Below are 288,358 nucleotides of genomic sequence, written 5' to 3' on the forward strand. Positions count from 1 at the left end.
GCACTGTCCCACTCTCTCCCCACAGCCCTCTGTCAGTCTCCGAACTAATCCCACTGTCCCACACTCCCCACAGCCCTGTGTCAGTCCCCAACCTAAGCCCACTGTCCCACTCTCTCCCCACCGTCTTGTCAGTCCCCACACTAATCCCAGTATCCCACTCCCTCACCACAGCCCAGTGTCGGACCCCAAACTAATCCCACTGTCCCACTCTCTCCCCACAGAGCCGTGTGTCAGTACCCAAACTAATCCGACTGTCCCACTCTCTCCCCACAGCCCAGTGTCGGACCCCAAACTAATCCCACTGTCCCACTCTCTCCCCACAGAGCCGTGACAGTCCCCAAACTAATCCCACTGTCCCACTCTCTCCCCACAGCCCAGTGTCAGACGCCAAACTAATCCCACTGTCCCACTCTCTCCCCACAGCACAGAGTCAATACCCAAACTAATCCCACTGTCCCACTCTCTCCCCACAGAGCCGTGACAGTCCCCAAACTAATCCCACTGTCCCACTCTCTCCCCACAGAGCCGTGACAGTCCCCAAACTAATCCCACTGTCCCACTCTCTCCCCACAGCCCAGTGTCAGACGCCAAACTAATCCCACTGTCCCACTCTCTCCCCACAGCACAGAGTCAATACCCAAACTAATCCCACTGTCCCACTCTCTCCCCACAGAGCCGTGTCTGTCCCCAAATTAATCCCACTGTCCCACTCTCTCCCCACAGAGCCTTGTCTGTCCCCAAACTAATCCCACTGTCCCACTCTCTCCCCACAGCCCAGTGTCGGACACCAAACTAATCCCAGTGTCCCACTCTCTCCCCACAGCCGTGTGTCAGTACCCAAATAAATCCCGCTGTCCCACTCTCTCCCCACAGAGCCGTGACAGTCCCCAAACTAATCCCACTGTCCCACTCTCTCCCCACAGCTCATTGTCGGACCCCAAACTAATCCCACTGTCCAACTCTCTCCCCACAGCCGTGTGTCAATACCCAAACTAATCCCACTATCCCACTCTCTCCCCACAGCCCAGAGTCAATACCCAAACTAATCCCACTGTCCCACCCTCTCCCCACAGAGCCATGTCAGTCCCCAAACTAATCCCACTGTCCCACACTCTCTCCACAGCCCAGTGTTGGACCCCAAACAAATCCCACTCTCCCACTCTCTCCCCACAGAGCCGTGTGTCAGTCCCCAAACTAATCCCACTGCCACACTCTGTCTCCACATCCCAGTGTTGGACCCCAAACTAATCCCACTGTCCCACTCTCTCCCCACAGAGTCGTGTGTCAGTCCCCAAATTAATCCTACTGTCCCACTCTCTCCCCACAGCTCATTGTCGGACCCCAAACTAATCCCACTGTCGCACTCTCTCCCCACAGAGCCGTGTTAGTCCCCAAACTAATCCCACTGTCCCACTCTCTCCCCACAGAGTCGTGTGTCAGTCCCCAAATTAATCCTACTGTCCCACTCTCTCCCCACAGAGCCGTGTCAGTCCCCAAACTAATCCCACTGTCCCACTCTCACCCCAATGCCGTGTGTCAGTTCCTGAACTAATCCCACTGTCCCACTCTCTCACCACAGCCGTGTGTCTGTCCCCAAATTATTCCCACTGTCCCACTCTCTCCCCACAGCCCAGTGTCAGCCACCAAACTAATCCCACTGTCCCACTCTCTCCCCACAGCCGTGTGTCAATACCCAAACTAATCCCACTGTCCCACTCTCTCCCCACAGTGACGTGTCAGTCCCCAAACTAATCTCACTGTCCCACTCTCTCCCCACAGTCCTGTGTCGGACCCCAAACTAATCCCACTGTCCCACTCTCTCCCCACAGCCCAGTGTCAGACCCCAAAGTAATCCCACTGTCCCACTCTCTCCCCACAAAGCCGTGACAGTCCCCAAACTAATCCCACTGTCCCACTCTCTCACCACAGCCGTGTGTCTGTCCCCAAATTATTCCCACTGTCCCACTCTCTCCCCACAGAGCCGTGTCTGTCCCCAAACTAATCCCACTGTCCCACTCTCTCCCCACAGAGCCGTGTGTCAGACCCCAAACTAATCCCACTGTCCCACTCTCTCCCCACAGCTCATTGTCGGACCCCAAACTAATCCCACTGTCCCACTCTCTCCCCACAGCCCAGAGTCAATACCCAAACTAATCCCACTGTCCCACTCTCTCCCCACAGAGCCGTGTCAGTCCCCAAACTAATCCCACTGTCGCACTCTCTACCCACAGCCCTGTGTCAGTCCCCAAACTAATCCCAATGTCGGACTCTCTCCCCACAGCCCAGAGTCAATACCCAAACTAATCCCACTGTCCCGCTCTCTCCGCACAGAGCCGTGTCAGTCCCCAAACTAATCCCACTGTCAGACTCTCTCCCCAATGCCGTGTGTCAGTCCCTGAACTATTCCCACTGTCCCACTCTCTCACCACAGCCGTGTGTCTGTCCTAAAATTATTTCCACTCTCCCACTCTATCCCCACAGAGCTGTGTCAGTCCCCAAACTAATCTCACTGCCCCTTTCTCTCCCCACAGCCCAGTGTCGGACCCCAACCTAATCCCACTGTCCCACTATCTCCCCACCGTCTTGTCAGTCCCCACACTAATCCCACTGTCCCACTCTCTCCCCACAGAGCCGTGTGTCAGTACCCAAATTAATCCCACTGTCCCACTCTCTCCCCACAGAGCCGTGACAGTCCCCAACCTAATCCCACTGTCCCACTCTCTCCCCACAGCATATTGTCGGACCCCAAACTAATCCCACTGTCCCACTCTCTCCCCACAGAGCCGTGTGTGTGTACCCAAATTAATCCCACTGTCCCACTCTCTCCCCACAGAGCCGTGTGTCAGTACCCAAATTAATCCTACTGTCCCACTCTCTCCCCACAGAGCCGTGACAGTCCCCAAACTAATCCCACTGACCCACTCTCTCCCCACAGCTCATTGTCGGACCCCAAACTAATCCCACTGTCCCACTCTCTCCCTAGAGAGCCGTGTGTCAGTACCCAAATTAATCCCACTGTCCCACTCTCTCCCCACAGAGCCGTGACAGTCCCCAAACTAATCCCACTGACCCACTCTCTCCCCACAGCTCATTGTCGGACCCCAAACTAATCCCACTGTCCCACTCTCTCCCCACAGCCCAGAGTCAATACCCAAACTAATCGCACTGTCCCACTCTCTCCCCACAGAACCGTGTGTAAGTCCCCAAATTAATCCCACTGTCCCACTCTCTCCCCACAGCCCAGTGTCGGACCCCAAACTAATCCCAGTGTCCCACTCTCTCCCCACAGCCATGTGTCAATACCCAAACTAATCGCACTGTCCCACTCTCTCCCCACAGCCGTGTGTCAGTACCCAAATAAATCCCACTGTCCCACTCTCTCCCCACAGAGCCGTGACAGTCCCCAAACTAATCCCACTGTCCCACTCTCTCCCCACAGCTCATTGTCGGACCCCAAACTAATCCCACTGTCCAATTCTCTCCCCACAGCCGTGTGTCAATACCCAAACTAATCCCACTGTCCCACTCTCTCCCCACAGCCCAGAGTCAATACCCAAACTAATCCCACTGTCCCACCCTCTCCCCACAGAGCCATGTCAGTCCCCAAACTAATCCCACTGTCCCACACTCTCCCCACAGCCCAGTGTTGGACCCCAAACAAATCCCACTCTCCCACTCTCTCCCCACAGAGCCGTGTGTCAGTCCCCAAACTAATCCCACTGCCACACTCTGTCTCCACAGCCCAGTGTTGGACCCCAAACTAATCCCACTGTCCCACTCTCTCCCCACAGAGTCGTGTGTCAGTCCCCAAATTAATCCTACTGTCCCACTCTCTCCCCACAGCTCATTGTCGGACCCCAAACTAATCCCACTGTCCCACTCTCTCCCCTCAGAGCCGTGTGTCAGTCCCCAAACTAATCCCACTGCCACACTCTGTGTCCACAGCCCAGTGTTGGACCCCAAACTAATCCCACTGTCCCACTCTCTCCCCACAGAGTCGTGTGTCAGTCCCCAAATTAATCCTACTGTCCCACTCTCTCCCCACAGAGCCGTGTCAGTCCCCAAACTAATCCCACTGTCCCACTCTCACCCCAATGCCGTGTGTTAGTCCCTGAACTAATCCCACTGTCCCACTCTCTCACCACAGCCGTGTGTCTGTCCCCAAATTATTCCCACTGTCCCACTCTCTCCCCACAGAGCCGTGTCTGTCCCCAAACGAATCCCACTGCCCCACTCTCTCCCCACAGCCCAGTGTCAGCCACCAAACTAATCCCACTGTCCCACTCTCTCCCCACAGCCGTGTGTCAATACCCAAACTAATCCCACTGTCCCACTCTCTCCCCACAGTGACGTGTCAGTCCCCAAACTAATCTCACTGTCCCACTCTCTCCCCACAGTCCTGTGTCGGACCCCAAACTAATCCCACTGTCCCACTCTCTCCCCACAACCCAGTGTCAGACCCCAAACTAATCCCACTGTCCCACTCTCTCCCCACAAAGCCGTGACAGTCCCCAAACTAATCCCACTGTCCCACTCTCTCACCACAGCCGTGTGTCTGTCCCCAAATTATTCCCACTGTCCCACTCTCTCCCCACAGAGCCGTGTCTGTCCCCAAACTAATCCCACTGTCCCACTCTCTCCCCACAGAGCCGTGTGTCAGACCCCAAACTAATCCCACTGTCCCACTCTCTCCCCACAGCTCATTGTCGGACCCCAAACTAATCCCACTGTCCCACTCTCTCCCCACAGCCCAGAGTCAATACCCAAACTAATCCCACTGTCCCACTCTCTCCCAACAGAGCCGTGTCAGTCCCCAAACTAATCCCACTGTCCCACTCTCTCCCCACAGCCCAGTGTCAGACGCCAAACTAATCCCACTGTCGCACTCTCTACCCACAGCCCTGTGTCAGTCCCCAAACTAATCCCAATGTCGGACTCTCTCCCCACAGCCCAGAGTCAATACCCAAACTAATCCCACTGTCCCGCTCTCTCCGCACAGAGCCGTGTCAGTCCCCAAACTAATCCCACTGTCCGACTCTCTCCCCAATGCCGTGTGTCAGTCCCTGAACTATTCCCACTGTCCCACTCTCTCACCACAGCCGTGTGTCTGTCCTAAAATTATTCCCACTCTCCCACTCTATCCCCACAGAGCCGTGTCAGTCCCCAAACTAATCTCACTGCCCCTTTCTCTCCCCACAGCCCAGTGTCGGACCCCAACCTAATCCCACTGTCCCACTATCTCCCCAACGTCTTGTCAGTCCCCACACTAATCCCACTGTCCCACTCTCTCCCCACAGAGCCGTGTGTCAGTACCCAAATTAATCCCACTGTCCCACTCTCTCCCCACAGAGCCGTGACAGTCCCCAAACTAATCCCACTGTCCCACTCTCTCCCCACAGCTCATTGTCGGACCCCAAACTAATCCCACTGTCCCACTCTCTCCCCACAGCTCATTGTCGGACCCCAAACTAATCCCACTGTCCCACTCTCTCCCCACAGCTCATTGTCGGACCCCAAACTAATCCCACTGTCCCACTCTCTCGCCACAGAGCCGTGTGTCAGTACCCAAATTAATCCCACTGTCCCACTCTCTCCCCACAGAGCCGTGACAGTCCCCAAACTAATCCCACTGACCCACTCTCTCCCCACAGCTCATTGTCGGACCCCAAACTAATCCCACTGTCCCACTGTCTCCCCACAGAGCCGTGTGTCAGTACCCAAATTAATCCCACTGTCCCACTCTCTCCCCACAGAGCCGTGACAGTCCCCAAACTAATCCCACTGACCCACTCTCTCCCCACAGCTCATTGTCGGACCCCAAACTAATCCCACTGTCCCACTCTCTCCCCACAGCCCAGAGTCAATACCCAAACTAATCCCACTGTCCCACTCTCTCCCCACAGCCCAGTGTCGGACCCCAAACTAATCCCAGTGTCCCACTCTCTCCCCACAGCCGTGTGTCAATACCCAAACTAATCGCACTGTCCCACTCTCTCCCCACAGCCCTCTGTCAGTCTCCGAACTAATCCCACTGTCCCACACTCCCCACAGCCCTGTGTCAGTCCCCAACCTAAGCCCACTGTCCCACTCTCTCCCCACCGTCTTGTCAGTCCCCACACTAATCCCAGTATCCCACTCCCTCACCACAGCCCAGTGTCGGACCCCAAACTAATCCCACTGTCCCACTCTCTCCCCACAGAGCCGTGACAGTCCCCAAACTAATCCCACTGTCCCACTCTCTCCCCACAGCCCAGTGTCAGACGCCAAACTAATCCCACTGTCCCACTCTCTCCCCACAGCACAGAGTCAATACCCAAACTAATCCCACTGTCCCACTCTCTCCCCACAGAGCCGTGACAGTCCCCAAACTAATCCCACTGTCCCACTCTCTCCCCACAGAGCCGTGACAGTCCCCAAACTAATCCCACTGTCCCACTCTCTCCCCACAGCCCAGTGTCAGACGCCAAACTAATCCCACTGTCCCACTCTCTCCCCACAGCACAGAGTCAATACCCAAACTAATCCCACTGTCCCACTCTCTCCCCACAGAGCCGTGTCTGTCCCCAAATTAATCCCACTGTCCCACTCTCTCCCCACAGAGCCTTGTCTGTCCCCAAACTAATCCCACTGTCCCACTCTCTCCCCACAGCCCAGTGTCGGACACCAAACTAATCCCAGTGTCCCACTCTCTCCCCACAGCCGTGTGTCAGTACCCAAATAAATCCCGCTGTCCCACTCTCTCCCCACAGAGCCGTGACAGTCCCCAAACTAATCCCACTGTCCCACTCTCTCCCCACAGCTCATTGTCGGACCCCAAACTAATCCCACTGTCCAACTCTCTCCCCACAGCCGTGTGTCAATACCCAAACTAATCCCACTATCCCACTCTCTCCCCACAGCCCAGAGTCAATACCCAAACTAATCCCACTGTCCCACCCTCTCCCCACAGAGCCATGTCAGTCCCCAAACTAATCCCACTGTCCCACACTCTCTCCACAGCCCAGTGTTGGACCCCAAACAAATCCCACTCTCCCACTCTCTCCCCACAGAGCCGTGTGTCAGTCCCCAAACTAATCCCACTGCCACACTCTGTCTCCACATCCCAGTGTTGGACCCCAAACTAATCCCACTGTCCCACTCTCTCCCCACAGAGTCGTGTGTCAGTCCCCAAATTAATCCTACTGTCCCACTCTCTCCCCACAGCTCATTGTCGGACCCCAAACTAATCCCACTGTCGCACTCTCTCCCCACAGAGCCGTGTTAGTCCCCAAACTAATCCCACTGTCCCACTCTCTCCCCACAGAGTCGTGTGTCAGTCCCCAAATTAATCCTACTGTCCCACTCTCTCCCCACAGAGCCGTGTCAGTCCCCAAACTAATCCCACTGTCCCACTCTCACCCCAATGCCGTGTGTCAGTTCCTGAACTAATCCCACTGTCCCACTCTCTCACCACAGCCGTGTGTCTGTCCCCAAATTATTCCCACTGTCCCACTCTCTCCCCACAGCCCAGTGTCAGCCACCAAACTAATCCCACTGTCCCACTCTCTCCCCACAGCCGTGTGTCAATACCCAAACTAATCCCACTGTCCCACTCTCTCCCCACAGTGACGTGTCAGTCCCCAAACTAATCTCACTGTCCCACTCTCTCCCCACAGTCCTGTGTCGGACCCCAAACTAATCCCACTGTCCCACTCTCTCCCCACAGCCCAGTGTCAGACCCCAAAGTAATCCCACTGTCCCACTCTCTCCCCACAAAGCCGTGACAGTCCCCAAACTAATCCCACTGTCCCACTCTCTCACCACAGCCGTGTGTCTGTCCCCAAATTATTCCCACTGTCCCACTCTCTCCCCACAGAGCCGTGTCTGTCCCCAAACTAATCCCACTGTCCCACTCTCTCCCCACAGAGCCGTGTGTCAGACCCCAAACTAATCCCACTGTCCCACTCTCTCCCCACAGCTCATTGTCGGACCCCAAACTAATCCCACTGTCCCACTCTCTCCCCACAGCCCAGAGTCAATACCCAAACTAATCCCACTGTCCCACTCTCTCCCCACAGAGCCGTGTCAGTCCCCAAACTAATCCCACTGTCGCACTCTCTACCCACAGCCCTGTGTCAGTCCCCAAACTAATCCCAATGTCGGACTCTCTCCCCACAGCCCAGAGTCAATACCCAAACTAATCCCACTGTCCCGCTCTCTCCGCACAGAGCCGTGTCAGTCCCCAAACTAATCCCACTGTCAGACTCTCTCCCCAATGCCGTGTGTCAGTCCCTGAACTATTCCCACTGTCCCACTCTCTCACCACAGCCGTGTGTCTGTCCTAAAATTATTTCCACTCTCCCACTCTATCCCCACAGATCCGTGTCAGTCCCCAAACTAATCTCACTGCCCCTTTCTCTCCCCACAGCCCAGTGTCGGACCCCAACCTAATCCCACTGTCCCACTATCTCCCCACCGTCTTGTCAGTCCCCACACTAATCCCACTGTCCCACTCTCTCCCCACAGAGCCGTGTGTCAGTACCCAAATTAATCCCACTGTCCCACTCTCTCCCCACAGAGCCGTGACAGTCCCCAAACTAATCCCACTGTCCCACTCTCTCCCCACAGCATATTGTCGGACCCCAAACTAATCCCACTGTCCCACTCTCTCCCCACAGAGCCGTGTGTGTGTACCCAAATTAATCCCACTGTCCCACTCTCTCCCCACAGAGCCGTGTGTCAGTACCCAAATTAATCCTACTGTCCCACTCTCTCCCCACAGAGCCGTGACAGTCCCCAAACTAATCCCACTGACCCACTCTCTCCCCACAGCTCATTGTCGGACCCCAAACTAATCCCACTGTCCCACTCTCTCCCTAGAGAGCCGTGTGTCAGTACCCAAATTAATCCCACTGTCCCACTCTCTCCCCACAGAGCCGTGACAGTCCCCAAACTAATCCCACTGACCCACTCTCTCCCCACAGCTCATTGTCGGACCCCAAACTAATCCCACTGTCCCACTCTCTCCCCACAGCCCAGAGTCAATACCCAAACTAATCGCACTGTCCCACTCTCTCCCCACAGAACCGTGTGTAAGTCCCCAAATTAATCCCACTGTCCCACTCTCTCCCCACAGCCCAGTGTCGGACCCCAAACTAATCCCAGTGTCCCACTCTCTCCCCACAGCCATGTGTCAATACCCAAACTAATCGCACTGTCCCACTCTCTCCCCACAGCCGTGTGTCAGTACCCAAATAAATCCCACTGTCCCACTCTCTCCCCACAGAGCCGTGACAGTCCCCAAACTAATCCCACTGTCCCACTCTCTCCCCACAGCTCATTGTCGGACCCCAAACTAATCCCACTGTCCAATTCTCTCCCCACAGCCGTGTGTCAATACCCAAACTAATCCCACTGTCCCACTCTCTCCCCACAGCCCAGAGTCAATACCCAAACTAATCCCACTGTCCCACCCTCTCCCCACAGAGCCATGTCAGTCCCCAAACTAATCCCACTGTCCCACACTCTCCCCACAGCCCAGTGTTGGACCCCAAACAAATCCCACTCTCCCACTCTCTCCCCACAGAGCCGTGTGTCAGTCCCCAAACTAATCCCACTGCCACACTCTGTCTCCACAGCCCAGTGTTGGACCCCAAACTAATCCCACTGTCCCACTCTCTCCCCACAGAGTCGTGTGTCAGTCCCCAAATTAATCCTACTGTCCCACTCTCTCCCCACAGCTCATTGTCGGACCCCAAACTAATCCCACTGTCCCACTCTCTCCCCTCAGAGCCGTGTGTCAGTCCCCAAACTAATCCCACTGCCACACTCTGTGTCCACAGCCCAGTGTTGGACCCCAAACTAATCCCACTGTCCCACTCTCTCCCCACAGAGTCGTGTGTCAGTCCCCAAATTAATCCTACTGTCCCACTCTCTCCCCACAGAGCCGTGTCAGTCCCCAAACTAATCCCACTGTCCCACTCTCACCCCAATGCCGTGTGTTAGTCCCTGAACTAATCCCACTGTCCCACTCTCTCACCACAGCCGTGTGTCTGTCCCCAAATTATTCCCACTGTCCCACTCTCTCCCCACAGAGCCGTGTCTGTCCCCAAACGAATCCCACTGCCCCACTCTCTCCCCACAGCCCAGTGTCAGCCACCAAACTAATCCCACTGTCCCACTCTCTCCCCACAGCCGTGTGTCAATACCCAAACTAATCCCACTGTCCCACTCTCTCCCCACAGTGACGTGTCAGTCCCCAAACTAATCTCACTGTCCCACTCTCTCCCCACAGTCCTGTGTCGGACCCCAAACTAATCCCACTGTCCCACTCTCTCCCCACAACCCAGTGTCAGACCCCAAACTAATCCCACTGTCCCACTCTCTCCCCACAAAGCCGTGACAGTCCCCAAACTAATCCCACTGTCCCACTCTCTCACCACAGCCGTGTGTCTGTCCCCAAATTATTCCCACTGTCCCACTCTCTCCCCACAGAGCCGTGTCTGTCCCCAAACTAATCCCACTGTCCCACTCTCTCCCCACAGAGCCGTGTGTCAGACCCCAAACTAATCCCACTGTCCCACTCTCTCCCCACAGCTCATTGTCGGACCCCAAACTAATCCCACTGTCCCACTCTCTCCCCACAGCCCAGAGTCAATACCCAAACTAATCCCACTGTCCCACTCTCTCCCAACAGAGCCGTGTCAGTCCCCAAACTAATCCCACTGTCCCACTCTCTCCCCACAGCCCAGTGTCAGACGCCAAACTAATCCCACTGTCGCACTCTCTACCCACAGCCCTGTGTCAGTCCCCAAACTAATCCCAATGTCGGACTCTCTCCCCACAGCCCAGAGTCAATACCCAAACTAATCCCACTGTCCCGCTCTCTCCGCACAGAGCCGTGTCAGTCCCCAAACTAATCCCACTGTCCGACTCTCTCCCCAATGCCGTGTGTCAGTCCCTGAACTATTCCCACTGTCCCACTCTCTCACCACAGCCGTGTGTCTGTCCTAAAATTATTCCCACTCTCCCACTCTATCCCCACAGAGCCGTGTCAGTCCCCAAACTAATCTCACTGCCCCTTTCTCTCCCCACAGCCCAGTGTCGGACCCCAACCTAATCCCACTGTCCCACTATCTCCCCAACGTCTTGTCAGTCCCCACACTAATCCCACTGTCCCACTCTCTCCCCACAGAGCCGTGTGTCAGTACCCAAATTAATCCCACTGTCCCACTCTCTCCCCACAGAGCCGTGACAGTCCCCAAACTAATCCCACTGTCCCACTCTCTCCCCACAGCTCATTGTCGGACCCCAAACTAATCCCACTGTCCCACTCTCTCCCCACAGAGCCGTGTGTGAGTACCCAAATTAATCCCACTGTCCCACTCTCTCCCCACAGAGCCGTGTGTCAGTACCCAAATTAATCCTACTGTCCCACTCTCTCCCCACAGAGCCGTGACAGTCCCCAAACTAATCCCACTGACCCACTCTCTCCCCACAGCTCATTGTCGGACCCCAATCTAATCCCACTGTCCCACTCTATCCCTAGAGAGCCGTGTGTCAGTACCCAAATTAATCCCACTGTCCCACTCTCTCCCCACAGAGCCGTGACAGTCCCCAAACTAATACCACTGACCCACTCTCTCCCCACAGCTCATTGTCGGACCCCAAACTAATCCCACTGTCCCACTCTCTCCCCACAGCCCAGAGTCAATACCCAAACTAATCCCACTGTCCCACTCTCTCCCCACAGAACCGTGTGTAAATCCCCAAATTAATCCCACTGTCCCACTCTCTCCCCACAGCCCAGTGTCGGACCCCAAACTAATCCCAGTGTCCCACTCTCTCCCCACAGCCATGTGTCAATACCCAAACTAATCGCACTGTCCCACTCTCTCCCCACAGCCCTCTGTCAGTCTGCGAACTAATCCCACTGTCCCACACTCCCCACAGCCCTGTGTCAGTCCCCAACCTAATCCCACTGTCCCACTATCTCCCCACCGTCGTGTCAGTCCCCACACTAATCCCACTGTCCCACTTTCTCCCCACAGCCCAGTGTCGGACCCCAAACTAATCCCAATGTCGGACTCTCTCCACACAGCCCAGAGTCAATACCCAAACTAATCCCACTGTCCCACTCTCTCACCACAGCCGTGTGTCTGTCCCCAAATTATTCCCACTGTCCCACTCTCTCCCCACAGAGCCGTGTCTGTCCCCAAACTAATCCCACTGTCCCACTCTCTCCCCACAGAGCCGTGTGTCAGACCCCAAACTAATCCCACTGTCCCACACTCTCCCCACAGCTCATTATCGGACCCCAAACTAATCCCACTGTCCCACTCTCTCCCCACAGCCCAGAGTCAATACCCAAACTAATCCCACTGTCCCACTCTCTCCCCACAGAGCCGTGTCAGTCCCCAAACTAATCCCACTGTCCCACTCTCTCCCCACAGCCCAGTGTCAGACGCCAAACTAATCCCACTGTCCCACTCTCTACCCACAGCCCTGTGTCAGTCCCCAAACTAATCCCAATGTCGGACTCTCTCCCCACAGCCCAGAGTCAATACCCAAACTAATCCCACTGTCCCGCTCTCTCCCCACAGAGCCGTGTCAGTCCCCAAACTAATCCCACTGTCCCATTTTCTCCCCACAGCCCAGTGTCGGACGGCAAACTAATCCCACTGTCCCACTCTCTCCCCACAGAGTCGTGTGTCAGTCCCCAAATTAATCCCACTGTCCCACTCTCTCCCCACATCCCAGTGTCGGACCCCAAACTAATCCCACTGTTCCACTCTCTACCCTCAGAGAGGTGTGTCAGTCCTCAAAGTAATCCCACTGCCCCAATCTCTCTCTGCAGCCCAGTGTCGGAACCCAAACAAATCCCACTGTCCCACTCTCTTCCCACAGAGCCGTGTGTAGTCCCCAAATTAATCGTACTGTCCCACTCTCTCCGCATAGAGCCGTGTCTGTCCCCAAACTAATCCCACTGTCCAAATCTCTCCCCAATGCCGTGTGTCAGTCCCTGAACTAATCCCACTGCCCCACTCTCTCCCCACAGCCCAGTGTCAGACACCAAACTAATCCCACTGTCCCACTCTCTCCCCATAGCCGTGTGTCAATACCCAAACTAATCCCACTGTCGCACTCTCTCCCCACAGAGCCGTGTTAGTCCCCAAACTAATCCCACTGTCCCACTCTCTCCCCACAGCCCAGTGTCGGTCCCCAAACAAATGCCACTGTACCACTCTCTCCCCACAGAGCCGTGTGTCAGTCCCCAAACTAATCCCACTGCCACACTCTCTCCCCACAGCCCAGTGTCGGACCCCAAGCTAATGCCACTGTCCCACTCTCTCTCAACAGAGCCGTGTGTCAGTCCCCAAATTAATCCCACTGTCCCACTCTCTCCCCACGGAGACATGTCAGTCCCCAAACTAATCCCACTGTCCGACGCTCTCCCCAATGCCGTGTGTCAGTCCCTGAACTATTCCCTCTGTCCCACTCTCTCCCCACAGCCGTGTGTCAATACCCAAACTAATCCCACTGTCCCACTCTCTCCCCACAGAGCCGCGTCAGTCCCCAAACTAAACTCACTGTTCCACTCTCTCCCCACAGAGCCGTGTCAGTCCCCAAACTAATCTCACTGTCCCACTCTCTCCCCACAGTCCTGTGTCGGACCCCAAACTAATCCCACTGTCCCACTCTCTCCCCACAGCCCAGTGTCAGACCCCAAAGTATTCCCACTGTCCCACTCTCTCCCCACAAAGCCGTGACAGTCCCCAAACTAATCCCACTGTCCCACTCTCTCACCACAGCCGTGTGTCTGTCCCCAAATTATTCCCACTGTCCCACTCTCTCCCCACAGAGCCGTGTCTGTCCCCAAACTAATCCCAATGTCGGACTCTCTCCCCACAGCCCAGAGTCAATACCCAAACTAATCCCACTGTCCCGCTCTCTCCCCACAGAGCCGTGTCAGTCCCCAAACTAATCCCACTGTCCCACTCTCTCCCCACAGCCCAGTGTCAGACCCCAAACTAATCCCACTGTCCCACTCTCTCCCCACAAAGCCGTGACAGTCCCCAAACTAATCCCACTGTCCCACTCTCTCACCACAGCCGTGTGTCTGTCCCCAAATTATTCCCACTGTCCCACTCTCTCCCCACAGAGCCGTGTCTGTCCCCAAACTAATCCCACTGTCCCACTCTCTCCCCACAGAGCCGTGTGTCAGACCCCAAACTAATCCCACTGTCCCACTCTCTCCCCACAGCTCATTGTCGGACCCCAAACTAATCCCACTGTCCCACTCTCTCCCCACAGCCCAGAGTCAATACCCAAACTAATCCCACTGTCCCACTCTCTCCCAACAGAGCCGTGTCAGTCCCCAAACTAATCCCACTGTCCCACTCTCTCCCCACAGCCCAGTGTCAGACGCCAAACTAATCCCACTGTCGCACTCTCTACCCACAGCCCTGTGTCAGTCCCCAAACTAATCCCAATGTCGGACTCTCTCCCCACAGCCCAGAGTCAATACCCAAACTAATCCCACTGTCCCGCTCTCTCCGCACAGAGCCGTGTCAGTCCCCAAACTAATCCCACTGTCCGACTCTCTCCCCAATGCCGTGTGTCAGTCCCTGAACTATTCCCACTGTCCCACTCTCTCACCACAGCCGTGTGTCTGTCCTAAAATTATTCCCACTCTCCCACTCTATCCCCACAGAGCCGTGTCAGTCCCCAAACTAATCTCACTGCCCCTTTCTCTCCCCACAGCCCAGTGTCGGACCCCAACCTAATCCCACTGTCCCACTATCTCCCCACCGTCTTGTCAGTCCCCACACTAATCCCACTGTCCCACTCTCTCCCCACAGAGCCGTGTGTCAGTACCCAAATTAATCCCACTGTCCCACTCTCTCCCCACAGAGCCGTGACAGTCCCCAAACTAATCCCACTGTCCCACTCTCTCCCCACAGCTCATTGTCGGACCCCAAACTAATCCCACTGTCCCACTCTCTCCCCACAGAGCCGTGTGTGAGTACCCAAATTAATCCCACTGTCCCACTCTCTCCCCACAGAGCCGTGTGTCAGTACCCAAATTAATCCTACTGTCCCACTCTCTCCCCACAGAGCCGTGACAGTCCCCAAACTAATCCCACTGACCCACTCTCTCCCCACAGCTCATTGTCGGACCCCAAACTAATCCCACTGTCCCACTCTATCCCTAGAGAGCCGTGTGTCAGTACCCAAATTAATCCCACTGTCCCACTCTCTCCCCACAGAGCCGTGACAGTCCCCAAACTAATACCACTGACCCACTCTCTCCCCACAGCTCATTGTCGGACCCCAAACTAATCCCACTGTCCCACTCTCTCCCCACAGCCCAGAGTCAATACCCAAACTAATCCCACTGTCCCACTCTCTCCCAACAGAGCCGTGTCAGTCCCCAAACTAATCCCACTGTCCCACTCTCTCCCCACAGCCCAGTGTCAGACGCCAAACTAATCCCACTGTCGCACTCTCTACCCACAGCCCTGTGTCAGTCCCCAAACTAATCCCAATGTCGGACTCTCTCCCCACAGCCCAGAGTCAATACCCAAACTAATCCCACTGTCCCGCTCTCTCCGCACAGAGCCGTGTCAGTCCCCAAACTAATCCCACTGTCCGACTCTCTCCCCAATGCCGTGTGTCAGTCCCTGAACTATTCCCACTGTCCCACTCTCTCACCACAGCCGTGTGTCTGTCCTAAAATTATTCCCACTCTCCCACTCTATCCCCACAGAGCCGTGTCAGTCCCCAAACTAATCTCACTGCCCCTTTCTCTCCCCACAGCCCAGTGTCGGACCCCAACCTAATCCCACTGTCCCACTATCTCCCCACCGTCTTGTCAGTCCCCACACTAATCCCACTGTCCCACTCTCTCCCCACAGAGCCGTGTGTCAGTACCCAAATTAATCCCACTGTCCCACTCTCTCCCCACAGAGCCGTGACAGTCCCCAAACTAATCCCACTGTCCCACTCTCTCCCCACAGCTCATTGTCGGACCCCAAACTAATCCCACTGTCCCACTCTCTCCCCACAGAGCCGTGTGTGAGTACCCAAATTAATCCCACTGTCCCACTCTCTCCCCACAGAGCCGTGTGTCAGTACCCAAATTAATCCTACTGTCCCACTCTCTCCCCACAGAGCCGTGACAGTCCCCAAACTAATCCCACTGACCCACTCTCTCCCCACAGCTCATTGTCGGACCCCAAAAAAATCCCACTGTCCCACTCTATCCCTAGAGAGCCGTGTGTCAGTACCCAAATTAATCCCACTGTCCCACTCTCTCCCCACAGAGCCGTGACAGTCCCCAAACTAATACCACTGACCCACTCTCTCCCCACAGCTCATTGTCGGACCCCAAACTAATCCCACTGTCCCACTCTCTCCCCACAGCCCAGAGTCAATACCCAAACTAATCGCACTGTCCCACTCTCTCCCCACAGAACCGTGTGTAAATCCCCAAATTAATCCCACTGTCCCACTCTCTCCCCACAGCCCAGTGTCGGACCCCAAACTAATCCCAGTGTCCCACTCTCTCCCCACAGCCATGTGTCAATACCCAAACTAATCGCACTGTCCCACTCTCTCCCCACAGCCCTCTGTCAGTCTCCGAACTAATCCCACTGTCCCACACTCCCCACAGCCCTGTGTCAGTCCCCAACCTAATCCCACTGTCCCACTATCTCCCCACCGTCGTGTCAGTCCCCACACTAATCCCACTGTCCCACTTTCTCCCCACAGCCCAGTGTCGGACCCCAAACTAATCCCAATGTCGGACTCTCTCCACACAGCCCAGAGTCAATACCCAAACTAATCCCACTGTCCCACTCTCTCACCACAGCCATGTGTCTGTCCCCAAATTATTCCCACTGTCCCACTCTCTCCCCACAGAGCCGTGTCTGTCCCCAAACTAATCCCACTGTCCCACTCTCTCCCCACAGAGCCGTGTGTCAGACCCCAAACTAATCCCACTGTCCCACACTCTCCCCACAGCTCATTATCGGACCCCAAACTAATCCCACTGTCCCACTCTCTCCCCACAGCCCAGAGTCAATACCCAAACTAATCCCACTGTCCCACTCTCTCCCCACAGAGCCGTGTCAGTCCCCAAACTAATCCCACTGTCCCACTCTCTCCCCACAGCCCAGTGTCAGACGCCAAACTAATCCCACTGTCCCACTCTCTACCCACAGCCCTGTGTCAGTCCCCAAACTAATCCCAATGTCGGACTCTCTCCCCACAGCCCAGAGTCAATACCCAAACTAATCCCACTGTCCCGCTCTCTCCCCACAGAGCCGTGTCAGTCCCCAAACTAATCCCACTGTCCCATTTTCTCCCCACAGCCCAGTGTCGGACGGCAAACTAATCCCACTGTCCCACTCTCTCCCCACAGAGTCGTGTGTCAGTCCCCAAATTAATCCCACTGTCCCACTCTCTCCCCACATCCCAGTGTCGGACCCCAAACTAATCCCACTGTTCCACTCTCTACCCTCAGAGAGGTGTGTCAGTCCTCAAAGTAATCCCACTGCCCCAATCTCTCTCTGCAGCCCAGTGTCGGAACCCAAACGAATCCCACTGTCCCACTCTCTTCCCACAGAGCCGTGTGTAGTCCCCAAATTAATCCTACTGTCCCACTCTCTCCGCATAGAGCCGTGTCTGTCCCCAAACTAATCCCACTGTCCAAATCTCTCCCCAATGCCGTGTGTCAGTCCCTGAACTAATCCCACTGCCCCACTCTCTCCCCACAGCCCAGTGTCAGACACCAAACTAATCCCACTGTCCCACTCTCTCCCCATAGCCGTGTGTCAATACCCAAACTAAACCCACTGTCGCACTCTCTCCCCACAGAGCCGTGTTAGTCCCCAAACTAATCCCACTGTCCCACTCTCTCCCCACAGCCCAGTGTCGGTCCCCAAACAAATGCCACTGTACCACTCTCTCCCCACAGAGCCGTGTGTCAGTCCCCAAACTAATCCCACTGCCACACTCTCTCCCCACAGCCCAGTGTCGGACCCCAAGCTAATCCCACTGTCCCACTCTCTCTCAACAGAGCCGTGTGTCAGTCCCCAAATTAATCCCACTGTCCCACTCTCTCCCCACGGAGACATGTCAGTCCCCAAACTAATCCCACTGTCCGACTCTCTCCCCAATGCCGTGTGTCAGTCCCTGAACTAATCCCACTGTCCCACTCTCTCACCACAGCCGTGTGTCTGTCCCCAAATTATTCCCACTGCCCCACTCTCTCCCCACAGAGCCGTGTCTGTCCCCAAACTAATCCCACTGCCCCACTCTCTCCCCACAGCCCAGTGTCAGCCACCAAACTAATCCCACTGTCCCACTCTTTCCCCACAGCCGTGTGTCAATACCCAAACTAATCCCACTGTCCCACTCTCTCCCCACAGAGCCGCGTCAGTCCCCAAACTAATCTCACTGTTCCACTCTCTCCCCACAGAGACGTGTCAGTCCCCAAACTAATCTCACTGTCCCACTCTCTCCCCACAGTCCTGTGTCGGTCCCCAAACTAATCCCACTGTCCCACACTCTCTCCACAGCCCAGTGTTGGAACCCAAACAAATCCCACTCTCCCACTCTCTCCCCACAGAGCCGTGTGTCAGTCCCCAAACTAATCCCACTGCCACACTCTGTCTCCACAGCCCAGTGTTGGACCCCAAACTAATCCCACTGTCCCACTCTCTCCCCACAGAGTCGTGTGTCAGTCCCCAAATTAATCCTACTGTCCCACTCTCTCCCCACAGCTCATTGTCGGACCCCAAACTAATCCCACTGTCGCACTCTCTCCCCACAGAGCCGTGTTAGTCCCCAAACTAATCCCACTGTCCCACTCTCTCCCCACAGAGTCGTGTGTCAGTCCCCAAATTAATCCTACTGTCCCACTCTCTCCCCACAGAGCCGTGTCAGTCCCCAAACTAATCCCACTGTCCCACTCTCACCCCAATGCCGTGTGTCAGTTCCTGAACTAATCCCACTGTCCCACTCTCTCACCACAGCCGTGTGTCTGTCCCCAAATTATTCCCACTGTCCCACTCTCTCCCCACAGCCCAGTGTCAGCCACCAAACTAATCCCACTGTCCCACTCTCTCCCCACAGCCGTGTGTCAATACCCAAACTAATCCCACTGTCCCACTCTCTCCCCACAGTGACGTGTCAGTCCCCAAACTAATCTCACTGTCCCACTCTCTCCCCACAGTCCTGTGTCGGACCCCAAACTAATCCCACTGTCCCACTCTCTCCCCACAGCCCAGTGTCAGACCCCAAAGTAATCCCACTGTCCCACTCTCTCCCCACAAAGCCGTGACAGTCCCCAAACTAATCCCACTGTCCCACTCTCTCACCACAGCCGTGTGTCTGTCCCCAAATTATTCCCACTGTCCCACTCTCTCCCCACAGAGCCGTGTCTGTCCCCAAACTAATCCCACTGTCCCACTCTCTCCCCACAGAGCCGTGTGTCAGACCCCAAACTAATCCCACTGTCCCACTCTCTCCCCACAGCTCATTGTCGGACCCCAAACTAATCCCACTGTCCCACTCTCTCCCCACAGCCCAGAGTCAATACCCAAACTAATCCCACTGTCCCACTCTCTCCCCACAGAGCCGTGTCAGTCCCCAAACTAATCCCACTGTCGCACTCTCTACCCACAGCCCTGTGTCAGTCCCCAAACTAATCCCAATGTCGGACTCTCTCCCCACAGCCCAGAGTCAATACCCAAACTAATCCCACTGTCCCGCTCTCTCCGCACAGAGCCGTGTCAGTCCCCAAACTAATCCCACTGTCAGACTCTCTCCCCAATGCCGTGTGTCAGTCCCTGAACTATTCCCACTGTCCCACTCTCTCACCACAGCCGTGTGTCTGTCCTAAAATTATTCCCACTCTCCCACTCTATCCCCACAGAGCCGTGTCAGTCCCCAAACTAATCTCACTGCCCCTTTCTCTCCCCACAGCCCAGTGTCGGACCCCAACCTAATCCCACTGTCCCACTATCTCCCCACCGTCTTGTCAGTCCCCACACTAATCCCACTGTCCCACTCTCTCCCCACAGAGCCGTGTGTCAGTACCCAAATTAATCCCACTGTCCCACTCTCTCCCCACAGAGCCGTGACAGTCCCCAAACTAATCCCACTGTCCCACTCTCTCCCCACAGCATATTGTCGGACCCCAAACTAATCCCACTGTCCCACTCTCTCCCCACAGAGCCGTGTGTGAGTACCCAAATTAATCCCACTGTCCCACTCTCTCCCCACAGAGCCGTGTGTCAGTACCCAAATTAATCCTACTGTCCCACTCTCTCCCCACAGAGCCGTGACAGTCCCCAAACTAATCCCACTGACCCACTCTCTCCCCACAGCTCATTGTCGGACCCCAAACTAATCCCACTGTCCCACTCTCTCCCTAGAGAGCCGTGTGTCAGTACCCAAATTAATCCCACTGTCCCACTCTCTCCCCACAGAGCCGTGACAGTCCCCAAACTAATCCCACTGACCCACTCTCTCCCCACAGCTCATTGTCGGACTCCAAACTAATCCCACTGTCCCACTCTCTCCCCACAGCCCAGAGTCAATACCCAAACTAATCGCACTGTCCCACTCTCTCCCCACAGAACCGTGTGTAAGTCCCCAAATTAATCCCACTGTCCCACTCTCTCCCCACAGCCCAGTGTCGGACCCCAAACTAATCGCAGTGTCCCACTCTCTCCCCACAGCCATGTGTCAATACCCAAACTAATCGCACTGTCCCACTCTCTCCCCACAGCCGTGTGTCAGTACCCAAATAAATCCCACTGTCCCACTCTCTCCCCACAGAGCCGTGACAGTCCCCAAACTAATCCCACTGTCCCACTCTCTCCCCGCAGCTCATTGTCGGACCCCAAACTAATCCCACTGTCCAATTCTCTCCCCACAGCCGTGTGTCAATACCCAAACTAATCCCACTGTCCCACTCTCTCCCCACAGCCCAGAGTCAATACCCAAACTAATCCCACTGTCCCACCCTCTCCCCACAGAGCCATGTCAGTCCCCAAACTAATCCCACTGTCCCACACTCTCCCCACAGCCCAGTGTTGGACCCCAAACAAATCCCACTCTCCCACTCTCTCCCCACAGAGCCGTGTGTCAGTCCCCAAACTAATCCCACTGCCACACTCTGTCTCCACAGCCCAGTGTTGGACCCCAAACTAATCCCACTGTCCCACTCTCTCCCCACAGAGTCGTGTGTCAGTCCCCAAATTAATCCTACTGTCCCACTCTCTCCCCACAGCTCATTGTCGGACCCCAAACTAATCCCACTGTCCCACTCTCTCCCCACAGAGCCGTGTGTCAGTCCCCAAACTAATCCCACTGCCACACTCTGTGTCCACAGCCCAGTGTTGGACCCCAAACTAATCCCACTGTCCCACTCTCTCCCCACAGAGTCGTGTGTCAGTCCCCAAATTAATCCTACTGTCCCACTCTCTCCCCACAGAGCCGTGTCAGTCCCCAAACTAATCCCACTGTCCCACTCTCACCCCAATGCCGTGTGTCAGTCCCTGAACTAATCCCACTGTCCCACTCTCTCACCACAGCCGTGTGTCTGTCCCCAAATTATTCCCACTGTCCCACTCTCTCCCCACAGAGCCGTGTCTGTCCCCAAACTAATCCCACTGCCCCACTCTCTCCCCACAGCCCAGTGTCAGCCACCAAACTAATCCCACTGTCCCACTCTCTCCCCACAGCCGTGTGTCAATACCCAAACTAATCCCACTGTCCCACTCTCTCCCCACAGTGACGTGTCAGTCCCCAAACTAATCTCACTGTCCCACTCTCTCCCCACAGTCCTGTGTCGGACCCCAAACTAATCCCACTGTCCCACTCTCTCCCCACAGCCCAGTGTCAGACCCCAAACTAATCCCACTGTCCCACTCTCTCCCCACAAAGCCGTGACAGTCCCCAAACTAATCCCACTGTCCCACTCTCTCACCACAGCCGTGTGTCTGTCCCCAAATTATTCCCACTGTCCCACTCTCTCCCCACAGCTCATTGTCGGACCCCAAACTAATCCCACTGTCCCACTCTCTCCCCACAGCCCAGAGTCAATACCCAAACTAATCCCACTGTCCCACTCTCTCCCAACAGAGCCGTGTCAGTCCCCAAACTAATCCCACTGTCCCACTCTCTCCCCACAGCCCAGTGTCAGACGCCAAACTAATCCCACTGTCGCACTCTCTACCCACAGCCCTGTGTCAGTCCCCAAACTAATCCCAATGTCGGACTCTCTCCCCACAGCCCAGAGTCAATACCCAAACTAATCCCACTGTCCCGCTCTCTCCGCACAGAGCCGTGTCAGTCCCCAAACTAATCCCACTGTCCGACTCTCTCCCCAATGCCGTGTGTCAGTCCCTGAACTATTCCCACTGTCCCACTCTCTCACCACAGCCGTGTGTCTGTCCTAAAATTATTCCCACTCTCCCACTCTATCCCCACAGAGCCGTGTCAGTCCCCAAACTAATCTCACTGCCCCTTTCTCTCCCCACAGCCCAGTGTCGGACCCCAACCTAATCCCACTGTCCCACTATCTCCCCAACGTCTTGTCAGTCCCCACACTAATCCCACTGTCCCACTCTCTCCCCACAGAGCCGTGTGTCAGTACCCAAATTAATCCCACTGTCCCACTCTCTCCCCACAGAGCCGTGACAGTCCCCAAACTAATCCCACTGTCCCACTCTCTCCCCACAGCTCATTGTCGGACCCCAAACTAATCCCACTGTCCCACTCTCTCCCCACAGAGCCGTGTGTGAGTACCCAAATTAATCCCACTGTCCCACTCTCTCCCCACAGAGCCGTGTGTCAGTACCCAAATTAATCCTACTGTCCCACTCTCTCCCCACAGAGCCGTGACAGTCCCCAAACTAATCCCACTGACCCACTCTCTCCCCACAGCTCATTGTCGGACCCCAAACTAATCCCACTGTCCCACTCTATCCCTAGAGAGCCGTGTGTCAGTACCCAAATTAATCCCACTGTCCCACTCTCTCCCCACAGAGCCGTGACAGTCCCCAAACTAATACCACTGACCCACTCTCTCCCCACAGCTCATTGTCGGACCCCAAACTAATCCCACTGTCCCACTCTCTCCCCACAGCCCAGAGTCAATACCCAAACTAATCGCACTGTCCCACTCTCTCCCCACAGAACCGTGTGTAAATCCCCAAATTAATCCCACTGTCCCACTCTCTCCCCACAGCCCAGTGTCGGACCCCAAACTAATCCCAGTGTCCCACTCTCTCCCCACAGCCATGTGTCAATACCCAAACTAATCGCACTGTCCCACTCTCTCCCCACAGCCCTCTGTCAGTCTCCGAACTAATCCCACTGTCCCACACTCCCCACAGCCCTGTGTCAGTCCCCAACCTAATCCCACTGTCCCACTATCTCCCCACCGTCGTGTCAGTCCCCACACTAATCCCACTGTCCCACTTTCTCCCCACAGCCCAGTGTCGGACCCCAAACTAATCCCAATGTCGGACTCTCTCCACACAGCCCAGAGTCAATACCCAAACTAATCCCACTGTCCCACTCTCTCACCACAGCCGTGTGTCTGTCCCCAAATTATTCCCACTGTCCCACTCTCTCCCCACAGAGCCGTGTCTGTCCCCAAACTAATCCCACTGTCCCACTCTCTCCCCACAGAGCCGTGTGTCAGACCCCAAACTAATCCCACTGTCCCACACTCTCCCCACAGCTCATTATCGGACCCCAAACTAATCCCACTGTCCCACTCTCTCCCCACAGCCCAGAGTCAATACCCAAACTAATCCCACTGTCCCACTCTCTCCCCACAGAGCCGTGTCAGTCCCCAAACTAATCCCACTGTCCCACTCTCTCCCCACAGCCCAGTGTCAGACGCCAAACTAATCCCACTGTCCCACTCTCTACCCACAGCCCTGTGTCAGTCCCCAAACTAATCCCAATGTCGGACTCTCTCCCCACAGCCCAGAGTCAATACCCAAACTAATCCCACTGTCCCGCTCTCTCCCCACAGAGCCGTGTCAGTCCCCAAACTAATCCCACTGTCCCATTTTCTCCCCACAGCCCAGTGTCGGACGGCAAACTAATCCCACTGTCCCACTCTCTCCCCACAGAGTCGAGTGTCAGTCCCCAAATTAATCCCACTGTCCCACTCTCTCCCCACATCCCAGTGTCGGACCCCAAACTAATCCCACTGTTCCACTCTCTACCCTCAGAGAGGTGTGTCAGTCCTCAAAGTAATCCCACTGCCCCAATCTCTCTCTGCAGCCCAGTGTCGGAACCCAAACAAATCCCACTGTCCCACTCTCTTCCCACAGAGCCGTGTGTAGTCCCCAAATTAATCCTACTGTCCCACTCTCTCCGCATAGAGCCGTGTCTATCCCCAAACTAATCCCACTGTCCCACTCTCTCCCCACAGCCCAGTGTCAGACACCAAACTAATCCCACTGTCCCACTCTCTCCCCATAGCCGTGTGTCAATACCCAAACTAATCCCACTGTCGCACTCTCTCCCCACAGAGCCGTGTTAGTCCCCAAACTAATCCCACTGTCCCACTCTCTCCCCACAGCCCAGTGTCGGTCCCCAAACAAATGCCACTGTACCACTCTCTCCCCACAGAGCCGTGTGTCAGTCCCCAAACTAATCCCACTGCCACACTCTCTCCCCACAGCCCAGTGTCGGACCCCAAGCTAATCCCACTGTCCCACTCTCTCTCAACAGAGGCGTGTGTCAGTCCCCAAATTAATCCCACTGTCCCACTCTCTCCCCACGGAGACATGTCAGTCCCCAAACTAATCCCACTGTCCGACGCTCTCCCCAATGCCGTGTGTCAGTCCCTGAACTATTCCCTCTGTCCCACTCTCTCCCCACAGCCGTGTGTCAATACCCAAACTAATCCCACTGTCCCACTCTCTCCCCACAGAGCCGCGTCAGTCCCCAAACTAATCTCACTGTTCCACTCTCTCCCCACAGAGACGTGTCAGTCCCCAAACTAATCTCACTGTCCCACTCTCTCCCCACAGTCCTGTGTCGGACCCCAAACTAATCCCACTGTCCCACTCTCTCCCCACAGCCCAGTGTCAGACCCCAAAGTATTCCCACTGTCCCACTCTCTCCCCACAAAGCCGTGACAGTCCCCAAACTAATCCCACTGTCCCACTCTCTCACCACAGCCGTGTGTCTGTCCCCAAATTATTCCCACTGTCCCACTCTCTCCCCACAGAGCCGTGTCTGTCCCCAAACTAATCCCACTGTCCCACTCTCTCCCCACAGAGCCGTGTCTGTCCCCAAACTAATCCCAATGTCGGACTCTCTCCCCACAGCCCAGAGTCAATACCCAAACTAATCCCACTGTCCCGCTCTCTCCCCACAGAGCCGTGTCAGTCCCCAAACTAATCCCACTGTCCCACTCTCTCCCCACAGCCCAGTGTCAGACCCCAAACTAATCCCACTGTCCCACTCTCTCCCCACAAAGCCGTGACAGTCCCCAAACTAATCCCACTGTCCCACTCTCTCACCACAGCCGTGTGTCTGTCCCAAAATTATTCCCACTGTCCCACTCTCTCCCCACAGAGCCGTGTCTGTCCCCAAACTAATCCCACTGTCCCACTCTCTCCCCACAGAGCCGTGTGTCAGACCCCAAACTAATCCCACTGTCCCACTCTCTCCCCACAGCTCATTGTCGGACCCCAAACTAATCCCACTGTCCCACTCTCTCCCCACAGCCCAGAGTCAATACCCAAACTAATCCCACTGTCCCACTCTCTCCCAACAGAGCCGTGTCAGTCCCCAAACTAATCCCACTGTCCCACTCTCTCCCCACAGCCCAGTGTCAGACGCCAAACTAATCCCACTGTCGCACTCTCTACCCACAGCCCTGTGTCAGTCCCCAAACTAATCCCAATGTCGGACTCTCTCCCCACAGCCCAGAGTCAATACCCAAACTAATCCCACTGTCCCGCTCTCTCCGCACAGAGCCGTGTCAGTCCCCAAACTAATCCCACTGTCCGACTCTCTCCCCAATGCCGTGTGTCAGTCCCTGAACTATTCCCACTGTCCCACTCTCTCACCACAGCCGTGTGTCTGTCCTAAAATTATTCCCACTCTCCCACTCTATCCCCACAGAGCCGTGTCAGTCCCCAAACTAATCTCACTGCCCCTTTCTCTCCCCACAGCCCAGTGTCGGACCCCAACCTAATCCCACTGTCCCACTATCTCCCCACCGTCTTGTCAGTCCCCACACTAATCCCACTGTCCCACTCTCTCCCCACAGAGCCGTGTGTCAGTACCCAAATTAATCCCACTGTCCCACTCTCTCCCCACAGAGCCGTGACAGTCCCCAAACTAATCCCACTGTCCCACTCTCTCCCCACAGCTCATTGTCGGACCCCAAACTAATCCCACTGTCCCACTCTCTCCCCACAGAGCCGTGTGTGAGTACCCAAATTAATCCCACTGTCCCACTCTCTCCCCACAGAGCCGTGTGTCAGTACCCAAATTAATCCTACTGTCCCACTCTCTCCCCACAGAGCCGTGACAGTCCCCAAACTAATCCCACTGACCCACTCTCTCCCCACAGCTCATTGTCGGACCCCAAACTAATCCCACTGTCCCACTCTATCCCTAGAGAGCCGTGTGTCAGTACCCAAATTAATCCCACTGTCCCACTCTCTCCCCACAGAGCCGTGACAGTCCCCAAACTAATACCACTGACCCACTCTCTCCCCACAGCTCATTGTCGGACCCCAAACTAATCCCACTGTCCCACTCTCTCCCCACAGCCCAGAGTCAATACCCAAACTAATCGCACTGTCCCACTCTCTCCCCACAGAACCGTGTGTAAATCCCCAAATTAATCCCACTGTCCCACTCTCTCCCCACAGCCCAGTGTCGGACCCCAAACTAATCCCAGTGTCCCACTCTCTCCCCACAGCCATGTGTCAATACCCAAACTAATCGCACTGTCCCACTCTCTCCCCACAGCCCTCTGTCAGTCTCCGAACTAATCCCACTGTCCCACACTCCCCACAGCCCTGTGTCAGTCCCCAACCTAATCCCACTGTCCCACTATCTCCCCACCGTCGTGTCAGTCCCCACACTAATCCCACTGTCCCACTATCTCCCCAACGTCTTGTCAGTCCCCACACTAATCCCACTGTCCCACTCTCTCCCCACAGAGCCGTGTGTCAGTACCCAAATTAATCCCACTGTCCCACTCTCTCCCCACAGAGCCGTGACAGTCCCCAAACTAATCCCACTGTCCCACTCTCTCCCCACAGCTCATTGTCGGACCCCAAACTAATCCCACTGTCCCACTCTCTCCCCACAGAGCCGTGTGTGAGTACCCAAATTAATCCCACTGTCCCACTCTCTCCCCACAGAGCCGTGTGTCAGTACCCAAATTAATCCTACTGTCCCACTCTCTCCCCACAGAGCCGTGACAGTCCCCAAACTAATCCCACTGACCCACTCTCTCCCCACAGCTCATTGTCGGACCCCAAACTAATCCCACTGTCCCACTCTATCCCTAGAGAGCCGTGTGTCAGTACCCAAATTAATCCCACTGTCCCACTCTCTCCCCACAGAGCCGTGACAGTCCCCAAACTAATACCACTGACCCACTCTCTCCCCACAGCTCATTGTCGGACCCCAAACTAATCCCACTGTCCCACTCTCTCCCCACAGCCCAGAGTCAATACCCAAACTAATCGCACTGTCCCACTCTCTCCCCACAGAACCGTGTGTAAATCCCCAAATTAATCCCACTGTCCCACTCTCTCCCCACAGCCCAGTGTCGGACCCCAAACTAATCCCAGTGTCCCACTCTCTCCCCACAGCCATGTGTCAATACCCAAACTAATCGCACTGTCCCACTCTCTCCCCACAGCCCTCTGTCAGTCTCCGAACTAATCCCACTGTCCCACACTCCCCACAGCCCTGTGTCAGTCCCCAACCTAATCCCACTGTCCCACTATCTCCCCACCGTCGTGTCAGTCCCCACACTAATCCCACTGTCCCACTTTCTCCCCACAGCCCAGTGTCGGACCCCAAACTAATCCCAATGTCGGACTCTCTCCACACAGCCCAGAGTCAATACCCAAACTAATCCCACTGTCCCACTCTCTCACCACAGCCGTGTGTCTGTCCCCAAATTATTCCCACTGTCCCACTCTCTCCCCACAGAGCCGTGTCTGTCCCCAAACTAATCCCACTGTCCCACTCTCTCCCCACAGAGCCGTGTGTCAGACCCCAAACTAATCCCACTGTCCCACACTCTCCCCACAGCTCATTATCGGGCCCCAAACTAATCCCACTGTCCCACTCTCTCCCCACAGCCCAGAGTCAATACCCAAACTAATCCCACTGTCCCACTCTCTCCCCACAGAGCCGTGTCAGTCCCCAAACTAATCCCACTGTCCCACTCTCTCCCCACAGCCCAGTGTCAGACGCCAAACTAATCCCACTGTCCCACTCTCTACCCACAGCCCTGTGTCAGTCCCCAAACTAATCCCAATGTCGGACTCTCTCCCCACAGCCCAGAGTCAATACCCAAACTAATCCCACTGTCCCGCTCTCTCCCCACAGAGCCGTGTCAGTCCCCAAACTAATCCCACTGTCCCATTTTCTCCCCACAGCCCAGTGTCGGACGGCAAACTAATCCCACTGTCCCACTCTCTCCCCACAGAGTCGTGTGTCAGTCCCCAAATTAATCCCACTGTCCCACTCTCTCCCCACATCCCAGTGTCGGACCCCAAACTAATCCCACTGTTCCACTCTCTACCCTCAGAGAGGTGTGTCAGTCCTCAAAGTAATCCCACTGCCCCAATCTCTCTCTGCAGCCCAGTGTCGGAACCCAAACAAATCCCACTGTCCCACTCTCTTCCCACAGAGCCGTGTGTAGTCCCCAAATTAATCCTACTGTCCCACTCTCTCCGCATAGAGCCGTGTCTGTCCCCAAACTAATCCCACTGTCCAAATCTCTCCCCAATGCCGTGTGTCAGTCCCTGAACTAATCCCACTGCCCCACTCTCTCCCCACAGCCCAGTGTCAGACACCAAACTAATCCCACTGTCCCACTCTCTCCCCATAGCCGTGTGTCAATACCCAAACTAATCCCACTGTCGCACTCTATCCCCACAGAGCCGTGTTAGTCCCCAAACTAATCCCACTGTCCCACTCTCTCCCCACAGCCCAGTGTCGGTCCCCAAACAAATGCCACTGTACCACTCTCTCCCCACAGAGCCGTGTGTCAGTCCCCAAACTAATCCCACTGCAACACTCTCTCCCCTCAGCCCAGTGTCGGACCCCAAGCTAATCCCACTGTCCCACTCTCTCTCAACAGAGGCGTGTGTCAGTCCTCAAATTAATCCCACTGTCCCACTCTCTCCCCACGGAGACATGTCAGTCCCCAAACTAATCCCACTGTCCGACGCTCTCCCCAATTCCGTGTGTCAGTCCCTGAACTATTCCCTCTGTCCCACTCTCTCCCCACAGCCGTGTGTCAATACCCAAACTAATCCCACTGTCCCACTCTCTCCCCACAGAGCCGCGTCAGTCCCCAAACTAATCCCACTGTCCCACTCTCTCACCACAGCCGTGTGTCTGTCCCAAAATTATTCCCACTGTCCCACTCTCTCCCCACAGAGCCGTGTCTGTCCCCAAACTAATCCCACTGTCCCACTCTCTCCCCACAGAGCCGTGTGTCAGACCCCAAACTAATCCCACTGTCCCACTCTCTCCCCACAGCTCATTGTCGGACCCCAAACTAATCCCACTGTCCCACTCTCTCCCCACAGCCCAGAGTCAATACCCAAACTAATCCCACTGTCCCACTCTCTCCCAACAGAGCCGTGTCAGTCCCCAAACTAATCCCACTGTCCCACTCTCTCCCCACAGCCCAGTGTCAGACGCCAAACTAATCCCACTGTCGCACTCTCTACCCACAGCCCTGTGTCAGTCCCCAAACTAATCCCAATGTCGGACTCTCTCCCCACAGCCCAGAGTCAATACCCAAACTAATCCCACTGTCCCGCTCTCTCCGCACAGAGCCGTGTCAGTCCCCAAACTAATCCCACTGTCCGACTCTCTCCCCAATGCCGTGTGTCAGTCCCTGAACTATTCCCACTGTCCCACTCTCTCACCACAGCCGTGTGTCTGTCCTAAAATTATTCCCACTCTCCCACTCTATCCCCACAGAGCCGTGTCAGTCCCCAAACTAATCTCACTGCCCCTTTCTCTCCCCACAGCCCAGTGTCGGACCCCAACCTAATCCCACTGTCCCACTATCTCCCCACCGTCTTGTCAGTCCCCACACTAATCCCACTGTCCCACTCTCTCCCCACAGAGCCGTGTGTCAGTACCCAAATTAATCCCACTGTCCCACTCTCTCCCCACAGAGCCGTGACAGTCCCCAAACTAATCCCACTGTCCCACTCTCTCCCCACAGCTCATTGTCGGACCCCAAACTAATCCCACTGTCCCACTCTCTCCCCACAGAGCCGTGTGTGAGTACCCAAATTAATCCCACTGTCCCACTCTCTCCCCACAGAGCCGTGTGTCAGTACCCAAATTAATCCTACTGTCCCACTCTCTCCCCACAGAGCCGTGACAGTCCCCAAACTAATCCCACTGACCCACTCTCTCCCCACAGCTCATTGTCGGACCCCAAACTAATCCCACTGTCCCACTCTATCCCTAGAGAGCCGTGTGTCAGTACCCAAATTAATCCCACTGTCCCACTCTCTCCCCACAGAGCCGTGACAGTCCCCAAACTAATACCACTGACCCACTCTCTCCCCACAGCTCATTGTCGGACCCCAAACTAATCCCACTGTCCCACTCTCTCCCCACAGCCCAGAGTCAATACCCAAACTAATCGCACTGTCCCACTCTCTCCCCACAGAACCGTGTGTAAATCCCCAAATTAATCCCACTGTCCCACTCTCTCCCCACAGCCCAGTGTCGGACCCCAAACTAATCCCAGTGTCCCACTCTCTCCCCACAGCCATGTGTCAATACCCAAACTAATCGCACTGTCCCACTCTCTCCCCACAGCCCTCTGTCAGTCTCCGAACTAATCCCACTGTCCCACACTCCCCACAGCCCTGTGTCAGTCCCCAACCTAATCCCACTGTCCCACTATCTCCCCACCGTCGTGTCAGTCCCCACACTAATCCCACTGTCCCACTATCTCCCCAACGTCTTGTCAGTCCCCACACTAATCCCACTGTCCCACTCTCTCCCCACAGAGCCGTGTGTCAGTACCCAAATTAATCCCACTGTCCCACTCTCTCCCCACAGAGCCGTGACAGTCCCCAAACTAATCCCACTGTCCCACTCTCTCCCCACAGCTCATTGTCGGACCCCAAACTAATCCCACTGTCCCACTCTCTCCCCACAGAGCCGTGTGTGAGTACCCAAATTAATCCCACTGTCCCACTCTCTCCCCACAGAGCCGTGTGTCAGTACCCAAATTAATCCTACTGTCCCACTCTCTCCCCACAGAGCCGTGACAGTCCCCAAACTAATCCCACTGACCCACTCTCTCCCCACAGCTCATTGTCGGACCCCAAACTAATCCCACTGTCCCACTCTATCCCTAGAGAGCCGTGTGTCAGTACCCAAATTAATCCCACTGTCCCACTCTCTCCCCACAGAGCCGTGACAGTCCCCAAACTAATACCACTGACCCACTCTCTCCCCACAGCTCATTGTCGGACCCCAAACTAATCCCACTGTCCCACTCTCTCCCCACAGCCCAGAGTCAATACCCAAACTAATCGCACTGTCCCACTCTCTCCCCACAGAACCGTGTGTAAATCCCCAAATTAATCCCACTGTCCCACTCTCTCCCCACAGCCCAGTGTCGGACCCCAAACTAATCCCAGTGTCCCACTCTCTCCCCACAGCCATGTGTCAATACCCAAACTAATCGCACTGTCCCACTCTCTCCCCACAGCCCTCTGTCAGTCTCCGAACTAATCCCACTGTCCCACACTCCCCACAGCCCTGTGTCAGTCCCCAACCTAATCCCACTGTCCCACTATCTCCCCACCGTCGTGTCAGTCCCCACACTAATCCCACTGTCCCACTTTCTCCCCACAGCCCAGTGTCGGACCCCAAACTAATCCCAATGTCGGACTCTCTCCACACAGCCCAGAGTCAATACCCAAACTAATCCCACTGTCCCACTCTCTCACCACAGCCGTGTGTCTGTCCCCAAATTATTCCCACTGTCCCACTCTCTCCCCACAGAGCCGTGTCTGTCCCCAAACTAATCCCACTGTCCCACTCTCTCCCCACAGAGCCGTGTGTCAGACCCCAAACTAATCCCACTGTCCCACACTCTCCCCACAGCTCATTATCGGACCCCAAACTAATCCCACTGTCCCACTCTCTCCCCACAGCCCAGAGTCAATACCCAAACTAATCCCACTGTCCCACTCTCTCCCCACAGAGCCGTGTCAGTCCCCAAACTAATCCCACTGTCCCACTCTCTCCCCACAGCCCAGTGTCAGACGCCAAACTAATCCCACTGTCCCACTCTCTACCCACAGCCCTGTGTCAGTCCCCAAACTAATCCCAATGTCGGACTCTCTCCCCACAGCCCAGAGTCAATACCCAAACTAATCCCACTGTCCCGCTCTCTCCCCACAGAGCCGTGTCAGTCCCCAAACTAATCCCACTGTCCCATTTTCTCCCCACAGCCCAGTGTCGGACGGCAAACTAATCCCACTGTCCCACTCTCTCCCCACAGAGTCGTGTGTCAGTCCCCAAATTAATCCCACTGTCCCACTCTCTCCCCACATCCCAGTGTCGGACCCCAAACTAATCCCACTGTTCCACTCTCTACCCTCAGAGAGGTGTGTCAGTCCTCAAAGTAATCCCACTGCCCCAATCTCTCTCTGCAGCCCAGTGTCGGAACCCAAACAAATCCCACTGTCCCACTCTCTTCCCACAGAGCCGTGTGTAGTCCCCAAATTAATCCTACTGTCCCACTCTCTCCGCATAGAGCCGTGTCTGTCCCCAAACTAATCCCACTGTCCAAATCTCTCCCCAATGCCGTGTGTCAGTCCCTGAACTAATCCCACTGCCCCACTCTCTCCCCACAGCCCAGTGTCAGACACCAAACTAATCCCACTGTCCCACTCTCTCCCCATAGCCGTGTGTCAATACCCAAACTAATCCCACTGTCGCACTCTCTCCCCACAGAGCCGTGTTAGTCCCCAAACTAATCCCACTGTCCCACTCTCTCCCCACAGCCCAGTGTCGGTCCCCAAACAAATGCCACTGTACCACTCTCTCCCCACAGAGCCGTGTGTCAGTCCCCAAACTAATCCCACTGCAACACTCTCTCCCCTCAGCCCAGTGTCGGACCCCAAGCTAATCCCACTGTCCCACTCTCTCTCAACAGAGGCGTGTGTCAGTCCCCAAATTAATCCCACTGTCCCACTCTCTCCCCACGGAGACATGTCAGTCCCCAAACTAATCCCACTGTCCGACGCTCTCCCCAATGCCGTGTGTCAGTCCCTGAACTATTCCCTCTGTCCCACTCTCTCCCCACAGCCGTGTGTCAATACCCAAACTAATCCCACTGTCCCACTCTCTCCCCACAGAGCCGCGTCAGTCCCCAAACTAATCTCACTGTTCCACTCTCTCCCCACAGAGACGTGTCAGTCCCCAAACTAATCTCACTGTCCCACTCTCTCCCCACAGTCCTGTGTCGGACCCCAAACTAATCCCACTGTCCCACTCTCTCCCCACAGCCCAGTGTCAGACCCCAAAGTATTCCCACTGTCCCACTCTCTCCCCACAAAGCCGTGACAGTCCCCAAACTAATCCCACTGTCCCACTCTCTCACCACAGCCGTGTGTCTGTCCCCAAATTATTCCCACTGTCCCACTCTCTCCCCACAGAGCCGTGTCTGTCCCCAAACTAATCCCAATGTCGGACTCTCTCCCCACAGCCCAGAGTCAATACCCAAACTAATCCCACTGTCCCGCTCTCTCCCCACAGAGCCGTGTCAGTCCCCAAACTAATCCCACTGTCCCACTCTCTCCCCACAGCCCAGTGTCAGACCCCAAACTAATCCCACTGTCCCACTCTCTCCACACAAAGCCGTGACAGTCCCCAAACTAATCCCACTGTCCCACTCTCTCACCACAGCCGTGTGTCTGTCCCAAAATTATTCCCACTGTCCCACTCTCTCCCCACAGAGCCGTGTCTGTCCCCAAACTAATCCCACTGTCCCACTCTCTCCCCACAGAGCCGTGTGTCAGACCCCAAACTAATCCCACTGTCCCACTCTCTCCCCACAGCTCATTGTCGGACCCCAAACTAATCCCACTGTCCCACTCTCTCCCCACAGCCCAGAGTCAATACCCAAACTAATCCCGCTGTCCCACTCTCTCCCAACAGAGCCGTGTCAGTCCCCAAACTAATCCCACTGTCCCACTCTCTCCCCACAGCCCCGTGTCAGACGCCAAACTAATCCCACTGTCGCACTCTCTACCCACAGCCCTGTGTCAGTCCCCAAACTAATCCCAATGTCGGACTCTCTCCCCACAGCCCAGAGTCAATACCCAAACTAATCCCACTGTCCCGCTCTCTCTGCACAGAGCCGTGTCAGTCCCCAAACTAATCCCACTGTCCGACTCTCTCCCCAATGCCGTGTGTCAGTCCCTGAACTATTCCCACTGTCCCACTCTCTCACCACAGCCGTGTGTCTGTCCTAAAATTATTCCCACTCTCCCACTCTATCCCCACAGAGCCGTGTCAGTCCCCAAACTAATCTCACTGCCCCTTTCTCTCCCCACAGCCCAGTGTCGGACCCCAACCTAATCCCACTGTCCCACTATCTCCCCACCGTCTTGTCAGTCCCCACACTAATCCCACTGTCCCACTCTCTCCCCACAGAGCCGTGTGTCAGTACCCAAATTAATCCCACTGTCCCACTCTCTCCCCACAGAGCCGTGACAGTCCCCAAACTAATCCCACTGTCCCACTCTCTCCCCACAGCTCATTGTCGGACCCAAAACTAATCCCACTGTCCCACTCTCTCCCCACAGAGCCGTGTGTGAGTACCCAAATTAATCCCACTGTCCCACTCTCTCCCCACAGAGCCGTGTGTCAGTACCCAAATTAATCCTACTGTCCCACTCTCTCCCCACAGAGCCGTGACAGTCCCCAAACTAATCCCACTGACCCACTCTCTCCCCACAGCTCATTGTCGGACCCCAAACTAATCCCACTGTCCCACTCTATCCCTAGAGAGCCGTGTGTCAGTACCCAAATTAATCCCACTGTCCCACTCTCTCCCCACAGAGCCGTGACAGTCCCCAAACTAATACCACTGACCCACTCTCTCCCCACAGCTCATTGTCGGACCCCAAACTAATCCCACTGTCCCACTCTCTCCCCACAGCCCAGAGTCAATACCCAAACTAATCGCACTGTCCCACTCTCTCCCCACAGAACCGTGTGTAAATCCCCAAATTAATCCCACTGTCCCACTCTCTCCCCACAGCCCAGTGTCGGACCCCAAACTAATCCCAGTGTCCCACTCTCTCCCCACAGCCATGTGTCAATACCCAAACTAATCGCACTGTCCCACTCTCTCCCCACAGCCCTCTGTCAGTCTCCGAACTAATCCCACTGTCCCACACTCCCCACAGCCCTGTGTCAGTCCCCAACCTAATCCCACTGTCCCACTATCTCCCCACCGTCGTGTCAGTCCCCACACTAATCCCACTGTCCCACTATCTCCCCAACGTCTTGTCAGTCCCCACACTAATCCCACTGTCCCACTCTCTCCCCACAGAGCCGTGTGTCAGTACCCAAATTAATCCCACTGTCCCACTCTCTCCCCACAGAGCCGTGACAGTCCCCAAACTAATCCCACTGTCCCACTCTCTCCCCACAGCTCATTGTCGGACCCCAAACTAATCCCACTGTCCCACTCTCTCCCCACAGAGCCGTGTGTGAGTACCCAAATTAATCCCACTGTCCCACTCTCTCCCCACAGAGCCGTGTGTCAGTACCCAAATTAATCCTACTGTCCCACTCTCTCCCCACAGAGCCGTGACAGTCCCCAAACTAATCCCACTGACCCACTCTCTCCCCACAGCTCATTGTCGGACCCCAAACTAATCCCACTGTCCCACTCTATCCCTAGAGAGCCGTGTGTCAGTACCCAAATTAATCCCACTGTCCCACTCTCTCCCCACAGAGCCGTGACAGTCCCCAAACTAATACCACTGACCCACTCTCTCCCCACAGCTCATTGTCGGACCCCAAACTAATCCCACTGTCCCACTCTCTCCCCACAGCCCAGAGTCAATACCCAAACTAATCGCACTGTCCCACTCTCTCCCCACAGAACCGTGTGTAAATCCCCAAATTAATCCCACTGTCCCACTCTCTCCCCACAGCCCAGTGTCGGACCCCAAACTAATCCCAGTGTCCCACTCTCTCCCCACAGCCATGTGTCAATACCCAAACTAATCGCACTGTCCCACTCTCTCCCCACAGCCCTCTGTCAGTCTCCGAACTAATCCCACTGTCCCACACTCCCCACAGCCCTGTGTCAGTCCCCAACCTAATCCCACTGTCCCACTATCTCCCCACCGTCGTGTCAGTCCCCACACTAATCCCACTGTCCCACTTTCTCCCCACAGCCCAGTGTCGGACCCCAAACTAATCCCAATGTCGGACTCTCTCCACACAGCCCAGAGTCAATACCCAAACTAATCCCACTGTCCCACTCTCTCACCACAGCCGTGTGTCTGTCCCCAAATTATTCCCACTGTCCCACTCTCTCCCCACAGAGCCGTGTCTGTCCCCAAACTAATCCCACTGTCCCACTCTCTCCCCACAGAGCCGTGTGTCAGACCCCAAACTAATCCCACTGTCCCACACTCTCCCCACAGCTCATTATCGGACCCCAAACTAATCCCACTGTCCCACTCTCTCCCCACAGCCCAGAGTCAATACCCAAACTAATCCCACTGTCCCACTCTCTCCCCACAGAGCCGTGTCAGTCCCCAAACTAATCCCACTGTCCCACTCTCTCCCCACAGCCCAGTGTCAGACGCCAAACTAATCCCACTGTCCCACTCTCTACCCACAGCCCTGTGTCAGTCCCCAAACTAATCCCAATGTCGGACTCTCTCCCCACAGCCCAGAGTCAATACCCAAACTAATCCCACTGTCCCGCTCTCTCCCCACAGAGCCGTGTCAGTCCCCAAACTAATCCCACTGTCCCATTTTCTCCCCACAGCCCAGTGTCGGACGGCAAACTAATCCCACTGTCCCACTCTCTCCCCACAGAGTCGTGTGTCAGTCCCCAAATTAATCCCACTGTCCCACTCTCTCCCCACATCCCAGTGTCGGACCCCAAACTAATCCCACTGTTCCACTCTCTACCCTCAGAGAGGTGTGTCAGTCCTCAAAGTAATCCCACTGCCCCAATCTCTCTCTGCAGCCCAGTGTCGGAACCCAAACAAATCCCACTGTCCCACTCTCTTCCCACAGAGCCGTGTGTAGTCCCCAAATTAATCCTACTGTCCCACTCTCTCCGCATAGAGCCGTGTCTGTCCCCAAACTAATCCCACTGTCCAAATCTCTCCCCAATGCCGTGTGTCAGTCCCTGAACTAATCCCACTGCCCCACTCTCTCCCCACAGCCCAGTGTCAGACACCAAACTAATCCCACTGTCCCACTCTCTCCCCATAGCCGTGTGTCAATACCCAAACTAATCCCACTGTCGCACTCTCTCCCCACAGAGCCGTGTTAGTCCCCAAACTAATCCCACTGTCCCACTCTCTCCCCACAGCCCAGTGTCGGTCCCCAAACAAATGCCACTGTACCACTCTCTCCCCACAGAGCCGTGTGTCAGTCCCCAAACTAATCCCACTGCAACACTCTCTCCCCTCAGCCCAGTGTCGGACCCCAAGCTAATCCCACTGTCCCACTCTCTCTCAACAGAGGCGTGTGTCAGTCCCCAAATTAATCCCACTGTCCCACTCTCTCCCCACGGAGACATGTCAGTCCCCAAACTAATCCCACTGTCCGACGCTCTCCCCAATGCCGTGTGTCAGTCCCTGAACTATTCCCTCTGTCCCACTCTCTCCCCACAGCCGTGTGTCAATACCCAAACTAATCCCACTGTCCCACTCTCTCCCCACAGAGCCGCGTCAGTCCCCAAACTAATCTCACTGTTCCACTCTCTCCCCACAGAGACGTGTCAGTCCCCAAACTAATCTCACTGTCCCACTCTCTCCCCACAGTCCTGTGTCGGACCCCAAACTAATCCCACTGTCCCACTCTCTCCCCACAGCCCAGTGTCAGACCCCAAAGTATTCCCACTGTCCCACTCTCTCCCCACAAAGCCGTGACAGTCCCCAAACTAATCCCACTGTCCCACTCTCTCACCACAGCCGTGTGTCTGTCCCCAAATTATTCCCACTGTCCCACTCTCTCCCCACAGAGCCGTGTCTGTCCCCAAACTAATCCCAAAGTCGGACTCTCTCCCCACAGCCCAGAGTCAATACCCAAACTAATCCCACTGTCCCGCTCTCTCCCCACAGAGCCGTGTCAGTCCCCAAACTAATCCCACTGTCCCACTCTCTCCCCACAGCCCAGTGTCAGACCCCAAACTAATCCCACTGTCCCACTCTCTCCCCACAAAGCCGTGACAGTCCCCAAACTAATCCCACTGTCCCACTCTCTCACCACAGCCGTGTGTCTGTCCCAAAATTATTCCCACTGTCCCACTCTCTCCCCACAGAGCCGTGTCTGTCCCCAAACTAATCCCACTGTCCCACTCTCTCCCCACAGAGCCGTGTGTCAGACCCCAAACTAATCCCACTGTCCCACTCTCTCCCCACAGCTCATTGTCGGACCCCAAACTAATCCCACTGTCCCACTCTCTCCCCACAGCCCAGAGTCAATACCCAAACTAATCCCGCTGTCCCACTCTCTCCCAACAGAGCCGTGTCAGTCCCCAAACTAATCCCACTGTCCCACTCTCTCCCCACAGCCCCGTGTCAGACGCCAAACTAATCCCACTGTCGCACTCTCTACCCACAGCCCTGTGTCAGTCCCCAAACTAATCCCAATGTCGGACTCTCTCCCCACAGCCCAGAGTCAATACCCAAACTAATCCCACTGTCCCGCTCTCTCTGCACAGAGCCGTGTCAGTCCCCAAACTAATCCCACTGTCCGACTCTCTCCCCAATGCCGTGTGTCAGTCCCTGAACTATTCCCACTGTCCCACTCTCTCACCACAGCCGTGTGTCTGTCCTAAAATTATTCCCACTCTCCCACTCTATCCCCACAGAGCCGTGTCAGTCCCCAAACTAATCTCACTGCCCCTTTCTCTCCCCACAGCCCAGTGTCGGACCCCAACCTAATCCCACTGTCCCACTATCTCCCCACCGTCTTGTCAGTCCCCACACTAATCCCACTGTCCCACTCTCTCCCCACAGAGCCGTGTGTCAGTACCCAAATTAATCCCACTGTCCCACTCTCTCCCCACAGAGCCGTGACAGTCCCCAAACTAATCCCACTGTCCCACTCTCTCCCCACAGCTCATTGTCGGACCCAAAACTAATCCCACTGTCCCACTCTCTCCCCACAGAGCCGTGTGTGAGTACCCAAATTAATCCCACTGTCCCACTCTCTCCCCACAGAGCCGTGTGTCAGTACCCAAATTAATCCTACTGTCCCACTCTCTCCCCACAGAGCCGTGACAGTCCCCAAACTAATCCCACTGACCCACTCTCTCCCCACAGCTCATTGTCGGACCCCAAACTAATCCCACTGTCCCACTCTATCCCTAGAGAGCCGTGTGTCAGTACCCAAATTAATCCCACTGTCCCACTCTCTCCCCACAGAGCCGTGACAGTCCCCAAACTAATACCACTGACCCACTCTCTCCCCACAGCTCATTGTCGGACCCCAAACTAATCCCACTGTCCCACTCTCTCCCCACAGCCCAGAGTCAATACCCAAACTAATCGCACTGTCCCACTCTCTCCCCACAGAACCGTGTGTAAATCCCCAAATTAATCCCACTGTCCCACTCTCTCCCCACAGCCCAGTGTCGGACCCCAAACTAATCCCAGTGTCCCACTCTCTCCCCACAGCCATGTGTCAATACCCAAACTAATCGCACTGTCCCACTCTCTCCCCACAGCCCTCTGTCAGTCTCCGAACTAATCCCACTGTCCCACACTCCCCACAGCCCTGTGTCAGTCCCCAACCTAATCCCACTGTCCCACTATCTCCCCACCGTCGTGTCAGTCCCCACACTAATCCCACTGTCCCACTATCTCCCCAACGTCTTGTCAGTCCCCACACTAATCCCACTGTCCCACTCTCTCCCCACAGAGCCGTGTGTCAGTACCCAAATTAATCCCACTGTCCCACTCTCTCCCCACAGAGCCGTGACAGTCCCCAAACTAATCCCACTGTCCCACTCTCTCCCCACAGCTCATTGTCGGACCCCAAACTAATCCCACTGTCCCACTCTCTCCCCACAGAGCCGTGTGTGAGTACCCAAATTAATCCCACTGTCCCACTCTCTCCCCACAGAGCCGTGTGTCAGTACCCAAATTAATCCTACTGTCCCACTCTCTCCCCACAGAGCCGTGACAGTCCCCAAACTAATCCCACTGACCCACTCTCTCCCCACAGCTCATTGTCGGACCCCAAACTAATCCCACTGTCCCACTCTATCCCTAGAGAGCCGTGTGTCAGTACCCAAATTAATCCCACTGTCCCACTCTCTCCCCACAGAGCCGTGACAGTCCCCAAACTAATACCACTGACCCACTCTCTCCCCACAGCTCATTGTCGGACCCCAAACTAATCCCACTGTCCCACTCTCTCCCCACAGCCCAGAGTCAATACCCAAACTAATCGCACTGTCCCACTCTCTCCCCACAGAACCGTGTGTAAATCACCAAATTAATCCCACTGTCCCACTCTCTCCCCACAGCCCAGTGTCGGACCCCAAACTAATCCCAGTGTCCCACTCTCTCCCCACAGCCATGTGTCAATACCCAAACTAATCGCACTGTCCCACTCTCTCCCCACAGCCCTCTGTCAGTCTCCGAACTAATCCCACTGTCCCACACTCCCCACAGCCCTGTGTCAGTCCCCAACCTAATCCCACTGTCCCACTATCTCCCCACCGTCGTGTCAGTCCCCACACTAATCCCACTGTCCCACTTTCTCCCCACAGCCCAGTGTCGGACCCCAAACTAATCCCAATGTCGGACTCTCTCCACACAGCCCAGAGTCAATACCCAAACTAATCCCACTGTCCCACTCTCTCACCACAGCCGTGTGTCTGTCCCCAAATTATTCCCACTGTCCCACTCTCTCCCCACAGAGCCGTGTCTGTCCCCAAACTAATCCCACTGTCCCACTCTCTCCCCACAGAGCCGTGTGTCAGACCCCAAACTAATCCCACTGTCCCACACTCTCCCCACAGCTCATTATCGGACCCCAAACTAATCCCACTGTCCCACTCTCTCCCCACAGCCCAGAGTCAATACCCAAACTAATCCCACTGTCCCACTCTCTCCCCACAGAGCCGTGTCAGTCCCCAAACTAATCCCACTGTCCCACTCTCTCCCCACAGCCCAGTGTCAGACGCCAAACTAATCCCACTGTCCCACTCTCTACCCACAGCCCTGTGTCAGTCCCCAAACTAATCCCAATGTCGGACTCTCTCCCCACAGCCCAGAGTCAATACCCAAACTAATCCCACTGTCCCGCTCTCTCCCCACAGAGCCGTGTCAGTCCCCAAACTAATCCCACTGTCCCATTTTCTCCCCACAGCCCAGTGTCGGACGGCAAACTAATCCCACTGTCCCACTCTCTCCCCACAGAGTCGTGTGTCAGTCCCCAAATTAATCCCACTGTCCCACTCTCTCCCCACATCCCAGTGTCGGACCCCAAACTAATCCCACTGTTCCACTCTCTACCCTCAGAGAGGTGTGTCAGTCCTCAAAGTAATCCCACTGCCCCAATCTCTCTCTGCAGCCCAGTGTCGGAACCCAAACAAATCCCACTGTCCCACTCTCTTCCCACAGAGCCGTGTGTAGTCCCCAAATTAATCCTACTGTCCCACTCTCTCCGCATAGAGCCGTGTCTGTCCCCAAACTAATCCCACTGTCCAAATCTCTCCCCAATGCCGTGTGTCAGTCCCTGAACTAATCCCACTGCCCCACTCTCTCCCCACAGCCCAGTGTCAGACACCAAACTAATCCCACTGTCCCACTCTCTCCCCATAGCCGTGTGTCAATACCCAAACTAATCCCACTGTCCCACTCTCTCCCCACAGAGCCGCGTCAGTCCCCAAACTAATCTCACTGTTCCACTCTCTCCCCACAGAGACGTGTCAGTCCCCAAACTAATCTCACTGTCCCACTCTCTCCCCACAGTCCTGTGTCGGACCCCAAACTAATCCCACTGTCCCACTCTCTCCCCACAGCCCAGTGTCAGACCCAAAAGTATTCCCACTGTCCCACTCTCTCCCCACAAAGCCGTGACAGTCCCCAAACTAATCCCACTGTCCCACTCTCTCACCACAGCCGTGTGTCTGTCCCCAAATTATTCCCACTGTCCCACTCTCTCCCCACAGAGCCGTGTCTGTCCCCAAACTAATCCCAAAGTCGGACTCTCTCCCCACAGCCCAGAGTCAATACCCAAACTAATCCCACTGTCCCGCTCTCTCCCCACAGAGCCGTGTCAGTCCCCAAACTAATCCCACTGTCCCACTCTCTCCCCACAGCCCAGTGTCAGACCCCAAACTAATCCCACTGTCCCACTCTCTCCCCACAAAGCCGTGACAGTCCCCAAACTAATCCCACTGTCCCACTCTCTCACCACAGCCGTGTGTCTGTCCCAAAATTATTCCCACTGTCCCACTCTCTCCCCACAGAGCCGTGTCTGTCCCCAAACTAATCCCACTGTCCCACTCTCTCCCCACAGAGCCGTGTGTCAGACCCCAAACTAATCCCACTGTCCCACTCTCTCCCCACAGCTCATTGTCGGACCCCAAACTAATCCCACTGTCCCACTCTCTCCCCACAGCCCAGAGTCAATACCCAAACTAATCCCACTGTCCCACTCTCTCCCAACAGAGCCGTGTCAGTCCCCAAACTAATCCCACTGTCCCATTCTCTCCCCACAGCCCAGTGTCAGACGCCAAACTAATCCCACTGTCGCACTCTCTACCCACAGCCCTGTGTCAGTCCCCAAACTAATCCCAATGTCGGACTCTCTCCCCACAGCCCAGAGTCAATACCCAAACTAATCCCACTGTCCCGCTCTCTCCGCACAGAGCCGTGTCAGTCCCCAAACTAATCCCACTGTCCGACTCTCTCCCCAATGCCGTGTGTCAGTCCCTGAACTATTCCCACTGTCCCACTCTCTCACCACAGCCGTGTGTCTGTCCTAAAATTATTCCCACTCTCCCACTCTATCCCCACAGAGCCGTGTCAGTCCCCAAACTAATCTCACTGCCCCTTTCTCTCCCCACAGCCCAGTGTCGGACCCCAACCTAATCCCACTGTCCCACTATCTCCCCACCGTCTTGTCAGTCCCCACACTAATCCCACTGTCCCACTCTCTCCCCACAGAGCCGTGTGTCAGTACCCAAATTAATCCCACTGTCCCACTCTCTCCCCACAGAGCCGTGACAGTCCCCAAACTAATCCCACTGTCCCACTCTCTCCCCACAGCTCATTGTCGGACCCCAAACTAATCCCACTGTCCCACTCTCTCCCCACAGAACCGTGTGTAAATCCCCAAATTAATCCCACTGTCCCACTCTCTCCCCACAGCCCAGTGTCGGACCCCAAACTAATCCCAGTGTCCCACTCTCTCCCCACAGCCATGTGTCAATACCCAAACTAATCGCACTGTCCCACTCTCTCCCCACAGCCCTCTGTCAGTCTCCGAACTAATCCCACTGTCCCACACTCCCCACAGCCCTGTGTCAGTCCCCAACCTAATCCCACTGTCCCACTATCTCCCCACCGTCTTGTCAGTCCCCACACTAATCCCACTGTCCCACTCTCTCCCCACAGAGCCGTGTGTCAGTACCCAAATTAATCCCACTGTCCCACTCTCTCCCCACAGAGCCGTGACAGTCCCCAAACTAATCCCACTGTCCCACTCTCTCCCCACAGCTCATTGTCGGACCCCAAACTAATCCCACTGTCCCACTCTCTCCCCACAGAGCCGTGTGTGAGTACCCAAATTAATCCCACTGTCCCACTCTCTCCCCACAGAGCCGTGTGTCAGTACCCAAATTAATCCTACTGTCCCACTCTCTCCCCACAGAGCCGTGACAGTCCCCAAACTAATCCCACTGACCCACTCTCTCCCCACAGCTCATTGTCGGACCCCAAACTAATCCCACTGTCCCACTCTATCCCTAGAGAGCCGTGTGTCAGTACCCAAATTAATCCCACTGTCCCACTCTCTCCCCACAGAGCCGTGACAGTCCCCAAACTAATACCACTGACCCACTCTCTCCCCACAGCTCATTGTCGGACCCCAAACTAATCCCACTGTCCCACTCTCTCCCCACAGCCCAGAGTCAATACCCAAACTAATCGCACTGTCCCACTCTCTCCCCACAGAACCGTGTGTAAATCCCCAAATTAATCCCACTGTCCCACTCTCTCCCCACAGCCCAGTGTCGGACCCCAAACTAATCCCAGTGTCCCACTCTCTCCCCACAGCCATGTGTCAATACCCAAACTAATCGCACTGTCCCACACTCTCCCCACAGCCCTCTGTCAGTCTCCGAACTAATCCCACTGTCCCACACTCCCCACAGCCCTGTGTCAGTCCCCAACCTAATCCCACTGTCCCACTATCTCCCCACCGTCGTGTCAGTCCCCACACTAATCCCACTGTCCCACTTTCTCCCCACAGCCCAGTGTCGGACCCCAAACTAATCCCAATGTCGGACTCTCTCCACACAGCCCAGAGTCAATACCCAAACTAATCCCACTGTCCCACTCTCTCACCACAGCCGTGTGTCTGTCCCCAAATTATTCCCACTGTCCCACTCTCTCCCCACAGAGCCGTGTCTGTCCCCAAACTAATCCCACTGTCCCACTCTCTCCCCACAGAGCCGTGTGTCAGACCCCAAACTAATCCCACTGTCCCACACTCTCCCCACAGCTCATTATCGGACCCCAAACTAATCCCACTGTCCCACTCTCTCCCCACAGCCCAGAGTCAATACCCAAACTAATCCCACTGTCCCACTCTCTCCCCACAGAGCCGTGTCAGTCCCCAAACTAATCCCACTGTCCCACTCTCTCCCCACAGCCCAGTGTCAGTCGCCAAACTAATCCCACTGTCCCACTCTCTACCCACAGCCCTGTGTCAGTCCCCAAACTAATCCCAATGTCGGACTCCCTCCCCACAGCCCAGAGTCAATACCCAAACTAATCCCACTGTCCCGCTCTCTCCCCACAGAGCCGTGTCAGTCCCCAAACTAATCCCACTGTCCCATTTTCTCCCCACAGCCCAGTGTTGGACGGCAAACTAATCCCACTGTCCCACTCTCTCCCCACAGAGTCGTGTGTCAGTCCCCAAATTAATCCCACTGTCCCACTCTCTCCCCACATCCCAGTGTCGGACCCCAAACTAATCCCACTGTTCCACTCTCTACCCTCAGAGAGGTGTGTCAGTCCTCAAAGTAATCCCACTGCCCCAATCTCTCTCTGCAGCCCAGTGTCGGAACCCAAACAAATCCCACTGTCCCACTCTCTTCCCACAGAGCCGTGTGTAGTCCCCAAATTAATCCTACTGTCCCACTCTCTCCGCATAGAGCCGTGTCTGTCCCCAAACTAATCCCACTGTCCAAATCTCTCCCCAATGCCGTGTGTCAGTCCCTGAACTAATCCCACTGCCCCACTCTCTCCCCACAGCCCAGTGTCAGACACCAAACTAATCCCACTGTCCCACTCTCTCCCCATAGCCGTGTGTCAATACCCAAACTAATCCCACTGTCGCACTCTCTCCCCACAGAGCCGTGTTAGTCCCCAAACTAATCCCACTGTCCCACTCTCTCCCCACAGCCCAGTGTCGGTCCCCAAACAAATGCCACTGTACCACTCTCTCCCCACAGAGCCGTGTGTCAGTCCCCAAACTAATCCCACTGCCACACTCTCTCCCCACAGCCCAGTGTCGGACCCCAAGCTAATCCCACTGTCCCACTCTCTCTCAACAGAGGCGTGTGTCAGTCCCCAAATTAATCCCACTGTCCCACTCTCTCCCCACGGAGACATGTCAGTCCCCAAACTAATCCCACTGTCCGACGCTCTCCCCAATGCCGTGTGTCAGTCCCTGAACTATTCCCTCTGTCCCACTCTCTCCCCACAGCCGTGTGTCAATACCCAAACTAATCCCACTGTCCCACTCTCTCCCCACAGAGCCGCGTCAGTCCCCAAACTAATCTCACTGTTCCACTCTCTCCCCACAGAGACGTGTCAGTCCCCAAACTAATCTCACTGTCCCACTCTCTCCCCACAGTCCTGTGTCGGACCCCAAACTAATCCCACTGTCCCACTCTCTCCCCACAGCCCAGTGTCAGACCCAAAAGTATTCCCACTGTCCCACTCTCTCCCCACAAAGCCGTGACAGTCCCCAAACTAATCCCACTGTCCCACTCTCTCACCACAGCCGTGTGTCTGTCCCCAAATTATTCCCACTGTCCCACTCTCTCCCCACAGAGCCGTGTCTGTCCCCAAACTAATCCCAATGTCGGACTCTCTCCCCACAGCCCAGAGTCAATACCCAAACTAATCCCACTGTCCCGCTCTCTCCCCACAGAGCCGTGTCAGTCCCCAAACTAATCCCACTGTCCCACTCTCTCCCCACAGCCCAGTGTCAGACCCCAAACTAATCCCACTGTCCCACTCTCTCCCCACAAAGCCGTGACAGTCCCCAAACTAATCCCACTGTCCCACTCTCTCACCACAGCCGTGTGTCTGTCCCAAAATTATTCCCACTGTCCCACTCTCTCCCCACAGAGCCGTGTCTGTCCCCAAACTAATCCCACTGTCCCACTCTCTCCCCACAGAGCCGTGTGTCAGACCCCAAACTAATCCCACTGTCCCACTCTCTCCCCACAGCTCATTGTCGGACCCCAAACTAATCCCACTGTCCCACTCTCTCCCCACAGCCCAGAGTCAATACCCAAACTAATCCCACTGTCCCACTCTCTCCCAACAGAGCCGTGTCAGTCCCCAAACTAATCCCACTGTCCCACTCTCTCCCCACAGCCCAGTGTCAGACGCCAAACTAATCCCACTGTCGCACTCTCTACCCACAGCCCTGTGTCAGTCCCCAAACTAATCCCAATGTCGGACTCTCTCCCCACAGCCCAGAGTCAATACCCAAACTAATCCCACTGTCCCGCTCTCTCCGCACAGAGCCGTGTCAGTCCCCAAACTAATCCCACTGTCCGACTCTCTCCCCAATGCCGTGTGTCAGTCCCTGAACTATTCCCACTGTCCCACTCTCTCACCACAGCCGTGTGTCTGTCCTAAAATTATTCCCACTCTCCCACTCTATCCCCACAGAGCCGTGTCAGTCCCCAAACTAATCTCACTGCCCCTTTCTCTCCCCACAGCCCAGTGTCGGACCCCAACCTAATCCCACTGTCCCACTATCTCCCCACCGTCTTGTCAGTCCCCACACTAATCCCACTGTCCCACTCTCTCCCCACAGAGCCGTGTGTCAGTACCCAAATTAATCCCACTGTCCCACTCTCTCCCCACAGAGCCGTGACAGTCCCCAAACTAATCCCACTGTCCCACTCTCTCCCCACAGCTCATTGTCGGACCCCAAACTAATCCCACTGTCCCACTCTCTCCCCACAGAGCCGTGTGTGAGTACCCAAATTAATCCCACTGTCCCACTCTCTCCCCACAGAGCCGTGTGTCAGTACCCAAATTAATCCTACTGTCCCACTCTCTCCCCACAGAGCCGTGACAGTCCCCAAACTAATCCCACTGACCCACTCTCTCCCCACAGCTCATTGTCGGACCCCAAACTAATCCCACTGTCCCACTCTATCCCTAGAGAGCCGTGTGTCAGTACCGAAATTAATCCCACTGTCCCACTCTCTCCCCACAGAGCCGTGACAGTCCCCAAACTAATACCACTGACCCACTCTCTCCCCACAGCTCATTGTCGGACCCCAAACTAATCCCACTGTCCCACTCTCTCCCCACAGCCCAGAGTCAATACCCAAACTAATCGCACTGTCCCACTCTCTCCCCACAGAACCGTGTGTAAATCCCCAAATTAATCCCACTGTCCCACTCTCTCCCCACAGCCCAGTGTCGGACCCCAAACTAATCCCAGTGTCCCACTCTCTCCCCACAGCCATGTGTCAATACCCAAACTAATCGCACTGTCCCACTCTCTCCCCACAGCCCTCTGTCAGTCTCCGAACTAATCCCACTGTCCCACACTCCCCACAGCCCTGTGTCAGTCCCCAACCTAATCCCACTGTCCCACTATCTCCCCACCGTCGTGTCAGTCCCCACACTAATCCCACTGTCCCACTTTCTCCCCACAGCCCAGTGTCGGACCCCAAAATAATCCCAATGTCGGACTCTCTCCACACAGCCCAGAGTCAATACCCAAACTAATCCCACTGTCCCACTCTCTCACCACAGCCGTGTGTCTGTCCCCAAATTATTCCCACTGTCCCACTCTCTCCCCACAGAGCCGTGTCTGTCCCCAAACTAATCCCACTGTCCCACTCTCTCCCCACAGAGCCGTGTGTCAGACCCCAAACTAATCCCACTGTCCCACACTCTCCCCACAGCTCATTATCGGACCCCAAACTAATCCCACTGTCCCACTCTCTCCCCACAGCCCAGAGTCAATACCCAAACTAATCCCACTGTCCCACTCTCTCCCCACAGAGCCGTGTCAGTCCCCAAACTAATCCCACTGTCCCACTCTCTCCCCACAGCCCAGTGTCAGACGCCAAACTAATCCCACTGTCCCACTCTCTACCCACAGCCCTGTGTCAGTCCCCAAACTAATCCCAATGTCGGACTCTCTCCCCACAGCCCAGAGTCAATACCCAAACTAATCCCACTGTCCCGCTCTCTCCCCACAGAGCCGTGTCAGTCCCCAAACTAATCCCACTGTCCCATTTTCTCCCCACAGCCCAGTGTCGGACGGCAAACTAATCCCACTGTCCCACTCTCTCCCCACAGAGTCGTGTGTCAGTCCCCAAATTAATCCCACTGTCCCACTCTCTCCCCACATCCCAGTGTCGGACCCCAAACTAATCCCACCGTTCCACTCTCTACCCTCAGAGAGGTGTGTCAGTCCTCAAAGTAATCCCACTGCCCCAATCTCTCTCTGCAGCCCAGTGTCGGAACCCAAACAAATCCCACTGTCCCACTCTCTTCCCACAGAGCCGTGTGTAGTCCCCAAATTAATCCTACTGTCCCACTCTCTCCGCATAGAGCCGTGTCTGTCCCCAAACTAATCCCACTGTCCAAATCTCTCCCCAATGCCGTGTGTCAGTCCCTGAACTAATCCCACTGCCCCACTCTCTCCCCACAGCCCAGTGTCAGACACCAAACTAATCCCACTGTCCCACTCTCTCCCCATAGCCGTGTGTCAATACCCAAACTAAACCCACTGTCGCACTCTCTCCCCACAGAGCCGTGTTAGTCCCCAAACTAATCCCACTGTCCCACTCTCTCCCCACAGCCCAGTGTCGGTCCCCAAACAAATGCCACTGTACCACTCTCTCCCCACAGAGCCGTGTGTCAGTCCCCAAACTAATCCCACTGCCACACTCTCTCCCCACAGCCCAGTGTCGAACCCCAAGCTAATCCCACTGTCCCACTCTCTCTCAACAGAGCCGTGTGTCAGTCCCCAAATTAATCCCACTGTCCCACTCTCTCCCCACGGAGACATGTCAGTCCCCAAACTAATCCCACTGTCCGACTCTCTCCCCAATGCCGTGTGTCAGTCCCTGAACTAATCCCACTGTCCCACTCTCTCACCACAGCCGTGTGTCTGTCCCCAAATTATTCCCACTGCCCCACTCTCTCCCCACAGAGCCGTGTCTGTCCCCAAACTAATCCCACTGCCCCACTCTCTCACCACAGCCCAGTGTCAGCCACCAAACTAATCCCACTGTCCCACTCTTTCCCCACAGCCGTGTGTCAATACCCAAACTAATCCCACTGTCCCACTCTCTCCCCACAGAGCCGCGTCAGTCCCCAAACTAATCTCACTGTTCCACTCTCTCCCCACAGAGACGTGTCAGTCCCCAAACTAATCTCACTGTCCCACTCTCTCCCCACAGTCCTGTGTCGGACCCCAAACTAATCCCACTGTCCCACTCTCTCCCCACAGCCCAGTGTCAGACCCCAAAGTAATCCCACTGTCCCACTCTCTCCCCACAAAGCCGTGACAGTCCCCAAACTAATCCCACTGTCCCACTCTCTCACCACAGCCGTGTGTCTGTCCCCAAATTATTCCCACTGTCCCTCTCTCTCCCCACAGAGCCGTGTCTGTCCCCAAACTAATCCCACTGTCCCACTCTCTCCCCACAGAGCCGTGTGTCAGACTCCAAACTAATCCCACTGTCCCACACTCTCCCCACAGCTCATTGTCGGACCCCAAACTAATCCCACTGTCCCACTCTCTCCCCACAGCCGTGTGTCAATACCCAAACTAATCCCACTGTCGCACTCTCTCCCCACAGAGCCGTGTTAGTCCCCAAACTAATCCCACTGTCCCACTCTCTCCCCACAGCCCAGTGTCGGACCCCAAACTAATCCCACTGTCCCACTCTCTCCCCACAGCCCAGTGTCAATTCCCAAACTAATCCCACTGTCCCACTCTCTCCCCACAGATCCGTTTGTCTGTCCCCAAACTAATCCCACTGTCGACTCTCTCCCCACAGAGCCGTGTGTCAGTCCCCAAAGTAATCCCACTGCCCCACTCTCTCCCCACAGCCCAGTGTCGGTCCCCAAACAAATGCCACTGTACCACTCTCTCCCCACAGAGCCGTGTGCAAGTCCCCAAACTAATCCCACTGCCACACTCTCTCCCCACAGCCCAGTGTCGGACCCCAAGCTAATCCCACTGTCCCACTCTCTCTCAACAGAGCCGTGTGTCAGTCCCCAAACTAATCCCACTGTCCCACTCTCTCCCCACGGAGACATGTCAGTCCACAAACTAATCCCACTGTCCGACTCTCTCCCCAATGCCGTGTGTCAGTCCCTGAACTATTCCCTCTGTCCCACTCTCTCACCACAGCCGTGTGTCTGTTCTAAAATTATTCCCACTCTCCCACTCTCTCCCCACAGAGCCGTGTCAGTCCCCAAACTAATCCCACTGCCCATTTCTCTCCCCACAGCCCAGTGTCGGACCCCAACCTAATCCCACTGTCCCACTATCTCCCCACCGTCTTGTCAGTCCCCACACTAATCCCACTGTCCCACTCTCTCCCCACAGAGCCGTGTGTCAGTACCCAAATTAATCCCACTGTCCCACTCTCTCCCCACAGCTCATTGTCGGACCCCAAACTAATCCCAGTGTCCCACTCTCTCCCCACAGAGCCGTGTGTCAGTACCCAAATTAATCCCACTGTCCCACTCTCTCCCCACAGAGCCGTGTCTGTCCCCAAACTAATCCCACTGTCCCACTCTCTCCCCACAGAGCCGTGTGTCAGACCCCAAACTAATCCCACTGTCCCACTCTCTCCCCACAGCTCATTGTCGGACCCCAAACTAATCCCACTGTCCCACTCTCTCCCCACAGCCCAGAGTCAATACCCAAACTAATCCCACTGTCCCACTCTCTCCCCACAGAGCCGTGTATGTCCCCAAACTAATCCCACTGTCCCACTCTCTCCCCACAGCCCAGTGTCAGTCCCTGAACTAATCCCACTTTCCCACTCTCTCACCACAGACGTGGGTCTGTCCCCAAATTATTCCCACTGCCCCACTCTCTCCCCACAGAGCCGTGTCTGTCCCCAAACTAATCCCACTGCCCCACTCTCTCCCCACAGCCCAGTGTCAGCCACCAAACTAATCCCACTGTCCCACTCTTTCCCCACAGCCGTGTGTCAATACCCAAACTAATCCCACTGTCCCACTCTCTCCCCTCAGAGCCGCGTCAGTCCCCAAACTAATCTCACTGTTCCACTCTCTCCCCACAGTCCTGTGTCGGACCCCAAACTAATCCCACTGTCCCACTCTCTCCCCACAGCCCAGTGTCAGACCCCAAAGTAATCCCACTATCCCACTCTCTCCCCACAAAGCCGTGACAGTCCCCAAACTAATCCCACTGTCCCACTCTCTCACCACAGCCGTGTGTCTGTCCCCAAATTATTCCCACTGTCCCACTCTCTCCCCACAGAGCCGTGTCTGTCCCCAAACTAATCCCACTGTCCCACTCTCTCCCCACAGAGCCGTGTGTCAGACCCCAAACTAATCCCACTGTCCCACACTCTCCCCACAGCTCATTGTCGGACCCCAAACTAATCCCACTGTCCCACTCTCTCCGCACAGCCGTGTGTCAATACCCAAACTAATCCCACTGTCGCACTCTCTCCCCACAGAGCCGTGTTAGTCCCCAAACTAATCCCACTGTCCCACTCTCTCCCCACAGCCCAGTGTCGGACCCCAAACTAATCCCACTGTCCCACTCTCTCCCCACAGCCCAGTGTCAATTCCCAAACTAATCCCACTGTCCCACTCTCTCCCCACAGAGCCGTGTCGGTCCCCAAACTAATCCCACTGTCCCACTCTCTCCCCACAGCCCAGTGTCGGACCCCAAACTAATCCCATTGTCCAACTCTCTCCCCACAGATCCGTTTGTCTGTCCCCAAACTAATCCCACTGTCGACTCTCTCCCCACAGAGCCGTGTGTCAGTCCCCAAAGTAATCCCACTGCCCCACTCTCTCCCCACAGCCCAGTGTCGGTCCCCAAACAAATGCCACTGTACCACTCTCTCCCCACAGAGCCGTGTGTCAGTCCCCAAACTAATCCCACTGCCACACTCTCTCCCCACAGCCCAGTGTCGGACACCAAGCTAATCCCACTGTCCCACTCTCTCTCAACAGAGCCGTGTGTCAGTCCCCAAATTAATCCCACTGTCCCACTCTCTCCCCACGGAGACATGTCAGTCCACAAACTAATCCCACTGTCCGACTCTCTCCCCAATGCCGTGTGTCAGTCCCTGAACTATTCCCTCTGTCCCACTCTCTCACCACAGCCGTGTGTCTGTTCTAAAATTATTCCCACTCTCCCACTCTCTCCCCACAGAGCCGTGTCAGTCCCCAAACTAATCCCACTGCCCCTTTCTCTCCCCACAGCCCAGTGTCGGACCCCACACTAATCCCACTGTCCCACTCTCTCCCCACAGAGCCGTGTGTCAGTACCCAAATTAATCCCACTGTCCCACTCTCTCCCCACAGCTCATTGTCGGACCCCAAACTAATCCCACTGTCCCACTCTTTCCCCACAGCCGTGTGTCAATACCCAAACTAATCCCACTGTCCCACTCTCTCCCCACAGAGCCGCGTCAGTCCCCAAACTAATCTCACTGTTCCACTCTCTCCCCACAGTCCTGTGTCGGACCCCAAACTAATCCCACTGTCCCACTCTCTCCCCACAGCCCAGTGTCAGACCCCAAAGTAATCCCACTATCCCACTCTCTCCCCACAAAGCCGTGACAGTCCCCAAACTAATCCCAAAGTCGGACTCTCTCCCCACAGCCCAGAGTCAATACCCAAACTAATCCCACTGTCCCGCTCTCTCCCCACAGAGCCGTGTCAGTCCCCAAACTAATCCCACTGTCCCACTCTCTCCCCACAGCCCAGTGTCAGACCCCAAACTAATCCCACTGTCCCACTCTCTCCCCACAAAGCCGTGACAGTCCCCAAACTAATCCCACTGTCCCACTCTCTCACCACAGCCGTGTGTCTGTCCCAAAATTATTCCCACTGTCCCACTCTCTCCCCACAGAGCCGTGTCTGTCCCCAAACTAATCCCACTGTCCCACTCTCTCCCCACAGAGCCGTGTGTCAGACCCCAAACTAATCCCACTGTCCCACTCTCTCCCCACAGCTCATTGTCGGACCCCAAACTAATCCCACTGTCCCACTCTCTCCCCACAGCCCAGAGTCAATACCCAAACTAATCCCACTGTCCCACTCTCTCCCAACAGAGCCGTGTCAGTCCCCAAACTAATCCCACTGTCCCATTCTCTCCCCACAGCCCAGTGTCAGACGCCAAACTAATCCCACTGTCGCACTCTCTACCCACAGCCCTGTGTCAGTCCCCAAACTAATCCCAATGTCGGACTCTCTCCCCACAGCCCAGAGTCAATACCCAAACTAATCCCACTGTCCCGCTCTCTCCGCACAGAGCCGTGTCAGTCCCCAAACTAATCCCACTGTCCGACTCTCTCCCCAATGCCGTGTGTCAGTCCCTGAACTATTCCCACTGTCCCACTCTCTCACCACAGCCGTGTGTCTGTCCTAAAATTATTCCCACTCTCCCACTCTATCCCCACAGAGCCGTGTCAGTCCCCAAACTAATCTCACTGCCCCTTTCTCTCCCCACAGCCCAGTGTCGGACCCCAACCTAATCCCACTGTCCCACTATCTCCCCACCGTCTTGTCAGTCCCCACACTAATCCCACTGTCCCACTCTCTCCCCACAGAGCCGTGTGTCAGTACCCAAATTAATCCCACTGTCCCACTCTCTCCCCACAGAGCCGTGACAGTCCCCAAACTGATCCCACTGTCCCACTCTCTCCCCACAGCTCATTGTCGGACCCCAAACTAATCCCACTGTCCCACTCTCTCCCCACAGAACCGTGTGTAAATCCCCAAATTAATCCCACTGTCCCACTCTCTCCCCACAGCCCAGTGTCGGACCCCAAACTAATCCCAGTGTCCCACTCTCTCCCCACAGCCATGTGTCAATACCCAAACTAATCGCACTGTCCCACTCTCTCCCCACAGCCCTCTGTCAGTCTCCGAACTAATCCCACTGTCCCACACTCCCCACAGCCCTGTGTCAGTCCCCAACCTAATCCCACTGTCCCACTATCTCCCCACCGTCTTGTCAGTCCCCACACTAATCCCACTGTCCCACTCTCTCCCCACAGAGCCGTGTGTCAGTACCCAAATTAATCCCACTGTCCCACTCTCTCCCCACAGAGCCGTGACAGTCCCCAAACTAATCCCACTGTCCCACTCTCTCCCCACAGCTCATTGTCGGACCCCAAACTAATCCCACTGTCCCACTCTCTCCCCACAGAGCCGTGTGTGAGTACCCAAATTAATCCCACTGTCCCACTCTCTCCCCACAGAGCCGTGTGTCAGTACCCAAATTAATCCTACTGTCCCACTCTCTCCCCACAGAGCCGTGACAGTCCCCAAACTAATCCCACTGACCCACTCTCTCCCCACAGCTCATTGTCGGACCCCAAACTAATCCCACTGTCCCACTCTATCCCTAGAGAGCCGTGTGTCAGTACCCAAATTAATCCCACTGTCCCACTCTCTCCCCACAGAGCCGTGACAGTCCCCAAACTAATACCACTGACCCACTCTCTCCCCACAGCTCATTGTCGGACCCCAAACTAATCCCACTGTCCCACTCTCTCCCCACAGCCCAGAGTCAATACCCAAACTAATCGCACTGTCCCACTCTCTCCCCACAGAACCGTGTGTAAATCCCCAAATTAATCCCACTGTCCCACTCTCTCCCCACAGCCCAGTGTCGGACCCCAAACTAATCCCAGTGTCCCACTCTCTCCCCACAGCCATGTGTCAATACCCAAACTAATCGCACTGTCCCACACTCTCCCCACAGCCCTCTGTCAGTCTCCGAACTAATCCCACTGTCCCACACTCCCCACAGCCCTGTGTCAGTCCCCAACCTAATCCCACTGTCCCACTATCTCCCCACCGTCGTGTCAGTCCCCACACTAATCCCACTGTCCCACTTTCTCCCCACAGCCCAGTGTCGGACCCCAAACTAATCCCAATGTCGGACTCTCTCCACACAGCCCAGAGTCAATACCCAAACTAATCCCACTGTCCCACTCTCTCACCACAGCCGTGTGTCTGTCCCCAAATTATTCCCACTGTCCCACTCTCTCCCCACAGAGCCGTGTCTGTCCCCAAACTAATCCCACTGTCCCACTCTCTCCCCACAGAGCCGTGTGTCAGACCCCAAACTAATCCCACTGTCCCACACTCTCCCCACAGCTCATTATCGGACCCCAAACTAATCCCACTGTCCCACTCTCTCCCCACAGCCCAGAGTCAATACCCAAACTAATCCCACTGTCCCACTCTCTCCCCACAGAGCCGTGTCAGTCCCCAAACTAATCCCACTGTCCCACTCTCTCCCCACAGCCCAGTGTCAGTCGCCAAACTAATCCCACTGTCCCACTCTCTACCCACAGCCCTGTGTCAGTCCCCAAACTAATCCCAATGTCGGACTCCCTCCCCACAGCCCAGAGTCAATACCCAAACTAATCCCACTGTCCCGCTCTCTCCCCACAGAGCCGTGTCAGTCCCCAAACTAATCCCACTGTCCCATTTTCTCCCCACAGCCCAGTGTTGGACGGCAAACTAATCCCACTGTCCCACTCTCTCCCCACAGAGTCGTGTGTCAGTCCCCAAATTAATCCCACTGTCCCACTCTCTCCCCACATCCCAGTGTCGGACCCCAAACTAATCCCACTGTTCCACTCTCTACCCTCAGAGAGGTGTGTCAGTCCTCAAAGTAATCCCACTGCCCCAATCTCTCTCTGCAGCCCAGTGTCGGAACCCAAACAAATCCCACTGTCCCACTCTCTTCCCACAGAGCCGTGTGTAGTCCCCAAATTAATCCTACTGTCCCACTCTCTCCGCATAGAGCCGTGTCTGTCCCCAAACTAATCCCACTGTCCAAATCTCTCCCCAATGCCGTGTGTCAGTCCCTGAACTAATCCCACTGCCCCACTCTCTCCCCACAGCCCAGTGTCAGACACCAAACTAATCCCACTGTCCCACTCTCTCCCCATAGCCGTGTGTCAATACCCAAACTAATCCCACTGTCGCACTCTCTCCCCACAGAGCCGTGTTAGTCCCCAAACTAATCCCACTGTCCCACTCTCTCCCCACAGCCCAGTGTCGGTCCCCAAACAAATGCCACTGTACCACTCTCTCCCCACAGAGCCGTGTGTCAGTCCCCAAACTAATCCCACTGCCACACTCTCTCCCCACAGCCCAGTGTCGGACCCCAAGCTAATCCCACTGTCCCACTCTCTCTCAACAGAGGCGTGTGTCAGTCCCCAAATTAATCCCACTGTCCCACTCTCTCCCCACGGAGACATGTCAGTCCCCAAACTAATCCCACTGTCCGACGCTCTCCCCAATGCCGTGTGTCAGTCCCTGAACTATTCCCTCTGTCCCACTCTCTCCCCACAGCCGTGTGTCAATACCCAAACTAATCCCACTGTCCCACTCTCTCCCCACAGAGCCGCGTCAGTCCCCAAACTAATCTCACTGTTCCACTCTCTCCCCACAGAGACGTGTCAGTCCCCAAACTAATCTCACTGTCCCACTCTCTCCCCACAGTCCTGTGTCGGACCCCAAACTAATCCCACTGTCCCACTCTCTCCCCACAGCCCAGTGTCAGACCCAAAAGTATTCCCACTGTCCCACTCTCTCCCCACAAAGCCGTGACAGTCCCCAAACTAATCCCACTGTCCCACTCTCTCACCACAGCCGTGTGTCTGTCCCCAAATTATTCCCACTGTCCCACTCTCTCCCCACAGAGCCGTGTCTGTCCCCAAACTAATCCCAATGTCGGACTCTCTCCCCACAGCCCAGAGTCAATACCCAAACTAATCCCACTGTCCCGCTCTCTCCCCACAGAGCCGTGTCAGTCCCCAAACTAATCCCACTGTCCCACTCTCTCCCCACAGCCCAGTGTCAGACCCCAAACTAATCCCACTGTCCCACTCTCTCCCCACAAAGCCGTGACAGTCCCCAAACTAATCCCACTGTCCCACTCTCTCACCACAGCCGTGTGTCTGTCCCAAAATTATTCCCACTGTCCCACTCTCTCCCCACAGAGCCGTGTCTGTCCCCAAACTAATCCCACTGTCCCACTCTCTCCCCACAGAGCCGTGTGTCAGACCCCAAACTAATCCCACTGTCCCACTCTCTCCCCACAGCTCATTGTCGGACCCCAAACTAATCCCACTGTCCCACTCTCTCCCCACAGCCCAGAGTCAATACCCAAACTAATCCCACTGTCCCACTCTCTCCCAACAGAGCCGTGTCAGTCCCCAAACTAATCCCACTGTCCCACTCTCTCCCCACAGCCCAGTGTCAGACGCCAAACTAATCCCACTGTCGCACTCTCTACCCACAGCCCTGTGTCAGTCCCCAAACTAATCCCAATGTCGGACTCTCTCCCCACAGCCCAGAGTCAATACCCAAACTAATCCCACTGTCCCGCTCTCTCCGCACAGAGCCGTGTCAGTCCCCAAACTAATCCCACTGTCCGACTCTCTCCCCAATGCCGTGTGTCAGTCCCTGAACTATTCCCACTGTCCCACTCTCTCACCACAGCCGTGTGTCTGTCCTAAAATTATTCCCACTCTCCCACTCTATCCCCACAGAGCCGTGTCAGTCCCCAAACTAATCTCACTGCCCCTTTCTCTCCCCACAGCCCAGTGTCGGACCCCAACCTAATCCCACTGTCCCACTATCTCCCCACCGTCTTGTCAGTCCCCACACTAATCCCACTGTCCCACTCTCTCCCCACAGAGCCGTGTGTCAGTACCCAAATTAATCCCACTGTCCCACTCTCTCCCCACAGAGCCGTGACAGTCCCCAAACTAATCCCACTGTCCCACTCTCTCCCCACAGCTCATTGTCGGACCCCAAACTAATCCCACTGTCCCACTCTCTCCCCACAGAGCCGTGTGTGAGTACCCAAATTAATCCCACTGTCCCACTCTCTCCCCACAGAGCCGTGTGTCAGTACCCAAATTAATCCTACTGTCCCACTCTCTCCCCACAGAGCCGTGACAGTCCCCAAACTAATCCCACTGACCCACTCTCTCCCCACAGCTCATTGTCGGACCCCAAACTAATCCCACTGTCCCACTCTATCCCTAGAGAGCCGTGTGTCAGTACCGAAATTAATCCCACTGTCCCACTCTCTCCCCACAGAGCCGTGACAGTCCCCAAACTAATACCACTGACCCACTCTCTCCCCACAGCTCATTGTCGGACCCCAAACTAATCCCACTGTCCCACTCTCTCCCCACAGCCCAGAGTCAATACCCAAACTAATCGCACTGTCCCACTCTCTCCCCACAGAACCGTGTGTAAATCCCCAAATTAATCCCACTGTCCCACTCTCTCCCCACAGCCCAGTGTCGGACCCCAAACTAATCCCAGTGTCCCACTCTCTCCCCACAGCCATGTGTCAATACCCAAACTAATCGCACTGTCCCACTCTCTCCCCACAGCCCTCTGTCAGTCTCCGAACTAATCCCACTGTCCCACACTCCCCACAGCCCTGTGTCAGTCCCCAACCTAATCCCACTGTCCCACTATCTCCCCACCGTCGTGTCAGTCCCCACACTAATCCCACTGTCCCACTTTCTCCCCACAGCCCAGTGTCGGACCCCAAAATAATCCCAATGTCGGACTCTCTCCACACAGCCCAGAGTCAATACCCAAACTAATCCCACTGTCCCACTCTCTCACCACAGCCGTGTGTCTGTCCCCAAATTATTCCCACTGTCCCACTCTCTCCCCACAGAGCCGTGTCTGTCCCCAAACTAATCCCACTGTCCCACTCTCTCCCCACAGAGCCGTGTGTCAGACCCCAAACTAATCCCACTGTCCCACACTCTCCCCACAGCTCATTATCGGACCCCAAACTAATCCCACTGTCCCACTCTCTCCCCACAGCCCAGAGTCAATACCCAAACTAATCCCACTGTCCCACTCTCTCCCCACAGAGCCGTGTCAGTCCCCAAACTAATCCCACTGTCCCACTCTCTCCCCACAGCCCAGTGTCAGACGCCAAACTAATCCCACTGTCCCACTCTCTACCCACAGCCCTGTGTCAGTCCCCAAACTAATCCCAATGTCGGACTCTCTCCCCACAGCCCAGAGTCAATACCCAAACTAATCCCACTGTCCCGCTCTCTCCCCACAGAGCCGTGTCAGTCCCCAAACTAATCCCACTGTCCCATTTTCTCCCCACAGCCCAGTGTCGGACGGCAAACTAATCCCACTGTCCCACTCTCTCCCCACAGAGTCGTGTGTCAGTCCCCAAATTAATCCCACTGTCCCACTCTCTCCCCACATCCCAGTGTCGGACCCCAAACTAATCCCACTGTTCCACTCTCTACCCTCAGAGAGGTGTGTCAGTCCTCAAAGTAATCCCACTGCCCCAATCTCTCTCTGCAGCCCAGTGTCGGAACCCAAACAAATCCCACTGTCCCACTCTCTTCCCACAGAGCCGTGTGTAGTCCCCAAATTAATCCTACTGTCCCACTCTCTCCGCATAGAGCCGTGTCTGTCCCCAAACTAATCCCACTGTCCAAATCTCTCCCCAATGCCGTGTGTCAGTCCCTGAACTAATCCCACTGCCCCACTCTCTCCCCACAGCCCAGTGTCAGACACCAAACTAATCCCACTGTCCCACTCTCTCCCCATAGCCGTGTGTCAATACCCAAACTAAACCCACTGTCGCACTCTCTCCCCACAGAGCCGTGTTAGTCCCCAAACTAATCCCACTGTCCCACTCTCTCCCCACAGCCCAGTGTCGGTCCCCAAACAAATGCCACTGTACCACTCTCTCCCCACAGAGCCGTGTGTCAGTCCCCAAACTAATCCCACTGCCACACTCTCTCCCCACAGCCCAGTGTCGAACCCCAAGCTAATCCCACTGTCCCACTCTCTCTCAACAGAGCCGTGTGTCAGTCCCCAAATTAATCCCACTGTCCCACTCTCTCCCCACGGAGACATGTCAGTCCCCAAACTAATCCCACTGTCCGACTCTCTCCCCAATGCCGTGTGTCAGTCCCTGAACTAATCCCACTGTCCCACTCTCTCACCACAGCCGTGTGTCTGTCCCCAAATTATTCCCACTGCCCCACTCTCTCCCCACAGAGCCGTGTCTGTCCCCAAACTAATCCCACTGCCCCACTCTCTCACCACAGCCCAGTGTCAGCCACCAAACTAATCCCACTGTCCCACTCTTTCCCCACAGCCGTGTGTCAATACCCAAACTAATCCCACTGTCCCACTCTCTCCCCACAGAGCCGCGTCAGTCCCCAAACTAATCTCACTGTTCCACTCTCTCCCCACAGAGACGTGTCAGTCCCCAAACTAATCTCACTGTCCCACTCTCTCCCCACAGTCCTGTGTCGGACCCCAAACTAATCCCACTGTCCCACTCTCTCCCCACAGCCCAGTGTCAGACCCCAAAGTAATCCCACTGTCCCACTCTCTCCCCACAAAGCCGTGACAGTCCCCAAACTAATCCCACTGTCCCACTCTCTCACCACAGCCGTGTGTCTGTCCCCAAATTATTCCCACTGTCCCTCTCTCTCCCCACAGAGCCGTGTCTGTCCCCAAACTAATCCCACTGTCCCACTCTCTCCCCACAGAGCCGTGTGTCAGACTCCAAACTAATCCCACTGTCCCACACTCTCCCCACAGCTCATTGTCGGACCCCAAACTAATCCCACTGTCCCACTCTCTCCCCACAGCCGTGTGTCAATACCCAAACTAATCCCACTGTCGCACTCTCTCCCCACAGAGCCGTGTTAGTCCCCAAACTAATCCCACTGTCCCACTCTCTCCCCACAGCCCAGTGTCGGACCCCAAACTAATCCCACTGTCCCACTCTCTCCCCACAGCCCAGTGTCAATTCCCAAACTAATCCCACTGTCCCACTCTCTCCCCACAGATCCGTTTGTCTGTCCCCAAACTAATCCCACTGTCGACTCTCTCCCCACAGAGCCGTGTGTCAGTCCCCAAAGTAATCCCACTGCCCCACTCTCTCCCCACAGCCCAGTGTCGGTCCCCAAACAAATGCCACTGTACCACTCTCTCCCCACAGAGCCGTGTGCAAGTCCCCAAACTAATCCCACTGCCACACTCTCTCCCCACAGCCCAGTGTCGGACCCCAAGCTAATCCCACTGTCCCACTCTCTCTCAACAGAGCCGTGTGTCAGTCCCCAAACTAATCCCACTGTCCCACTCTCTCCCCACGGAGACATGTCAGTCCACAAACTAATCCCACTGTCCGACTCTCTCCCCAATGCCGTGTGTCAGTCCCTGAACTATTCCCTCTGTCCCACTCTCTCACCACAGCCGTGTGTCTGTTCTAAAATTATTCCCACTCTCCCACTCTCTCCCCACAGAGCCGTGTCAGTCCCCAAACTAATCCCACTGCCCATTTCTCTCCCCACAGCCCAGTGTCGGACCCCAACCTAATCCCACTGTCCCACTATCTCCCCACCGTCTTGTCAGTCCCCACACTAATCCCACTGTCCCACTCTCTCCCCACAGAGCCGTGTGTCAGTACCCAAATTAATCCCACTGTCCCACTCTCTCCCCACAGCTCATTGTCGGACCCCAAACTAATCCCAGTGTCCCACTCTCTCCCCACAGAGCCGTGTGTCAGTACCCAAATTAATCCCACTGTCCCACTCTCTCCCCACAGAGCCGTGTCTGTCCCCAAACTAATCCCACTGTCCCACTCTCTCCCCACAGAGCCGTGTGTCAGACCCCAAACTAATCCCACTGTCCCACTCTCTCCCCACAGCTCATTGTCGGACCCCAAACTAATCCCACTGTCCCACTCTCTCCCCACAGCCCAGAGTCAATACCCAAACTAATCCCACTGTCCCACTCTCTCCCCACAGAGCCGTGTATGTCCCCAAACTAATCCCACTGTCCCACTCTCTCCCCACAGCCCAGTGTCAGTCCCTGAACTAATCCCACTTTCCCACTCTCTCACCACAGACGTGGGTCTGTCCCCAAATTATTCCCACTGCCCCACTCTCTCCCCACAGAGCCGTGTCTGTCCCCAAACTAATCCCACTGCCCCACTCTCTCCCCACAGCCCAGTGTCAGCCACCAAACTAATCCCACTGTCCCACTCTTTCCCCACAGCCGTGTGTCAATACCCAAACTAATCCCACTGTCCCACTCTCTCCCCACAGAGCCGCGTCAGTCCCCAAACTAATCTCACTGTTCCACTCTCTCCCCACAGTCCTGTGTCGGACCCCAAACTAATCCCACTGTCCCACTCTCTCCCCACAGCCCAGTGTCAGACCCCAAAGTAATCCCACTATCCCACTCTCTCCCCACAAAGCCGTGACAGTCCCCAAACTAATCCCACTGTCCCACTCTCTCACCACAGCCGTGTGTCTGTCCCCAAATTATTCCCACTGTCCCACTCTCTCCCCACAGAGCCGTGTCTGTCCCCAAACTAATCCCACTGTCCCACTCTCTCCCCACAGAGCCGTGTGTCAGACCCCAAACTAATCCCACTGTCCCACACTCTCCCCACAGCTCATTGTCGGACCCCAAACTAATCCCACTGTCCCACTCTCTCCGCACAGCCGTGTGTCAATACCCAAACTAATCCCACTGTCGCACTCTCTCCCCACAGAGCCGTGTTAGTCCCCAAACTAATCCCACTGTCCCACTCTCTCCCCACAGCCCAGTGTCGGACCCCAAACTAATCCCACTGTCCCACTCTCTCCCCACAGCCCAGTGTCAATTCCCAAACTAATCCCACTGTCCCACTCTCTCCCCACAGAGCCGTGTCGGTCCCCAAACTAATCCCACTGTCCCACTCTCTCCCCACAGCCCAGTGTCGGACCCCAAACTAATCCCATTGTCCAACTCTCTCCCCACAGATCCGTTTGTCTGTCCCCAAACTAATCCCACTGTCGACTCTCTCCCCACAGAGCCGTGTGTCAGTCCCCAAAGTAATCCCACTGCCCCACTCTCTCCCCACAGCCCAGTGTCGGTCCCCAAACAAATGCCACTGTACCACTCTCTCCCCACAGAGCCGTGTGTCAGTCCCCAAACTAATCCCACTGCCACACTCTCTCCCCACAGCCCAGTGTCGGACACCAAGCTAATCCCACTGTCCCACTCTCTCTCAACAGAGCCGTGTGTCAGTCCCCAAATTAATCCCACTGTCCCACTCTCTCCCCACGGAGACATGTCAGTCCACAAACTAATCCCACTGTCCGACTCTCTCCCCAATGCCGTGTGTCAGTCCCTGAACTATTCCCTCTGTCCCACTCTCTCACCACAGCCGTGTGTCTGTTCTAAAATTATTCCCACTCTCCCACTCTCTCCCCACAGAGCCGTGTCAGTCCCCAAACTAATCCCACTGCCCCTTTCTCTCCCCACAGCCCAGTGTCGGACCCCACACTAATCCCACTGTCCCACTCTCTCCCCACAGAGCCGTGTGTCAGTACCCAAATTAATCCCACTGTCCCACTCTCTCCCCACAGCTCATTGTCGGACCCCAAACTAATCCCACTGTCCCACTCTTTCCCCACAGCCGTGTGTCAATACCCAAACTAATCCCACTGTCCCACTCTCTCCCCACAGAGCCGCGTCAGTCCCCAAACTAATCTCACTGTTCCACTCTCTCCCCACAGTCCTGTGTCGGACCCCAAACTAATCCCACTGTCCCACTCTCTCCCCACAGCCCAGTGTCAGACCCCAAAGTAATCCCACTATCCCACTCTCTCCCCACAAAGCCGTGACAGTCCCCAAACTAATCCCACTGTCCCACTCTCTCACCACAGCCGTGTGTCTGTCCCCAAATTATTCCCACTGTCCCACTCTCTCCCCACAGAGCCGTGTCTGTCCCCAAACTAATCCCACTGTCCCACTCTCTCCCCACAGAGCCGTGTGTCAGACCCCAAACTAATCCCACTGTCCCACACTCTCCCCACAGCTCATTGTCGGACCCCAAACTAATCCCACTGTCCCACTCTCTCCGCACAGCCGTGTGTCAATACCCAAACTAATCCCACTGTCGCACTCTCTCCCCACAGAGCCGTGTTAGTCCCCAAACTAATCCCACTGTCCCACTCTCTCCCCACAGCCCAGTGTCGGACCCCAAACTAATCCCACTGTCCCACTCTCTCCCCACAGCCCAGTGTCAATTCCCAAACTAATCCCACTGTCCCACTCTCTCCCCACAGAGCCGTGTCGGTCCCCAAACTAATCCCACTGTCCCACTCTCTCCCCACAGCCCAGTGTCGGACCCCAAACTAATCCCATTGTCCAACTCTCTCCCCACAGATCCGTTTGTCTGTCCCCAAACTAATCCCACTGTCGACTCTCTCCCCACAGAGCCGTGTGTCAGTCCTCAAAGTAATCCCACTGCCCCACTCTCTCCCCACAACCCAGTGTCGGTCCCCAAACAAATGCCACTGTACCACTCTCTCCCCACAGAGCCGTGTGTCAGTCCCCAAACTAATCCCACTGCCACACTCTCTCCCCACAGCCCAGTGTCGGACACCAAGCTAATCCCACTGTCCCACTCTCTCTCAACAGAGCCGTGTGTCAGTCCCCAAATTAATCCCACTGTCCCACTCTCTCCCCACGGAGACATGTCAGTCCACAAACTAATCCCACTGTCCGACTCTCTCCCCAATGCCGTGTGTCAGTCCCTGAACTATTCCCTCTGTCCCACTCTCTCACCACAGCCGTGTGTCTGTTCTAAAATTATTCCCACTCTCCCACTCTCTCCCCACAGAGCCGTGTCAGTCCCCAAACTAATCCCACTGCCCCTTTCTCTCCCCACAGCCCAGTGTCGGACCCCACACTAATCCCACTGTCCCACTCTCTCCCCACAGAGCCGTGTGTCAGTACCCAAATTAATCCCACTGTCCCACTCTCTCCCCACAGCTCATTGTCGGACCCCAAACTAATCCCACTGTCCCACTCTATCCCCACAGAGCCGTGTGTCAGTCCCCAAACTAATCCCAGTGTCCCACTCTTTCCCCACAGAGCCGTGTGTCAGTACCCAAATTAATCCCACTGTCCCACTCTCTCCCCACAGAGCCGTGACAATCCCCAAACTAATCCCACTGACCCACTCTCTCCCCACAGCTCATTGTCGGACCCCAAACTAATCCCACTGTCCCACTCTCTCCCCACACAGCCGTGTGTCAGTACCCAAATTAATCCCACTGTCCCACTCTCTCCCCACAGAGCCGTGACAGTCCCCAAACTAATCCCACAGACCCACTCTCTCCCCACAGCTCATTGTCGGACCCCAAACTAATCCCACTGTCCCACTCTCTCCCCACAGCCGTGTGTCAATACCCAAACTAATCGCACTGTCCCACTCTCTCCCCACAGCCCTCTGTCAGTCTCCGAACTAATCCCACTGTCCCACACTCCCCACAGCCCTGTGTCAGTCCCCAACCTAATCCCACTGTCCCACTATCTCCCCACCGTCTTGTCAGTCCCCACACTAATCCCAATGTCCCACTTTCTCCCCACAGCCCAGTGTCGGACCCCAAACTAATCCCAGTGTCCCACTCTCTCCCCACAGCCGTGTGTCAATACCCAAATAATCGCACTGTCCCACTGTCTCCCCACAGCCCTCTGTCAGTCTCTGAACTAATCCCACTGTCCCACTCTCTCCCCACAGAGCCGTGACAGTTCTCAAACTAATCCCACTGTCCCACTCTCTCCCCACAGCTCATTGTCGGACCCCAAACTAATCCCACTGTCCCACTCTCTCCCCACAGCCCAGAGTCAATACCCAAACTAATCCCACTGTCCCACACTCTCCCCACAGCCCAGTGTTGGACCCCAAACAAATCCGACTCTCCCACTCTCTCCCCACAGAGCCGTGTGTCAGTCCCCAAACTAATCCCACTGCCAAACTCTCTCCCCACAGCCCAGTGTCGGACGACAAGCTAATCCCACTGTCCCACTCTCTCTCAACAGAGCCGTGTGTCAGTCCCCAAATTAATCCCACTGTCCCACTCTCTCCCCACGGAGACATGTCAGTCCCCAAACTAATCCCACTGTCCGACTCTCTCCCCAATGCCGTGTGTCAGTCCCTGAACTATTCCCACTGTCCCACTCTCTCCCCACAGAGCCGTGTCAGTCCCCAAACTAATCCCACCGCCCCTTTCTCTCCCCACAGCCCAGTGTCGGACCCCAACCTAATCCCACTGTCCCACTATCTCCCCACCGTCTTGTCAGTCCCCACACTAATCCCACTGTCCCACTCTCTCCCTACAGAGCCGTGTGTCAGTACCCAAATTAATCCCACTGTCCCACTCTCCCCACAGAGCCGTGACAGTCCCCAAACTAATCCCACTGTCCCACTCTCTCCACACAGCTCATTGTCGGACCCCAAACTAATCCCACTGTCCCACTCTCTCCCCACAGAGCCGTGTGTCAGTACCCAAATTAATCCCACTGTCCCACTCTCTCCCCACAGAGCCGTGTCTGTCCCCAAACTAATCCCACTGTCCCACTCTCTCCCCACAGCCCAGTGTCGGACCCCAAACTAATCCCAGTGTCCCACTCTCTCCCCACAGCCGTGTGTCAATACCCAAACTAATTGCACTGTCCCACTCTCTCCCCACAGCCCTCTGTCAGTCTCTGAACTAATCCCACTGTCCCACACTCCCCACAGCCCTGTGTCAGTCCCCAACCTAATCCCACTGTCCCACTATCTCCCCACAGCCGTGTGTCAATACCCAAATAATCGCACTGTCCCACTCTCTCCCCACAGTCCTCTGTCAGTCTCCGAATTAATCCCACTGTCCCACTCTCTCCCCACAGCCCTGTGTCAGTCCCCAACCTAATCCCACTGTCCCACTCTCTCCCCACAGAGCCGTGACAGTCCCCAAACTAATCCCACTGTCCCACTCTCTCCCCATAGCTCATTGTCGGACCCCAAACTAATCCCACTGTCCCACTCTCTCCCCACAGCCCAGAGTCAATACCCAAACTAATCCCACTGTCCCACACTCTCCCCACAGCCCAGTGTTGGACCCCAAACAAATCCGACTCTCCCACTCTCTCCCCACATAGCCGTGTGTAAGTCCCCAAACTAATCCCACTGCCACACTCTGTCTCCATAGCCCAGTGTTGGACTCCAAACTAATCCCACTGTCCCACTCTCTCCCCACAGAGTCGTGTGTCAGTCCCCAAATTAATCCTACTGTCCCACTCTCTCCCCACAGAGTCGTGTGTCAGTCCCCAAACTAATCCCACTGTCCCACTCTCACCCCAATGCCGTGTGTCAGTCCCTGAACTAATCCCACTGTCCCACTCTCTCACCACAGCCGTGTGTCTGTCCCCAAATTATTCCCACTGTCCCACTCTCTCCCCACAGAGCCGTGTCTGTCCCCAAACTAATCCCACTGCCCCACTCTCTCCCCACAGACCAGTGTCAGCCACCAAACTAATCCCACTGTCCCACTCTCTCCCCACAGCCGTGTGTCAATACCCAAACTAATTCCACTGTCCCACTCTCTCCCCACAGAACCGCGTCAGTCCCCAAACTAATCTCACTGTCCCACTCTCTCCCCACAGAACCGTGTCAGTCCCCAAACTAATCCCACTGTCCCACTCTCTCCCCACAGCTCAATGTCGGACCCCAAACTAATCCCACTGTCGCGCTCGCTCCCCACACCCAGTGTCGGACCCCAAATTAATCCCACTGTCCCACTCTCTCCCCACAGCCCTGTGTCAGTCCCCAACCTAATCCCACTGTCCCACTATCTCCCCACCGTCTTATCAGTCCCCACACTAATCCCAATGTCCCACTTTCTCCCCACAGCCCAGTGTCGGACCCCAAACTAATCCCAGTGTCCCACTCTCTCCCCACAGCCTTGTGTCAATACCCAAATAATCGCACTGTCCCACTCTCTCCCCACAGCCCTCTGTCAGTCTCTGAACTAATCCCACTGTCCCACTCTCTCCCCACAGAGCCGTGACAGTCCCCAAACAAATCCCACTGTCCCACTCTCTCCCCACAGCTCATTGTCGGACCCCAAACTAATCCCACTGTCCCACTCTCTCCCCACAGCCCAGTGTCAGACCCCAAAGTAATCCCACTGTCCCACTCTCTCCCCTCAAAGCCGTGACAGTCCCCAAACTAATCCCAATGTCCCACTCTCTCACCACAGCCGTGTGTCTGTCCCCAAATTATTCCCACTGTCCCACTCTCTCCCCACAGAGACGTGTCTGTCCCCAAACTAATCCCACTGTCCCACTCTCTCCCCACAGAGCCGTGTGTCAGACCCCAAACTAATCCCACTGTCCCACACTCTCCCCACAGCTCATTGTCGGACCCCAAACTAATCCCACTGTCCCACTCTCTCCCCACAGCCCAGAGTCAATACCCAAACTAATCCCACTGTCCCACTCTCTCCCCACAGAGCCGTGTCAGTCCCCAAACTAATCCCACTGTCCCACTCTCTCCCCACAACCCAGTGTCAGACGCCAAACTAATCCCACTGCCCCACTCTCTACCCACAGCCCTGTGTCAGTCGCCAAACTAATCCCAATGTCGGACTCTCTCCCCACAGCCCAGAGTCAATACCCAAACTAATCGCACTGTCCCACTCTCTCCCCACAGCCGTGTGTCAATACCCAAACTAATCCCACTGTCGCACTCTCTCCCCACAGAGCCGTGTTAGTCCCCAAACTAATCCCACTGTCCCACTCTCTCCCCACAGCCCAGTGTTGGACCCCAAACTAATCCCACTGTCCCACTCTCTCCCCACAGCCCAGTGTCAATACCCAAACTAATCCCACTGTCCCACTCTCTCCCCACAGAGCCGTGTCGGTCCCCAAACTAATCCCACTGTCCCACTCTCTCCCCACAGCCCAGTGTCGGACCCCAAACTAATCCCATTGTCCAACTCTCTCCCCACAGATCCGTTTGTCTGTCCCCAAACTAATCCCACTGTCGACTCTCTCCCCACAGAGCCGTGTGTCAGTCCCCAAAGTAATCCCACTGCCCCACTCTCTCCCCACAGCCCTGTGTCAGTCCCCAACCTAATCCCACTGTCCCACTATCTCCCCACCGTCTTGTCAGTCCCCACACTAATCCCACTGTCGCACTTTCTCTCCACCGCCCAGTGTCGGACCCCAAACTAATCCCACTGTCCCACTCTATCCCCACAGAGCCGTGTGTCAGTCCCCAAACTAATCCCAGTGTCCCACTCTCTCCCCACAGAGCCGTGTGTCAGTACCCAAATTAATCCCACTGTCCCACTCTCTCCCCACAGAGCCGTGACAGTCCCCAAACTAATCCCACTGACCCACTCTCTCCCCACAGCTCATTGTCGGACCCCAAACTAATCCCACTGTCCCACTCTCTCCCCACAGAGCCGTGTGTCAGTACCCAAATTAATCCCACTGTCCCACTCTCTCCCCACAGAGCCGTGACAGTCCCCAAACTAATCCCACTGACCCACTCTCTCCCCACAGCTCATTGTCGGAACCCAAACTAATCCCACTGTCCCACTCTCTCCCCACAGCCCAGAGTCAATACCCAAACTAATCGCACTGTCCCACTCTCTCCCCACAGAACCGTGTGTAAGTCCCCAAATTAATCCCACTGTCCCACTCTCTCCCCACAGACCAGTGTCGGACCCCAAACTAATCCCACTGTCCCACTCTCTCCCCACAGCCGTGTGTCAATACCCAAACTAATCGCACTGTCCCACTCTCTCCCCACAGCCCTCTGTCAGTCTCCGAACTAATCCCACTGTCCCACACCCCCACAGCCCTGTGTCAGTCCCCAACCTAATCCCACTGTCCCACTATCTCCCCACCGTCTTGTCAGTCCCCACACTAATCCCACTGTCCCACTTTCTCCCCACAGCCCAGTGTCGGACCCCAAACTAATCCCAGTGTCCCAGTCTCTCCCCACAGCCGTGTGTCAATACCCAAATAATCGCACTGTCCCACTCTCTCCCCACAGCCCTCTGTCAGTCTCCGAACTAATCCCACGGTCCCACACTCCCCACAGCCCTGTGTCAGTCCCCAACCTAATCCCACTGTCCCACTATCTCCCCACCGTCTTGTCAGTCCCCACACTAATCCCACTGTCCCACACTCCCCACAGAGCCGTGTGTCAGTAACCAAACTAATCCCACTGTCCCACTCTCTCCCCACAGCCCAGTGTCGGACCCCAAACTAATCCCACTGTCCCACTCTCTCCCCACAGAGCCGTGTGTCAGTCCCCAAACTAATCCCAGTGTCCCACTCTCTCCCCACAGAGCCGTGACAGTCCCCAAACTAATCCCACTGTCCCACTCTCTCCCCACAGCTCATTGTCGGACCCCAAACTAATCCAACTGTCCCACTCTCTCCCCACAGCCCAGAGTCAATACCCAAACTAATCCCACTGTCCCACACTCTCCCCACAGCCCAGTGTTGGACCCCAAACAAATTCGACTCTCCCACTCTCTCCCCACAGAGCCGTGTGTCAGTCCCCAAACTAATCCCACTGCCACACTCTGTCTCCACAGCCCAGTGTTGGACCCCAAACTAATCCCACTGTCCCACTCTCTCCCCACAGAGTCGTGGGTCAGTCCCCAAATTAATCCTACTGTCCCACTCTCTCCCCACAGAGTCGTGTGTCAGTCCCCAAACTAATCCCACTGTCCCACTCTCACCCCAATGCCGTATGTCAGTCCCTGAACTAATCCCACTGTCCCACTCTCTCACCACAGCCGTGTGTCTGTCCCCAAATTATTCCCACTGTCCCACTCTCTCCCCACAGAGCCGTGTCTATCCCCAAACTAATCCCACTGCCCCACTCTCTCCCCACAGACCAGTGTCAGCCACCAAACTAATCCCACTGTCCCACTCTCTCCCCACAGCCGTGTGTCAATACCCAAACTAATCCCACTGTCCCATTCTCTCCCCACAGAGCCGCGTCAGTCCCCAAACTAATCTCACTGTCCCACTCTCTCCCCACAGAACCGTGTCAGTCCCCAAACTAATCCCACTGTCCCACTCTCTCCCCACAGCTCAATGTCGGACCCCAAACTAATCCCACTGTCGCGCTCGCTCCCCACACCCAGTGTCGGACCCCAAATTAATCCCACTGTCCCACTCTCTCCCCACAGCCCTGTGTCAGTCCCCAACCTAATCCCACTGTCCCACTATCTCCCCACCGTCTTGTCAGTCCCCACACTAATCCCAATGTCCCACTTTCTCCCCACAGCCCAGTGTCGGACCCCAAACTAATCCCAGTGTCCCACTCTCTGCCCACAGCCGTGTGTCAATACCCAAATAATCGCACTGTCCCACTCTCTCCCCACAGCCCTCTGTCAGTCTCTGAACTAATCCCACTGTCCCACTCTCTCCCCACAGAGCCGTGACAGTCCCCAAACTAATCCCACTGACCCACTCTCTCCCCACAGCTCATTGTCGGACCCCAAACTAATCCCACTGTCCCACTCTCTCCCCACAGCCCAGTGTCAGACCCCAAAGTAATCCCACTGTCCCACTCTCTCCCCACAAAGCCGTGTGTCAGACCCCAAACTAATCCCACTGTCCCACTCTCTCCCCACAGCCGTGTGTCAATACCCAAACTAATCGCACTGTCCCACTCTCTCCCCACAGCCCTCTGTCAGTCTCCGAACTAATCCCACTGTCCCACACCCCCACAGCCCTCTGTCAGTCCCCAACCTAATCCCACTGTCCCACTATCTCCCCACCGTCTTGTCAGTCCCCACACTAATCCCACTGTCCCACTTTCTCCCCACAGCCCAGTGTCGGACCCCAAACTAATCCCAGTGTCCCACTCTCTCCCCACAGCCGTGTGTCAATACCCAAATAATCGCACTGTCCCACTCTCTCCCCACAGCCCTCTGTCAGTCTCCGAACTAATCCCACGGTCCCACACTCCCCACAGCCCTGTGTCAGTCCCCAACCTAATCCCACTGTCCCACTATCTCCCCACCGTCTTGTCAGTCCCCACACTAATCCCACTGTCCCACACTCCCCACAGAGCCGTGTGTCAGTAACCAAACTAATCCCACTGTCCCACTCTCTCCCCACAGCCCAGTGTCGGACCCCAAACTAATCCCACTGTCCCACTCTCTCCCCACAGAGCCGTGTGTCAGTCCCCAAACTAATCCCAGTGTCCCACTCTCTCCCCACAGAGCCGTGACAGTCCCCAAACTAATCCCACTGTCCCACTCTCTCCCCACAGCTCATTGTCGGACCCCAAACTAATCCAACTGTCCCACTCTCTCCCCACAGCCCAGAGTCAATACCCAAACTAATCCCACTGTCCCACACTCTCCCCACAGCCCAGTGTTGGACCCCAAACAAATTCGACTCTCCCACTCTCTCCCCACAGAGCCGTGTGTCAATACCCAAATAATCGCACTGTCCCACTGTCTCCCCACAGCCCTCTGTCAGTCTCTGAACTAATCCCACTGTCCCACTCTCTCCCCACAGAGCCGTGACAGTTCTCAAACTAATCCCACTGTCCCACTCTCTCCCCACAGCTCATTGTCGGACCCCAAACTAATCCCACTGTCCCACTCTCTCCCCACAGCCCAGAGTCAATACCCAAACTAATCCCACTGTCCCACACTCTCCCCACAGCCCAGTGTTGGACCCCAAACAAATCCGACTCTCCCACTCTCTCCCCACAGAGCCGTGTGTCAGTCCCCAAACTAATCCCACTGCCAAACTCTCTCCCCACAGCCCAGTGTCGGACGACAAGCTAATCCCACTGTCCCACTCTCTCTCAACAGAGCCGTGTGTCAGTCCCCAAATTAATCCCACTGTCCCACTCTCTCCCCACGGAGACATGTCAGTCCCCAAACTAATCCCACTGTCCGACTCTCTCCCCAATGCCGTGTGTCAGTCCCTGAACTATTCCCACTGTCCCACTCTCTCCCCACAGAGCCGTGTCAGTCCCCAAACTAATCCCACCGCCCCTTTCTCTCCCCACAGCCCAGTGTCGGACCCCAACCTAATCCCACTGTCCCACTATCTCCCCACCGTCTTGTCAGTCCCCACACTAATCCCACTGTCCCACTCTCTCCCTACAGAGCCGTGTGTCAGTACCCAAATTAATCCCACTGTCCCACTCTCCCCACAGAGCCGTGACAGTCCCCAAACTAATCCCACTGTCCCACTCTCTCCACACAGCTCATTGTCGGACCCCAAACTAATCCCACTGTCCCACTCTCTCCCCACAGAGCCGTGTGTCAGTACCCAAATTAATCCCACTGTCCCACTCTCTCCCCACAGAGCCGTGTCTGTCCCCAAACTAATCCCACTGTCCCACTCTCTCCCCACAGCCCAGTGTCGGACCCCAAACTAATCCCAGTGTCCCACTCTCTCCCCACAGCCGTGTGTCAATACCCAAACTAATTGCACTGTCCCACTCTCTCCCCACAGCCCTCTGTCAGTCTCTGAACTAATCCCACTGTCCCACACTCCCCACAGCCCTGTGTCAGTCCCCAACCTAATCCCACTGTCCCACTATCTCCCCACAGCCGTGTGTCAATACCCAAATAATCGCACTGTCCCACTCTCTCCCCACAGTCCTCTGTCAGTCTCCGAATTAATCCCACTGTCCCACTCTCTCCCCACAGCCCTGTGTCAGTCCCCAACCTAATCCCACTGTCCCACTCTCTCCCCACAGAGCCGTGACAGTCCCCAAACTAATCCCACTGTCCCACTCTCTCCCCATAGCTCATTGTCGGACCCCAAACTAATCCCACTGTCCCACTCTCTCCCCACAGCCCAGAGTCAATACCCAAACTAATCCCACTGTCCCACACTCTCCCCACAGCCCAGTGTTGGACCCCAAACAAATCCGACTCTCCCACTCTCTCCCCACATAGCCGTGTGTAAGTCCCCAAACTAATCCCACTGCCACACTCTGTCTCCATAGCCCAGTGTTGGACTCCAAACTAATCCCACTGTCCCACTCTCTCCCCACAGAGTCGTGTGTCAGTCCCCAAATTAATCCTACTGTCCCACTCTCTCCCCACAGAGTCGTGTGTCAGTCCCCAAACTAATCCCACTGTCCCACTCTCACCCCAATGCCGTGTGTCAGTCCCTGAACTAATCCCACTGTCCCACTCTCTCACCACAGCCGTGTGTCTGTCCCCAAATTATTCCCACTGTCCCACTCTCTCCCCACAGAGCCGTGTCTGTCCCCAAACTAATCCCACTGCCCCACTCTCTCCCCACAGACCAGTGTCAGCCACCAAACTAATCCCACTGTCCCACTCTCTCCCCACAGCCGTGTGTCAATACCCAAACTAATTCCACTGTCCCACTCTCTCCCCACAGAACCGCGTCAGTCCCCAAACTAATCTCACTGTCCCACTCTCTCCCCACAGAACCGTGTCAGTCCCCAAACTAATCCCACTGTCCCACTCTCTCCCCACAGCTCAATGTCGGACCCCAAACTAATCCCACTGTCGCGCTCGCTCCCCACACCCAGTGTCGGACCCCAAATTAATCCCACTGTCCCACTCTCTCCCCACAGCCCTGTGTCAGTCCCCAACCTAATCCCACTGTCCCACTATCTCCCCACCGTCTTATCAGTCCCCACACTAATCCCAATGTCCCACTTTCTCCCCACAGCCCAGTGTCGGACCCCAAACTAATCCCAGTGTCCCACTCTCTCCCCACAGCCTTGTGTCAATACCCAAATAATCGCACTGTCCCACTCTCTCCCCACAGCCCTCTGTCAGTCTCTGAACTAATCCCACTGTCCCACTCTCTCCCCACAGAGCCGTGACAGTCCCCAAACAAATCCCACTGTCCCACTCTCTCCCCACAGCTCATTGTCGGACCCCAAACTAATCCCACTGTCCCACTCTCTCCCCACAGCCCAGTGTCAGACCCCAAAGTAATCCCACTGTCCCACTCTCTCCCCTCAAAGCCGTGACAGTCCCCAAACTAATCCCAATGTCCCACTCTCTCACCACAGCCGTGTGTCTGTCCCCAAATTATTCCCACTGTCCCACTCTCTCCCCACAGAGACGTGTCTGTCCCCAAACTAATCCCACTGTCCCACTCTCTCCCCACAGAGCCGTGTGTCAGACCCCAAACTAATCCCACTGTCCCACACTCTCCCCACAGCTCATTGTCGGACCCCAAACTAATCCCACTGTCCCACTCTCTCCCCACAGCCCAGAGTCAATACCCAAACTAATCCCACTGTCCCACTCTCTCCCCACAGAGCCGTGTCAGTCCCCAAACTAATCCCACTGTCCCACTCTCTCCCCACAACCCAGTGTCAGACGCCAAACTAATCCCACTGCCCCACTCTCTACCCACAGCCCTGTGTCAGTCGCCAAACTAATCCCAATGTCGGACTCTCTCCCCACAGCCCAGAGTCAATACCCAAACTAATCGCACTGTCCCACTCTCTCCCCACAGCCGTGTGTCAATACCCAAACTAATCCCACTGTCGCACTCTCTCCCCACAGAGCCGTGTTAGTCCCCAAACTAATCCCACTGTCCCACTCTCTCCCCACAGCCCAGTGTTGGACCCCAAACTAATCCCACTGTCCCACTCTCTCCCCACAGCCCAGTGTCAATACCCAAACTAATCCCACTGTCCCACTCTCTCCCCACAGAGCCGTGTCGGTCCCCAAACTAATCCCACTGTCCCACTCTCTCCCCACAGCCCAGTGTCGGACCCCAAACTAATCCCATTGTCCAACTCTCTCCCCACAGATCCGTTTGTCTGTCCCCAAACTAATCCCACTGTCGACTCTCTCCCCACAGAGCCGTGTGTCAGTCCCCAAAGTAATCCCACTGCCCCACTCTCTCCCCACAGCCCTGTGTCAGTCCCCAACCTAATCCCACTGTCCCACTATCTCCCCACCGTCTTGTCAGTCCCCACACTAATCCCACTGTCGCACTTTCTCTCCACCGCCCAGTGTCGGACCCCAAACTAATCCCACTGTCCCACTCTATCCCCACAGAGCCGTGTGTCAGTCCCCAAACTAATCCCAGTGTCCCACTCTCTCCCCACAGAGCCGTGTGTCAGTACCCAAATTAATCCCACTGTCCCACTCTCTCCCCACAGAGCCGTGACAGTCCCCAAACTAATCCCACTGACCCACTCTCTCCCCACAGCTCATTGTCGGACCCCAAACTAATCCCACTGTCCCACTCTCTCCCCACAGAGCCGTGTGTCAGTACCCAAATTAATCCCACTGTCCCACTCTCTCCCCACAGAGCCGTGACAGTCCCCAAACTAATCCCACTGACCCACTCTCTCCCCACAGCTCATTGTCGGAACCCAAACTAATCCCACTGTCCCACTCTCTCCCCACAGCCCAGAGTCAATACCCAAACTAATCGCACTGTCCCACTCTCTCCCCACAGAACCGTGTGTAAGTCCCCAAATTAATCCCACTGTCCCACTCTCTCCCCACAGACCAGTGTCGGACCCCAAACTAATCCCACTGTCCCACTCTCTCCCCACAGCCGTGTGTCAATACCCAAACTAATCGCACTGTCCCACTCTCTCCCCACAGCCCTCTGTCAGTCTCCGAACTAATCCCACTGTCCCACACCCCCACAGCCCTGTGTCAGTCCCCAACCTAATCCCACTGTCCCACTATCTCCCCACCGTCTTGTCAGTCCCCACACTAATCCCACTGTCCCACTTTCTCCCCACAGCCCAGTGTCGGACCCCAAACTAATCCCAGTGTCCCAGTCTCTCCCCACAGCCGTGTGTCAATACCCAAATAATCGCACTGTCCCACTCTCTCCCCACAGCCCTCTGTCAGTCTCCGAACTAATCCCACGGTCCCACACTCCCCACAGCCCTGTGTCAGTCCCCAACCTAATCCCACTGTCCCACTATCTCCCCACCGTCTTGTCAGTCCCCACACTAATCCCACTGTCCCACACTCCCCACAGAGCCGTGTGTCAGTAACCAAACTAATCCCACTGTCCCACTCTCTCCCCACAGCCCAGTGTCGGACCCCAAACTAATCCCACTGTCCCACTCTCTCCCCACAGAGCCGTGTGTCAGTCCCCAAACTAATCCCAGTGTCCCACTCTCTCCCCACAGAGCCGTGACAGTCCCCAAACTAATCCCACTGTCCCACTCTCTCCCCACAGCTCATTGTCGGACCCCAAACTAATCCAACTGTCCCACTCTCTCCCCACAGCCCAGAGTCAATACCCAAACTAATCCCACTGTCCCACACTCTCCCCACAGCCCAGTGTTGGACCCCAAACAAATTCGACTCTCCCACTCTCTCCCCACAGAGCCGTGTGTCAGTCCCCAAACTAATCCCACTGCCACACTCTGTCTCCACAGCCCAGTGTTGGACCCCAAACTAATCCCACTGTCCCACTCTCTCCCCACAGAGTCGTGGGTCAGTCCCCAAATTAATCCTACTGTCCCACTCTCTCCCCACAGAGTCGTGTGTCAGTCCCCAAACTAATCCCACTGTCCCACTCTCACCCCAATGCCGTATGTCAGTCCCTGAACTAATCCCACTGTCCCACTCTCTCACCACAGCCGTGTGTCTGTCCCCAAATTATTCCCACTGTCCCACTCTCTCCCCACAGAGCCGTGTCTATCCCCAAACTAATCCCACTGCCCCACTCTCTCCCCACAGACCAGTGTCAGCCACCAAACTAATCCCACTGTCCCACTCTCTCCCCACAGCCGTGTGTCAATACCCAAACTAATCCCACTGTCCCATTCTCTCCCCACAGAGCCGCGTCAGTCCCCAAACTAATCTCACTGTCCCACTCTCTCCCCACAGAACCGTGTCAGTCCCCAAACTAATCCCACTGTCCCACTCTCTCCCCACAGCTCAATGTCGGACCCCAAACTAATCCCACTGTCGCGCTCGCTCCCCACACCCAGTGTCGGACCCCAAATTAATCCCACTGTCCCACTCTCTCCCCACAGCCCTGTGTCAGTCCCCAACCTAATCCCACTGTCCCACTATCTCCCCACCGTCTTGTCAGTCCCCACACTAATCCCAATGTCCCACTTTCTCCCCACAGCCCAGTGTCGGACCCCAAACTAATCCCAGTGTCCCACTCTCTGCCCACAGCCGTGTGTCAATACCCAAATAATCGCACTGTCCCACTCTCTCCCCACAGCCCTCTGTCAGTCTCTGAACTAATCCCACTGTCCCACTCTCTCCCCACAGAGCCGTGACAGTCCCCAAACTAATCCCACTGACCCACTCTCTCCCCACAGCTCATTGTCGGACCCCAAACTAATCCCACTGTCCCACTCTCTCCCCACAGCCCAGTGTCAGACCCCAAAGTAATCCCACTGTCCCACTCTCTCCCCACAAAGCCGTGTGTCAGACCCCAAACTAATCCCACTGTCCCACTCTCTCCCCACAGCCGTGTGTCAATACCCAAACTAATCGCACTGTCCCACTCTCTCCCCACAGCCCTCTGTCAGTCTCCGAACTAATCCCACTGTCCCACACCCCCACAGCCCTCTGTCAGTCCCCAACCTAATCCCACTGTCCCACTATCTCCCCACCGTCTTGTCAGTCCCCACACTAATCCCACTGTCCCACTTTCTCCCCACAGCCCAGTGTCGGACCCCAAACTAATCCCAGTGTCCCACTCTCTCCCCACAGCCGTGTGTCAATACCCAAATAATCGCACTGTCCCACTCTCTCCCCACAGCCCTCTGTCAGTCTCCGAACTAATCCCACGGTCCCACACTCCCCACAGCCCTGTGTCAGTCCCCAACCTAATCCCACTGTCCCACTATCTCCCCACCGTCTTGTCAGTCCCCACACTAATCCCACTGTCCCACACTCCCCACAGAGCCGTGTGTCAGTAACCAAACTAATCCCACTGTCCCACTCTCTCCCCACAGCCCAGTGTCGGACCCCAAACTAATCCCACTGTCCCACTCTCTCCCCACAGAGCCGTGTGTCAGTCCCCAAACTAATCCCAGTGTCCCACTCTCTCCCCACAGAGCCGTGACAGTCCCCAAACTAATCCCACTGTCCCACTCTCTCCCCACAGCTCATTGTCGGACCCCAAACTAATCCAACTGTCCCACTCTCTCCCCACAGCCCAGAGTCAATACCCAAACTAATCCCACTGTCCCACACTCTCCCCACAGCCCAGTGTTGGACCCCAAACAAATTCGACTCTCCCACTCTCTCCCCACAGAGCCGTGTGTCAGTCCCCAAACTAATCCCACTGCCACACTCTGTCTCCACAGCCCAGTGTTGGACCCCAAACTAATCCCACTGTCCCACTCTCTCCCCACAGAGTCGTGGGTCAGTCCCCAAATTAATCCTACTGTCCCACTCTCTCCCCACAGAGTCGTGTGTCAGTCCCCAAACTAATCCCACTGTCCCACTCTCACCCCAATGCCGTATGTCAGTCCCTGAACTAATCCCACTGTCCCACTCTCTCACCACAGCCGTGTGTCTGTCCCCAAATTATTCCCACTGTCCCACTCTCTCCCCACAGAGCCGTGTCTATCCCCAAACTACTCCCACTGCCCCACTCTCTCCCCACAGACCAGTGTCAGCCACCAAACTAATCCCACTGTCCCACTCTCTCCCCACAGCCGTGTGTCAATACCCAAACTAATCCCACTGTCCCATTCTCTCCCCACAGAGCCGCATCAGTCCCCAAACTAATCTCACTGTCCCACTCTCTCCCCACAGAACCGTGTCAGTCCCCAAACTAATCCCACTGTCCCACTCTCTCCCCACAGCTCAATGTCGGACCCCAAACTAATCCCACTGTCGCGCTCGCTCCCCACACCCAGTGTCGGACCCCAAATTAATCCCACTGTCCCACTCTCTCCCCACAGCCCTGTGTCAGTCCCCAACCTAATCCCACTGTCCCACTATCTCCCCACCGTCTTGTCAGTCCCCACACTAATCCCAATGTCCCACTTTCTCCCCACAGCCCAGTGTCGGACCCCAAACTAATCCCAGTGTCCCACTCTCTGCCCACAGCCGTGTGTCAATACCCAAATAATCGCACTGTCCCACTCTCTCCCCACAGCCCTCTGTCAGTCTCTGAACTAATCCCACTGTCCCACTCTCTCCCCACAGAGCCGTGACAGTCCCCAAACTAATCCCACTGACCCACTCTCTCCCCACAGCTCATTGTCGGACCCCAAACTAATCCCACTGTCCCACTCTCTCCCCACAGCCCAGTGTCAGACCCCAAAGTAATCCCACTGTCCCACTCTCTCCCCACAAAGCCGTGTGTCAGACCCCAAACTAATCCCACTGTCCCACACTCTCCACACAGCTCATTGTCGGACCCCAAACTAATCCCACTGTCCCACTCTCTCCCCACAGCCCAGAGTCAATACCCAAACTAATCCCACTGTCCCACTCTCTCCCCACAGCCGTGTGTCAATACCCAAACTAATCCCACTGTCCCATTCTCTCCCCACAGAGCCGCGTCAGTCCCCAAACTAATCTCACTGTCCCACTCTCTCCCCACAGAACCGTGTCAGTCCCCAAACTAATCCCACTGTCCCACTCTCTCCCCACAGCTCAATGTCGGACCCCAAACTAATCCCACTGTCGCGCTCGCTCCCCACACCCAGTGTCGGACCCCAAATTAATCCCACTGTCCCACTCTCTCCCCACAGCCCTGTGTCAGTCCCCAACCTAATCCCACTGTCCCACTATCTCCACACCGTCTTGTCAGTCCCCACACTAATCCCAATGTCCCACTTTCTCCCCACAGCCCAGTGTCGGACCCCAAACTAATCCCAGTGTCCCACTCTCTGCCCACAGCCGTGTGTCAATACCCAAATAATCGCACTGTCCCACTCTCTCCCCACAGCCCTCTGTCAGTCTCTGAACTAATCCCACTGTCCCACTCTCTCCCCACAGAGCCGTGACAGTCCCCAAACTAATCCCACTGACCCACTCTCTCCCCACAGCTCATTGTCGGACCCCAAACTAATCCCACTGTCCCACTCTCTCCCCACAGCCCAGTGTCAGACCCCAAAGTAATCCCACTGTCCCACTCTCTCCCCACAAAGCCGTGTGTCAGACCCCAAACTAATCCCACTGTCCCACACTCTCCACACAGCTCATTGTCGGACCCCAAACTAATCCCACTGTCCCACTCTCTCCCCACAGCCCAGAGTCAATACCCAAACTAATCCCACTGTCCCACTCTCTCCCCACAGAGCCGTGTCTGTCCCCAAACTAATCCCACTGTCCCACTCTCTCCCCACAGCCCAGTGTCAGACGCCAAACTAATCCCACTGCCCCACTCTCTACCCACAGCCCTGTGTCAGTCCCCAAACTAATCCCAATGTCGGACTCTCTCCCCACAGCCCAGAGTCAATACCCAAACTAATCCCACTGTCCCGCTCTCTCCCCACAGAGCCGTGTCTGTCCCCAAACTAATCCCACTGTCCCACTTTCTCCCCACAGCCCAGTGTCGGACCCCAAACTAATCCCACTGTCCCACTCTCTCCCCACAGAGTCGTGTGTCAGTCCCCAAATTAATCCCACTGTCCCACTCTCTCCCCACATCCCAGTGTCGGACCCCAAACTAATCCCACTGTTCCACTCTCTACCCTCAGAGAGGTGTGTCAGTCCTCAAAGTAATCCCACTGCCCCAATCTCTCCCTGCAGCCCAGTGTCGGAACCCAAACAAATCCCACTGTCCCACTCTCTTCCCACAGAGCCGTGTGTAGTCCCCAAATTAATCCTACTGTCCCACTCTCTCCGCATAGAGCCGTGTCTGTCCCCAAACTAATCCCACTGTCCAAATCTCTCCCCAATGCCGTGTGTCAGTCCCTGAACTAATCCCACTGTCCCACTCTCTCACCACAGCCATGTGCCTGTCCCCAAATTATTCCCACTGTCCCACTCTCTCCTCACAGAGCCGTGTCAGTCCGCAAACTAATCCCACTGCCCCACTCTCTCCGCACAGCCCAGTGTCAGACACCAAACTAATCCCACTGTCCCACTCTCTCCCCATAGCCGTGTGTCAATACCCAAACTAATCCCACTGTCGCACTCTCTCCCCACAGAGCCGTGTTAGTCCCCAAACTAATCCCACTGTCCCACTCTCTCCCCACAGCCCAGTGTCGGACCCCAAACTAATCCCACTGTCCCACTCTCTCCCCACAGCCCAGTGTCAATACCCAAACTAATCCCACTGTCCCACTCTCTCCCCACAGCCCAGTGTCGGACCCCAACCTAATCCCACTGTCCCACTATCTCCCCACCGTCTTGTCAGTCCCCACACTAATCCCACTGTCCCACTCTCTCCCCACAGAGCCGTGTGTCAGTACCCAAATTAATCCCACTGTCCCACTCTCTCCCGACAGAGCCGTGACAGTCCCCAAACTAATCCCACTGTCCCACTCTCTCCCCACAGCCCAGTGTCAGACGCCAAACTAATCCCACTGTCCCACTCTCTACCCACAGCCCTGTGTCAGTCCCCGAACTAATCTAAATGTCGGACTCTCTCCCCACAGCCCAGTCAATACCCAAACTAATCCCACTGTCCCACTCTCTCACCACAGCCATGTGTCTGTCCCCAAATTATTCCCACTGTCCCACTCTCTCCTCACAGAGCCGTGTCAGTCCGCAAACTAATCCCACTGCCCCACTCTCTCCCCACAGCCCAGTGTCAGACACCAAACTAATCCCACTGTCCCACTCTCTCCCCACAGATCCGTGTGTCAATACCCAAACTAATCCCACTGTCGCACTCTCTCCCCACAGAGCCGTGTTAGTCCCCAAACTAATCCCACTGCCCCAGTCTCTCCCCACAGCCCTGTGTCAGTCCCCAACCTAATCCCACTGTCCCACTATCTCCCCACCGTCTTGTCAGTCCCCACACTAATCCCACTGTCCCACTTTCTCTCCACCGCCCAGTGTCGGACCCCAAACTAATCCCACTGTCCCACTCTATCCCCACAGAGCCGTGTGTCAGTCCCCAAACTAATCCCAGTGTCCCACTCTCTCCCCACAGAGCCGTGTGTCAGTACCCAAATTAATCCCACTGTCCCACTCTCTCCCCACAGAGCCGTGACAGTCCCCAAACTAATCCCACTGACCCACTCTCTCCCCACAGCTCATTGTCGGACCCCAAACTAATCCCACTGTCCCACTCTCTCCCCACAGAGCCGTGTGTCAGTACCCAAATTAATCCCACTGTCCCACTCTCTCCCCACAGAGCCGTGACAGTCCCCAAACTAATCCCACTGACCCACTCTCTCCCCACAGCCCAGTGTCGGACCCCAAACTAATCCCACTGTCCCACTCTCTCCCCACAGCGCAGTGTCAATACCCAAACTAATCCCACTGTCCCACTCTCTCCCCACAGAGCCGTGTCGGTCCCCAAACTAATCCCACTGTCCCACTCTCTCCCCACAGCCCAGTGTCGGACCCCAAACTAATCCCATTGTCCAACTCTCTCCCCACAGATCCGTTTGTCTGTCCCCAAACTAATCCCACTGTCGACTCTCTCCCCACAGAGCCGTGTGTCAGTCCCCAAACTAATCCCACTGCCACACTCTCTCCCCACAGCCCAGTGTCGGACCCCAAGCTAGTCCCACTGTCCCACTCTCTCTCAACAGAGCCGTGTGTCAGTCCCCAAATTAATCCCACTGTCCCACTCTCTCCCCACGGAGACATGTCAGTCCCCAAACTAATCCCACTGTCCGACTCTCTCCCAAATGCCGTGTGTCAGTCCCTGAACTATTCCCTCTGTCCCTCTCTCTCACCACAGCCGTGTGTCTGTCCTAAAATTATTCCCACTCTCCCACTCTCTCCCCACAGAGCCGTGTCAGTCCCCAAACTAATCCCACTGCCCCTTTCTCTCCCCACAGCCCAGTGTCGGACCCCAACCTAATCCCACTGTCCCACTATCTCCCCACCGTCTTGTCAGTCCCCACACTAATCCCACTGTCCCACTCTCTCCCCACAGAGCCGTGTGTCAGTACCCAAATTAATCCCACTGTCCCACTCTCTCCCCACAGAGCCGTGACAGTCCCCAAACTAATCCCACTGTCCCACTCTCTCCCCACAGCCCAGTGTCAGACGCCAAACTAATCCCACTGTCCCACTCTCTACCCACAGCCCAGTGTCAGTCCCCGAACTAATCCCACTGTCCCACTCTCTCCCCACAGCCGTGTGTCAATACCCAAACTAATCCCACTGTCGCACTCTCTCCCCACAGAGCCGTGTTAGTCCCCAAACTAATCCCACTGTCCCACTCTCTCCCCACAGCCCAGTGTCGGACCCCAAACTAATCCCACTGTCCCACTCTCTCCCCACAGCCCAGTGTCAATACCCAAACTAATCCCACTGTCCCACTCTCTCCCCACAGAGCCGTGTCGGTCCCCAAACTAATCCCACTGTCCCACTCTCTCCCCACAGAGCCGTGTCGGTCCCCAAACTAATCCCACTGTCCCACTCTCTCCCCACAGCCCAGTGTCTGTCCCCAAACTAATCCCATTGTCCAACTCTCTCCCCACAGATCCGTTTGTCTGTCCCCAAACTAATCCCACTGTCGATTCTCTCCCCACAGAGCCGTGTGTCAGTCCCCAAAGTAATCCCACTGACCCACTCTCTCCCCACAGCCCTGTGTCAGTCCCCAACCTAATCCCACTGTCCCACTATCTCCCCACCGTCTTGTCAGTCCCCACACTAATCCCACTGTCCCACTTTCTCTCCACCGCCCAGTGTCGGACCCCAAACTAATCCCACTGTCCCACTCTATCCCCACAGAGCCGTGTGTCAGTCCCCAAACTAATCCCAGTGTCCCACTCTCTCCCCACAGAGCCGTGTGTCAGTACCCAAATTAATCCCACTGTCCCACTCTCTCCCCACAGAGCCGTGACAGTCCCCAAACTAATCCCACTGACCCACTCTCTCCCCACAGCTCATTGTCGGACCCCAAACTAATCCCACTGTCCCACTCTCTCCCCACAGAGCCGTGTGTCAGTACCCAAATTAATCCCACTGTCCCACTCTCTCCCCACAGAGCCGTGACAGTCCCCAAACTAATCCCACTGACCCACTCTCTCCCCACAGCTCATTGTCGGACCCCAAACTAATCCCACTGTCCCACTCTCTCCCCACAGCCCAGAGTCAATACCCAAACTAATCGCACTGTCCCACTCTCTCCCCACAGAACCGTGTGTAAGTCCCCAAATTAATCCCACTGTCCCACTCTCTCCCCACAGACCAGTGTCGGACCCCAAACTAATCCCAGTGTCCCACTCTCTCCCCACAGCCGTGTGTCAATACCCAAACTAATCGCACTGTCCCACTCTCTCCCCACAGCCCTCTGTCAGTCTCCGAACTAATCCCACGGTCCCACACTCCCCACAGCCCTGTGTCAGTCCCCAACCTAATCCCACTGTCCCACTATCTCCCCACCGTCTTGTCAGTCCCCACACTAATCCCACTGTCCCACACTCCCCACAGAGCCGTGTGTCAGTACCCAAACTAATCCCACTGTCCCACTCTCTCCCCACAGCCCAGTGTCGGACCCCAAACTAATCCCACTGTCCCACTCTCTCCCCACAGAGCCGTGACAGTCCCCAAACTAATCCCACTGTCCCACTCTCTCCCCACAGCTCATTGTCGGACCCCAAACTAATCCCACTGTCCCACTCTCTCCCCACAGCCCAGAGTCAATACCCAAACTAATCCCACTGTCCCACACTCTCCCCACAGCCCACTGTTGGACCCCAAACAAATTCGACTCTCCCACTCTCTCCCCACAGAGCCGTGTGTCAGTCCCCAAACTAATCACACTGCCACACTCTGTCTCCACAGCCCAGTGTTGGACCCCAAACTAATCCCACTGTCCCACTCTCTCCCCACAGAGTCGTGTGTCAGTCCCCAAATTAATCCTACTGTCCCACTCTCTCCCCACAGAGTCGTGTGTCAGTCCCCAAACTAATCCCACTGTCCCACTCTCACCCCAATGCCGTGTGTCAGTCCCTGAACTAATCCCACTGTCCCACTCTCTCACCACAGCCGTGTGTCTGTCCCCAAATTATTCCCACTGTCCCACTCTCTCCCCACAGAGCCGTGTCTATCCCCAAACTAATCCCACTGCCCCACTCTCTCCCCACAGACCAGTGTCAGCCACCAAACTAATCCCACTGTCCCACTCTCTCCCCACAGCCGTGTGTCAATACCCAAACTAATCCCACTGTCCCACTCTCTCCCCACAGAGCCGCGTCAGTCCCCAAACTAATCTCACTGTCCCACTCTCTCCCCACAGAACCGTGTCAGTCCCCAAACTAATCCCACTGTCCCACTCTCTCCCCACAGCTCAATGTCGGACCCCAAACTAATCCCACTGTCGCGCTCGCTCCCCACACCCAGTGTCGGACCCCAAATTAATCCCACTGTCCCACTCTCTCCCCACAGCCCTGTGTCAGTCCCCAACCTAATCCCACTGTCCCACTATCTCCCCACCGTCTTGTCAGTCCCCACACTAATCCCAATGTCCCACTTTCTCCCCACAGCCCAGTGTCGGACCCCAAACTAATCCCAGTGTCCCACTCTCTCCCCACAGCCGTGTGTCAATACCCAAATAATCGCACTGTCCCACTCTCTCCCCACAGCCCTCTGTCAGTCTCTGAACTAATCCCACTGTCCCACTCTCTCCCCACAGCCCTGTGTCAGTCCCCAACCTAATCCCACTGTCCCACTATCTCCCCACCGTCTTGTCAGTCCCCACACTAATCCCAATGTCCCACTTTCTCCCCACAGCCCAGTGTCGGACCCCAAACTAATCCCAGTGTCCCACTCTCTCCCCACAGCCGTGTGTCAATACCCAAATAATCGCACTGTCCCACTCTCTCCGCACAGCCCTCTGTCAGTCTCTGAACTAATCCCACTGACCCACTCTCTCCCCACAGCTCATTGTCGGACCCCAAACTAATCCCACTGTTCCACTCTCTCCCCACAGCCCAGTGTCAGACCCCAAAGTAATCCCACTGTCCCACTCTCTCCCCACAAAGCCGTGACAGTCCCCAAACTAATCCCACTGTCCCACTCTCTCACCACAGCCGTGTGTTTGTCCCCAAATTATTCCCACTGTCCCACTCTCTCCCCACAGAGCCGTGTCTGTCCCCAAACTAATCCCACTGTCTCACTCTCTCCCCACAGAGCAGTGTGTCAGACCCCAAACTAATCCCACTGTCCCACACTCTCCCCACAGCTCATTGTCGGACCCCAAACTAATCCCACTGTCCCACTCTCTCCCCACAGCCCAGAGTCAATACCCAAACTAATCCCACTGTCCCACTCACTCCCCACAGAGCCGTGTCAGTCCCCAAACTAATCCCACTGTCCCATTCTCTCCCCACAGCCCAGTGTCAGACGCCAAACTAATCCCACTGCCCCACTCTCTACCCACAGCCCTGTGTCAGTCCCCAAACTAATCCCAATGTCGGACTCTCTCCCCACAGCCCAGAGTCAATACCCAAATTAATCCCACTGTCCCACTCTCTCCCCACATCCCAGTGTCGGACCCCAAACTAATTCCACTGTTCCACTCTCTACCCTCAGAGAGGTTTGTCAGTCCTCAAAGTAATCCCACTGCCCCAATCTCTCCCTGCAGCCCAGTGTCGGAACCCAAACAAATCCCACTGTCCCACTCTCTTCCCACAGAGCCGTGTGTAGTCCCCAAATTAATCCTACTGTCCCACTCTCTCCGCATAGAGCCGTGTCTGTCCCCAAACTAATCCCACTGTCCAAATCTCTCCCCAATGCCGTGTGTCAGTCCCTGAACTAATCCCACTGTCCCACTCTCTCACCACAGCCATGTGTCTGTCCCCAAATTATTCCCACTGTCCCACTCTCTCCTCACAGAGCCGTGTCAGTCCGCAAACTAATCCCACTGCCCCACTCTCTCCCCACAGCCCAGTGTCAGACACCAAACTAATCCCACTGTCCCACTCTCTCCCCATAGCCGTGTGTCAATACCCAAACTAATCCCACTGTCGCACTCTCTCCCCACAGAGCCGTGTTAGTCCCCAAACTAATCCCACTGTCCCACTCTCTCCCCACAGCCCAGTGTCGGACCCCAAACTAATCCCACTGTCCCACTCTCTCCCCACAGCCCAGTGTCAATACCCAAACTAATCCCACTGTCCCACTCTCTCCCCACAGAGCCGTGTCGGTCCCCAAACTAATCCCACTGTCCCACTCTCTCCCCACAGCCCAGTGTCGGACCCCAAACTAATCCCATTGTCCAACTCTCTCCCCACAGATCCGTTTGTCTGTCCCCAAACTAATCCCACTGTCGACTCTATCCCCACAGAGCCGTGTGTCAGTCCCCAAAGTAATCCCACTGCCCCACTCTCTCCCCACAGCCCAGTGTCGGTCCCCAAACAAATGCCACTGTACCACTCTCTCCCCACAGAGCCGTGTGTCAGTCCCCAAACTAATCCCACTGCCACACTCTCTCCCCACAGCCCAGTGTCGGACCCCAAGCTAATCCCACTGTCCCACTCTCTCTCAACAGAGCCGTGTGTCAGTCCCCAAATTAATCCCACTGTCCCACTCTCTCCCCACAGAGCCGTGTGTCAGTCCCCAAACTAATCCCACTGTCCGACTCTCTCCCAAATGCCGTGTGTCAGTCCCTGAACTATTCCCTCTGTCCCTCTCTCTCACCACAGCCGTGTGTCTGTCCTAAAATTATTCCCACTCTCCCACTCTCTCCCCACAGAGCCATGTCAGTCCCCAAACTAATCCCACTGCCCCTTTCTCTCCCCACAGCCCAGTGTCGGACCCCAACCTAATCCCACTGTCCCACTATCTCCCCACCGTCTTGTCAGTCCCCACACTAATCCCACTGTCCCACTCTCTCCCCACAGAGCAGTGTGTCAGTACCCAAATTAATCCCACTGTCCCACTCTCTCCCCACAGAGCCGTGACAGTCCCCAAACTAATCCCACTGTCCCACTCTCTCCCCACAGCTCATTGTCGGACCCCAAACTAATCCCACTGTCCCACTCTCTCCCCACAGAGCCGTGTGTCAGTACCCAAATTAATCCCACTGTCCCACTCTCTCCCCGCAGAGCCGTGACAGTCCCCAAACTAATCCCACTGACCCACTCTCTCCCCACAGCTCATTGTCGGACCCCAAACTAATCCCACTGTCCCACTCTCTCCCCACAGAGCTGTGTGTCAGTACCCAAATTAATCCCACTGTCCCACTCTCTCCCCACAGAGCCGTGACAGTCCCCAAACTAATCCCACTGACCCACTCTCTCCCCACAGCTCATTGTCGGACCCCAAACTAATCCCACTGTCCCACTCTCTCCCCACAGCCCAGAGTCAATACCCAAACTAATCGCACTGTCCCACTCTCTCCCCACAGAACCGTGTGTAAGTCCCCAAATTAATCCCACTGTCCCACTCTCTCCCCACAGCCCAGTGTCGGACCCCAAACTAATCCCAGTGTCCCACTCTCTCCCCACAGCCGTGTGTCAATACCCAAACTAAACGCACTGTCCCACTCTCTCCCCACAGCCCTCTGTCTGTCTCCGAACTAATCCCACTGTCCCACACTCCCCACAGCCCTGTGTCAGTCCCCAACCTAATCCCACTGTCCCACTATCTCCCCACCGTCTTGTCAGTCCCCACACTAATCCCAATGTCCCACTTTCTCCCCACAGCCCAGTGTCGGACCCCAAACTAATCCCAGTGTCCCACTCTCTCCCCACAGCCGTGTGTCAATACCCAAATAATCGCACTGTCCCACTCTCTCCCCACAGCCCTCTGTCAGTCTCTGAACTAATCCCACTGTCCCACTCTCTCCCCACAGAGCCGTGACAGTCCCCAAACTAATCCCACTGTCCCACTCTCTCCCCACAGCTCATTGTCGGACCCCAAACTAATCCCACTGTCCCACTCTCTCCCCACAGCCCAGAGTCAATACCCAAACTAATCCCACTGTCCGACACTCTCCCCACAGCCCAGTGTTGGACCCCAAACAAATCCGACTCTCCCACTCTCTCCCCACAGAGCCGTGTGTCAGTCCCCAAACTAATCCCACTGCCACACTCTCTCCCCACAGCCCAGTGTCGGACACCAAGCTAATCCCACTGTCCCACTCTCTCTCAACAGAGCCGTGTGTCAGTCCCCAAATTAATCCCACTGTCCCACTCTCTCCCCACGGAGACATGTCAGTCCCCAAACTAATCCCACTGTCCGACTCTCTCCCCAATGCCGTGTGTCTGTCCTAAAATTATTCCCACTCTCCCACTCTCTCCCCAGAGAGCCGTGTCAGTCCCCAAACTAATCCCACTGCCCCTTTCTCTCCCCACAGCCCAGTGTCGGACCCCAACCTAATCCCACTGTCCCACTATCTCCCCACCGTCTTGTCAGTCCCCACACTAATCCCACTGTCCCACTCTCTCCCCACAGAGCCGTGTGTCAGTACCCAAATTAATCCCACTGTCCCACTCTCTCCCCACAGAGCCGTGACAGTCCCCAAACTAATCCCACTGTCCCACTCTCTCCCCACAGCTCATTGTCGGACCCCAAACTAATCCCACTGTCCCACTCTCTCCCCACAGCCCTATGTCAGTCTCTGAACTAATCCCACTGTCCCACACTCCCCACAGCCCTGTGTCAGTCCCCAACCTAATCCCACTGTCCCACTATCTCCCCACCGTCTTGTCAGTCCCCACACTAATCCCACTGTCCCACTTTCTCCCCACCGCCCAGTGTCGGACCCCAAACTAATCCCACTGTCCCACTCTATCCCCACAGAGCCGTGTGTCAGTCCCCAAACTAATCCCAGTGTCCCACTCTCTCCCCACAGAGCCGTATGTCAGTACCCAAATTAATCCCACTGTCCCACTCTCTCACCACAGAGCCGTGACAGTCCCCAAACTAATCCCACTGACCCACTCTCTCCCCACAGCTCATTGTCGGACCCCAAACTAATCCCACTGTCCCACTCTCTCCCCACAGAGCCGTGTGTCAGTACCCAAATTAATCCCACTGTCCCACTCTCTCCCCACAGAGCCGTGACAGTCCCCAAACTAATCCCACTGACCCACTCTCTCCCCACAGCTCATTGTCGGACCCCAAACTAATCCCACTGTCCCACTCTCTCCCCACAGCCCCGTGTCAGACCCCAAAGTAATCCCACTGTCCCACTCTCTCCCCACAAAGCCGTGACAGTCCCCAAACTAATCCCACTGTCCCACTCTCTCCCCACAGCCCAGTGTCGGACCCCAAACTAATCCCACTGTCCCACTCTCTCCCCACAGCCCAGTGTCAATACCCAAACTAATCCCACTGTCCCACTCTCTCCCCACAGCCCAGTGTCGGACCCCAAACTAATCCCATTGTCCAACTCTCTCCCCACAGATCCGTTTGTCTGTCCCCAAACTAATCCCACTGTCGACTCTCTCCCCACAGAGCCGTGTGTCAGTCCCCAAAGCAATCCCACTGCCCCACTCTCTCCCCACAGCCCAGTGTCGGTCCCCAAACAAATGCCATTGTACCACTCTCTCCCCACAGAGCCGTGTGTCAGTCCCCAAACTAATCCCACTGCCACACTCTCTCCCCACAGCCCAGTGTCGTACCCCAAGCTAATCCCACTGTCCCACTCTCTCTCAACAGAGCCGTGTGTCAGTCCCCAAATTAATCCCACTGTCCCACTCTCTCCCCACGGAGACATGTCAGTCCCCAAACTAATCCCACTGTCCGACTCTCTCCCAAATCCCGTGTGTCAGTCCCTGAACTATTCCCTCTGTCCCTCTCTCTCACCACAGCCGTGTGTCTGTCCTAAAATTATTCCCACTGTCCCACTATCTCCCCCCCGTCTTGTCAGTCCCCAAACTAATCCCACTGCCCCTTTCTCTCCCCACAGCCCAGTGTCGGACCCCAACCTAATCCCACTGTCCCACTATCTCCCCACCGTCTTGTCAGTCCCCAAACTAATCCCACTGACCCACTCTCTCCCCACAGCTCATTGTCGGACCCCAAACTAATCCCACTGTCCCACTCTCTCCCCACAGAGCCGTGTGTCAGTACCCAAATTAATCCCACTGTCCCACTCTCTCCCCACAGAGCCGTGACAGTCCCCAAACTAATCCCACTGACCCACTCTCTCCCCACAGCTCATTGTCGGACCCCAAACTAATCCCACTGTCCCACTCTCTCCCCACAGCCCAGAGTCAATACCCAAACTAATCGCACTGTCCCACTCTCTCCCCACAGAACCGTGTGTAAATCCCCAAATTAATCCCACTGTCCCACTCTCTCCCCACAGACCAGTGTCGGACCCCAAACTAATCCCAGTGTCCCACTCTCTCCCCACAGCCGTGTGTCAATACCCAAACTAATCGCACTGTCCCACTCTCTCCCCACAGCCCTCTGTCAGTCTCCGAACTAATCCCACGGTCCCACACTCCCCACAGCCCTGTGTCAGTCCCCAACCTAATCCCACTGTCCCACTATCTCCCCACCGTCTTGTCAGTCCCCACACTAATCCCACTGTCCCACACTCCCCACAGAGCCGTGTGTCAGTACCCAAACTAATCCCACTGTCCCACTCTCTCCCCACAGCCCAGTGTCGGACCCGAAACTAATCCCACTGTCCCACTCTCTCCCCACAGAGCCGTGACAGTCCCCAAACTAATCCCACTGTCCCACTCTCTCCCCACAGCTCATTGTCGGACCCCAAACTAATCCCACTGTCCCACTCTCTCCCCACAGCCCAGAGTCAATACCCAAACTAATCCCACTGTCCCACACTCTCCCCACAGCCCACTGTTGGACCCCAAACAAATTCGACTCTCCCACTCTCTCCCCACAGAGCCGTGTGTCAGTCCCCAAACTAATCACACTGCCACACTCTGTCTCCACAGCCCAGTGTTGGACCCCAAACTAATCCCACTGTCCCACTCTCTCCCCACAGAGTCGTGTGTCAGTCCCCAAATTAATCCTACTGTCCCACTCTCTCCCCACAGAGTCGTCTGTCAGTCCCCAAACTAATCCCACTGTCCCACTCTCACCCCAATGCCGTGTGTCAGTCCCTGAACTAATCCCACTGTCCCACTCTCTCACCACAGCCGTGTGTCTGTCCCCAAATTATTCCCACTGTCCCACTCTCTCCCCACAGAGCCGTGTCTATCCCCAAACTAATCCCACTGCCCCACTCTCTCCCCACAGACCAGTGTCAGCCACCAAACTAATCCCACTGTCCCACTCTCTCCCCACAGCCGTGTGTCAATACCCAAACTAATCCCACTGTCCCACTCTCTCCCCACAGAGCCGCGTCAGTCCCCAAACTAATCTCACTGTCCCACTCTCTCCCCACAGAACCGTGTCAGTCCCCAAACTAATCCCACTGTCCCACTCTCTCCCCACAGCTCAATGTCGGACCCCAAACTAATCCCACTGTCGCGCTCGCTCCCCACACCCAGTGTCGGACCCCAAATTAATCCCACTGTCCCACTCTCTCCCCACAGCCCTGTGTCAGTCCCCAACCTAATCCCACTGTCCCACTATCTCCCCACCGTCTTGTCAGTCCCCACACTAATCCCAATGTCCCACTTTCTCCCCACAGCCCAGTGTCGGACCCCAAACTAATCCCAGTGTCCCACTCTCTCCCCACAGCCGTGTGTCAATACCCAAATAATCGCACTGTCCCACTCTCTCCCCACAGCCCTCTGTCAGTCTCTGAACTAATCCCACTGTCCCACTCTCTCCCAAATGCCGTGTGTCAGTCCCTGAACTATTCCCTCTGTCCCTCTCTCTCACCACAGCCGTGTGTCTGTCCTAAAATTATTCCCACTCTCCCACTCTCTCCCCACAGAGCCGTGTCAGTCCCCAAACTAATCCCACTGCCCCTTTCTCTCCCCACAGCCCAGTGTCGGACCCCAACCTAATCCCACTGTCCCACTATCTCCCCACCGTCTTGTCAGTCCCCACACTAATCCCACTGTCCCACTCTCTCCCCACAGAGCCGTGTGTCAGTACCCAAATTAATCCCACTGTCCCACTCTCTCCCCACAGAGCCGTGACAGTCCCCAAACTAATCCCACTGTCCCACTCTCTCCCCACAGCCCAGTGTCAGACGCCAAACTAATCCCACTGTCCCACTCTCTACCCACAGCCCAGTGTCAGTCCCCGAACTAATCCCACTGTCCCACTCTCTCCCCACAGCCGTGTGTCAATACCCAAACTAATCCCACTGTCGCACTCTCTCCCCACAGAGCCGTGTTAGTCCCCAAACTAATCCCACTGTCCCACTCTCTCCCCACAGCCCAGTGTCGGACCCCAAACTAATCCCACTGTCCCACTCTCTCCCCACAGCCCAGTGTCAATACCCAAACTAATCCCACTGTCCCACTCTCTCCCCACAGAGCCGTGTCGGTCCCCAAACTAATCCCACTGTCCCACTCTCTCCCCACAGAGCCGTGTCGGTCCCCAAACTAATCCCACTGTCCCACTCTCTCCCCACAGCCCAGTGTCGGTCCCCAAACTAATCCCATTGTCCAACTCTCTCCCCACAGATCCGTTTGTCTGTCCCCAAACTAATCCCACTGTCGACTCTCTCCCCACAGAGCCGTGTGTCAGTCCCCAAAGTAATCCCACTGACCCACTCTCACCCCACAGCCCTGTGTCAGTCCCCAACCTAATCCCACTGTCCCACTATCTCCCCACCGTCTTGTCAGTCCCCACACTAATCCCACTGTCCCACTTTCTCTCCACCGCCCAGTGTCGGACCCCAAACTAATCCCACTGTCCCACTCTATCCCCACAGAGCCGTGTGTCAGTCCCCAAACTAATCCCAGTGTCCCACTCTCTCCCCACAGAGCCGTGTGTCAGTACCCAAATTAATCCCACTGTCCCACTCTCTCCCCACAGAGCCGTGACAGTCCCCAAACTAATCCCACTGACCCACTCTCTCCCCACAGCTCATTGTCGGACCCCAAACTAATCCCACTGTCCCACTCTCTCCCCACAGAGCCGTGTGTCAGTACCCAAATTAATCCCACTGTCCCACTCTCTCCCCACAGAGCCGTGACAGTCCCCAAACTAATCCCACTGACCCACTCTCTCCCCACAGCTCATTGTCGGACCCCAAACTAATCCCACTGTCCCACTCTCTCCCCACAGCCCAGAGTCAATACCCAAACTAATCGCACTGTCCGACTCTCTCCCCACAGAACCGTGTGTAAGTCCCCAAATTAATCCCACTGTCCCACTCTCTCCCCACAGACCAGTGTCGGACCCCAAACTAATCCCAGTGTCCCACTCTCTCCCCACAGCCGTGTGTCAATACCCAAACTAATCGCACTGTCCCACTCTCTCCCCACAGCCCTCTGTCAGTCTCCGAACTAATCCCACGGTCCCACACTCCCCACAGCCCTGTGTCAGTCCCCAACCTAATCCCACTGTCCCACTATCTCCCCACCGTCTTGTCAGTCCCCACACTAATCCCACTGTCCCACACTCCCCACAGAGCCGTGTGTCAGTACCCAAACTAATCCCACTGTCCCACTCTCTCCCCACAGCCCAGTGTCGGACCCCAAACTAATCCCAGTGTCCCACTCTCTCCCCACAGCCGTGTGTCAATACCCAAACTAATCCCACTGTCCCACTCTCTCCCCACAGCCCTCTGTCAGTCTCCAAACTAATCCCACTGTCCCACACTCCCCACAGCCCTGTGTCAGTCCCCAACCTAATCCCACTGTCCCACTCTCTCCCCACAGCCCAGTGTCGGACCCCAAACTAATCCCAGTGTCCCACTCTCTCCCCACAGCCGTGTGTCAATACCTAAACTAATCGCACTGTCCCACTCTCTCCCCACAGCCCTCTGTCAGTCCCCAAACTAATCCCACTGTCCCACTCTCTCCCCACAGCTCATTGTCGGACCCCAAACTAATCCCACTGTCCCACTCTCTCCCCACAGCCCAGAGTCAATACCCAAACTAATCCCACTGTCCCACACTCTCCCCACAGCCCACTGTTGGACCCCAAACAAATTCGACTCTCCCACTCTCTCCCCACAGAGCCGTGTGTCAGTCCCCAAACTAATCACACTGCCACACTCTGTCTCCACAGCCCAGTGTTGGACCCCAAACTAATCCCACTGTCCCACTCTCTCCCCACAGAGTCGTGTGTCAGTCCCCAAATTAATCCTACTGTCCCACTCTCTCCCCACAGAGTCGTGTGTCAGTCCCCAAACTAATCCCACTGTCCCACTCTCACCCCAATGCCGTGTGTCAGTCCCTGAACTAATCCCACTGTCCCACTCTCTCACCACAGCCGTGTGTCTGTCCCCAAATTATTCCCACTGTCCCACTCTCTCCCCACAGAGCCGTGTCTATCCCCAAACTAATCCCACTGCCCCACTCTCTCCCCACAGACCAGTGTCAGCCACCAAACTAATCCCACTGTCCCACTCTCTCCCCACAGCCGTGTGTCAATACCCAAACTAATCCCACTGTCCCACTCTCTCCCCACAGAGCCGCGTCAGTCCCCAAACTAATCTCACTGTCCCACTCTCTCCCCACAGAACCGTGTCAGTCCCCAAACTAATCCCACTGTCCCACTCTCTCCCCACAGCTCAATGTCGGACCCCAAACTAATCCCACTGTCGCGCTCGCTCCCCACACCCAGTGTCGGACCCCAAATTAATCCCACTGTCCCACTCTCTCCCCACAGCCCTGTGTCAGTCCCCAACCTAATCCCACTGTCCCACTATCTCCCCACCGTCTTGTCAGTCCCCACACTAATCCCAATGTCCCACTTTCTCCCCACAGCCCAGTGTCGGACCCCAAACTAATCCCAGTGTCCCACTCTCTCCCCACAGCCGTGTGTCAATACCCAAATAATCGCACTGTCCCACTCTCTCCGCACAGCCCTCTGTCAGTCTCTGAACTAATCCCACTGACCCACTCTCTCCCCACAGCTCATTGTCGGACCCCAAACTAATCCCACTGTCCCACTCTCTCCCCACAGCCCAGTGTCAGACCCCAAAGTAATCCCACTGTCCCACTCTCTCCCCACAAAGCCGTGACAGTCCCCAAACTAATCCCACTGTCCCACTCTCTCACCACAGCCGTGTGTTTGTCCCCAAATTATTCCCACTGTCCCACTCTCTCCCCACAGAGCCGTGTCTGTCCCCAAACTAATCCCACTGTCTCACTCTCTCCCCACAGAGCAGTGTGTCAGACCCCAAACTAATCCCACTGTCCCACACTCTCCCCACAGCTCATTGTCGGACCCCAAACTAATCCCACTGTCCCACTCTCTCCCCACAGCCCAGAGTCAATACCCAAACTAATCCCACTGTCCCACTCACTCCCCACAGAGCCGTGTCAGTCCCCAAACTAATCCCACTGTCCCATTCTCTCCCCACAGCCCAGTGTCAGACGCCAAACTAATCCCACTGCCCCACTCTCTACCCACAGCCCTGTGTCAGTCCCCAAACTAATCCCAATGTCGGACTCTCTCCCCACAGCCCAGAGTCAATACCCAAATTAATCCCACTGTCCCACTCTCTCCCCACATCCCAGTGTCGGACCCCAAACTAATTCCACTGTTCCACTCTCTACCCTCAGAGAGGTTTGTCAGTCCTCAAAGTAATCCCACTGCCCCAATCTCTCCCTGCAGCCCAGTGTCGGAACCCAAACAAATCCCACTGTCCCACTCTCTTCCCACAGAGCCGTGTGTAGTCCCCAAATTAATCCTACTGTCCCACTCTCTCCGCATAGAGCCGTGTCTGTCCCCAAACTAATCCCACTGTCCAAATCTCTCCCCAATGCCGTGTGTCAGTCCCTGAACTAATCCCACTGTCCCACTCTCTCACCACAGCCATGTGTCTGTCCCCAAATTATTCCCACTGTCCCACTCTCTCCTCACAGAGCCGTGTCAGTCCGCAAACTAATCCCACTGCCCCACTCTCTCCCCACAGCCCAGTGTCAGACACCAAACTAATCCCACTGTCCCACTCTCTCCCCATAGCCGTGTGTCAATACCCAAACTAATCCCACTGTCGCACTCTCTCCCCACAGAGCCGTGTTAGTCCCCAAACTAATCCCACTGTCCCACTCTCTCCCCACAGCCCAGTGTCGGACCCCAAACTAATCCCACTGTCCCACTCTCTCCCCACAGCCCAGTGTCAATACCCAAACTAATCCCACTGTCCCACTCTCTCCCCACAGAGCCGTGTCGGTCCCCAAACTAATCCCACTGTCCCACTCTCTCCCCACAGCCCAGTGTCGGACCCCAAACTAATCCCATTGTCCAACTCTCTCCCCACAGATCCGTTTGTCTGTCCCCAAACTAATCCCACTGTCGACTCTATCCCCACAGAGCCGTGTGTCAGTCCCCAAAGTAATCCCACTGCCCCACTCTCTCCCCACAGCCCAGTGTCGGTCCCCAAACAAATGCCACTGTACCACTCTCTCCCCACAGAGCCGTGTGTCAGTCCCCAAACTAATCCCACTGCCACACTCTCTCCCCACAGCCCAGTGTCGGACCCCAAGCTAATCCCACTGTCCCACTCTCTCTCAACAGAGCCGTGTGTCAGTCCCCAAATTAATCCCACTGTCCCACTCTCTCCCCACGGAGACATGTCAGTCCCCAAACTAATCCCACTGTCCGACTCTCTCCCAAATGCCGTGTGTCAGTCCCTGAACTATTCCCTCTGTCCCTCTCTCTCACCACAGCCGTGTGTCTGTCCTAAAATTATTCCCACTCTCCCACTCTCTCCCCACAGAGCCATATCAGTCCCCAAACTAATCCCACTGCCCCTTTCTCTCCCCACAGCCCAGTGTCGGACCCCAACCTAATCCCACTGTCCCACTATCTCCCCACCGTCTTGTCAGTCCCCACACTAATCCCACTGTCCCACTCTCTCCCCACAGAGCCGTGTGTCAGTACCCAAATTAATCCCACTGTCCCACTCTCTCCCCACAGAGCCGTGACAGTCCCCAAACTAATCCCACTGTCCCACTCTCTCCCCACAGCTCATTGTCGGACCCCAAACTAATCCCACTGTCCCACTCTCTCCCCACAGAGCCGTGTGTCAGTACCCAAATTAATCCCACTGTCCCACTCTCTCCCCGCAGAGCCGTGACAGTCCCCAAACTAATCCCACTGACCCACTCTCTCCCCACAGCTCATTGTCGGACCCCAAACTAATCCCACTGTCCCACTCTCTCCCCACAGAGCTGTGTGTCAGTACCCAAATTAATCCCACTGTCCCACTCTCTCCCCACAGAGCCGTGACAGTCCCCAAACTAATCCCACTGACCCACTCTCTCCCCATAGCTCATTGTCGGACCCCAAACTAATCCCACTGTCCCACTCTCTCCCCACAGCCCAGAGTCAATACCCAAACTAATCGCACTGTCCCACTCTCTCCCCACAGAACCGTGTGTAAGTCCCCAAATTAATCCCACTGTCCCACTCTCTCCCCACAGCCCAGTGTCGGACCCCAAACTAATCCCAGTGTCCCACTCTCTCCCCACAGCCGTGTGTCAATACCCAAACTAAACGCACTGTCCCACTCTCTCCCCACAGCCCTCTGTCTGTCTCCGAACTAATCCCACTGTCCCACACTCCCCACAGCCCTGTGTCAGTCCCCAACCTAATCCCACTGTCCCACTATCTCCCCACCGTCTTGTCAGTCCCCACACTAATCCCAATGTCCCACTTTCTCCCCACAGCCCAGTGTCGGACCCCAAACTAATCCCAGTGTCCCACTCTCTCCCCACAGCCGTGTGTCAATACCCAAATAATCGCACTGTCCCACTCTCTCCCCACAGCCCTCTGTCAGTCTCTGAACTAATCCCACTGTCCCACTCTCTCCCCACAGAGCCGTGACAGTCCCCAAACTAATCCCACTGTCCCACTCTCTCCCCACAGCTCATTGTCGGACCCCAAACTAATCCCACTGTCCCACTCTCTCCCCACAGCCCAGAGTCAATACCCAAACTAATCCCACTGTCCCACACTCTCCCCACAGCCCAGTGTTGGACCCCAAACAAATCCGACTCTCCCACTCTCTCCCCACAGAGCCGTGTGTCAGTCCCCAAACTAATCCCACTGCCACACTCTCTCCCCACAGCCCAGTGTCGGACACCAAGCTAATCCCACTGTCCCACTCTCTCTCAACAGAGCCGTGTGTCAGTCCCCAAATTAATCCCACTGTCCCACTCTCTCCCCACGGAGACATGTCAGTCCCCAAACTAATCCCACTGTCCGACTCTCTCCCCAATGCCGTGTGTCTGTCCTAAAATTATTCCCACTCTCCCACTCTCTCCCCAGAGAGCCGTGTCAGTCCCCAAACTAATCCCACTGCCCCTTTCTCTCCCCACAGCCCAGTGTCGGACCCCAACCTAATCCCACTGTCCCACTATCTCCCCACCGTCTTGTCAGTCCCCACACTAATCCCACTGTCCCACTCTCTCCCCACAGAGCCGTGTGTCAGTACCCAAATTAATCCCACTGTCCCACTCTCTCCCCACAGAGCCGTGACAGTCCCCAAACTAATCCCACTGTCCCACTCTCTCCCCACAGCTCATTGTCGGACCCCAAACTAATCCCACTGTCCCACTCTCTCCCCACAGCCCTATGTCAGTCTCTGAACTAATCCCACTGTCCCACACTCCCCACAGCCCTGTGTCAGTCCCCAACCTAATCCCACTGTCCCACTATCTCCCCACCGTCTTGTCAGTCCCCACACTAATCCCACTGTCCCACTTTCTCCCCACCGCCCAGTGTCGGACCCCAAACTAATCCCACTGTCCCACTCTATCCCCACAGAGCCGTGTGTCAGTCCCCAAACTAATCCCAGTGTCCCACTCTCTCCCCACAGAGCCGTATGTCAGTACCCAAATTAATCCCACTGTCCCACTCTCTCCCCACAGAGCCGTGACAGTCCCCAAACTAATCCCACTGACCCACTCTCTCCCCACAGCTCATTGTCGGACCCCAAACTAATCCCACTGTCCCACTCTCTCCCCACAGAGCCGTGTGTCAGTACCCAAATTAATCCCACTGTCCCACTCTCTCCCCACAGAGCCGTGACAGTCCCCAAACTAATCCCACTGACCCACTCTCTCCCCACAGCTCATTGTCGGACCCCAAACTAATCCCACTGTCCCACTCTCTCCCCACAGCCCAGAGTCAATACCCAAACTAATCGCACTGTCCCACTCTCTCCCCACAGAACCGTGTGTAAATCCCCAAATTAATCCCACTGTCCCACACTCCCCACAGCCCTGTGTCAGTCCCCAACCTAATCCCACTGTCCCACTATCTCCCCCCCGTCTTGTCAGTCCCCACACTAATCCCACTGTCCCACTTTCTCCCCACAGCCCAGTGTCGGACCCCAAACTAATCCCAGTGTCCCACTCTCTCCCCACAGCCGTGTGTCAATTCCCAAATAATCGCACTGTCCCACTCTCTCCCCACAGCCCTCTGTCAGTCTCCGAACTAATCCCACTGTCCCACACTCCCCACAGCCCTGTGTCAGTCCCCAACCTAATCCCACTGTCCCACTATCTCCCCACCGTCTTGTCAGTCCCCACACTAATCCCAGTGTCCCACTCCCTCACCAAGAGCCCAGTGTCGGACCCCAAACTAATCCCACTGTCCCACTCTCTCCCCACAGAGCCGTGTGTCAGTACCCAAACTAATCCCACTGTCCCACTCTCTCCCCACAGCCCAGTGTCGGACCCCAAACTAATCCCACTGTCCCACTCTCTCCCCACAGAGCCGTGACAGTCCCCAAACTAATCCCACTGTCCCACTCTCTCCCCACAGCTCATTGTCGGACCCCAAACTAATCCCACTGTCCCACTCTCTCCCCACAGCCCAGAGTCAATACCCAAACTAATCCCACTGTCCCACACTCTCCCCACAGCCCAGTGTTGGACCCCAAACAAATTCGACTCTCCCACTCTCTCGCCACAGAGCCGTGTGTCAGTCCCCAAACTAATCCCACTGCCACACTCTGTCTCCACAGCCCAGTGTTGGACCCCAAACTAATCCCACTGTCCCACTCTCTCCCCACAGAGTCGTGTGTCAGTCCCCAAATTAATCCTACTGTCCCACTCTCTCCCCACAGAGTCGTGTGTCAGTCCCCAAACTAATCCCACTGTCCCACTCTCTCACCACAGCCGTGTGTCTGTCCCCAAATTATTCCCACTGTCCCACTCTCTCCCCACAGAGCCGTGTCTATCCCCAAACTAATCCCACTGTCCCACACTCTCCCCACAGCCGTGTGTCAGTACCCAAACTAATCCCACTGTCCCACTCTCTCCCCACAGAGCCGCGTCAGTCCCCAAACTAATCTCACTGTCCCACTCTCTCCCCACAGAACCGTGTCAGTCCCCAAACTAATCCCACTGTCCCACTCTCTCCCCACAGCTCAATGTCGGACCCCAAACTAATCCCACTGTCGCGCTCGCTCCCCACACCCAGTGTCGGACCCCAAATTAATCCCACTGTCCCACTCTCTCCCCACAGCCCTGTGTCAGTCCCCAACCTAATCCCACTGTCCCACTATCTCCCCACCGTCTTGGCAGTCCCCACACTAATCCCAATGTCCCACTCTCTCCCCACAGCCCATGTCGGACCCCAAACTAATCCCTGTGTCCCACTCTCTCCCCACAGCCGTGTGTCAATACCCAAATAATCGCACTGTCCCACTCTCTCCCCACAGCCCTCTGTCAGTCTCTGAACTAATCCCACTGTCCCACTCTCTCCCCACAGAGCCGTGACAGTCCCCAAACTAATCCCACTGACCCACTCTCTCCCCACAGCTCATTGTCGGACCCCAAACTAATCCCACTGTCCCACTCTCTCCCCACAGCCCCGTGTCAGACCCCAAAGTAATCCCACTGTCCCACTCTCTCCCCACAAAGCCGTGACAGTCCCCAAACTAATCCCACTGTCCCACTCTCTCCCCACAGCCCAGTGTCGGACCCCAAACTAATCCCACTGTCCCACTCTCTCCCCACAGCCCAGTGTCAATACCCAAACTAATCCCACTGTCCCACTCTCTCCCCACAGCCCAGTGTCGGACCCCAAACTAATCCCATTGTCCAACTCTCTCCCCACAGATCCGTTTGTCTGTCCCCAAACTAATCCCACTGTCGACTCTCTCCCCACAGAGCCGTGTGTCAGTCCCCAAAGCAATCCCACTGCCCCACTCTCTCCCCACAGCCCAGTGTCGGTCCCCAAACAAATGCCATTGTACCACTCTCTCCCCACAGAGCCGTGTGTCAGTCCCCAAACTAATCCCACTGCCACACTCTCTCCCCACAGCCCAGTGTCGTACCCCAAGCTAATCCCACTGTCCCACTCTCTCTCAACAGAGCCGTGTGTCAGTCCCCAAATTAATCCCACTGTCCCACTCTCTCCCCACGGAGACATGTCAGTCCCCAAACTAATCCCACTGTCCGACTCTCTCCCAAATCCCGTGTGTCAGTCCCTGAACTATTCCCTCTGTCCCTCTCTCTCACCACAGCCGTGTGTCTGTCCTAAAATTATTCCCACTGTCCCACTATCTCCCCCCCGTCTTGTCAGTCCCCAAACTAATCCCACTGCCCCTTTCTCTCCCCACAGCCCAGTGTCGGACCCCAACCTAATCCCACTGTCCCACTATCACCCCACCGTCTTGTCAGTCCCCAAACTAATCCCACTGACCCACTCTCTCCCCACAGCTCATTGTCGGACCCCAAACTAATCCCACTGTCCCACTCTCTCCCCACAGAGCCGTGTGTCAGTACCCAAATTAATCCCACTGTCCCACTCTCTCCCCACAGAGCCTTGACAGTCCCCAAACTAATCCCACTGACCCACTCTCTCCCCACAGCTCATTGTCGGACCCCAAACTAATCCCACTGTCCCACTCTCTCCCCACAGCCCAGAGTCAATACCCAAACTAATCGCACTGTCCCACTCTCTCCCCACAGAACCGTGTGTAAATCCCCAAATTAATCCCACTGTCCCACTCTCTCCCCACAGACCAGTGTCGGACCCCAAACTAATCCCAGTGTCCCACTCTCTCCCCACAGCCGTGTGTCAATACCCAAACTAATCGCACTGTCCCACTCTCTCCCCACAGCCCTCTGTCAGTCTCCGAACTAATCCCACGGTCCCACACTCCCCACAGCCCTGTGTCAGTCCCCAACCTAATCCCACTGTCCCACTATCTCCCCACCGTCTTGTCAGTCCCCACACTAATCCCACTGTCCCACACTCCCCACAGAGCCGTGTGTCAGTACCCAAACTAATCCCACTGTCCCACTCTCTCCCCACAGCCCAGTGTCGGACCCGAAACTAATCCCACTGTCCCACTCTCTCCCCACAGAGCCGTGACAGTCCCCAAACTAATCCCACTGTCCCACTCTCTCCCCACAGCTCATTGTCGGACCCCAAACTAATCCCACTGTCCCACTCTCTCCCCACAGCCCAGAGTCAATACCCAAACTAATCCCACTGTCCCACACTCTCCCCACAGCCCACTGTTGGACCCCAAACAAATTCGACTCTCCCACTCTCTCCCCACAGAGCCGTGTGTCAGTCCCCAAACTAATCACACTGCCACACTCTGTCTCCACAGCCCAGTGTTGGACCCCAAACTAATCCCACTGTCCCACTCTCTCCCCACAGAGTCGTGTGTCAGTCCCCAAATTAATCCTACTGTCCCACTCTCTCCCCACAGAGTCGTGTGTCAGTCCCCAAACTAATCCCACTGTCCCACTCTCACCCCAATGCCGTGTGTCAGTCCCTGAACTAATCCCACTGTCCCACTCTCTCACCACAGCCGTGTGTCTGTCCCCAAATTATTCCCACTGTCCCACTCTCTCCCCACAGAGCCGTGTCTATCCCCAAACTAATCCCACTGCCCCACTCTCTCCCCACAGACCAGTGTCAGCCACCAAACTAATCCCACTGTCCCACTCTCTCCCCACAGCCGTGTGTCAATACCCAAACTAATCCCACTGTCCCACTCTCTCCCCACAGAGCCGCGTCAGTCCCCAAACTAATCTCACTGTCCCACTCTCTCCCCACAGAACCGTGTCAGTCCCCAAACTAATCCCACTGTCCCACTCTCTCCCCACAGCTCAATGTCGGACCCCAAACTAATCCCACTGTCGCGCTCGCTCCCCACACCCAGTGTCGGACCCCAAATTAATCCCACTGTCCCACTCTCTCCCCACAGCCCTGTGTCAGTCCCCAACCTAATCCCACTGTCCCACTATCTCCCCACCGTCTTGTCAGTCCCCACACTAATCCCAATGTCCCACTTTCTCCCCACAGCCCAGTGTCGGACCCCAAACTAATCCCAGTGTCCCACTCTCTCCCCACAGCCGTGTGTCAATACCCAAATAATCGCACTGTCCCACTCTCTCCCCACAGCCCTCTGTCAGTCTCTGAACTAATCCCACTGTCCCACTCTCTCCCCACAGAGCCGTGACATTCCCCAAACTAATCCCACTGACCCACTCTCTCCCCACAGCTCATTGTCGGACCCCAAACTAATCCCACTGTCCCACTCTCTCCCCACAGCCCAGTGTCAGACCCCAAAGTAATCCCACTGTCCCACTCTCTCCCCACAAAGCCGTGACAGTCCCCAAACTAATCCCACTGTCCCACTCTCTCCCCACAGAACCGTGTGTAAGTCCCCAAATTAATCCCACTGTCCCACTCTCTCCCCACAGACCAGTGTCGGACCCCAAACTAATCCCAGTGTCCCACTCTCTCCCCACAGCCGTGTGTCAGTCCCCAACCTAATCCCACTGTCCCACTATCTCCCCACCGTCTTGTCAGTCCCCACACTAATCCCAGTGTCCCACTCCCTCACCACAGCCCAGTGTCGGACCCCAAACTAATCCCACTGTCCCACTCTCTCCCCACAGAGCCGTGTGTCAGTACCCAAACTAATCCCACTGTCCCACTCTCTCCCCACAGCCCAGTGTCGGACCCCAAACTAATCCCACTGTCCCACTCTCTCCCCACAGAGCCGTGACAGTCCCCAAACTAATCCCACTGTCCCACTCTCTCCCCACAGCTCATTGTCGGACCCCAAACTAATCCCACTGTCCCACTCTCTCCCCACAGCCCAGAGTCAATACCCAAACTAATCCCACTGTCCCACACTCTCCCCACAGCCCAGTGTTGGACCCCAAACAAATTCGACTCTCCCACTCTCTCGCCACACAGCCGTGTGTCAGTCCCCAAACTAATCCCACTGCCACACTCTGTCTCCACAGCCCAGTGTTGGACCCCAAACTAATCCCACTGTCCCACTCTCTCCCCACAGAGTCGTGTGTCAGTCCCCAAATTAATCCTACTGTCCCACTCTCTCCCCACAGAGCCGTGACAGTCCCCAAACTAATCCCACTGACCCACTCTCTCCCCACAGCTCATTGTCGGACCCCAAACTAATCCCACTGTCCCACTCTCTCCCCACAGCCCAGAGTCAATAACCAAACTAATCGCACTGTCCCACTCTCTCCCCACAGAACCGTGTGTAAATCCCCAAATTAATCCCACTGTCCCACTCTCTCCCCACAGACCAGTGTCGGACCCCAAACTAATCCCAGTGTCCCACTCTCTCCCCACAGCCGTGTGTCAATACCCAAACTAATCGCACTGTCCCACTCTCTCCCCACAGCCCTCTGTCAGTCTCCGAACTAATCCCACGGTCCCACACTCCCCACAGCCCTGTGTCAGTCCCCAACCTAATCCCACTGTCCCACTATCTCCCCACCGTCTTGTCAGTCCCCACACTAATCCCACTGTCCCACACTCCCCACAGAGCCGTGTGTCAGTACGCAAACTAATCCCACTGTCCCACTCTCTCCCCACAGCCCAGTGTCGGACCCGAAACTAATCCCACTGTCCCACTCTCTCCCCACAGAGCCGTGACAGTCCCCAAACTAATCCCACTGTCCCACTCTCTCCCCACAGCTCATTGTCGGACCCCAAACTAATCCCACTGTCCCACTCTCTCCCCACAGCCCAGAGTCAATACCCAAACTAATCCCACTGTCCCACACTCTCCCCACAGCCCACTGTTGGACCCCAAACAAATTCGACTCTCCCACTCTCTCCCCACAGAGCCGTGTGTCAGTCCCCAAACTAATCACACTGCCACACTCTGTCTCCACAGCCCAGTGTTGGACCCCAAACTAATCCCACTGTCCCACTCTCTCCCCACAGAGTCGTGTGTCAGTCCCCAAATTAATCCTACTGTCCCACTCTCTCCCCACAGAGTCGTGTGTCAGTCCCCAAACTAATCCCACTGTCCCACTCTCACCCCAATGCCGTGTGTCAGTCCCTGAACTAATCCCACTGTCCCACTCTCTCACCACAGCCGTGTGTCTGTCCCCAAATTATTCCCACTGTCCCACTCTCTCCCCACAGAGCCGTGTCTATCCCCAAACTAATCCCACTGCCCCACTCTCTCCCCACAGACCAGTGTCAGCCACCAAACTAATCCCACTGTCCCACTCTCTCCCCACAGCCGTGTGTCAATACCCAAACTAATCCCACTGTCCCACTCTCTCCCCACAGAGCCGCGTCAGTCCCCAAACTAATCTCACTGTCCCACTCTCTCCCCACAGAACCGTGTCAGTCCCCAAACTAATCCCACTGTCCCACTCTCTCCCCACAGCTCAATGTCGGACCCCAAACTAATCCCACTGTCGCGCTCGCTCCCCACACCCAGTGTCGGACCCCAAATTAATCCCACTGTCCCACTCTCTCCCCACAGCCCTGTGTCAGTCCCCAACCTAATCCCACTGTCCCACTATCTCCCCACCGTCTTGTCAGTCCCCACACTAATCCCAATGTCCCACTTTCTCCCCACAGCCCAGTGTCGGACCCCAAACTAATCCCAGTGTCCCACTCTCTCCCCACAGCCGTGTGTCAATACCCAAATAATCGCACTGTCCCACTCTCTCCCCACAGCCCTCTGTCAGTCTCTGAACTAATCCCACTGTCCCACTCTCTCCCCACAGAGCCGTGACATTCCCCAAACTAATCCCACTGACCCACTCTCTCCCCACAGCTCATTGTCGGACCCCAAACTAATCCCACTGTCCCACTCTCTCCCCACAGCCCAGTGTCAGACCCCAAAGTAATCCCACTGTCCCACTCTCTCCCCACAAAGCCGTGACAGTCCCCAAACTAATCCCACTGTCCCACTCTCTCCCCACAGAACCGTGTGTAAGTCCCCAAATTAATCCCACTGTCCCACTCTCTCCCCACAGACCAGTGTCGGACCCCAAACTAATCCCACTGTCCCACTCTCTCCCCACAGCCGTGTGTCAGTCCCCAACCTAATCCCACTGTCCCACTATCTCCCCACCGTCTTGTCAGTCCCCACACTAATCCCAGTGTCCCACTCCCTCACCACAGCCCAGTGTCGGACCCCAAACTAATCCCACTGTCCCACTCTCTCCCCACAGAGCCGTGTGTCAGTACCCAAACTAATCCCACTGTCCCACTCTCTCCCCACAGCCCAGTGTCGGACCCCAAACTAATCCCACTGTCCCACTCTCTCCCCACAGAGCCGTGACAGTCCCCAAACTAATCCCACTGTCCCACTCTCTCCCCACAGCTCATTGTCGGACCCCAAACTAATCCCACTGTCCCACTCTCTCCCCACAGCCCAGAGTCAATACCCAAACTAATCCCACTGTCCCACACTCTCCCCACAGCCCAGTGTTGGACCCCAAACAAATTCGACTCTCCCACTCTCTCGCCACAGAGCCGTGTGTCAGTCCCCAAACTAATCCCACTGCCACACTCTGTCTCCACAGCCCAGTGTTGGACCCCAAACTAATCCCACTGTCCCACTCTCTCCCCACAGAGTCGTGTGTCAGTCCCCAAATTAATCCTACTGTCCCACTCTCTCCCCACAGAGTCGTGTGTCAGTCCCCAAACTAATCCCACTGTCCCACTCTCTCACCACAGCCGTGTGTCTGTCCCCAAATTATTCCCACTGTCCCACTCTCTCCCCACAGAGCCGTGTCTATCCCCAAACTAATCCCACTGTCCCACACTCTCCCCACAGCCGTGTGTCAGTACCCAAACTAATCCCACTGTCCCACTCTCTCCCCACAGAGCCGCGTCAGTCCCCAAACTAATCTCACTGTCCCACTCTCTCCCCACAGAACCGTGTCAGTCCCCAAACTAATCCCACTGTCCCACTCTCTCCCCACAGCTCAATGTCGGACCCCAAACTAATCCCACTGTCGCACTCGCTCCCCACACCGAGTGTCGGACCCCAAATTAATCCCACTGTCCCACTCTCTCCCCACAGCCCTGTGTCAGTCCCCAACCTAATCCCACTGTCCCACTATCTCCCCACCGTCTTGGCAGTCCCCACACTAATCCCAATGTCCCACTTTCTCCCCACAGCCCATGTCGGACCCCAAACTAATCCCTGTGTCCCACTCTCTCCCCACAGCCGTGTGTCAATACCCAAATAATCGCACTGTCCCACTCTCTCCCCACAGCCCTCTGTCAGTCTCTGAACTAATCCCACTGTCCCACTCTCTCCCCACAGAGCCGTGACAGTCCCCAAACTAATCCCACTGACCCACTCTCTCCCCACAGCTCATTGTCGGACCCCAAACTAATCCCACTGTCCCACTCTCTCCCCACAGCCCCGTGTCAGACCCCAAAGTAATCCCACTGTCCCACTCTCTCCCCACAAAGCCGTGACAGTCCCCAAACTAATCCCACTGTCCCACTCTCTCCCCACAGCCCAGTGTCGGACCCCAAACTAATCCCACTGTCCCACTCTCTCCCCACAGCCCAGTGTCAATACCCAAACTAATCCCACTGTCCCACTCTCTCCCCACAGCCCAGTGTCGGACCCCAAACTAATCCCATTGTCCAACTCTCTCCCCACAGATCCGTTTGTCTGTCCCCAAACTAATCCCACTGTCGACTCTCTCCCCACAGAGCCGTGTGTCAGTCCCCAAAGCAATCCCACTGCCCCACTCTCTCCCCACAGCCCAGTGTCGGTCCCCAAACAAATGCCATTGTACCACTCTCTCCCCACAGAGCCGTGTGTCAGTCCCCAAACTAATCCCACTGCCACACTCTCTCCCCACAGCCCAGTGTCGGACCCCAAGCTAATCCCACTGTCCCACTCTCTCTCAACAGAGCCGTGTGTCAGTCCCCAAATTAATCCCACTGTCCCACTCTCTCCCCACGGAGACATGTCAGTCCCCAAACTAATCCCACTGTCCGACTCTCTCCCAAATCCTGTGTGTCAGTCCCTGAACTATTCCCTCTGTCCCTCTCTCTCACCACAGCCGTGTGTCTGTCCTAAAATTATTCCCACTGTCCCACTATCTCCCCCCCGTCTTGTCAGTCCCCACACTAATCCCACTGTCCCACTTTCTCCCCACAGCCCGGAGTCAATACCCAAACTAATCCCACTGTCCCACTCTCTCACCACAGCCATGTGTCTGTCCCCAAATTATTCCCACTGTCCCACTCTCTCCTCACAGAGCCGTGTCAGTCCGCAAACTAATCCCACTGTCCCACTCTCTCCCCACAGCCCAGTGTCGGACCCCAAACTAATCCCACTGTCCCACTCTCTCCCCACAGCCCAGTGTCAATACCCAAACTAATCCCACTGACCCACTCTCTCCCCACAGCCCAGTGTCAGACGCCAAACTAATCCCACTGTCCCACTCTCTACCCACAGCCCTGTGTCAGTCCCCGAACTAATCTAAATGTCGGACTCTCTCCCCACAGCCCAGAGTCAATACCCAAACTAATCCCACTGTCCCACTCTCTCACCACAGCCATGTGTCTGTCCCCAAATTATTCCCACTCTCCCACTCTCTCCCCACAGAGCCATGTCAGTCCCCAAACTAATCCCACTGCCCCTTTCTCTCCCCACAGCCCAGTGTCGGACCCCAACCTAATCCCACTGTCCCACTATCTCCCGAACGTCTTGTCAGTCCCCACACTAATCCCACTGTCCCACTCTCTCCCCACAGAGCCGTGTGTCAGTACCGAAATTAATCCCACTGTCCCACTCTCTCCCCACAGAGCCGTGACAGTCCCCAAACTAATCCCACTGTCCCACTCTCTCCCCACAGCTCATTGTCGGACCCCAAACTAATCCCACTGTCCCACTCTCTCCCCACAGAGCCGTGTGTCAGTACTCAAATTAATCCAACTGTCCCACTCTCTGCCCGCAGAGCCGTGACAGTCCCCAAACTAATCCCACTGACCCACTCTCTCCCCACAGCTCATTGTCGGACCCCAAACTAATCCCACTGTCCCACTCTCTCCCCACAGCCCAGAGTCAATACCCAAACTAATCGCACTGTCCCACTCTCTCCCCACAGAACCGTGTGTAAGTCCCCAAATTAATCCCACTGTCCCACTCTCTCCCCACAGCCCAGTGTCGGACCCCAAACTAATCCCAGTGTCCCACTCTCTCCCCACAGCCGTGTGTCAATACCCAAACTAATCGCACTGTCCCACTCTCTCCCCACAGCCCTCTGTCTGTCTCCGAACTAATCCCACTGTCCCGCACTCCCCACAGCCCTGTGTCAGTCCCCAACCTAATCCCACTGTCCCACTATCTCCCCACCGTCTTGTCAGACCCCACACTAATCCCAATGTCCCACTTTCTCCCCACAGCCCAGTGTCGGACCCCAAACTAATCCCAGTGTCCCACCCTCTCCCCACAGCCGTGTGTCAATACCCAAATAATCGCACTGTCCCACTCTCTCCCCACAGCCCTCTGTCAGTCTCTGAACTAATCCCACTGTCCCACTCTCTCGCCACAGAGCCGTGACAGTCCCCAACCTAATCCCACTGTCCCACTATCTCCCCACCGTCTTGTCAGTCCCCACACTAATCCCACTGTCCCACACTCCCCACAGAGCCGTGTGTCAGTACCCAAACTAATCCCACTGTCCCACTCTCTCCCCACAGCCCAGTGTCGGACCCCAAACAAATCCCACTGTCCCACTCTCTCCCCACAGAGCCGTGACAGTCCCCAAACTAATCCCACTGTCCCATTCTCTCCCCACAGCTCATTGTCGGACCCCAAACTAATCCCACTGTCCCACTCTCTCCCCACAGCCCAGAGTCAATACCCAAACTAATCCCACTGTCCCACACTCTCCCCACAGCCCACTGTTGGACCCCAAACAAATTCGACTCTCCCACTCTCTCCCCACAGAGCCGTGTGTCAGTCCCCAAACTAATCACACTGCCACACTCTGTCTCCACAGCCCAGTGTTGGACCCCAAACTAATCCCACTGTCCCACTCTCTCCCCACAGAGTCGTGTGTCAGTCCCCAAATTAATCCTACTGTCCCACTCTCTCCCCACAGAGTCGTGTGTCAGTCCCCAAACTAATCCCACTGTCCCACTCTCACCCCAATGCCGTGTGTCAGTCCCTGAACTAATCCCACTGTCCCACTCTCTCACCACAGCCGTGTGTCTGTCCCCAAATTATTCCCAGTGTCCCACTCTCTCCCCACAGAGCCGTGTCTATCCCCAAACTAATCCCACTGCCCCACTCTCTCCCCACAGACCAGTGTCAGCCACCAAACTAATCCCACTGTCCCACTCTCTCCCCACAGCCGTGTGTCAATACCCAAACTAATCCCACTGTCCCACTCTCTCCCCACAGAGCCGCGTCAGTCCCCAAACTAATCTCACTGTCCCACTCTCTCCCCACAGAACCGTGTCAGTCCCCAAACTAATCCCACTGTCCCACTCTCTCCCCACAGCTCAATGTCGGACCCCAAACTAATCCCACTGTCGCGCTCGCTCCCCACACCCAGTGTCGGACCCCAAATTAATCCCACTGTCCCACTCTCTCCCCACAGCCCTGTGTCAGTCCCCAACCTAATCCCACTGTCCCACTATCTCCCCACCGTCTTGTCAGTCCCCACACTAATCCCAATGTCCCACTTTCTCCCCACAGCCCAGTGTCGGACCCCAAACTAATCCCAGTGTCCCACTCTCTCCCCACAGCCGTGTGTCAATACCCAAATAATCGCACTGTCCCACTCTCTCCCCACAGCCCTCTGTCAGTCTCTGAACTAATCCCACTGTCCCACTCTCTCCCCACAGAGCCGTGACAGTCCCCAAACTAATCCCACTGACCCACTCTCTCCCCACAGCTCATTGTCGGACCCCAAACTAATCCCACTGTCCCACTCTCTCCCCACAGCCCAGTGTCAGACCCCAAAGTAATCCCACTGTCCCACTCTCTCCCCACAAAGCCGTGACAGTCCCCAAACTAATCCCACTGTCCCACTCTCTCACCACAGCCGTGTGTCTGTCCCCAAATTATTCCCACTGTCCCACTCTCTCCCCACAGAGCCGTGTCTGTCCCCAAACTAATCCCACTGTCTCACTCTCTCCCCACAGAGCCGTGTGTCAGACCCCAAACTAATCCCACTGTCCCACACTCTCCCCACAGCTCATTGTCGGACCCCAAACTAATCCCACTGTCCCACTCTCTCCCCACAGCCCAGAGTCAATACCCAAACTAATCCCACTGTCCCACTCTCTCCCCACAGAGCCGTGTCAGTCCCCAAACTAATCCCACTGTCCCATTCTCTCACCACAGCCCAGTGTCAGACGCCAAACTAATCCCACTGCCCCACTCTCTACCCACAGCCCTGTGTCAGTCCCCAAACTAATCCCAATGTCGGACTCTCTCCCCACAGCCCAGAGTCAATACCCAAATTAATCCCACTGTCCCACTCTCTCCCCACATCCCAGTGTCGGACCCCAAACTAATCCCACTGTTCCACTCTCTACCCTCAGAGAGGTGTGTCAGTCCTCAAAGTAATCCCACTGCCCCAATCTCTCCCTGCAGCCCAGTGTCGGAACCCAAACAAATCCCACTGTCCCACTCTCTTCCCACAGAGCCGTGTGTAGTCCCCAAATTAATCCTACTGTCCCACTCTCTCCGCATAGAGCCGTGTCTGTCCCCAAACTAATCCCACTGTCCAAATCTCTCCCCAATGCCGTGTGTCAGTCCCTGAACTAATCCCACTGTCCCACTCTCTCACCACAGCCATGTGTCTGTCCCCAAATTATTCCCACTGTCCCACACTCTCCTCACAGAGCCGTGTCAGTCCGCAAACTAATCCCACTGCCCCACTCTCTCCCCACAGCCCAGTGTCAGACACCAAACTAATCCCACTGTCCCACTCTCTCCCCATAGCCGTGTGTCAATACCCAAACTAATCCCACTGTCGCACTCTCTCCCCACAGAGCCGTGTTAGTCCCCAAACTAATCCCACTGTCCCACTCTCTCCCCACAGCCCAGTGTCGGACCCCAAACTAATCCCACTGTCCCACTCTCTCCCCACAGCCCAGTGTCAATACCCAAACTAATCCCACTGTCCCACTCTCTCCCCACAGAGCCGTGTCGGTCCCCAAACTAATCCCACTGTCCCACTCTCTCCCCACAGCCCAGTGTCGGACCCCAAACTAATCCCATTGTCCAACTCTCTCCCCACAGATCCGTTTGTCTGTCCCCAAACTAATCCCACTGTCGACTCTCTCCCCACAGAGCCGTGTGTCAGTCCCCAAAGTAATCCCACTGCCCCACTCTCTCCCCACAGCCCAGTGTCGGTCCCCAAACAAATGCCACTGTACCACTCTCTCCCCACAGAGCCGTGTGTCAGTCCCCAAACTAATCCCACTGCCACACTCTCTCCCCACAGCCCAGTGTCGGACCCCAAGCTAATCCCACTGTCCCACTCTCTCTCAACAGAGCCGTGTGTCAGTCCCCAAATTAATCCCACTGTCCCACTCTCTCCCCACGGAGACATGTCAGTCCCCAAACTAATCCCACTGTCCGACTCTCTCCCAAATGCCGTGTGTCAGTCCCTGAACTATTCCCTCTGTCCCTCTCTCTCACCACAGCCGTGTGTCTGTCCTAAAATTATTCCCACTCTCCCACTCTCTCCCCACAGAGCCATGTCAGTCCCCAAACTAATCCCACTGCCCCTTTCTCTCCCCACAGCCCAGTGTCGGACCCCAACCTAATCCCACTGTCCCACTATCTCCCCACCGTCTCGTCAGTACCCACACTAATCCCATTGTCCCACTCTCTCCCCACAGAGCCGTGTGTCAGTACCCAAATTAATCCCACTGTCCCACTCTCTCCCCACAGAGCCGTGACAGTCCCCAAACTAATCCCACTGTCCCACTCTCTCCCCACAGCTCATTGTCGGACCCCAAACTAATCCCACTGTCCCACTCTCTCCCCACAGAGCCGTGTGTCAGTACCCAAATTAATCCCACTGTCCCACTCTCTCCCCGCAGAGCCGTGACAGTCCCCAAACTAATCCCACTGACCCACTCTCTCCCCACAGCTCATTGTCGGACCCCAAACTAATCCCACTGTCCCACTCTCTCCCCACAGAGCCGTGTGTCAGTACCCAAATTAATCCCACTGTCCCACTCTCTCCCCACAGAGCCGTCACAGTCCCCAAACTAATCCCACTGACCCACTCTCTCCCCACAGCTCATTGTCGGACCCCAAACTAATCCCACTGTCCCACTCTCTCCCCACAGCCCAGAGTCAATACCCAAACTAATCGCACTGTCCCACTCTCTCCCCACAGAACCGTGTGTAAGTCCCCAAATTAATCCCACTGTCCCACTCTCTCCCCACAGCCCAGTGTCGGACCCCAAACTAATCCCAGTGTCCCACTCTCTCCCCACAGCCGTGTGTCAATACCCAAACTAATTGCACTGTCCCACTCTCTCCCCACAGCCCTCTGTCTGTCTCCGAACTAATCCCACTGTCCCACACTCCCCACAGCCCTGTGTCAGTCCCCAACCTAATCCCACTGTCCCACCATCTCCCCACCGTCTTGTCAGTCCCCACACTAATCCCAATGTCCCACTTTCTCCCCACAGCCCAGTGTCGGACCCCAAACTAATCCCAGTGTCCCACTCTCTCCCCACAGCCGTGTGTCAATACCCAAATAATCGCACTGTCCCACTCTCTCCCCACAGCCCAGTGTCGGACCCCAACCTAATCCCACTGTCCCACTATCTCCCCACCGTCTTGTCAGTCCCCACACTAATCCCACTGTCCCACTCTCTCCCCACGGAGACATGTCAGTCCCCAAACTAATCCCACTGTCCGACTCTCTCCCCAATGCCGTGTGTCTGTCCTAAAATTATTCCCACTCTCCCACTCTCTCCCCAGAGAGCCGTGTCCGTCCCCAAACTAATCCCACTGCCCCTTTCTCTCCCCACAGCCCAGTGTCGGACCCCAACCTAATCCCACTGTCCCACTATCTCCCCACCGTCTTGTCAGTCCCCACACTAATCCCACTGTCCCACTCTCTCCCCACAGAGCCGTGTGTCAGTACCCAAATTAATCCCACTGTCCCACTCTCTCCCCACAGAGCCGTGACAGTCCCCAAACTAATCCCACTGTCCCACTCTCTCCCCACAGCTCATTGTCGGACCCCAAACTAATCCCACTGTCCCACTCTCTCCCCACAGCCCTCTGTCAGTCTCTGAACTAATCCCACTGTCCCACACTCCCCACAGCCCTGTGTCAGTCCCCAACCTAATCCCACTGTCCCACTATCTCCCCACCGTCTTGTCAGTCCCCACACTAATCCCACTGTCCCACTTTCTCCCCACCGCCCAGTGTCGGACCCCAAACTAATCCCACTGTCCCACTCTCTCCCCACAGAGCCGTGTGTCAGTACCCAAATTAATCCCACTGTCCCACTCTCTCCCCACAGAGCCGTGACAGTCCCCAAACTAATCCCACTGACCCACTCTCTCCCCACAGCTCATTGTCGGACCCCAAACTAATCCCACTGTCCCACTCTCTCCCCACAGAGCCGTGTGTCAGTACCCAAATTAATCCCACTGTCCCACTCTCTCCCCACAGAGCCGTGACAGTCCCCAAACTAATCCCACTGACCCACTCTCTCCCCACAGCTCATTGTCGGACCCCAAACTAATCCCACTGTCCCACTCTCTCCCCACAGCCCAGAGTCAATACCCAAACTAATCGCACTGTCCCACTCTCTCCCCACAGAACCGTGTGTAAATCCCCAAATTAATCCCACTGTCCCACACTCCCCACAGCCCTGTGTCAGTCCCCAACCTAATCCCACTGTCCCACTCCCTCCCCACCGTCTTGTCAGTCCCCACACTAATCCCACTGTCCCACTTTCTCCCCACAACCCAGTGTCGGACCCCAAACTAATCCCAGTGTCCCACTCTCTCCCCACAGCCGTGTGACAATTCCCAAATAATCGCACTGTCCCACTCTCTCCCCACAGCCCTCTGTCAGTCTCCGAACTAATCCCACTGTCCCACACTCCCCACAGCCCTGTGTCAGTCCCCAACCTAATCCCACTGTCCCACTATCTCCCCACCGTCTTGTCAGTCCCCACACTAATCCCAGTGTCCCACTCCCTCACCACAGCCCAGTGTCGGACCCCAAACTAATCCCACTGTCCCACTCTCTCCCAACAGAGCCGTGTGTCAGTACCCAAACTAATCCCACTGTCCCACTCTCTCCCCACAGCCCAGTGTCGGACCCCAAACTAATCCCACTGTCCCACTCTCTCCCCACAGAGCCGTGACAGTCCCCAAACTAATCCCACTGTCCCACTCTCTCCCCACAGCTCATTGTCGGACCCCAAACTAATCCCACTGTCCCACTCTCTCCCCACAGCCCAGAGTCAATACCCAAACTAATCCCACTGTCCCACACTCTCCCCACAGCCCAGTGTTGGACCCCAAACAAATTCGACTCTCCCACTCTCTCGCCACAGAGCCGTGTGTCAGTCCCCAAACTAATCCCACTGCCACACTCTGTCTCCACAGCCCAGTGTTGGACCCCAAACTAATCCCACTGTCCCACTCTCTCCCCACAGAGTCGTGTGTCAGTCCCCAAATTAATCCTACTGTCCCACTCTCTCCCCACAGAGTCGTGTGTCAGTCCCCAAACTAATCCCACTGTCCCACTCTCTCACCACAGCCGTGTGTCTGTCCCCAAATTATTCCCACTGTCCCACTCTCTCCCCACAGAGCCGTGTCTATCCCCAAACTAATCCCACTGTCCCACACTCTCCCCACAGCCGTGAGTCAGTACCCAAACTAATCCCACTGTCCCACTCTCTCCCCACAGAGCCGCGTCAGTCCCCAAACTAATCTCACTGTCCCACTCTCTCCCCACAGAACCGTGTCAGTCCCCAAACTAATCCCACTGTCCCACTCTCTCCCCACAGCTCAATGTCGGACCCCAAACTAATCCCACTGTCGCGCTCGCTCCCCACACCCAGTGTCGGACCCCAAATTAATCCCACTGTCCCACTCTCTCCCCACAGCCCTGTGTCAGTCCCCAACCTAATCCCACTGTCCCACTATATCCCCACCGTCTTGGCAGTCCCCACACTAATCCCAATGTCCCACTTTCTCCCCACAGCCCATGTCGGACCCCAAACTAATCCCTGTGTCCCAGTCTCTCCCCACAGCCGTGTGTCAATACCCAAATAATCGCACTGTCCCACTCTCTCCCCACAGCCCTCTGTCAGTCTCTGAACTAATCCCACTGTCCCACTCTCTCCCCACAGAGCCGTGACAGTCCCCAAACTAATCCCACTGACCCACTCTCTCCCCACAGCTCATTGTCGGACCCAAACTAATCCCACTGTCCCACTCTCTCCCCACAGCCCCGTGTCAGACCCCAAAGTAATCCCACTGTCCCACTCTCTCCCCACAAAGCCGTGACAGTCCCCAAACTAATCCCACTGTCCCACTCTCTCCCCACAGCCCAGTGTCGGACCCCAAACTAATCCCACTGTCCCACTCTCTCCCCACAGCCCAGTGTCAATACCCAAACTAATCCCACTGTCCCACTCTCTCCCCACAGCCCAGTGTCGGACCCCAAACTAATCCCATTGTCCAACTCTCTCCCCACAGATCCGTTTGTCTGTCCCCAAACTAATCCCACTGTCGACTCTCTCCCCACAGAGCCGTGTGTCAGTCCCCAAAGCAATCCCACTGCCCCACTCTCTCCCCACAGCCCAGTGTCGGTCCCCAAACAAATGCCATTGTACCACTCTCTCCCCACAGAGCCGTGTGTCAGTCCCCAAACTAATCCCACTGCCACACTCTCTCCCCACAGCCCAGTGTCGGACCCCAAGCTAATCCCACTGTCCCACTCTCTCTCAACAGAGCCGTGTGTCAGTCCCCAAATTAATCCCACTGTCCCACTCTCTCCCCACGGAGACATGTCAGTCCCCAAACTAATCCCACTGTCCGACTCTCTCCCAAATCCCGTGTGTCAGTCCCTGAACTATTCCCTCTGTCCCTCTCTCTCACCACAGCCATGTGTCTGTCCTAAAATTATTCCCACTGTCCCACTATCTCCCCCCCGTCTTGTCAGTCCCCAAACTAAACCCACTGCCCCTTTCTCTCCCCACAGCCCAGTGTCGGACCCCAACCTAATCCCACTGTCCCACTATCTCCCCACCGTCTTGTCAGTCCCCACACTAATCCCACTGTCCCACTCTCTCCCCACAGAGCCGTGTGTCAGTACCCAAATTAATCCCACTGTCCCACTCTCTCCCCACAGAGCCGTGACAGTCCCCAAACTAATCCCACTGACCCACTCTCTCCCCACAGCTCATTGTCGGACCCCAAACTAATCCCACTGTCCCACTCTCTCCCCACAGAGCCGTGTGTCAGTACCCAAATTAATCCCACTGTCCCACTCTCTCCCCACAGAGCCGTGACAGTCCCCAAACTAATCCCACTGACCCACTCTCTCCCCACAGCTCATTGTCGGACCCCAAACTAATCCCACTGTCCCACTCTCTCCCCACAGCCCAGAGTCAATACCCAAACTAATCGCACTGTCCCACTCTCTCCCCACAGAACCGTGTGTAAGTCCCCAAATTAATCCCACTGTCCCACTCTCTCCCCACAGACCAGTGTCGGACCCCAAACTAATCCCAGTGTCCCACTCTCTCCCCACAGCCGTGTGTCAATACCCAAACTAATCGCACTGTCCCACTCTCTCCCCACAGCCCTCTGTCAGTCTCCGAACTAATCCCACGGTCCCACACTCCCCACAGCCCTGTGTCAGTCCCCAACCTAATCCCACTGTCCCACTCTCTCCCCACAGAGCCGTGACAGTCCCCAAACTAATCCCACTGTCCCACTCTCTCCCCACAGCTCATTGTCGGACCCCAAACTAATCCCACTGTCCCACTCTCTCCCCACAGCCCAGAGTCAATACCCAAACTAATCCCACTGTCCCACACTCTCCCCACAGCCCACTGTTGGACCCCAAACAAATTCGACTCTCCCACTCTCTCCCCACAGAGCCGTGTGTCAGTCCCCAAACTAAACACACTGCCACACTCTGTCTCCACAGCCCAGTGTTGGACCCCAAACTAATCCCACTGTCCCACTCTCTCCCCACAGAGTCGTGTGTCAGTCCCCAAATTAATCCTACTGTCCCACTCTCTCCCCACAGAGTCGTGTGTCAGTCCCCAAACTAATCCCACTGTCCCACTCTCACCCCAATGCCGTGTGTCAGTCACTGAACTAATCCCACTGTCCCACTCTCTCACCACAGCCGTGTGTCTGTCCCCAAATTATTCCCACTGTCCCAATCTCTCCCCACAGAGCCGTGTCTATCCCCAAACTAATCCCACTGCCCCACTCTCTCCCCACAGACCAGTGTCAGCCACCAAACTAATCCCACTGTCCCACTCTCTCCCCACAGCCGTGTGTCAATACCCAAACTAATCCCACTGTCCCACTCTCTCCCCACAGAGCCGCGTCAGTCCCCAAACTAATCTCACTGTCCCACTCTCTCCCCACAGAACCGTGTCAGTCCCCAAACTAATCCCACTGTCCCACTCTCTCCCCACAGCTCAATGTCGGACCCCAAACTAATCCCACTGTCGCGCTCGCTCCCCACACCCAGTGTCGGACCCCAAATTAATCCCACTGTCCCACTCTCTCCCCACAGCCCTGTGTCAGTCCCCAACCTAATCCCACTGTCCCACTATCTCCCCACCGTCTTGTCAGTCCCCACACTAATCCCAATGTCCCACTTTCTCCCCACAGCCCAGTGTCGGACCCCAAACTAATCCCAGTGTCCCACTCTCTCCCCACAGCCGTGTGTCTATACCCAAATAATCGCACTGTCCCACTCTCTCCCCACAGCCCTCTGTCAGTCTCTGAACTAATCCCACTGTCCCACTCTCTCCCCACAGAGCCGTGACTTTCCCCAAACTAATCCCACTGACCCAATCTCTCCCCACAGCTCATTGTCGGACCCCAAACTAATCCCACTGTCCCACTCTCTCCCCACAGCCCAGTGTCAGACCCCAAACTAATCCCACTGTCCCACTCTCTCCCCACAGAACCGTGTGTAAGTCCCCAAATTAATCCCACTGTCCCACTCTCTCCCCACAGACCAGTGTCGGACCCCAAACTAATCCCAGTGTCCCACTCTCTCCCCACAGCCGTGTGTCAGTCCCCAACCTAATCCCACTGTCCCACTATCTCCCCACCGTCTTGTCAGTCCCCACACTAATCCCAGTGTCCCACTCCCTCACCACAGCCCAGTGTCGGACCCCAAACTAATCCCACTGTCCCACTCTCTCCCCACAGAGCCGTGTGTCAGTACCCAAACTAATCCCACTGTCCCACTCTCTCCCCACAGCCCAGTGTCGGACCCCAAACTAATCCCACTGTCCCACTCTCTCCCCACAGAGCCGTGACAGTCCCCAAACTAATCCCACTGTCCCACTCTCTCCCCACAGCTCATTGTCGGACCCCAAACTAATCCCACTGTCCCACTCTCTCCCCACAGCCCAGAGTCAATACCCAAACTAATCCCACTGTCCCACACTCTCCCCACAGCCCAGTGTTGGACCCCAAACAAATTCGACTCTCCCACTCTCTCGCCACAGAGCCGTGTGTCAGTCCCCAAACTAATCCCACTGCCACACTCTGTCTCCACAGCCCAGTGTTGGACCCCAAACTAATCCCACTGTCCCACTCTCTCCCCACAGAGTCGTGTGTCAGTCCCCAAATTAATCCTACTGTCCCACTCTCTCCCCACAGAGTCGTGTGTCAGTCCCCAAACTAATCCCACTGTCCCACTCTCTCACCACAGCCGTGTGTCTGTCCCCAAATTATTCCCACTGTCCCACTCTCTCCCCACAGAGCCGTGTCTATCCCCAAACTAATCCCACTGTCCCACACTCTCCCCACAGCCGTGTGTCAGTACCCAAACTAATCCCACTGTCCCACTCTCTCCCCACAGAGCCGCGTCAGTCCCCAAACTAATCTCACTGTCCCACTCTCTCCCCACAGAACCGTGTCAGTCCCCAAACTAATCCCACTGTCCCACTCTCTCCCCACAGCTCAATGTCGGACCCCAAACTAATCCCACTGTCGCGCTCGCTCCCCACACCCAGTGTCGGACCCCAAATTAATCCCACTGTCCCACTCTCTCCCCACAGCCCTGTGTCAGTCCCCAACCTAATCCCACTGTCCCACTATCTCCCCACCGTCTTGGCAGTCCCCACACTAATCCCAATGTCCCACTTTCTCCCCACAGCCCATGTCGGACCCCAAACTAATCCCTGTGTCCCACTCTCTCCCCACAGCCGTGTGTCAATACCCAAATAATCGCACTGTCCCACTCTCTCCCCACAGCCCTCTGTCAGTCTCTGAACTAATCCCACTGTCCCACTCTCTCCCCACAGAGCCATGTCAGTCCCCAAACTAATCCCACTGCCCCTTTCTCTCCCCACAGCCCAGTGTCGGACCCCAACCTAATCCCACTGTCCCACTATCTCCCGAACGTCTTGTCAGTCCCCACACTAATCCCACTGTCCCACTCTCTCCCCACAGAGCCGTGTGTCAGTACCGAAATTAATCCCACTGTCCCACTCTCTCCCCACAGAGCCGTGACAGTCCCCAAACTAATCCCACTGTCCCACTCTCTCCCCACAGCTCATTGTCGGACCCCAAACTAATCCCACTGTCCCACTCTCTCCCCACAGAGCCGTGTGTCAGTACTCAAATTAATCCAACTGTCCCACTCTCTGCCCGCAGAGCCGTGACAGTCCCCAAACTAATCCCACTGACCCACTCTCTCCCCACAGCTCATTGTCGGACCCCAAACTAATCCCACTGTCCCACTCTCTCCCCACAGCCCAGAGTCAATACCCAAACTAATCGCACTGTCCCACTCTCTCCCCACAGAACCGTGTGTAAGTCCCCAAATTAATCCCACTGTCCCACTCTCTCCCCACAGCCCAGTGTCGGACCCCAAACTAATCCCAGTGTCCCACTCTCTCCCCACAGCCGTGTGTCAATACCCAAACTAATCGCACTGTCCCACTCTCTCCCCACAGCCCTCTGTCTGTCTCCGAACTAATCCCACTGTCCCGCACTCCCCACAGCCCTGTGTCAGTCCCCAACCTAATCCCACTGTCCCACTATCTCCCCACCGTCTTGTCAGACCCCACACTAATCCCAATGTCCCACTTTCTCCCCACAGCCCAGTGTCGGACCCCAAACTAATCCCAGTGTCCCACCCTCTCCCCACAGCCGTGTGTCAATACCCAAATAATCGCACTGTCCCACTCTCTCCCCACAGCCCTCTGTCAGTCTCTGAACTAATCCCACTGTCCCACTCTCTCGCCACAGAGCCGTGACAGTCCCCAACCTAATCCCACTGTCCCACTATCTCCCCACCGTCTTGTCAGTCCCCACACTAATCCCACTGTCCCACACTCCCCACAGAGCCGTGTGTCAGTACCCAAACTAATCCCACTGTCCCACTCTCTCCCCACAGCCCAGTGTCGGACCCCAAACAAATCCCACTGTCCCACTCTCTCCCCACAGAGCCGTGACAGTCCCCAAACTAATCCCACTGTCCCATTCTCTCCCCACAGCTCATTGTCGGACCCCAAACTAATCCCACTGTCCCACTCTCTCCCCACAGCCCAGAGTCAATACCCAAACTAATCCCACTGTCCCACACTCTCCCCACAGCCCACTGTTGGACCCCAAACAAATTCGACTCTCCCACTCTCTCCCCACAGAGCCGTGTGTCAGTCCCCAAACTAATCACACTGCCACACTCTGTCTCCACAGCCCAGTGTTGGACCCCAAACTAATCCCACTGTCCCACTCTCTCCCCACAGAGTCGTGTGTCAGTCCCCAAATTAATCCTACTGTCCCACTCTCTCCCCACAGAGTCGTGTGTCAGTCCCCAAACTAATCCCACTGTCCCACTCTCACCCCAATGCCCTGTGTCAGTCCCTGAACTAATCCCACTGTCCCACTCTCTCACCACAGCCGTGTGTCTGTCCCCAAATTATTCCCACTGCCCCACTCTCTCCCCACAGAGCCGTGTCTATCCCCAAACTAATCCCACTGCCCCACTCTCTCCCCACAGACCAGTGTCAGCCACCAAACTAATCCCACTGTCCCACTCTCTCCCCACAGCCGTGTGTCAATACCCAAACTAATCCCACTGTCCCACTCTCTCCCCACAGAGCCGCGTCAGTCCCCAAACTAATCTCACTGTCCCACTCTCTCCCCACAGAACCGTGTCAGTCCCCAAACTAATCCCACTGTCCCACTCTCTCCCCACAGCTCAATGTCGGACCCCAAACTAATCCCACTGTCGCGCTCGCTCCCCACACCCAGTGTCGGACCCCAAATTAATCCCACTGTCCCACTCTCTCCCCACAGCCCTGTGTCAGTCCCCAACCTAATCCCACTGTCCCACTATCTCCCCACCGTCTTGTCAGTCCCCACACTAATCCCAATGTCCCACTTTCTCCCCACAGCCCAGTGTCGGACCCCAAACTAATCCCAGTGTCCCACTCTCTCCCCACAGCCGTGTGTCAATACCCAAATAATCGCACTGTCCCACTCTCTCCCCACAGCCCTCTGTCAGTCTCTGAACTAATCCCACTGTCCCACTCTCTCCCCACAGAGCCGTGACAGTCCCCAAACTAATCCCACTGACCCACTCTCTCCCCACAGCTCATTGTCGGACCCCAAACTAATCCCACTGTCCCACTCTCTCCCCACAGCCCAGTGTCAGACCCCAAAGTAATCCCACTGTCCCACTCTCTCCCCACAAAGCCGTGACAGTCCCCAAACTAATCCCACTGTCCCACTCTCTCACCACAGCCGTGTGTCTGTCCCCAAATTATTCCCACTGTCCCACTCTCTCCCCACAGAGCCGTGTCTGTCCCCAAACTAATCCCACTGTCTCACTCTCTCCCCACAGAGCCGTGTGTCAGACCCCAAACTAATCCCACTGTCCCACACTCTCCCCACAGCTCATTGTCGGACCCCAAACTAATCCCACTGTCCCACTCTCTCCCCACAGCCCAGAGTCAATACCCAAACTAATCCCACTGTCCCACTCTCTCCCCACAGAGCCGTGTCAGTCCCCAAACTAATCCCACTGTCCCATTCTCTCCCCACAGCCCAGTGTCAGACGCCAAACTAATCCCACTGCCCCACTCTCTACCCACAGCCCTGTGTCAGTCCCCAAACTAATCCCAATGTCGGACTCTCTCCCCACAGCCCAGAGTCAATACCCAAATTAATCCCACTGTCCCACTCTCTCCCCACATCCCAGTGTCGGACCCCAAACTAATCCCACTGTTCCACTCTCTACCCTCAGAGAGGTGTGTCAGTCCTCAAAGTAATCCCACTGCCCCAATCTCTCCCTGCAGCCCAGTGTCGGAACCCAAACAAATCCCACTGTCCCACTCTCTTCCCACAGAGCCGTGTGTAGTCCCCAAATTAATCCTACTGTCCCACTCTCTCCGCATAGAGCCGTGTCTGTCCCCAAACTAATCCCACTGTCCAAATCTCTCCCCAATGCCGTGTGTCAGTCCCTGAACTAATCCCACTGTCCCACTCTCTCACCACAGCCATGTGTCTGTCCCCAAATTATTCCCACTGTCCCACACTCTCCTCACAGAGCCGTGTCAGTCCGCAAACTAATCCCACTGCCCCACTCTCTCCCCACAGCCCAGTGTCAGACACCAAACTAATCCCACTGTCCCACTCTCTCCCCATAGCCGTGTGTCAATACCCAAACTAATCCCACTGTCGCACTCTCTCCCCACAGAGCCGTGTTAGTCCCCAAACTAATCCCACTGTCCCACTCTCTCCCCACAGCCCAGTGTCGGACCCCAAACTAATCCCACTGTCCCACTCTCTCCCCACAGCCCAGTGTCAATACCCAAACTAATCCCACTGTCCCACTCTCTCCCCACAGAGCCGTGTCGGTCCCCAAACTAATCCCACTGTCCCACTCTCTCCCCACAGCCCAGTGTCGGACCCCAAACTAATCCCATTGTCCAACTCTCTCCCCACAGATCCGTTTGTCTGTCCCCAAACTAATCCCACTGTCGACTCTCTCCCCACAGAGCCGTGTGTCAGTCCCCAAAGTAATCCCACTGCCCCACTCTCTCCCCACAGCCCAGTGTCGGTCCCCAAACAAATGCCACTGTACCACTCTCTCCCCACAGAGCCGTGTGTCAGTCCCCAAACTAATCCCACTGCCACACTCTCTCCCCACAGCCCAGTGTCGGACCCCAAGCTAATCCCACTGTCCCACTCTCTCTCAACAGAGCCGTGTGTCAGTCCCCAAATTAATCCCACTGTCCCACTCTCTCCCCACGGAGACATGTCAGTCCCCAAACTAATCCCACTGTCCGACTCTCTCCCAAATGCCGTGTGTCAGTCCCTGAACTATTCCCTCTGTCCCTCTCTCTCACCACAGCCGTGTGTCTGTCCTAAAATTATTCCCACTCTCCCACTCTCTCCCCACAGAGCCATGTCAGTCCCCAAACTAATCCCACTGCCCCTTTCTCTCCCCACAGCCCAGTGTCGGACCCCAACCTAATCCCACTGTCCCACTATCTCCCCACCGTCTCGTCAGTACCCACACTAATCCCATTGTCCCACTCTCTCCCCACAGAGCCGTGTGTCAGTACCCAAATTAATCCCACTGTCCCACTCTCTCCCCACAGAGCCGTGACAGTCCCCAAACTAATCCCACTGTCCCACTCTCTCCCCACAGCTCATTGTCGGACCCCAAACTAATCCCACTGTCCCACTCTCTCCCCACAGAGCCGTGTGTCAGTACCCAAATTAATCCCACTGTCCCACTCTCTCCCCGCAGAGCCGTGACAGTCCCCAAACTAATCCCACTGACCCACTCTCTCCCCACAGCTCATTGTCGGACCCCAAACTAATCCCACTGTCCCACTCTCTCCCCACAGAGCCGTGTGTCAGTACCCAAATTAATCCCACTGTCCCACTCTCTCCCCACAGAGCCGTCACAGTCCCCAAACTAATCCCACTGACCCACTCTCTCCCCACAGCTCATTGTCGGACCCCAAACTAATCCCACTGTCCCACTCTCTCCCCACAGCCCAGAGTCAATACCCAAACTAATCGCACTGTCCCACTCTCTCCCCACAGAACCGTGTGTAAGTCCCCAAATTAATCCCACTGTCCCACTCTCTCCCCACAGCCCAGTGTCGGACCCCAAACTAATCCCAGTGTCCCACTCTCTCCCCACAGCCGTGTGTCAATACCCAAACTAATTGCACTGTCCCACTCTCTCCCCACAGCCCTCTGTCTGTCTCCGAACTAATCCCACTGTCCCACACTCCCCACAGCCCTGTGTCAGTCCCCAACCTAATCCCACTGTCCCACCATCTCCCCACCGTCTTGTCAGTCCCCACACTAATCCCAATGTCCCACTTTCTCCCCACAGCCCAGTGTCGGACCCCAAACTAATCCCAGTGTCCCACTCTCTCCCCACAGCCGTGTGTCAATACCCAAATAATCGCACTGTCCCACTCTCTCCCCACAGCCCAGTGTCGGACCCCAACCTAATCCCACTGTCCCACTATCTCCCCACCGTCTTGTCAGTCCCCACACTAATCCCACTGTCCCACTCTCTCCCCACGGAGACATGTCAGTCCCCAAACTAATCCCACTGTCCGACTCTCTCCCCAATGCCGTGTGTCTGTCCTAAAATTATTCCCACTCTCCCACTCTCTCCCCAGAGAGCCGTGTCCGTCCCCAAACTAATCCCACTGCCCCTTTCTCTCCCCACAGCCCAGTGTCGGACCCCAACCTAATCCCACTGTCCCACTATCTCCCCACCGTCTTGTCAGTCCCCACACTAATCCCACTGTCCCACTCTCTCCCCACAGAGCCGTGTGTCAGTACCCAAATTAATCCCACTGTCCCACTCTCTCCCCACAGAGCCGTGACAGTCCCCAAACTAATCCCACTGTCCCACTCTCTCCCCACAGCTCATTGTCGGACCCCAAACTAATCCCACTGTCCCACTCTCTCCCCACAGCCCTCTGTCAGTCTCTGAACTAATCCCACTGTCCCACACTCCCCACAGCCCTGTGTCAGTCCCCAACCTAATCCCACTGTCCCACTATCTCCCCACCGTCTTGTCAGTCCCCACACTAATCCCACTGTCCCACTTTCTCCCCACCGCCCAGTGTCGGACCCCAAACTAATCCCACTGTCCCACTCTCTCCCCACAGAGCCGTGTGTCAGTACCCAAATTAATCCCACTGTCCCACTCTCTCCCCACAGAGCCGTGACAGTCCCCAAACTAATCCCACTGACCCACTCTCTCCCCACAGCTCATTGTCGGACCCCAAACTAATCCCACTGTCCCACTCTCTCCCCACAGAGCCGTGTGTCAGTACCCAAATTAATCCCACTGTCCCACTCTCTCCCCACAGAGCCGTGACAGTCCCCAAACTAATCCCACTGACCCACTCTCTCCCCACAGCTCATTGTCGGACCCCAAACTAATCCCACTGTCCCACTCTCTCCCCACAGCCCAGAGTCAATACCCAAACTAATCGCACTGTCCCACTCTCTCCCCACAGAACCGTGTGTAAATCCCCAAATTAATCCCACTGTCCCACACTCCCCACAGCCCTGTGTCAGTCCCCAACCTAATCCCACTGTCCCACTCCCTCCCCACCGTCTTGTCAGTCCCCACACTAATCCCACTGTCCCACTTTCTCCCCACAACCCAGTGTCGGACCCCAAACTAATCCCAGTGTCCCACTCTCTCCCCACAGCCGTGTGACAATTCCCAAATAATCGCACTGTCCCACTCTCTCCCCACAGCCCTCTGTCAGTCTCCGAACTAATCCCACTGTCCCACACTCCCCACAGCCCTGTGTCAGTCCCCAACCTAATCCCACTGTCCCACTATCTCCCCACCGTCTTGTCAGTCCCCACACTAATCCCAGTGTCCCACTCCCTCACCACAGCCCAGTGTCGGACCCCAAACTAATCCCACTGTCCCACTCTCTCCCCACAGAGCCGTGTGTCAGTACCCAAACTAATCCCACTGTCCCACTCTCTCCCCACAGCCCAGTGTCGGACCCCAAACTAATCCCACTGTCCCACTCTCTCCCCACAGAGCCGTGACAGTCCCCAAACTAATCCCACTGTCCCACTCTCTCCCCACAGCTCATTGTCGGACCCCAAACTAATCCCACTGTCCCACTCTCTCCCCACAGCCCAGAGTCAATACCCAAACTAATCCCACTGTCCCACACTCTCCCCACAGCCCAGTGTTGGACCCCAAACAAATTCGACTCTCCCACTCTCTCGCCACAGAGCCGTGTGTCAGTCCCCAAACTAATCCCACTGCCACACTCTGTCTCCACAGCCCAGTGTTGGACCCCAAACTAATCCCACTGTCCCACTCTCTCCCCACAGAGTCGTGTGTCAGTCCCCAAATTAATCCTACTGTCCCACTCTCTCCCCACAGAGTCGTGTGTCAGTCCCCAAACTAATCCCACTGTCCCACTCTCTCACCACAGCCGTGTGTCTGTCCCCAAATTATTCCCACTGTCCCACTCTCTCCCCACAGAGCCGTGTCTATCCCCAAACTAATCCCACTGTCCCACACTCTCCCCACAGCCGTGTGTCAGTACCCAAACTAATCCCACTGTCCCACTCTCTCCCCACAGAGCCGCGTCAGTCCCCAAACTAATCTCACTGTCCCACTCTCTCCCCACAGAACCGTGTCAGTCCCCAAACTAATCCCACTGTCCCACTCTCTCCCCACAGCTCAATGTCGGACCCCAAACTAATCCCACTGTCGCGCTCGCTCCCCACACCCAGTGTCGGACCCCAAATTAATCCCACTGTCCCACTCTCTCCCCACAGCCCTGTGTCAGTCCCCAACCTAATCCCACTGTCCCACTATATCCCCACCGTCTTGGCAGTCCCCACACTAATCCCAATGTCCCACTTTCTCCCCACAGCCCATGTCGGACCCCAAACTAATCCCTGTGTCCCAGTCTCTCCCCACAGCCGTGTGTCAATACCCAAATAATCGCACTGTCCCACTCTCTCCCCACAGCCCTCTGTCAGTCTCTGAACTAATCCCACTGTCCCACTCTCTCCCCACAGAGCCGTGACAGTCCCCAAACTAATCCCACTGACCCACTCTCTCCCCACAGCTCATTGTCGGACCCAAACTAATCCCACTGTCCCACTCTCTCCCCACAGCCCCGTGTCAGACCCCAAAGTAATCCCACTGTCCCACTCTCTCCCCACAAAGCCGTGACAGTCCCCAAACTAATCCCACTGTCCCACTCTCTCCCCACAGCCCAGTGTCGGACCCCAAACTAATCCCACTGTCCCACTCTCTCCCCACAGCCCAGTGTCAATACCCAAACTAATCCCACTGTCCCACTCTCTCCCCACAGCCCAGTGTCGGACCCCAAACTAATCCCATTGTCCAACTCTCTCCCCACAGATCCGTTTGTCTGTCCCCAAACTAATCCCACTGTCGACTCTCTCCCCACAGAGCCGTGTGTCAGTGCCCAAAGCAATCCCACTGCCCCACTCTCTCCCCACAGCCCAGTGTCGGTCCCCAAACAAATGCCATTGTACCACTCTCTCCCCACAGAGCCGTGTGTCAGTCCCCAAACTAATCCCACTGCCACACTCTCTCCCCACAGCCCAGTGTCGGACCCCAAGCTAATCCCACTGTCCCACTCTCTCTCAACAGAGCCGTGTGTCAGTCCCCAAATTAATCCCACTGTCCCACTCTCTCCCCACGGAGACATGTCAGTCCCCAAACTAATCCCACTGTCCGACTCTCTCCCAAATCCCGTGTGTCAGTCCCTGAACTATTCCCTCTGTCCCTCTCTCTCACCACAGCCATGTGTCTGTCCTAAAATTATTCCCACTGTCCCACTATCTCCCCCCCGTCTTGTCAGTCCCCAAACTAAACCCACTGCCCCTTTCTCTCCCCACAGCCCAGTGTCGGACCCCAACCTAATCCCACTGTCCCACTATCTCCCCACCGTCTTGTCAGTCCCCACACTAATCCCACTGTCCCACTCTCTCCCCACAGAGCCGTGTGTCAGTACCCAAATTAATCCCACTGTCCCACTCTCTCCCCACAGAGCCGTGACAGTCCCCAAACTAATCCCACTGACCCACTCTCTCCCCACAGCTCATTGTCGGACCCCAAACTAATCCCACTGTCCCACTCTCTCCCCACAGAGCCGTGTGTCAGTACCCAAATTAATCCCACTGTCCCACTCTCTCCCCACAGAGCCGTGACAGTCCCCAAACTAATCCCACTGACCCACTCTCTCCCCACAGCTCATTGTCGGACCCCAAACTAATCCCACTGTCCCACTCTCTCCCCACAGCCCAGAGTCAATACCCAAACTAATCGCACTGTCCCACTCTCTCCCCACAGAACCGTGTGTAAGTCCCCAAATTAATCCCACTGTCCCACTCTCTCCCCACAGACCAGTGTCGGACCCCAAACTAATCCCAGTGTCCCACTCTCTCCCCACAGCCGTGTGTCAATACCCAAACTAATCGCACTGTCCCACTCTCTCCCCACAGCCCTCTGTCAGTCTCCGAACTAATCCCACGGTCCCACACTCCCCACAGCCCTGTGTCAGTCCCCAACCTAATCCCACTGTCCCACTCTCTCCCCACAGAGCCGTGACAGTCCCCAAACTAATCCCACTGTCCCACTCTCTCCCCACAGCTCATTGTCGGACCCCAAACTAATCCCACTGTCCCACTCTCTCCCCACAGCCCAGAGTCAATACCCAAACTAATCCCACTGTCCCACACTCTCCCCACAGCCCACTGTTGGACCCCAAACAAATTCGACTCTCCCACTCTCTCCCCACAGAGCCGTGTGTCAGTCCCCAAACTAAACACACTGCCACACTCTGTCTCCACAGCCCAGTGTTGGACCCCAAACTAATCCCACTGTCCCACTCTCTCCCCACAGAGTCGTGTGTCAGTCCCCAAATTAATCCTACTGTCCCACTCTCTCCCCACAGAGTCGTGTGTCAGTCCCCAAACTAATCCCACTGTCCCACTCTCACCCCAATGCCGTGTGTCAGTCCCTGAACTAATCCCACTGTCCCACTCTCTCACCACAGCCGTGTGTCTGTCCCCAAATTATTCCCACTGTCCCAATCTCTCCCCACAGAGCCGTGTCTATCCCCAAACTAATCCCACTGCCCCACTCTCTCCCCACAGACCAGTGTCAGCCACCAAACTAATCCCACTGTCCCACTCTCTCCCCACAGCCGTGTGTCAATACCCAAACTAATCCCACTGTCCCACTCTCTCCCCACAGAGCCGCGTCAGTCCCCAAACTAATCTCACTGTCCCACTCTCTCCCCACAGAACCGTGTCAGTCCCCAAACTAATCCCACTGTCCCACTCTCTCCCCACAGCTCAATGTCGGACCCCAAACTAATCCCACTGTCGCGCTCGCTCCCCACACCCAGTGTCGGACCCCAAATTAATCCCACTGTCCCACTCTCTCCCCACAGCCCTGTGTCAGTCCCCAACCTAATCCCACTGTCCCACTATCTCCCCACCGTCTTGTCAGTCCCCACACTAATCCCAATGTCCCACTTTCTCCCCACAGCCCAGTGTCGGACCCCAAACTAATCCCAGTGTCCCACTCTCTCCCCACAGCCGTGTGTCTATACCCAAATAATCGCACTGTCCCACTCTCTCCCCACAGCCCTCTGTCAGTCTCTGAACTAATCCCACTGTCCCACTCTCTCCCCACAGAGCCGTGACATTCCCCAAACTAATCCCACTGACCCAATCTCTCCCCACAGCTCATTGCCGGACCCCAAACTAATCCCACTGTCCCACTCTCTCCCCACAGCCCAGTGTCAGACCCCAAACTAATCCCACTGTCCCACTCTCTCCCCACAGAACCGTGTGTAAGTCCCCAAATTAATCCCACTGTCCCACTCTCTCCCCACAGACCAGTGTCGGACCCCAAACTAATCCCAGTGTCCCACTCTCTCCCCACAGCCGTGTGTCAGTCCCCAACCTAATCCCACTGTCCCACTATCTCCCCACCGTCTTGTCAGTCCCCACACTAATCCCAGTGTCCCACTCCCTCACCACAGCCCAGTGTCGGACCCCAAACTAATCCCACTGTCCCACTCTCTCCCCACAGAGCCGTGTGTCAGTACCCAAACTAATCCCACTGTCCCACTCTCTCCCCACAGCCCAGTGTCGGACCCCAAACTAATCCCACTGTCCCACTCTCTCCCCACAGAGCCGTGACAGTCCCCAAACTAATCCCACTGTCCCACTCTCTCCCCACAGCTCATTGTCGGACCCCAAACTAATCCCACTGTCCCACTCTCTCCCCACAGCCCAGAGTCAATACCCAAACTAATCCCACTGTCCCACACTCTCCCCACAGCCCAGTGTTGGACCCCAAACAAATTCGACTCTCCCACTCTCTCGCCACAGAGCCGTGTGTCAGTCCCCAAACTAATCCCACTGCCACACTCTGTCTCCACAGCCCAGTGTTGGACCCCAAACTAATCCCACTGTCCCACTCTCTCCCCACAGAGTCGTGTGTCAGTCCCCAAATTAATCCTACTGTCCCACTCTCTCCCCACAGAGTCGTGTGTCAGTCCCCAAACTAATCCCACTGTCCCACTCTCTCACCACAGCCGTGTGTCTGTCCCCAAATTATTCCCACTGTCCCACTCTCTCCCCACAGAGCCGTGTCTATCCCCAAACTAATCCCACTGTCCCACACTCTCCCCACAGCCGTGTGTCAGTACCCAAACTAATCCCACTGTCCCACTCTCTCCCCACAGAGCCGCGTCAGTCCCCAAACTAATCTCACTGTCCCACTCTCTCCCCACAGAACCGTGTCAGTCCCCAAACTAATCCCACTGTCCCACTCTCTCCCCACAGCTCAATGTCGGACCCCAAACTAATCCCACTGTCGCGCTCGCTCCCCACACCCAGTGTCGGACCCCAAATTAATCCCACTGTCCCACTCTCTCCCCACAGCCCTGTGTCAGTCCCCAACCTAATCCCACTGTCCCACTATCTCCCCACCGTCTTGGCAGTCCCCACACTAATCCCAATGTCCCACTTTCTCCCCACAGCCCATGTCGGACCCCAAACTAATCCCTGTGTCCCACTCTCTCCCCACAGCCGTGTGTCAATACCCAAATAATCGCACTGTCCCACTCTCTCCCCACAGCCCTCTGTCAGTCTCTGAACTAATCCCACTGTCCCACTCTCTCCCCACAGAGCCGTGACAGTCCCCAAACTAATCCCACTGACCCACTCTCTCCCCACAGCTCATTGTCGGACCCCAAACTAATCCCACTGTCCCACTCTCTCCCCACAGCCCCGTGTCAGACCCCAAAGTAATCCCACTGTCCCACTCTCTCCCCACAAAGCCGTGACAGTCCCCAAACTAATCCCACTGTCCCACTCTCTCCCCACAGCCCAGTGTCGGACCCCAAACTAATCCCACTGTCCCACTCTCTCCCCACAGCCCAGTGTCAATACCCAAACTAATCCCACTGTCCCACTCTCTCCCCACAGCCCAGTGTCGGACCCCAAACTAATCCCATTGTCCAACTCTCTCCCCACAGATCCGTTTGTCTGTCCCCAAACTAATCCCACTGTCGACTCTCTCCCCACAGAGCCGTGTGTCAGTCCCCAAAGCAATCCCACTGCCCCACTCTCTCCCCACAGCCCAGTGTCGGTCCCCAAACAAATGCCATTGTACCACTCTCTCCCCACAGAGCCGTGTGTCAGTCCCCAAACTAATCCCACTGCCACACTCTCTCCCCACAGCCCAGTGTCGGACCCCAAGCTAATCCCACTGTCCCACTCTCTCTCAACAGAGCCGTGTGTCAGTCCCCAAATTAATCCCACTGTCCCACTCTCTCCCCACGGAGACATGTCAGTCCCCAAACTAATCCCACTGTCCGACTCTCTCCCAAATCCCGTGTGTCAGTCCCTGAACTATTCCCTCTGTCCCTCTCTCTCACCACAGCCGTGTGTCTGTCCTAAAATTATTCCCACTGTCCCACTATCTCCCCCCCGTCTTGTCAGTCCCCACACTAATCCCACTGTCCCACTTTCTCCCCACAGCCCGGAGTCAATACCCAAACTAATCCCACTGTCCCACTCTCTCACCACAGCCATGTGTCTGTCCCCAAATTATTCCCACTGTCCCACTCTCTCCTCACAGAGCCGTGTCAGTCCGCAAACTAATCCCACTGCCCCACTCTCTCCCCACAGCCCAGTGTCAGACACCAAACTAATCCCACTGTCGCACTCTCTCCCCACAGAGCCGTGTTAGTCCCCAAACTAATCCCACTGTCCCACTCTCTCCCCACAGCCCAGTGTCGGACCCCAAACTAATCCCACTGTCCCACTCTCTCCCCACAGCCCAGTGTCAATACCCAAACTAATCCCACTGACCCACTCTCTCCCCACAGCCCAGTGTCAGACGCCAAACTAATCCCACTGTCCCACTCTCTACCCACAGCCCTGTGTCAGTCCCCGAACTAATCTAAATGTCGGACTCTCTCCCCACAGCCCAGAGTCAATACCCAAACTAATCCCACTGTCCCACTCTCTCACCACAGCCATGTGTCTGTCCCCAAATTATTCCCACTCTCCCACTCTCTCCCCACAGAGCCATGTCAGTCCCCAAACTAATCCCACTGCCCCTTTCTCTCCCCACAGCCCAGTGTCGGACCCCAACCTAATCCCACTGTCCCACTATCTCCCCACCGTCTTGTCAGTCCCCACACTAATCCCACTGTCCCACTCTCTCCCCACAGAGCCGTGTGTCAGTACCCAAATTAATCCCACTGTCCCACTCTCTCCCCACAGAGCCGTGACAGTCCCCAAACTAATCCCACTGTCCCACTCTCTCCCCACAGCTCATTGTCGGACCCCAAACTAATCCCACTGTCCCACTCTCTCCCCACAGAGCCGTGTGTCAGTACCCAAATTAATCCAACTGTCCCACTCTCTCCCCGCAGAGCCGTGACAGTCCCCAAACTAATCCCACTGACCCACTCTCTCCCCACAGCTCATTGTCGGACCCCAAATTAATCCCACTGTCCCACTCTCTCCCCACAGAGCCGTGACAGTCCCCAAACTAATCCCACTGACCCACTCTCTCCCCACAGCTCATTGTCGGACCCCAAACTAATCCCACTGTCCCACTCTCTCCCCACAGCCCAGAGTCAATACCCAAACTAATCGCACTGTCCCACTCTCTCCCCACAGAACCGTGTGTAAGTCCCCAAATTAATCCCACTGTCCCACTCTCTCCCCACAGCCCAGTGTCGGACCCCAAACTAATCCCAGTGTCCCACTCTCTCCCCACAGCCGTGTGTCAATACCCAAACTAATCGCACTGTCCCACTCTCTCCCCACAGCCCTCTGTCTGTCTCCGAACTAATCCCACTGTCCCACACTCCCCACAGCCCTGTGTCAGTCCCCAACCTAATCCCACTGTCCCACTATCTCCCCACCGTCTTGTCAGACCCCACACTAATCCCAATGTCCCACTTTCTCCCCACAGCCCAGTGTCGGACCCCAAACTAATCCCAGTGTCCCACCCTCTCCCCACAGCCGTGTGTCAATACCCAAATAATCGCACTGTCCCACTCTCTCCCCACAGCCCTCTGTCAGTCTCTGAACTAATCCCACTGTCCCACTCTCTCCCCACAGAGCCGTGACAGTCCCCAACCTAATCCCACTGTCCCACTATCTCCCCACCGTCTTGTCAGTCCCCACACTAATCCCACTGTCCCACACTCCCCACAGAGCCGTGTGTCAGTACCCAAACTAATCCCACTGTCCCACTCTCTCCCCACAGCCCAGTGTCGGACCCCAAACAAATCCCACTGTCCCACTCTCTCCCCACAGAGCCGTGACAGTCCCCAAACTAATCCCACTGTCCCATTCTCTCCCCACAGCTCATTGTCGGACCCCAAACTAATCCCACTGTCCCACTCTCTCCCCACAGCCCAGAGTCAATACCCAAACTAATCCCACTGTCCCACACTCTCCCCACAGCCCACTGTTGGACCCCAAACAAATTCGACTCTCCCACTCTCTCCCCACAGAGCCGTGTGTCAGTCCCCAAACTAATCACACTGCCACACTCTGTCTCCACAGCCCAGTGTTGGACCCCAAACTAATCCCACTGTCCCACTCTCTCCCCACAGAGTCGTGTGTCAGTCCCCAAATTAATCCTACTGTCCCACTCTCTCCCCACAGAGTCGTGTGTCAGTCCCCAAACTAATCCCACTGTCCCACTCTCACCCCAATGCCGTGTGTCAGTCCCTGAACTAATCCCACTGTCCCACTCTCTCACCACAGCCGTGTGTCTGTCCCCAAATTATTCCCACTGTCCCACTCTCTCCCCACAGAGCCGTGTCTATCCCCAAACTAATCCCACTGCCCCACTCTCTCCCCACAGACCAGTGTCAGCCACCAAACTAATCCCACTGTCCCACTCTCTCCCCACAGCCGTGTGTCAATACCCAAACTAATCCCACTGTCCCACTCTCTCCCCACAGAGCCGCGTCAGTCCCCAAACTAATCTCACTGTCCCACTCTCTCCCCACAGAACCGTGTCAGTCCCCAAACTAATCCCACTGTCCCACTCTCTCCCCACAGCTCAATGTCGGACCCCAAACTAATCCCACTGTCGCGCTCGCTCCCCACACCCAGTGTCGGACCCCAAATTAATCCCACTGTCCCACTCTCTCCCCACAGCCCTGTGTCAGTCCCCAACCTAATCCCACTGTCCCACTATCTCCCCACCGTCTTGTCAGTCCCCACACTAATCCCAATGTCCCACTTTCTCCCCACAGCCCAGTGTCGGACCCCAAACTAATCCCAGTGTCCCACTCTCTCCCCACAGCCGTGTGTCAATACCCAAATAATCGCACTGTCCCACTCTCTCCCCACAGCCCTCTGTCAGTCTCTGAACTAATCCCACTGTCCCACTCTCTCCCCACAGAGCCGTGACAGTCCCCAAACTAATCCCACTGACCCACTCTCTCCCCACAGCTCATTGTCGGACCCCAAACTAATCCCACTGTCCCACTCTCTCCCCACAGCCCAGTGTCAGACCCCAAAGTAATCCCACTGTCCCACTCTCTCCCCACAAAGCCGTGACAGTCCCCAAACTAATCCCACTGTCCCACTCTCTCACCACAGCCGTGTGTCTGTCCCCAAATTATTCCCACTGTCCCACTCTCTCCCCACAGAGCCGTGTCTGTCCCCAAACTAATCCCACTGTCTCACTCTCTCCCCACAGAGCCGTGTGTCAGACCCCAAACTAATCCCACTGTCCCACACTCTCCCCACAGCTCATTGTCGGACCCCAAACTAATCCCACTGTCCCACTCTCTCCCCACAGCCCAGAGTCAATACCCAAACTAATCCCACTGTCCCACTCTCTCCCCACAGAGCCGTGTCAGTCCCCAAACTAATCCCACTGTCCCATTCTCTCCCCACAGCCCAGTGTCAGACGCCAAACTAATCCCACTGCCCCACTCTCTACCCACAGCCCTGTGTCAGTCCCCAAACTAATCCCAATGTCGGACTCTCTCCCCACAGCCCAGAGTCAATACCCAAATTAATCCCACTGTCCCACTCTCTCCCCACATCCCAGTGTCGGACCCCAAACTAATCCCACTGTTCCACTCTCTACCCTCAGAGAGGTGTGTCAGTCCTCAAAGTAATCCCACTGCCCCAATCTCTCGCTGCAGCCCAGTGTCGGAACCCAAACAAATCCCACTGTCCCACTCTCTTCCCACAGAGCCGTGTGTAGTCCCCAAATTAATCCTACTGTCCCACTCTCTCCGCATAGAGCCGTGTCTGTCCCCAAACTAATCCCACTGTCCAAATCTCTCCCCAATGCCGTGTGTCAGTCCCTGAACTAATCCCACTGTCCCACTCTCTCACCACAGCCATGTGTCTGTCCCCAAATTATTCCCACTGTCCCACTCTCTCCTCACAGAGCCGTGTCAGTCCGCAAACTAATCCCACTGCCCCACTCTCTCCCCACAGCCCAGTGTCAGACACCAAACTAATCCCACTGTCCCACTCTCTCCCCATAGCCGTGTGTCAATACCCAAACTAATCCCACTGTCGCACTCTCTCCCCACAGAGCCGTGTTAGTCCCCAAACTAATCCCACTGTCCCACTCTCTCCCCACAGCCCAGTGTCGGACCCCAAACTAATCCCACTGTCCCACTCTCTCCCCACAGCCCAGTGTCAATACCCAAACTAATCCCACTGTCCCACTCTCTCCCCACAGAGCCGTGTCGGTCCCCAAACTAATCCCACTGTCCCACTCTCTCCCCACAGCCCAGTGTCGGACCCCAAACTAATCCCATTGTCCAACTCTCTCCCCACAGATCCGTTTGTCTGTCCCCAAACTAATCCCACTGTCGACTCTCTCCCCACAGAGCCGTGTGTCAGTCCCCAAAGTAATCCCACTGCCCCACTCTCTCCCCACAGCCCAGTGTCGGTCCCCAAACAAATGCCACTGTACCACTCTCTCCCCACAGAGCCGTGTGTCAGTCCCCAAACTAATCCCACTGCCACACTCTCTCCCCACAGCCCAGTGTCGGACCCCAAGCTAATCCCACTGTCCCACTCTCTCTCAACAGAGCCGTGTGTCAGTCCCCAAATTAATCCCACTGTCCCACTCTCTCCCCACGGAGACATGTCAGTCCCCAAACTAATCCCACTGTCCGACTCTCTCCCAAATGCCGTGTGTCAGTCCCTGAACTATTCCCTCTGTCCCTCTCTCTCACCACAGCCGTGTGTCTGTCCTAAAATTATTCCCACTCTCCCACTCTCTCCCCACAGAGCCATGTCAGTCCCCAAACTAATCCCACTGCCCCTTTCTCTCCCCACAGCCCAGTGTCGGACCCCAACCTAATCCCACTGTCCCACTATCTCCCCACCGTCTTGTCAGTACCCACACTAATCCCACTGTCCCACTCTCTCCCCACAGAGCCGTGTGTCAGTACCCAAATTAATCCCACTGTCCCACTCTCTCCCCACAGAGCCGTGACAGTCCCCAAACTAATCCCACTGTCCCACTCTCTCCCCACAGCTCATTGTCGGACCCCAAACTAATCCCACTGTCCCACTCTCTCCCCACAGCTCATTGTCGGACCCCAAACTAATCCCACTGTCCCACTCTCTCCCCACAGCCCAGAGTCAATACCCAAACTAATCCCACTGTCCCACACTCTCCCCACAGCCCAGTGTTGGACCCCAAACAAATTCGACTCTCCCACTCTCTCGCCACAGAGCCGTGTGTCAGTCCCCAAACTAATCCCACTGCCACACTCTGTCTCCACAGCCCAGTGTTGGACCCCAAACTAATCCCACTGTCCCACTCTCTCCCCACAGAGTCGTGTGTCAGTCCCCAAATTAATCCTACTGTCCCACTCTCTCCCCACAGAGTCGTGTGTCAGTCCCCAAACTAATCCCACTGTCCCACTCTCTCACCACAGCCGTGTGTCTGTCCCCAAATTATTCCCACTGTCCCACTCTCTCCCCACAGAGCCGTGTCTATCCCCAAACTAATCCCACTGTCCCACACTCTCCCCACAGCCGTGTGTCAGTACCCAAACTAATCCCACTGTCCCACTCTCTCCCCACAGAGCCGCGTCAGTCCCCAAACTAATCTCACTGTCCCACTCTCTCCCCACAGAACCGTGTCAGTCCCCAAACTAATCCCACTGTCCCACTCTCTCCCCACAGCTCAATGTCGGACCCCAAACTAATCCCACTGTCGCGCTCGCTCCCCACACCCAGTGTCGGACCCCAAATTAATCCCACTGTCCCACTCTCTCCCCACAGCCCTGTGTCAGTCCCCAACCTAATCCCACTGTCCCACTATATCCCCACCGTCTTGGCAGTCCCCACATTAATCCCAATGTCCCACTTTCTCCCCACAGCCCATGTCGGACCCCAAACTAATCCCTGTGTCCCAGTCTCTCCCCACAGCCGTGTGTCAATACCCAAATAATCGCACTGTCCCACTCTCTCCCCACAGCCCTCTGTCAGTCTCTGAACTAATCCCACTGTCCCACTCTCTCCCCACAGAGCCGTGACAGTCCCCAAACTAATCCCACTGACCCACTCTCTCCCCACAGCTCATTGTCGGACCCAAACTAATCCCACTGTCCCACTCTCTCCCCACAGCCCCGTGTCAGACCCCAAAGTAATCCCACTGTCCCACTCTCTCCCCACAAAGCCGTGACAGTCCCCAAACTAATCCCACTGTCCCACTCTCTCCCCACAGCCCAGTGTCGGACCCCAAACTAATCCCACTGTCCCACTCTCTCCCCACAGCCCAGTGTCAATACCCAAACTAATCCCACTGTCCCACTCTCTCCCCACAGCCCAGTGTCGGACCCCAAACTAATCCCATTGTCCAACTCTCTCCCCACAGATCCGTTTGTCTGTCCCCAAACTAATCCCACTGTCGACTCTCTCCCCACAGAGCCGTGTGTCAGTGCCCAAAGCAATCCCACTGCCCCACTCTCTCCCCACAGCCCAGTGTCGGTCCCCAAACAAATGCCATTGTACCACTCTCTCCCCACAGAGCCGTGTGTCAGTCCCCAAACTAATCCCACTGCCACACTCTCTCCCCACAGCCCAGTGTCGGACCCCAAGCTAATCCCACTGTCCCACTCTCTCTCAACAGAGCCGTGTGTCAGTCCCCAAATTAATCCCACTGTCCCACTCTCTCCCCACGGAGACATGTCAGTCCCCAAACTAATCCCACTGTCCGACTCTCTCCCAAATCCCGTGTGTCAGTCCCTGAACTATTCCCTCTGTCCCTCTCTCTCACCACAGCCATGTGTCTGTCCTAAAATTATTCCCACTGTCCCACTATCTCCCCCCCGTCTTGTCAGTCCCCAAACTAAACCCACTGCCCCTTTCTCTCCCCACAGCCCAGTGTCGGACCCCAACCTAATCCCACTGTCCCACTATCTCCCCACCGTCTTGTCAGTCCCCACACTAATCCCACTGTCCCACTCTCTCCCCACAGAGCCGTGTGTCAGTACCCAAATTAATCCCACTGTCCCACTCTCTCCCCACAGAGCCGTGACAGTCCCCAAACTAATCCCACTGACCCACTCTCTCCCCACAGCTCATTGTCGGACCCCAAACTAATCCCACTGTCCCACTCTCTCCCCACAGAGCCGTGTGTCAGTACCCAAATTAATCCCACTGTCCCACTCTCTCCCCACAGAGCCGTGACAGTCCCCAAACTAATCCCACTGACCCACTCTCTCCCCACAGCTCATTGTCGGACCCCAAACTAATCCCACTGTCCCACTCTCTCCCCACAGCCCAGAGTCAATACCCAAACTAATCGCACTGTCCCACTCTCTCCCCACAGAACCGTGTGTAAGTCCCCAAATTAATCCCACTGTCCCACTCTCTCCCCACAGACCAGTGTCGGACCCCAAACTAATCCCAGTGTCCCACTCTCTCCCCACAGCCGTGTGTCAATACCCAAACTAATCGCACTGTCCCACTCTCTCCCCACAGCCCTCTGTCAGTCTCCGAACTAATCCCACGGTCCCACACTCCCCACAGCCCTGTGTCAGTCCCCAACCTAAACCCACTGTCCCACTCTCTCCCCACAGAGCCGTGACAGTCCCCAAACTAATCCCACTGTCCCACTCTCTCCCCACAGCTCATTGTCGGACCCCAAACTAATCCCACTGTCCCACTCTCTCCCCACAGCCCAGAGTCAATACCCAAACTAATCCCACTGTCCCACACTCTCCCCACAGCCCACTGTTGGACCCCAAACAAATTCGACTCTCCCACTCTCTCCCCACAGAGCCGTGTGTCAGTCCCCAAACTAAACACACTGCCACACTCTGTCTCCACAGCCCAGTGTTGGACCCCAAACTAATCCCACTGTCCCACTCTCTCCCCACAGAGTCGTGTGTCAGTCCCCAAATTAATCCTACTGTCCCACTCTCTCCCCACAGAGTCGTGTGTCAGTCCCCAAACTAATCCCACTGTCCCACTCTCACCCCAATGCCGTGTGTCAGTCCCTGAACTAATCCCACTGTCCCACTCTCTCACCACAGCCGTGTGTCTGTCCCCAAATTATTCCCACTGTCCCAATCTCTCCCCACAGAGCCGTGTCTATCCCCAAACTAATCCCACTGCCCCACTCTCTCCCCACAGACCAGTGTCAGCCACCAAACTAATCCCACTGTCCCACTCTCTCCCCACAGCCGTGTGTCAATACCCAAACTAATCCCACTGTCCCACTCTCTCCCCACAGAGCCGCGTCAGTCCCCAAACTAATCTCACTGTCCCACTCTCTCCCCACAGAACCGTGTCAGTCCCCAAACTAATCCCACTGTCCCACTCTCTCCCCACAGCTCAATGTCGGACCCCAAACTAATCCCACTGTCGCGCTCGCTCCCCACACCCAGTGTCGGACCCCAAATTAATCCCACTGTCCCACTCTCTCCCCACAGCCCTGTGTCAGTCCCCAACCTAATCCCACTGTCCCACTATCTCCCCACCGTCTTGTCAGTCCCCACACTAATCCCAATGTCCCACTTTCTCCCCACAGCCCAGTGTCGGACCCCAAACTAATCCCAGTGTCCCACTCTCTCCCCACAGCCGTGTGTCTATACCCAAATAATCGCACTGTCCCACTCTCTCCCCACAGCCCTCTGTCAGTCTCTGAACTAATCCCACTGTCCCACTCTCTCCCCACAGAGCCGTGACATTCCCCAAACTAATCCCACTGACCCAATCTCTCCCCACAGCTCATTGCCGGACCCCAAACTAATCCCACTGTCCCACTCTCTCCCCACAGCCCAGTGTCAGACCCCAAACTAATCCCACTGTCCCACTCTCTCCCCACAGAACCGTGTGTAAGTCCCCAAATTAATCCCACTGTCCCACTCTCTCCCCACAGACCAGTGTCGGACCCCAAACTAATCCCAGTGTCCCACTCTCTCCCCACAGCCGTGTGTCAGTCCCCAACCTAATCCCACTGTCCCACTATCTCCCCACCGTCTTGTCAGTCCCCACACTAATCCCAGTGTCCCACTCCCTCACCACAGCCCAGTGTCGGACCCCAAACTAATCCCACTGTCCCACTCTCTCCCCACAGAGCCGTGTGTCAGTACCCAAACTAATCCCACTGTCCCACTCTCTCCCCACAGCCCAGTGTCGGACCCCAAACTAATCCCACTGTCCCACTCTCTCCCCACAGAGCCGTGACAGTCCCCAAACTAATCCCACTGTCCCACTCTCTCCCCACAGCTCATTGTCGGACCCCAAACTAATCCCACTGTCCCACTCTCTCCCCACAGCCCAGAGTCAATACCCAAACTAATCCCACTGTCCCACACTCTCCCCACAGCCCAGTGTTGGACCCCAAACAAATTCGACTCTCCCACTCTCTCGCCACAGAGCCGTGTGTCAGTCCCCAAACTAATCCCACTGCCACACTCTGTCTCCACAGCCCAGTGTTGGACCCCAAACTAATCCCACTGTCCCACTCTCTCCCCACAGAGTCGTGTGTCAGTCCCCAAATTAATCCTACTGTCCCACTCTCTCCCCACAGAGTCGTGTGTCAGTCCCCAAACTAATCCCACTGTCCCACTCTCTCACCACAGCCGTGTGTCTGTCCCCAAATTATTCCCACTGTCCCACTCTCTCCCCACAGAGCCGTGTCTATCCCCAAACTAATCCCACTGTCCCACACTCTCCCCACAGCCGTGTGTCAGTACCCAAACTAATCCCACTGTCCCACTCTCTCCCCACAGAGCCGCGTCAGTCCCCAAACTAATCTCACTGTCCCACTCTCTCCCCACAGAACCGTGTCAGTCCCCAAACTAATCCCACTGTCCCACTCTCTCCCCACAGCTCAATGTCGGACCCCAAACTAATCCCACTGTCGCGCTCGCTCCCCACACCCAGTGTCGGACCCCAAATTAATCCCACTGTCCCACTCTCTCCCCACAGCCCTGTGTCAGTCCCCAACCTAATCCCACTGTCCCACTATCTCCCCACCGTCTTGGCAGTCCCCACACTAATCCCAATGTCCCACTTTCTCCCCACAGCCCATGTCGGACCCCAAACTAATCCCTGTGTCCCACTCTCTCCCCACAGCCGTGTGTCAATACCCAAATAATCGCACTGTCCCACTCTCTCCCCACAGCCCTCTGTCAGTCTCTGAACTAATCCCACTGTCCCACTCTCTCCCCACAGAGCCGTGACAGTCCCCAAACTAATCCCACTGACCCACTCTCTCCCCACAGCTCATTGTCGGACCCCAAACTAATCCCACTGTCCCACTCTCTCCCCACAGCCCCGTGTCAGACCCCAAAGTAATCCCACTGTCCCACTCTCTCCCCACAAAGCCGTGACAGTCCCCAAACTAATCCCACTGTCCCACTCTCTCCCCACAGCCCAGTGTCGGACCCCAAACTAATCCCACTGTCCCACTCTCTCCCCACAGCCCAGTGTCAATACCCAAACTAATCCCACTGTCCCACTCTCTCCCCACAGCCCAGTGTCGGACCCCAAACTAATCCCATTGTCCAACTCTCTCCCCACAGATCCGTTTGTCTGTCCCCAAACTAATCCCACTGTCGACTCTCTCCCCACAGAGCCGTGTGTCAGTCCCCAAAGCAATCCCACTGCCCCACTCTCTCCCCACAGCCCAGTGTCGGTCCCCAAACAAATGCCATTGTACCACTCTCTCCCCACAGAGCCGTGTGTCAGTCCCCAAACTAATCCCACTGCCACACTCTCTCCCCACAGCCCAGTGTCGGACCCCAAGCTAATCCCACTGTCCCACTCTCTCTCAACAGAGCCGTGTGTCAGTCCCCAAATTAATCCCACTGTCCCACTCTCTCCCCACGGAGACATGTCAGTCCCCAAACTAATCCCACTGTCCGACTCTCTCCCAAATCCCGTGTGTCAGTCCCTGAACTATTCCCTCTGTCCCTCTCTCTCACCACAGCCGTGTGTCTGTCCTAAAATTATTCCCACTGTCCCACTATCTCCCCCCCGTCTTGTCAGTCCCCACACTAATCCCACTGTCCCACTTTCTCCCCACAGCCCGGAGTCAATACCCAAACTAATCCCACTGTCCCACTCTCTCACCACAGCCATGTGTCTGTCCCCAAATTATTCCCACTGTCCCACTCTCTCCTCACAGAGCCGTGTCAGTCCGCAAACTAATCCCACTGCCCCACTCTCTCCCCACAGCCCAGTGTCAGACACCAAACTAATCCCACTGTCGCACTCTCTCCCCACAGAGCCGTGTTAGTCCCCAAACTAATCCCACTGTCCCACTCTCTCCCCACAGCCCAGTGTCGGACCCCAAACTAATCCCACTGTCCCACTCTCTCCCCACAGCCCAGTGTCAATACCCAAACTAATCCCACTGACCCACTCTCTCCCCACAGCCCAGTGTCAGACGCCAAACTAATCCCACTGTCCCACTCTCTACCCACAGCCCTGTGTCAGTCCCCGAACTAATCTAAATGTCGGACTCTCTCCCCACAGCCCAGAGTCAATACCCAAACTAATCCCACTGTCCCACTCTCTCACCACAGCCATGTGTCTGTCCCCAAATTATTCCCACTCTCCCACTCTCTCCCCACAGAGCCATGTCAGTCCCCAAACTAATCCCACTGCCCCTTTCTCTCCCCACAGCCCAGTGTCGGACCCCAACCTAATCCCACTGTCCCACTATCTCCCCACCGTCTTGTCAGTCCCCACACTAATCCCACTGTCCCACTCTCTCCCCACAGAGCCGTGTGTCAGTACCCAAATTAATCCCACTGTCCCACTCTCTCCCCACAGAGCCGTGACAGTCCCCAAACTAATCCCACTGTCCCACTCTCTCCCCACAGCTCATTGTCGGACCCCAAACTAATCCCACTGTCCCACTCTCTCCCCACAGAGCCGTGTGTCAGTACCCAAATTAATCCAACTGTCCCACTCTCTCCCCGCAGAGCCGTGACAGTCCCCAAACTAATCCCACTGACCCACTCTCTCCCCACAGCTCATTGTCGGACCCCAAATTAATCCCACTGTCCCACTCTCTCCCCACAGAGCCGTGACAGTCCCCAAACTAATCCCACTGACCCACTCTCTCCCCACAGCTCATTGTCGGACCCCAAACTAATCCCACTGTCCCACTCTCTCCCCACAGCCCAGAGTCAATACCCAAACTAATCGCACTGTCCCACTCTCTCCCCACAGAACCGTGTGTAAGTCCCCAAATTAATCCCACTGTCCCACTCTCTCCCCACAGCCCAGTGTCGGACCCCAAACTAATCCCAGTGTCCCACTCTCTCCCCACAGCCGTGTGTCAATACCCAAACTAATCGCACTGTCCCACTCTCTCCCCACAGCCCTCTGTCTGTCTCCGAACTAATCCCACTGTCCCACACTCCCCACAGCCCTGTGTCAGTCCCCAACCTAATCCCACTGTCCCACTATCTCCCCACCGTCTTGTCAGACCCCACACTAATCCCAATGTCCCACTTTCTCCCCACAGCCCAGTGTCGGACCCCAAACTAATCCCAGTGTCCCACCCTCTCCCCACAGCCGTGTGTCAATACCCAAATAATCGCACTGTCCCACTCTCTCCCCACAGCCCTCTGTCAGTCTCTGAACTAATCCCACTGTCCCACTCTCTCCCCACAGAGCCGTGACAGTCCCCAACCTAATCCCACTGTCCCACTATCTCCCCACCGTCTTGTCAGTCCCCACACTAATCCCACTGTCCCACACTCCCCACAGAGCCGTGTGTCAGTACCCAAACTAATCCCACTGTCCCACTCTCTCCCCACAGCCCAGTGTCGGACCCCAAACAAATCCCACTGTCCCACTCTCTCCCCACAGAGCCGTGACAGTCCCCAAACTAATCCCACTGTCCCATTCTCTCCCCACAGCTCATTGTCGGACCCCAAACTAATCCCACTGTCCCACTCTCTCCCCACAGCCCAGAGTCAATACCCAAACTAATCCCACTGTCCCACACTCTCCCCACAGCCCACTGTTGGACCCCAAACAAATTCGACTCTCCCACTCTCTCCCCACAGAGCCGTGTGTCAGTCCCCAAACTAATCACACTGCCACACTCTGTCTCCACAGCCCAGTGTTGGACCCCAAACTAATCCCACTGTCCCACTCTCTCCCCACAGAGTCGTGTGTCAGTCCCCAAATTAATCCTACTGTCCCACTCTCTCCCCACAGAGTCGTGTGTCAGTCCCCAAACTAATCCCACTGTCCCACTCTCACCCCAATGCCGTGTGTCAGTCCCTGAACTAATCCCACTGTCCCACTCTCTCACCACAGCCGTGTGTCTGTCCCCAAATTATTCCCACTGTCCCACTCTCTCCCCACAGAGCCGTGTCTATCCCCAAACTAATCCCACTGCCCCACTCTCTCCCCACAGACCAGTGTCAGCCACCAAACTAATCCCACTGTCCCACTCTCTCCCCACAGCCGTGTGTCAATACCCAAACTAATCCCACTGTCCCACTCTCTCCCCACAGAGCCGCGTCAGTCCCCAAACTAATCTCACTGTCCCACTCTCTCCCCACAGAACCGTGTCAGTCCCCAAACTAATCCCACTGTCCCACTCTCTCCCCACAGCTCAATGTCGGACCCCAAACTAATCCCACTGTCGCGCTCGCTCCCCACACCCAGTGTCGGACCCCAAATTAATCCCACTGTCCCACTCTCTCCCCACAGCCCTGTGTCAGTCCCCAACCTAATCCCACTGTCCCACTATCTCCCCACCGTCTTGTCAGTCCCCACACTAATCCCAATGTCCCACTTTCTCCCCACAGCCCAGTGTCGGACCCCAAACTAATCCCAGTGTCCCACTCTCTCCCCACAGCCGTGTGTCAATACCCAAATAATCGCACTGTCCCACTCTCTCCCCACAGCCCTCTGTCAGTCTCTGAACTAATCCCACTGTCCCACTCTCTCCCCACAGAGCCGTGACAGTCCCCAAACTAATCCCACTGACCCACTCTCTCCCCACAGCTCATTGTCGGACCCCAAACTAATCCCACTGTCCCACTCTCTCCCCACAGCCCAGTGTCAGACCCCAAAGTAATCCCACTGTCCCACTCTCTCCCCACAAAGCCGTGACAGTCCCCAAACTAATCCCACTGTCCCACTCTCTCACCACAGCCGTGTGTCTGTCCCCAAATTATTCCCACTGTCCCACTCTCTCCCCACAGAGCCGTGTCTGTCCCCAAACTAATCCCACTGTCTCACTCTCTCCCCACAGAGCCGTGTGTCAGACCCCAAACTAATCCCACTGTCCCACACTCTCCCCACAGCTCATTGTCGGACCCCAAACTAATCCCACTGTCCCACTCTCTCCCCACAGCCCAGAGTCAATACCCAAACTAATCCCACTGTCCCACTCTCTCCCCACAGAGCCGTGTCAGTCCCCAAACTAATCCCACTGTCCCATTCTCTCCCCACAGCCCAGTGTCAGACGCCAAACTAATCCCACTGCCCCACTCTCTACCCACAGCCCTGTGTCAGTCCCCAAACTAATCCCAATGTCGGACTCTCTCCCCACAGCCCAGAGTCAATACCCAAATTAATCCCACTGTCCCACTCTCTCCCCACATCCCAGTGTCGGACCCCAAACTAATCCCACTGTTCCACTCTCTACCCTCAGAGAGGTGTGTCAGTCCTCAAAGTAATCCCACTGCCCCAATCTCTCGCTGCAGCCCAGTGTCGGAACCCAAACAAATCCCACTGTCCCACTCTCTTCCCACAGAGCCGTGTGTAGTCCCCAAATTAATCCTACTGTCCCACTCTCTCCGCATAGAGCCGTGTCTGTCCCCAAACTAATCCCACTGTCCAAATCTCTCCCCAATGCCGTGTGTCAGTCCCTGAACTAATCCCACTGTCCCACTCTCTCACCACAGCCATGTGTCTGTCCCCAAATTATTCCCACTGTCCCACTCTCTCCTCACAGAGCCGTGTCAGTCCGCAAACTAATCCCACTGCCCCACTCTCTCCCCACAGCCCAGTGTCAGACACCAAACTAATCCCACTGTCCCACTCTCTCCCCATAGCCGTGTGTCAATACCCAAACTAATCCCACTGTCGCACTCTCTCCCCACAGAGCCGTGTTAGTCCCCAAACTAATCCCACTGTCCCACTCTCTCCCCACAGCCCAGTGTCGGACCCCAAACTAATCCCACTGTCCCACTCTCTCCCCACAGCCCAGTGTCAATACCCAAACTAATCCCACTGTCCCACTCTCTCCCCACAGAGCCGTGTCGGTCCCCAAACTAATCCCACTGTCCCACTCTCTCCCCACAGCCCAGTGTCGGACCCCAAACTAATCCCATTGTCCAACTCTCTCCCCACAGATCCGTTTGTCTGTCCCCAAACTAATCCCACTGTCGACTCTCTCCCCACAGAGCCGTGTGTCAGTCCCCAAAGTAATCCCACTGCCCCACTCTCTCCCCACAGCCCAGTGTCGGTCCCCAAACAAATGCCACTGTACCACTCTCTCCCCACAGAGCCGTGTGTCAGTCCCCAAACTAATCCCACTGCCACACTCTCTCCCCACAGCCCAGTGTCGGACCCCAAGCTAATCCCACTGTCCCACTCTCTCTCAACAGAGCCGTGTGTCAGTCCCCAAATTAATCCCACTGTCCCACTCTCTCCCCACGGAGACATGTCAGTCCCCAAACTAATCCCACTGTCCGACTCTCTCCCAAATGCCGTGTGTCAGTCCCTGAACTATTCCCTCTGTCCCTCTCTCTCACCACAGCCGTGTGTCTGTCCTAAAATTATTCCCACTCTCCCACTCTCTCCCCACAGAGCCATGTCAGTCCCCAAACTAATCCCACTGCCCCTTTCTCTCCCCACAGCCCAGTGTCGGACCCCAACCTAATCCCACTGTCCCACTATCTCCCCACCGTCTTGTCAGTACCCACACTAATCCCACTGTCCCACTCTCTCCCCACAGAGCCGTGTGTCAGTACCCAAATTAATCCCACTGTCCCACTCTCTCCCCACAGAGCCGTGACAGTCCCCAAACTAATCCCACTGTCCCACTCTCTCCCCACAGCTCATTGTCGGACCCCAAACTAATCCCACTGTCCCACTCTCTCCCCACAGAGCCGTGTGTCAGTACCCAAATTAATCCCACTGTCCCACTCTCTCCCCGCAGAGCCGTGACAGTCCCCAAACTAATCCCACTGACCCACTCTCTCCCCACAGCTCATTGTCGGACCCCAAACTAATCCCACTGTCCCACTCTCTCCCCACAGAGCCGTGTGTCAGTACCCAAATTAATCCCACTGTCCCACTCTCTCCCCACAGAGCCGTGACAGTCCCCAAACTAATCCCACTGACCCACTCTCTCCCCACAGCTCATTGTCGGACCCCAAACTAATCCCACTGTCCCACTCTCTCCCCACAGCCCAGAGTCAATACCCAAACTAATCGCACTGTCCCACTCTCTCCCCACAGAACCGTGTGTAAGTCCCCAAATTAATCCCACTGTCCCACTCTCTCCCCACAGCCCAGTGTCGGACCCCAAACTAATCCCAGTGTCCCACTCTCTCCCCACAGCCGTGTGTCAATACCCAAACTAATTGCACTGTCCCACTCTCTCCCCACAGCCCTCTGTCTGTCTCCGAACTAATCCCACTGTCCCACACTCCCCACAGCCCTGTGTCAGTCCCCAACCTAATCCCACTGTCCCACCATCTCCCCACCGTCTTGTCAGTCCCCACACTAATCCCAATGTCCCACTTTCTCCCCACAGCCCAGTGTCGGACCCCAAACTAATCCCAGTGTCCCACTCTCTCCCCACAGCCGTGTGTCAATACCCAAATAATCGCACTGTCCCACTCTCTCCCCACAGCCCAGTGTCGGACCCCAACCTAATCCCACTGTCCCACTATCTCCCCACCGTCTTGTCAGTCCCCACACTAATCCCACTGTCCCACTCTCTCCCCACAGAGCCGTGTGTCAGTACCCAAATTAATCCCACTGTCCCACTCTCTCCCCACAGAGCCGTGACAGTCCCCAAACTAATCCCACTGTCCCACTCTCTCCCCACAGCCCAGTGTCAGACACCAAACTAATCCCACTGTCGCACTCTCTCCCCACAGAGCCGTGTTAGTCCCCAAACTAATCCCACTGTCCCACTCTCTCCCCACAGCCCAGTGTCGGACCCCAAACTAATCCCACTGTCCCACTCTCTCCCCACAGCCCAGTGTCAATACCCAAACTAATCCCACTGACCCACTCTCTCCCCACAGCCCAGTGTCAGACGCCAAACTAATCCCACTGTCCCACTCTCTACCCACAGCCCTGTGTCAGTCCCCGAACTAATCTAAATGTCGGACTCTCTCCCCACAGCCCAGAGTCAATTCCCAAACTAATCCCACTGTCCCACTCTCTCACCACAGCCATGTGTCTGTCCCCAAATTATTCCCACTCTCCCACTCTCTCCCCACAGAGCCATGTCAGTCCCCAAACTAATCCCACTGCCCCTTTCTCTCCCCACAGCCCAGTGTCGGACCCCAACCTAATCCCACTGTCCCACTATCTCCCCACCGTCTTGTCAGTCCCCACACTAATCCCTCTGTGCCACTCTCTCCCCACAGAGCCGTGTGTCAGTACCCAAATTAATCCCACTGTCCCACTCTCTCCCCACAGAGCCGTGACAGTCCCCAAACTAATCCCACTGTCCCACTCTCTCCCCACAGCTCATTGTCGGACCCCAAACTAATCCCACTGTCCCACTCTCTCCCCACAGAGCCGTGTGTCAGTACCCAAATTAATCCAACTGTCCCACTCTCTCCCCGCAGAGCCGTGACAGTCCCCAAACTAATCCCACTGACCCACTCTCTCCCCACAGCTCATTGTCGGACCCCAAATTAATCCCACTGTCCCACTCTCTCCCCACAGAGCCGTGACAGTCCCCAAACTAATCCCACTGACCCACTCTCTCCCCACAGCTCATTGTCGGACCCCAAACTAATCCCACTGTCCCACTCTCTCCCCACAGCCCAGAGTCAATACCCAAACTAATCGCACTGTCCCACTCTCTCCCCACAGAACCGTGTGTAAGTCCCCAAATTAATCCCACTGTCCCACTCTCTCCCCACAGCCCAGTGTCGGACCCCAAACTAATCCCAGTGTCCCACTCTCTCCCCACAGCCGTGTGTCAATACCCAAACTAATCGCACTGTCCCACTCTCTCCCCACAGCCCTCTGTCTGTCTCCGAACTAATCCCACTGTCCCACACTCCCCACAGCCCTGTGTCAGTCCCCAACCTAATCCCACTGTCCCACTATCTCCCCACCGTCTTGTCAGACCCCACACTAATCCCAATGTCCCACTTTCTCCCCACAGCCCAGTGTCGGACCCCAAACTAATCCCAGTGTCCCACCCTCTCCCCACAGCCGTGTGTCAATACCCAAATAATCGCACTGTCCCACTCTCTCCCCACAGCCCTCTGTCAGTCTCTGAACTAATCCCACTGTCCCACTCTCTCCCCACAGAGCCGTGACAGTCCCCAACCTAATCCCACTGTCCCACTATCTCCCCACCGTCTTGTCAGTCCCCACACTAATCCCACTGTCCCACACTCCCCACAGAGCCGTGTGTCAGTACCCAAACTAATCCCACTGTCCCACTCTCTCCCCACAGCCCAGTGTCGGACCCCAAACAAATCCCACTGTCCCACTCTCTCCCCACAGAGCCGTGACAGTCCCCAAACTAATCCCACTGTCCCATTCTCTCCCCACAGCTCATTGTCGGACCCCAAACTAATCCCACTGTCCCACTCTCTCCCCACAGCCCAGAGTCAATACCCAAACTAATCCCACTGTCCCACACTCTCCCCACAGCCCACTGTTGGACCCCAAACAAATTCGACTCTCCCACTCTCTCCCCACAGAGCCGTGTGTCAGTCCCCAAACTAATCACACTGCCACACTCTGTCTCCACAGCCCAGTGTTGGACCCCAAACTAATCCCACTGTCCCACTCTCTCCCCACAGAGTCGTGTGTCAGTCCCCAAATTAATCCTACTGTCCCACTCTCTCCCCACAGAGTCGTGTGTCAGTCCCCAAACTAATCCCACTGTCCCACTCTCACCCCAATGCCGTGTGTCAGTCCCTGAACTAATCCCACTGTCCCACTCTCTCACCACAGCCGTGTGTCTGTCCCCAAATTATTCCCACTGTCCCACTCTCTCCCCACAGAGCCGTGTCTATCCCCAAACTAATCCCACTGCCCCACTCTCTCCCCACAGACCAGTGTCAGCCACCAAACTAATCCCACTGTCCCACTCTCTCCCCACAGCCGTGTGTCAATACCCAAACTAATCCCACTGTCCCACTCTCTCCCCACAGAGCCGCGTCAGTCCCCAAACTAATCTCACTGTCCCACTCTCTCCCCACAGAACCGTGTCAGTCCCCAAACTAATCCCACTGTCCCACTCTCTCCCCACAGCTCAATGTCGGACCCCAAACTAATCCCACTGTCGCGCTCGCTCCCCACACCCAGTGTCGGACCCCAAATTAATCCCACTGTCCCACTCTCTCCCCACAGCCCTGTGTCAGTCCCCAACCTAATCCCACTGTCCCACTATCTCCCCACCGTCTTGTCAGTCCCCACACTAATCCCAATGTCCCACTTTCTCCCCACAGCCCAGTGTCGGACCCCAAACTAATCCCAGTGTCCCACTCTCTCCCCACAGCCGTGTGTCAATACCCAAATAATCGCACTGTCCCACTCTCTCCCCACAGCCCTCTGTCAGTCTCTGAACTAATCCCACTGTCCCACTCTCTCCCCACAGAGCCGTGACAGTCCCCAAACTAATCCCACTGACCCACTCTCTCCCCACAGCTCATTGTCGGACCACAAACTAATCCCACTGTCCCACTCTCTCCCCACAGCCCAGTGTCAGACCCCAAAGTAATCCCACTGTCCCACTCTCTCCCCACAAAGCCGTGACAGTCCCCAAACTAATCCCACTGTCCCACTCTCTCACCACAGCCGTGTGTCTGTCCCCAAATTATTCCCACTGTCCCACTCTCTCCCCACAGAGCCGTGTCTGTCCCCAAACTAATCCCACTGTCTCACTCTCTCCCCACAGAGCCGTGTGTCAGACCCCAAACTAATCCCACTGTCCCACACTCTCCCCACAGCTCATTGTCGGACCCCAAACTAATCCCACTGTCCCACTCTCTCCCCACAGCCCAGAGTCAAATCCCAAACTAATCCCACTGTCCCACTCTCTCCCCACAGAGCCGTGTCAGTCCCCAAACTAATCCCACTGTCCCATTCTCTCCCCACAGCCCAGTGTCAGACGCCAAACTAATCCCACTGCCCCACTCTCTACCCACAGCCCTGTGTCAGTCCCCAAACTAATCCCAATGTCGGACTCTCTCCCCACAGCCCAGAGTCAATACCCAAATTAATCCCACTGTCCCACTCTCTCCCCACATCCCAGTGTCGGACCCCAAACTAATCCCACTGTTCCACTCTCTACCCTCAGAGAGGTGTGTCAGTCCTCAAAGTAATCCCACTGCCCCAATCTCTCCCTGCAGCCCAGTGTCGGAACCCAAACAAATCCCACTGTCCCACTCTCTTCCCACAGAGCCGTGTGTAGTCCCCAAATTAATCCTACTGTCCCACTCTCTCCGCATAGAGCCGTGTCTGTCCCCAAACTAATCCCACTGTCCAAATCTCTCCCCAATGCCGTGTGTCAGTCCCTGAACTAATCCCACTGTCCCACTCTCTCACCACAGCCATGTGTCTGTCCCCAAATTATTCCCACTGTCCCACTCTCTCCTCACAGAGCCGTGTCAGTCCGCAAACTAATCCCACTGCCCCACTCTCTCCCCACAGCCCAGTGTCAGACACCAAACTAATCCCACTGTCCCACTCTCTCCCCATAGCCGTGTGTCAATACCCAAACTAATCCCACTGTCGCACTCTCTCCCCACAGAGCCGTGTTAGTCCCCAAACTAATCCCACTGTCCCACTCTCTCCCCACAGCCCAGTGTCGGACTCCAAACTAATCCCACTGTCCCACTCTCTCCCCACAGCCCAGTGTCAATACCCAAACTAATCCCACTGTCCCACTCTCTCCCCACAGAGCCGTGTCGGTCCCCAAACTAATCCCACTGTCCCACTCTCTCCCCACAGCCCAGTGTCGGACCCCAAACTAACCCCATTGTCCAACTCTCTCCCCACAGATCCGTTTGTCTGTCCCCAAACTAAACCCACTGTCGACTCTCTCCCCACAGAGCCGTGTGTCAGTCCCCAAAGTAATCCCACTGCCCCACTCTCTCCCCACAGCCCATTGTCGGTCCCCAAACAAATGCCACTGTACCACTCTCTCCCCACAGAGCCGTGTGTCAGTCCCCAAACTAATCCCACTGCCACACTCTCTCCCCACAGCCCAGTGTCGGACCCCAAGCTAATCCCACTGTCCCACTCTCTCTCAACAGAGCCGTGTGTCAGTCCCCAAATTAATCCCACTGTCCCACTCTCTCCCCACGGAGACATGTCAGTCCCCAAACTAATCCCACTGTCCGACTCTCTCCCAAATGCCGTGTGTCAGTCCCTGAACTATTCCCTCTGTCCCTCTCTCTCACCACAGCCGTGTGTCTGTCCTAAAATTATTCCCACTCTCCCACTCTCTCCCCACAGAGCCATGTCAGTCCCCAAACTAATCCCACTGCCCCTTTCTCTCCCCACAGCCCAGTGTCGGACCCCAACCTAATCCCACTGTCCCACTATCTCCCCACCGTCTTGTCAGTACCCACACTAATCCCACTGTCCCACTCTCTCCCCACAGAGCCGTGTGTCAGTACCCAAATTAATCCCACTGTCCCACTCTCTCCCCACAGAGCCGTGACAGTCCCCAAACTAATCCCACTGTCCCACTCTCTCCCCACAGCTCATTGTCGGACCCCAAACTAATCCCACTGTCCCACTCTCTCCCCACAGAGCCGTGTGTCAGTACCCAAATTAATCCCACTGTCCCACTCTCTCCCCGCAGAGCCGTGACAGTCCCCAAACTAATCCCACTGACCCACTCTCTCCCCACAGCTCATTGTCGGACCCCAAACTAATCCCACTGTCCCACTCTCTCCCCACAGAGCCGTGTGTCAGTACCCAAATTAATCCCACTGTCCCACTCTCTCCCCACAGAGCCGTGACAGTCCCCAAACTAATCCCACTGACCCACTCTCTCCCCACAGCTCATTGTCGGACCCCAAACTAATCCCACTGTCCCACTCTCTCCCCACAGCCCAGAGTCAATACCCAAACTAATCGCACTGTCCCACTCTCTCCCCACAGAACCGTGTGTAAGTCCCCAAATTAATCCCACTGTCCCACTCTCTCCCCACAGCCCAGTGTCGGACCCCAAACTAATCCCAGTGTCCCACTCTCTCCCCACAGCCGTGTGTCAATACCCAAACTAATTGCACTGTCCCACTCTCTCCCCACAGCCCTCTGTCTGTCTCCGAACTAATCCCACTGTCCCACACTCCCCACAGCCCTGTGTCAGTCCCCAACCTAATCCCACTGTCCCACCATCTCCCCACCGTCTTGTCAGTCCCCACACTAATCCCAATGTCCCACTTTCTCCCCACAGCCCAGTGTCGGACCCCAAACTAATCCCAGTGTCCCACTCTCTCCCCACAGCCGTGTGTCAATACCCAAATAATCGCACTGTCCCACTCTCTCCCCACAGCCCAGTGTCGGACCCCAACCTAATCCCACTGTCCCACTATCTCCCCACCGTCTTGTCAGTCCCCACACTAATCCCACTGTCCCACTCTCTCCCCACAGAGCCGTGTGTCAGTACCCAAATTAATCCCACTGTCCCACTCTCTCCCCACAGAGCCGTGACAGTCCCCAAACTAATCCCACTGTCCCACTCTCTCCCCACAGCTCATTGTCGGACCCCAAACTAATCCCACTGTCCCACTCTCTCCCCACAGAGCCGTGTGTCAGTACCCAAATTAATCCCACTGTCCCACTCTCTCCCCGCAGAGCCGTGACAGTCCCCAAACTAATCCCACTGACCCACTCTCTCCCCACAGCTCATTGTCGGACCCCAAACTAATCCCACTGTCCCACTCTCTCCCCACAGAGCCGTGTGTCAGTACCCAAATTAATCCCACTGTCCCACTCTCTCCCCACAGAGCCGTGACAGTCCCCAAACTAATCCCACTGACCCACTCTCTCCCCACAGCTCATTGTCGGACCCCAAACTAATCCCACTGTCCCACTCTCTCCCCACAGCCCAGAGTCAATACCCAAACTAATCGCACTGTCCCACTCTCTCCCCACAGAACCGTGTGTAAGTCCCCAAATTAATCCCACTGTCCCACTCTCTCCCCACAGCCCAGTGTCGGACCCCAAACTAATCCCAGTGTCCCACTCTCTCCCCACAGCCGTGTGTCAATACCCAAACTAATTGCACTGTCCCACTCTCTCCCCACAGCCCTCTGTCTGTCTCCGAACTAATCCCACTGTCCCACACTCCCCACAGCCCTGTGTCAGTCCCCAACCTAATCCCACTGTCCCACCATCTCCCCACCGTCTTGTCAGTCCCCACACTAATCCCAATGTCCCACTTTCTCCCCACAGCCCAGTGTCGGACCCCAAACTAATCCCAGTGTCCCACTCTCTCCCCACAGCCGTGTGTCAATACCCAAATAATCGCACTGTCCCACTCTCTCCCCACAGCCCTCTGTCAGTCTCTGAACTAATCCCACTGTCCCACTCTCTCCCCACAGAGCCGTGACAGTCCCCAACCTAATCCCACTGTCCCACTATCTCCCCACCGTCTTGTCAGTCCCCACACTAATCCCACTGTCCCACACTCCCCACAGAGCCGTGTGTCAGTACCCAAACTAATCCCACTGTCCCACTCTCTCCCCACAGCCCAGTGTCGGACCCCAAACTAATCCCACTGTCCCACTCTCTCCCCACAGAGCCGTGACAGTCCCCAAACTAATCCCACTGTCCCACTCTCTCCCCACAGCTCATTGTCGGACCCCAAACTAATCCCACTGTCCCACTCTCTCCCCACAGCCCAGAGTCAATACCCAAACTAATCCCACTGTCCCACACTCTCCCCACAGCCCACTGTTGGACCCCAAACAAATTCGACTCTCCCACTCTCTCCCCACAGAGCCGTGTGTCAATCCCCAAACTAATCACACTGCCACACTCTGTCTCCACAGCCCAGTGTTGGACCCCAAACTAATCCCACTGTCCCACTGTCTCCCCACAGAGTCGTGTGTCAGTCCCCAAATTAATCCTACTGTCCCACTCTCTCCCCACAGAGTCGTGTGTCAGTCCCCAAACTAATCCCACTGTCCCACTCTCACCCCAATGCCGTGTGTCAGTCCCTGAACTAATCCCACTGTCCCACTCTCTCACCACAGCCGTGTGTCTGTCCCCAAATTATTCCCACTGTCCCACTCTCTCCCCACAGAGCCGTGTCTATCCCCAAACTAATCCCACTGCCCCACTCTCTCCCCACAGACCAGTGTCAGCCACCAAACTAATCCCACTGTCCCACTCTCTCCCCACAGCCGTGTGTCAATACCCAAACTAATCCCACTGTCGCACTCTCTCCCCACAGAGCCGTGTTAGTCCCCAAACTAATCCCACTGTCCCACTCTCTCCCCACAGCCCTGTGTCGGACCCCAAACGAAACACACTGTCCCACTCTCTCCCCACAGCCCAGTGTCAATACCCAAACTAATCCCACTGTCCCACTCTCTCCCCACAGAGCCGTGTCGGTCCCCAAACTAATCCCACTGTCCCACTCTCTCCCCACAGCCCAGTGTCGGACCCCAAACTAATCCCATTGTCCAACTCTCTCCCCACAGATCCGTTTGTCTGTCCCCAAACTAATCCCACTGTCGACTCTCTCCCCACAGAGCCGTGTGTCAGTCCCCAAAGTAATCCCACTGCCCCACTCTCTCCCCACAGCCCAGTGTCGGTCCCCAAACAAATGCCACTGTACCACTCTCTCCCCACAGAGCCGTGTGTCAGTCCCCAAACTAATCCCACTGCCACACTCTCTCCCCACAGCCCAGTGTCGGACCCCAAGCTAATCCCACTGTCCCACTCTCTCTCAACAGAGCCGTGTGTCAGTCCCCAAATTAATCCCACTGTCCCACTCTCTCCCCACGGAGACATGTCAGTCCCCAAACTAATCCCACTGTCCGACTCTCTCCCAAATGCCGTGTGTCAGTCCCTGAACTATTCCCTCTGTCCCTCTCTCTCACCACAGCCGTGTGTCTGTCCTAAAATTATTCCCACTCTCCCACTCTCTCCCCACAGAGCCATGTCAGTCCCCAAACTAATCCCACTGCCCCTTTCTCTCCCCACAGCCCAGTGTCGGACCCCAACCTAATCCCACTGTCCCACTATCTCCCCACCGTCTTGTCAGTACCCACACTAATCCCACTGTCCCACTCTCTCCCCACAGAGCCGTGTGTCAGTACCCAAATTAATCCCACTGTCCCACTCTCTCCCCACAGAGCCGTGACAGTCCCCAAACTAATCCCACTGTCCCACTCTCTCCCCACAGCTCATTGTCGGACCCCAAACTAATCCCACTGTCCCACTCTCTCCCCACAGAGCCGTGTGTCAGTACCCAAATTAATCCCACTGTCCCACTCTCTCCCCGCAGAGCCGTGACAGTCCCCAAACTAATCCCACTGACCCACTCTCTCCCCACAGCTCATTGTCGGACCCCAAACTAATCCCACTGTCCCACTCTCTCCCCACAGAGCCGTGTGTCAGTACCCAAATTAATCCCACTGTCCCACTCTCTCCCCACAGAGCCGTGACAGTCCCCAAACTAATCCCACTGACCCACTCTCTCCCCACAGCTCATTGTCGGACCCCAAACTAATCCCACTGTCCCACTCTCTCCCCACAGCCCAGAGTCAATACCCAAACTAATCGCACTGTCCCACTCTCTCCCCACAGAACCATGTGTAAGTCCCCAAACTAATCCCAGTGTCCCACTCTCTCCCCACAGCCGTGTGTCAATACCCAAACTAATTGCACTGTCCCACTCTCTCCCCACAGCCCTCTGTCTGTCTCCGAACTAATCCCACTGTCCCACACTCCCCACAGCCCTGTGTCAGTCCCCAACCTAATCCCACTGTCCCACCATCTCCCCACCGTCTTGTCAGTCCCCACACTAATCCCAATGTCCCACTTTCTCCCCACAGCCCAGTGTCGGACCCCAAACTAATCCCAGTGTCCCACTCTCTCCCCACAGCCGTGTGTCAATACCCAAATAATCGCACTGTCCCACTCTCTCCCCACAGCCCAGTGTCGGACCCCAACCTAATCCCACTGTCCCACTATCTCCCCACCGTCTTGTCAGTCCCCACACTAATCCCACTGTCCCTCTCTCTCCCCACAGAGCCGTGTGTCAGTACCCAAATTAATCCCACTGTCCCACTCTCTCCCCACAGAGCCGTGACAGTCCCCAAACTAATCCCACTGTCCCACTCTCTCCCCACAGCTCATTGTCGGACCCCAACCTAATCCCACTGTCCCACTCTCTCCCCACAGAGCCGTGTGTCAGTACCCAAATTAATCCCACTGTCCCAATCTCTCCCCGCAGAGCCGTGACAGTCCCCAAACTAATCCCACTGACCCACTCTCTCCCCACAGCTCATTGTCGGACCCCAAACTAATCCCACTGTCCCACTCTCTCCCCACAGAGCCGTGTGTCAGTACCCAAATTAATCCCACTGTCCCACTCTCTCCCCACAGAGCCGTGACAGTCCCCAAACTAATCCCACTGACCCACTCTCTCCCCACAGCTCATTGTCGGACCCCAAACTAATCCCACTGTCCCACTCTCTCCCCACAGCCCAGAGTCAATACCCAAACTAATCGCACTGTCCCACTCTCTCCCCACAGAACCGTGTGTCAATACCCAAACTAATTGCACTGTCCCACTCTCTCCCCACAGCCCTCTGTCTGTCTCCGAACTAATCCCACTGTCCCACCATCTCCCCACCGTCTTGTCAGTCCCCACACTAATCCCAATGTCCCACTTTCTCCCCACAGCCCAGTGTCGGACCCCAAACTAATCCCAGTGTCCCACTCTCTCCCCACAGCCGTGTGTCAATACCCAAATAATCGCACTGTCCCACTCTCTCCCCACAGCCCTCTGTCAGTCTCTGAACTAATCCCACTGTCCCACTCTCTCCCCACAGAGCCGTGACAGTCCCCAACCTAATCCCACTGTCCCACTATCTCCCCACCGTCTTGTCAGTCCCCACACTAATCCCACTGTCCCACACTCCCCACAGAGCCGTGTGTCAGTACCCAAACTAATCCCACTGTCCCACTCTCTCCCCACAGCCCAGTGTCGGACCCCAAACTAATCCCACTGTCCCACTCTGTCCCCACAGAGCCGTGACAGTCCCCAAACTAATCCCACTGTCCCACTCTCTCCCCACAGCTCATTGTCGGACCCCAAACTAATCCCACTGTCCCACTCTCTCCCCACAGCCCAGAGTCAATACCCAAACTAATCCCACTGTCCCACACTCTCCCCACAGCCCACTGTTGGACCCCAAACAAATTCGACTCTCCCACTCTCTCCCCACAGAGCCGTGTGTCAATCCCCAAACTAATCACACTGCCACACTCTGTCTCCACAGCCCAGTGTTGGACCCCAAACTAATCCCACTGTCCCACTCTCTCCCCACAGAGTCGTGTGTCAGTCCCCAAATTAATCCTACTGTCCCACTCTCTCCCCACAGAGTCGTGTGTCAGTCCCCAAACTAATCCCACTGTCCCACTCTCACCCCAATGCCGTGTGTCAGTCCCTGAACTAATCCCACTGTCCCACTCTCTCACCACAGCCGTGTGTCTGTCCCCAAATTATTCCCACTGTCCCACTCTCTCCCCACAGAGCCGTGTCTATCCCCAAACTAATCCCACTGCCCCACTCTCTCCCCACAGACCAGTGTCAGCCACCAAACTAATCCCACTGTCCCACTCTCTCCCCACAGCCGTGTGTCAATACCCAAACTAATCCCACTGTCCCACTCTCTCCCCACAGAGCCGCGTCAGTCCCCAAACTAATCTCACTGTCCCACTCTCTCCCCACAGAACCGTGTCAGTCCCCAAACTAATCCCACTGTCCCACTCTCTCCCCACAGCTCAATGTCGGACCCCAAACTAATCCCACTGTCGCGCTCGCTCCCCACACCCAGTGTCGGACCCCAAATTAATCCCACTGTCCCACTCTCTCCCCACAGCCCTGTGTCAGTCCCCAACCTAATCCCACTGTCCCACTATCTCCCCACCGTCTTGTCAGTCCACACACTAATCCCAATGTCCCACTTTCTCCCCACAGCCCAGTGTCGGACCCCAAACTAATCCCAGTGTCCCACTCTCTCCCCACAGCCGTGCGTCAATACCCAAATAATCGCACTGTCCCACTCTCTCTCCCCACAGCCCTCTGTCAGTCTCTGAACTAATCCCACTGTCCCACTCTCTCCCCACAGAGCCGTGACAGTCCCCAAACTAATCCCACTGACCCACTCTCTCCCCACAGCTCATTGTCGGACCCCAAACTAATCCCACTGTCCCACTCTCTCCCCACAGCCCAGTGTCAGACCCCAAAGTAATCCCACTGTCCCACTCTCTCCCCACAAAGCCGTGACAGTCCCCAAACTAATCCCACTGTCCCACTCTCTCACCACAGCCGTGTGTCTGTCCCCAAATTATTCCCACTGTCCCACTCTCTCCCCACAGAGCCGTGTCTGTCCCCAAACTAATCCCACTGTCTCACTCTCTCCCCACAGAGCCGTGTGTCAGACCCCAAACTAATCCCACTGTCCCACACTCTCCCCACAGCTCATTGTCGGACCCCAAACTAATCCCACTGTCCCACTCTCTCCCCACAGCCCAGAGTCAATACCCAAACTAATCCCACTGTCCCACTCTCTCCCCACAGAGCCGTGTCAGTCCCCAAACTAATCCCACTGTCCCATTCTCTCCCCACAGCCCAGTGTCAGACGCCAAACTAATCCCACTGCCCCACTCTCTACCCACAGCCCTGTGTCAGTCCCCAAACTAATCCCAATGTCGGACTCTCTCCCCACAGCCCAGAGTCAATACCCAAATTAATCCCACTGTCCCACTCTCTCCCCACATCCCAGTGTCGGACCCCAAACTAATCCCACTGTTCCACTCTCTACCCTCAGAGAGGTGTGTCAGTCCTCAAAGTAATCCCACTGCCCCAATCTCTCCCTGCAGCCCAGTGTCGGAACCCAAACAAATCCCACTGTCCCACTCTCTTCCCACAGAGCCGTGTGTATTCCCCAAATTAATCCTACTGTCCCACTCTCTCCGCATAGAGCCGTGTCTGTCCCCAAACTAATCCCACTGTCCAAATCTCTCCCCAATGCCGTGTGTCAGTCCCTGAACTAATCCCACTGTCCCACTCTCTCACCACAGCCATGTGTCTGTCCCCAAATTATTCCCACTGTCCCACTCTCTCCTCACAGAGCCGTGTCAGTCCGCAAACTAATCCCACTGCCCCACTCTCTCCCCACAGCCCAGTGTCAGACACCAAACTAATCCCACTGTCCCACTCTCTCCCCATAGCCGTGTGTCAATACCCAAACTAATCCCACTGTCGCACTCTCTCCCCACAGAGCCGTGTTAGTCCCCAAACTAATCCCACTGTCCCACTCTCTCCCCACAGCCCAGTGTCGGATCCCAAACTAATCCCACTGTCCCACTCTCTCCCCACAGCCCAGTGTCAATACCCAAACTAATCCCACTGTCCCACTCTCTCCCCACAGAGCCGTGTCGGTCCCCAAACTAATCCCACTGTCCCACTCTCTCCCCACAGCCCAGTGTCGGACCCCAAACTAATCCCATTGTCCAACTCTCTCCCGACAGATCCGTTTGTCTGTCCCCAAACTAATCCCACTGTCGACTCTCTCCCCACAGAGCCGTGTGTCAGTCCCCAAAGTAATCCCACTGCCCCACTCTCTCCCCACAGCCCAGTGTCGGTCCCCAAACAAATGCCACTGTACCACTCTCTCCCCACAGAGCCGTGTGTCAGTCCCCAAACTAATCCCACTGCCACACTCTCTCCCCACAGCCCAGTGTCGGACCACAAGCTAATCCCACTGTCCCACTCTCTCTCAACAGAGCCGTGTGTCAGTCCCCAAATTAATCCCACTGTCCCACTCTCTCCCCACGGAGACATGTCAGTCCCCAAACTAATCCCACTGTCCGACTCTCTCCCAAATGCCGTGTGACAGTCCCTGAACTATTCCCTCTGTCCCTCTCTCTCACCACAGCCGTGTGTCTGTCCTAAAATTATTCCCACTCTCCCACTCTCTCCCCACAGAGCCATGTCAGTCCCCAAACTAATCCCACTGCCCCTTTCTCTCCCCACAGCCCAGTGTCGGACCCCAACCTAATCCCACTGTCCCACTATCTCCCCACCGTCTTGTCAGTCCCCACACTAATCCCACTGTCCCACTCTCTCCCCACAGAGCCGTGTGTCAGTACCCAAATTAATCCCACTGTCCCACTCTCTCCCCACAGAGCCGTGACAGTCCCCAAACTAATCCCACTGTCCCACTCTCTCCCCACAGCTCATTGTCGGACCCCAAACTAATCCCACTGTCCCACTCTCTCCCCACAGAGCCGTGTGTCAGTACCCAAATTAATCCCACTGTCCCACTCTCTCCCCGCAGAGCCGTGACAGTCCCCAAACTAATCCCACTGACCCACTCTCTCCCCACAGCTCATTGTCGGACCCCAAACTAATCCCACTGTCCCACTCTCTCCCCACAGAGCCGTGTGTCAGTACCCAAATTAATCCCACTGTCCCACTCTCTCCCCACAGAGCCGTGACAGTCCCCAAACTAATCCCACTGACCCACTCTCTCCCCACAGCTCATTGTCGGACCCCAAACTAATCCCACTGTCCCACTCTCTCCCCACAGCCCAGAGTCAATACCCAAACTAATCGCACTGTCCCACTCTCTCCCCACAGAACCGTGTGTAAGTCCCCAAATTAATCCCACTGTCCCACTCTCTCCCCACAGCCCAGTGTCGGACCCCAAACTAATCCCAGTGTCCCACTCTCTCCCCACAGCCGTGTGTCAATACCCAAACTAATTGCACTGTCCCACTCTCTCCCCACAGCCCTCTGTCTGTCTCCGAACTAATCCCACTGTCCCACACTCCCCACAGCCCTGTGTCAGTCCCCAACCTAATCCCACTGTCCCACTATCTCCCCACCGTCTTGTCAGTCCCCACACTAATCCCAATGTCCCACTTTCTCCCCACAGCCCAGTGTCGGACCCCAAACTAATCCCAGTGTCCCACTCTCTCCCCACAGCCGTGTGTCAATACCCAAATAATCGCACTGTCCCACTCTCTCCCCACAGAGCCGTGTGTCAGTACCCAAATTAATCCCACTGTCCCACTCTCTCCCCACAGAGCCGTGACAGTCCCCAAACTAATCCCACTGACCCACTCTCTCCCCACAGCTCATTGTCGGACCCCAAACTAATCCCACTGTCCCACTCTCTCCCCACAGCCCAGAGTCAATACCCAAACTAATCGCACTGTCCCACTCTCTCCCCACAGAACCGTGTGTAAGTCCCCAAATTAATCCCACTGTCCCACTCTCTCCCCACAGCCCAGTGTCGGACCCCAAACTAATCCCAGTGTCCCACTCTCTCCCCACAGCCGTGTGTCAATACCCAAACTAATTGCACTGTCCCACTCTCTCCCCACAGCCCTCTGTCTGTCTCCGAACTAATCCCACTGTCCCACCATCTCCCCACCGTCCTGTCAGTCCCCACACTAATCCCAATGTCCCACTTTCTCCCCACAGCCCAGTGTCGGACCCCAAACTAATCCCAGTGTCCCACTCTCTCCCCACAGCCGTGTGTCAATACCCAAATAATCGCACTGTCCCACTCTCTCCCCACAGCCCTCTGTCAGTCTCTGAACTAATCCCACTGTCCCACTCTCTCCCCACAGAGCCGTGACAGTCCCCAACCTAATCCCACTGTCCCACTATCTCCCCACCGTCTTGTCAGTCCCCACACTAATCCCACTGTCCCACACTCCCCACAGAGCCGTGTGTCAGTACCCAAACTAATCCCACTGTCCCACTCTCTCCCCACAGCCCAGTGTCGGACCCCAAACTAATCCCACTGTCCCACTCTGTCCCCACAGAGCCGTGACAGTCCCCAAACTAATCCCACTGTCCCACTCTCTCCCCACAGCTCATTGTCGGACCCCAAACTAATCCCACTGTCCCACTCTCTCCCCACAGCCCAGAGTCAATACCCAAACTAATCCCACTGTCCCACACTCTCCCCACAGCCCACTGTTGGACCCCAAACAAATTCGACTCTCCCACTCTCTCCCCACAGAGCCGTGTGTCAATCCCCAAACTAATCACACTGCCACACTCTGTCTCCACAGCCCAGTGTTGGACCCCAAACTAATCCCACTGTCCCACTCTCTCCCCACAGAGTCGTGTGTCAGTCCCCAAATTAATCCTACTGTCCCACTCTCTCCCCACAGAGTCGTGTGTCAGTCCCCAAACTAATCCCACTGTCCCACTCTCACCCCAATGCCGTGTGTCAGTCCCTGAACTAATCCCACTGTCCCACTCTCTCACCACAGCCGTGTGTCTGTCCCCAAATTATTCCCACTGTCCCACTCTCTCCCCACAGAGCCGTGTCTATCCCCAAACTAATCCCACTGCCCCACTCTCTCCCCACAGACCAGTGTCAGCCACCAAACTAATCCCACTGTCCCACTCTCTCCCCACAGCCGTGTGTCAATACCCAAACTAATCCCACTGTCCCACTCTCTCCCCACAGAGCCGCGTCAGTCCCCAAACTAATCTCACTGTCCCACTCTCTCCCCACAGAACCGTGTCAGTCCCCAAACTAATCCCACTGTCCCACTCTCTCCCCACAGCTCAATGTCGGACCCCAAACTAATCCCACTGTCGCGCTCGCTCCCCACACCCAGTGTCGGACCCCAAATTAATCCCACTGTCCCACTCTCTCCCCACAGCCCTGTGTCAGTCCCCAACCTAATCCCACTGTCCCACTATCTCCCCACCGTCTTGTCAGTCCACACACTAATCCCAATGTCCCACTTTCTCCCCACAGCCCAGTGTCGGACCCCAAACTAATCCCAGTGTCCCACTCTCTCCCCACAGCCGTGCGTCAATACCCAAATAATCGCACTGTCCCACTCTCTCTCCCCACAGCCCTCTGTCAGTCTCTGAACTAATCCCACTGTCCCACTCTCTCCCCACAGAGCCGTGACAGTCCCCAAACTAATCCCACTGACCCACTCTCTCCCCACAGCTCATTGTCGGACCCCAAACTAATCCCACTGTCCCACTCTCTCCCCACAGCCCAGTGTCAGACCCCAAAGTAATCCCACTGTCCCACTCTCTCCCCACAAAGCCGTGACAGTCCCCAAACTAATCCCACTGTCCCACTCTCTCACCACAGCCGTGTGTCTGTCCCCAAATTATTCCCACTGTCCCACTCTCTCCCCACAGAGCCGTGTCTGTCCCCAAACTAATCCCACTGTCTCACTCTCTCCCCACAGAGCCGTGTGTCAGACCCCAAACTAATCCCACTGTCCCACACTCTCCCCACAGATCATTGTCGGACCCCAAACTAATCCCACTGTCCCACTCTCTCCCCACAGCCCAGAGTCAATACCCAAACTAATCCCACTGTCCCACTCTCTCCCCACAGAGCCGTGTCAGTCCCCAAACTAATCCCACTGTCCCATTCTCTCCCCACAGCCCAGTGTCAGACGCCAAACTAATCCCACTGCCCCACTCTCTACCCACAGCCCTGTGTCAGTCCCCAAACTAATCCCAATGTCGGACTCTCTCCCCACAGCCCAGAGTCAATACCCAAATTAATCCCACTGTCCCACTCTCTCCCCACATCCCAGTGTCGGACCCCAAACTAATCCCACTGTTCCACTCTCTACCCTCAGAGAGGTGTGTCAGTCCTCAAAGTAATCCCACTGCCCCAATCTCTCCCTGCAGCCCAGTGTCGGAACCCAAACAAATCCCACTGTCCCACTCTCTTCCCACAGAGCCGTGTGTATTCCCCAAATTAATCCTACTGTCCCACTCTCTCCGCATAGAGCCGTGTCTGTCCCCAAACTAATCCCACTGTCCAAATCTCTCCCCAATGCCGTGTGTCAGTCCCTGAACTAATCCCACTGTCCCACTCTCTCACCACAGCCATGTGTCTGTCCCCAAATTATTCCCACTGTCCCACTCTCTCCTCACAGAGCCGTGTCAGTCCGCAAACTAATCCCACTGCCCCACTCTCTCCCCACAGCCCAGTGTCAGACACCAAACTAATCCCACTGTCCCACTCTCTCCCCATAGCCGTGTGTCAATACCCAAACTAATCCCACTGTCGCACTCTCTCCCCACAGAGCCGTGTTAGTCCCCAAACTAATCCCACTGTCCCACTCTCTCCCCACAGCCCAGTGTCGGACCCCAAACTAATCCCACTGTCCCACTCTCTCCCCACAGCCCAGTGTCAATACCCAAACTAATCCCACTGTCCCACTCTCTCCCCACAGAGCCGTGTCGGTCCCCAAACTAATCCCACTGTCCCACTCTCTCCCCACAGCCCAGTGTCGGACCCCAAACTAATCCCATTGTCCAACTCTCTCCCGACAGATCCGTTTGTCTGTCCCCAAACTAATCCCACTGTCGACTCTCTCCCCACAGAGCCGTGTGTCAGTCCCCAAAGTAATCCCACTGCCCCACTCTCTCCCCACAGCCCAGTGTCGGTCCCCAAACAAATGCCACTGTACCACTCTCTCCCCACAGAGCCGTGTGTCAGTCCCCAAACTAATCCCACTGCCACACTCTCTCCCCACAGCCCAGTGTCGGACCACAAGCTAATCCCACTGTCCCACTCTCTCTCAACAGAGCCGTGTGTCAGTCCCCAAATTAATCCCACTGTCCCACTCTCTCCCCACGGAGACATGTCAGTCCCCAAACTAATCCCACTGTCCGACTCTCTCCCAAATGCCGTGTGACAGTCCCTGAACTATTCCCTCTGTCCCTCTCTCTCACCACAGCCGTGTGTCTGTCCTAAAATTATTCCCACTCTCCCACTCTCTCCCCACAGAGCCATGTCAGTCCCCAAACTAATCCCACTGCCCCTTTCTCTCCCCACAGCCCAGTGTCGGACCCCAACCTAATCCCACTGTCCCACTATCTCCCCACCGTCTTGTCAGTCCCCACACTAATCCCACTGTCCCACTCTCTCCCCACAGAGCCGTGTGTCAGTACCCAAATTAATCCCACTGTCCCACTCTCTCCCCACAGAGCCGTGACAGTCCCCAAACTAATCCCACTGTCCCACTCTCTCCCCACAGCTCATTGTCGGACCCCAAACTAATCCCACTGTCCCACTCTCTCCCCACAGAGCCGTGTGTCAGTACCCAAATTAATCCCACTGTCCCACTCTCTCCCCGCAGAGCCGTGACAGTCCCCAAACTAATCCCACTGACCCACTCTCTCCCCACAGCTCATTGTCGGACCCCAAACTAATCCCACTGTCCCACTCTCTCCCCACAGAGCCGTGTGTCAGTACCCAAATTAATCCCACTGTCCCACTCTCTCCCCACAGAGCCGTGACAGTCCCCAAACTAATCCCACTGACCCACTCTCTCCCCACAGCTCATTGTCGGACCCCAAACTAATCCCACTGTCCCACTCTCTCCCCACAGCCCAGAGTCAATACCCAAACTAATCGCACTGTCCCACTCTCTCCCCACAGAACCGTGTGTAAGTCCCCAAATTAATCCCACTGTCCCACTCTCTCCCCACAGCCCAGTGTCGGACCCCAAACTAATCCCAGTGTCCCACTCTCTCCCCACAGCCGTGTGTCAATACCCAAACTAATTGCACTGTCCCACTCTCTCCCCACAGCCCTCTGTCTGTCTCCGAACTAATCCCACTGTCCCACACTCCCCACAGCCCTGTGTCAGTCCCCAACCTAATCCCACTGTCCCACTATCTCCCCACCGTCTTGTCAGACCCCACACTAATCCCAATGTCCCACTTTCTCCCCACAGCCCAGTGTCGGACCCCAAACTAATCCCAGTGTCCCACTCTCTCCCCACAGCCGTGTGTCAATACCCAAATAATCGCACTGTCCCACTCTCTCCCCACAGAGCCGTGTGTCAGTACCCAAATTAATCCCACTGTCCCACTCTCTCCCCACAGAGCCGTGACAGTCCCCAAACTAATCCCACTGACCCACTCTCTCCCCACAGCTCATTGTCGGACCCCAAACTAATCCCACTGTCCCACTCTCTCCCCACAGCCCAGAGTCAATACCCAAACTAATCGCACTGTCCCACTCTCTCCCCACAGAACCGTGTGTAAGTCCCCAAATTAATCCCACTGTCCCACTCTCTCCCCACAGCCCAGTGTCGGACCCCAAACTAATCCCAGTGTCCCACTCTCTCCCCACAGCCCTCTGTCTGTCTCCGAACTAATCCCACTGTCCCACCATCTCCCCACCGTCTTGTCAGTCCCCACACTAATCCCAATGTCCCACTTTCTCCCCACAGCCCAGTGTCGGACCCCAAACTAATCCCAGTGTCCCACTCTCTCCCCACAGCCGTGTGTCAATACCCAAATAATCGCACTGTCCCACTCTCTCCCCACAGCCCTCTGTCAGTCTCTGAACTAATCCCACTGTCCCACTCTCTCCCCACAGAGCCGTGACAGTCCCCAACCTAATCCCACTGTCCCACTATCTCCCCACCGTCTTGTCAGTCCCCACACTAATCCCACTGTCCCACACTCCCCACAGAGCCGTGTGTCAGTACCCAAACTAATCCCACTGTCCCACTCTCTCCCCACAGCCCAGTGTCGGACCCCAAACTAATCCCACTGTCCCACTCTGTCCCCACAGAGCCGTGACAGTCCCCAAACTAATCCCACTGTCCCACTCTCTCCCCACAGCTCATTGTCGGACCCCAAACTAATCCCACTGTCCCACTCTCTCCCCACAGCCCAGAGTCAATACCCAAACTAATCCCACTGTCCCACACTCTCCCCACAGCCCACTGTTGGACCCCAAACAAATTCGACTCTCCCACTCTCTCCCCACAGAGCCGTGTGTCAATCCCCAAACTAATCACACTGCCACACTCTGTCTCCACAGCCCAGTGTTGGACCCCAAACTAATCCCACTGTCCCACTCTCTCCCCACAGAGTCGTGTGTCAGTCCCCAAATTAATCCTACTGTCCCACTCTCTCCCCACAGAGTCGTGTGTCAGTCCCCAAACTAATCCCACTGTCCCACTCTCACCCCAATGCCGTGTGTCAGTCCCTGAACTAATCCCACTGTCCCACTCTCTCACCACAGCCGTGTGTCTGTCCCCAAATTATTCCCACTGTCCCACTCTCTCCCCACAGAGCCGTGTCTATCCCCAAACTAATCCCACTGCCCCACTCTCTCCCCACAGACCAGTGTCAGCCACCAAACTAATCCCACTGTCCCACTCTCTCCCCACAGCCGTGTGTCAATACCCAAACTAATCCCACTGTCCCACTCTCTCCCCACAGAGCCGCGTCAGTCCCCAAACTAATCTCACTGTCCCACTCTCTCCCCACAGAACCGTGTCAGTCCCCAAACTAATCCCACTGTCCCACTCTCTCCCCACAGCTCAATGTCGGACCCCAAACTAATCCCACTGTCGCGCTCGCTCCCCACACCCAGTGTCGGACCCCAAATTAATCCCACTGTCCCACTCTCTCCCCACAGCCCTGTGTCAGTCCCCAACCTAATCCCACTGTCCCACTATCTCCCCACCGTCTTGTCAGTCCACACACTAATCCCAATGTCCCACTTTCTCCCCACAGCCCAGTGTCGGACCCCAAACTAATCCCAGTGTCCCACTCTCTCCCCACAGCCGTGCGTCAATACCCAAATAATCGCACTGTCCCACTCTCTCTCCCCACAGCCCTCTGTCAGTCTCTGAACTAATCCCACTGTCCCACTCTCTCCCCACAGAGCCGTGACAGTCCCCAAACTAATCCCACTGACCCACTCTCTCCCCACAGCTCATTGTCGGACCCCAAACTAATCCCACTGTCCCACTCTCTCCCCACAGCCCAGTGTCAGACCCCAAAGTAATCCCACTGTCCCACTCTCTCCCCACAAAGCCGTGACAGTCCCCAAACTAATCCCACTGTCCCACTCTCTCACCACAGCCGTGTGTCTGTCCCCAAATTATTCCCACTGTCCCACTCTCTCCCCACAGAGCCGTGTCTGTCCCCAAACTAATCCCACTGTCTCACTCTCTCCCCACAGAGCCGTGTGTCAGACCCCAAACTAATCCCACTGTCCCACACTCTCCCCACAGCTCATTGTCGGACCCCAAACTAATCCCACTGTCCCACTCTCTCCCCACAGCCCAGAGTCAATACCCAAACTAATCCCACTGTCCCACTCTCTCCCCACAGAGCCGTGTCAGTCCCCAAACTAATCCCACTGTCCCATTCTCTCCCCACAGCCCAGTGTCAGACGCCAAACTAATCCCACTGCCCCACTCTCTACCCACAGCCCTGTGTCAGTCCCCAAACTAATCCCAATGTCGGACTCTCTCCCCACAGCCCAGAGTCAATACCCAAATTAATCCCACTGTCCCACTCTCTCCCCACATCCCAGTGTCGGACCCCAAACTAATCCCACTGTTCCACTCTCTACCCTCAGAGAGGTGTGTCAGTCCTCAAAGTAATCCCACTGCCCCAATCTCTCCCTGCAGCCCAGTGTCGGAACCCAAACAAATCCCACTGTCCCACTCTCTTCCCACAGAGCCGTGTGTATTCCCCAAATTAATCCTACTGTCCCACTCTCTCCGCATAGAGCCGTGTCTGTCCCCAAACTAATCCCACTGTCCAAATCTCTCCCCAATGCCGTGTGTCAGTCCCTGAACTAATCCCACTGTCCCACTCTCTCACCACAGCCATGTGTCTGTCCCCAAATTATTCCCACTGTCCCACTCTCTCCTCACAGAGCCGTGTCAGTCCGCAAACTAATCCCACTGCCCCACTCTCTCCCCACAGCCCAGTGTCAGACACCAAACTAATCCCACTGTCCCACTCTCTCCCCATAGCCGTGTGTCAATACCCAAACTAATCCCACTGTCGCACTCTCTCCCCACAGAGCCGTGTTAGTCCCCAAACTAATCCCACTGTCCCACTCTCTCCCCACAGCCCAGTGTCGGACCCCAAACTAATCCCACTGTCCCACTCTCTCCCCACAGCCCAGTGTCAATACCCAAACTAATCCCACTGTCCCACTCTCTCCCCACAGAGCCGTGTCGGTCCCCAAACTAATCCCACTGTCCCACTCTCTCCCCACAGCCCAGTGTCGGACCCCAAACTAATCCCATTGTCCAACTCTCTCCCGACAGATCCGTTTGTCTGTCCCCAAACTAATCCCACTGTCGACTCTCTCCCCACAGAGCCGTGTGTCAGTCCCCAAAGTAATCCCACTGCCCCACTCTCTCCCCACAGCCCAGTGTCGGTCCCCAAACAAATGCCACTGTACCACTCTCTCCCCACAGAGCCGTGTGTCAGTCCCCAAACTAATCCCACTGCCACACTCTCTCCCCACAGCCCAGTGTCGGACCACAAGCTAATCCCACTGTCCCACTCTCTCTCAACAGAGCCGTGTGTCAGTCCCCAAATTAATCCCACTGTCCCACTCTCTCCCCACGGAGACATGTCAGTCCCCAAACTAATCCCACTGTCCGACTCTCTCCCAAATGCCGTGTGACAGTCCCTGAACTATTCCCTCTGTCCCTCTCTCTCACCACAGCCGTGTGTCTGTCCTAAAATTATTCCCACTCTCCCACTCTCTCCCCACAGAGCCATGTCAGTCCCCAAACTAATCCCACTGCCCCTTTCTCTCCCCACAGCCCAGTGTCGGACCCCAACCTAATCCCACTGTCCCACTATCTCCCCACCGTCTTGTCAGTCCCCACACTAATCCCACTGTCCCACTCTCTCCCCACAGAGCCGTGTGTCAGTACCCAAATTAATCCCACTGTCCCACTCTCTCCCCACAGAGCCGTGACAGTCCCCAAACTAATCCCACTGTCCCACTCTCTCCCCACAGCTCATTGTCGGACCCCAAACTAATCCCACTGTCCCACTCTCTCCCCACAGAGCCGTGTGTCAGTACCCAAATTAATCCCACTGTCCCACTCTCTCCCCGCAGAGCCGTGACAGTCCCCAAACTAATCCCACTGACCCACTCTCTCCCCACAGCTCATTGTCGGACCCCAAACTAATCCCACTGTCCCACTCTCTCCCCACAGAGCCGTGTGTCAGTACCCAAATTAATCCCACTGTCCCACTCTCTCCCCACAGAGCCGTGACAGTCCCCAAACTAATCCCACTGACCCACTCTCTCCCCACAGCTCATTGTCGGACCCCAAACTAATCCCACTGTCCCACTCTCTCCCCACAGCCCAGAGTCAATACCCAAACTAATCGCACTGTCCCACTCTCTCCCCACAGAACCGTGTGTAAGTCCCCAAATTAATCCCACTGTCCCACTCTCTCCCCACAGCCCAGTGTCGGACCCCAAACTAATCCCAGTGTCCCACTCTCTCCCCACAGCCGTGTGTCAATACCCAAACTAATTGCACTGTCCCACTCTCTCCCCACAGCCCTCTGTCTGTCTCCGAACTAATCCCACTGTCCCACACTCCCCACAGCCCTGTGTCAGTCCCCAACCTAATCCCACTGTCCCACTATCTCCCCACCGTCTTGTCAGTCCCCACACTAATCCCAATGTCCCACTTTCTCCCCACAGCCCAGTGTCGGACCCCAAACTAATCCCAGTGTCCCACTCTCTCCCCACAGCCGTGTGTCAATACCCAAATAATCGCACTGTCCCACTCTCTCCCCACAGCCCTCTGTCAGTCTCTGAACTAATCCCACTGTCCCACTCTCTCCCCACAGAGCCGTGACAGTCCCCAACCTAATCCCACTGTCCCACTATCTCCCCACCGTCTTGTCAGTCCCCACACTAATCCCACTGTCCCACACTCCCCACAGAGCCGTGTGTCAGTACCCAAACTAATCCCACTGTCCCACTCTCTCCCCACAGCCCAGTGTCGGACCCCAAACTAATCCCACTGTCCCACTCTGTCCCCACAGAGCCGTGACAGTCCCCAAACTAATCCCACTGTCCCACTCTCTCCCCACAGCTCATTGTCGGACCCCAAACTAATCCCACTGTCCCACTCTCTCCCCACAGCCCAGAGTCAATACCCAAACTAATCCCACTGTCCCACACTCTCCCCACAGCCCACTGTTGGACCCCAAACAAATTCGACTCTCCCACTCTCTCCCCACAGAGCCGTGTGTCAATCCCCAAACTAATCACACTGCCACACTCTGTCTCCACAGCCCAGTGTTGGACCCCAAACTAATCCCACTGTCCCACTCTCTCCCCACAGAGTCGTGTGTCAGTCCCCAAATTAATCCTACTGTCCCACTCTCTCCCCACAGAGTCGTGTGTCAGTCCCCAAACTAATCCCACTGTCCCACTCTCACCCCAATGCCGTGTGTCAGTCCCTGAACTAATCCCACTGTCCCACTCTCTCACCACAGCCGTGTGTCTGTCCCCAAATTATTCCCACTGTCCCACTCTCTCCCCACAGAGCCGTGTCTATCCCCAAACTAATCCCACTGCCCCACTCTCTCCCCACAGACCAGTGTCAGCCACCAAACTAATCCCACTGTCCCACTCTCTCCCCACAGCCGTGTGTCAATACCCAAACTAATCCCACTGTCCCACTCTCTCCCCACAGAGCCGCGTCAGTCCCCAAACTAATCTCACTGTCCCACTCTCTCCCCACAGAACCGTGTCAGTCCCCAAACTAATCCCACTGTCCCACTCTCTCCCCACAGCTCAATGTCGGACCCCAAACTAATCCCACTGTCGCGCTCGCTCCCCACACCCAGTGTCGGACCCCAAATTAATCCCACTGTCCCACTCTCTCCCCACAGCCCTGTGTCAGTCCCCAACCTAATCCCACTGTCCCACTATCTCCCCACCGTCTTGTCAGTCCACACACTAATCCCAATGTCCCACTTTCTCCCCACAGCCCAGTGTCGGACCCCAAACTAATCCCAGTGTCCCACTCTCTCCCCACAGCCGTGCGTCAATACCCAAATAATCGCACTGTCCCACTCTCTCTCCCCACAGCCCTCTGTCAGTCTCTGAACTAATCCCACTGTCCCACTCTCTCCCCACAGAGCCGTGACAGTCCCCAAACTAATCCCACTGACCCACTCTCTCCCCACAGCTCATTGTCGGACCCCAAACTAATCCCACTGTCCCACTCTCTCCCCACAGCCCAGTGTCAGACCCCAAAGTAATCCCACTGTCCCACTCTCTCCCCACAAAGCCGTGACAGTCCCCAAACTAATCCCACTGTCCCACTCTCTCACCACAGCCGTGTGTCTGTCCCCAAATTATTCCCACTGTCCCACTCTCTCCCCACAGAGCCGTGTCTGTCCCCAAACTAATCCCACTGTCTCACTCTCTCCCCACAGAGCCGTGTGTCAGACCCCAAACTAATCCCACTGTCCCACACTCTCCCCACAGCTCATTGTCGGACCCCAAACTAATCCCACTGTCCCACTCTCTCCCCACAGCCCAGAGTCAATACCCAAACTAATCCCACTGTCCCACTCTCTCCCCACAGAGCCGTGTCAGTCCCCAAACTAATCCCACTGTCCCATTCTCTCCCCACAGCCCAGTGTCAGACGCCAAACTAATCCCACTGCCCCACTCTCTACCCACAGCCCTGTGTCAGTCCCCAAACTAATCCCAATGTCGGACTCTCTCCCCACAGCCCAGAGTCAATACCCAAATTAATCCCACTGTCCCACTCTCTCCCCACATCCCAGTGTCGGACCCCAAACTAATCCCACTGTTCCACTCTCTACCCTCAGAGAGGTGTGTCAGTCCTCAAAGTAATCCCACTGCCCCAATCTCTCCCTGCAGCCCAGTGTCGGAACCCAAACAAATCCCACTGTCCCACTCTCTTCCCACAGAGCCGTGTGTATTCCCCAAATTAATCCTACTGTCCCACTCTCTCCGCATAGAGCCGTGTCTGTCCCCAAACTAATCCCACTGTCCAAATCTCTCCCCAATGCCGTGTGTCAGTCCCTGAACTAATCCCACTGTCCCACTCTCTCACCACAGCCATGTGTCTGTCCCCAAATTATTCCCACTGTCCCACTCTCTCCTCACAGAGCCGTGTCAGTCCGCAAACTAATCCCACTGCCCCACTCTCTCCCCACAGCCCAGTGTCAGACACCAAACTAATCCCACTGTCCCACTCTCTCCCCATAGCCGTGTGTCAATACCCAAACTAATCCCACTGTCGCACTCTCTCCCCACAGAGCCGTGTTAGTCCCCAAACTAATCCCACTGTCCCACTCTCTCCCCACAGCCCAGTGTCGGACCCCAAACTAATCCCACTGTCCCACTCTCTCCCCACAGCCCAGTGTCAATACCCAAACTAATCCCACTGTCCCACTCTCTCCCCACAGAGCCGTGTCGGTCCCCAAACTAATCCCACTGTCCCACTCTCTCCCCACAGCCCAGTGTCGGACCCCAAACTAATCCCATTGTCCAACTCTCTCCCGACAGATCCGTTTGTCTGTCCCCAAACTAATCCCACTGTCGACTCTCTCCCCACAGAGCCGTGTGTCAGTCCCCAAAGTAATCCCACTGCCCCACTCTCTCCCCACAGCCCAGTGTCGGTCCCCAAACAAATGCCACTGTACCACTCTCTCCCCACAGAGCCGTGTGTCAGTCCCCAAACTAATCCCACTGCCACACTCTCTCCCCACAGCCCAGTGTCGGACCACAAGCTAATCCCACTGTCCCACTCTCTCTCAACAGAGCCGTGTGTCAGTCCCCAAATTAATCCCACTGTCCCACTCTCTCCCCACGGAGACATGTCAGTCCCCAAACTAATCCCACTGTCCGACTCTCTCCCAAATGCCGTGTGACAGTCCCTGAACTATTCCCTCTGTCCCTCTCTCTCACCACAGCCGTGTGTCTGTCCTAAAATTATTCCCACTCTCCCACTCTCTCCCCACAGAGCCATGTCAGTCCCCAAACTAATCCCACTGCCCCTTTCTCTCCCCACAGCCCAGTGTCGGACCCCAACCTAATCCCACTGTCCCACTATCTCCCCACCGTCTTGTCAGTCCCCACACTAATCCCACTGTCCCACTCTCTCCCCACAGAGCCGTGTGTCAGTACCCAAATTAATCCCACTGTCCCACTCTCTCCCCACAGAGCCGTGACAGTCCCCAAACTAATCCCACTGTCCCACTCTCTCCCCACAGCTCATTGTCGGACCCCAAACTAATCCCACTGTCCCACTCTCTCCCCACAGAGCCGTGTGTCAGTACCCAAATTAATCCCACTGTCCCACTCTCTCCCCGCAGAGCCGTGACAGTCCCCAAACTAATCCCACTGACCCACTCTCTCCCCACAGCTCATTGTCGGACCCCAAACTAATCCCACTGTCCCACTCTCTCCCCACAGAGCCGTGTGTCAGTACCCAAATTAATCCCACTGTCCCACTCTCTCCCCACAGAGCCGTGACAGTCCCCAAACTAATCCCACTGACCCACTCTCTCCCCACAGCTCATTGTCGGACCCCAAACTAATCCCACTGTCCCACTCTCTCCCCACAGCCCAGAGTCAATACCCAAACTAATCGCACTGTCCCACTCTCTCCCCACAGAACCGTGTGTAAGTCCCCAAATTAATCCCACTGTCCCACTCTCTCCCCACAGCCCAGTGTCGGACCCCAAACTAATCCCAGTGTCCCACTCTCTCCCCACAGCCGTGTGTCAATACCCAAACTAATCCCACTGTCCCACTCTCTCCCCACAGAGCCGCGTCAGTCCCCAAACTAATCTCACTGTCCCACTCTCTCCCCACAGAACCGTGTCAGTCCCCAAACTAATCCCACTGTCCCACTCTCTCCCCACAGCTCAATGTCGGACCCCAAACTAATCCCACTGTCGCGCTCGCTCCCCACACCCAGTGTCGGACCCCAAATTAATCCCACTGTCCCACTCTCTCCCCACAGCCCTGTGTCAGTCCCCAACCTAATCCCACTGTCCCACTATCTCCCCACCGTCTTGTCAGTCCACACACTAATCCCAATGTCCCACTTTCTCCCCACAGCCCAGTGTCGGACCCCAAACTAATCCCAGTGTCCCACTCTCTCCCCACAGCCGTGCGTCAATACCCAAATAATCGCACTGTCCCACTCTCTCTCCCCACAGCCCTCTGTCAGTCTCTGAACTAATCCCACTGTCCCACTCTCTCCCCACAGAGCCGTGACAGTCCCCAAACTAATCCCACTGACCCACTCTCTCCCCACAGCTCATTGTCGGACCCCAAACTAATCCCACTGTCCCACTCTCTCCCCACAGCCCAGTGTCAGACCCCAAAGTAATCCCACTGTCCCACTCTCTCCCCACAAAGCCGTGACAGTCCCCAAACTAATCCCACTGTCCCACTCTCTCACCACAGCCGTGTGTCTGTCCCCAAATTATTCCCACTGTCCCACTCTCTCCCCACAGAGCCGTGTCTGTCCCCAAACTAATCCCACTGTCTCACTCTCTCCCCACAGAGCCGTGTGTCAGACCCCAAACTAATCCCACTGTCCCACACTCTCCCCACAGCTCATTGTCGGACCCCAAACTAATCCCACTGTCCCACTCTCTCCCCACAGCCCAGAGTCAATACCCAAACTAATCCCACTGTCCCACTCTCTCCCCACAGAGCCGTGTCAGTCCCCAAACTAATCCCACTGTCCCATTCTCTCCCCACAGCCCAGTGTCAGACGCCAAACTAATCCCACTGCCCCACTCTCTACCCACAGCCCTGTGTCAGTCCCCAAACTAATCCCAATGTCGGACTCTCTCCCCACAGCCCAGAGTCAATACCCAAATTAATCCCACTGTCCCACTCTCTCCCCACATCCCAGTGTCGGACCCCAAACTAATCCCACTGTTCCACTCTCTACCCTCAGAGAGGTGTGTCAGTCCTCAAAGTAATCCCACTGCCCCAATCTCTCCCTGCAGCCCAGTGTCGGAACCCAAACAAATCCCACTGTCCCACTCTCTTCCCACAGAGCCGTGTGTATTCCCCAAATTAATCCTACTGTCCCACTCTCTCCGCATAGAGCCGTGTCTGTCCCCAAACTAATCCCACTGTCCAAATCTCTCCCCAATGCCGTGTGTCAGTCCCTGAACTAATCCCACTGTCCCACTCTCTCACCACAGCCATGTGTCTGTCCCCAAATTATTCCCACTGTCCCACTCTCTCCTCACAGAGCCGTGTCAGTCCGCAAACTAATCCCACTGCCCCACTCTCTCCCCACAGCCCAGTGTCAGACACCAAACTAATCCCACTGTCCCACTCTCTCCCCATAGCCGTGTGTCAATACCCAAACTAATCCCACTGTCGCACTCTCTCCCCACAGAGCCGTGTTAGTCCCCAAACTAATCCCACTGTCCCACTCTCTCCCCACAGCCCAGTGTCGGACCCCAAACTAATCCCACTGTCCCACTCTCTCCCCACAGCCCAGTGTCAATACCCAAACTAATCCCACTGTCCCACTCTCTCCCCACAGAGCCGTGTCGGTCCCCAAACTAATCCCACTGTCCCACTCTCTCCCCACAGCCCAGTGTCGGACCCCAAACTAATCCCATTGTCCAACTCTCTCCCGACAGATCCGTTTGTCTGTCCCCAAACTAATCCCACTGTCGACTCTCTCCCCACAGAGCCGTGTGTCAGTCCCCAAAGTAATCCCACTGCCCCACTCTCTCCCCACAGCCCAGTGTCGGTCCCCAAACAAATGCCACTGTACCACTCTCTCCCCACAGAGCCGTGTGTCAGTCCCCAAACTAATCCCACTGCCACACTCTCTCCCCACAGCCCAGTGTCGGACCACAAGCTAATCCCACTGTCCCACTCTCTCTCAACAGAGCCGTGTGTCAGTCCCCAAATTAATCCCACTGTCCCACTCTCTCCCCACGGAGACATGTCAGTCCCCAAACTAATCCCACTGTCCGACTCTCTCCCAAATGCCGTGTGACAGTCCCTGAACTATTCCCTCTGTCCCTCTCTCTCACCACAGCCGTGTGTCTGTCCTAAAATTATTCCCACTCTCCCACTCTCTCCCCACAGAGCCATGTCAGTCCCCAAACTAATCCCACTGCCCCTTTCTCTCCCCACAGCCCAGTGTCGGACCCCAACCTAATCCCACTGTCCCACTATCTCCCCACCGTCTTGTCAGTCCCCACACTAATCCCACTGTCCCACTCTCTCCCCACAGAGCCGTGTGTCAGTACCCAAATTAATCCCACTGTCCCACTCTCTCCCCACAGAGCCGTGACAGTCCCCAAACTAATCCCACTGTCCCACTCTCTCCCCACAGCTCATTGTCGGACCCCAAACTAATCCCACTGTCCCACTCTCTCCCCACAGAGCCGTGTGTCAGTACCCAAATTAATCCCACTGTCCCACTCTCTCCCCGCAGAGCCGTGACAGTCCCCAAACTAATCCCACTGACCCACTCTCTCCCCACAGCTCATTGTCGGACCCCAAACTAATCCCACTGTCCCACTCTCTCCCCACAGAGCCGTGTGTCAGTACCCAAATTAATCCCACTGTCCCACTCTCTCCCCACAGAGCCGTGACAGTCCCCAAACTAATCCCACTGACCCACTCTCTCCCCACAGCTCATTGTCGGACCCCAAACTAATCCCACTGTCCCACTCTCTCCCCACAGCCCAGAGTCAATACCCAAACTAATCGCACTGTCCCACTCTCTCCCCACAGAACCGTGTGTAAGTCCCCAAATTAATCCCACTGTCCCACTCTCTCCCCACAGCCCAGTGTCGGACCCCAAACTAATCCCAGTGTCCCACTCTCTCCCCACAGCCGTGTGTCAATACCCAAACTAATTGCACTGTCCCACTCTCTCCCCACAGCCCTCTGTCTGTCTCCGAACTAATCCCACTGTCCCACACTCCCCACAGCCCTGTGTCAGTCCCCAACCTAATCCCACTGTCCCACTATCTCCCCACCGTCTTGTCAGTCCCCACACTAATCCCAATGTCCCACTTTCTCCCCACAGCCCAGTGTCGGACCCCAAACTAATCCCAGTGTCCCACTCTCTCCCCACAGCCGTGTGTCAATACCCAAATAATCGCACTGTCCCACTCTCTCCCCACAGCCCTCTGTCAGTCTCTGAACTAATCCCACTGTCCCACTCTCTCCCCACAGAGCCGTGACAGTCCCCAACCTAATCCCACTGTCCCACTATCTCCCCACCGTCTTGTCAGTCCCCACACTAATCCCACTGTCCCACACTCCCCACAGAGCCGTGTGTCAGTACCCAAACTAATCCCACTGTCCCACTCTCTCCCCACAGCCCAGTGTCGGACCCCAAACTAATCCCACTGTCCCACTCTGTCCCCACAGAGCCGTGACAGTCCCCAAACTAATCCCACTGTCCCACTCTCTCCCCACAGCTCATTGTCGGACCCCAAACTAATCCCACTGTCCCACTCTCTCCCCACAGCCCAGAGTCAATACCCAAACTAATCCCACTGTCCCACACTCTCCCCACAGCCCACTGTTGGACCCCAAACAAATTCGACTCTCCCACTCTCTCCCCACAGAGCCGTGTGTCAATCCCCAAACTAATCACACTGCCACACTCTGTCTCCACAGCCCAGTGTTGGACCCCAAACTAATCCCACTGTCCCACTCTCTCCCCACAGAGTCGTGTGTCAGTCCCCAAATTAATCCTACTGTCCCACTCTCTCCCCACAGAGTCGTGTGTCAGTCCCCAAACTAATCCCACTGTCCCACTCTCACCCCAATGCCGTGTGTCAGTCCCTGAACTAATCCCACTGTCCCACTCTCTCACCACAGCCGTGTGTCTGTCCCCAAATTATTCCCACTGTCCCACTCTCTCCCCACAGAGCCGTGTCTATCCCCAAACTAATCCCACTGCCCCACTCTCTCCCCACAGACCAGTGTCAGCCACCAAACTAATCCCACTGTCCCACTCTCTCCCCACAGCCGTGTGTCAATACCCAAACTAATCCCACTGTCCCACTCTCTCCCCACAGAGCCGCGTCAGTCCCCAAACTAATCTCACTGTCCCACTCTCTCCCCACAGAACCGTGTCAGTCCCCAAACTAATCCCACTGTCCCACTCTCTCCCCACAGCTCAATGTCGGACCCCAAACTAATCCCACTGTCGCGCTCGCTCCCCACACCCAGTGTCGGACCCCAAATTAATCCCACTGTCCCACTCTCTCCCCACAGCCCTGTGTCAGTCCCCAACCTAATCCCACTGTCCCACTATCTCCCCACCGTCTTGTCAGTCCACACACTAATCCCAATGTCCCACTTTCTCCCCACAGCCCAGTGTCGGACCCCAAACTAATCCCAGTGTCCCACTCTCTCCCCACAGCCGTGCGTCAATACCCAAATAATCGCACTGTCCCACTCTCTCTCCCCACAGCCCTCTGTCAGTCTCTGAACTAATCCCACTGTCCCACTCTCTCCCCACAGAGCCGTGACAGTCCCCAAACTAATCCCACTGACCCACTCTCTCCCCACAGCTCATTGTCGGACCCCAAACTAATCCCACTGTCCCACTCTCTCCCCACAGCCCAGTGTCAGACCCCAAAGTAATCCCACTGTCCCACTCTCTCCCCACAAAGCCGTGACAGTCCCCAAACTAATCCCACTGTCCCACTCTCTCACCACAGCCGTGTGTCTGTCCCCAAATTATTCCCACTGTCCCACTCTCTCCCCACAGAGCCGTGTCTGTCCCCAAACTAATCCCACTGTCTCACTCTCTCCCCACAGAGCCGTGTGTCAGACCCCAAACTAATCCCACTGTCCCACACTCTCCCCACAGCTCATTGTCGGACCCCAAACTAATCCCACTGTCCCACTCTCTCCCCACAGCCCAGAGTCAATACCCAAACTAATCCCACTGTCCCACTCTCTCCCCACAGAGCCGTGTCAGTCCCCAAACTAATCCCACTGTCCCATTCTCTCCCCACAGCCCAGTGTCAGACGCCAAACTAATCCCACTGCCCCACTCTCTACCCACAGCCCTGTGTCAGTCCCCAAACTAATCCCAATGTCGGACTCTCTCCCCACAGCCCAGAGTCAATACCCAAATTAATCCCACTGTCCCACTCTCTCCCCACATCCCAGTGTCGGACCCCAAACTAATCCCACTGTTCCACTCTCTACCCTCAGAGAGGTGTGTCAGTCCTCAAAGTAATCCCACTGCCCCAATCTCTCCCTGCAGCCCAGTGTCGGAACCCAAACAAATCCCACTGTCCCACTCTCTTCCCACAGAGCCGTGTGTATTCCCCAAATTAATCCTACTGTCCCACTCTCTCCGCATAGAGCCGTGTCTGTCCCCAAACTAATCCCACTGTCCAAATCTCTCCCCAATGCCGTGTGTCAGTCCCTGAACTAATCCCACTGTCCCACTCTCTCACCACAGCCATGTGTCTGTCCCCAAATTATTCCCACTGTCCCACTCTCTCCTCACAGAGCCGTGTCAGTCCGCAAACTAATCCCACTGCCCCACTCTCTCCCCACAGCCCAGTGTCAGACACCAAACTAATCCCACTGTCCCACTCTCTCCCCATAGCCGTGTGTCAATACCCAAACTAATCCCACTGTCGCACTCTCTCCCCACAGAGCCGTGTTAGTCCCCAAACTAATCCCACTGTCCCACTCTCTCCCCACAGCCCAGTGTCGGACCCCAAACTAATCCCACTGTCCCACTCTCTCCCCACAGCCCAGTGTCAATACCCAAACTAATCCCACTGTCCCACTCTCTCCCCACAGAGCCGTGTCGGTCCCCAAACTAATCCCACTGTCCCACTCTCTCCCCACAGCCCAGTGTCGGACCCCAAACTAATCCCATTGTCCAACTCTCTCCCGACAGATCCGTTTGTCTGTCCCCAAACTAATCCCACTGTCGACTCTCTCCCCACAGAGCCGTGTGTCAGTCCCCAAAGTAATCCCACTGCCCCACTCTCTCCCCACAGCCCAGTGTCGGTCCCCAAACAAATGCCACTGTACCACTCTCTCCCCACAGAGCCGTGTGTCAGTCCCCAAACTAATCCCACTGCCACACTCTCTCCCCACAGCCCAGTGTCGGACCACAAGCTAATCCCACTGTCCCACTCTCTCTCAACAGAGCCGTGTGTCAGTCCCCAAATTAATCCCACTGTCCCACTCTCTCCCCACGGAGACATGTCAGTCCCCAAACTAATCCCACTGTCCGACTCTCTCCCAAATGCCGTGTGACAGTCCCTGAACTATTCCCTCTGTCCCTCTCTCTCACCACAGCCGTGTGTCTGTCCTAAAATTATTCCCACTCTCCCACTCTCTCCCCACAGAGCCATGTCAGTCCCCAAACTAATCCCACTGCCCCTTTCTCTCCCCACAGCCCAGTGTCGGACCCCAACCTAATCCCACTGTCCCACTATCTCCCCACCGTCTTGTCAGTCCCCACACTAATCCCACTGTCCCACTCTCTCCCCACAGAGCCGTGTGTCAGTACCCAAATTAATCCCACTGTCCCACTCTCTCCCCACAGAGCCGTGACAGTCCCCAAACTAATCCCACTGTCCCACTCTCTCCCCACAGCTCATTGTCGGACCCCAAACTAATCCCACTGTCCCACTCTCTCCCCACAGAGCCGTGTGTCAGTACCCAAATTAATCCCACTGTCCCACTCTCTCCCCGCAGAGCCGTGACAGTCCCCAAACTAATCCCACTGACCCACTCTCTCCCCACAGCTCATTGTCGGACCCCAAACTAATCCCACTGTCCCACTCTCTCCCCACAGAGCCGTGTGTCAGTACCCAAATTAATCCCACTGTCCCACTCTCTCCCCACAGAGCCGTGACAGTCCCCAAACTAATCCCACTGACCCACTCTCTCCCCACAGCTCATTGTCGGACCCCAAACTAATCCCACTGTCCCACTCTCTCCCCACAGCCCAGAGTCAATACCCAAACTAATCGCACTGTCCCACTCTCTCCCCACAGAACCGTGTGTAAGTCCCCAAATTAATCCCACTGTCCCACTCTCTCCCCACAGCCCAGTGTCGGACCCCAAACTAATCCCAGTGTCCCACTCTCTCCCCACAGCCGTGTGTCAATACCCAAACTAATTGCACTGTCCCACTCTCTCCCCACAGCCCTCTGTCTGTCTCCGAACTAATCCCACTGTCCCACACTCCCCACAGCCCTGTGTCAGTCCCCAACCTAATCCCACTGTCCCACTATCTCCCCACCGTCTTGTCAGTCCCCACACTAATCCCAATGTCCCACTTTCTCCCCACAGCCCAGTGTCGGACCCCAAACTAATCCCAGTGTCCCACTCTCTCCCCACAGCCGTGTGTCAATACCCAAATAATCGCACTGTCCCACTCTCTCCCCACAGCCCTCTGTCAGTCTCTGAACTAATCCCACTGTCCCACTCTCTCCCCACAGAGCCGTGACAGTCCCCAAACTAATCCCACTGTCCCACTCTCTCCCCACAGCTCATTGTCGGACCCCAAACTAATCCCACTGTCCCACTCTCTCCCCACAGCCCAGAGTCAATACCCAAACTAATCCCACTGTCCCACACTCTCCCCACAGCCCAGTGTTGGACCCCAAACAAATCCGCCTCTCCCACTATCTCCCCACAGAGCCGTGTGTCAGTCCCCAAACTAATCCCACTGCCACACTCTCTCCCCACAGCCCAGTGTCGGACACCAAGCTAATCCCACTGTCCCACTCTCTCTCAACAGAGCCGTGTGTCAGTCCCCAAATTAATCCCACTGTCCCACTCTCTCCCCACGGAGACATGTCAGTCCCCAAACTAATCCCACTGCCCCTTTCTCTCCCCACAGCCCAGTGTCGGACCCCAACCTAATCCCACTGTCCCACTATCTCCCCACCGACTTGTCAGTCCCCACACTGATCACACTGTCCCACTCTCTCCCCACAGAGCCGTGTGTCAGTACCCAAATTAATCCCACTGTCCCACTCTCTCCCCACAGAGCCGTGACAGTCCCCAAACTAATCCCACTGTCCCACTCTCTCCCCACAGCTCATTGTCGGACCCCAAACTAATCCCACTGTCCCACTCTCTCCCCACAGCCCAGTGTCGGACCCCAAACTAATCCCAGTGTCCCACTCTCTCCCCACAGCCGTGTGTCAATACCCAAACTAATTGCACTGTCCCACTCTCTCCCCACAGCCCTCTGTCTGTCTCCGAACTAATCCCACTGTCCCACACTCCCCACAGCCCTGTGTCAGTCCCCAACCTAATCCCACTGTCCCACTATCTCCCCACCGTCTTGTCAGTCCCCACACTAATCCCAATGTCCCACTTTCTCCCCACAGCCCAGTGTCGGACCCCAAACTAATCCCAGTGTCCCACTCTCTCCCCACAGCCGTGTGTCAATACCCAAATAATCGCACTGTCCCACTCTCTCCCCACAGCCCTCTGTCAGTCTCTGAACTAATCCCACTGTCCCACTCTCTCCCCACAGAGCCGTGACAGTCCCCAAACTAATCCCACTGTCCCACTCTCTCCCCACAGCTCATTGTCGGACCCCAAACTAATCCCACTGTCCCACTCTCTCCCCACAGCCCAGAGTCAATACCCAAACTAATCCCACTGTCCCACACTCTCCCCACAGCCCAGTGTTGGACCCCAAACAAATCCGCCTCTCCCACTATCTCCCCACAGAGCCGTGTGTCAGTCCCCAAACTAATCCCACTGCCACACTCTCTCCCCACAGCCCAGTGTCGGACACCAAGCTAATCCCACTGTCCCACTCTCTCTCAACAGAGCCGTGTGTCAGTCCCCAAATTAATCCCACTGTCCCACTCTCTCCCCACGGAGACATGTCAGTCCCCAAACTAATCCCACTGCCCCTTTCTCTCCCCACAGCCCAGTGTCGGACCCCAACCTAATCCCACTGTCCCACTATCTCCCCACCGACTTGTCAGTCCCCACACTGATCACACTGTCCCACTCTCTCCCCACAGAGCCGTGTGTCAGTACCCAAATTAATCCCACTGTCCCACTCTCTCCCCACAGAGCCGTGACAGTCCCCAAACTAATCCCACTGTCCCACTCTCTCCCCACAGCTCATTGTCGGACCCCAAACTAATCCCACTGTCCCACTCTCTCCCCACAGCCCTCTGTCAGTCTCTGAACTAATCCCACTGTCCCACACTCCCCACAGCCCTGTGTCAGTCCCCAACCTAATCCCACTGTCCCACTATCTCCCCACCGTCTTGTCAGTCCCCACACTAATCCCACTGTCCCACATTCTCCCCACCGCCCAGTGTCGGACCCCAAACTAATCCCAGTGTCCCACTCTCTCCCCACAGCCCAGTGTCGGACCCCAAACTAATCCCACTGTCCCACTCTCTCCCCACAGAGCCGTATGTCAGTAGCCAAATTAATCCCACTGTCCCACTCTCTCCCCACAGAGCCGTGACAGTCCCCAAACTAATCCCACTGACCCACTCTCTCCCCACAGCTCATTGTCGGACCCCAAACTAATCCCACTGTCCCACTCTCTCCCCACAGAGCCGTGTGTCAGTACCCAAATTAATCCCACTGTCCCACTCTCTCCCCACAGAGCCGTGACAGTCCCCAAACTAATCCCACTGACCCACTCTCTCCCCACAGCTCATTGTCGGACCCCAAACTAATCCCACTGTCCCACTCTCTCCCCACAGCCCAGAGTCAATACCCAAACTAATCGCACTGTCCCACTCTCTCCCCACAGAACCGTGTGTAAGTCCCCAAATTAATCCCACTGTCCCACTCTCTCCCCACAGACCAGTGTCGGACCCCAAACTAATCCCAGTGTCCCACTCTCTCCCCACAGCCGTGTGTCAATACCTAAACTAATCGCACTGTCCCACTCTCTCCCCACAGCCCTCTGTCAGTCTCCGAACTAATCCCACTGTCCCACACTCCCCACAGCCCTGTGTCAGTCCCCAACCTAATCCCACTGTCCCACTATCTCCCCCCCGTCTTGTCAGTCCCCACACTAATCCCACTGTCCCACTTTCTCCCCACAGCCCAGTGTCGGACCCCAAACAAATCCGACTCTCCCACTCTCTCCCCACAGAGCCGTGTGTCAGTCCCCAAACTAATCCCACTGCCACACTCTCTCCCCACAGCCCAGTGTCGGACACCAAGCTAATCCCACTGTCCCACTCTCTCTCAACAGAGCCGTGTGTCAGTCCCCAAATTAATCCCACTGTCCCACTCTCTCCCCACGGAGACATGTCAGTCCCCAAACTAATCCCACTGTCCGACTCTCTCCCCAATGCCGTGTGTCTGTCCTAAAATTATTCCCACTCTCCCACTCTCTCCCCAGAGAGCCGTGTCAGTCCCCAAACTAATCCCACTGCCCCTTTCTCTCCCCACAGCCCAGTGTCGGACCCCAACCTAATCCCACTGTCCCACTATCTCCCCACCGTCTTGTCAGTCCCCACACTAATCCCACTGTCCCACTCTCTCCCCACAGAGCCGTGTGTCAGTACCCAAATTAATCCCACTGTCCCACTCTCTCCCCACAGAGCCGTGACAGTCCCCAAACTAATCCCACTGTCCCACTCTCTCCCCACAGCTCATTGTCGGACCCCAAACTAATCCCACTGTCCCACTCTCTCCCCACAGCCCTCTGTCAGTCTCTGAACTAATCCCACTGTCCCACACTCCCCACAGCCCTGTGTCAGTCCCCAACCTAATCCCACGGTCCCACTATCTCCCCACCGTCTTGTCAGTCCCCACACTAATCCCACTGTCCCACTTTATCCCCACCGCCCAGTGTCGGACCCCAAACTAATCCCAGTGTCCCACTCTCTCCCCACAGCCCAGTGTCGGACCCCAAACTAATCCCACTGTCCCACTCTCTCCCCACAGAGCCGTGTGTCAGTCCCCAAACTAATCCCAGTGTCCCACTCTCTCCCCATAGAGCCGTATGTCAGTACCCAAATTAATCCCACTGTCCCACTCTCTCCCCACAGAGCCGTGACAGTCCCCAAACTAATCCCACTGACCCACTCTCTACCCACAGCTCATTGTCGGACCCCAAACTAATCCCACTGTCCCACTCTCTCCCCACAGAGCCGTGTGTCAGTACCCAAATTAATCCCACTGTCCCACTCTCTCCCCACAGAGCCGTGACAGTCCCCAAACTAATCCCACTGACCCACTCTCTCCCCACAGCTCATTGTCGGACCCCAAACTAATCCCACTGTCCCACTCTCTCCCCACAGAGCCGTGACAGTCCCCAAACTAATCCCACTGACCCACTCTCTCCCCACAGCTCATTGTCGGACCCCAAACTAATCCCACTGTCCCACTCTCTCCCCACAGACCAGTGTCGGACCCCAAACTAATTCCAGTGTCCCACTCTCTCCCCACAGCCGTGTGTCAATACCCAAACTAATCGCACTGTCCCACTCTCTCCCCACAGCCCTCTGTCAGTCTCCGAACTAATCCCACTGTCCCACACTCCCCACAGCCCTGTGTCAGTCCCCAACCTAATCCCACTGTCCCACTATCTCCCCCCCGTCTTGTCAGTCCCCACACTAATCCCACTGTCCCACTTTCTCCCCACAGCCCAGTGTCGGACCCCAAACTAATCCCAGTGTCCCACTCTCTCCCCACAGCCGTGTGTCAATTCCCAAATAATCGCACTGTCCCACTCTCTCCCCACAGCCCTCTGTCAGTCTCCGAACTAATCCCACTGTCCCACACTCCCCACAGCCCTGTGTCAGTCCCCAACCTAATCCCACTGTCCCACTATCTCCCCACCGTCTTGTCAGTCCCCACACTAATCCCAGTGTCCCACTCCCTCACCACAGCCCAGTGTCGGACCCCAAACTAATCCCACTGTCCCACTCTCTCCCCACAGAGCCGTGTGTCAGTACCCAAACTAATCCCACTGTCCCACTCTCTCCCCACAGCCCAGTGTCGGACCCCAAACTAATCCCACTGTCCCACTCTCTCCCCACAGAGCCGTGACAGTCCCCAAACTAATCCCACTGTCCCACTCTCTCCCCACAGCTCATTGTCGGACCCCAAACTAATCCCACTGTCCCACTCTCTCCCCACAGCCCAGAGTCAATACCCAAACTAATCCCACTGTCCCACACTCTCCCCACAGCCCAGTGTTGGACCCCAAACAAATTCGACTCTCCCACTCTCTCGCCACAGAGCCGTGTGTCAGTCCCCAAACTAATCCCACTGCCACACTCTGTCTCCACAGCCCAGTGTTGGACCCCAAACTAATCCCACTGTCCCACTCTCTCCCCACAGAGTCGTGTGTCAGTCCCCAAATTAATCCTACTGTCCCACTCTCTCCCCACAGAGTCGTGTGTCAGTCCCCAAACTAATCCCACTGTCCCACTCTCACCCCAATGCCGTGTGTCAGTCCCTGAACTAATCCCACTGTCCCACTCTCTCACCACAGCCGTGTGTCTGTCCCCAAATTATTCCCACTGTCCCACTCTCTCCCCACAGAGCCGTGTGTATCCCCAAACTAATCCCACTGCCCCACTCTCTCCCCACAGACCAGTGTCAGTACCCAAACTAATCCCACTGTCCCACTCTCTCCCCACAGAACCGCGTCAGTCCCCAAACTAATCTCACTGTCCCGCTCTCTCCCCACAGAACCGTGTCAGTCCCCAAACTAATCCCACTGTCCCACTCTCTCCCCACAGCTCAATGTCGGACCCCAAACTAATCCCACTGTCGCGCTCGCTCCCCACACCCAGTGTCGGACCCCAAATTAATCCCACTGTCCCACTCTCTCCCCACAGCCCTGTGTCAGTCCCCAACCTAATCCCACTGTCCCACTATCTCCCCACCGTCTTGTCAGTCCCCACACTAATCCCAATGTCCCACTTTCTCCCCACAGCCCATGTCGGACCCCAAACTAATCCCAGTGTCCCACTCTCTCCCCACACCCGTGTGTCAATACCCAAATAATCGCACTGTCCCACTCTCTCCCCACAGCCCTCTGTCAGTCTCTGAACTAATCCCACTGTCCCACTCTCTCCCCACAGAGCCGTGACAGTCCCCAAACTAATCCCACTGACCCACTCTCTCCCCACAGCTCATTGTCGGACCCCAAACTAATCCCACTGACCCACTCTCTCCACACAGCTCATTGTCGGACCCCAAACTAATCCCACTGTCCCACTCTCTCCCCACAGCCCCGTGTCAGACCCCAAAGTAATCCCACTGTCCCACTCTCTCCACACAAAGCCGTGACAGTCCCCAAACTAATCCCACTGTCCCACTCTCTCCCCACAGCCCAGTGTCGGACCCCAAACTAATCCCACTGTCCCACTCTCTCCCCACAGCCCAGTGTCAATACCCAAACTAATCCCACTGTCCCACTCTCTCCCCACAGCCCAGTGTCGGACCCCAAACTAATCCCATTGTCCAACTCTCTCCCCACAGATCCGTTTGTCTGTCCCCAAACTAATCCCACTGTCGACTCTCTCCCCACAGAGCCGTGTGTCAGTCCCCAAAGCAATCCCACTGCCCCACTCTCTCCCCACAGCCCAGTGTCGGTCCCCAAACAAATGCCACTGTACCACTCTCTCCCCACAGAGCCGTGTGTCAGTCCCCAAACTAATCCCACTGCCACACTCTCTCCCCACAGCCCAGTGTCGGACCCCAAGCTAATCCCACTGTCCCACTCTCTCTCAACAGAGCCGTGTGTCAGTCCCCAAATTAATCCCACTGTCCCACTCTCTCCCCACGGAGACATGTCAGTCCCCAAACTAATCCCACTGTCCCACTCTCTCCCCACAGAGCCGTGTGTCAGTACCCAAACTAATCCCACTGTCCCACTCTCTCCCCACAGCCCAGTGTCGGACCCCAAACTAATCCCACTGTCCCACTCTCTCCCCACAGAGCCGTGACAGTCCCCAAACTAATCCCACTGTCCCACTCTCTCCCCACAGCTCATTGTCGGACCCCAAACTAATCCCACTGTCCCACTCTCTCCCCACAGCCCAGAGTCAATACCCAAACTAATCCCACTGTCCCACACTCTCCCCACAGCCCAGTGTTGGACCCCAAACAAATTCGACTCTCCCACTCTCTCGCCACAGAGCCGTGTGTCAGTCCCCAAACTAATCCCACTGCCACACTCTGTCTCCACAGCCCAGTGTTGGACCCCAAACTAATCCCACTGTCCCACTCTCTCCCCACAGAGTCGTGTGTCAGTCCCCAAATTAATCCTACTGTCCCACTCTCTCCCCACAGAGTCGTGTGTCAGTCCCCAAACTAATCCCACTGTCCCACTCTCACCCCAATGCCGTGTGTCAGTCCCTGAACTAATCCCACTGTCCCACTCTCTCACCACAGCCGTGTGTCTGTCCCCAAATTATTCCCACTGTCCCACTCTCTCCCCACAGAGCCGTGTGTATCCCCAAACTAATCCCACTGCCCCACTCTCTCCCCACAGACCAGTGTCAGTACCCAAACTAATCCCACTGTCCCACTCTCTCCCCACAGAACCGCGTCAGTCCCCAAACTAATCTCACTGTCCCACTCTCTCCCCACAGAACCGTGTCAGTCCCCAAACTAATCCCACTGTCCCACTCTCTCCCCACAGCTCAATGTCGGACCCCAAACTAATCCCACTGTCGCGCTCGCTCCCCACACCCAGTGTCGGACCCCAAATTAATCCCACTGTCCCACTCTCTCCCCACAGCCCTGTGTCAGTCCCCAACCTAATCCCACTGTCCCACTATCTCCCCACCGTCTTGTCAGTCCCCACACTGATCCCAATGTCCCACTTTCTCCCCACAGCCCATGTCGGACCCCAAACTAATCCCAGTGTCCCACTCTCTCCCCACACCCGTGTGTCAATACCCAAATAATCGCACTGTCCCACTCTCTCCCCACAGCCCTCTGTCAGTCTCTGAACTAATCCCACTGTCCCACTCTCTCCCCACAGAGCCGTGACAGTCCCCAAACTAATCCCACTGACCCACTCTCTCCCCACAGCTCATTGTCGGACCCCAAACTAATCCCACTGACCCACTCTCTCCACACAGCTCATTGTCGGACCCCAAACTAATCCCACTGTCCCACTCTCTCCCCACAGCCCCGTGTCAGACCCCAAAGTAATCCCACTGTCCCACTCTCTCCACACAAAGCCGTGACAGTCCCCAAACTAATCCCACTGTCCCACTCTCTCCCCACAGCCCAGTGTCGGACCCCAAACTAATCCCACTGTCCCACTCTCTCCCCACAGCCCAGTGTCAATACCCAAACTAATCCCACTGTCCCACTCTCTCCCCACAGCCCAGTGTCGGACCCCAAACTAATCCCATTGTCCAACTCTCTCCCCACAGATCCGTTTGTCTGTCCCCAAACTAATCCCACTGTCGACTCTCTCCCCACAGAGCCGTGTGTCAGTCCCCAAAGCAATCCCACTGCCCCACTCTCTCCCCACAGCCCAGTGTCGGTCCCCAAACAAATGCCACTGTACCACTCTCTCCCCACAGAGCCGTGTGTCAGTCCCCAAACTAATCCCACTGCCACACTCTCTCCCCACAGCCCAGTGTCGGACCCCAAGCTAATCCCACTGTCCCACTCTCTCTCAACAGAGCCGTGTGTCAGTCCCCAAATTAATCCCACTGTCCCACTCTCTCCCCACGGAGACATGTCAGTCCCCAAACTAATCCCACTGTCCGACTCTCTCCCAAATCCCGTGTGTCAGTCCCTGAACTATTCCCTCTGTCCCTCTCTCTCACCACAGCCGTGTGTCTGTCCTAAAATTATTCCCACTGTCCCACTATCTCCCCACCGTCTTGTCAGTCCCCACACTAATCCCACTGTCCCACTTTCTCCCCACAGCCCAGAGTCAATACCCAAACTAATCCCACTGTCCCACTCTCTCACCACAGCCATGTGTCTGTCCCCAAATTATTCCCACTGTCCCACTCTCTCCTCACAGAGCCGTGTCAGTCCGCAAACTAATCCCACTGCCCCACTCTCTCCCCACAGCCCAGTGTCAGACACCAAACTAATCCCACTGTCCCACTCTCTCCCCACAGCCGTGTGTCAATACCCAAACTAATCCCACTGTCGCACTCTCTCCCCACAGAGCCGTGTTAGTCCCCAAACTAATCCCACTGTCCCACTCTCTCCCCACAGCCCAGTGTCGGACCCCAAACTAATCCCACTGTCCCACTCTCTCCCCACAGCCCAGTGTCAATAATCAAACTAATCCCACTGACCCACTCTCTCCCCACAGCCCAGTGTCAGACGCCAAACTAATCCCACTGTCCCACTCTCTACCCACAGCCCTGTGTCAGTCCCCGAACTAATCTAAATGTCGGACTCTCTCCCCACAGCCCAGAGTCAATACCCAAACTAATCCCACTATCCCACTCTCTCACCACAGCCATGTGTCTGTCCCCAAATTATTCCCACTCTCCCACTCTCTCCCCACAGAGCCATGTCAGTCCCCAAACTAATCCCACTGCCCCTTTCTCTCCCCACAGCCCAGTGTCGGACCCCAACCTAATCCCACTGTCCCACTATCTCCCCACAGAGCCGTGTGTCAGTACCCAAATTAATCCCACTGTCCCACTCTCTCCCCACAGAGCCGTTTCAGTCCCCAAACTAATCCCACTGTCCCACTCTCTCCCCACAGCTCATTGTCGGACCCCAAACTAATCCCACTATCCCACTCTCTCCCCACAGAGCCGTGTGTCATTACCCAAATTAATCCCACTGTCCCACTCTCTCCCCACAGAGCCGTGACAGTCCCCAAACTAATCCCACTGACCCACTCTCTCCCCACAGCTCATTGTCGGACCCCAAACTAATCCCACTGTCCCACTCTCTCCCCACAGACCAGTGTCGGACCCCAAACTAATTCCAGTGTCCCACTCTCTCCCCACAGCCGTGTGTCAATACCCAAACTAATCGCACTGTCCCACTCTCTCCCCACAGCCCTCTGTCAGTCTCCGAACTAATCCCACTGTCCCACACTCCCCACAGCCCTGTGTCAGTCCCCAACCTAATCCCACTGTCCCACTATCTCCCCCCCGTCTTGTCAGTCCCCACACTAATCCCACTGTCCCACTTTCTCCCCACAGCCCAGTGTCGGACCCCAAACTAATCCCAGTGTCCCACTCTCTCCCCACAGCCGTGTGTCAATTCCCAAATAATCGCACTGTCCCACTCTCTCCCCACAGCCCTCTGTCAGTCTCCGAACTAATCCCACTGTCCCACACTCCCCACAGCCCTGTGTCAGTCCCCAACCTAATCCCACTGTCCCACTATCTCCCCACCGTCTTGTCAGTCCCCACACTAATCCCAGTGTCCCACTCCCTCACCACAGCCCAGTGTCGGACCCCAAACTAATCCCACTGTCCCACTCTCTCCCCACAGAGCCGTGTGTCAGTACCCAAACTAATCCCACTGTCCCACTCTCTCCCCACAGCCCAGTGTCGGACCCCAAACTAATCCCACTGTCCCACTCTCTCCCCACAGAGCCGTGACAGTCCCCAAACTAATCCCACTGTCCCACTCTCTCCCCACAGCTCATTGTCGGACCCCAAACTAATCCCACTGTCCCACTCTCTCCCCACAGCCCAGAGTCAATACCCAAACTAATCCCACTGTCCCACACTCTCCCCACAGCCCAGTGTTGGACCCCAAACAAATTCGACTCTCCCACTCTCTCGCCACAGAGCCGTGTGTCAGTCCCCAAACTAATCCCACTGCCACACTCTGTCTCCACAGCCCAGTGTTGGACCCCAAACTAATCCCACTGTCCCACTCTCTCCCCACAGAGTCGTGTGTCAGTCCCCAAATTAATCCTACTGTCCCACTCTCTCCCCACAGAGTCGTGTGTCAGTCCCCAAACTAATCCCACTGTCCCACTCTCACCCCAATGCCGTGTGTCAGTCCCTGAACTAATCCCACTGTCCCACTCTCTCACCACAGCCGTGTGTCTGTCCCCAAATTATTCCCACTGTCCCACTCTCTCCCCACAGAGCCGTGTGTATCCCCAAACTAATCCCACTGCCCCACTCTCTCCCCACAGACCAGTGTCAGTACCCAAACTAATCCCACTGTCCCACTCTCTCCCCACAGAACCGCGTCAGTCCCCAAACTAATCTCACTGTCCCGCTCTCTCCCCACAGAACCGTGTCAGTCCCCAAACTAATCCCACTGTCCCACTCTCTCCCCACAGCTCAATGTCGGACCCCAAACTAATCCCACTGTCGCGCTCGCTCCCCACACCCAGTGTCGGACCCCAAATTAATCCCACTGTCCCACTCTCTCCCCACAGCCCTGTGTCAGTCCCCAACCTAATCCCACTGTCCCACTATCTCCCCACCGTCTTGTCAGTCCCCACACTAATCCCAATGTCCCACTTTCTCCCCACAGCCCATGTCGGACCCCAAACTAATCCCAGTGTCCCACTCTCTCCCCACACCCGTGTGTCAATACCCAAATAATCGCACTGTCCCACTCTCTCCCCACAGCCCTCTGTCAGTCTCTGAACTAATCCCACTGTCCCACTCTCTCCCCACAGAGCCGTGACAGTCCCCAAACTAATCCCACTGACCCACTCTCTCCCCACAGCTCATTGTCGGACCCCAAACTAATCCCACTGACCCACTCTCTCCACACAGCTCATTGTTGGACCCCAAACTAATCCCACTGTCCCACTCTCTCCCCACAGCCCCGTGTCAGACCCCAAAGTAATCCCACTGTCCCACTCTCTCCACACAAAGCCGTGACAGTCCCCAAACTAATCCCACTGTCCCACTCTCTCCCCACAGCCCAGTGTCGGACCCCAAACTAATCCCACTGTCCCACTCTCTCCCCACAGCCCAGTGTCAATACCCAAACTAATCCCACTGTCCCACTCTCTCCCCACAGCCCAGTGTCGGACCCCAAACTAATCCCATTGTCCAACTCTCTCCCCACAGATCCGTTTGTCTGTCCCCAAACTAATCCCACTGTCGACTCTCTCCCCACAGAGCCGTGTGTCAGTCCCCAAAGCAATCCCACTGCCCCACTCTCTCCCCACAGCCCAGTGTCGGTCCCCAAACAAATGCCACTGTACCACTCTCTCCCCACAGAGCCGTGTGTCAGTCCCCAAACTAATCCCACTGCCACACTCTCTCCCCACAGCCCAGTGTCGGACCCCAAGCTAATCCCACTGTCCCACTCTCTCTCAACAGAGCCGTGTGTCAGTCCCCAAATTAATCCCACTGTCCCACTCTCTCCCCACGGAGACATGTCAGTCCCCAAACTAATCCCACTGTCCCACTCTCTCCCCACAGAGCCGTGTGTCAGTACCCAAACTAATCCCACTGTCCCACTCTCTCCCCACAGCCCAGTGTCGGACCCCAAACTAATCCCACTGTCCCACTCTCTCCCCACAGAGCCGTGACAGTCCCCAAACTAATCCCACTGTCCCACTCTCTCCCCACAGCTCATTGTCGGACCCCAAACTAATCCCACTGTCCCACTCTCTCCCCACAGCCCAGAGTCAATACCCAAACTAATCCCACTGTCCCACACTCTCCCCACAGCCCAGTGTTGGACCCCAAACAAATTCGACTCTCCCACTCTCTCGCCACAGAGCCGTGTGTCAGTCCCCAAACTAATCCCACTGCCACACTCTGTCTCCACAGCCCAGTGTTGGACCCCAAACTAATCCCACTGTCCCACTCTCTCCCCACAGAGTCGTGTGTCAGTCCCCAAATTAATCCTACTGTCCCACTCTCTCCCCACAGAGTCGTGTGTCAGTCCCCAAACTAATCCCACTGTCCCACTCTCACCCCAATGCCGTGTGTCAGTCCCTGAACTAATCCCACTGTCCCACTCTCTCACCACAGCCGTGTGTCTGTCCCCAAATTATTCCCACTGTCCCACTCTCTCCCCACAGAGCCGTGTGTATCCCCAAACTAATCCCACTGCCCCACTCTCTCCCCACAGACCAGTGTCAGTACCCAAACTAATCCCACTGTCCCACTCTCTCCCCACAGAACCGCGTCAGTCCCCAAACTAATCTCACTGTCCCACTCTCTCCCCACAGAACCGTGTCAGTCCCCAAACTAATCCCACTGTCCCACTCTCTCCCCACAGCTCAATGTCGGACCCCAAACTAATCCCACTGTCGCGCTCGCTCCCCACACCCAGTGTCGGACCCCAAATTAATCCCACTGTCCCACTCTCTCCCCACAGCCCTGTGTCAGTCCCCAACCTAATCCCACTGTCCCACTATCTCCCCACCGTCTTGTCAGTCCCCACACTGATCCCAATGTCCCACTTTCTCCCCACAGCCCATGTCGGACCCCAAACTAATCCCAGTGTCCCACTCTCTCCCCACACCCGTGTGTCAATACCCAAATAATCGCACTGTCCCACTCTCTCCCCACAGCCCTCTGTCAGTCTCTGAACTAATCCCACTGTCCCACTCTCTCCCCACAGAGCCGTGACAGTCCCCAAACTAATCCCACTGACCCACTCTCTCCCCACAGCTCATTGTCGGACCCCAAACTAATCCCACTGACCCACTCTCTCCACACAGCTCATTGTCGGACCCCAAACTAATCCCACTGTCCCACTCTCTCCCCACAGCCCCGTGTCAGACCCCAAAGTAATCCCACTGTCCCACTCTCTCCACACAAAGCCGTGACAGTCCCCAAACTAATCCCACTGTCCCACTCTCTCCCCACAGCCCAGTGTCGGACCCCAAACTAATCCCACTGTCCCACTCTCTCCCCACAGCCCAGTGTCAATACCCAAACTAATCCCACTGTCCCACTCTCTCCCCACAGCCCAGTGTCGGACCCCAAACTAATCCCATTGTCCAACTCTCTCCCCACAGATCCGTTTGTCTGTCCCCAAACTAATCCCACTGTCGACTCTCTCCCCACAGAGCCGTGTGTCAGTCCCCAAAGCAATCCCACTGCCCCACTCTCTCCCCACAGCCCAGTGTCGGTCCCCAAACAAATGCCACTGTACCACTCTCTCCCCACAGAGCCGTGTGTCAGTCCCCAAACTAATCCCACTGCCACACTCTCTCCCCACAGCCCAGTGTCGGACCCCAAGCTAATCCCACTGTCCCACTCTCTCTCAACAGAGCCGTGTGTCAGTCCCCAAATTAATCCCACTGTCCCACACTCTCCCCACGGAGACATGTCAGTCCCCAAACTAATCCCACTGTCCGACTCTCTCCCAAATCCCGTGTGTCAGTCCCTGAACTATTCCCTCTGTCCCTCTCTCTCACCACAGCCGTGTGTCTGTCCTAAAATTATTCCCACTGTCCCACTATCTCCCCCCCGTCTTGTCAGTCCCCACACTAATCCCACTGTCCCACTTTCTCCCCACAGCCCAGAGTCAATACCCAAACTAATCCCACTGTCCCACTCTCTCACCACAGCCATGTGTCTGTCCCCAAATTATTCCCACTGTCCCACTCTCTCCTCACAGAGCCGTGTCAGTCCGCAAACTAATCCCACTGCCCCACTCTCTCCCCACAGCCCAGTGTCAGACACCAAACTAATCCCACTGTCCCACTCTCTCCCCACAGCCGTGTGTCAATACCCAAACTAATCCCACTGTCGCACTCTCTCCCCACAGAGCCGTGTTAGTCCCCAAACTAATCCCACTGTCCCACTCTCTCCCCACAGCCCAGTGTCGGACCCCAAACTAATCCCACTGTCCCACTCTCTCCCCACAGCCCAGTGTCAATAATCAAACTAATCCCACTGACCCACTCTCTCCCCACAGCCCAGTGTCAGACGCCAAACTAATCCCACTGTCCCACTCTCTACCCACAGCCCTGTGTCAGTCCCCGAACTAATCTAAATGTCGGACTCTCTCCCCACAGCCCAGAGTCAATACCCAAACTAATCCCACTATCCCACTCTCTCACCACAGCCATGTGTCTGTCCCCAAATTATTCCCACTCTCCCACTCTCTCCCCACAGAGCCATGTCAGTCCCCAAACTAATCCCACTGCCCCTTTCTCTCCCCACAGCCCAGTGTCGGACCCCAACCTAATCCCACTGTCCCACTATCTCCCCACAGAGCCGTGTGTCAGTACCCAAATTAATCCCACTGTCCCACTCTCTCCCCACAGAGCCGTTTCAGTCCCCAAACTAATCCCACTGTCCCACTCTCTCCCCACAGCTCATTGTCGGACCCCAAACTAATCCCACTATCCCACTCTCTCCCCACAGAGCCGTGTGTCATTACCCAAATTAATCCCACTGTCCCACTCTCTCCCCACAGAGCCGTGACAGTCCCCAAACTAATCCCACTGACCCACTCTCTCCCCACAGCTCATTGTCGGACCCCAAACTAATCCCACTGTCCCACTCTCTCAACACAGCCCAGAGTCAATACCCAAACTAATCGCACTGTCCCACTCTCTCCCCACAGAACCGTGTGTAAGTCCCCAAATTAATCCCACTGTCCCACTCTCTCCCCACAGCCCAGTGTCGGACCCCAAATTAATCCCAGTGTCCCACTCTCTCCCCACAGCCGTGTGTCAATACCCAAACTAATCGCACTGTCCCACTCTCTCCCCACAGCCCTCTGTCTGTCTCCGAACTAATCCCACTGTCCCACACTCCCCACAGCCCTGTGTCAGTCCCCAACCTAATCCCACTGTCCCACTATCTCCCCACCGTCTTGTCAGTCCCCACACTAATCCCACTGTCCCACTTTCTCCCCACCGCCCAGTGTCGGACCCCAAACTAATCCCAGTGTCCCACCCTCTCCCCACAGCCGTGTGTCAATACCCAAATAATCGCACTGTCCCACTCTCTCCCCACAGCCCTCTGTCAGTCTCTGAACTAATCCCACTGTCCCACTCTCTCCCCACAGAGCCGTGACAGTCCCCAAACTAATCCCACTGTCCCACTCTCTCCCCACAGCTCATTGTCGGACCCCAAACTAATCCCACTGTCCCACTCTCTCCCCACAGCCCAGAGTCAATACCCAAACTAATCCCACTGTCCCACACTCTCCCCACAGCCCAGTGTTGGACCCCAAACAAATCCGACTCTCCCACTCTCTCCCCACAGAGCCGTGTGTCAGTCCCCAAACTAATCCCACTGCCACACTCTCTCCCCACAGCCCAGTGTCGGACACCAAGCTAATCCCACTGTCCCACTCTCTCTCAACAGAGCCGTGTGTCAGTCCCCAAATTAATCCCACTGTCCCACTCTCTCCCCACGGAGACATGTCAGTCCCCAAACTAATCCCACTGTCCGACTCTCTCCCCAATGCCGTGTGTCTGTCCTAAAATTATTCCCACTCTCCCACTCTCTCCCCAGAGAGCCGTGTCAGTCCCCAAACTAATCCCACTGCCCCTTTCTCTCCCCACAGCCCAGTGTCGGACCCCAACCTAATCCCACTGTCCCACTATCTCCCCACCGTCTTGTCAGTCCCCACACTAATCCCACTGTCCCACTCTCTCCCCACAGAGCCGTGTGTCAGTACCCAAATTAATCCCACTGTCCCACTCTCTCCCCACAGAGCCGTGACAGTCCCCAAACTAATCCCACTGTCCCACTCTCTCCCCACAGCTCATTGTCGGACCCCAAACTAATCCCACTGTCCCACTCTCTCCCCACAGCCCTCTGTCAGTCTCTGAACTAATCCCACTGTCCCACACTCCCCACAGCCCTGTGTCAGTCCCCAACCTAATCCCACTGTCCCACTCTCTCCCCACAGCTCATTGTCGGACCCCAAACTAATCCCACTGTCCCACTCTCTCCCCACAGCCCTCTGTCAGTCTCTGAACTAATCCCACTGTCCCACACTCCCCACAGCCCTGTGTCAGTCCCCAACCTAATCCCACTGTCCCACTTTCTCCCCAACGCCCAGTGTCGGACCCCAAACTAATCCCACTGTCCCACTCTATCCCCACAGAGCCGTGTGTCAGTCCCCAAACTAATCCCAGTGTCCCACTCTCTCCCCACAGAGCCGTATGTCAGTACCCAAATTAATCCCACTGTCCCACTCTCTCCCCACAGAGCCGTGACAGTCCCCAAACTAATCCCACTGACCCACTCTCTCCCCACAGCTCATTGTCGGACCCCAAACTAATCCCACTGTCCCACTCTCTCCCCACAGAGCCGTGTGTCAGTACCCAAATTAATCCCACTGTCCCACTCTCTCCCCACAGAACCGCGTCAGTCCCCAAACTAATCTCACTGTCCCACTCTCTCCCCACAGAACCGTGTCAGTCCCCAAACTAATCCCACTGTCCCACTCTCTCCCCACAGCTCAATGTCGGACCCCAAACTAATCCCACTGTCGCGCTCGCTCCCCACACCCAGTGTCGGACCCCAAATTAATCCCACTGTCCCACTCTCTCCCCACAGCCCTGTGTCAGTCCCCAACCTAATCCCACTGTCCCACTATCTCCCCACCGTCTTGTCAGTCCCCACACTGATCCCAATGTCCCACTTTCTCCCCACAGCCCATGTCGGACCCCAAACTAATCCCAGTGTCCCACTCTCTCCCCACACCCGTGTGTCAATACCCAAATAATCGCACTGTCCCACTCTCTCCCCACAGCCCTCTGTCAGTCTCTGAACTAATCCCACTGTCCCACTCTCTCCCCACAGAGCCGTGACAGTCCCCAAACTAATCCCACTGACCCACTCTCTCCCCACAGCTCATTGTCGGACCCCAAACTAATCCCACTGACCCACTCTCTCCACACAGCTCATTGTCGGACCCCAAACTAATCCCACTGTCCCACTCTCTCCCCACAGCCCCGTGTCAGACCCCAAAGTAATCCCACTGTCCCACTCTCTCCACACAAAGCCGTGACAGTCCCCAAACTAATCCCACTGTCCCACTCTCTCCCCACAGCCCAGTGTCGGACCCCAAACTAATCCCACTGTCCCACTCTCTCCCCACAGCCCAGTGTCAATACCCAAACTAATCCCACTGTCCCACTCTCTCCCCACAGCCCAGTGTCGGACCCCAAACTAATCCCATTGTCCAACTCTCTCCCCACAGATCCGTTTGTCTGTCCCCAAACTAATCCCACTGTCGACTCTCTCCCCACAGAGCCGTGTGTCAGTCCCCAAAGCAATCCCACTGCCCCACTCTCTCCCCACAGCCCAGTGTCGGTCCCCAAACAAATGCCACTGTACCACTCTCTCCCCACAGAGCCGTGTGTCAGTCCCCAAACTAATCCCACTGCCACACTCTCTCCCCACAGCCCAGTGTCGGACCCCAAGCTAATCCCACTGTCCCACTCTCTCTCAACAGAGCCGTGTGTCAGTCCCCAAATTAATCCCACTGTCCCACACTCTCCCCACGGAGACATGTCAGTCCCCAAACTAATCCCACTGTCCGACTCTCTCCCAAATCCCGTGTGTCAGTCCCTGAACTATTCCCTCTGTCCCTCTCTCTCACCACAGCCGTGTGTCTGTCCTAAAATTATTCCCACTGTCCCACTATCTCCCCCCCGTCTTGTCAGTCCCCACACTAATCCCACTGTCCCACTTTCTCCCCACAGCCCAGAGTCAATACCCAAACTAATCCCACTGTCCCACTCTCTCACCACAGCCATGTGTCTGTCCCCAAATTATTCCCACTGTCCCACTCTCTCCTCACAGAGCCGTGTCAGTCCGCAAACTAATCCCACTGCCCCACTCTCTCCCCACAGCCCAGTGTCAGACACCAAACTAATCCCACTGTCCCACTCTCTCCCCACAGCCGTGTGTCAATACCCAAACTAATCCCACTGTCGCACTCTCTCCCCACAGAGCCGTGTTAGTCCCCAAACTAATCCCACTGTCCCACTCTCTCCCCACAGCCCAGTGTCGGACCCCAAACTAATCCCACTGTCCCACTCTCTCCCCACAGCCCAGTGTCAATAATCAAACTAATCCCACTGACCCACTCTCTCCCCACAGCCCAGTGTCAGACGCCAAACTAATCCCACTGTCCCACTCTCTACCCACAGCCCTGTGTCAGTCCCCGAACTAATCTAAATGTCGGACTCTCTCCCCACAGCCCAGAGTCAATACCCAAACTAATCCCACTATCCCACTCTCTCACCACAGCCATGTGTCTGTCCCCAAATTATTCCCACTCTCCCACTCTCTCCCCACAGAGCCATGTCAGTCCCCAAACTAATCCCACTGCCCCTTTCTCTCCCCACAGCCCAGTGTCGGACCCCAACCTAATCCCACTGTCCCACTATCTCCCCACAGAGCCGTGTGTCAGTACCCAAATTAATCCCACTGTCCCACTCTCTCCCCACAGAGCCGTTTCAGTCCCCAAACTAATCCCACTGTCCCACTCTCTCCCCACAGCTCATTGTCGGACCCCAAACTAATCCCACTATCCCACTCTCTCCCCACAGAGCCGTGTGTCATTACCCAAATTAATCCCACTGTCCCACTCTCTCCCCACAGAGCCGTGACAGTCCCCAAACTAATCCCACTGACCCACTCTCTCCCCACAGCTCATTGTCGGACCCCAAACTAATCCCACTGTCCCACTCTCTCAACACAGCCCAGAGTCAATACCCAAACTAATCGCACTGTCCCACTCTCTCCCCACAGAACCGTGTGTAAGTCCCCAAATTAATCCCACTGTCCCACTCTCTCCCCACAGCCCAGTGTCGGACCCCAAATTAATCCCAGTGTCCCACTCTCTCCCCACAGCCGTGTGTCAATACCCAAACTAATCGCACTGTCCCACTCTCTCCCCACAGCCCTCTGTCTGTCTCCGAACTAATCCCACTGTCCCACACTCCCCACAGCCCTGTGTCAGTCCCCAACCTAATCCCACTGTCCCACTATCTCCCCACCGTCTTGTCAGTCCCCACACTAATCCCACTGTCCCACTTTCTCCCCACCGCCCAGTGTCGGACCCCAAACTAATCCCAGTGTCCCACCCTCTCCCCACAGCCGTGTGTCAATACCCAAATAATCGCACTGTCCCACTCTCTCCCCACAGCCCTCTGTCAGTCTCTGAACTAATCCCACTGTCCCACTCTCTCCCCACAGAGCCGTGACAGTCCCCAAACTAATCCCACTGTCCCACTCTCTCCCCACAGCTCATTGTCGGACCCCAAACTAATCCCACTGTCCCACTCTCTCCCCACAGCCCAGAGTCAATACCCAAACTAATCCCACTGTCCCACACTCTCCCCACAGCCCAGTGTTGGACCCCAAACAAATCCGACTCTCCCACTCTCTCCCCACAGAGCCGTGTGTCAGTCCCCAAACTAATCCCACTGCCACACTCTCTCCCCACAGCCCAGTGTCGGACACCAAGCTAATCCCACTGTCCCACTCTCTCTCAACAGAGCCGTGTGTCAGTCCCCAAATTAATCCCACTGTCCCACTCTCTCCCCACGGAGACATGTCAGTCCCCAAACTAATCCCACTGTCCGACTCTCTCCCCAATGCCGTGTGTCTGTCCTAAAATTATTCCCACTCTCCCACTCTCTCCCCAGAGAGCCGTGTCAGTCCCCAAACTAATCCCACTGCCCCTTTCTCTCCCCACAGCCCAGTGTCGGACCCCAACCTAATCCCACTGTCCCACTATCTCCCCACCGTCTTGTCAGTCCCCACACTAATCCCACTGTCCCACTCTCTCCCCACAGAGCCGTGTGTCAGTACCCAAATTAATCCCACTGTCCCACTCTCTCCCCACAGAGCCGTGACAGTCCCCAAACTAATCCCACTGTCCCACTCTCTCCCCACAGCTCATTGTCGGACCCCAAACTAATCCCACTGTCCCACTCTCTCCCCACAGCCCTCTGTCAGTCTCTGAACTAATCCCACTGTCCCACACTCCCCACAGCCCTGTGTCAGTCCCCAACCTAATCCCACTGTCCCACTCTCTCCCCACAGCTCATTGTCGGACCCCAAACTAATCCCACTGTCCCACTCTCTCCCCACAGCCCTCTGTCAGTCTCTGAACTAATCCCACTGTCCCACACTCCCCACAGCCCTGTGTCAGTCCCCAACCTAATCCCACTGTCCCACTTTCTCCCCAACGCCCAGTGTCGGACCCCAAACTAATCCCACTGTCCCACTCTATCCCCACAGAGCCGTGTGTCAGTCCCCAAACTAATCCCAGTGTCCCACTCTCTCCCCACAGAGCCGTATGTCAGTACCCAAATTAATCCCACTGTCCCACTCTCTCCCCACAGAGCCGTGACAGTCCCCAAACTAATCCCACTGACCCACTCTCTCCCCACAGCTCATTGTCGGACCCCAAACTAATCCCACTGTCCCACTCTCTCCCCACAGAGCCGTGTGTCAGTACCCAAATTAATCCCACTGTCCCACTCTCTCCCCACAGAGCCGTGACAGTCCCCAAACTAATCCCACTGACCCACTCTCTCCCCACAGCTCATTGTCGGACCCCAAACTAATCCCACTGTCCCACTCTCTCCCCACAGCCCAGAGTCAATACCCAAACTAATCGCACTGTCCCACTCTCTCCCCACAGAACCGTGTGTAAGTCCCCAAATTAATCCCACTGTCCCACTCTCTCCCCACAGACCGGTGTCGGACCCCAAACTAATCCCAGTGTCCCACTCTCTCCCCACAGCCGTGTGTCAATACCCAAACTAATCGCACTGTCCCACTCTCTCCCCACAGCCCTCTGTCAGTCTCCGAACTAATCCCACTGTCCCACACTCCCCACAGCCCTGTGTCAGTCCCCAACCTAATCCCACTGTCCCACTATCTCCCCCCCGTTTTGTCAGTCCCCACACTAATCCCACTGTCCCACTTTCTCCCCACAGCCCAGTGTCGGACCCCAAACTAATCCCAGTGTCCCACTCTCTCCCCACAGCCGTGTGTCAATTCCCAAATAATCGCACTGTCCCACTCTCTCCCCACAGCCCTCTGTCAGTCTCCGAACTAATCCCACTGTCCCACACTCCCCACAGCCCTGTGTCAGTCCCCAACCTAATCCCACTGTCCCACTATCTCCCCACCGTCTTGTCAGTCCCCACACTAATCCCAGTGTCCCACTCCCTCACCACAGCCCAGTGTCGGACCCCAAACTAATCCCACTGTCCCACTCTCTCCCCACAGAGCCGTGTGTCAGTACCCAAACTAATCCCACTGTCCCACTCTCTCCCCACAGAGCCGTGACAGTCCCCAAACTAATCCCACTGTCCCACTCTCTCCCCACAGCTCATTGTCGGACCCCAAACTAATCCCACTGTCCCACTCTCTCCCCACAGCCCAGAGTCAATACCCAAACTAATCCCACTGTCCCACACTCTCCCCACAACCCAGTGTTGGACCCCAAACAAATTCGACTCTCCCTCTCTCTCGCCACAGAGCCGTGTGTCAGTCCCCAAACTAATCCCACTGCCACACTCTGTCTCCACAGCCCAGTGTTGGACCCCAAACTAATCCCACTGTCCCACTCTCTCCCCACAGAGTCGTGTGTCAGTCCCCAAATTAATCCTACTGTCCCACTCTCTCCCCACAGAGTCGTGTGTCAGTACCCAAGCTAATCCCACTGTCCCACTCTCTCCCCACAGCCGCGTGTCAATACCCAAACTAATCCCACTGTCCCACTCTCTCCCCACAGAGCCGCGTCAGTCCCCAAACTAATCTCACTGTCCCACTCTCTGCCCACAGAACCGTGTCAGTCCCCAAACTAATCCCACTGTCCCACTCTCTCCCCACAGCTCAATGTCGGACCCCAAACTAATCCCACTGTCGCGCTCGCTCCCCACACCCAGTGTCGGACCCCAAATTAATCCCACTGTCCCACTCTCTCCCCACAGCCCTGTGTCAGTCCCCAACCTAATCCCACTGTCCCACTATCTCCCCACCGTCTTGTCAGTCCCCACACTAATCCCAATGTCCCACTCTCTCCCCACAGCCGTGTGTCAATACCCAAATAATCGCACTGTCCCACTCTCTCCCCACAGCCCTCTGTCAGTCTCGGAACTAATCCCACTGTCCCACTCTCTCCCCACAGAGCCGTGACAGTCCCCAAACTAATCCCACTGACCCACTCTCTCCCCACAGCTCATTGTCGGACCCCAAACTAATCCCACTGTACCACTCTCTCCCCACAGCCCCGTGTCAGACCCCAAAGTAATCCCACTGTCCCACTCTCTCCCCACAAAGCCGTGACAGTCCCCAAACTAATCCCACTGTCCCACTCTCTCCCCACAGCCCAGTGTCGGACCCCAAACTAATCCCACTGTCCCACTCTCTCCCCACAGCCCAGTGTCAATACCCAAACTAATCCCACTGTCCCACTCTCTCCCCACAGCCCAGTGTCGGACCCCAAACTAATCCCATTGTCCAACTCTCTCCCCACAGATCCGTTTGTCTGTCCCCAAACTAATCCCACTGTCGACTCTCTCCCCATAGAGCCGTGTGTCAGTCCCCAAAGCAATCCCACTGCCCCACTCTCTCCCCACAGCCCAGTGTTGGTCCCCAAACAAATGCCACTGTACCACTCTCTCCCCACAGAGCCGTGTGTCAGTCCCCAAACTAATCCCACTGCCACACTCTCTCCCCACAGCCCAGTGTCGGACCCCAAGCTAATCCCACTGTCCCACTCTCTCTCAACAGAGCCGTGTGTCAGTCCCCAAATTAATCCCACTGTCCCACTCTCTCCCCACGGAGACATGTCAGTCCCCAAACTAATCCCACTGTCCGACTCTCTCCCAAATCCCGTGTGTCAGTCCCTGAACTATTCCCTCTGTCCCTCTCTCTCACCACAGCCGTGTGTCTGTCCTAAAATTATTCCCACTGTCCCACTATCTCACCCCAGTCTTGTCAGTCCCCACACTAATCCCACTGTCCCACTTTCTCCCCACAGCCCAGAGTCAATACCCAAACTAATCCCACTGTCCCACTCTCTCACCACAGCCATGTGTCTGTCCCCAAATTATTCCCACTGTCCCACTCTCTCCTCACAGAGCCGTGTCTGTCCGCAAACTAATCCCACTGCCCCACTCTCTCCCCACAGCCCAGTGTCAGACACCAAACTAATCCCACTGTCCCACTCTCTCCCCACAGCCGTGTGTCAATACCCAAACTAATCCCACTGTCGCACTCTCTCCCCACAGAGCCGTGTTAGTCCCCAAACTAATCCCACTGTCCCACTCTCTCCCCACAGCACAGTGTCGGACCCCAAACTAATCCCACTGTCCCACTCTCTCCCCACAGCCCAGTGTCAATACCCAAACTAATCCCACTGACCCACTCTCTCCCCACAGCCCAGTGTCAGACGCCAAACTAATCCCACTGTCCCACTCTCTACCCACAGCCCTGTGTCAGTCCCCGAACTAATCTAAATGTCGGACTCTCTCCCCACAGCCCAGAGTCAATACCCAAACTAATCCCACTGTCCCACTCTCTCACCACAGCCATGTGTCTGTCCCCAAATTATTCCCACTATCCCACTCTCTCCTCACAGAGCCGTGTCAGTCCGCAAACTAATCCCACTGCCCCACTCTCTCCCCACAGCCCAGTGTCAGACACCAAACTAATCCCACTGTCCCACTCTCTCCCCACAGCCGTGTGTCAATACCCAAACTAATCCCACTGTCGCACTCTCTCGCCACAGAGCCGTGTTAGTCCCCAAACTAATCCCACTGTCCCACTCTCTCCCCACAGCCCAGTGTCGGACCCCAAACTAATCCCACTGTCCCACTCTCTCCCCACAGCCCAGTGTCAATACCCAAACTAATCCCACTGTCCCACTCTCTCCACACAGAGCCGTGTCGGTCCCCAAACTAATCCCACTGTCCCACTCTCTCCCCACAGCCCAGTCGGACCCCAAACTAATCCCATTGTCCAACTCTCTCCCCACAGATCCGTTTGTCTGTCCCCAAACTAATCCCACTGTCGACTCTCTCCCCACAGAGCCGTGTATCAGTCCCCAAAGTAATCCCACTGCCCCACTCTCTCCCCACAGCCCTGTGTCAGTCCCCAACCTAATCCCACTGTCCCACTATCTCCCCACCGTCTTGTCAGTCCACACACTAATCCCACTGTCCCACTTTCTCTCCACCGCCCAGTGTCGGACCCCAAACTAATCCCACTGTCCCACTCTATCCCCACAGAGCCGAGTGTCAGTCCTCAAACTAATCCCAGTGTCCCACTCTCTCCCCACAGAGCCGTGTGTCAGTACCCAAATTAATCCCACTGTCCCACTCTCTCCCCACAGAGCCGTGACAGTCCCCAAACTACTCCCACTGACCCACTCTCTCCCCACAGCTCATTGTCGGACCCCAAACTAATCCCACTGTCCCACTCTCTCCCCACAGAGCCGTGTGTCAGTCCGCAAACTAATCCCACTGCCCCACTCTCTCCCCACAGCCCAGTGTCAGACACCAAACTAATCCCACTGTCCCACTCTCTCCCCACAGCCGTGTGTCAATACCCAAACTAATCCCACTGTCGCACTCTCTCCCCACAGAGCCGTGTTAGTCCCCAAACTAATCCCACTGTCCCACTCTCTCCCCACAGCCCAGTGTCGGACCCCAAACTAATCCCACTGTCCCACTCTCTCCCCACAGCCCAGTGTCAATTCCCAAACTAATCCCACTGTCCCACTCTCTCCCCACAGCCCAGTGTCAGACGCCAAACTAATCCCACTGTCCCACTCTCTACCCACAGCCCTGTGTCAGTCCCCGAACTAATCTAAATGTCTGACTTTCTCCCCACAGCCCAGAGTCAATACCCAAACTAATCCCACTGTCCCACTCTCTCCCCACAGAGCCGTGTCAGTCCGCAAACTAATCCCACTGCCCCACTCTCTCCCCACAGCCCAGTGTCAGACACCAAACTAATCCCACTGTCCCACTCTCTCCCCACAGCCGTGTGTCAATACCCAAACTAATCCCACTGTCGCACTCTCTCCCCACAGAGCCGTGTTAGTCCCCAAACTAATCCCACTGTCCCACGCTCTCTCCACAGCCCAGTGTCGGACCCCAAACTAATCCCACTGTCCCACTCTCTCCCCACAGCCCAGTGTCAATACCCAAACTAATCCCACTGTCCCACTCTCTCCCCACAGAGCCGTGTCGGTCCCCAAACTAATCCCACTGTCCCACTCTCTCCCCACAGCCCAGTGTCGGACCCCAAACTAATCCCATTGTCCAACTCTCTCCCCACAGATCCGTTTGTCTGTCCCCAAACTAATCCCACTGTCGACTCTCTCCCCACAGAGCCGTGTATCAGTCCCCAAAGTAATCCCACTGCCCCACTCTCTCCCCACAGCCCAGTGTCGGACCCCAAACTAATCCCACTGTCCCACTCTCTCCCCACAGAGCCGTGTGTCAGTACCCAAACTAATCCCACTGTCCCACTCTCTCCCCACAGCCCAGTGTCGGACCCCAAACTAATCCCACTGTCCCACTCTCTCCCCACAGAGCCGTGACAGTCCCCAAACTAATCCCACTGTCCCACTCTCTCCCCACAGCTCATTGTCGGACCCCAAACTAATCCCACTGTCCCACTCTCTCCCCACAGCCCAGAGTCAATACCCAAACTAATCCCACTGTCCCACACTCTCCCCACAGCCCAGTGTTGGACCCCAAACAAATTCGACTCTCCCACTCTCTCGCCACAGAGCCGTGTGTCAGTCCCCAAACTAATCCCACTGCCACACTCTGTCTCCACAGCCCAGTGTTGGACCCCAAACTGATCCCACTGTCCCACTCTCTCCCCACAGAGTCGTGTGTCAGTCCCCAAATTAATCCTACTGTCCCACTCTCTCCCCACAGAGTCGTGTGTCAGTCCCCAAACTAATCCCACTGTCCCACTCTCTCCCCACAGAGCCGCGTCAGTCCCCAAACTAATCTCACTGTCCCACTCTCTCCCCACAGAACCGTGTCAGTCCCCAAACTAATCCCACTGTCCCACTCTCTCCCCACAGCTCAATGTCGGACCCCAAACTAATCCCACTGTCGCGCTCGCTCCCCACACCCAGTGTCGGACCCCAAATTAATCCCACTGTCCCACTCTCTCCCCACAGCCCTGTGTCAGTCCCCAACCTAATCCCAATGTCCCACTTTCTCCCCACAGCCCATGTCGGACCCCAAACTAATCCCAGTGTCCCACTCTCTCCCCACAGCCGTGTGTCAATACCCAAATAATCGCACTGTCCCACTCTCTCCCCACAGCCCTCTGTCAGTCTCGGAACTAATCCCACTGTCCCACTCTCTCCCCACAGAGCCGTGACAGTCCCCAAACTAATCCCACTGACCCACTCTCTCCCCACAGCTCATTGTCGGACCCCAAACTAATCCCACTGTCCCACTCTCTCCCCACAGCCCCGTGTCAGACCCCAAAGTAATCCCACTGTCCCACTCTCTCCCCACAAAGCCGTGACAGTCCCCAAACTAATCCCACTGTCCCACTCTCTCCCCACAGCCCAGTGTCGGACCCCAAACTAATCCCACTGTCCCACTCTCTCCCCACAGCCCAGTGTCAATACCCAAACTAATCCCACTGTCCCACTCTCTCCCCACAGCCCAGTGTCGGACCCCAAACTAATCCCATTGTCCAACTCTCTCCCCACAGATCCGTTTGTCTGTCCCCAAACTAATCCCACTGTCGACTCTCTCCCCACAGAGCCGTGTGTCAGTCCCCAAAGCAATCCCACTGCCCCACTCTCTCCCCACAGCCCAGTGTCGGTCCCCAAACAAATGCCACTGTACCACTCTCTCCCCACAGAGCCGTGTGTCAGTCCCCAAACTAATCCCACTGCCACACTCTCTCCCCACAGCGCAGTGTCGGACCCCAAGCTAATCCCACTGTCCCACTCTCTCTCAACAGAGCCGTGTGTCAGTCCCCAAATTAATCCCACTGTCCCACTCTCTCCCCACGGAGACATGTCAGTCCGCAAACTAATCCCACTGTCCGACTCTCTCCCAAATCCCGTGTGTCAGTCCCTGAACTATTCCCTCTGTCCCTCTCTCTCACCACAGCCGTGTGTCAGTACCCAAACTAATCCCACTGTCCCACTCTCTCCCCACAGAGCCGTGACAGTCCCCAAACTAATCCCACTGTCCCACTCTCTCCCCACAGCTCATTGTCGGACCCCAAACTAATCCCACTGTCCCACTCTCTCACCACAGCCATGTGTCTGTCCCCAAATTATTCCCACTGTCCCACTCTCTCCTCACAGAGCCGTGTCTGTCCGCAAACTAATCCCACTGCCCCACTCTCTCCCCACAGCCCAGTGTCAGACACCAAACTAATCCCACTGTCCCACTCTCTCCCCACAGCCGTGTGTCAATACCCAAACTAATCCCACTGTCGCACTCTCTCCCCACAGAGCCGTGTTAGTCCCCAAACTAATCCCACTGTCCCACTCTCTCCCCACAGCCCAGTGTCGGACCCCAAACTAATCCCACTGTCCCACTCTCTCCCCACAGCCCAGTGTCAATACCCAAACTAATCCCACTGACCCACTCTCTCCCCACAGCCCAGTGTCAGACGCCAAACTAATCCCACTGTCCCACTCTCTACCCACAGCCCTGTGTCAGTCCCCGAACTAATCTAAATGTCGGACTCTCTCCCCACAGCCCAGAGTCAATACCCAAACTAATCCCACTGTCCCACTCTCTCACCACAGCCATGTGTCTGTCCCCAAATTATTCCCACTATCCCACTCTCTCCTCACAGAGCCGTGTCAGTCCGCAAACTAATCCCACTGCCCCACTCTCTCCCCACAGCCCAGTGTCAGACACCAAACTAATCCCACTGTCCCACTCTCTCCCCACAGCCGTGTGTCAATACCCAAACTAATCCCACTGTCGCACTCTCTCGCCACAGAGCCGTGTTAGTCCCCAAACTAATCCCACTGTCCCACTCTCTCCCCACAGCCCAGTGTCGGACCCCAAACTAATCCCACTGTCCCACTCTCTCCCCACAGCCCAGTGTCAATACCCAAACTAATCCCACTGTCCCACTCTCTCCCCACAGAGCCGTGTCGGTCCCCAAACTAATCCCACTGTCCCACTCTCTCCCCACAGCCCAGTGTCGGACCCCAAACTAATCCCATTGTCCAACTCTCTCCCCACAGATCCGTTTGTCTGTCCCCAAACTAATCCCACTGTCGACTCTCTCCCCACAGAGCCGTGTATCAGTCCCCAAAGTAATCCCACTGCCCCACTCTCTCCCCACAGCCCTGTGTCAGTCCCCAACCTAATCCCACTGTCCCACTATCTCCCCACCGTCTTGTCAGTCCACACACTAATCCCACTGTCCCACTTTCTCTCCACCGCCCAGTGTCGGACCCCAAACTAATCCCACTGTCCCACTCTATCCCCACAGAGCCGAGTGTCAGTCCCCAAACTAATCCCAGTGTCCCACTCTCTCCCCACAGAGCCGTGTGTCAGTACCCAAATTAATCCCACTGTCCCACTCTCTCCCCACAGAGCCGTGACAGTCCCCAAACTACTCCCACTGACCCACTCTCTCCCCACAGCTCATTGTCGGACCCCAAACTAATCCCACTGTCCCACTCTCTCCCCACAGAGCCGTGTGTCAGTCCGCAAACTAATCCCACTGCCCCACTCTCTCCCCACAGCCCAGTGTCAGACACCAAACTAATCCCACTGTCCCACTCTCTCCCCACAGCCGTGTGTCAATACCCAAACTAATCCCACTGTCGCACTCTCTCCCCACAGAGCCGTGTTAGTCCCCAAACTAATCCCACTGTCCCACTCTCTCCCCACAGCCCAGTGTCGGACCCCAAACTAATCCCACTGTCCCACTCTCTCCCCACAGCCCAGTGTCAATGCCCAAACTAATCCCACTGTCCCACTCTCTCCCCACAGCCCAGTGTCAGACGCCAAACTAATCCCACTGTCCCACTCTCTACCCACAGCCCTGTGTCAGTCCCCGAACTAATCTAAATGTCTGACTTTCTCCCCACAGCCCAGAGTCAATACCCAAACTAATCCCACTGTCCCACTCTCTCCCCACAGAGCCGTGTCAGTCCGCAAACTAATCCCACTGCCCCACTCTCTCCCCACAGCCCAGTGTCAGACACCAAACTAATCCCACTGTCCCACTCTCTCCCCACAGCCGTGTGTCAATACCCAAACTAATCCCACTGTCGCACTCTCTCCCCACAGAGCCGTGTTAGTCCCCAAACTAATCCCACTGTCCCACTCTCTCCCCACAGCCCAGTGTCAATACCCAAACTAATCCCACTGTCCCACTCTCTCCCCACAGAGCCGTGTCGGTCCCCAAACTAATCCCACTGTCCCACTCTCTCCCCACAGCTCAGTGTCGGACCCCAAACTAATCCCATTGTCCAACTCTCTCCCCACAGATCCGTTTGTCTGTCCCCAAACTAATCCCACTGTCGACTCTCTCCCCACAGAGCCGTGTATCAGTCCCCAAAGTAATCCCACTGCCCCACTCTCTCCCCACAGCCCAGTGTCGGACCCCAAACTAATCCCACTGTCCCACTCTCTCCCCACAGAGCCGTGTGTCAGTACCCAAACTAATCCCACTGTCCCACTCTCTCCCCACAGCCCAGTGTCGGACCCCAAACTAATCCCACTGTCCCACTCTCTCCCCACAGAGCCGTGACAGTCCCCAAACTAATCCCACTGTCCCACTCTCTCCCCACAGCTCATTGTCGGACCCCAAACTAATCCCACTGTCCCACTCTCTCCCCACAGCCCAGAGTCAATACCCAAACTAATCCCACTGTCCCACACTCTCCCCACAGCCCAGTGTTGGACCCCAAACAAATTCGACTCTCCCACTCTCTCGCCACAGAGCCGTGTGTCAGTCCCCAAACTAATCCCACTGCCACACTCTGTCTCCACAGCCCAGTGTTGGACCCCAAACTGATCCCACTGTCCCACTCTCTCCCCACAGAGTCGTGTGTCAGTCCCCAAATTAATCCTACTGTCCCACTCTCTCCCCACAGAGTCGTGTGTCAGTCCCCAAACTAATCCCACTGTCCCACTCTCTCCCCACAGAGCCGCGTCAGTCCCCAAACTAATCTCACTGTCCCACTCTCTCCCCACAGAACCGTGTCAGTCCCCAAACTAATCCCACTGTCCCACTCTCTCCCCACAGCTCAATGTCGGACCCCAAACTAATCCCACTGTCGCGCTCGCTCCCCACACCCAGTGTCGGACCCCAAATTAATCCCACTGTCCCACTCTCTCCCCACAGCCCTGTGTCAGTCCCCAACCTAATCCCAATGTCCCACTTTCTCCCCACAGCCCATGTCGGACCCCAAACTAATCCCAGTGTCCCACTCTCTCCCCACAGCCGTGTGTCAATACCCAAATAATCGCACTGTCCCACTCTCTCCCCACAGCCCTCTGTCAGTCTCGGAACTAATCCCACTGTCCCACTCTCTCCCCACAGAGCCGTGACAGTCCCCAAACTAATCCCACTGACCCACTCTCTCCCCACAGCTCATTGTCGGACCCCAAACTAATCCCACTGTCCCACTCTCTCCCCACAGCCCCGTGTCAGACCCCAAAGTAATCCCACTGTCCCACTCTCTCCCCACAGCCCAGTGTCGGACCCCAAACTAATCCCACTGTCCCACTCTCTCCCCACAGCCCAGTGTCAATACCCAAACTAATCCCACTGTCCCACTCTCTCCCCAGAGCCCAGTGTCGGACCCCAAACTAATCCCATTGTCCAACTCTCTCCCCACAGATCCGTTTGTCTGTCCCCAAACTAATCCCACTGTCGACTCTCTCCCCACAGAGCCGTGTGTCAGTCCCCAAAGCAATCCCACTGCCCCACTCTCTCCCCACAGCCCAGTGTCGGTCCCCAAACAAATGCCACTGTACCACTCTCTCCCCACAGAGCCGTGTGTCAGTCCCCAAACTAATCCCACTGCCACACTCTCTCCCCACAGCGCAGTGTCGGACCCCAAGCTAATCCCACTGTCCCACTCTCTCTCAACAGAGCCGTGTGTCAGTCCCCAAATTAATCCCACTGTCCCACTCTCTCCCCACGGAGACATGTCAGTCCGCAAACTAATCCCACTGTCCGACTCTCTCCCAAATCCCGTGTGTCAGTCCCTGAACTATTCCCTCTGTCCCTCTCTCTCACCACAGCCGTGTGTCTGTCCTAAAATTATTCCCACTGTCCCACTATCTCCCCCCAGTCTTGTCAGTCCCCACACTAATCCCACTGTCCCACTTTCTCCCCACAGCCCAGAGTCAATACCCAAACTAATCCCACTGTCCCTCTCTCTCACCACAGCCATGTGTCTGTCCCCAAATTATTCCCACTGTCCCACTCTCTCCTCACAGAGCCGTGTCAGTCCGCAAACTAATCCCACTGCCCCACTCTCTCCCCACAGCCCAGTGTCAGACAACAAACTAATCCCACTGTCCCACTCTCTCCCCACAGCCGTGTGTCAATACCCAAACTAATCCCACTGTCGCACTCTCTCCCCACAGAGCCGTGTTAGTCCCCAAACTAATCCCACTGTCCCACTCTCTCCCCACAGCCCAGTGTCGGACCCCAAACTAATCCCACTGTCCCACTCTCTCCCCACAGCCCAGTGTCAATACCCAAACTAATCCCACTGACCCACTCTCTCCCCACAGCCCAGTGTCAGACGCCAAACTAATCCCACTGTCCCACTCTCTACCCACAGCCCTGTGTCAGTCCCCGAACTAATCTAAATGTCGGACTCTCTCCCCACAGCCCAGAGTCAATACCCAATCTAATCCCACTGTCCCACTCTCTCACCACAGCCATGTGTCTGTCCCCAAATTATTCCCACTATCCCACTCTCTCCTCACAGAGCCGTGTCAGTCCGCAAACTAATCCCACTGCCCCACTCTCTCCCCACAGCCCAGTGTCAGACACCAAACTAATCCCACTGTCCCACTCTCTCCCCACAGCCGTGTGTCAATACCCAAACTAATCCCACTGTCGCACTCTCTCGCCACAGAGCCGTGTTAGTCCCCAAACTAATCCCACTGTCCCACTCTCTCCCCACAGCCCAGTGTCGGACCCCAAACTAATCCCACTGTCCCACTCTCTCCCCACAGCCCAGTGTCAATACCCAAACTAATCCCACTGTCCCACTCTCTCCCCACAGAGCCGTGTCGGTCCCCAAACTAATCCCACTGTCCCACTCTCTCCCCACAGCCCAGTGTCGGACCCCAAACTAATCCCATTGTCCAACTCTCTCCCCACAGATCCGTTTGTCTGTCCCCAAACTAATCCCACTGTCGACTCTCTCCCCACAGAGCCGTGTATCAGTCCCCAAAGTAATCCCACTGCCCCACTCTCTCCCCACAGCCCTGTGTCAGTCCCCAACCTAATCCCACTGTCCCACTATCTCCCCACCGTCTTGTCAGTCCACACACTAATCCCACTGTCCCACTTTCTCTCCACCGCCCAGTGTCGGACCCCAAACTAATCCCACTGTCCCACTCTATCCCCACAGAGCCGTGTGTCAGTCCCCAAACTAATCCCAGTATCCCACTCTCTCCCCACAGAGCCGTGTGTCAGTACCCAAATTAATCCCACTGTCCCACTCTCTCCCCACAGAGCCGTGACAGTCCCCAAACTACTCCCACTGACCCACTCTCTCCCCACAGCTCATTGTCGGACCCCAAACTAATCCCACTGTCCCACTCTCTCCCCACAGAGCCGTGTGTCAGTCCGCAAACTAATCCCACTGCCCCACTCTCTCCCCACAGCCCAGTGTCAGACACCAAACTAATCCCACTGTCCCACTCTCTCCCCACAGCCGTGTGTCAATACCCAAACTAATCCCACTGTCGCACTCTCTCCCCACAGAGCCGTGTTAGTCCCCAAACTAATCCCACTGTCCCACTCTCTCCCCACAGCCCAGTGTCGGACCCCAAACTAATCCCACTGTCCCACTCTCTCCCCACAGCCCAGTGTCAATGCCCAAACTAATCCCACTGTCCCACTCTCTCCCCACAGCCCAGTGTCAGACGCCAAACTAATCCCACTGTCCCACTCTCTACCCACAGCCCTGTGTCAGTCCCCGAACTAATCTAAATGTCGGACTCTCTCCCCACAGCCCAGAGTCAATACCCAAACTAATCCCACTGTCCCACTCTCTCCCCACAGAGCCGTGTCAGTCCGCAAACTAATCCCACTGCCCCACTGTCTCCCCACAGCCCAGTGTCAGACACCAAACTAATCCCACTGTCCCACTCTCTCCCCACAGCCGTGTGTCAATACCCAAACTAATCCCACTGTCGCACTCTCTCCCCACAGAGCCGTGTTAGTCCCCAAACTAATCCCACTGTCCCACGCTCTCTCCACAGCCCAGTGTCGGACCCCAAACTAATCCCACTGTCCCACTCTCTCCCCACAGCCCAGTGTCAATACCCAAACTAATCCCACCGTCCCACTCTCTCCCCACAGAGCCGTGTCGGTCCCCAAACTAATCCCACTGTCCCACTCTCTCCCCACAGCCCAGTGTCGGACCCCAAACTAATCCCATTGTCCAACTCTCTCCCCACAGATCCGTTTGTCTGTCCCCAAACTAATCCCACTGTCGACTCTCTCCCCACAGAGCCGTGTATCAGTCCCCAAAGTAATCCCACTGCCCCACTCTCTCCCCACAGCCCAGTGTCGGACCCCAAACTAATCCCACTGTCCCACTCTCTCCCCACAGAGCCGTGTGTCAGTACCCAAACTAATCCCACTGTCCCACTCTCTCCCCACAGCCCATTGTCGGACCCCAAACTAATCCCACTGTCCCACTCTCTCCCCACAGAGCCGTGACAGTCCCCAAACTAATCCCACTGTCCCACTCTCTCCCCACAGCTCATTGTCGGACCCCAAACTAATCCCACTGTCCCACTCTCTCCCCACAGCCCAGAGTCAATACCCAAACTAATCCCACTGTCCCACACTCTCCCCACAGCCCAGTGTTGGACCCCAAACAAATTCGACTCTCCCACTCTCTCGCCACAGAGCCGTGTGTCAGTCCCCAAACTAATCCCACTGCCACACTCTGTCTCCACAGCCCAGTGTTGGACCCCAAACTAATCCCACTGTCCCACTCTCTCCCCACAGAGTCGTGTGTCAGTCCCCAAATTAATCCTACTGTCCCACTCTCTCCCCACAGAGTCGTGTGTCAGTCCCCAAACTAATCCCACTGTCCCACTCTCTCCCCACAGAGCCGCGTCAGTCCCCAAACTAATCTCACTGTCCCACTCTCTCCCCACAGAACCGTGTCAGTCCCCAAACTAATCCCACTGTCCCACTCTCTCCCCACAGCTCAATGTCGGACCCCAAACTAATCCCACTGTCGCGCTCGCTCCCCACACCCAGTGTCGGACCCCAAATTAATCCCACTGTCCCACTCTCTCCCCACAGCCCTGTGTCAGTCCCCAACCTAATCCCACTGTCCCACTATCTCCCCACCGTCTTGTCAGTCCCCACACTAATCCCAATGTCCCACTTTCTCCCCACAGCCCATGTCGGACCCCAAACTAATCCCAGTCCCACTCTCTCCCCACAGCCGTGTGTCAATACCCAAATAATCGCACTGTCCCACTCTCTCCCCACAGCCCCGTGTCTGACCCCAAAGTAATCCCACTGTCCCACTCTCTCCCCACAAAGCCGTGACAGTCCCCAAACTAATCCCACTGTCCCACTCTCTCCCCACAGCCCAGTGTCGGACCCCAAACTAATCCCACTGTCCCACTCTCTCCCCACAGCCCAGTGTCAATACCCAAACTAATCCCACTGTCCCACTCTCTCCCCACAGCCCAGTGTCGGACCCCAAACTAATCCCATTGTCCAACTCTCTCCCCACAGATCCGTTTGTCTGTCCCCAAACTAATCCCACTGTCGACTCTCTCCCCACAGAGCCGTGTGTCAGTCCCCAAAGCAATCCCACTGCCCCACTCTCTCCCCACAGCCCAGTGTCGGTCCCCAAACAAATGCCACTGTACCACTCTCTCCCCACAGAGCCGTGTGTCAGTCCCCAAACTAATCCCACTGCCACACTCTCTCCCCACAGCCCAGTGTCGGACCCCAAGCTAATCCCACTGTCCCACTCTCTCTCAACAGAGCCGTGTGTCAGTCCCCAAATTAATCCCACTGTCCCACTCTCTCCCCACGGAGACATGTCAGTCCCCAAACTAATCCCACTGTCCGACTCTCTCCCAAATCCCGTGTGTCAGTCCCTGAACTATTCCCTCTGTCCCTCTCTCTCACCACAGCCGTGTGTCTGTCCTAAAATTATTCCCACTGTCCCACTATCTCCCCCCCGTCTTGTCAGTCCCCACACTAATCCCACTGTCCCACTTTCTCCCCACAGCCCAGAGTCAATACCCAAACTAATCCCACTGTCCCACTCTCTCACCACAGCCATGTGTCTGTCCCCAAATTATTCCCACTATCCCACTCTCTCCTCACAGAGCCGTGTCAGTCCGCAAACTAATCCCACTGCCCCACTCTCTCCCCACAGCCCAGTGTCAGACACCAAACTAATCCCACTGTCCCACTCTCTCCCCACAGCCGTGTGTCAATACCCAAACTAATCCCACTGTCGCACTCTCTCCCCACAGAGCCGTGTTAGTCCCCAAACTAATCCCACTGTCCCACTCTCTCCCCACAGCCCAGTGTCGGACCCCAAACTAATCCCACTGTCCCACTCTCTCCCCACAGCCCAGTGTCAATACCCAAACTAATCCCACTGACCCACTCTCTCCCCACAGCCCAGTGTCAGACGCCAAACTAATCCCACTGTCCCACTCTCTACCCAGAGCCCTGTGTCAGTCCCCGAACTAATCTAAATGTCGGACTCTCTCCCCACAGCCCAGAGTCAATACCCAAACTAATCCCACTGTCCCACTCTCTCACCACAGCCATGTGTCTGTCCCCAAATTATTCCCACTATCCCACTCTCTCCTCACAGAGCCGTGTCAGTCCGCAAACTAATCCCACTGCCCCACTCTCTCCCCACAGCCCAGTGTCAGACACCAAACTAATCCCACTGTCCCACTCTCTCCCCACAGCCCAGTGTCAATACCCAAACTAATCCCACTGTCCCACTCTCTCCCCACAGAGCCGTGTCGGTCCCCAAACTAATCCCACTGTCCCACTCTCTCCCCACAGCCCAGTGTCGGACCCCAAACTAATCCCATTGTCCAACTCTCTCCCCACAGATCCGTTTGTCTGTCCCCAAACTAATCCCACTGTCGACTCTCTCCCCACAGAGCCGTGTATCAGTCCCCAAAGTAATCCCACTGCCCCACTCTCTCCCCACAGCCCTGTGTCAGTCCCCAACCTAATCCCACTGTCCCACTATCTCCCCACCGTCTTGTCAGTCCACATACTAATCCCACTGTCCCACTTTCTCTCCACCGCCCAGTGTCGGACCCCAAACTAATCCCACTGTCCCACTCTATCCCCACAGAGCCGTGTGTCAGTCCCCAAACTAATCCCAGTGTCCCACTCTCTCCCCACAGAGCCGTGTGTCAGTACCCAAATTAATCCCACTGTCCCACTCTCTCCCCACAGAGCCGTGACAGTCCCCAAACTACTCCCACTGACCCACTCTCTCCCCACAGCTCATTGTCGGACCCCAAACTAATCCCACTGTCCCACTCTCTCCCCACAGCCCCGTGTCAGACCCCAAAGTAATCCCACTGTCCCACTCTCTCCCCACAAAGCCGTGACAGTCCCCAAACTAATCCCACTGTCCCACTCTCTCCCCACAGCCCAGTGTCGGACCCCAAACTAATCCCACTGTCCCACTCTCTCCCCACAGCCCAGTGTCAATACCCAAACTAATCCCACTGTCCCACTCTCTCCCCACAGCCCAGTGTCGGACCCCAAACTAATCCCATTGTCCAACTCTCTCCCCACAGATCCGTTTGTCTGTCCCCAAACTAATCCCACTGTCGACTCTCTCCCCACAGAGCCGTGTGTCAGTCCCCAAAGCAATCCCACTGCCCCACTCTCTCCCCACAGCCCAGTGTCGGTCCACAAACTAATCCCACTGTCCCACTCTCTCCCCACAGCCCAGTGTCAATTCCCAAACTAATCCCACTGTCCCACTCTCTCCCCACAGCCCAGTGTCAATACCCAAACTAATCCCACTGTCCCACTCTCTCCCCACAGCCCAGTGTCAGACGCCAAACTAATCCCACTGTCCCACTCTCTACCCACAGCCCTGTGTCAGTCCCCGAACTAATCTAAATGTCGGACTCTCTCCCCACAGCCCAGAGTCAATACCCAAACTAATCCCACTGTCCCACTCTCTCCCCACAGAGCCGTGTCAGTCCGCAAACTAATCCCACTGCCCCACTCTCTCCCCACAGCCCTCTGTCAGTCTCCGAACTAATCCCACTGTCCCGCACTCCCCACAGCCCTGTGTCAGTCCCCAACCTAATCCCACTGTCCCACTATCTCCCCACCGTCTTGTCAGTCCCCACACTAATCCCACTGTCCCACTCTCTCCCCACAGCCCAGTGTCGGACCCCAAACTAATCCCATTGTCCAACTCTCTCCCCACAGATCCGTTTGTCTGTCCCCAAACTAATCCCACTGTCGACTCTCTCCCCACAGAGCCGTGTATCAGTCCCCAAAGTAATCCCACTGCCCCACTCTCTCCCCACAGCCCAGTGTCGGACCCCAAACTAATCCCACTGTCCCACTCTCTCCCCACAGAGCCGTGTGTCAGTACCCAAACTAATCCCACTGTCCCACTCTCTCCCCACAGCCCAGTGTCGGACCCCAAACTAATCCCACTGTCCCACTCTCTCCCCACAGAGCCGTGACAGTCCCCAAACTAATCCCACTGTCCCACTCTCTCCCCACAGCTCATTGTCGGACCCCAAACTAATCCCACTGTCCCACTCTCTCCCCACAGCCCAGAGTCAATACCCAAACTAATCCCACTGTCCCACACTCTCCCCACAGCCCAGTGTTGGACCCCAAACAAATTCGACTCTCCCACTCTCTCGCCACAGAGCCGTGTGTCAGTCCCCAAACTAATCCCACTGCCACACTCTGTCTCCACAGCCCAGTGTTGGACCCCAAACTAATCCCACTGTCCCACTCTCTCCCCACAGAGTCGTGTGTCAGTCCCCAAATTAATCCTACTGTCCCACTCTCTCCCCACAGAGTCATGTGTCAGTCCCCAAACTAATCCCACTGTCCCACTCTCTCCCCACAGAGCCGCGTCAGTCCCCAAACTAATCCCACTGTCGCACTCTCTCCCCACAGAGCCGTGTTAGTCCCCAAACTAATCCCACTGTCCCACGCTCTCTCCACAGCCCAGTGTCGGACCCCAAACTAATCCCACTGTCCCACTCTCTCCCCACAGCCCAGTGTCAATACCCAAACTAATCCCACCGTCCCACTCTCTCCCCACAGAGCCGTGTCGGTCCCCAAACTAATCCCACTGTCCCACTCTCTCCCCACAGCCCAGTGTCGGACCCCAAACTAATCCCATTGTCCAACTCTCTCCCCACAGATCCGTTTGTCTGTCCCCAAACTAATCCCACTGTCGACTCTCTCCCCACAGAGCCGTGTATCAGTCCCCAAAGTAATCCCACTGCCCCACTCTCTCCCCACAGCCCAGTGTCGGACCCCAAACTAATCCCACTGTCCCACTCTCTCCCCACAGAGCCGTGTGTCAGTACCCAAACTAATCCCACTGTCCCACTCTCTCCCCACAGCCCAGTGTCGGACCCCAAACTAATCCCACTGTCCCACTCTCTCCCCACAGAGCCGTGACAGTCCCCAAACTAATCCCACTGTCCCACTCTCTCCCCACAGCTCATTGTCGGACCCCAAACTAATCCCACTGTCCCACTCTCTCCCCACAGCCCAGAGTCAATACCCAAACTAATCCCACTGTCCCACACTCTCCCCACAGCCCAGTGTTGGACCCCAAACAAATTCGACTCTCCCACTCTCTCGCCACAGAGCCGTGTGTCAGTCCCCAAACTAATCCCACTGCCACACTCTGTCTCCACAGCCCAGTGTTGGACCCCAAACTAATCCCACTGTCCCACTCTCTCCCCACAGAGTCGTGTGTCAGTCCCCAAATTAATCCTACTGTCCCACTCTCTCCCCACAGAGTCGTGTGTCAGTCCCCAAACTAATCCCACTGTCCCACTCTCTCCCCACAGAGCCGCGTCAGTCCCCAAACTAATCTCACTGTCCCACTCTCTCCCCACAGAACCGTGTCAGTCCCCAAACTAATCCCACTGTCCCACTCTCTCCCCACAGCTCAATGTCGGACCCCAAACTAATCCCACTGTCGCGCTCGCTCCCCACACCCAGTGTCGGACCCCAAATTAATCCCACTGTCCCACTCTCTCCCCACAGCCCTGTGTCAGTCCCCAACCTAATCCCACTGTCCCACTATCTCCCCACCGTCTTGTCAGTCCCCACACTAATCCCAATGTCCCACTTTCTCCCCACAGCCCATGTCGGACCCCAAACTAATCCCAGTCCCACTCTCTCCCCACAGCCGTGTGTCAATACCCAAATAATCGCACTGTCCCACTCTCTCCCCACAGCCCCGTGTCTGACCCCAAAGTAATCCCACTGTCCCACTCTCTCCCCACAAAGCCGTGACAGTCCCCAAACTAATCCCACTGTCCCACTCTCTCCCCACAGCCCAGTGTCGGACCCCAAACTAATCCCACTGTCCCACTCTCTCCCCACAGCCCAGTGTCAATACCCAAACTAATCCCACTGTCCCACTCTCTCCCCACAGCCCAGTGTCGGACCCCAAACTAATCCCATTGTCCAACTCTCTCCCCACAGATCCGTTTGTCTGTCCCCAAACTAATCCCACTGTCGACTCTCTCCCCACAGAGCCGTGTGTCAGTCCCCAAAGCAATCCCACTGCCCCACTCTCTCCCCACAGCCCAGTGTCGGTCCCCAAACAAATGCCACTGTACCACTCTCTCCCCACAGAGCCGTGTGTCAGTCCCCAAACTAATCCCACTGCCACACTCTCTCCCCACAGCCCAGTGTCGGACCCCAAGCTAATCCCACTGTCCCACTCTCTCTCAACAGAGCCGTGTGTCAGTCCCCAAATTAATCCCACTGTCCCACTCTCTCCCCACGGAGACATGTCAGTCCCCAAACTAATCCCACTGTCCGACTCTCTCCCAAATCCCGTGTGTCAGTCCCTGAACTATTCCCTCTGTCCCTCTCTCTCACCACAGCCGTGTGTCTGTCCTAAAATTATTCCCACTGTCCCACTATCTCCCCCCCGTCTTGTCAGTCCCCACACTAATCCCACTGTCCCACTTTCTCCCCACAGCCCAGAGTCAATACCCAAACTAATCCCACTGTCCCACTCTCTCACCACAGCCATGTGTCTGTCCCCAAATTATTCCCACTATCCCACTCTCTCCTCACAGAGCCGTGTCAGTCCGCAAACTAATCCCACTGCCCCACTCTCTCCCCACAGCCCAGTGTCAGACACCAAACTAATCCCACTGTCCCACTCTCTCCCCACAGCCGTGTGTCAATACCCAAACTAATCCCACTGTCGCACTCTCTCCCCACAGAGCCGTGTTAGTCCCCAAACTAATCCCACTGTCCCACTCTCTCCCCACAGCCCAGTGTCGGACCCCAAACTAATCCCACTGTCCCACTCTCTCCCCACAGCCCAGTGTCAATACCCAAACTAATCCCACTGACCCACTCTCTCCCCACAGCCCAGTGTCAGACGCCAAACTAATCCCACTGTCCCACTCTCTCCCCACAGCTCATTGTCGGACCCCAAACTAATCCCACTGTCCCACTCTCTCCCCACAGCCCAGAGTCAATACCCAAACTAATCCCACTGTCCCACACTCTCCCCACAGCCCAGTGTTGGACCCCAAACAAATTCGACTCTCCCACTCTCTCGCCACAGAGCCGTGTGTCAGTCCCCAAACTAATCCCACTGCCACACTCTGTCTCCACAGCCCAGTGTTGGACCCCAAACTAATCCCACTGTCCCACTCTCTCCCCACAGAGTCGTGTGTCAGTCCCCAAATTAATCCTACTGTCCCACTCTCTCCCCACAGAGTCGTGTGTCAGTCCCCAAACTAATCCCACTGTCCCACTCTCTCCCCACAGAGCCGCGTCAGTCCCCAAACTAATCTCACTGTCCCACTCTCTCCCCACAGAACCGTGTCAGTCCCCAAACTAATCCCACTGTCCCACTCTCTCCCCACAGCTCAATGTCGGACCCCAAACTAATCCCACTGTCGCGCTCGCTCCCCACACCCAGTGTCGGACCCCAAATTAATCCCACTGTCCCACTCTCTCCCCACAGCCCTGTGTCAGTCCCCAACCTAATCCCACTGTCCCACTATCTCCCCACCGTCTTGTCAGTCCCCACACTAATCCCAATGTCCCACTTTCTCCCCACAGCCCATGTCGGACCCCAAACTAATCCCAGTCCCACTCTCTCCCCACAGCCGTGTGTCAATACCCAAATAATCGCACTGTCCCACTCTCTCCCCACAGCCCCGTGTCTGACCCCAAAGTAATCCCACTGTCCCACTCTCTCCCCACAAAGCCGTGACAGTCCCCAAACTAATCCCACTGTCCCACTCTCTCCCCACAGCCCAGTGTCGGACCCCAAACTAATCCCACTGTCCCACTCTCTCCCCACAGCCCAGTGTCAATACCCAAACTAATCCCACTGTCCCACTCTCTCCCCACAGCCCAGTGTCGGACCCCAAACTAATCCCATTGTCCAACTCTCTCCCCACAGATCCGTTTGTCTGTCCCCAAACTAATCCCACTGTCGACTCTCTCCCCACAGAGCCGTGTGTCAGTCCCCAAAGCAATCCCACTGCCCCACTCTCTCCCCACAGCCCAGTGTCGGTCCCCAAACAAATGCCACTGTACCACTCTCTCCCCACAGAGCCGTGTGTCAGTCCCCAAACTAATCCCACTGCCACACTCTCTCCCCACAGCCCAGTGTCGGACCCCAAGCTAATCCCACTGTCCCACTCTCTCTCAACAGAGCCGTGTGTCAGTCCCCAAATTAATCCCACTGTCCCACTCTCTCCCCACGGAGACATGTCAGTCCCCAAACTAATCCCACTGTCCGACTCTCTCCCAAATCCCGTGTGTCAGTCCCTGAACTATTCCCTCTGTCCCTCTCTCTCACCACAGCCGTGTGTCTGTCCTAAAATTATTCCCACTGTCCCACTATCTCCCCCCCGTCTTGTCAGTCCCCACACTAATCCCACTGTCCCACTTTCTCCCCACAGCCCAGAGTCAATACCCAAACTAATCCCACTGTCCCACTCTCTCACCACAGCCATGTGTCTGTCCCCAAATTATTCCCACTATCCCACTCTCTCCTCACAGAGCCGTGTCAGTCCGCAAACTAATCCCACTGCCCCACTCTCTCCCCACAGCCCAGTGTCAGACACCAAACTAATCCCACTGTCCCACTCTCTCCCCACAGCCGTGTGTCAATACCCAAACTAATCCCACTGTCGCACTCTCTCCCCACAGAGCCGTGTTAGTCCCCAAACTAATCCCACTGTCCCACTCTCTCCCCACAGCCCAGTGTCGGACCCCAAACTAATCCCACTGTCCCACTCTCTCCCCACAGCCCAGTGTCAATACCCAAACTAATCCCACTGACCCACTCTCTCCCCACAGCCCAGTGTCAGACGCCAAACTAATCCCACTGTCCCACTCTCTACCCAGAGCCCTGTGTCAGTCCCCGAACTAATCTAAATGTCGGACTCTCTCCCCACAGCCCAGAGTCAATACCCAAACTAATCCCACTGTCCCACTCTCTCACCACAGCCATGTGTCTGTCCCCAAATTATTCCCACTATCCCACTCTCTCCTCACAGAGCCGTGTCAGTCCGCAAACTAATCCCACTGCCCCACTCTCTCCCCACAGCCCAGTGTCAGACACCAAACTAATCCCACTGTCCCACTCTCTCCCCACAGCCCAGTGTCAATACCCAAACTAATCCCACTGTCCCACTCTCTCCCCACAGAGCCGTGTCGGTCCCCAAACTAATCCCACTGTCCCACACTCTCCCCACAGCCCAGTGTTGGACCCCAAACAAATTCGACTCTCCCACTCTCTCGCCACAGAGCCGTGTGTCAGTCCCCAAACTAATCCCACTGCCACACTCTGTCTCCACAGCCCAGTGTTGGACCCCAAACTAATCCCACTGTCCCACTCTCTCCCCACAGAGTCGTGTGTCAGTCCCCAAATTAATCCTACTGTCCCACTCTCTCCCCACAGAGTCGTGTGTCAGTCCCCAAACTAATCCCACTGTCCCACTCTCTCCCCACAGAGCCGCGTCAGTCCCCAAACTAATCTCACTGTCCCACTCTCTCCCCACAGAACCGTGTCAGTCCCCAAACTAATCCCACTGTCCCACTCTCTCCCCACAGCTCAATGTCGGACCCCAAACTAATCCCACTGTCGCGCTCGCTCCCCACACCCAGTGTCGGACCCCAAATTAATCCCACTGTCCCACTCTCTCCCCACAGCCCTGTGTCAGTCCCCAACCTAATCCCACTGTCCCACTATCTCCCCACCGTCTTGTCAGTCCCCACACTAATCCCAATGTCCCACTTTCTCCCCACAGCCCATGTCGGACCCCAAACTAATCCCAGTCCCACTCTCTCCCCACAGCCGTGTGTCAATACCCAAATAATCGCACTGTCCCACTCTCTCCCCACAGCCCCGTGTCTGACCCCAAAGTAATCCCACTGTCCCACTCTCTCCCCACAAAGCCGTGACAGTCCCCAAACTAATCCCACTGTCCCACTCTCTCCCCACAGCCCAGTGTCGGACCCCAAACTAATCCCACTGTCCCACTCTCTCCCCACAGCCCAGTGTCAATACCCAAACTAATCCCACTGTCCCACTCTCTCCCCACAGCCCAGTGTCGGACCCCAAACTAATCCCATTGTCCAACTCTCTCCCCACAGATCCGTTTGTCTGTCCCCAAACTAATCCCACTGTCGACTCTCTCCCCACAGAGCCGTGTGTCAGTCCCCAAAGCAATCCCACTGCCCCACTCTCTCCCCACAGCCCAGTGTCGGTCCCCAAACAAATGCCACTGTACCACTCTCTCCCCACAGAGCCGTGTGTCAGTCCCCAAACTAATCCCACTGCCACACTCTCTCCCCACAGCCCAGTGTCGGACCCCAAGCTAATCCCACTGTCCCACTCTCTCTCAACAGAGCCGTGTGTCAGTCCCCAAATTAATCCCACTGTCCCACTCTCTCCCCACGGAGACATGTCAGTCCCCAAACTAATCCCACTGTCCGACTCTCTCCCAAATCCCGTGTGTCAGTCCCTGAACTATTCCCTCTGTCCCTCTCTCTCACCACAGCCGTGTGTCTGTCCTAAAATTATTCCCACTGTCCCACTATCTCCCCCCCGTCTTGTCAGTCCCCACACTAATCCCACTGTCCCACTTTCTCCCCACAGCCCAGAGTCAATACCCAAACTAATCCCACTGTCCCACTCTCTCACCACAGCCATGTGTCTGTCCCCAAATTATTCCCACTATCCCACTCTCTCCTCACAGAGCCGTGTCAGTCCGCAAACTAATCCCACTGCCCCACTCTCTCCCCACAGCCCAGTGTCAGACACCAAACTAATCCCACTGTCCCACTCTCTCCCCACAGCCGTGTGTCAATACCCAAACTAATCCCACTGTCGCACTCTCTCCCCACAGAGCCGTGTTAGTCCCCAAACTAATCCCACTGTCCCACTCTCTCCCCACAGCCCAGTGTCGGACCCCAAACTAATCCCACTGTCCCACTCTCTCCCCACAGCCCAGTGTCAATACCCAAACTAATCCCACTGACCCACTCTCTCCCCACAGCCCAGTGTCAGACGCCAAACTAATCCCACTGTCCCACTCTCTCCCCACAGCTCATTGTCGGACCCCAAACTAATCCCACTGTCCCACTCTCTCCCCACAGCCCAGAGTCAATACCCAAACTAATCCCACTGTCCCACACTCTCCCCACAGCCCAGTGTTGGACCCCAAACAAATTCGACTCTCCCACTCTCTCGCCACAGAGCCGTGTGTCAGTCCCCAAACTAATCCCACTGCCACACTCTGTCTCCACAGCCCAGTGTTGGACCCCAAACTAATCCCACTGTCCCACTCTCTCCCCACAGAGTCGTGTGTCAGTCCCCAAATTAATCCTACTGTCCCACTCTCTCCCCACAGAGTCGTGTGTCAGTCCCCAAACTAATCCCACTGTCCCACTCTCTCCCCACAGAGCCGCGTCAGTCCCCAAACTAATCTCACTGTCCCACTCTCTCCCCACAGAACCGTGTCAGTCCCCAAACTAATCCCACTGTCCCACTCTCTCCCCACAGCTCAATGTCGGACCCCAAACTAATCCCACTGTCGCGCTCGCTCCCCACACCCAGTGTCGGACCCCAAATTAATCCCACTGTCCCACTCTCTCCCCACAGCCCTGTGTCAGTCCCCAACCTAATCCCACTGTCCCACTATCTCCCCACCGTCTTGTCAGTCCCCACACTAATCCCAATGTCCCACTTTCTCCCCACAGCCCATGTCGGACCCCAAACTAATCCCAGTCCCACTCTCTCCCCACAGCCGTGTGTCAATACCCAAATAATCGCACTGTCCCACTCTCTCCCCACAGCCCCGTGTCTGACCCCAAAGTAATCCCACTGTCCCACTCTCTCCCCACAAAGCCGTGACAGTCCCCAAACTAATCCCACTGTCCCACTCTCTCCCCACAGCCCAGTGTCGGACCCCAAACTAATCCCACTGTCCCACTCTCTCCCCACAGCCCAGTGTCAATACCCAAACTAATCCCACTGTCCCACTCTCTCCCCACAGCCCAGTGTCGGACCCCAAACTAATCCCATTGTCCAACTCTCTCCCCACAGATCCGTTTGTCTGTCCCCAAACTAATCCCACTGTCGACTCTCTCCCCACAGAGCCGTGTGTCAGTCCCCAAAGCAATCCCACTGCCCCACTCTCTCCCCACAGCCCAGTGTCGGTCCCCAAACAAATGCCACTGTACCACTCTCTCCCCACAGAGCCGTGTGTCAGTCCCCAAACTAATCCCACTGCCACACTCTCTCCCCACAGCCCAGTGTCGGACCCCAAGCTAATCCCACTGTCCCACTCTCTCTCAACAGAGCCGTGTGTCAGTCCCCAAATTAATCCCACTGTCCCACTCTCTCCCCACGGAGACATGTCAGTCCCCAAACTAATCCCACTGTCCGACTCTCTCCCAAATCCCGTGTGTCAGTCCCTGAACTATTCCCTCTGTCCCTCTCTCTCACCACAGCCGTGTGTCTGTCCTAAAATTATTCCCACTGTCCCACTATCTCCCCCCCGTCTTGTCAGTCCCCACACTAATCCCACTGTCCCACTTTCTCCCCACAGCCCAGAGTCAATACCCAAACTAATCCCACTGTCCCACTCTCTCACCACAGCCATGTGTCTGTCCCCAAATTATTCCCACTATCCCACTCTCTCCTCACAGAGCCGTGTCAGTCCGCAAACTAATCCCACTGCCCCACTCTCTCCCCACAGCCCAGTGTCAGACACCAAACTAATCCCACTGTCCCACTCTCTCCCCACAGCCGTGTGTCAATACCCAAACTAATCCCACTGTCGCACTCTCTCCCCACAGAGCCGTGTTAGTCCCCAAACTAATCCCACTGTCCCACTCTCTCCCCACAGCCCAGTGTCGGACCCCAAACTAATCCCACTGTCCCACTCTCTCCCCACAGCCCAGTGTCAATACCCAAACTAATCCCACTGACCCACTCTCTCCCCACAGCCCAGTGTCAGACGCCAAACTAATCCCACTGTCCCACTCTCTACCCAGAGCCCTGTGTCAGTCCCCGAACTAATCTAAATGTCGGACTCTCTCCCCACAGCCCAGAGTCAATACCCAAACTAATCCCACTGTCCCACTCTCTCACCACAGCCATGTGTCTGTCCCCAAATTATTCCCACTATCCCACTCTCTCCTCACAGAGCCGTGTCAGTCCGCAAACTAATCCCACTGCCCCACTCTCTCCCCACAGCCCAGTGTCAGACACCAAACTAATCCCACTGTCCCACTCTCTCCCCACAGCCCAGTGTCAATACCCAAACTAATCCCACTGTCCCACTCTCTCCCCACAGAGCCGTGTCGGTCCCCAAACTAATCCCACTGTCCCACTCTCTCCCCACAGCCCAGTGTCGGACCCCAAACTAATCCCATTGTCCAACTCTCTCCCCACAGATCCGTTTGTCTGTCCCCAAACTAATCCCACTGTCGACTCTCTCCCCACAGAGCCGTGTATCAGTCCCCAAAGTAATCCCACTGCCCCACTCTCTCCCCACAGCCCTGTGTCAGTCCCCAACCTAATCCCACTGTCCCACTATCTCCCCACCGTCTTGTCAGTCCACATACTAATCCCACTGTCCCACTTTCTCTCCACCGCCCAGTGTCGGACCCCAAACTAATCCCACTGTCCCACTCTATCCCCACAGAGCCGTGTGTCAGTCCCCAAACTAATCCCAGTGTCCCACTCTCTCCCCACAGAGCCGTGTGTCAGTACCCAAATTAATCCCACTGTCCCACTCTCTCCCCACAGAGCCGTGACAGTCCCCAAACTACTCCCACTGACCCACTCTCTCCCCACAGCTCATTGTCGGACCCCAAACTAATCCCACTGTCCCACTCTCTCCCCACAGCCCCGTGTCAGACCCCAAAGTAATCCCACTGTCCCACTCTCTCCCCACAAAGCCGTGACAGTCCCCAAACTAATCCCACTGTCCCACTCTCTCCCCACAGCCCAGTGTCGGACCCCAAACTAATCCCACTGTCCCACTCTCTCCCCACAGCCCAGTGTCAATACCCAAACTAATCCCACTGTCCCACTCTCTCCCCACAGCCCAGTGTCGGACCCCAAACTAATCCCATTGTCCAACTCTCTCCCCACAGATCCGTTTGTCTGTCCCCAAACTAATCCCACTGTCGACTCTCTCCCCACAGAGCCGTGTGTCAGTCCCCAAAGCAATCCCACTGCCCCACTCTCTCCCCACAGCCCAGTGTCGGTCCACAAACTAATCCCACTGTCCCACTCTCTCCCCACAGCCCAGTGTCAATTCCCAAACTAATCCCACTGTCCCACTCTCTCCCCACAGCCCAGTGTCAATACCCAAACTAATCCCACTGTCCCACTCTCTCCCCACAGCCCAGTGTCAGACGCCAAACTAATCCCACTGTCCCACTCTCTACCCACAGCCCTGTGTCAGTCCCCGAACTAATCTAAATGTCGGACTCTCTCCCCACAGCCCAGAGTCAATACCCAAACTAATCCCACTGTCCCACTCTCTCCCCACAGAGCCGTGTCAGTCCGCAAACTAATCCCACTGCCCCACTCTCTCCCCACAGCCCTCTGTCAGTCTCCGAACTAATCCCACTGTCCCGCACTCCCCACAGCCCTGTGTCAGTCCCCAACCTAATCCCACTGTCCCACTATCTCCCCACCGTCTTGTCAGTCCCCACACTAATCCCACTGTCCCACTCTCTCCCCACAGCCCAGTGTCGGGCCCCAAACTAATCCCATTGTCCAACTCTCTCCCCACAGATCCGTTTGTCTGTCCCCAAACTAATCCCACTGTCGACTCTCTCCCCACAGAGCCGTGTATCAGTCCCCAAAGTAATCCCACTGCCCCACTCTCTCCCCACAGCCCAGTGTCGGACCCCAAACTAATCCCACTGTCCCACTCTCTCCCCACAGAGCCGTGTGTCAGTACCCAAACTAATCCCACTGTCCCACTCTCTCCCCACAGCCCAGTGTCGGACCCCAAACTAATCCCACTGTCCCACTCTCTCCCCACAGAGCCGTGACAGTCCCCAAACTAATCCCACTGTCCCACTCTCTCCCCACAGCTCATTGTCGGACCCCAAACTAATCCCACTGTCCCACTCTCTCCCCACAGCCCAGAGTCAATACCCAAACTAATCCCACTGTCCCACACTCTCCCCACAGCCCAGTGTTGGACCCCAAACAAATTCGACTCTCCCACTCTCTCGCCACAGAGCCGTGTGTCAGTCCCCAAACTAATCCCACTGCCACACTCTGTCTCCACAGCCCAGTGTTGGACCCCAAACTAATCCCACTGTCCCACTCTCTCCCCACAGAGTCGTGTGTCAGTCCCCAAATTAATCCTACTGTCCCACTCTCTCCCCACAGAGTCGTGTGTCAGTCCCCAAACTAATCCCACTGTCCCACTCTCTCCCCACAGAGCCGCGTCAGTCCCCAAACTAATCTCACTGTCCCACTCTCTCCCCACAGAACCGTGTCAGTCCCCAAACTAATCCCACTGTCCCACTCTCTCCCCACAGCTCAATGTCGGACCCCAAACTAATCCCACTGTCGCGCTCGCTCCCCACACCCAGTGTCGGACCCCAAATTAATCCCACTGTCCCACTCTCTCCCCACAGCCCTGTGTCAGTCCCCAACCTAATCCCACTGTCCCACTATCTCCCCACCGTCTTGTCAGTCCCCACACTAATCCCAATGTCCCACTTTCTCCCCACAGCCCATGTCGGACCCCAAACTAATCCCAGTCCCACTCTCTCCCCACAGCCGTGTGTCAATACCCAAATAATCGCACTGTCCCACTCTCTCCCCACAGCCCCGTGTCTGACCCCAAAGTAATCCCACTGTCCCACTCTCTCCCCACAAAGCCGTGACAGTCCCCAAACTAATCCCACTGTCCCACTCTCTCCCCACAGCCCAGTGTCGGACCCCAAACTAATCCCACTGTCCCACTCTCTCCCCACAGCCCAGTGTCAATACCCAAACTAATCCCACTGTCCCACTCTCTCCCCACAGCCCAGTGTCGGACCCCAAACTAATCCCATTGTCCAACTCTCTCCCCACAGATCCGTTTGTCTGTCCCCAAACTAATCCCACTGTCGACTCTCTCCCCACAGAGCCGTGTGTCAGTCCCCAAAGCAATCCCACTGCCCCACTCTCTCCCCACAGCCCAGTGTCGGTCCCCAAACAGATGCCACTGTACCACTCTCTCCCCACAGAGCCGTGTGTCAGTCCCCAAACTAATCCCACTGCCACACTCTCTCCCCACAGCCCAGTGTCGGACCCCAAGCTAATCCCACTGTCCCACTCTCTCTCAACAGAGCCGTGTGTCAGTCCCCAAATTAATCCCACTGTCCCACTCTCTCCCCACGGAGACATGTCAGTCCCCAAACTAATCCCACTGTCCGACTCTCTCCCAAATCCCGTGTGTCAGTCCCTGAACTATTCCCTCTGTCCCTCTCTCTCACCACAGCCGTGTGTCTGTCCTAAAATTATTCCCACTGTCCCACTATCTCCCCCCCGTCTTGTCAGTCCCCACACTAATCCCACTGTCCCACTTTCTCCCCACAGCCCAGAGTCAATACCCAAACTAATCCCACTGTCCCACTCTCTCACCACAGCCATGTGTCTGTCCCCAAATTATTCCCACTATCCCACTCTCTCCTCACAGAGCCGTGTCAGTCCGCAAACTAATCCCACTGCCCCACTCTCTCCCCACAGCCCAGTGTCAGACACCAAACTAATCCCACTGTCCCACTCTCTCCCCACAGCCGTGTGTCAATAACCAAACTAATCCCACTGTCGCACTCTCTCCCCACAGAGCCGTGTTAGTCCCCAAACTAATCCCACTGTCCCACTCTCTCCCCACAGCCCAGTGTCGGACCCCAAACTAATCCCACTGTCCCACTCTCTCCCCACAGCCCAGTGTCAATACCCAAACTAATCCCACTGACCCACTCTCTCCCCACAGCCCAGTGTCAGACGCCAAACTAATCCCACTGTCCCACTCTCTACCCAGAGCCCTGTGTCAGTCCCCGAACTAATCTAAATGTCGGACTCTCTCCCCACAGCCCAGAGTCAATACCCAAACTAATCCCACTGTCCCACTCTCTCACCACAGCCATGTGTCTGTCCCCAAATTATTCCCACTATCCCACTCTCTCCTCACAGAGCCGTGTCAGTCCGCAAACTAATCCCACTGCCCCACTCTCTCCCCACAGCCCAGTGTCAGACACCAAACTAATCCCACTGTCCCACTCTCTCCCCACAGCCCAGTGTCAATACCCAAACTAATCCCACTGTCCCACTCTCTCCCCACAGAGCCGTGTCGGTCCCCAAACTAATCCCACTGTCCCACTCTCTCCCCACAGCCCAGTGTCGGACCCCAAACTAATCCCATTGTCCAACTCTCTCCCCACAGATCCGTTTGTCTGTCCCCAAACTAATCCCACTGTCGACTCTCTCCCCACAGAGCCGTGTATCAGTCCCCAAAGTAATCCCACTGCCCCACTCTCTCCCCACAGCCCTGTGTCAGTCCCCAACCTAATCCCACTGTCCCACTATCTCCCCACCGTCTTGTCAGTCCACATACTAATCCCACTGTCCCACTTTCTCTCCACCGCCCAGTGTCGGACCCCAAACTAATCCCACTGTCCCACTCTATCCCCACAGAGCCGTGTGTCAGTCCCCAAACTAATCCCAGTGTCCCACTCTCTCCCCACAGAGCCGTGTGTCAGTACCCAAATTAATCCCACTGTCCCACTCTCTCCCCACAGAGCCGTGACAGTCCCCAAACTACTCCCACTGACCCACTCTCTCCCCACAGCTCATTGTCGGACCCCAAACTAATCCCACTGTCCCACTCTCTCCCCACAGCCCCGTGTCAGACCCCAAAGTAATCCCACTGTCCCACTCTCTCCCCACAAAGCCGTGACAGTCCCCAAACTATTCCCACTGTCCCACTCTCTCCCCACAGCCCAGTGTCGGACCCCAAACTAATCCCACTGTCCCACTCTCTCCCCACAGCCCAGTGTCAATACCCAAACTAATCCCACTGTCCCACTCTCTCCCCACAGCCCAGTGTCGGACCCCAAACTAATCCCATTGTCCAACTCTCTCCCCACAGATCCGTTTGTCTGTCCCCAAACTAATCCCACTGTCGACTCTCTCCCCACAGAGCCGTGTGTCAGTCCCCAAAGCAATCCCACTGCCCCACTCTCTCCCCACAGCCCAGTGTCGGTCCCCAAACTAATCCCACTGTCCCACTCTCTCCCCACAGCCCAGTGTCAATACCCAAACTAATCCCACTGTCCGACTCTCTCCCAAATCCCGTGTGTCAGTCCCTGAACTATTCCCTCTGTCCCTCTCTCTCACCACAGCCGTGTGTCTGTCCTAAAATTATTCCCACTGTCCCACTATCTCCCCCCCGTCTTGTCAGTCCCCACACTAATCCCACTGTCCCACTTTCTCCCCACAGCCCAGAGTCAATACCCAAACTAATCCCACTGTCCCACTCTCTCACCACAGCCATGTGTCTGTCCCCAAATTATTCCCACTATCCCACTCTCTCCTCACAGAGCCGTGTCAGTCCGCAAACTAATCCCACTGCCCCACTCTCTCCCCACAGCCCAGTGTCAGACACCAAACTAATCCCACTGTCCCACTCTCTCCCCACAGCCGTGTGTCAATACCCAAACTAATCCCACTGTCGCACTCTCTCCCCACAGAGCCGTGTTAGTCCCCAAACTAATCCCACTGTCCCACTCTCTCCCCACAGCCCAGTGTCGGACCCCAAACTAATCCCACTGTCCCACTCTCTCCCCACAGCCCAGTGTCAATACCCAAACTAATCCCACTGACCCACTCTCTCCCCACAGCCCAGTGTCAGACGCCAAACTAATCCCACTGTCCCACTCTCTACCCAGAGCCCTGTGTCAGTCCCCGAACTAATCTAAATGTCGGACTCTCTCCCCACAGCCCAGAGTCAATACCCAAACTAATCCCACTGTCCCACTCTCTCACCACAGCCATGTGTCTGTCCCCAAATTATTCCCATTATCCCACTCTCTCCTCACAGAGCCGTGTCAGTCCGCAAACTAATCCCACTGCCCCACTCTCTCCCCACAGCCCAGTGTCAGACACCAAACTAATCCCACTGTCCCACTCTCTCCCCACAGCCCAGTGTCAATACCCAAACTAATCCCACTGTCCCACTCTCTCCCCACAGAGCCGTGTCGGTCCCCAAACTAATCCCACTGTCCCACTCTCTCCCCACAGCCCAGTGTCGGACCCCAAACTAATCCCATTGTCCAACTCTCTCCCCACAGATCCGTTTGTCTGTCCCCAAACTAATCCCACTGTCGACTCTCTCCCCACAGAGCCGTGTATCAGTCCCCAAAGTAATCCCACTGCCCCACTCTCTCCCCACAGCCCTGTGTCAGTCCCCAACCTAATCCCACTGTCCCACTATCTCCCCACCGTCTTGTCAGTCCACATACTAATCCCACTGTCCCACTTTCTCTCCACCGCCCAGTGTCGGACCCCAAACTAATCCCACTGTCCCACTCTATCCCCACAGAGCCGTGTGTCAGTCCCCAAACTAATCCCAGTGTCCCACTCTCTCCCCACAGAGCCGTGTGTCAGTACCCAAATTAATCCCACTGTCCCACTCTCTCCCCACAGAGCCGTGACAGTCCCCAAACTACTCCCACTGACCCACTCTCTCCCCACAGCTCATTGTCGGACCCCAAACTAATCCCACTGTCCCACTCTCTCCCCACAGCCCCGTGTCAGACCCCAAAGTAATCCCACTGTCCCACTCTCTCCCCACAAAGCCGTGACAGTCCCCAAACTATTCCCACTGTCCCACTCTCTCCCCACAGCCCAGTGTCGGACCCCAAACTAATCCCACTGTCCCACTCTCTCCCCACAGCCCAGTGTCAATACCCAAACTAATCCCACTGTCCCACTCTCTCCCCACAGCCCAGTGTCGGACCCCAAACTAATCCCATTGTCCAACTCTCTCCCCACAGATCCGTTTGTCTGTCCCCAAACTAATCCCACTGTCGACTCTCTCCCCACAGAGCCGTGTGTCAGTCCCCAAAGCAATCCCACTGCCCCACTCTCTCCCCACAGCCCAGTGTCGGTCCCCAAACTAATCCCACTGTCCCACTCTCTCCCCACAGCCCAGTGTCAATACCCAAACTAATCCCACTGTCCCACTCTCTCCCCACAGCCCAGTGTCAATACCCAAACTAATCCCACTGTCCCACTCTCTCCCCACAGCCCAGTGTCAGACGCCAAACTAATCCCACTGTCCCACTCTCTACCCACAGCCCTGTGTCAGTCCCCGAACTAATCTAAATGTCGGACTCTCTCCCCACAGCCCAGAGTCAATACCCAAACTAATCCCACTGTCCCACTCTCTCCCCACAGAGCCGTGTCAGTCCGCAAACTAATCCCACTGCCCCACTCTCTCCCCACAGCCCAGTGTCAGACACCAAACTAATCCCACTGTCCCACTCTCTCCCCACAGCCGTGTGTCAATACCCAAACTAACCCCACTGTCGCACTCTCTCCCCACAGAGCCGTGTTAGTCCCCAAACTAATCCCACTGTCCCATGCTCTCTCCACAGCCCAGTGTCGGACCCCAAACTAATCCCACTGTCCCACTCTCTCCCCACAGCCCAGTGTCAATACCCAAACTAATCCCACTGTCCCACTCTCTCCCCACAGAGCCGTGTCGGTCCCCAAACTAATCCCACTGTCCCACTCTCTCCCCACAGCCCAGTGTCGGACCCCAAACTAATCCCATTGTCCAACTCTCTCCCCACAGATCCGTTTGTCTGTCCCCAAACTAATCCCACTGTCGACTCTCTCCCCACAGAGCCGTGTATCAGTCCCCAAAGTAATCCCACTGCCCCAATCTCTCCCCACAGCCCTGTGTCAGTCCCCAACCTAATCCCACTGTCCCACTATCTCCCCACCGTCTTGTCAGTCCACACACTAATCCCACTGTCCCACGCTCTCCCCACAGAGCCGTGTCGGACCGCAAACTAATCCCACTGTCCCACTCTATCCCCACAGAGCCGTGTGTCAGTCCCCAAACTAATCCCAGTGTCCCACTCTCTCCCCACAGAGCCGTGTGTCAGTACCCAAATTAATCCCACTGTCCCACTCTCTCCCCACAGCCCAGAGTCAATACCCAAACTAATCGCACTGTCCCACTCTCTCCCCACAGAACCGTGTGTAAGTCCCCAAATTAATCCCACTGTCCCACTCTCTCCCCACAGACCAGTGTCGGACCCCAAACTAATCCCAGTGTCCCACTCTCTCCCCACAGCCGTGTGTCAATACCCAAACTAATCGCACTGTCCCACTCTCTCCGCACAGCCCTCTGTCAGTCTCCGAACTAATCCCACTGTCCCACACTCCCCACAGCCCTGTGTCAGTCCCCAACCTAATCCCACTGTCCCACTATCTCCCCACCGTCTTGTCAGTCCCCACACTAATCCCACTGTCCCACTTTCTCCCCGCAGCCCTGTGTCGGACCCCAAACTAATCCCAGTGTCCCACTCTCTCCCCACAGCCGTGTGTCAATACCCAAATTATCGCACTGTCCCACTCTCTCCCCACAGCCCTCTGTCAGTCTCCGAACTAATCCCACGGTCCCACACTCCCCACAGCCCTGTGTCAGTCCCCAACCTAATCCCACTGTCCCACTATCTCCCCACCGTCTTGTCAGTCCCCACACTAATCCCACTGTCCCACACTCCCCAAAGAGCCGTGTGTCAATACCCAAACTAATCCCACTGTCCCACTCTCTCCCCACAGCCCAGTGTCGGACCCCAAACTAATCCCACTGTCCCACTCTCTCCCCACAGAGCCGTGACAGTCCCCAAACTAATCCCACTGTCCCACTCTCTCCCCACAGCTCATTGTCGGACCCCAAACTAATCCCACTGTCCCACTCTCTCCCCACAGCCCAGAGTCAATACCCAAACTAATCCCACTGTCCCACACTCTCCCCACAGCCCAGTGTTGGACCCCAAATAAATTCGACTCTCCCACTCTCTCCCCACAGAGCCGTGTGTCAGTCCCCAAACTAATCCCACTGCCACACTCTGTCTCCACAGCCCAGTGTTGGACCCCAAACTAATCCCACTGTCCCACTCTCTCCCCACAGAGTCGTGTGTCAGTCCCCAAATTAATCCTACTGTCCCACTCTCTCCCCACAGAGTCGTGTGTCAGTCCCCAAACTAATCCCACTGTCCCACTCTCACCCCAATGCCGTGTGTCAGTCCCTGAACTAATCCCACTGTCCCACTCTCTCACCACAGCCGTGTGTCTGTCCCCAAATTATTCCCACTGTCCCACTCTCTCCCCACAGAGCCGTGTCTATCCCCAAACTAATCCCACTGCCCCACTCTCTCCCCACAAACCAGTGTCAGCCACCAAACTAATCCCACTGTCCCACTCTCTCCCCACAGCCGTGTGTCAATACCCAAACTAATCCCACTGTCCCACTCTCTCCCCACAGAGCCGCGTCAGTCCATAAACTAATCTCACTGTCCCACTCTCTCCCCACAGAACCGTGTCAGTCCCCAAACTAATCCCACTGTCCCACTCTCTCCCCACAGCTCAATGTCGGACCCCAAACTAATCCCACTGTCGCGCTCGCTCCCCACACCCAGTGTCGGACCCCAAATTAATCCCACTGTCCCACTCTCTCCCCACAGCCCTGTGTCAGTCCCCAACCTAATCCCACTGTCCCACTATCTCCCCACCGTCTTGTCAGTCCCCACACTAATCCCAATGTCCCACTTTCTCCCCACAGCCCAGTGTCGGACCCCAAACTAATACAGTGTCCCACTCTCTCCCCACAGCCGTGTGTCAATACCAAAATAATCGCACTGTCCCACTCTCTCCCCACAGCCCTCTGTCAGTCTCTGAACTAATCCCACTGTCCCACTCTCTCCCCACAGAGCCGTGACAGTCCCCAAACTAATCCCACTGTCCCACTCTCTCCCCACAGAGCCGTGTCTGTCCCCAAACTAATCCCACTGTCCCACTCTCTCCCCACAGAGCCGTGTGTCAGACCCCAAACTAATCCCACTGTCCCACACTCTCCCCACAGCTCATTGTCGGACCCCAAACTAATCCCACTGTCCCACTCTCTCCCCACAGCCCAGTGTCAGACCCCAAAGTAATCCCACTGTCCCACTCTCTCCCCACAAAGCCGTGACAGTCCCCAAACTAATCCCACTGTCCCACTCTCTCACCACAGCCGTGTGTCTGTCCCCAAATTATTCCCACTGTCCCACTCTCTCCCCACAGAGCCGTGTCTGTCCCCAAACTAATCCCACTGTCCCACTCTCTCCCCACAGAGCCGTGTGTCAGACCCCAAACTAATCCCACTGTCCCACACTCTCCCCACAGCTCATTGTCGGACCCCAAACTAATCCCACTGTCCCACTCTCTCCCCACAGCCCAGAGTCAATACCCAAACTAATCCCACTGTCCCACTCTCTCCCCACAGAGCCGTGTCAGTCCCCAAACTAATCCCACTGTCCCACTCTCTCCCCACAGCCCAGTGTCAGACGCCAAACTAATCCCACTGCCCCACTCTCTACCCACAGCCCTGTGTCAGTCCCCAAACTAATCCCAATGTCGGACTCTCTCCCCACAGCCCAGAGTCAATACCCAAACTAATCCCACTGTCCCGCTCTCTCCCCACAGAGCCGTGTCTGTCCCCAAACTAATCCCACTGTCCCACTTTCTCCCCACAGCCCAGTGTCGGACCCCAAACTAATCCCACTGTCCCACTCTCTCCCCACAGAGTCGTGTGTCAGTCCCCAAATTAATCCCACTGTCCCACTCTCTCCCCACATCCCAGTGTCGGACCCCAAATTAATCCCACTGTTCCACTCTCTACCCTCAGAGAGGTGTGTCAGTCCTCAAAGTAATCCCACTGCCCCAATCTCTCCCTGCAGCCCAGTGTCGGAACCCAAACAAATCCCACTGTCCCACTCTCTTCCCACAGAGCCGTGTGTAGTCCCCAAATTAATCCTACTGTCCCACTCTCTCCGCATAGAGCCGTGTCTGTCCCCAAACTAATCCCACTGTCCAAATCTCTCCCCAATGCCGTGTGTCAGTCCCTGAACTAATCCCACTGTCCCACTCTCTCACCACAGCCATGTGTCTGTCCCCAAATTATTCCCACTGTCCCACTCTCTCCTCACAGAGCCGTGTCAGTCCGCAAACTAATCCCACTGCCCCACTCTCTCCCCACAGCCCAGTGTCAGACACCAAACTAATCCCACTGTCCCACTCTCTCCCCATAACCGTGTGTCAATACCCAAACTAATCGCACTGTCCCACTCTCTCCCCACAGAACCGTGTGTAAGTCCCCAAATTAATCCCACTGTCCCACTCTCTCCCCACAGCCCAGTGTCGGACCCCAAACTAATCCCACTGTCCCACTCTCTCCCCACAGCCCAGTGTCAATACCCAAACTAATCCCACTGTCCCACTCTCTCCCCACAGAGCCGTGTCGGTCCCCAAACTAATCACACTGTCCCACTCTCTCCCCACAGCCCAGTGTCGGACCCCAAACTAATCCCATTGTCCAACTCTCTCCCCACAGATCCGTTTGTCTGTCCCCAAACTAATCCCACTGTCGACTCTCTCCCCACAGAGCCGTGTGTCAGTCCCCAAAGTAATCCCACTGCCCCACTCTCTCCCCACAGCCCAGTGTCGGTCCCCAAACAAATGCCACTGTACCACTCTCTCCCCACAGAGCCGTGTGTCAGTCCCCAAACTAATCCCACTGCCACACTCTCTCCCCACAGCCCAGTGTCGGACCCCAAGCTAATCCCACTGTCCCACTCTCTCTCAACAGAGCCGTGTGTCAGTCCCCAAATTAATCCCACTGTCCCACTCTCTCCCCACGGAGACATGTCAGTCCCCAAACTAATCCCACTGTCCGACTCTCTCCCAAAAGCCGTGTGTCAGTCCCTGAACTATTCCCTCTGTCCCTCTCTCTCACCACAGCCGTGTGTCTGTCCTAAAATTATTCCCACTCTCCCACTCTCTCCCCACAGAGCCGTGTCAGTCCCCAAACTAATCCCACTGCCCCTTTCTCTCCCCACAGCCCAGTGTCGGACCCCAACCTAATCCCACTGTCCCACTATCTCCCCACCGTCTTGTCAGTCCCCACACTAATCCCACTGTTCCACTCTCTCCCCGCAGAGCCGTGTGTCAGTACCCAAATTAATCCCACTGTCCCACTCTCTCCCCGCAGAGCCGTGACAGTCCCCAAACTAATCCCACTGACCCACTCTCTCCCCACAGCTCATTGTCGGACCCCAAACTAATCCCACTGTCCCACTCTCTCCCCACAGAGCCGTGTGTCAGTACCCAAATTAATCCCACTGTCCCACTCTCTCCCCACAGAGCCGTGACAGTCCCCAAACTAATCCCACTGACCCACTCTCTCCCCACAGCTCATTGTCGGACCCCAAACTAATCCCACTGTCCCACTCTCTCCCCACAGCCCAGAGTCAATACCCAAACTAATCCCACTGTCCCACACTCCCCACAGCCCTGTGTCAGTCCCCAACCTAATCCCACTGTCCCACTATCTCCCCACCGTCTTGTCAGTCCCCACACTAATCCCACTGTCCCACTTTCTCCCCGCAGCCCAGTGTCGGACCCCAAACTAATCCCAGTGTCCCACTCTCTCCCCACAGCCGTGTGTCAATACCCAAATTATCGCACTGTCCCACTCTCTCCCCACAGCCCTCTGTCAGTCTCCGAACTAATCCCACGGTCCCACACTCCCCACAGCCCTGTGTCAGTCCCCAACCTAATCCCACTGTCCCACTATCTCCCCACCGTCTTGTCAGTCCCCACACTAATCCCACTGTCCCACACTCTCCCCACAGCCCAGTGTCGGACCCCAAACTAATCCCACTGTCCCACTCTCTCCCCACAGAGCCGTGACAGTCCCCAAACTAATCCCACTGTCCCACTCTCTACCCACAGCTCATTGTCGGACCCCAAACTAATCCCACTGTCCCACTCTCTCCCCACAGCCCAGAGTCAATACCCAAACTAATCCCACTGTCCCACACTCTCCCCACAACCCAGTGTTGGACCCCAAACAAATTCGACTCTCCCACTCTCTCCCCACAGAGCCGTGACAGTCCCCAAACTAATCCCACTGACCCACTCTCTCCCCACAGCTCATTGTCGGACCCCAAACTAATCCCACTGTCCCACTCTCTCCCCACAGCCCAGTGTCAGACCCCAAAGTAATCCCACTGTCCCACTCTCTCCCCACAAAGCCGTGACAGTCCCCAAACTAATCCCACTGTCCCACTCTCTCACCACAGCCGTGTGTCTGTCCCCAAATTATTCCCACTGTCCCACTCTCTCCCCACAGAGCAGTGTCTGTCCCCAAACTAATCCCACTGTCCCACTCTCTCCCCACAGAGCCGTGTGTCAGACCCCAAACTAATCCCACTGTCCCACACTCTCCCCACAGCTCATTGTCGGACCCCAAACTAATCCCACTGTCCCACTCTCTCCCCACAGCCCAGAGTCAATACCCAAACTAATCCCACTGTCCCACTCTCTCCCCACAGAGCCGTGTCAGTCCCCAAACTAATCCCACTGTCCCACTCTCTCCCCACAGCCCAGTGTCAGACGCCAAACTAATCCCACTGCCCCACTCTCTACCCACAGCCCTGTGTCAGTCCCCAAACTAATCCCAATGTCGGACTCTCTCCCCACAGCCCAGAGTCAATACCCAAACTAATCCCACTGTCCCGCTCTCTCCCCACAGAGCCGTGTCTGTCCCCAAACTAATCCCACTGTCCCACTTTCTCCCCACAGCCCAGTGTCGGACACCAAACTAATCCCACTGTCCCACTCTCTCCCCACAGAGTCGTGTGTCAGTCCCCAAATTAATCCCACTGTCCCACTCTCTCCCCACATCCCAGTGTCGGACCCCAAACTAATCCCACTGTTCCACTCTCTACCCTCAGAGAGGTGTGTCAGTCCTCAAAGTAATCCCACTGCCCCAATCTCTCCCTGCAGCCCAGTGTCGGAACCCAAACAAATCCCACTGTCCCACTCTCTTCCCACAGAGCCGTGTGTAGTCCCCAAATTAATCCTACTGTCCCACTCTCTCCGCATAGAGCCGTGTCTGTCCCCAAACTAATCCAACTGTCCAAATCTCTCCCCAATGCCGTGTGTCAGTCCCAGAACTAATCCCACTGTCCCACTCTCTCACCACAGCCATGTGTCTGTCCCCAAATTATTCCCACTGTCCCACTCTCTCCTCACAGAGCCGTGTCAGTCCGCAAACTAATCCCACTGCCCCACTCTCTCCCCACAGCCCAGTGTCAGACACCAAACTAATCCCACTGTCCCACTCTCTCCCCATAACCGTGTGTCAATACCCAAACTAATCGCACTGTCCCACTCTCTCCCCACAGAACCGTGTGTAAGTCCCCAAATTAATCCCACTGTCCCACTCTCTCCCCACAGCCCAGTGTCGGACCCCAAACTAATCCCACTGTCCCACTCTCTCCCCACAGCCCAGTGTCAATACCCAAACTAATCCCACTGTCCCACTCTCTCCCCACAGAGCCGTGTCGGTCCCCAAACTAATCCCACTGTCCCACTCTCTCCCCACAGCCCAGTGTCGGACCCCAAACTAATCCCATTGTCCAACTCTCTCCCCACAGATCCGTTTGTCTGTCCCCAAACTAATCCCACTGTCGACTCTCTCCCCACAGAGCCGTGTGTCAGTCCCCAAAGTAATCCCACTGCCCCACTCTCTCCCCACAGCCCAGTGTCGGTCCCCAAACAAATGCCACTGTACCACTCTCTCCCCACAGAGCCGTGTGTCAGTCCCCAAACTAATCCCACTGCCACACTCTCTCCCCACAGCCCAGTGTCGGACCCCAAGCTAATCCCACTGTCCCACTCTCTCTCAACAGAGCCGTGTGTCAGTCCCCAAATTAATCCCACTGTCCCACTCTCTCCCCACAGCCCTGTGTCAGTCCCCAACCTAATCCCACTGTCCCACTATCTCCCCACCGTCTTGTCAGTCCCCACACTAATCCCAATGTCCCACTTTCTCCCCACAGCCCAGTGTCGGACCCCAAACTAATACAGTGTCCCACTCTCTCCCCACAGCCGTGTGTCAATACCAAAATAATCGCACTGTCCCACTCTCTCCCCACAGCCCTCTGTCAGTCTCTGAACTAATCCCACTGTCCCACTCTCTCCCCACAGAGCCGTGACAGTCCCCAAACTAATCCCACTGACCCACTCTCTCCCCACAGCTCATTGTCGGACCCCAAACTAATCCCACTGTCCCACTCTCTCCCCACAGCCCAGTGTCAGACCCCAAAGTAATCCCACTGTCCCACTCTCTCCCCACAAAGCCGTGACAGTCCCCAAACTAATCCCACTGTCCCACTCTCTCACCACAGCCGTGTGTCTGTCCCCAAATTATTCCCACTGTCCCACTCTCTCCCCACAGAGCCGTGTCTATCCCCAAACTAATCCCACTGTCCCACTCTCTCCCCACAGAGCCGTGTGTCAGACCCCAAACTAATCCCACTGTCCCACACTCTCCCCACAGCTCATTGTCGGACCCCAAACTAATCCCACTGTCCCACTCTCTCCCCACAGCCCAGAGTCAATACCCAAACTAATCCCACTGTCCCACTCTCTCCCCACAGAGCCGTGTCAGTCCCCAAACTAATCCCACTGTCCCACTCTCTCCCCACAGCCCAGTGTCAGACGCCAAACTAATCCCACTGCCCCACTCTCTACCCACAGCCCTGTGTCAGTCCCCAAACTAATCCCAATGTCGGACTCTCTCCCCACAGCCCAGAGTCAATACCCAAACTAATCCCACTGTCCCGCTCTCTCCCCACAGAGCCGTGTCTGTCCCCAAACTAATCCCACTGTCCCACTTTCTCCCCACAGCCCAGTGTCGGACCCCAAACTAATCCCACTGTCCCACTCTCTCCCCACAGAGTCGTGTGTCAGTCCCCAAATTAATCCCACTGTCCCACTCTCTCCCCACATCCCAGTGTCGGACCCCAAATTAATCCCACTGTTCCACTCTCTACCCTCAGAGAGGTGTGTCAGTCCTCAAAGTAATCCCACTGCCCCAATCTCTCCCTGCAGCCCAGTGTCGGAACCCAAACAAATCCCACTGTCCCACTCTCTTCCCACAGAGCCGTGTGTAGTCCCCAAATTAATCCTACTGTCCCACTCTCTCCGCATAGAGCCGTGTCTGTCCCCAAACTAATCCCACTGTCCAAATCTCTCCCCAATGCCGTGTGTCAGTCCCTGAACTAATCCCACTGTCCCACTCTCTCACCACAGCCATGTGTCTGTCCCCAAATTATTCCCACTGTCCCACTCTCTCCTCACAGAGCCGTGTCAGTCCGCAAACTAATCCCACTGCCCCACTCTCTCCCCACAGCCCAGTGTCAGACACCAAACTAATCCCACTGTCCCACTCTCTCCCCATAACCGTGTGTCAATACCCAAACTAATCGCACTGTCCCACTCTCTCCCCACAGAACCGTGTGTAAGTCCCCAAATTAATCCCACTGTCCCACTCTCTCCCCACAGCCCAGTGTCGGACCCCAAACTAATCCCACTGTCCCACTCTCTCCCCACAGCCCAGTGTCAATACCCAAACTAATCCCACTGTCCCACTCTCTCCCCACAGAGCCGTGTCGGTCCCCAAACTAATCCCACTGTCCCACTCTCTCCCCACAGCCCAGTGTCGGACCCCAAACTAATCCCATTGTCCAACTCTCTCCCCACAGATCCGTTTGTCTGTCCCCAAACTAATCCCACTGTCGACTCTCTCCCCACAGAGCCGTGTGTCAGTCCCCAAAGTAATCCCACTGCCCCACTCTCTCCCCACAGCCCAGTGTCGGTCCCCAAACAAATGCCACTGTACCACTCTCTCCCCACAGAGCCGTGTGTCAGTCCCCAAACTAATCCCACTGCCACACTCTCTCCCCACAGCCCAGTGTCGGACCCCAAGCTAATCCCACTGTCCCACTCTCTCTCAACAGAGCCGTGTGTCAGTCCCCAAATTAATCCCACTGTCCCACTCTCTCCCCACGGAGACATGTCAGTCCCCAAACTAATCCCACTGTCCGACTCTCTCCCAAAAGCCGTGTGTCAGTCCCTGAACTATTCCCTCTGTCCCTCTCTCTCACCACAGCCGTGTGTCTGTCCTAAAATTATTCCCACTCTCCCACTCTCTCCCCACAGAGCCGTGTCAGTCCCCAAACTAATCCCACTGCCCCTTTCTCTCCCCACAGCCCAGTGTCGGACCCCAACCTAATCCCACTGTCCCACTATCTCCCCACCGTCTTGTCAGTCCCCACACTAATCCCACTGTCCCACTATCTCCCCGCAGAGCCGTGTGTCAGTACCCAAATTAATCCCACTGTCCCACTCTCTCCCCGCAGAGCCGTGACAGTCCCCAAACTAATCCCACTGACCCACTCTCTCCCCACAGCTCATTGTCGGACCCCAAACTAATCCCACTGTCCCACTCTCTCCCCACAGAGCCGTGTGTCAGTACCCAAATTAATCCCACTGTCCCACTCTCTCCCCACAGAGCCGTGACAGTCCCCAAACTAATCCCACTGACCCACTCTCTCCCCACAGCTCATTGTCGGACCCCAAACTAATCCCACTGTCCCACTCTCTCCCCACAGCCCAGAGTCAATACCCAAACTAATCCCACTGTCCCACACTCCCCACAGCCCTGTGTCAGTCCCCAACCTAATCCCACTGTCCCACTATCTCCCCACCGTCTTGTCAGTCCCCACACTAATCCCACTGTCCCACTTTCTCCCCGCAGCCCAGTGTCGGACCCCAAACTAATCCCAGTGTCCCACTCTCTCCCCACAGCCGTGTGTCAATACCCAAATTATCGCACTGTCCCACTCTCTCCCCACAGCCCTCTGTCAGTCTCCGAACTAATCCCACGGTCCCACACTCCCCACAGCCCTGTGTCAGTCCCCAACCTAATCCCACTGTCCCACTATCTCCCCACCGTCTTGTCAGTCCCCACACTAATCCCACTGTCCCACACTCTCCCCACAGCCCAGTGTCGGACCCCAAACTAATCCCACTGTCCCACTCTCTCCCCACAGAGCCGTGACAGTCCCCAAACTAATCCCACTGTCCCACTCTCTACCCACAGCTCATTGTCGGACCCCAAACTAATCCCACTGTCCCACACTCTCCCCACAACCCAGTGTTGGACCCCAAACAAATTCGACTCTCCCACTCTCTCCCCACAGAGCCGTGTGTCAGTCCCCAAACTAATCCCACTGCCACACTCTGTTTCCACAGCCCAGTGTTGGACCCCAAACTAATCCCACTGTCCCACTCTCTCCCCACAGAGTCGTGTGTCAGTCCCCAAATTAATCCTACTGTCCCACTCTCTCCCCACAGAGTCGTGTGTCAGTCCCCAAACTAATCCCACTGTCCCACTCTCACCCCAATGCCGTGTGTCAGTCCCTGAACTAATCCCACTGTCCCACTCTCTCACCACAGCCGTGTGTCTGTCCCCAAATTATTCCCACTGTCCCACTCTCTCCCCACAGAGCCGTGTCTATCCCCAAACTAATCCCACTGCCCCACTCTCTCCCCACAAACCAGTGTCAGCCACCAAACTAATCCCACTGTCCCACTCTCTCCCCACAGCCGTGTGTCAATACCCAAACTAATCCCACTGTCCCACTCTCTCCCCACAGAGCCGCGTCAGTCCATAAACTAATCTCACTGTCCCACTCTCTCCCCACAGAACCGTGTCAGTCCCCAAACTAATCCCACTGTCCCACTCTCTCCCCACAGCTCAATGTCGGACCCCAAACTAATCCCACTGTCGCGCTCGCTCCCCACACCCAGTGTCGGACCCCAAATTAATCCCACTGTCCCACTCTCTCCCCACAGCCCTGTGTCAGTCCCCAACCTAATCCCACTGTCCCACTATCTCCCCACCGTCTTGTCAGTCCCCACACTAATCCCAATGTCCCACTTTCTCCCCACAGCCCAGTGTCGGACCCCAAACTAATACAGTGTCCCACTCTCTCCCCACAGCCGTGTGTCAATACCAAAATAATCGCACTGTCCCACTCTCTCCCCACAGCCCTCTGTCAGTCTCTGAACTAATCCCACTGTCCCACTCTCTCCCCACAGAGCCGTGACAGTCCCCAAACTAATCCCACTGACCCACTCTCTCCCCACAGCTCATTGTCGGACCCCAAACTAATCCCACTGTCCCACTCTCTCCCCACAGCCCAGTGTCAGACCCCAAAGTAATCCCACTGTCCCACTCTCTCCCCACAAAGCCGTGACAGTCCCCAAACTAATCCCACTGTCCCACTCTCTCACCACAGCCGTGTGTCTGTCCCCAAATTATTCCCACTGTCCCACTCTCTCCCCACAGAGCAGTGTCTGTCCCCAAACTAATCCCACTGTCCCACTCTCTCCCCACAGAGCCGTGTGTCAGACCCCAAACTAATCCCACTGTCCCACACTCTCCCCACAGCTCATTGTCGGACCCCAAACTAATCCCACTGTCCCACTCTCTCCCCACAGCCCAGAGTCAATACCCAAACTAATCCCACTGTCCCACTCTCTCCCCACAGAGCCGTGTCAGTCCCCAAACTAATCCCACTGTCCCACTCTCTCCCCACAGCCCAGTGTCAGACGCCAAACTAATCCCACTGCCCCACTCTCTACCCACAGCCCTGTGTCAGTCCCCAAACTAATCCCAATGTCGGACTCTCTCCCCACAGCCCAGAGTCAATACCCAAACTAATCCCACTGTCCCGCTCTCTCCCCACAGAGCCGTGTCTGTCCCCAAACTAATCCCACTGTCCCACTTTCTCCCCACAGCCCAGTGTCGGACCCCAAACTAATCCCACTGTCCCACTCTCTCCCCACAGAGTCGTGTGTCAGTCCCCAAATTAATCCCACTGTCCCACTCTCTCCCCACATCCCAGTGTCGGACCCCAAACTAATCCCACTGTTCCACTCTCTACCCTCAGAGAGGTGTGTCAGTCCTCAAAGTAATCCCACTGCCCCAATCTCTCCCTGCAGCCCAGTGTCGGAACCCAAACAAATCCCACTGTCCCACTCTCTTCCCACAGAGCCGTGTGTAGTCCCCAAATTAATCCTACTGTCCCACTCTCTCCGCATAGAGCCGTGTCTGTCCCCAAACTAATCCAACTGTCCAAATCTCTCCCCAATGCCGTGTGTCAGTCCCAGAACTAATCCCACTGTCCCACTCTCTCACCACAGCCATGTGTCTGTCCCCAAATTATTCCCACTGTCCCACTCTCTCCTCACAGAGCCGTGTCAGTCCGCAAACTAATCCCACTGCCCCACTCTCTCCCCACAGCCCAGTGTCAGACACCAAACTAATCCCACTGTCCCACTCTCTCCCCACGGAGACATGTCAGTCCCCAAACTAATCCCACTGTCCGACTCTCTCCCCAATGCCGTGTGTCAGTCCCTGAACTATTCCCACTGTCCCACTCTCTCACCACAGCCGTGTGTCTGTCCTAAAATTATTCCCACTCTCCCACTCTCTCCCCACAGAGCCGTGTCAGTCCCCAAACTAATCCCACTGCCCCTTTCTCTCCCCACAGCCCAGTGTCGGACCCCAACCTAATCCCACTGTCCCACTATCTCCCCACCGTCTTGTCAGTCCCCACACTAATCCCACTGTCCCACTCTCTCCCCACAGAGCCGTGTGTCAGTACCCAAATAAATCCCACTGTCCCACTCTCTCCCCACAGAGCCGTGACAGTCCCCAAACTAATCCCACTGTCCCACTCTCTCCCCACAGCTCATTGTCGGACCCCAAACTAATCCCACTGTCCCACTCTCTCCCCACAGCCCTCTGTCAGTCTCTGAACTAATCCCACTGTCCCACACTCCCCACAGCCCTGTGTCAGTCCTCAACCTAATCCCACTGTCCCACTATCTCCCCACCGTCTTGTCAGTCCCCACACTAATCTCACTGTCCCACTCTCTCCCCACAGAACCGTGTCAGTCCCCAAACTAATCCCACTGTCCCACTCTCTCCCCACAGCTCAATGTCGGACCCCAAACTAATCCCACTGTCGCGCTCGCTCGCCACACCCAGTGTCGGACCCCAAATTAATCCCACTGTCCCACTCTCTCCCCACAGCCCTGTGTCAGTCCCCAACCTAATCCCACTGTCCCACTATCTCCCCACCGTCTTGTCAGTCCCCACACTAATCCCAATGTCCCACTTTCTCCCCACAGCCCAGTGTCGGACCCCAAACTAATCCCAGTGTCCCACTCTCTCCCCACAGCCGTGTGTCAATACCCAAATAATCGCACTGTCCCACTCTCTCCCCACAGCCCTCTGTCAGTCTCTGAACTAATCCCACTGTCCCACTCTCTCCCCACAGAGCCGTGACAGTCCCCAAACTAATCCCACTGTCCCACTCTCTCCCCACAGCTCATTGTCGGACCCCAAACTAATCCCACTGTCCCACTCTCTCCCCACAGCCCAGAGTCAATACCCAAACTAATCCCACTGTCCCACACTCTCCCCACAGCCCAGTGTTGGACCCCAAACAAATCCGACTCTCCCACTCTCTCCCCACAGAGCCGTGTGTCAGTCCCCAAACTAATCCCACTGCCACACTCTCTCCCCACAGCCCAGTGTCGGACCCCAAGCTAATCCCACTGTCCCACTTTCTCTCAACATAGCCGTGTGTCAGTCCCCAAATTAATCCCACTATCCCACTCTCTCCCCACGGAGACATGTCAGTCCCCAAACTAATCCCACTGTCCAACTCTCTCCCCAATGCCGTGTGTCAGTCCCTGAACTATTCCCACTGTCCCACTCTCTCACCACAGCCGTGTGTCTGTCCTAAAATTATTCCCACTCTCCCACTCTCTCCCCACAGAGCCGTGTCAGTCCCCAAACTAATCCCACTGCCCCTTTCTCTCCCCACAGCCCAGTGTCGGACCCCAACCTAATCCCACTGTCCCACTATCTCCCCACCGTCTTGTCAGTCCCCACACTAATCCCACTGTCCCACTCTCTCCCCACAGAGCCGTGTGTCAGTACCCAAATTAATCCCACTGTCCCACTCTCTCCCCACACAGCCGTGACAGTCCCCAAACTAATCCCACTGTCCCACTCTCTCCCCACAGCTCATTGTCGGACCCCAAACTAATCCCACTGACCCACTCTCTCCCCACAGCTCATTGTCGGACCCCAAACTAATCCCACTGTCCCACTCTCTCCCCACAGAGCCGTGTGTCAGTACCCAAATTAATCCCACTGTCCCACTCTCTCCCCACAGAGCCGTGACAGTCCCCAAACTAATCACACTGTCCCACTCTCTCCCCACAGCTCATTGTCGGACCCCAAAATAATCCCACTGTCCCACTCTCTCCCCACAGCCCAGAGTCAATACCCAAACTAATCGCACTGTCCCACTCTCTCCCCACAGAACCGTGTGTAAGTCCCCAAATTAATCCCACTGTCCCACTCTCTCCCCACAGACCAGTGTCGGACCCCAAACTAATCCCAGTGTCCCACTCTCTCCCCACAGCCGTGTGTCAATACCCAAACTAATCGCACTGTCCCACTCTCTCCCCACAGCCCTCTGTCAGTCTCCGAACTAATCCCACTGTCCCACACTACCCACAGCCCTGTGTCAGTCCCCAACCTAATCCCACAGTCCCACTATCTCCCCACCGTCTTGTCAGTCCCCACACTAATCCCACTGTCCCACTTTCTCCCCACAGCCCAGTGTCAGACCCCAATCTAATCCCAGTGTCCCACTCTCTCCCCACAGCCGTGTGTCAATACCCAAATAATCGCACTGTCCCACTCACTCCCCACAGCCCTCTGTCAGTCTCCGAACTAATCCCACTGTCCCACACTCACCACAGCCCTGTGTCAGTCCCCAACCTAATCCCACTGACCACTCTCTCCCCACAGCTCATTGTCGGACCCCAAACTAATCCCACTGTCCCACTCTCTCCCCACAGCCCAGAGTCAATACCCAAACTAATCCCACTGTCCCACACTCTCCCCACAGCCCAGTGTTGGACCCCAAACAAATCCGACTCTCCCACTCTCTCCCCACAGAGCCGTGTGTCAGTCCCCAAACTAATCCTACTGTCCCACTCTCTCCCCACAGAGTCGTGTGTCAGTCCCCAAACTAATCCCACTGTTCCACTCTCACCCCAATGCCGTGTGTCAGTCCCTGAACTAATCCCACTGTCCCACTCTCTCACCATAGCCGTGTGTCTGTCCCCAAATTATTCCCACTGTCCCACTCTCTCCCCACAGAGCCGTGTCTATCCCCAAACTAATCCCACTGCCCCACTCTCTCCCCACAGACCAGTGTCAGCCACCAAACTAATCCCACTGTCCCACTCTCTCCACACAGCCGTGTGTCAATACCCAAACTAATCCCACTGTCCCACTCTCTCCCCACAGAGCCGCGTCAGTCCCCAAACTAATCTCACTGTCCCACTCTCTCCCCACAGAACCGTGTCAGTCCCCAAACTAATCCCACTGTCCCACTCTCTCCCCACAGCTCAATGTCGGACCCCAAACTAATCCCACTGTCGCGCTCGCTCCCCACACCCAGTGTCGGACCCCAAATTAATCCCACTGTCGCACTCTCTCCCCACAGCCCTCTGTCAGTCTCTGAACTAATCCCACTGTCCCACTCTATCCCCACAGAGCCGTGACAGTCCCCAAACTAATCCCACTGTCCCACTCTCTCCCCACAGCTCATTGTCGGACCCCAAACTAATCCCACTGTCCCACTCTCTCTCAACAGAGCCGTGTGTCAGTCCCCAAATTAATCCCACTGTCCCACTCTCTCCCCACGGAGACATGTCAGTCCCCAAACTAATCCCACTGTCCGACTCTCTCCCCAATGCCGTGTGTCAGTCCCTGAACTATTCCCACTGTCCCACTCTCTCACCACAGCCGTGTGTCTGTCCTAAAATTATTCCCACTCTCCCACTCTCTCCCCACAGAGCCGTGTCAGTCCCCAAACTAATCCCACTGCCCCTTTCTCTCCCCACAGCCCAGTGTCGGACCCCAACCTAATCCCACTGTCCCACTATCTCCCCACCGTCTTGTCAGTCCCCACACTAATCCCACTGTCCCACTCTCTCCCCACAGAGCCGTGTGTCAGTACCCAAATTAATCCCACTGTCCCACTCTCTCCCCACAGAGCCGTGACAGTCCCCAAACTAATCCCACTGTCCCACTCTCTCCCCACAGCTCATTGTCGGACCCCAAACTAATCCCACTGTCCCACTCTCTCCCCACAGCCCTCTGTCAGTCTCTGAACTAATCCCACTGTCCCACACTCCCCACAGCCCTGTGTCAGTCCCCAACCTAATCCCACTGTCCCACTATCTCCCCACCGTCTTGTCAGTCCCCACACTAATCCCACTGTCCCACTTTCTCCCCACCGCCCAGTGTCGGACCCCAAACTAATCCCACTGTCCCACTCTATCCCCACAGAGCCGTGTGTCAGTCCCCAAACTAATCCCAGTGTCCCACTCTCTCCCCACAGAGCCGTATGTCAGTACCCAAATTAATCCCACTGTCCCACTCTCTCCCCACAGAGCCGTGACAGTCCCCAAACTAATCCCACTGACCCACTCTCTCCCCACAGCTCATTGTCGGACCCCAAACTAATCCCACTGTCCCACTCTCTCCCCACAGAGCCGTGTGTCAGTACCCAAATTAATCCCACTGTCCCACTCTCTCCCCACAGAGCCGTGACAGTCCCCAAACTAATCCCACTGACCCACTCTCTCCCCACAGCTCATTGTCGGACCCCAAACTAATCCCACTGTCCCACTCTCTCCCCACAGCCCAGAGTCAATACCCAAACTAATCGCACTGTCCCACTCTCTCCCCACAGAACCGTGTGTAAGTCCCCAAATTAATCCCACTGTCCCACTCTCTCCCCACAGACCAGTGTCGGACCCCAAACTAATTCCAGTGTCCCACTCTCTCCCCACAGCCGTGTGTCAATACCCAAACTAATCGCACTGTCCCACTCTCTCCCCACAGCCCTCTGTCAGTCTCCGAACTAATCCCACTGTCCCACACTCCCCACAGCCCTGTGTCGGTCCCCAACCTAATCCCACTGTCCCACTATCTCCCCACCGTCTTGTCAGTCCCCACACTAATCCCACTGTCCCACTTTCTCCCCACAGCCCAGTGTCGGACCGCAAACTAGTCCCAGTGTCCCACTCTCTCCCCACAGCCGTGTGTCAATACCCAAATAATCGCACTGTCCCACTCTCTCCCCACAGCCCTCTGTCAGTCTCCGAACTAATCCCACTGTCCCACACTCCCCACAGCCCTGTGTCAGTCCCCAACCTAATCCCACTGTCCCACTATCTCCCCACCGTCTTGTCAGTCCCCACACTAATCCCAGTGTCCCACTCCCTCACCACAGCCCAGTGTCGGACCCCAAACTAATCCCACTGTCCCACTCTCTCCCCACAGAGCCGTGTGTCAGTACCCACACTAATCCCACTGTCCCACTCTCTCCCCACAGCCCAGTGTCGGACCCCAAACTAATCCCACTGTCCCACTCTCTCCCCACAGCCCAGTGTCGGACCCCAAACTAATCCCACTGTCCCACTCTCTCCCCACAGAGTCGAGTGTCAGTCCCCAAACTAATACCACTGTCCCACTCTCTCCCCACAGAACCGTGTCAGTCCCCAAACTAATCCCACTGTCCCACTCTCTCCCCACAGCTCAATGTCGGACCCCAAACTAATCCCACTGTCCCACTCTCTCCCCACAGAGCCGTGACAGTCCCCAAACTAATCCCACTGTCCCACTCTCTCCCCACAGCTCATTGTCGGACCCCAAACTAATCCCACTGTCCCACTCTCTCCCCACAGCCGTGTGTCAGACCCCAAACTAATCCCACTGTCCCACTCTCTCCCCACAGCCGTGTGTCAATACCCAAACTAATCCCACTGTCCCACTCTCTCCCCACAGAGCCGTGTCAGTCCCCAAACTAATCTCACTGTCCCACTCTCTCCCCACAGAGCCGTGTCAGTCCCCAAACTAATCCCACTGTCCCACTCTCTCCCCACAGACCAGTGTCAGCCACCAAACTAATCCCACTGTCCCACTCTCTCCCCACAGAGCCGTGACAGTCCCCAAACTAATCCCACTGTCCCACTCTCTCCCCACAGCTCATTGTCGGACCCCAAACTAATCCCACTGTCCCACACTCTCCCCACTGCCCAGTGTTGGACCCCAAACAAATTCGACTCTCCCACTCTCTCCCCACAGAGCCGTGTGTCAGTCCCCAAACTAATCCCACTGCCACACTCTGTCTTCACAGCCCAGTGTTGGACCCCAAACTAATCCCACTGTCCCACTCTCTCCCCACAGAGTCGTGTTTCAGTCCCCAAACTAATCCCACTGTCCCACTCTCTCCCCAATGCCGTGTGTCAGTCCCTGAACTAATCCCACTGTCCCACTCTCTCACCACAGCCGTGTGTCTGTCCCCAAATTATTCCCACTGTCCCACTCTCTCCCCACAGAGCCGTGTCTATCCCCAAACTAATCCCACTGCCCCACTCTCTCCCCACAGACCAGTGTCAGCCACCAAACTAATCCCACTGTCCCACTATCTCCCCACAGCCGTGTGTCAATACCCAAACTAATCCCACTGTCCCACTCTCTCCCCACAGAGCCGCGTCAGTCCCCAAACTAATCTCACTGTCCCACTCTCTCCCCACAGAACCGTGTCAGTCCCCAAACTAATCCCACTGTCCCACTCTCTCCCCACAGCTCAATGTCGGACCCCAAACTAATCCCACTGTCGCGCTCGCTCCCCACACCCAGTGTCGGACCCCAAATTAATCCCACTGTCCCACTCTCTCCCCACAGCCCTGTGTCAGTCCCCAACCTAATCCCACTGTCCCACTATCTCCCCACCGTCTTGTCAGTCCCCACACTAATCCCAATGTCCCACTTTCTCCCCACAGCCCATGTCGGACCCCAAACTAATCCCACTGTCCCACTCTCTCCCCACAGCCGTGTGTCAATACCCAAATAATTGCACTGTCCCACTCTCTCCCCACAGCCCTCTGTCAGTCTCTGAACTAATCCCACTGTCCCACTCTCTCCCCACAGAGCCGTTTGTCTGTCCCCAAACTAATCCCACTGTCGACTCTCTCCCCACAGAGCCGTGTGTCAGTCCCCAAAGTAATCCCACTGCCCCACTCTCTCCCCACAGCCCAGTGTCGGTCCCCAAACAAATGCCACTGTACCACTCTCTCCCCACAGAGCCGTGTGTCAGTCCCCAAACTAATCCCACTCCCACACTCTCTCCCCACAGCCCAGTGTCGGACCCCAAGCTAATCTCTCTGTCCCACTCTCTCTCAACAGAGCCGTGTGTCAGTCCCCAAATTAATCCCACTGTCCCACTCTCTCCCCACGGAGACATGTCAGTCCCCAAACTAATCCCACGGTCCGACTCTCTCCCAAATGCCGTGTGTCAGTCCCTGAACTATTCCCTCTGTCCCACTCTCTCACCACAGCCGTGTGTCTGTCCTAAAATTATTCCCACTCTCCCACTCTCTCCCCACAGAGCCGTGTCAGTCCCCAAACTAATCCCACTGCCCCTTTCTCTCCCCACAGCCCAGTGTCGGACCCCAACCTAATCCCACTGTCCCACTATCTCCCCACCGTCTTGTCAGTCCCCACACTAATCCCACTGTCCCACTCTCTCCCAACAGAGCCGTGTGTCAGTACCCAAATTAATCCCACTGTCCCACTCTCTCCCCACAGAGCCGTGACAGTCCCCAAACTAATCCCACTGTCCCACTCTCTCCCCACAGCTCATTGTCGGACCCCAAACTAATCCCACTGTCCCACTCTCTCCCCACAGAGCCGTGTGTCAGTACCCAAATTAATCCCACTGTCCCACTCTCTCCCCGCAGAGCCGTGACAGTCCCCAAACTAATCCCACTGACCCACTCTCTCCCCACAGCTCATTGTCGGACCCCAAACTAATCCCACTGTCCCACTCTCTCCCCACAGAGCCGTGTGTCAGTACCCAAATTAATCCCACTGTCCCACTCTCTCCCCACAGAGCCGTGACAGTCCCCAAACTAATCCCACTGACCCACTCTCTCCCCACAGCTCATTGTCGGACCCCAAACTAATCCCACTGTCCCACTCTCTCCCCACAGCCCAGAGTCAATACCCAAACTAATCGCACTGTCCCACTCTCTCCCCACAGAACCGTGTGTAAGTCCCCAAATTAATCCCACTGTCCCACTCTCTCCCCACAGCCCAGTGTCGGACCCCAAACTAATCCCAGTGTCCCACTCTCTCCCCACAGCCGTGTGTCAATACCAAAACTAATCGCACTGTCCCACTCTCTCCCCACAGCCCTCTGTCTGTCTCCGAACTAATCCCACTGTCCCATACTCCCCACAGCCCTGTGTCAGTCCCCAACCTAATCCCACTGTCCCACTATCTCCCCACCGTCTTGTCAGTCCCCACACTAATCCCAATGTCCCACTTTCTCCCCACAGCCCAGTGTCGGACCCCAAACTAATCCCAGTGTCCCACTCTCTCCCCACAGCCGTGTGTCAATACCCAAATAATTGCTCTGTCCCACTCTCTCCCCACTGCCCTCTGTCAGTCTCTGAACTAATCCCACTGTCCGACTCTCTCCCCACAGAGCCGTGACAGTCCCCAAACTAATCCCACTGTCCCACTCTCTTCCCACAGCTCATTGTCGGACCCCAAACTAATCCCACTGTCCCACTCTCTCCCCACAGAGCCGTGTGTCAGTCCCCAAACTAATCCCACTGCCAAACTCTCTCCCCACAGCCCTGTGTCGGACCCCAAGCTAATCCCACTGTCCCACTCTCTCTCAACAGAGCCGTGTGTCAGTCCCCAAATTAATCCCACTTTCCCACTCTCTCCCCACGGAGACATGTCAGTCCCCAAACTAATCCCACTGTCCGACTCTCTCCCCAATGCTGTGTGTCAGTCCCTGAACTATTCCCACTGTCCCACTCTCTCACCACAGCCGTGTGTCTGTCCTAAAATTATTCCCACTCTCCCACTCTCTCCCCACAGAGCCGTGTCAGTCCCCAAACTAATCCCACTGCCCCTTTCTCTCCCCACAGCCCAGTGTCGGACCCCACACTAATCCCACTGTCCCACTCTCTCCCCACAGAGCCGTGACAGTCCCCAAACTAATCCCACTGTGCCACTCTCTCCCCACAGCTCATTGTCAGTCCCCAAACTAATCCCACTGTCCCACTCTCTCCCCACAGCCCTGTGTCAGTCCCCAATCTAATCCCACTGTCCCACTATCTCCCCACCGTCTTGTCAGTCCCCACACTAATCCCACTGTCCCACTTTCTCCCCACCGCCCAGTGTCGGACCCCAAACTAATCCCACTGTCCCACTCTATCCCCACAGAGCCGTGTGTCAGTCCCCAAACTAATCCCAGTGTCCCACTCTCTCCCCACAGAGCCGTATGTCAGTACCCAAATTAATCCCACTGTCCTACTCTCTCCCCACAGAGCCGTGACAGTCCCCAAACTAATCCCACTGACCCACTCTCTCCCCACAGCTCATTGTCGGACCCCAAACTAATCCCACTGTCCCACTCTCTCCCCACAGAGCCGTGTGTCAGTACCCAAATTAATCCCACTGTCCCACTCTCTCCCCACAGAGCCGTGACAGTCCCCAAACTAATCCCACTGACCCACTCTCTCCCCACAGCTCATTGTCGGACCCCAAACTAATCCCACTGTCCCACTCTCTCCCCACAGCCCAGAGTCAATACCCAAACTAATCGCACTGTCCCACTCTCTCCCCACAGAACCGTGTGTAAGTCCCCAAATTAATCCCACTGTCCCACTCTCTCCCCACAGACCAGTGTCGGACCCCAAACTAATCCCAGTGTCCCACTCTCTCCCCACAGCCGTGTGTCAATACCCAAACTAATCCTACTGTCCCACTCTCTCCCCACAGAGTCGTGTGTCAGTCCCCAAACTAATCCCACTGTTCCACTCTCACCCCAATGCCGTGTGTCAGTCCCTGAACTAATCCCACTGTCCCACTCTCTCACCATAGCCGTGTGTCTGTCCCCAAATTATTCCCACTGTCCCACTCTCTCCCCACAGAGCCGTGTCTATCCCCTATCTAATCCCACTGCCCCACTCTCTCCCCACAGACCAGTGTCAGCCACCAAACTAATCCCACTGTCCCACTCTCTCCACACAGCCGTGTGTCAATACCCAAACTAATCCCACTGTCCCACTCTCTCCCCACAGAGCCGCGTCAGTCCCCAAACTAATCTCACTGTCCCACTCTCTCCCCACAGAACCGTGTCAGTCCCCAAACTAATCCCACTGTCCCACTATCTCCCCACCGTCTTGTCAGTCCCCACACTAATCCCAGTGTCCCACTCCCTCACCACAGCCCAGTGTTGGACCCCAAACTAATCCCACTGTCCCACTCTCTCCCCACAGAGTCGTGTGTCAGTCCCCAAACTAATCCCACTGTCCCACTCTCACCCCAATGCCGTGTGTCAGTCCCTGAACTAATCCCACTGTCCCACTCTCTCACCACAGCCGTGTGTCTGTCCCCAAATTATTCCTACTGTCCCACTCTCTCCCCACAGAGCCGTGTCTATCCCCAAACTAATCCCACTGCCCCACTCTCTCCCCACAGCTCAATGTCGGACCCCAAACTAATCCCACTGTCGCGCTCGCTCCCCCCACCCAGTGTCGGACCCCAAATTAATCCCACTGTCCCACTCTCTCCCCACAGCCCTCTGTCAGTCTCTGAACTAATCCCACTGTCCCACTCTCTCCCCACAGAGCCGTGACAGTCCCCAAACTAATCCCACTGTCCCACTCTCTCCCCACAGCTCATTGTCGGACCCCAAACTAATCCCACTGTCCCACTCTCTCCCCACAGCCCTCTGTCAGTCTCTGAACTAATCCCACTGTCCCACACTCCCCACAGCCCTGTGTCAGTCCCCAACCTAATCCCACTTTCCCACTATCTCCCCACCGTCTTGTCAGTCCCCACACTAATCCCAGTGTCCCACTCCCTCACCACAGCCCAGAGTCGGACCCCAAACTAATCCCACTGTCCCACTCTCTCCCCACAGAGCCGTGACAGTCCCCAAACTAATCCCACTGTCCCACTCTCTCCCCACAGCTCATTGTCGGACCCCAAACTAATCCCACTGTCCCACTCTCTCTCAACAGAGCCGTGTGTCAGTCCCCAAATTAATCCCACTGTCCCACTCTCTCCCCACGGAGACATGTCAGTCCCCAAACTAATCCCACTGTCCGACTCTCTCCCCAATGCCGTGTGTCAGTCCCTGAACTATTCCCACTGTCCCACACTCTCCCCACAGCCCAGTGTTGGACCCCAAACAAATTCGACTCTCCCACTCTCTCCCCACAGAGCGGTGTGTCAGTCCCCAAACTAATCCCACTGCCACACTCTGTCTCCACAGCCCAGTGTTGGACCCCAAACTAATCCCACTGTCCCACTCTCTCCCCACAGAGTCGTGTGTCAGTCCCCAAACTAATCCCACTGTCCCACTCTCACCCCAATGCCGTGTGTCAGTCCCTGAACTAATCCCACTGTCCCACTCTCTCACCACAGCCGTGTGTCTGTCCCCAAATTATTCCTACTGTCCCACTCTCTCCCCACAGAGCCGTGTCTATCCCCAAACTAATCCCACTGCCCCACTCTCTCCCCACAGCCCAGTGTCGGACCCCAACCTAATCCCACTGTCCCACTATCTCCCCACCGTCTTGTCAGTCCCCACACTAATACCACTGTCCCACTCTCTCCCCACAGAGCCGTGTGTCAGTACCCAAATTAATCCCACTGTCCCACTCTCTCCCCACAGAGCCGTGACAGTCCCCAAACTAATCCCACTGTCCCACTCTCTCCCCACAGCTCATTGTCGGACCCCAAACTAATCCCACTGTCCCACTCTCTCCCCACAGAGCCGTGTGTCAGTACCCAAATTAATCCCACTGTCCCACTCTCTCCCCGCAGAGCCGTGACAGTCCCCAAACTAATCCCACTGACCCACTCTCTCCCCACAGCTCATTGTCGGACCCCAAACTAATCCCACTGTCCCACTCTCTCCCCACAGAGCCGTGTGTCAGTACCCAAATTAATCCCACTGTCCCACTCTCTACCCACAGAGCCGTGACAGTCCCCAAACTAATCCCACTGACCCACTCTCTCCCCACAGCTCATTGTCGGACCCCAAACTAATCCCACTATCCCACTCTCTCCCCACAGCCCAGAGTCAATACCCAAACTAATCGCACTGTCCCACTCTCTCCCCACAGAACCGTGTGTAAGTCCCCAAATTAATCCCACTGTCCCACTCTCTCCCCACAGCCCAGTGTCGGACCCCAAACTAATCCCAGTGTCCCACTCTCTCCCCACAGCCGTGTGTCAATACCAAAACTAATCGCTCTGTCCCACTCTCTCCCCACAGCCCTCTTGTCTGTCTCCGAACTAATCCCACTGTCCCATACTCCCCACAGCCCTGTGTCAGTCCCCAACCTAATCCCACTGTCCCACTATCTCCCCACCGTCTTGTCAGTCCCCACACTAATCCCAATGTCCCACTTTCTCCCCACAGCCCAGTGTCGGACCCCAAACTAATCCGAGTGTCCCACTCTCTCCCCACAGCCGTGTGTCAATACCCAAATAATTGCACTGTCCCACTCTCTCCCCACTGCCCTCTGTCAGTCTCTGAACTAATCCCACTGTCCCACTGTCTCCCCACAGAGCCGTGACAGTCCCCAAACTAATCCCACTGTCCCACTCTCTCCCCACAGCTCATTGTCGGACCCCAAACTAATCCCACTGTCCCACTCTCTCCCCACAGACCCGTGTCTGTCCCCAAACGAATCCCACTGTCCTACTCTCTCCCCACAGCCCAGTGTCGGACCTCAAACTAATCCCAGTGTCCCACTCTCTCCCCACAGCCGTGTGTCAATACCCAAATAATCGCACTGTCCCACTCTCTCCCCACAGCCCTCTGTCAGTCTCTGAACTAATCCCACTGTCCCACTCTCTCCCCACAGAGCCGTGACAGTCCCCAAACTAATCCCACTGTCCCACTCTCTCCCCACAGCTCATTGTCGGACCCCAAACTAATCCCACTGTCCCACTCTCTCCCCACAGCCCAGAGTCAATACCCAAACTAATCCCACTGTCCCACACTCTCCCCACATCCCAGTGTTGGACCCCAAACAAATCCGACTCTCCCACTCTCTCCCCACAGAGCCGTGTGTCAGTCCCCAAACTAATCCCACTGCCACACTCTCTCCCCACCGTCTTGTCAGTCCCCACACTAATCCCACTGTCCCACTCTCTCCCGACAGAGCAGTGTGTCAGTACCCAAATTAATCCCACTGTCCCACTCTCTCCCCACAGAGTCGTGACAGTCCCCAAACTAATCCCACTGTCCCACTCTCTCCCCACAGCTCATTGTCGGACCCCAAACTAATCCCACTGTCCCACTCTCTCCCCACAGAGCCGTGTGTCAGTACCTAAATTAATCCCACTGTCCCACTCTCTCCCCACAGAGCCGTGTCTGTCCCCAAACTAATCCCACTGTCCCACTCTCTCCCCACAGCCCAGTGTCGGACCTCAAACTAATCCCAGTGTCCCACTCTCTCCCCACAGCCGTGTGTCAATACCCAAACTAATCCCACTGTCCCACACTCCCCACAGCCCTCTGTCAGTCCCCAACCTAATCCCACTGTCCCACTATCTCCCCACCGTCTTGTCAGTCCCCACACTAATCCCACTGTCCCTCTTTCTCCCCACCGCCCAGTGTCGGACCCCAAACTAATCCCACTGTCCCACTCTATCCCCACAGAGCCGTGTGTCAGTCCCCAAACTAATCCCAGTGTCCCACTCTCTCCCCACAGTGCCGTGTGTCAGTACCCAAATTAATCCCACTGTCCCACTCTCTCCCCACAGAGCCGTGACAGTCCCCAAACTAATCCCACTGACCCACTCTCTCCCCACAGCTCATTGTCGGACCCCAAACTAATCCCACTGTCCCACTCTCTCCCCACAGAGCCGTGTGTCAGTACCCAAATTAATCCCACTGTCCCACTCTCTCCCCACAGAGCCGTGACAGTCCCCAAACTAATCCCAATGACCCACTCTCTCCCCACAGCTCATTGTCGGACTCCAAACTAATCCCACTGTCCCACTCTCTCCCCACAGCCCAGAATCAATACCCAAACTAATCGCACTGTCCCACTCTCTCCCCACAGAACCGTGTGTAAGTCCCCAAATTAATCCCACTGTCCCACTCTCTCCCCACAGCCCAGTGTCGGACCCCAAACTAATCCCAGTGTCCCACTCTCTCCCCACAGCTGTGTGTCAATACCCAAATAATCGCACTGTCCCACTCTCTCCCCACAGCCCTCTGTCAGTCTCCGAATCCCACTGTCCCACACTCCCCACAGCCCTGTGTCAGTCCCCAACCTAATCCCACTGTCCCACTATCTCCCCACCGTCTTGTCAGTCCCCACACAAATCCCAGTGTCCCACTCCCTCACCACAGCCCAGTGTCGGACCCCAAACTAATCCCACTGTCCCACTCTCTCCCCACAGAGCCGTGTGTCAGTACCCAAACTAATCCCACTGTCCCACTCTCTCCCCACAGCCCAGTGTCGGACCCCAAACTAATCCCACTGTCCCACTCTCTCCCCACAGAGCCGTGACAGTCCCCAAACTAATCCCACTGTCCCACTCTCTCCCCACAGATTGTCGGACCCCAAACTAATCCCACTGTCCCACTCTCTCCCCACAGCCCAGAGTCAATACCCAAACTAATCCCACTGTCCCACACTCTCCCCACAGCCCAGTGTTGGACCCCAAACAAATCCGACTCTCCCACTCTCTCCCCACAGAGCCGTGTGTCAGTCCCCAAACTAATCCCACTGCCTCACTGTGTCTCCACAGCCCAGTGTTGGACCCCAAACTAATCCCACTGTCCCACTCTTTCCCCACGGAGACGTGTGTCAGTCCCGAAATTAATCCTACTGTCCCACTCTCTCCCCACAGAGTCGTGTGTCAGTCCCCAAACTAATCCCACTGTCCCACTCTCACCCCAATGCCGTGTGTCAGTCCCTGAACTAATCCCACTGTCCCACTCTCACCACAGCCGTGTGTCTGTCCCCAAATTATTCCCACTGTCCCACTCTCTCCCCACAGAGCCGTGTCTATCCCCAAACTAATCCCACTGCCCCACTCTCTCCCCACAGACCAGTGTCAGTCACCAAACTAATCCCACTCTCCCACTCTCTCCCCACTGCCGTGTGTCAATACCCAAACTAATCCCACTGTCCCACTCTCTCCCCACAGAGCCGCGTCAGTCCCCAAACTAATCTCACTGTCCCACTCTCTCCCCACAGAACCGTGTCAGTCCCCAAACTAATCCCGCTGTCCCACTCTCTCCCCACAGCTCAATGTCGGACCCCAAACTAATCCCACTGTCGCGCTCGCTCCCCACACCCAGTGTCGGACCCCAAATTAATCCCACTGTCCCACTCTCTCCCCACAGCCCTGTGTCAGTCCCCAACCTAATCCCACTGTCCCACTATCTCCCCACCGCCGTGTGTCAATACCCAAATAATCGCACTGTCCCACTCTCTCCCCACAGCCCTCTGTCAGTCTCTGAACTAATCCCACTGTCCCACTCTCTCCCCACAGAGCCGTGACAGTCCCCAAACTAATCCCACTGTCCCACTCTCTCCCCACAGCTCATTGTCGGACCCCAAACTAATCCCACTGTCCCACTCTCTCCCCACAGCCCAGAGTCAATACCCAAACTAATCCCACTGTCCCACACTCTCCCCACATCCCAGTGTTGGACCCCAAACAAATCCGACTCTCCCACTCTCTCCCCACAGAGCCGTGTGTCAGTCCCCAAACTAATCCCACTGCCACACTCTCTCCCCACCGTCTTGTCAGTCCCCACACTAATCCCACTGTCCCACTCTCTCCCCACAGAGCCGTGTGTCAGTACCCAAATTAATCCCACTGTCCCACTCTCTCCCCACAGAGTCGTGACAGTCCCCAAACTAATCCCACTGTCCCACTCTCTCCCCACAGCTCATTGTCGGACCCCAAACTAATCCCACTGTCCCACTCTCTCCCCACAGAGCCGTGTGTCAGTACCCAAATTAATCCCACTGTCCCACTCTCTCCCCACAGAGCCGTGTCTGTCCCCAAACTAATCCCACTGTCCCACTCTCTCCCCACAGCCCAGTGTCGGACCTCAAACTAATCCCAGTGTCCCACTCTCTCCCCACAGCCGTGTGTCAATACCCAAACTAATCCCACTGTCCCACACTCCCCACAGCCCTCTGTCAGTCCCCAACCTAATCCCACTGTCCCACTATCTCCCCACCGTCTTGTCAGTCCCCACACTAATCCCACTGTCCCTCTTTCTCCCCACCGCCCAGTGTCGGACCCCAAACTAATCCCACTGTCCCACTCTATCCCCACAGAGCCGTGTGTCAGTCCCCAAACTAATCCCAGTGTCCCACTCTCTCCCCACAGTGCCGTGTGTCAGTACCCAAATTAATCCCACTGTCCCACTCTCTCCCCACAGAGCCGTGACAGTCCCCAAACTAATCCCACTGACCCACTCTCTCCCCACAGCTCATTGTCGGACCCCAAACTAATCCCACTGTCCCACTCTCTCCCCACAGAGCCGTGTGTCAGTACCCAAATTAATCCCACTGTCCCACTCTCTCCCCACAGAGCCGTGACAGTCCCCAAACTAATCCCAATGACCCACTCTCTCCCCACAGCTCATTGTCGGACCCCAAACTAATCCCACTGTCCCACTCTCTCCCCACAGCCCAGAATCAATACCCAAACTAATCGCACTGTCCCACTCTCTCCCCACAGAACCGTGTGTAAGTCCCCAAATTAATCCCACTGTCCCACTCTCTCCCCACAGCCCAGTGTCGGACCCCAAACTAATCCCAGTGTCCCACTCTCTCCCCACAGCTGTGTGTCAATACCCAAATAATCGCACTGTCCCACTCTCTCCCCACAGCCCTCTGTCAGTCTCCGAATCCCACTGTCCCACACTCCCCACAGCCCTGTGTCAGTCCCCAACCTAATCCCACTGTCCCACTATCTCCCCACCGTCTTGTCAGTCCCCACACAAATCCCAGTGTCCCACTCCCTCACCACAGCCCAGTGTCGGACCCCAAACTAATCCCACTGTCCCACTCTCTCCCCACAGAGCCGTGTGTCAGTACCCAAACTAATCCCACTGTCCCACTCTCTCCCCACAGCCCAGTGTCGGACCCCAAACTAATCCCACTGTCCCACTCTCTCCCCACAGAGCCGTGACAGTCCCCAAACTAATCCCACTGTCCCACTCTCTCCCCACAGATTGTTGGACCCCAAACTAATCCCACTGTCCCACTCTCTCCCCACAGCCCAGAGTCAATACCCAAACTAATCCCACTGTCCCACACTCTCCCCACAGCCCAGTGTTGGACCCCAAACAAATCCGACTCTCCCACTCTCTCCCCACAGAGCCGTGTGTCAGTCCCCAAACTAATCCCACTGCCACACTGTGTCTCCACAGCCCAGTGTTGGACCCCAAACTAATCCCACTGTCCCACTCTTTCCCCACGGAGACGTGTGTCAGTCCCGAAATTAATCCTACTGTCCCACTCTCTCCCCACAGAGTCGTGTGTCAGTCCCCAAACTAATCCCACTGTCCCACTCTCACCCCAATGCCGTGTGTCAGTCCCTGAACTAATCCCACTGTCCCACTCTCACCACAGCCGTGTGTCTGTCCCCAAATTATTCCCACTGTCCCACTCTCTCCCCACAGAGCCGTGTCTATCCCCAAACTAATCCCACTGCCCCACTCTCTCCCCACAGACCAGTGTCAGTCACCAAACTAATCCCACTGTCCCACTCTCTCCCCACTGCCGTGTGTCAATACCCAAACTAATCCCACTGTCCCACTCTCTCCCCACAGAGCCGCGTCAGTCCCCAAACTAATCTCACTGTCCCACTCTCTCCCCACAGAACCGTGTCAGTCCCCAAACTAATCCCGCTGTCCCACTCTCTCCCCACAGCTCAATGTCGGACCCCAAACTAATCCCACTGTCCCACTCTCTCCCCACAGCCCTGTGTCAGTCCCCAACCTAATCCCACTGTCCCACTATCTCCCCACCGTCTTGTCAGTCCCCACACTAATCCCAATGTCCCACTTTCTCCCCACAGCCCAGTGTCGGACCCCAAACTAATCCCAGTGTCCCACTCTCTCCCCACAGCTGTGTGTCAATACCCAAATAATCGCACTGTCCCACTCTCTCCCCACAGCCCTCTGTCAGTCTCTGAACTAATCCCACTGTCCCACTCTCTCCCCACAGAGCCGTGACAGTCCCCAAACTAATCCCACTGTCCCACTCTCTCCCCACAGCTCATTGTCGGACCCCAAACTAATCCCACTGTCCCACTCTCTCCCCACAGCCCAGAGTCAATACCCAAACTAATCCCACTGTCCCACACTCTCCCCACAGCCCAGTGTTGGACCCCAAACAAATCCGACTCTCCCACTCTCTCCCCACAGAGCCGTGTGTCAGTCCCCAAACTAATCCCACTGCCACACTCTCTCCCCACAGCCCAGTGTCGGACCCCAAGCTAATCCCACTGTCCCACTCTCTCTCAACAGAGCCGTGTGTCAGTCCCCAAATTAATCCCACTGTCCCACTCTCTCCCCACGGAGACATGTCAGTCCCCAAACTAATCCCACTGTCCGACTCTCTCCCCAATGCCGTGTGTCAGTCCCTGAACTATTCCCACTGTCCCACTCTCTCACCACAGCCGTGTGTCTGTCCTAAAATTATTCCCACTCTCCCACTCTCTCCCCACAGAGCCGTGTCAGTCCCCAAACTAATCCCACTGCCCCTTTCTCTCCCCACAGCCCAGTGTCGGACCCCAACCTAATCCCACTGTCCCACTATCTCCCCACCGTCTTGTCAGTCCCCACACTAATCCCACTGTCCCACTCTCTCCCCACAGAGCCGTGTGTCAGTACCCAAATTAATCCCACTGTCCCACTCTCTCCCCACAGAGCCGTGACAGTCCCCAAACTAATCCCACTGTCCCACTCTCTCCCCACAGCTCATTGTCAGACCCCAAACTAATCACACTGTCCCACTCTCTCCCCACAGAGCCGTGTGTCAGTACCCAAATTAATCCCACTGTCCCACTCTCTCCCCACAGAGCCGTGTCTGTCCCCAAACTAATCCCACTTTCCCACTCTCTCCCCACAGCCCAGTGTCGGACCTCAAACTAATCCCAGTGTCCCACTCTCTCCCCACAGCCGTGTGTCAATACCCAAACTAATCGCACTGTCCCACTCTCTCCCCACAGCCCTCTGTCAGTCTCTGAACTAATCCCACTGTCCCACACTCCCCACAGCCCTGTGTCAGTCCCCAACCTAATCCCACTGTCCCACTATCTCCCCACCGTCTTGTCAGTCCCCACACTAATCCCACTGTCCCACTTTCTCCCCACCGCCCAGTGTCGGACCCCAAACTATTGCCACTGTCCCACTCTATCCCCACAGAGCCGTGTGTCAGTCCCCAAACTAATCCCAGTGTCCCACTCTCTCCCCACAGTGCCGTGTGTCAGTACCCAAATTAATCCCACTGTCCCACTCTCTCCCCACAGAGCCGTGACAGTCCCCAAACTAATCCCACTGACCCACTCTCTCCCCACAGCATATTGTCGGACCCCAAACTAATCCCACTGTCCCACTCTCTCCCCACAGAGCTGTGTGTCAGTACCCAAATTAATCCCACTGTCCCACTCTCTCCCTACAGAGCCGTGACAGTCCCCAAACTAATCCCACTGACCCACTCTCTCCCCACAGCGCATTGTCGGACCCCAAACTAATCCCACTGTCCCACTCTCTCCCCACAGCCCAGAGTCAATACCCAAACTAATCGCACTGTCCCACTCTCTCCCCACAGAACCGTGTGTAAGTCCCAAAATTAATCCCACTGTCCCACTCTCTCCCCACAGCCCAGTGTCGGACCCCAAACTAATCCCAGTGTCCCACTCTCTCCCCACAGCCGTGTGTCAATACCCAAACTAATCGCACTGTCCCACTCTCTCCCCACAGCCCTCTGCCAGTCTCCGAACTAATCCCACTGTCCCACACTCCCCACAGCCCTGTGTCAGTCCCCAACCTAATCCCACTGTCCCACTATCTCCCCACCGTCTTGTCAGTCCCCACACTAATCCCACTGTCCCACTTTCTGCCCACAGCCCAGTGTCGGACCCCAAACTAATCCCAGTGTCCCACTCTCTCCCCACAGCCGTGTGTCAATACCCAAATAATCGCACTGTCCCACTCTCTCCCCACAGCCCTCTGTCAGTCTCCGAATCCCACTGTCCCACACTCCCCACAGCCCTGTGTCAGTCCCCAACCTAATCCCACTGTCCCACTATCTCCCCACCGTCTTGTCAGTCCCCACTCTAATCCCAGTGTCCCACTCCCTCACCACAGCCCAGTGTCGGACCCCAAACTAATCCCACTGTCCCACTCTCTCCCCACAGAGCCGTGTGTCAGTACCCAAACTAATCCCACTGTCCCACTCTCTCCCCACAGCCCAGTGTCGGACCCCAAACTAATCCCACTGTCCCACTCTCTCCCCACAGAGCCGTGACAGTCCTCAAACTAATCCCACTGTCCCACTCTCTCCCCACAGAGCCGTGTGTCAGTCCCCAAACTAATCCCACTGCCACACTGTGTCTCCACAGCCCAGTGTTGGACCCCAAACTAATCCCACTGTCCCACTCTTTCCCCACGGAGTCGTGTGTCAGTCCCGAAATTAATCCTACTGTCCCACTCTCTCCCCACAGAGTCGTGTGTCAGTCCCCAAACTAATCCCACTGTCCCACTCTCACCCCAATGCCGTGTGTCAGTCCCTGAACTAATCCCACTGTCCCACTCTCACCACAGCCGTGTGTCTGTCCCCAAATTATTCCCACTGTCCCACTCTCTCCCCACAGAGCCGTGTCTATCCCCAAACTAATCCCACTGCCCCACTCTCTCCCCACAGACCAGTGTCAGTCACCAAACTAATCCCACTGTCCCACTCTCTCCCCACTGCCGTGTGTCAATACCCAAACTAATCCCACTGTCCCACTCTCTCACCACAGCCGTGTGTCTGTCCCCAAATTATTCCCACTGTCCCACTCTCTCCCCACAGAGCCGCGTCTGTCCCCAAACTAATCTCACTGTCCCACTCTCTCCCCACAGAACCGTGTCAGTCCCCAAACTAATCCCACTGTCCCACTCTCTCACCACAGCTCAATGTCGGACCCCAAACTAATCCCACTGTCGCGCTCGCTCCCCACACCCAGTGTCGGACCCCAAATTAATCCCACTGTCCCACTCTCTCCCCACAGCCCTGTGTCAGTCCCCAACCTAATCCCACTGTCCCACTATCTCCCCACCGTCTTGTCAGTCCCCACACTAATCCCAATGTCCCACTTTCTCCCCACAGCCCATTGTCGGACCCCAAACTAATCCCAGTGTCCCACTCTCTCCCCACAGCTGTGTGTCAATACCCAAATAATCGCACTGTCCCACTCTCTCCCCACAGCCCTCTGTCAGTCTCTGAACTAATCCCACTGTCCCACTCTCTCCCCACAGAGCCGTGACAGTCCCCAAACTAATCCCACTGTCCCACTCTCTCACCACAGCTCATTGTCGGACCCCAAACTAATCCCACTGTCCCACTCTCTCCCCACAGCCCAGAGTCAATACCCAAACTAATCCCACTGTCCCACACTCTCCTCACAGCCCAGTATTGGACCCCAAACAAATCCGACTCTCCCACTCTCTCCCCACAGAGCCGTGTGTCAGTCCCCAAACTAATCCCACTGCCACACTCTCTCCCCACAGCCCAGTGTCGGACCCCAAACTAATCCCACTGTCCCACTCTCTCTCAACAGAGCCGTGTGTCAGTCCCTGAACTATTCCCACTGTCCGACTCTCTCACGACAGCCGTGTGTCTGTCCTAAAATTATTCCCACTCTCCCACTCTCTCCCCACAGAGCCGTGTCAGTCCCCAAACTAATCCCACTGCCCCTTTCTCTCCCCACAGCCCAGTGTCGGACCCCAACCTAATCCCACTGTCCCACTATCTCCCCACCGTCTTGTCAGTCCCCACACTAATCCCACTGTCCCACTCTCTCCCCACAGAGCCGTGTGTCAGTACCCAAATTAATCCCACTGTCCCACTCTCTCCCCACAGAGCCGTGACAGTCCCCAAACTAATCCCACTGTCCCACTCTCTCCCCACAGCTCATTGTCGGACCCCAAACTAATCCCACTGTCCCACTCTCTCCCCACAGCCCAGTGTTTGACCCCAAACTAATCCCACTGTCCCACTCTCTCCCCACAGAGCCGTGTGTCAGTCCCCAAACGAATCCCAGTGTCCCACTCCCTCACCACAGCCCAGTGTCGGACCCCAAACTAATCCCACTGTCCCACTCTCTCCCTACAGAGCCGTGTGTCAATACCCAAACTAATCCGACTCTCCCACACTCTCCCCACAGAGCCGTGTGTCAGTCCCCAAACTAATCCCACTGCCACACTCTCTCCCCACAGCCCAGTGTCGGACCCCAAGCTAATCCCACTGTCCCACTCTCTCTCAACAGAGCCGTGTGTCAGTCCCCAAATTAATCCCACTGTCCCACTCTCTCCCCACGGAGACATGTCAGTCCCCAAACTAATCCCACTGTCCGACTCTCTCCCCAATGCCGTGTGTCAGTCCCTGAACTATTCCCACTGTCCCACTCTCTCACCACAGCCGTGTGTCTGTCCTAAAATTATTCCCACTCTCCCACTCTCTCCCCAAGAGCCGTGTCAGTCCCCAAACTAATCCCACTGCCGCTTTCTCTCCCCACAGCCCAGTGTCGGACCCCAACCTAATCCCACTGTCCCACTATCTCCCCACCGTCTTGTCAGTCCCCACACTAATCCCACTGTCCCACTCTCTCCCCACAGAGCCGTGTGTCAGTACCCAAATTAATCCCAATGTCCCACCCTCTCCCCACAGAGCCGTGACAGTCCCCAAACTAATCCCAGTGTCCCACTCTCTCCCCACAGCTCATTGTCGGACCCCAAACTAATCCCACTGTCCCACTCTCTCCCCACAGAGCCGTGTGTCAGTACCCAAATTAATCCCACTGTCCCACTCTCTCCCCACAGAGCCGTGTCTGTCCCCAAACTAATCCCACTGTCCCACTCTCTCCCCACAGCCCAGTGTCGGACCTCAAACTAATCCCAGTGTCCCACTCTCTCCCCACAGCCGTGTGTCAATACCCAAACTAATCGCACTGTCCCACTCTCTCCCCACAGCCCTCTGTCAGTCTCTGAACTAATCCCACTGTCCCACACTCCCCACAGCCCTGTGTCAGTCCCCAACCTAATCCCACTGTCCCACTATCTCCCCACCGTCTTGTCAGTCCCCACACTAATCCCACTGTCCCACTTTCTCCCCACCGCCCAGTGTCGGACCCCAAACTAATGCCACTGTCCCACTCTATCCCCACAGAGCCGTGTGTCAGTCCCCAAACTAATCCCAGTGTCCCACTCTCTCCCCACAGTGCCGTGTGTCAGTACCCAAATTAATCCCACTGTCCCACTCTCTCCCCACAGAGCCGTGACAGTCCCCAAACTAATCCCACTGACCCACTCTCTCCCCACAGCTCATTGTCGGACCACAAACTAATCCCACTGTCCCACTCTCTCCCCACAGAGCCGTGTGTCAGTACCCAAATTAATCCCACTGTCCCACTCTCTCCCCACAGAGCCGTGACAGTCCCCAAACTAATCCCACTGACCCACTCTCTCCCCACAGCTGATTGTCGGACCCCAAACTAATCCCACTGTCCCACTCTCTCCCCACAGCCCAGAGTCAATACCCAAACTAATCGCACTGTCCCACTCTCTCCCCACAGAACCGTGTGTAAGTCCCCAAATTAATCCCACTGTCCCACTCTCTCCCCACAGCCCAGTCGGACCCCAAACTAATCCCAGTGTCCCACTCTCTCACCACAGCCGTGTGTCAATACCCAAACTAATCGCACTGTCCCACTCTCTCCCCACAGCCCTCTGTCAGTCTCCGAACTAATCCCACTGTCCCACACTCCCCACAGCCCTGTGTCAGTCCCCAACCTAATCCCACTGTCCCACTATCTCCCCACCGTCTTGTCAGTCCCCACACTAATCCCACTGTCCCACTTTCTGCCCACAGCCCAGTGTCGGACCACAAACTAATCCCACTGTCCCACTCTCTCCCCACAGAGCCGTGTGTCAGTACCCAAACTAATCCCACTGTCCCACTCTCTCCCCACAGCCCAGTGTCGGACCCCAAACTAATCCCACTGTCCCACTCTCTCCCCACAGAGCCGTGACAGTCCCCAAACTAATCCCACTGTCCCACTCTCTCCCCACAGCTCATTGTCGGACCCCAAACTAATCCCACTGTCCCACTCTCTCCCCACAGCCCAGAGTCAATACCCAAACTAATCCCACTGTCCCACACTCTCCCCACAGCCCAGTGTTGGACCCCAAACAAATCCGACTCTCCCACTCTCTCCCCACAGAGCCGGGTGTCAGTCCCCAAACTAATCCCACTGCCACACTCTGTCTCCACAGCCCAGTGTTGGACCCCAAACTAATCCCACTGTCCCACTCTCTCCCCACAGAGTCGTGTGTCAGTCCCCAAATTAATCCCACTGTCCCACTCTCACCCCAATGCCGTGTGTCAGTCCCTGAACTAATCCCACTGTCCCACTCTCTCACCACAGCCGTGTGTCTGTCCCCAAATTATTCCCACTGTCCCACTCTCTCCCCACAGAGCCGTGTCTATCCCCAAACTAATCCCACTGCCCCACTCTCTCCCCACAGACCAGTGTCAGCCACCAAACTAATCCCACTGTCCCACTCTCTCCCCACAGCCGTGTGTCAATACCCAAACTAATCCAACTGTCCCACTCTCTCCCCACAGAGCCTCGTCAGTCCCCAAACTAATCTCACTGTCCCACTCTCTCCCCACAGAACCGTGTCAGTCCCCAAACTAATCCCACTGTCCCACTCTCTCCCCACAGCTCAATGTCTGACCCCAAACTAATCCCACTGTCGCGCTCTCTCCCCACAGCCCAGTGTCGGACCCCAAATTAATCCCACTGTCCCACTCTCTCCCCACAGAGCCGTGTGTCAGACCCCAAAGTAATCCCACTGTCCCACTCTCTCCCCACAGAGCCGTGACAGTCCCCAAAGTAATCCCACTGTCCCACTCTCTCCCCACAGCCCAGAGTCAATACCCAAACTAATCCCACTGTCCCACTCTCTCCCCACAGAGCCGTGTCAGTCCCCAAACTAATCCCACTGTCCCACTCTCTCCCCACAGCCCAGTGTCAGACGCCAAACTAATCCCACTGTCCCACTCTCTACCCACAGCCCTGTGTCAGTCCCCAAACTAATCCCACTGTCCCACTCTCTCCCACAGCCGTGTGTCAATACCCAAACTAATCCCACTGTCCCACTATCTCCCCACCGTCTTGTCAGTCCCCAAACTAATCCCAGTGTCCCACTCCCTCACCACAGCCCAGTGTCGGACCCCAAACGAATCCCACTGTCCCACTCTCTCCCCACAGCTCATTGTCGGACCCCAAACTAATCCCACTGTCCCACTCTCTCCCCACAGCCCAGTGTCAGTACCCAAATTAATCCCACTGTCCCACTCTCTCCCCACAGAGCCGTGACAGTCCCCAAACTAATCCCACTGTCCCACTCTCTACCCACAGCTCATTGTCGGACCCCAAACTAATCCCACTGTCCCACTCTCTCCCCACAGCTCATTGTCGGACCCCAAACTAATCCCACTGTCCCACTCTCTCCCCACAGAGCCGTGTGTCAGTACCCAAATTAATCCCACTGTCCCACTATCTCCCCACCGTCTTGTCAGTCCCCACACTAATCCCACTGTCCCACTTTCTCCCCACAGCCCAGTGTCGGACCCCAAACTAATCCCACTGGCCCACTCTATCCCCACAGAGCCGTGTGTCAGTCCCAAAACTAATCCCAGTGTCCCACTCCCTCACCACAGCCCAGTGTCGGACCCCAAACGAATCCCACTGTCCCACTCTCTCCCCACAGCTCATTGTCGGACCCCAAACTAATCCCACTGTCCCACTCTCTCCCCACAGCCCAGTGTTTGACCCCAAACTAATCCCACTGGCCCACTCTATCCCCACAGAACCGTGTGTCAGTCCCCAAACTAATCCCAGTGTCCCACTCCCTCACCACAGCCCAGTGTCGGACCCCAAACGAATCCCACTGTCCCACTCTCTCCCCACAGCTCATTGTCGGACCCCAAACTAATCCCACTGTCCCACTCTCTCCCCACAGCCCAGTGTCAGTACCCAAATTAATCCCACTGTCCCACTCTCTCCCCACAGAGCCGTGACAGTCCCCAAACTAATCCCACTGTCCCACTCTCTCCCCACAGCTCATTGTCGGACCCCAAACTAATCCCACTGTCGCGCTCTCTCCCCACAGCCCAGTGTCGGACCCCAAATTAATCCCACTGTCCCACTCTCTCCCCACAGAGCCGTGTGTCAGACCCCAAAGTAATCCCACTGTCCCACTCTCTCCCCACAGCCCAGAGTCAATACCCAAACTAATCCCACTGTCCCACTGTCTCCCCACAGAGCCGTGTCAGTCCCCAAACTAATCCCACTGTCCCACTCTCTCCCCACAGCCCAGTGTCAGACGCCAAACTAATCCCACTGTCCCACTCTCTACCCACAGCCCTGTGTCAGTCCCCAAACTAATCCCACTGTCCCACTCTCTCCCCACAGCAGTGTGTCAATACCCAAACTAATCCCACTGTCCCACTATCTCCCCACCGTATTGTCAGTCCCCACACTAATCCCACTGTCCCACTTTCTCCCCACAGCCCAGTGTCGGACCCCAAACTAATCCCACTGGCCCACTCTATCCCCACAGAGCCGTGTGTCAGTCCCCAAACTAATCCCAGTGTCCCACTCCCTCACCACAGCCCAGTGTCGGACCCCAAACGAATCCCACTGTCCCACTCTCTCCCCACAGCTCATTGTCGGACCCCAAACTAATCCCACTGTCCCACTCTCTCCCCACAGCCCAGTGTTTGACCCCAAACTAATCCCACTGTCCCACTCTCTCCCCACAGAGCCGTGTGTCAATCCCCAAACTAATCCCAGTGTCCCACTCCCTCACCACAGTCCAGTGTCGGACCCCAAACTAATCCCACTGTCCCACCCTCTCCCCACAGAGCCGTGTGTCAGTACCCAAATTAATCCCCCTGTCCCACTCTCTCCCCACAGAGCCGTGACAGTCCCCAAACTAATCCCACTGTCCCACTCTCTCCCCACAGCTCATTGTCGGACCCCAAACTAATCCCACTGTCCCACTCTCTCCCCACAGCTCATTGTCGGACCCCAAACTAATCCCACTGTCCCACTCTCTCCCCACAGAGCCGTGTGTCAGTACCCAAATTAATCCCACTGTCCCACTCTCTCCCCACAGAGCCGTGACAGTCCCCAAACTAATCCCACTTTCCCACTCTCTCCCCACAGCCCAGAGTCAGTACCCAAACTAATCCCACTGTCCCACTCTCTCCCCACAGAACCGTGTGTAAGTACCCAAACTAATCCCTCTGTCCCACTCTCTCCCCACAGAGCCGTGTGTCAGTACCCAAATTAATCCCACTGTCCCACTCTCTCCCCACAGAGCCGTGACAGTCCCCAAACTAATCCCACTGTCCCACTCTCTCCCCACAGATCCGTGTCTGTCCCCAAACTAATCCCACTGTCCCACTCACTCCCCACAGCCCAGTGTCGGACCCCAAACTAATCCCAGTGTCCCACTCTCTCCCCACAGCCGTGTGTCAATACCCAAACTAATCGCACTGTCCCACTCTCTCCCCACAGCCCTCTGTCAGTCTCCGAACTAATCCCACTGTCCCACACTCCCCACAGCCCTGTGTCAGTCCCCAACCTAATCCCACTGTCCCACTATCTCCCCACCCTCTTGTCAGTCCCCACACTAATGCCACTGTCCCACTTTCTCCCCACAGCCCAGTGTCGGACCCCAAACTAATCCCACTGTCCCACTCTATCCCCACAGAGCCGTGTGTCAGTCCCCAAACTAATCCCAGTGTCCCACTCCCTCACCACAGCCCAGTGTCGGACCCCAAACTAATCCCACTGTCCCACTCTCTCCCCACAGAGCCGTGTGTCAGTACCCAAATTAATCCCACTGTCCCACTCTCTCCCCACAGAGCCGTGACAGTCCCCAAAGTAATCCCACTGTCCCACACTCTCCCCACAGCCCAGTGTTGGACCCCAAACTAATCCCACTGTCCCACTCTCTCCTCACAGAGTCGTGTGTCAGTCCCCAAATTAATCCTACTGTCCCACTCTCTCCCCACAGCTCAATGTCGGACCCCAAACTAATCCCACTGTCGCGCTCTCTCCCCACAGCCCAGTGTCGTACCCCAAATTAATCCCACTGTCCCACTCTCTCCCCACAGAGCCGTGTGTCAGACCCCAAAGTAATCCCACTGTCCCACTCTCTCCCCACAGAGCCGTGACAGTCCCCAAACTAATCCCACTGTCCCACTCTCTCCCCACAGCCCAGAGTCAATACCCAAACTAATCCCACTGTCCCACTCTCTCCCCACAGAGCCGTGTCAGTCCCCAAACTAATCCCACTGTCCCACTCTCTCCCCACAGCTCATTGTCGGACCCCAAACTAATCCCACTGTCCCACTCTCTCCCCACAGCCCAGTGTCAGTACCCAAATTAATCCCACTGTCCCACTCTCTCCCCACAGAGCCGTGACAGTCCCCAAACTACTCCCACTGTCCCACTCTCTCCCCACAGCTCATTGTCGGACCCCAAACTAATCCCACTGTCGCGCTCTCTCCCCACAGCCCAGTGTCGGACCCCAAATTAATCCCACTGTCCCACTCTCTCCCCACAGAGCCGTGTGTCAGACCCCAAAGTAATCCCACTGTCCCACTCTCTCCCCACAGCCCAGAGTCAATACCCAAACTAATCCCACTGTCCCACTGTCTCCCCACAGAGCCGTGTCAGTCCCCAAACTAATCCCACTGTCCCACTCTCTCCCCACAGCCCAGTGTCAGACGCCAAACTAATCCCACTGTCCCACTCTCTACCCACAGCCCTGTGTCAGTCCCCAAACTAATCCCACTGTCCCACTCTCTCCCCACAGCAGTGTGTCAATACCCAAACTAATCCCACTGTCCCACTATCTCCCCACCGTATTGTCAGTCCCCACACTAATCCCACTGTCCCACTTTCTCCCCACAGCCCAGTGTCGGACCCCAAACTAATCCCACTGGCCCACTCTATCCCCACAGAGCCGTGTGTCAGTCCCCAAACTAATCCCAGTGTCCCACTCCCTCACCACAGCCCAGTGTCGGACCCCAAACGAATCCCACTGTCCCACTCTCTCCCCACAGCTCATTGTCGGACCCCAAACTAATCCCACTGTCCCACTCTCTCCCCACAGCCCAGTGTTTGACCCCAAACTAATCCCACTGTCCCACTCTCTCCCCACAGAGCCGTGTGTCAATCCCCAAACTAATCCCAGTGTCCCACTCCCTCACCACAGTCCAGTGTCGGACCCCAAACTAATCCCACTGTCCCACCCTCTCCCCACAGAGCCGTGTGTCAGTACCCAAATTAATCCCCCTGTCCCACTCTCTCCCCACAGAGCCGTGACAGTCCCCAAACTAATCCCACTGTCCCACTCTCTCCCCACAGCTCATTGTCGGACCCCAAACTAATCCCACTGTCCCACTCTCTCCCCACAGCTCATTGTCGGACCCCAAACTAATCCCACTGTCCCACTCTCTCCCCACAGAGCCGTGTGTCAGTACCCAAATTAATCCCACTGTCCCACTCTCTCCCCACAGAGCCGTGACAGTCCCCAAACTAATCCCACTTTCCCACTCTCTCCCCACAGCCCAGAGTCAGTACCCAAACTAATCCCACTGTCCCACTCTCTCCCCACAGAACCGTGTGTAAGTACCCAAACTAATCCCTCTGTCCCACTCTCTCCCCACAGAGCCGTGTGTCAGTACCCAAATTAATCCCACTGTCCCACTCTCTCCCCACAGAGCCGTGACAGTCCCCAAACTAATCCCACTGTCCCACTCTCTCCCCACAGATCCGTGTCTGTCCCCAAACTAATCCCACTGTCCCACTCACTCCCCACAGCCCAGTGTCGGACCCCAAACTAATCCCAGTGTCCCACTCTCTCCCCACAGCCGTGTGTCAATACCCAAACTAATCGCACTGTCCCACTCTCTCCCCACAGCCCTCTGTCAGTCTCCGAACTAATCCCACTGTCCCACACTCCCCACAGCCCTGTGTCAGTCCCCAACCTAATCCCACTGTCCCACTATCTCCCCACCCTCTTGTCAGTCCCCACACTAATGCCACTGTCCCACTTTCTCCCCACAGCCCAGTGTCGGACCCCAAACTAATCCCACTGTCCCACTCTATCCCCACAGAGCCGTGTGTCAGTCCCCAAACTAATCCCAGTGTCCCACTCCCTCACCACAGCCCAGTGTCGGACCCCAAACTAATCCCACTGTCCCACTCTCTCCCCACAGAGCCGTGTGTCAGTACCCAAATTAATCCCACTGTCCCACTCTCTCCCCACAGAGCCGTGACAGTCCCCAAAGTAATCCCACTGTCCCACACTCTCCCCACAGCCCAGTGTTGGACCCCAAACTAATCCCACTGTCCCACTCTCTCCTCACAGAGTCGTGTGTCAGTCCCCAAATTAATCCTACTGTCCCACTCTCTCCCCACAGCTCAATGTCGGACCCCAAACTAATCCCACTGTCGCGCTCTCTCCCCACAGCCCAGTGTCGTACCCCAAATTAATCCCACTGTCCCACTCTCTCCCCACAGAGCCGTGTGTCAGACCCCAAAGTAATCCCACTGTCCCACTCTCTCCCCACAGAGCCGTGACAGTCCCCAAACTAATCCCACTGTCCCACTCTCTCCCCACAGCCCAGAGTCAATACCCAAACTAATCCCACTGTCCCACTCTCTCCCCACAGAGCCGTGTCAGTCCCCAAACTAATCCCACTGTCCCACTCTCTCCCCACAGCCCAGTGTCAGACGCCAAACTAATTCCACTGTCCCACTCTCTACCCACAGCTCTGTGTCAGTCCCCAAACTAATCCCACTGTCCCACTCTCTCCCCACAGCCGTGTGTCAATACCCACACTAATCCCACTGTCCCAC

The sequence above is a fragment of the Hemitrygon akajei genome, chromosome 24 (genome assembly GCF_048418815.1).
Source record: "Hemitrygon akajei chromosome 24, sHemAka1.3, whole genome shotgun sequence".
Lineage (NCBI taxonomy): Eukaryota > Metazoa > Chordata > Chondrichthyes > Myliobatiformes > Dasyatidae > Hemitrygon > Hemitrygon akajei.